The sequence below is a fragment of the Hemicordylus capensis genome, chromosome 3 (genome assembly GCF_027244095.1).
Source record: "Hemicordylus capensis ecotype Gifberg chromosome 3, rHemCap1.1.pri, whole genome shotgun sequence".
Classification (NCBI taxonomy): domain Eukaryota; kingdom Metazoa; phylum Chordata; class Lepidosauria; order Squamata; family Cordylidae; genus Hemicordylus; species Hemicordylus capensis.
The window spans coordinates 244,369,560-244,616,569 of record NC_069659.1 but is presented as its reverse complement, the minus strand read 5'-3'; the positions used below and the strand labels follow the sequence as shown (position 1 = coordinate 244,616,569).

The 247,010-nt window shown below is 43.7% G+C and overlaps 3 protein-coding genes across 15 annotated transcripts; 2 read left to right on the top strand and 1 right to left on the bottom strand.

Annotated features, from left to right (window-relative positions):
* The first annotated feature begins 24,535 nt into the window (after positions 1–24,535).
* Positions 24,536–62,167, top strand: PANK1 (pantothenate kinase 1). Of its 3 annotated transcripts, XM_053311264.1 has the most exons (8): positions 25,053–25,177; positions 25,918–26,061; positions 44,280–44,632; positions 47,775–48,028; positions 50,693–50,869; positions 53,260–53,383; positions 59,703–59,828; positions 60,592–62,167. In XM_053311264.1, exons 2-8 carry the CDS (start codon positions 26,034–26,036, stop codon positions 60,649–60,651), a joined length of 1,122 nt encoding a protein of 373 aa, XP_053167239.1. In that variant the 5' UTR covers positions 25,053–25,177; positions 25,918–26,033; the 3' UTR covers positions 60,652–62,167. The 3 variants fall into 3 exon arrangements, with proteins under 3 accessions (XP_053167238.1, XP_053167239.1, XP_053167240.1); XM_053311263.1 differs by lacking the exon at positions 25,918–26,061 and having other exon boundaries at positions 24,536–25,177; XM_053311265.1 differs by lacking the exons at positions 25,053–25,177; positions 25,918–26,061 and adding an exon at positions 38,290–38,386.
* A 20,390-nt stretch (positions 62,168–82,557) lies between these two features.
* Positions 82,558–150,689, top strand: SLC16A12 (solute carrier family 16 member 12). 10 transcript variants are annotated; one of them, XM_053304761.1, is made up of 10 exons: positions 82,558–82,825; positions 94,801–94,889; positions 99,235–99,337; positions 115,016–115,086; positions 128,995–129,214; positions 137,298–137,401; positions 139,232–139,375; positions 144,074–144,659; positions 145,821–146,080; positions 149,831–150,689. In XM_053304761.1, exons 5-10 carry the CDS (start codon positions 129,099–129,101, stop codon positions 150,091–150,093), a joined length of 1,473 nt encoding a protein of 490 aa, XP_053160736.1. In that variant the 5' UTR covers positions 82,558–82,825; positions 94,801–94,889; positions 99,235–99,337; positions 115,016–115,086; positions 128,995–129,098; the 3' UTR covers positions 150,094–150,689. The 10 variants fall into 10 exon arrangements, with proteins under 10 accessions (XP_053160736.1, XP_053160742.1, XP_053160741.1 ...); XM_053304764.1 differs by lacking the exon at positions 82,558–82,825 and adding an exon at positions 83,877–83,947 and having other exon boundaries at positions 99,240–99,337; XM_053304759.1 differs by lacking the exon at positions 82,558–82,825 and adding an exon at positions 83,877–83,947.
* Positions 150,690–160,916: 10,227 nt separating this feature from the next.
* ASAH2 (N-acylsphingosine amidohydrolase 2) lies at positions 160,917–218,291 on the bottom strand. 2 transcript variants are annotated; one of them, XM_053309792.1, is made up of 22 exons: positions 218,177–218,291; positions 207,632–207,746; positions 206,600–206,737; positions 203,526–203,587; positions 201,140–201,292; positions 199,010–199,186; positions 198,124–198,251; positions 189,125–189,202; positions 186,999–187,119; positions 183,015–183,140; positions 182,517–182,603; positions 181,857–181,961; positions 181,682–181,763; positions 180,430–180,545; positions 172,192–172,286; positions 170,951–170,990; positions 169,201–169,296; positions 168,838–168,933; positions 166,827–166,973; positions 165,434–165,493; positions 164,605–164,693; positions 160,917–162,270 (listed from the first exon to the last, which is right to left on the bottom strand). In XM_053309792.1, exons 3-22 carry the CDS (start codon positions 206,721–206,723, stop codon positions 162,090–162,092), a joined length of 2,163 nt encoding a protein of 720 aa, XP_053165767.1. In that variant the 5' UTR covers positions 206,724–206,737; positions 207,632–207,746; positions 218,177–218,291; the 3' UTR covers positions 160,917–162,089. The 2 variants fall into 2 exon arrangements, with proteins under 2 accessions (XP_053165767.1, XP_053165766.1); XM_053309791.1 differs by lacking the exons at positions 207,632–207,746; positions 218,177–218,291 and adding an exon at positions 207,086–207,182.
* Between the last annotated feature and the right edge of the window lie 28,719 nt (positions 218,292–247,010).

The following is a 247,010-nucleotide window of genomic DNA, read 5'->3' as shown; positions in this document are numbered from 1 at the left end:
CATCATGAGGTTTTCCCTTCTCCCAGCAGTGCAATGCATGCTGGGTAGCTTCTGCTGATTCTCCATGGACCATCCACACTGCCAGCTGCATGGCGAGTCTGGTCATCTGTTCACATCAGGGTAGGTTCTCTTTCCAGCCCCAAACCAATCCTGGATGCTCATGTGAAAGAGCCCAGTGACTGGCCAAGATCACTGAGTAAGTTTGATGTAGAGTAGGGATTTGAACTCAGCTCTACTCAGTTAGTCCAACACTCTAGGCACTACACTACATTGGTGTAGACATTGGAAAGATGAGAAAGTTAAAAAAAAAGACAGATGTGGACAGATGAGAAAGCAAAAAGCAAAAAACCAAAAACCTGAGCTAGTAACAATTGTGTAGTCAGAGCTAATTCACACATTATGTTTTTAAGGAATTCAACTAAAATTCTTTAAGTAAACACTTAAAAACATAATGGGGCTATTCTTACGATCACAAAAATCGGGCTAGGAAAATCCTAGCCCGATTTTTGTGGTCATCAGAACCCGAAGTCGAGCCCGGTGGTTCCGGAGCAGCTAACCCGTTCCTGTAGCCCGCCCCTTAGCGAGCGCTCCGCAAACCCAGGCTATCTGCTCGTGAGTAGCCGTGGTGCGGCTCCACGCCGTGGCTACCTGCAAATAGACCCCCAGCCGGAAGGCTTAAAAGCAGCCTCCTGGCTCGGGGGTCTCCCCAGTATGCCCTGTGCGCTCCCACAGGGCATACTGGGGCTTCCGGGGGCCGTGCGGCCCACAAGCTCCCCAGCCCCCGCCGGCTCCGTTTCGCGGCCGGCCATTGTGTGGGCGGCCGATCAAGCTGCCCAGGGCTCCCTGCCCGCTTGTGAGCAGGGAGAGCGGGCTTAGCCTGCTCTTCCCACTCACCAGGAAAAACCGGGTCTCACTGATTGTGAGACCCGGTCCACTGTGTTATTGAGACAATGCATGTACTTCCAGAGATAACAATAACAATGCATGTTATTGAGACAATGCATGTACTTCCAGAGAGGTGTCATATAGGTATGCTAATCAGAGGATTGGCTGAAGCTCCCTGTGAAGTATAATCAGTCCCAACCCCATTTTTGATGCCATGACACATAATGGGCCCTTTCTCACAATCAGGCACCCGGGTGAGAGGCCATGCAAGGAGGAAGGCTACAGAAGCTTACTGCCCCCGCAGACAACAATCTGCTGCTGCCACAGGCAGCACGGAGTTGCGGGGGCTGGGACGCATCACCTCAGTCCCCCAGAAATCCCACAATGTACCATGCAAGTGTGAGATGCACTGTGAGGATTCCCTTGGTGGTGGGCAGGCAACTCTCAGTGTCTCAGCACCGGCTCAAAGCAGTCGGCGCTGACACACAGTCAGTTAAACAGGATTAAGGGAGCACTCGCTCCCTTAACCTCATTTAACAGCTGGGCTTCATAGCCGGATCTGCTGCCGAGGCACCACCAGGAGATGTGCCGCTCCTAGCTTGGCTGCCGTAGCCCTGTCTTGGCTGCTCATAATAGCCTCAATGCGTGAGAGCTTATTATTTTTAAGGTTCAATGTAATCAATTCTCCCTTTCTCTTGATTATGCCTTATATCTTCAGGAATGGAATTTTAAGTTCATTTTTGAGAGTCATCCTTGACTATTCCCATACCTTGGAAGGTTATACTTTGTTAACAAGGTGATCTTGTGAGAACAAGCCAGGATCACCTTGTTTGTACATCATAACAGATCCTGGCTTGTTGAATTTCAAAATAAACCAGGATCTGGTTACAATTTCAGCTTCAGATTCTGGTTTGTTTTGAAATTCTGTCTAGAATAAGCCAGGAGTGCCCAGTTAGGACATAATCATGGACCCGGGCTTTTCTAAGCCAGGATCACTTCCCTAATATGTAAATGGGAAGCAGCAATGTGTGTACATGCCAAATTTTAGGGAATATTGCACAAAACTAGAATTCAATCCTGTCTCTCTGTGACGTCTGAACTGGGTCTTGTCAATCCTACACCAGAGTATTTTGTAACTTGCTCCAAGCATTTTGGAAAAGGTGGGATATAAATGTTCTAATAGCATTATCATTAAGTGGTTAACTTAATGAGAAACATTTATGTGCTCAGCTGCAACAGTAATTATTGGCTGATAATAGTGATGGGATAATAGTGATGGGACACCATGGACATGACCATATATTATTAACAGGATTAGCACAATCTGTTGGACGTAATTACCAGCCCACCTAGGATGACAAAAAGCTGTTCTGCTGTTACTCAAATATTTTTATGTAGTAAAGGCAGATGTTGCAAATGGAGCTGCTGACTGTTTCTTGCAGAGGTGCTACACAAGTTGAGCCTGTTTGCCAACTTCAGAAAAGTTTGCCAACTTCATGTTTAGCCTTAGGTGGATGGTACAGCTATCTGATGTTTAAAGCAGCTCAAACATGGCCACCAAAAATCTCTATTCAAATTGGAATCTCAATTCAACTTCTGAGCATTCAACTTGGAAGAGGAAAAGCTAAAGTGGTGTGTGTGTGTGTGTGTGTTTGATTTGCATCCAGGGACTGTGGACACTGACCTAAAGCCTTATAAAAGTGTGCCCAAGAATAGACCCTTTACCCCAGAACATCCTGTTAATTGTCTGATGAATATTATTGACAATCTTGATACGAGGAAAACGGGGAAATTCTTTGCCTCAGAAGGATCAGGACTACTGTGGTAATTAAGAGGCCTGTCAAGACTGTTGCTCAAGTGCTAGAATGATGGTGTGTGTGTAAATAATAGTGTATTAGCAAAATTGTTTGGGTTTTTTGCTTTGTTTTGGGTTTTTTGCTTTGAACAAATGAGGGTTTCAGGAAGTGTCCTGTCACTGCTTTCTTACTGCAGACATGACCAAATCATTTTGTCAGAGCTATGTATACTATGCACTAACTCCATTCCACCCACCCTCCAAGCAACAAGGCATTACGAATTTTGCTCCAAGAAAGGTGTAGTTCTGTAATCTGTATAAATTATGCAAATTAAGTACAAAAATGCAAACCAAGCATATATGCATAATTTTTCTGGCTTTTCTAATAATTGAAACCATGTCCCTGACTACTGTAAATCTTCAACCACCTCTCTGAGGCAAACTTTCAAGCATATTTTTGCAAACCTGGTCTTTTTATTTCAAAATAAAAACTAAGATTCTTAGGAAGCTGAATTCTGAATTCCATTCTTTGAGTTTCTGTATGCTAATAAATTCAGGCAGCTGGCATTTGGTATCTCCAATAGGCCTGTTCTCACATCCAGTAGGCCTGTTCTCACATACCAGGGTTCATTATCATGCATACAGATCTTGTACAGATATCTGTGCACATGTACATGTTTGTGTGAATTACTGTACCTTGGTTCATTTTTAAAGTGAACTTGGGTACTGGCCCCTCAAACACATGATACAGATAGGAAATGCACTGCTGTACCTGTGTTCAACTTATGGATCACTCTTCCTGTACACTGTATACTTGCTGTACAAGTGTTGAACATAATGTGTGAATGAGGCTTATGCATGCAGGGATTGTGGGGCCAGACCAGGGTGTTACCATGAGAGCCTGTTTGGGGGCTCCCTGGAACACTGCTCTACCTAATTCAGACTACAGGCTTGTCATTCCTACGTTTGCTGCTAAGATCCCACAGGACCGTTTTGGTTCACAGGAGCTAAACTCATAGGACATTTCACTTTGGTGTGCAGCCTGAGATGGTAGCTCACTTACCATCTAGCCCCTCTGCCCTCTGTGGACATTCCAGCACAGATGGAGTGCAGCCTGCTTGTCGGCTGCCAGGTTTCAGCTGACTGGTTGCCAGCCTCCCCAGATTGCTGAGTTATTCCACCTGCTGCTTGCCTTGGGAGCTGCTTGTGAGGGGAGGGGAGTTCCCCTACCAGTTGCAGGGGAGTAACAGCAGGAGAAAGGGCACTCCCTCAACTCCTGCCTGTGGCTTCCAGTGGCATCTGGTGGGCCACTGTGCGAAACAGGATGCTGGACTAGATGGGCCTTGGGCCTGGTCGAGCAGGGCTGTTCTTATGTTCTTAGGAGGAGTGGCTTTCGGGGCTTGCAGGCTTAAAAGCAAGGAGGCTCGCCAAAGGTGTAGCCGTAGGGCCGCCAGTAGGCGGCTGCCAAAGGGGGCCAGCCTTTGGGGCTGGGCCTTTGAGGGTGGGACTGAGGGCTGAGGGGTTGGGTTTAGCCAGGCCTTTTGCAGACATGTGTTTGGGCTCTCTTGAGTGGGATGGTGCTGGGGGTGTGCCTGGCAGTTCAGGGGCAGCTATTACTGTAGTGGTGGGGAATAGAAGAATTGGCACTGGCAGAGCAGCTAGCTGTAATTTAGACAATCAGACAATCAGTAATTTAGTAACTGTTTCCACTTAGCGATGGATAATTACAGGCCAATCTCCAATCTCCCTTGGTTGGGCAAGGTGATTGAGAGGGTGGTGGCCAAGCTGAATCCAAGCAAGACAGAGGTGCTCATTGCGGGGGCTCAGAATCTGAGGGGTGTGTTAGATCTATGGGGTTACACTCCCCCAGAAGGAGCAGGTACGCAGCTTGGGAGTACTCCTGGACCCAGGCCTCACCCTGGTATCTCAGGTGGAGGCCATGGCCAGGAGTGCTTTCTATCAGCTTTAGCTGATTTGACAGCTGCACCCATTCCTTGAAGAGGATGACCTCAAAACAGTGGTGCATCAGCTGGTAATCTCCTGGCTCGACTACTGCAATGCACTCTACATGGGGCTGCCTTTGTACGTAGTCCAGAAACTTCAGTTAGTTCAGGATGTGGCAGCCAGATTGGTCTCTGGGGTAACGTGGAGAGACCATATTACGCCTGTTTTGAAACAATTGCACTGGCTGCCGATATGTTTCCAGGCAAAATACAAAGTGCTGGTTATTACCTTTAAAGCCCTGAACAGCTTGGGTCCGAGTTATCTTAGAGAGCACCTTCTTCTACATGATTCCCTCTGTATGTTCAGGTCATCTGAGGAGGTCCGTCTCCAGTTACCACTGGTTCGTTTGGTGGCGACACAGAGGCAGGCCTTCTCTGTAGCTGCTCCGGGGCTGTGGAATGCACTCCCAGCAGAAATCCACAATCTTAATTCTTTGTTGACCTTCAGGAGAGCGCTTAAAACCTATCTGTTTGGCCTGGCCTTCCAGGGTTTTTAATTAGTTAATTGTTTTAGTATTGTAACTTGGGTTTTAATTGTTCTGATGGTTTAATTGTTTTTATGATGTTTTAATTGTTAATTGATGTTTATATTTATATTTCTGTTTTGATTGTTATTGGTTTTAATGGTTTCTGTTTTAATTGTAAACCTCCCTGAGCCGTTTTGGAAGGGCGGTATAAAAATCGAATTAAATAAATAAATAAGGTCAAGTTTAACTTTGGGACTGCTGGAAAATCTCCTGGAGCTTGCCTCCTTGATTACTTTCAGGTGAGGAATGTCAGAATAGGTTGAATCAATGCTATCCTTTTCAAGAATCAGCCAAATATTCTTCCTATGTTGACACAGTGGTTCAGGTCATGATATCACCTCAGGAAGATAAGGTAAGGTAGCAGGTCATCTCCTCTGCTAATGAGTATGTTAATGGTTGGCTCAAGGTGCAGGAAACTAACCTATATACATATTAGTCACTCCCAGATAATCTAAAAGACACAGGAGATAAACTTTGATGCACCTATTTTGTTTCTTGCTACATGGGTCTTTTAACTTTTCTCAGCCTTTGTGCAAGAAGAGGTCCACTCCTCATGACTGAATAGGACAATGCTTCATCCTGTTCTTTGTCTCTATTGGCCACCTTTTCACGATGCATAATGCCTTCAGGCAAGAATTTGATCAGCATAATGCCTTCAGGAAAGAATTTTTGTATAAGAGATCAAGAAACAATTAATCTGTGTGTCTCCTGGGTCTCCCATGTGTCTACCCCAGATTCACCCAGTGTTTCTTCCTCAGATCCACCAGCCTTTTACTGTGTCTTGGCACAGGCACCTCCATCTTGTCCTGCCTTGACTCTCGCTCCTGCTTTACTTTTCACTCCCAGACTGGCCTTTTTCCTAACCCAATCTGTGCAGCACACCTGGCTGTGAGATTCTGGTCCCTTTTAGGATTTTTCCTGGCTCCTGGACCTCTGCTTGGTCCCAGGGTTCGTCCTCCAGCCTTCCTGCCTTCCTTGAAGCCCCTCGGTAATGACCGAGCAACAGCACTCCTCCGGAAGGATTGAGGTAGTATTTTATCCCTGCTCTCACATTTCTCACTCTCCTTCCTCTTACTTATTCTAAAATCCAAAACCTGTTTCTCTCGCCAGCCTTGACTGAACTTAGTTTGGAAACCCAAGCCAAATTGCCACCTTGTGAGCTCTAACATAGTCCTGTCAATCCCTTAGTCTTGCTAATTTTAAATATTGTTGCATATTAACCATTATTTTCTCTTCCAGGACCCCTGAAAACCCTCCAATAAACCTAGTTCTGTTTTTGAATTTTAGCCTCTCCATTGAGTTCTTTCTGCAACCAAAGCTCTGCACAAATTTATTCTGAAGGTGGCACTGCTCCAGTTAAGCTAGCTAATTCCCTACCACAAGCCTAGAATGTAGCATGGGATACCTGCCAATTCCCCAGGAGCAGTTCCATTAACCAAGAGCATGATCCCACTTCTCCTCCACGTTTGTTCAATGCATGGATGACAAATGAGAATAGGCATTCTCTGATTAAGATCTCTACTTCCCAGAATTATGTAACCTGGGAGAAAAAAATTGTTTCAGAACTGTTTTACACAGGCCCAAGCATGGTTACTCAACCCCAAAGCTGATCATCCAGCACAAGATGGCCACACCACAAACTAGTGTGTGGACACATTTGCCTTAAATTAAGTGTAGCTTGAAATAGCTTACCTTATGTAACCCTGCAATGTTTTGTCACCAGCATTACTCATTTGAAAATATCTTTTACAAAGCTTTGGATTATACTGTCTCCATCTTTTTATTGTTCCATTAAGGTGAGATTCACAGTTTATAAAGAGCATTCCTTTGTTGGCATACAAGATGTACAACAACAAATGGGTGGAGAAGTACATAAAATACAGTCAGAATGCTGTATGACTGTCAGAGCAGGCATGGGGCTAAGAATCAATGAAGACTGGTAATAGTGATGAAGATTGCAGGGAGAGGGAAAAGTGAAAGCAGATGTTTTATGCTTGTGAAGCAATCCACAGCCAATAAGTGTGGAATGTGGTCTCCAGGCTGGCCAAGATCTTTCAAAAGTTGCTCTTTAAGCATTTTTTACTTTGACATTAAGGATCTCCACAAGTGTATTTGCATATACAGAACATACGAGACTGCCTTCTACTGAGTCAGCTCATTGGTTCATTTAGTTCAGTATTGTCTACACTGAAAGTGTAGGTTTTCCTCAGCTCTATCTGGTGATGCCAGGTATCCAGGGGCGTATCTAGGGTAGGGCAGGCAGGGCACATGCCCCGGGCGCCACTTGAAGGGGGCGCCATTTTTTAGAATGAAAAAAAATTTTTAATGGCTACTGAAAACAAAATGGCCACCACACATGCTGAAATGGCCTCTGCAAGGCCGTAGTATCTGGGAAAAGTCAAATTCTCCATTTATTTTTAAAGCTTATGTAATAGTGATGCTACAATGCATAGTAGAGAATTAGACAGGCACTTCTGTTTAGTTTTCCAAGTACACCTCCACATAGTATTGGGGTATTTCATGAGCCCCAGCATACTGAAATTTGTAGTTTTCGAGCATTTTTTGGTCCGGCTACATCCACTGCTAAATAGTTTTTGAAATATTAAAAGATTAATGAGCTTGACTTGTATTTTTTGAGCTGATATTATGGTAAAGTTATCTGCAAGGTGGGTGTCAGATGTTTGGACAGGGGGCACAATTTCAGTGCTTGCCCTAGGCACTATTTTCCCTAGATACGCCTCTGCAGGTATCAAACCTAGGACTTTCTGCATATAAACCATGTGTTCTCTGCCACTGAGTTGCAGGCCCAGCCCTCCCCGCCATATAAGATGCTGGTCATTTCACTTCTTCTTGCCGCTCATTTGAAAATATTTTGATAATAGAAGAAATGAGTTCTACTTATATTCAATAGAACCAACATGTCTGGGATCTTTTTTAACCAACAGGTTGACTCAGCAACTCTATCTCCAACAGTTTGGCTCAATCAGACCGTTATCATGAAGTGGTATTCATTTATTGCCTATGTATATAACAGTCCCTTTGTCCAATGCTTTATGTAATATAAGTAATTATTTTATTAATTTATTTCTATACATGGCATTTTGGTACCTGTTCTTCAGCTGAAGCTCTCAGAGCACACACTGTAAAATATAGTTGAAAATAGAATCAACAGGAAAAATCTAGAAAACATAAAACACGAGACAGAGCAGCAGATAAAGTTTCTAGCAGCAGACCACATGGTCTAAAAAAATAAATAAATGCACAGGCAAAGCAGAACGTTTTCACCTGGAACTGAAGAGAATACAGAGATGGATTGAACTGATTGATGTCTAATGAAGAACATAAGAACAGCCCTGCTGGATCTAGTCCAGCATCTAGATATGTGCGCGGAACCGGTTCAGAGGCCCTTCATGGGCCTCTGAACTGGTTTGATCAGCGGGCGGTTCCACTGATTTGATGGCGGGGAAGTGCATCTTTAAGGGCAGAGGAGGGTGCACTTACCCCTCCTGGCGCATCTCCCCCACTGGCGCTCTGTTTTGTTAAAGCCCCTCAGGGCGGCAGTGTACCTCCCTACAGCCCTGTCGCCACATGTCCCAGAAGTATCCAGAAGTAACAGACGTGCCTGCGCATACCGGGCATGCACATGCCATGTGTGCACCTGCCCACAACATGTGCCCATGCCCGGCGCATCTGTTACTTCCGGGAGACGCGGCAATGAGGTGGCAGGGAGGTACGCTTCCGCCTCAAGGGGTTTTAACAAAATGGAGTGCAGGTGGGGGAAATGCACCCACCCCCACCCTTAAAGATGCACACACCCCCGCCAGCAAACCACCCCCACCTGGTTCTGTGCACATCCCTACCAGAGTCTTGTTTTGCACAGTGGTCTGTTTCACACAGTGAAAGTTGGTCAAGAAGTATACATGCATCCTTGTGTAGCATACACATGTGTGTAGTAACATGGGGTTTTGTGAGCTGGTATGGAACAACAGGGAGAGAGCAAGACACAAATCCCTAGTGAACCAATCCCACAGTGCTGTTGGAAAGTGCTGTTGGAAAGTCACACTGTACTCAACAGGATAGGCAGAGCAAGGAAGATTTTAATGTGTACAAGTCAACTTATACAGGAGAAGCTGGTTCATGGTACATAACTAGGAAGCAAAACAGACCTGGATGCATTAGTAACATGAAACAAGCATATATATATATCATATGAATATGATAAAGCACATAGACTCTCTAAGAAAAAAGAAAATCTATATATTTGTGTGGTGGTGGGGAATCAATATATTGTTATTCATAGCACTGCAGACTAGTAATACACTCCCCCACCCAGGAGCTGAAGCAGTTTTTAAAGCCTATCTTAAAATAGATAACACATAGCCCTTGAAAAAGATAAAGAAAAAAAATGTAGGGCCAGACTGCTCACTCAGCAAAGTCTAACCATTTCAAGGAAAAAATGCTTCCCTTTTAAAGCACCCCTTTTCTCCTTTCAAACAGTGTACGCTCCCTTACTATGGGTTAACGATCATTTTGTTTTTAAATTTTTCCTCAAGAGCTACATTCAATATAATAATAAACTATTGTATCAGCAGTTTATTAATAATAAACTGTATATTTTATTTATAATATAATAACTGCCTATTATTTTATATATAAGAAAAAATAATAAGCATTTCGTATAATAGAAGCTGCTAGTGATCTGGTCTAGTCCACCATTTTATCACTCCACTGCCTTAAATGGGAGTGGGTAAAGTTGCCAGCATTTCAGTTGCCCACTGTAGCTGTGCTTTGCACAGCAGCTTGATGGGCAGACATTGAAAGGAAAGGAAAGGTTGTGCCGTGGAGTCGGTGTTGACTCCTGGCGCCCACAGAGCCATGTGATTTCTTGGTAGAATATAGGAGTGGATTACCATTGTCTTCTCCCACGCAGAATGAGATAATACCTTTCAGCACCTTCCTATATCGCTGCTGCCCAATATAGGAGTTTCCCATATGCTGGGCAACACACCAGCGGGGATACAAACCAAGAGCCTCCTGCTTTCTAGGCAAGTTGCTTTGCCGCTGTGCCACTAAGTGGCTCAAGCAGACATTAGCAGGTAATAAATGATCTTTCTATGAAAAGGATCATCTGTTGATCTCTGTACAAACTGCAGCTAATATTACAAGAGCAAACAAGACCATTCCCCCCGCCCAGTTAATTAACAATCTGGGGGTGGGGAGTGGCAGGCCTTAGGAATTTTCTCCTTGGTGAGGTTCTCACACACTCTCTGTTTAGTTGCTTGCTCAGCGCTAGTGTCACAGTACCAGTGAGGGAGAAAGTCACTTCTCTTGTGTTTCTCCAGAGGAAACATTCTGTACACTATTACATGTTGTTGTTGGTGTGGTATTTCCTCATCATTCCCACATTCTGTACTCATGGGGGGAAGGCCGCAGACATGATGCAATGCTCCACTGTAGACATGAACACTATTGATGTAATATATTGATGCAATGGAAAGAGAGTTGCTGACATTAAACATGATATTTCTTCTTACAGAAAGTGCCCCCCCCCGCCACCCGTGAACTCTAACTGGTTGGCTGGGGGGAAAAGTCAAACAAGTGGTGATGCAGGCAAAGGTCCCCCTGACTCATGCTAATCAAGGACTGCAAACAGAATGCTTTCCAGAAACTTCTAGCTGGGAACTTTGGAGGTTTACAGCCAAATTATATCATCATGCTATGTGTGTATGCTCACAAAGACAAAAATGAGGTAAGCCTGGGATGGCAGGGGTCGGGGGAGACTGATTACAGATACAGCTCCCGGTGCTGAAACGACTTTTAACTATTATGTGCATGATATGTCTATCATTGAACTTGGCTTTGTGTTATTTTTGAAGCTTTGTAGAAATTTTATAAAATATCAGTGAAAACAAAAAACAGATGACTGAAAATTGTAAAATTAACGATCCAGTATAATAATAAACTTTTTAATAGAAATTAATTAATGCCACCAGTAGAAAAAATTAAACATACAGGTTTCCAATTATGACAGGCTTGTAGATCATCACTAGCCTGGTTATCTGTTGCAAGTAAAAATTGCCTCCAAATCATGAGGCAGGAAAACGTTACAAAAGTTGGTCTATATTTCTTTTAGATCCAAAAAGAATACACTAATTCATTAGAATTGGGGTGGAAGGAGGCTATTGAGAGCTGAATATGTAATTAACAGTTTTTAGAAGATTGTCATCCCATTAAGGCTTAGTGTAATCTGTAAAACACAGCAAACATAGGTGCAACTAGGTAATTTTGGAGCCTAGACTTAATTAATGGCCTTTGCCCCCACCCCCCACCCTGGCAAGATGATCATCCCCCTAAAATGGGGTTTTATTTTACCCATTTTCCCCCCAATAGTCCAGCTGCTTCCTTCTACTACCCCACAAATGGATAAACAGGCAGCAGCACTCAGGGTTTTTTCAGTGGTTGCACGCACCCTGCCTATGGAATAGCCTCCCCAGTGAGGTTCACCTGGCTTCATCACTTTGTTCTTTTACTAAACCTTTCTGTTCACTCAGGTCTTTTACATTTTAAAAAATTGATCTGATTTTAACTGATTCTGAAGGAACGTCTTCTAAATATTGCGTTGTATTATATTTTGTTTTCTCTTTCCCCGCTCTTTTTGGTCTGTTGTGATATGGTGTGTTGTGTGTTTTTATCTCACGTTTTAATGTGTGTTGTAAGCCGCTCAGAGAACAATTTGTTACAGGGCAGCTGTTTGTGCAGTGTTAGCAGAACTGTTCTGGAGCGCTGGCGGAATGCCACGAGACTACTTTTGGCCTTGTGTGGGGGAATTAGCAAGACTATAGCTACATCTCCCACCTCCCAGCAGTCCAGGCAGTCTTGGAGGAAAGTGATTATCTAGACCCATTTCAGACTGGCTTTTGGGCGGGCTATGGGGTGGAAACTGCCTTGGTTGGCTTGATGGATGATCTCCAATTGGGAATTGACAGAGGGAGTGTGACTCTGTCGGTCCTTTAGGACCCCTCGGCGGCTTTCGATACTATCGACCATAGTACCCCTCTGGAGCATCTAAGGAGGTTGGTGGTCAGAGGCACTGCTTTGCAGTGGTTCCGCTCCTACCTCTGGGGCTGGTTCCAGATGGTGTCCCTTGGAGACTATTATTCTTCAAAATCTGAACTTTTGTATGGTGTCCCCCAGGGCTCCATATTGTGTCTGATGTTGTTTAACATCTACTTGAAACCACTGGGAGACATCATCAGGATATTTGGTGCAGGGTACTATCAGTATGCTGATGACACCCAAATCTATTTCTCCATGTCAGCATCATTGGGAGAGGGCATAACCTCCCTAAATGCCTTCCTGGAGGTGGTGATGGGCTGGATGAAGGATAAAAACTGATAAACTAGATAAGACGGAGGTAATCATTGTGCAGGGTCGAAACTTAGGAGAGGAGTTTGATCTGCCAGTTCTGGATGGGGTCACACTTCCCTGGAACAGGTATGCAGTCTGGAGGTGCTTTTGGATCCAAGCCTCTCCCTGGTGTCCCAGGTTGAGGCAGTGGTCAGAAGTGGGTTTTATCAGTTTTGTCTGATATGCCAGCTGAGTCTGTTTCTTGAGATGAATGACCTCAGAACAGTGATACATATGCTGGTAACCTCCAGACTGGATTACTGCAAAGCACTCTATGCGGGGCTGCCTCTGTATGTAGTCTGGAAACTACAGCTGGTCCAGAATGCGGCAGTCAGGTTGGTCTCTGGGTCATCTCGGAGAGACCATATTACTCTCATATTGAAAGAGCTACACTGGCTGTTAATATGTTTCTGGACAAAATACAAGGTGCTGGTTATAACCCATAAAGTCCTAAACAGCTTAGGCCCTGGGTATTTAAGAGAATGTCTTCTTCGTCATGAACCCCACCACCCATTGAGATCATCAAGAGAGGTCTGTCTGCAGTTGCCACTGGTAGCTGCTTGGGGACGGGCCTTCTCCACTGCTGCCCCAAAGTTTTGGAATGCACTCCCTGCTGAAATAAGAGCCTCCTCATCTCTGACAATTTTTTAATGGGACAGTGAGAGAGTGGGACAGGATGGGGCAGGGGGGACAGCCAGCCCCAAAGAGCGTACAGATGCTCTGTGCAGGTCGGCTGGTAATAAATATAGTGAACACTCTGTTACAGTGTCAATTGGTGCAAAGCTTTGGTCTGGAAATGTTGAAGAGGCAAAAATATGATGCAATCAGATTTATTTAGGGATAGTAGGGGTACAGGAAAAGAAAGAAAACGATTATGCAAGGTGAATCGGCAATAACATCTTAACTAACAGTATTGACGTGAGTTTCACATAGAGGCGTTTTAGCTTAAGGCTCTAATTGACAATGAGGCTCTAATTGACAGCTTAAGGCTTAACTTGAGAAAGGGTTAAAGTTGCAGGTTTTGGGAGGAAAGAGGAGGAGATGAGGACACTTTGAAGAGGATAGAAAGTTAGTTTACTGCTCTCAATCCATTGATGTGTTGGTCACACTTGCAGGGTAGGGTGTGCTGATGTATCTCTTCACATGGGCAAAGCAGAAAGCAGGAAGGAAGAGGGGCAAGTGGCAGCAGATAGCCCCTCACTAGCATGGGAACCAGAGTGGTGCTCGGTTCCACAAGGAACTGACACACAAGGGGATCACAAGAGGGTGAGAGACTAGTACTGTAAATGTCTTGGATGTTCTGAGATTTCAAAGAGTTCCTGATGTTCAAGGGGCTACCGATGCTCTCTTTGTTTAGAGTGGTCTGAGTTCTCTACACATGTGTTTGGGCCCGGGGTACATGTACCTGCAAATGTGCCCTGGAGCAAAGAAGGTGTGCTCTCTGGCTGCAAGAGGCGAAACTCATGTGTAACAAGGAAGTGCATGATTCCACAAGTAGGTGTGCTCTTTCAGAAGCTAAAGGTGAAATGGTTGGTCTGTAGGAGTGTATAGAATATATTGAATGGGTGAGCTCAAAAACTTTATCTGAGACTGGGGCATCTCTTCCTGAGAGAGAGAGATTTCTTTACTTGCTAAAGATCCTTCCTTTGGGTCCTTGCCAGCTCGTTAGTGTAGTGATAAGGAGTGTTCCATGCTTACCTGAGTTGCTGTAGGAGAGATTAGTGAAATTAATCCTGTTGCTAAAGAAGGGAGTTAACTATCTCTCTTATGAAGGTTTCTTTGACCCAGGTCTGCTTGCTAGTTTCCTCCTCTTCTAACAAAAGAGGCCAATGGGGGGACTCCCTACAGTCATTTGTCCTGACTTTGGGCAGTACAGCCGCATGTTTGCTTGTGCCAAGTGACCAAATAGTATATCTGAGCATGTGCAGAGTTCATGATCCTGTAATCTCAAGTATCCAAGATGGAGGTTGCAAATTTGCAACTCCAAATCACAGAGGGGTTCTGCTGACAGCCTCAAGACAAGCTGTTTCAGTAACAGCGGTGTGCACACAGCGCAGGTGCTGGATGGCTGGGTGGAAGCAGCTGTCAGTTGAGGCTCAGTAGCCTTCTCTCCCAGACGTGCCCCACTGCCACACCTGAAGCAGATCAGGCAGCAGGTAAGAGGCTGGCAGCTGCATGCAGCCCTCACTGCCCATCATATGTCACACTACTGATGCGGGGCATGGCATGGGTGGGTCAGCGGCGGGACATTACGAGCAGAATTCACCCCCCACACCCAAAGCCTGAGTGGCCCTGGACTTCCGCCCAGAAGTCCAGGGGGAATGGTAATACTGACAAAAAATATACTAAGTACATATTAAAATTGCATGCAAACAGATAACACTATCAATATACTCAAATATTTGGTCTTCTAGAATCAAGAGTCTGAGGGGTGTTGCTTAGGCCCACAGCCCGCCCTTTGGTAATTAAATTCAATCATACACCACCACCCCACCGCCGAATAATTATGTATGTTCTTCAAAGTCTCTAATATTATATAACAGTACCTATGGGGCTATCTAGCAGAGAGCTAGGTGAGGCTAGGAGCTCTCTCTCCCATACACTGTGCAGGTGCTTCCACTGCTGCACTTGTTTTTGGAAGAGGCCATGGAAATGGCTGATAAAATTTGGAGCTCTGAGCAATTCATTTGGGACCCGTGCCCCATGGTCTACCCCCTAATGATGTCCCTGATGAGCTCAATTGAGGCACTGGTCCACTGTGGAGAGGACAAATAGAAGCACGGCAAATACCTACACACACCCTGCACTGACATAACTCCCTAGCTCCTTGGACACCCCCCCCCCATTATTTATTTATTTATTTATTTATTTATATTTATTTAAAATACTTATACTCCGCCCCTCCAGTACATTACTGCTCGGGGCAACTCACAACATTTATAATGTTCAGTTCTTGCCTCCAATAAACACATGCTGAATGCAGGGAGAGTTCTTACTCATGGGAGAATTCTCACCACATTCAGTGCTGCCTTCTGCAGGCAAGTACTGAGCATGGCGGCATCTGGAGTGGATTAACCTCTTTGCCACCCATAGGCAAAGAGGATTTTTGCCACCGTGGGGAGGGGGGCGCAAGGTGAAATCCCCCCCTCTGTCCATAAAAATCACCACTGCCATGGAGGGATGGAACATGGTGTCGGTGGCTGACTGCAGGGAGGATGGAGAGGAGTGAGGAGGGAAGAGTAACCCCCTTTTTACCTTTTAAAGTGCCACCCATTCATGATTTCTCCTGGTGGTGGCACCTCCCCTCCAGTAACATCTGTTCCTTGCAAAGGGGGCATCACCTGTCTCACTCATCACTCAGCTCTGGAGAGCCCGAGCAAACCCTTCACCCTCATTTCAGGCTGCGTTTCCTGCCAGAACACTGTTTATTTCACTTGCTCTCCCTCCAACAACGGATCCTGCCCCATCCTGCCATGATTTTTATACACAGCTACCCCACACAGCCCCCAGAGAGGCATGGCAAAATTTGAGGAGCGGCAAAAGCCACTCAAATTTTGCCGCTGCAGGCAGATGCCTCCTCTGCCTATACCTTAAGCTACCATTGTGTGGCCAGGGAACACATCAAGGGGACATAGCTAGCTGGCATGCTCCCATTTGACTCCTCCAGGCCTGCACCAGGAATAGGGCTACTATGGTCCATGGATATATTTTAAGTTTACAAGGCAAGATAATGTATACTTACTGAGATTTTCATCAGAGATGTAACTCATCTGCATTACATGATCCTGAGTATGGTATAAGAACATATGAAGTGCCTTGCAGTGTCAAACCAAAGGACCATCCTCATGATTTTAATTAGGATAGCATAAGAAACACATCCTACTCAAGTACGGGACTTGTGAACACTCCTGTTTTCCCATTGTCTGAGGGTAAAGAGCAAGGTAAAAAGAGAGGAAGTGTTCACTGGTTAAACATCAGCTGGGTCAGAAGGCTTTTCATCTTACTTCATTAGAGAGTTGGGTATAACTTCTGGGTAGGATGGAGCCCTCTGACTCAGCTGCTCCTAAGCAGATGATCACTTATTTCCCCTCCTACCTTGCAGATGTGCACACAGCTCCCAAACACAAATCGGACATAGAACAGATCTCCTACCCTAATTAGAATCATCATGTGAACTAGTCTCAAGTCTAGCTACTGCTGTGTTCTTCACATGAATCTTAGAAACCAACAGGCACTAGGTGGTACAACAGAAATTGGCTAGTAGGCCCTGGTTTACCTTCTCACCTGTAATTATACAGTACTTCTACCTGTATCCCATACTTTCTCTTCACTCCCATAAAAGATTCAGTGGATACAGTACTACTCTTTTATCAGTCACAGATGTGCTAATTCTCCTGGAAAATGAAGAGGAATGGGACAGGCACACGAACAACCAACACAGTTCACCTGGCAATGCTTGCTTTTATACACAACCCCAGGGAAATCACAACAAAAGGAAAGAAAGAGAACAAAGCTGTAGTAGTAAGGTGTCCATCAGCATAAGCACAAAGACTATATCCTGTGTGTTTGTTTAACAAAGTGGGAGAGGCAGAAATCTGGCATGTGAACCTTTTCCAAATCACTAGTTTTGAGGCCAAGAGAAGCTTCATCTGCTAAATTTCTACTGGTTTTGCAGTTGTTACAGGAACCATGCTAGGAAAAGCCACCAATTCCATATTTGTTTGTATTTTAAAGTGAGTAGTATAAGTATTGTGAAGTTTCCACTATGTAGAAAGAGACTAAAAAAAGAAAGGAAAGGAAATTCTGGAGCATACACATTAATAACTACAACACAAGCCTCTTGTAATGCTGCTTGCTTTACATAATGCTTTCTCTGTATTTAAGAAGGTGTGTAAACATTACTCATTAACATTGCTTTCCAAAATGTGTGCTCGTTCATTTTCTCTCTCTGGTATTTTGTACCAATAATCTGTATGAAATGTCTGGAAAATGTTTTTGGTTCATGGACAACAAGCTCCAAGTATATTGTTAAGAACACGCCCAAGTGGTGAAAAGTTCCAGGGCTGCAGAGCTACATGAATTCTGGCTTCCTCTGGAAAAGAAGAGACTGATGACACCTTTGTAATACTGGTTTTGTTTACAAATATAAATGTGAGCATGAAATGGAATTGAAATAGGAGGGCACTCCTACAAGCAGCAACAAATTACATTATTCCCAGAGAGGAAACCCTGCACTCTAAGGTGCTTCAGCTCTCTGTCCAGCTTCTCCCAAACTCAGTCTGTTTCTTTCTCTGGTTCATACCTCGTATGTTTCAAGCGCCTTCCTTTGCTCTCTCTTCACACATACTGTATAGGAGTTTGATCACCTTACACTTATCCCACCTATTAGGTGAGTATGTGCCATTTTACCAAACTGTTTTGGCTTTCTCTTTCAGGCTTTCTTTTTTTGGCTTTCTCTTTCAAACCATTAATTCTCCTATTCAGAGACATCTACTAGCTTCCTGGACTATTAGCCAGGATTCTGTCAAAACTAATCTGTAACAATATGCTGCACCTGTTACACTTGATGGGCCTTAGGATTCAGCCAAAAACAATGCAGGAAAAGGCAATCTCCTGTAGTATCTTTTGAAACTTGGAAAGAGATCTTTAAGGCTCTCCACATGAGCAATCTAGAGCAGTGTTTCTCAACCACTGGTCCCTGGACCGCTGCCGGTCCCCGAAGGGTTGAGTGCCGGTCCCTGACTGGGAGTCAACCCCACCCCCCCAAACTGAAATCAAGGCACTCACTTCCTCAATTTTGCACATGGTACGGAAGAGGAAGAGTATCACGGAGACATGGGACCCTTCTTGTGCCTTGCCTCCACGTGCTGCTGAGATCTTCCTACAGCTATCTTATTCCCTATCTTTACAGCTTCAAACTGTATGCAGTGCGGGGGCATGGAGGAAAAAGTATGGCAGTGGGCACCACTTGAAGGGCTGCTGGTTCTTGCATGCTCATTGTTTGCAGCCAAAGGTTGGTTGATTGAAACCCAGCTGCCTGTTGTGATCGAGGCGCCTTGAGAGGGAACGCTGTTTCTCTCTTGCATCAGTGGGGCTTGCTTGTATGTTGTTTTCATTGGCCCCATGTAGCTTTTGGATTTTTCTAATGGCCCAACATCCCCTCTCCATTGAGTAATCACAAGCACCTCCACCCCCACCCTGCACATACTGAAGACATACTGGAGACAAATTTGTTCACCCAGGCTTTTAGATTCAGGGGTTCTCAACCTTGGGTACCCAGATGTTGGTGGACTTCTACTCCCATAATCTCCAGCCATAATGGCCAAATGCCATTGTTGTTGGGGGTTATGGGAGTTTAACTGAGGGACCCAAGGTTAAGAACCCCTAATATTCCATGTTTGCAAAAGATTCCAAATTTAATTATTTTAATGCTTATATTATTTTCATTCTAAACTGCCCAGAGATGCAAGTTTTGGGCAGTAGAGAAGTCTGATAGATAGATAGATAGATAGATAGATAGATAGATAGATAGACTTGAAACCCCTTTACTAACTGCTGGTCTGGGAAACTGCGCATGAAGAATGTAGCGGTCCTTGAAACTCTGCACGAAGAATTTAGCGGTCCTTGACTCCAAAAAGTTTGAGAAACACTGATCTAGAGAGCCTAAGAGGGTTCTGCGGGGAGAGTGGGCTTGACCCACTCTCCCTGCACATGAGCAGTCAGCTCACCCTGGGCAGCCACATTGGCTGCCCACACAATTACCGGCTCCATCACAGAGCTGGTTGGGGTGGCGGGGAGCGGGGGCCTCCCAGAATGCCCCTCACGAGTGCACAAAACATTCTGGGGAGCCCCCTGACACCGGGAGGCTTGTTATAGCCTCCCGGTCAGGGGTCTCCTGAGTTGCCGTGGTGTGGAGCTGCGCCACAGCAATACACAACCAACTAAATGGGATTAGTGGAGTGTGTGCTCTGCTAACCTCATTTAAGGGGAGAGGGAATTAAGCTGGCTTGCCACTGGCAGCCGCACAGCTGTGCTCCCTTAGCCCAGTTTCCAACGCTCGTGAGAATAGCCTCGGTGATTTCTTTGCTTGAGAAAACACTCTCGTCTTCTTATTAGCCTGACATTTTTTGAGGTCTCAAGTCTGAAAGGACTTGGCTAGTTCCAGTGGTATGCACACTTCTAGATAATATGGAAGAGATGTAAAGTTCAGATTCCCTCCCACTACTATAGATAAAAGCATACATTGTACGTACAAAAGGTTTAAGTCTAATGCGATACATTACAATACCCATAAAAGCATTTGTGTGGTCACAGCTAGACAGGGTCAGACAGGCTTGTGCCAGCCAATCAGAAAAGATGGCTTTATTCAACTCTTTTGTTTTGCCTGCTAAACAAGGTGAAAGTTCAGTTACGCACCTCTTTAAATGCTGAGGAATTAAGAACACTTCATACACCCCACATAAGAACAGCCCTGCTGGATCAGGTCCAATACCTATCCAGTCCAACATCCTGTTTCACTCAGTGGCCCGCCAGGTGCCTCTGAGAAGCCCACAGGCAAGAGGTGAGAGCATGCCCTCTCTCTTGCTGTTGTTCCCCTGCAACTGGTATTTAGAGGCATCTTGCCTTTGAGGCTGGAGGTGACCTATAGCCACCAGACTAGTAGCCACTGAGAGACCTGTCCTCCATGAATTTGTCTAAGCCCCTTTCAAAGCAACCCAAGCTAGTGGCCATCATGACATCCCGTGGCAAAGAATTCCATAGATTATGTGCTGTGTGGAAAAGTACTTCCTTTGTTAGTCCTAAATTTTCTAGTTTTCAATTTCATGTGATGACCCATTTTTAGTGTTGTGAGAGGGGGAGAAAGATTTCTTTCTTTTCACTCTCTCTATTCCATGCATAATTTTATACATCTCAATCATATCTCCCCATAGCGTCATCTTTTCCAAACTAAAAAGCTCCAGATGTTTTAGCCTTGCCTCATAAGGATGGTGCTCCAGGTTCTAGGGGTGTGCATGAAACTGGCTGGCCCAGTTCGGTTTGAGTCCAGACTGGATTCGACCAGACCGGCCAAGTTCGGTCTGGGCCCCATCAACCACCCCCGCCAGTCCAGTCCGGGGGGAGTTCGTTTTATATATATATATATATATATATATATATATATATATATATATATAAAATAAAGATACCTGTAGCACCTTCAGGGGGGCTTCCTGTAGGCCGTGTGTGTGTGTGTACGCGAAGGCTCCCCCTCCCTCCCCGCCAGCCTCTGAAATCACTGCACTGCGGCCAGGTAAAAAGGCCTCTTTTTGGCCCGTTCGGGCCTCGTAACCGCGTGCAGTGGCCATTTTGGCCATCGCCACACATGCATAAATGGCCTCTGTGAGGCACGGCCTCGCAGAGGTCATTTGTGCATGCACGGTGGCCATTTTGTTTTTTCAAAAATGGCCATCGTGCATGCGCAAATTACCTCTGCGAGGCTGTGGGCCATGCTAGGCCTCGCAGAGGCCATTTATGCAGGAGCGGCAGTGGCCAAAATGGCCACCGTACACAGTTACGAGGCCTGAACAGGCCAAAAAGAGGCCTTTTCATCCGGCCGCGGTGGTGATTTTAGAGGCCAGTGGGGGAAGAGGGAACTTTCATGGACACACACGGGCTACAGGTATTTTATTTTAATTTATTTTTTTAATAAAATAAAATTCGCGGACTTGTCTGGAGGTTCGGTTCTGGTCCGGACGAAACCAGGGTGTGTGTGTGTGTGTGTGTGTTTCAGTTCAATCCCAAACCCCTGAACCTCCGGCCTGAACCCCCGAACCAGTCCGAACATCCTTACCAGGTTCCTGGTTGCCCTCTTCTTCACCTTTTGCAGTTATACTATGTTCTTCTTAAGATATGGTGACCAGAACTGTACATAGTACTTCAAATGTAGCCACACCATAGATTTGTATAAAGGCAAGATAATATTAACATTTTAATTTTCAATCCCCTTCCTAATCATCCCTAGCATGGAATTGGCCACGGCTGCCGTGCACTGAGTTGATGCTTTCAACAAGCTGTCCACCATAACCCTAAGATCACTCTCCTGGTCAGTCACTGACAGCTCAGACCCCATCAGTGTATATGTGAAGTTGGGGATATTTGCCTCAATATGCATCACGTTACACTTGCTTACATTGGATCACATTTGCCATTTTGTCACCCGCTGCAACAGTTTGGAGAGATTCTTTTGGAGCTCCTCACAATCACTTTTGGATTTCATTACCCTAAATACATTAGTGTCATCTGCAAATCTGGCCACTTTGCTGCTTACCCAAACTTCTAGATCATTTATGAACAAGTTAAAAAGCACTGGTCCCTGCACCGATCCCTAGGGCCCCCCACTTCTTACTTCCCTCCATTGTGAAAATTGTCCATTTAATTGTCCCTCTGTCTGTTTCCTAACCCTAACCAGTTACCAGTTCACACAAGAACCTGTCCCCTTATCCCATGACCACTAAGTTTACTCAAAAGCCTTTGGTGGGGAACTTTATATAAAGCTTTTTGCAAGTCCAAGTATACTATGTCAACTGGATCACCTTTATCCACACACCTGTTGACACTCTCAAAGAACTCCAAAAGGTTGGTGAGGCAAAACTTGCCCTTGTAGAAGCCATGCTGGTTCTCCTTCAGCAAGGCCTGTTTTATTTATTTATTTATTTATTGTTTATTTTTACATTTCTATACCACCTTTCGTTAAAAGAAACCCCCAAGGTGGTTTACAAAAATTAAAACATACAATAAAAAGCAGTAAAAACAACAAGCAATAAAAACATCAAGCTAAAAACATATAAAACAGGGATAAAAACAATACAACAGATATAGTTCTATATGTTTGTTCTATATGTTCTATATGTTTGTTCTTAAGTATGCTTTCCATCAATTTACCTGGCATGCCTTATTGTCACAATTATTGTCACAATTTTGTCACAACTTACCTGGCATGCCTTATTGTTCCCTTGCATTTCTTTTGCCAGAGTTTATGTTCCCTTCTGTTCTCATCATTTGGGCAGGACTTCCATTTTCTGAAGGAAGTCTTCTTCCCTTTTATAGCTTCCCTGATTCTGATTCCCTGATTTTATAGCTTCCCTGATTCTACTTGTTGGCCATGCTTTTTAGCCTCCTGAACTTGATGGTACCTTTCCTCCTTCATGGTATACATTCCAACTGATCTTCTATTAATGTGGCTTTAAATAAGCTCCATGCTTTCTGGAGTGATTTGACCCTCTTGACTTTCCCTTTCAGCCTCCTTTTTACCAATCCCCTCATTTTTGAGAAGTTTCCTCTTCTGAAGTCCAACGCATCTGTGTTGGACTTCCTTGGCAATGTTCCACTTGCATATAAGCTGAACTGGATCACACTATGGACACTGTTCCCCAATGGTTCTACAACTCTGACATCTTGCACCAGGTCCCGGGCACCACTCAGAATTAAGTGCAAGGTCGCCTTCTCTCTGGTTGGTTCTGTGACCAACTGTTCTAAATTACAATCATTTATTTATTGGTTGGTTATTTGTTTAACACATTTGTATACCGCCTAAAATGCAAGTCTCTGGGCAGTTTACAACTAAACCGTGTTTTTGTTAGCAACCAAGCACTCCAACATGCCCATTTAGCATGTCTAGAAATTTGGCCTGTCTGTCCCCACACATGAATTTGCCCAGTCTATATGAGGGTAATTAAAGTCACTGATTATTACAGCTCTGTCTCTCTTTGATACCTCTCTGATTTCCTTTTCCAATTCCAGGTCACATCTCTATTAACACATTTTCTTTAAGTCCTCTGATTGTCACCACCCCAACCTGCCCCTCCCTATCCTTTCTGTAGAGTTTGTATCCAAGAACAACAACATAGATAGGAAGCTGCCATATACTGAGTCAGACCATTGGTCTATCTAGCTCATCGGTATTGTCTTCACAGACTGGCAGTGGCTTCTCCAAGGTTGCAGGCAGGAATCTCTCTCAGCCCTATGTGCAAAAAGACAAGTGTATCTCTTCTAAACAGCAATGGGACAAATTATGGAAATGGACGTTGGACGTAAACCCACCCCCCATTACCTGATGTGCCTTGTAATCCCCCATCCCCGAGTTACAGTACTGCCTGCATATACTTTATAACCCTGTGGGTCTCCAAATCCTTGTGTGTAAATCTTTGTAGACATATGATGTACAAACAACTACTTTGTATATAATTGTGCTTTGGCAACGTACTGTATGCTTTGGTAGTTTGTTTGTTCAATAAAAAAATCTTGTCCTATATTAAAAAAAAAAATCTTGTCTTATCTTGGAGAGGCCAGGGAGGGAACTTGAAACCTTCAGCTCTTCCCAGAGCAGCTCCATCCCCTAAGGGGAATATCTTACAGTGCTCACACATCAAGTCTCCCATTCATCAAGGCAGACCCTGCTTAGCTAAGGGGACTAGTCATGCTTGCTACCACAAGACCAGCTCTCCTCTAACAAACTTCCACTGGTTCTCACTGTTCAACCAAGTTTCTCTGTTATGCCCATTATATCTGTTTTCATTAGCAACCAAGCACTCCAACTTGCCCATTTTGGGTCGGAGGTTTCTGGCATTGGTATGCCGAATCTCTTACCTGGAGTTGGTATGTGCTATCTAGTGGATTAAGAGGGATAAGAAAATGTTGGCGAGTTATAAGCAATTAATATGTGCAGTTTGTCCTTTTTCTCCAAGTTGCCCATATACTTTGGATTGTGTGGGTGTGTGTGAACCCTTTGGGGACACTGATAAAGTTGTAAGCTTCCCTGAGCCCACGCTATAGAGCCAAATAGCAACGAAGCCCATACAGACCTCAGCCCCTAACAAGAGCTTAGCTCCTTGTCAGCTGGTAGCGGGGGTGGTAAGCAGTACAGACGACCAAGCTACTCCACGGTTCGGAGGAAGCTCATCCTAGCTTGGTTGGCTCTCCTAACGAAACCACATATGTAGGCGGGGGAAAGAGAGATCTCCTCAGGACACTGTCACCCCCAGTTCTGGATGCGAGGGAAGGAGCCGGGAACGCTGCGGCTGCCACCGCCCCCTTTCCGTCCACCTCCCCCTCTCCTTCCTGCGGCGGGTAGGACGCCTGCGTTTGGCGCTGCCTCCGGAGGGTGGAGGTGCATCCTGGGCGCAAGAAGGGAGCCGCTGAGGAAAACATGAGCGGAGGGTTCTGACTGAGTCTCCGCCTCGCCTGGTTCTCTCGAGCGCCGCGGGGGAGGACAAAGGGCGAGCGCGGCCGCCTCCTTTGAGCTGCTGCTGCCGGCGCCATGGGGGAGAGGCTCCGAGGCGAAGCCGGCGTCTCCTCGGTGGCTGCAGCTGCAGCAGGAGCGGCTTCAGCGTCGGTGGCGTCGACCCCCAGCTGCTCGCTGCACAACGGGCTGCTGCACAACGGCTTCCACCCGCTGCCCAGCAATGGAGACGCTCCCCACTCGCTGCTCTTCCGTCAGGATCTGCCTCTGGCCAGCCATGGCTCCCCAGCCAAGAAATGCAGGACGCGCCGGAGAATGGACTCGGGCCGAAAAAACAGGCCACGTAAGTGAGGAATGTCGAGGGCCGCCTTAGGCTGCGTGGTATGGGATTGCCTTGCAAGCGTGTGTCGAGGCCCTGTAGAACTGTAGCAGCGAAGCCATGCAGGCCGGGCGGCTTCCTTCTCTTTCCATTGATAGGAGGAGTCACTATTACTCAGCCACCGCTGAAAGGCGGCGGGAGGGGAAACTGCCTTGTGTGGATGAGATGGGGAAGGGATGCAGGTGTGTTTCTTGCCTGCTAGATCGTTGCGCTCCCGTCCGCAATAGCTTGCTTGCTCACTTGTGCGCTGTCAGGGTGCAGACGCATCCTGTTTCAGTGCTTGGCTGGCTGCGGATTGTTTTAGGTTTAAAGGTGTGTGTGCGGGGGGGGGGGGGAGCAAGATGTAAAACTAGCCAAAATGAGGACTTTGCTCCTTCTTATTTCATCGACTGTGTAAGTCGTGCGCCTTTGATGCATGAAAGGATCGGAGCATCCCATTTTGTTCTAATTCTTAAGGAGCCGCCCGCTCACTCCTCCAGCTGCTTGTGGTGCGCGACAATCTCTTGCTCTACCGCACAACTATCAGTTCATTAAATACCGTCTCGGGCCAGCCAATAGGGATGCTTTCTCGGAGATCACACCCACTGATACCACGTAGGCTGGTCCCTGGTTGACCAATGAGATGGCTGGGAGGGAGTGGGTTTGTCTTGGTTTCTACACCGCTGTGTGCAGAACGCTAAAATGAGAGATTTCCCAATTTACAGCCTGCATAAATGTGACCTTGTTAAAAGCGGATGCCAATTGTTGGGATGTAAAAGTCACACAGACTTGGATTGTCAGTGTCAAGAAAGCCTGCTCCTGTGCCCTCTAATAACTCAGAATGAAGCTTATAATTGATGAAAAACATTGTAAGTAAATGACATTGACATTTAAATTAAAGATAGTTATGAACTTGTTGGTAATGTACTTCTCTCTGTCTCTGATTAAATATAGGAAGATGCCTTAGGAAACGAGGAACAGTTTGATCAAGCAATGGGATTAATTTCCAGGGGGTTAATGTGTGAAGGATCTTGCTTTTGGGTAGGAGGTTGTACTCAGTGATCAAATGAATCCTTCCCATCTCTATGAGTCTGTGAAATCTAATTTCTTTTTAATTTATAAAGAGGATTTGAACTCCTTCATATAAAAATACATTGTCTATCAAACATGTACATTTTGGGGTTGTGCATGTGTGTGAGTTTTGCATACCGAGCTTCAAAGTACAGCACACTGTGACATCATGATCCATATTAATCAGAAATAAATTGTGTTAAGTTTGAAAGTATGCAAAAAGAATGTCTTGGAAATTGTTCTAACAGTGAGATGAATGGCCTGATCCTGTCCTAACCATGGTTATTTGGAAGTCAAACCTGGTTTCAGCATGTTTAGGATTAATGGCATCTGGGCAGCAGCCTATTCTAGACCATAATTCTACTGCTTCTTTGTTAATGTTCTAAGGAAATAAAACTGCTTTTGTGGAAAAGTTGCTGATTAGAAAACACACACACCCCACTAGGGATGTGTAGGACCGGTTCAGTCGTGAACCAGGCCACTGTGAACTGGGCCAGTATGACTGGGCTGAGCTGGTTCATTGAACCGACTGGCCCAGTCGATCAGTTCAACCAAACCAGTTCACATACCCGCAGTTCGATCCGAATTTGCACTGAACTTCACCAGTCTGTCCACACCCCCACACCATATTGAAAACAAATACTCAAGAAAGCATTATTATTTTATCATGCATCATCGTTATTATGCATGGTGAGACAGAGCTAGCATGAGAGATGCTCTTTATTCTGGAGTTTACAATTTAAAGGTGGATGGGACAAGCAAAGGATAAAATAAAGCTAAGCACCAAAGCTGAATACATGGGAATTACATACATATCAGTATGGTGCACTGGATCTGACAGACTTAGGCTTAAATCCTGTTTCACTTGTGGGTGTATTTATTGTGGCTTGCTGACTTAAACATGAAAATTGCATCTGTTAAGATGATTTTTGCCATTAACTATTGTGGTATCAGAATTCGATCAGGTACTTTGATGCAGGCCTTAGTTCTGCAGGTGTACAGCATGACTGAAATCAGTGCAGCCATATACTATGCAAGCATTTTTGGAATCATGCAGTACAGTCCTAAATGCGTTCAGTGGTACTTGCTCACTATTAAGTGTGTTTAGGTTTACAGCCTGAACCAAATTTTAAAGGAATTCTTAAGCAAAAACAAAACATACAACTGGCTGATAGCTAGACTAAGTTACTCAATAGTACTATTCAAGAGTTCCTCTAAAGAACTATTTAGTTCCGTTAGGACTCCTCAGAAGTAATTTAGTCTGTCAGATTCTGTTCATTCCGAAGCAGACAGAGTAAGCCTGAGTTTACAATACTATGTAGTATCAATCAGGTGCAAAAGTCTTTTATTCTATTGGAATTCGTAAGTATGTATCAGTGTCCTTTTTGGTACTCTCTGTTGCTTAGCATTGGTAAAATAGGGTAGTTCATAACTATCATTAACTAAACTGCTGTTCTCTCTGCAGTTTTTATAGGGCTGGTTTAATAGCAGCCTCTTCTTCATTTATGTAATTTACAGCCCAATCCTGTGCTTGCTTGTTCAGAAGTAAGTCCCGTTAAATCCATTGGGTCCTATTCTCGCTGCAAGTATGTATAGAACTGAAGACTTCAGTTTCTAAAGTATAAACTTCTCTTACTGTTTCTAGCAAAAATAATTATGTACAATGCAGGCATTGTAAGTTCTGCAGTTCATACCCACAGATGTCAAAAATGGCACCAGAAAGCAAGGCTGAAAGGAGACTTTCAAATAGTGTTTTGCCATCCCAAACACCATGTAAGGAAAATAATTAATGATAGTGTAATATTCTGTCTACAGTGAAAGTAAAAATATCTGGCCACTATATCTTTACTGATCACATTAATCCCAGTTCATATGTGAATGTCAGATGTTTTTCAATAATGCTTTGCATTGCAAAAATCAACTTGAGACCCTGTGACCTCACACATTCCTTAAGAATAAGGAAAATATGGCTTTCAGTCCATTAAACTCTTTCTAAAGTGAAAAGCAGGACTGGTAAGAAATAATGTAGAAAAGATTAAAAAATCCTTAAACTGATATTATTGGGCCCAGCTAAAAAGAATTCTAGGTGACTTCTGCTGAAGAAAAATAAGCTGATGACTTTAAAATATATATATATCTTGGGGATCTTATCTCCTATTTGAAGGAGCAGCCTTTGTGTAAAATACTTTGTATCTCTCTGCCATTTACTGCTTGACTGTATAATTCATCAGGAATCAAAAATATAGAAAATGAGCCTGCACTGAGGAAAGCTGAGTAGAACACGACAATGAATAATCCAGTCTTTCTGGTTTGGTGGTATTATTCAGCTTTAGCTTCTGGAGGTGCTTGTTAGCTAAGTATGTTAAAGGGTGAATTTTAAGTTGCATGAGCTAATTGAGGTGGCATGCTCATGAAAAGTCCTGACAGTACAAGCCTTGAAGTCCAAACTACACATCTCTGGTCTCTCATTCTTGGCACGAGACAAAAATCGGCATGTTTTTCTGTCAGGAAAAATGTAGACCCTGTTATAACACCAAATGCACACACATGTGAAATCTACTTTAAATTTAACTTGGGGGCAAGCATGTAGGAGTATGGTAGGCAGACACTGAGACTGTGGAGATAAAGAATGGTGAGGAAGATTATGTATAGCAACTCCAGATCATGCTGAATTACACTAAAGAAGCTCTATGATTCCCTTTCCAATGAACTGTTTATCATTGGTGTCATACCAGACTCACATGTCTGTGCAGACCTCCATTAGTCAAATATCAAGGTTACAAGTGTACATCTAAGCCATAATAAAATGCTTACTTTCAGAATTCCTTTTTTTAAAAAAAACATAGTCTTTAAAATATCTGTATACCTTCTTGACAAAAGTATTCTTTCCCAGAAATGGAAGCTGGTGTGTCATGATAACCCCTTAGAGAAAACACAGTGCTCTAGTACTAGGATGGGCAAGTGGGAGCCTGCAGGTGGCATCCAACCTAGGAGGTGTTTTAAAAAACCTGTTTGCCTTTCTGTTTTGGCCTGGGGTCTGTTCAGGATTTTGCTGTAGATGCCATACTTGCACCCCAATTAGAAAGCGACTGGAGATACTTCATACCACTGAGACTGGCCTGTACCACCTCTTGGTTCTAAGATGTGCTGAAGCTGACTGTAGGCCCTCCTAGCAAATCCAACAGCAGGGACAGACTGCATTGCAAAGTAACTTTGCAGTTTGTATGGTCTTTTCCCCCTACCAAACATTTTAACATACCAAAAGTTCATTTTTAGTTGTTTTTTTAAAAAGCTTGGTGCTAAACCATATGCTTCTGTCTTGTATGAACAATGCACAAGTGCACCCCCCCCCACACACCCCTACACCTTGCAAAGTGTCTTAGTGGGGAAAAATGTCAAGAAACATAGATTGAAGTCCAGTGCCATGCACTAGATGTCCAACTACTTAAGCATGCAAGTTGGCCATCCCTGCTCCAGTATATAGCATTGGACCTGAATGTGCATCTTTCTAATGTTTTCCCTAAGGCACATTCTCATGCATTTGCAGTGTGCTGCTGTATTTCTTGCTGTGTGTACTTTGCCCATCAAAACAAACTTTTCCTTAAAAGTTTTATATGGATATTGGCTGGCATCCATCACAGATTACTGGGAATTAGTTTTCAGCAAATGAACTGGAGCATTCAGCAAATGAACTGGTTTTATTTAAGGTAATAACGGTCTGTGATAGCTGCACTTTTGGACATTACTTTTGGAACCCAAACATATAACTAAGTTTGCTATTGCTAGTCAAATCAGTACTAACATGTATTGATTTCATTAGTCATGGCTAATTTAGCCTGCATTCTGTGTGTGTGTGTGTGTGTGTGCGCGCACACACACACACACATTCTTTGTCCTCTTTTTTTCTTTTCCTCTACCATGTCCCAAATGAGAGAGTGACTTGTGGGGGGTGGCTCCGAACTACAAAATTCAGCATCTATATGGAAAGTAAAGTTGATGGTGAAACTTCCCAGTGGTGTGGGCTTTATTCGAGATCAGGCCTGCTCAATTTTGCCCCCCTCTGCTGTTTTTGGGCTACAGCGCCCATAATCCCCAGCAACATTAGCTAATAGCCAGGGATTATGGGAGTTGTAGGACAACATCTGTAGGAGGGCCAAAGTTGAGCAGGCTTGTTCGATATGCTGACGATGAGCCATAAGACCCTACACAGTTTGGATTCAGCATCCTTAAGATACTGTATTCATGCATTCAACTGACCAGGAGGACTATACAATTTGTGTGCCAAATCCAATTTGCAGGTTTTCTCATCTTCCAAAGTTATTTTCCCTTGGGGACTAGCCTCAGACCAGTGATGGCTAATAATGGATGGGGGGGAATATTGTTGCTTCTCCCAAGACTTGGGATGTGGCATACTATTAAGTCTGTAAAATAGTTCATTAGTCTAGAATGTACTTTTCTAACAACCCCAAACTGAACAATACTGTACTTTTCTGTTTCCTCCATGAAATTGTTCAGGGTTGGTTCACAATGTGTGCATCAAGGCATACATGTATGAGTGATCTGTCTCAAAGAACACCCTGCCACTCCTTGCAAGCATGAGCTGCTTATGAGAGATGACTTCTGATTTCACACAGGTTTGGGCTGTATGGTGGATCACCTGCAATTGCCTTGGAGGGGTTATGCTGCAATAATTAATGACCTGGCCCTGGTGTGCTTTCCCTTAATTTATGCAATCCAGACTCCTAAGTAATGTAATATGCATAATTGTCTTTCTGTGTCATAGCCATGTGATCAACTCATTCAGATCTAATTGAATATGTAAACACACACAAGCATGTTGTTCTCTGGGTAGAGACTACACCGAAACTGACTTTGTAGAGTTGTGTGGTAAGGCAGAATATGCCCTGTACATCTCACCCTTGTCAGCCACATCTCAGAACAAAAATATACTGGCTCTATATCCACAACCACTAAAGCAGAATGGATTAGAATCCCCTACCCTAGATCTGTCTTGAATTTGAAACTGTTCCCATGTATCAAAACCAGTCATTTCTCTGTGGAAGCACATACAGTTTCAGTTGTTTTATAGTTCTGGACAACAAGCTGGACTTGTCAAATTTAAAATGCACTTAGGAACTGTGTTAAAGGTACTCTTACATTATCTATAAATGAACTTTCCCCTAGATAGTCCAGCTGTTAGCATCTATCAAGTTTCCTGATCCTTGTAATCTCTTAGATATCTTCTGTTTGCATAGACCTGGTTCTCACTGTGGTGGTAAACCTGTGTCTAGGCTGTACTACTTCAGATTGCAGTTAGAAGCTCACATATGCGTCTCCATTTTTTTTTTTTAAAGGAAAGAGATCTAGATATTACTTTCCTATGTGTAGAATTAAAAAAATGAATAAGGGGAGCATCCCTTTTTGTGAGCCCTGCACCAGTGGTGCAGCCCAGATACAGATTTATCACCTCAGTAAGTTTCATGCCATAGTTGTATGCCTCCCTCCCCCCTTTTTTGAATGGTTAAAGAGCATGAAGCTGGGCCCTTGAGTTGGTTTTCCAATAAATATTAAATACTAGGTATAGCACTTCTTCAGGCTTACCTGAGAGAGAAATATGACACGTGCCTTTTCTTTTTAGTATGGTGCAACAGTATAAACAACTGCTCTGTGTTTTACCCACTAGTAAAAAAAGTAATATCATTTGAGGTACTATGATTCATACTAAGGCATTGTATTTCAATAATATACCACCTACAACTTGCTTGTCTTGTACCAATAGAGGCTTTTGTAACTAGCTGTGATGCAAAGCAACAAGGGGGTTGATGTTTCACCTCCTTCCATCTCTCAAGATCCCTCTTAGTGATGGACTTGTAGGGTTAGTTAGACTGGGAGGTGGGAGTGGATATCAGTTCTGAGCAATGACATCTCAATGCAGTGACTGAGGCATAATTTCAACAAAGCACAATTTTAGCTGATATACCATTGGCTTATTTTTGGCTTCTCTAAGAGACAGTTATGTGCTGCTAAAGTTTTAATTGCATCTGTTAATAGTGGATACACAAACTTGTATTGGGAAGTTGTGAAGTATTCTCTATAGAATATCTTAGAACAGAATTGGGCACACGTGCGGATCTACTGGTAGATTTCTGGTTCACTTGCTGTACATCAGCAAGGGTTTTTTATTCCCAAGTGTTTAAAGTGAAGTGTGCCATTGAGTTGGCATCAACTCCTGGTGACCACAGTGTTGGAAGTGAAGGACTATGCGCTGTCTCTTGTCTCAAAGAAAGTGGAGGACAGACTAGTGAGTCAGAGGGCTAGAGGGTCAAGACATTGGTGACCCCTTCTCTACTGCTCTGACACTATCCCTTTGGAATGTAGATTGCTACTCTTAGAGACTAACTTCCTTCCTTCCTGCTTTGTACTTCCTCTTCCCTTCTCTTCCTGTTTCTTCTACCTTGCAACATGCAAGCTCCTCTTCCCTGCACCATGTGTGCAGAGATGCAGAATCCATCTGCATCCAGCTAGCTAGCTAGATTAGAGATCATAACTCCTCACTTTCCTATCCAGAATGGAGTTCTCTAATAAATAGCAATAGCAATAGCAATAGCACTTACATTTATATACCGCTCTATAGCCGGAGTTCTCTAAGCGGTTTACAATGATTTAGCATATTGCCCCCAACATTCTGGGTACTCATTTTACCGACCTCGGAAGGATGGAAGGCTGAGTCAACCTTGAGCCCCTGGTCAGGATTGAACTTGTAACCTTCTGGTTACAGGGCGGCAGTTTTACCACTGCGCCACCAGGGGCTCGTTTGCCTTATATATTGATTTGAAACTATGAACTGGCTCCAAGTTACTTTACTCTCAGCATACACACATGCCCAACTAAATTCCGCTGTGTTGTGCCTCTGTGCACTCTGCTATAATGAAAAAGGGTTTCTCCTACCAGAGAAAATTCCCAACACACAGAGCCCTGTGGTTGTCTTTGGTAGAATACAGGAGGGGTTTACCATTGCCATCTCCCACAGAGAATGAGATGATGCCTTTCAGCATCTTCCTATATCACTGCTGCCTGATATAGGTGTTTCCCATAGTCTGTGAAATATCAGTGTGCGTTCGAACCAGCAACCTCTGCCTTGATAATCAAGTCATTTCCCTGCTGCACCATTAGGTGGCTTCCCAAATGTATAGATAACAAAAAACAACAACATTCCCTTTAGTCTGCTGAAATGAAGACCACCCAGGGATAAACTCTGAATGGAGTTTTGTGTAAAACTACTGTGAGGTCAGTTCTGGTATTATGGGTTAACCATGTGCACAGAGATGTCCTATTCCTTGCATTTGGCTCCTGTTCTAGTGCAGGACTTGACAAATCCCAGGTGCTAGGGAGCCATGGTGCCTAGACTAGGTTATTCAGAGGTAGTTATTTAACAAAATGTTTATTTTCCTAGGCAGCTCTGTTTCTATTCTATGTTACTCGTAAAGGGGATGAAGAGAAGTCAGTTTACCATTCCCCATCACAATGTCTGTCACTAAGTTTGTACTTTGGACTAGAACCAGGGAGACCCGAGTTCAAATCCCCATTCAGCCATGATACTTGCTGGGTGACTCTGGGCCAGTCACTTCTCTCTCAGCCTAACCTACTTCACAGAGTTGTTGTGAGGAGAATCCTAAGTATGTAGTACACCGCTCTGGGCTCATTGGAGGAAGAGTGGGATATAAAATGTAATAAATAAATAAATAATAAAAATAAACTTTTGGGCTGGCTGCTGAATCCAAAGAAAACTTTTCAAGAGCTTTTCTAGTGAAAAACAAAATAGATGTAAGCCTGAGGTCTGGGTACCCCTGTCCTAAACGCAGCCGCCCACCGTGTTATTTAATCCCTTTAATAAGAGATAGATACTCTAAAAACAAAACTGAGAGTCTGAAGATGCTTGGAATTTTGCTCTGGAAGCCACAGCCTGTGGCTTATGATATGACATTTATAGCTATGCAATAAACATTAGTCAGTGTGATACAACAGTGAAGTGTATTGGACTCACGGGCATGAATTCCAGTCCCAGCTCAGCCACTGAGTTTGAGGTGATATGTTTCCTCCTCTAGCATGCATCTAGAGTTGTTGTGAAGACAACCACACAAATACCTTCCTGAACTCCTAGGCTGATGAAAATGGGGATACAAATGTAATAAATAATAATAAGCCACAGTGTCTAGGTTCCAAATGAATTAAGCAGTTTAATGTTGTTAGTTTTAAATATTGGAGGAATGGTGGAATTTAAACTGCTAAAATAGCTTTGTGTGTTTGTAGATTTGTAATAGTAGAACATGGAATGCACATCAATTGCTTCGTTGTGTATTCTCTATTTTAAAAGCTATTAAGTCCATGGTTTTGGAGGAACCAAAGACTTTGGAGGCTCTTCTGAAAAGGAATTAATAGGCTTCCTATCCCAAGTTACTGTTAATCTATAGTGCTTTTATCTATCTCAGTCTCATGTGAATTTACAAACTACAGTCTGTATCCGTAAGGGGCAGGGAAATGAAGCCTTGCGCGTGGTGAAGAAACAGCATCATCACAATTTGTTCCCGTTTTCCTGTGTGTTGTTTCTCCTAAAAGACCCTGTACTTGAAAGATGCTACTTCTTTTTCTTTTTTCTTTTTTTTACAGCTGTGACTAAAGTCTGATGTATAGGAAAGCTACCTAGAGACGAAAATAAACCTAAGTAGACAAGTTTGAAAGAAATACTGAAAGAAATTTAAAGCCAACTTTATAAATACTTTGATTTCACAGACTGTTCCCAAATAGGTGGCAGAAAATGCTTTGCTTAGTGATTAAGTCGGGATGGCCTAACATGCTGTAATCAAGTGTGGTGAATGTGTATATGTGGTGCAAGCTAATACACAGCATGAATCAATTAACATAACTTAATACCATTGGCTACTTCCTTGTTTGTATACTATAATTTCTCTGCTGCCCCCATGTGGATTTTAATGCTTGTGTGCCCTTGATAGGTCAGTCATACGACTTCCTCTCCACAGTTCACATTCCTTTTGTGTTGGATTAATGACTGCAAGCAGTATAGTGCTTAACAGAATTTAACACTTTTGTGTTTGCTGACGTTCACAAGCAAACGGACGTCTACTTCAGGCCTTATATTGGAAAGAGGGGCAGTGAGAGAGGAAGCACAGGTCATTCATTCTCTTTCCTCCAAACTGAAGAATCAAGCAGCATGTAGAGTGTATCGGCCTTAATGAAAACAAAGCCACAAGTCAAGGACTATCTGACTAAACCTTGAGGTCTGCCTTGGACATTCAAAGAAAGGGGCAAATCACTTGTGTTTCCACTTTGGGAAGTGTACAGTCATGCAAATTTCCTTTGGCAAGATGCAGATTCTCAAGAAAATGTTCTTTTTTGTAAGAGGAGAGGGAGCACAAGTCTGCCATGCCTTCCATCTCATCCCGTCTTTAGGAGGCATCTGATGGTTCTTGACTTGCTGCTGAAGACCTGTGTGTTCTGTGGCCTTTTCCTATTCTTGAATTTGGAGTCCAAAAGAATAGGTTTTTCCATTTGCAGAGTGTATGCATGATGTGATGTTGTTGCAGCTATGGACTATGATCCACAGTCCCCACAGTGTCAGCACAGCCTGTGGCTTCCAATACAAAGGTTAGTGGGCACAGCTGGGTGCTTTTGTTTACTTATTTCACTCCAGCAGATGCCTCCTACCTCTCCTTCCCTCTTACTTTTCTCAACAAACAGAGACATTGTGTTTTGAAATGCCCCTGCTTTTAAAATTCAATGTGGGGGTGGTGGGGGAATACCGCAGTGCAAATGTAGGCATTTCCACCCTCCAAGTATCACAGACAGAGCTCTGAATTGTGATCATGGCTTTCTAGGTTAGAGTATAGCTTGAAAGTATCTGGCTTTTTGTTGTTCCACCATGATTCGTATATGTCACTATTTTATGCCAGTTCTACACCTTAGCTTGGGCAAATAAGCATTGCCAGAAGCATTCTTTTTCCTACAGTGGGTATTGGAAAGAATCACCCCCTTTGATAGACCTTAAATTCTGGTTCCCTTACATCCTGAAATGAAAACACAAAGAAAATTCCCTTCACCAGCTGTACTTATCCAATGCAACCTATAACATCCAACTGAAAAACATCACAATTACAGTCCAGAAAAAGTGTCAGAAACAAAAAACAAGAATTACTGAGATTGAAAAAGGATCACACCCCCCCCCCCATGTCAATATTTTGTTGAACCACCTTTTGCTTTAATAACAGCCTTGAGTCTGTTGGGATACTTCTCTATCAACCTTGCACATCTAGACGGAGCAATATTTGCCCACTCCTCCATACAGAACTGTTCAAGTTCGGTCACATTGGATGGTAGGTGTTGGTGGACTGCTATCTTCAAATCTCCCCACAGATTTTCTGTGGGATTTAGGTCTGGGCTCTGACTGCGCCACATGAGGACGTTCACTTTTTTCTCCTTCAGCCACTGTGTGGTCAATTTTGCTGTGTGCTTTGGATCGTTGTCATGTTAAAAGGTGAATCTTCTGCCCATCCTCAACTGTCTGGCAGAGGGTAGCAGGTTTTCTTCCAGAATCTGACGGTATTTTGCCCCATCCATTTTTCCTTCTACCCTAACAAGAGCCCCAGTCCCTGAGGCAGAGAAACAACCCCACAACAGGATGCTGCCACCTCCATGCTTCACTGTAGGTATGGTGTGTTGTGGAAAAAATGTGGCTTGTTCGGAAGGGTCACAAGGAGAAAGCCACTTCTCAAGAAAGGCCACATTAAAGCTCGTTTGAGCTTTGCCAGAAGGCACCTTGAAGATTCTGATGCCAAATGGAAAAAGGTCTTATGGTCAGATGAGACCAAGATTGAACTATTTGGCCTCAACACCAAACAGTACACCTGGCGTAATTCCAACGCAGCTCACCATCCACAACACACCATACCTACAGTGAAGCATGGAGGTGGCAGCATCCTGTTGTGGGGGTGTTTCTCTGCCTCAGGGACTGGGGCTCTCGTTAGGGTAGAAGAAAAAATGGATGGGGTAAAATACCGTCAGATTCTGGAAGAAAACCTGCTACCCTCTGCCAGACAGTTGAGGATGGGCAGAAGATTCACCTTTCAACATGACAACGATCCGAAGCACACAGCAAAATTGACCACACAGTGGCTGAAGGAGAAAAAAGTGAACGTCCTCATGTGGCCCAGTCAGAGCCCAGACCTAAATCCCATAGAAAATCTGTGGGGAGATTTGAAGATAGCAGTCCACCAACACCTACCATCCAATGTGACCGAACTTGAACAGTTCTGTATGGAGGAGTGGGCAAATATTGCTCTGTCTAGATGTGCAAGGTTGATAGAGAAGTATCCCAACAGACTCAAGGTTGTTATTAAAGCAAAAGGTGGTTCAACAAAATATTGACATGGGGGGTGTGTGTGATCCTTTTTCAATCTTAGTAATTCTTGTTTTTTGTTTCTGACACTTTTTCTGGACTGTAATTGTGATGTTTTTCAGTTGGATGTTATAGGTTGCATTGGATAAGTACAGCTGGTGAAGGGAATTTTCTTTGTGTTTTCATTTCAGGATGTAAGGGAACCAGAATTTAAGGTCTATCAAAGGGGGTGATTCTTTCCAATACCCACTGTATATGGTGGGACAAGGCCTTGCAGTTTGTATGCTTGTAGTGCTTTAATTTGCCATCCTCAAATAATTGGGTAAACGTAGCAGTCCAGGAGTATGAGTTCCTATCTGTCCTGACAAAGGCGAGTAATTGGAGTTCTTGGTAGCTTAAAAACCAGGATTTGTGTAAGTCCGTAATGGGATTAGTGTTATGAGCTTCAATGTGCTGTGGCACAAAATGATGTGGCTTGCTAGCTTTTGCAGTCTTTAATCTGGATATCCTAAAATATTATCTTGTTGGTATTAACCTGCAACCTCTGGAGATTTATTTGAATTATACAGATGTGTTCCCCTTGACTTAATTGACCATGTTATGCATGTCTTTCCAGAACACTGATTTTCAGAGCTGCAGTGAGAAACACTTCAGTACTCTTGACATTTCTGGACAGCTTCTATGTTAGTCTCCTATTTTGCAGATTTTGGCATGTAAGTTCAGGGGATGTTTTAGAAACAACAACTTTAATGAAGCAAAGTACATTTAAGTATGGGTAGTTTTATGTAAATGCTGTAGAACCTCAAAAGATTTCAAACTGAGTGGTTAGCCAAATGACCTCTTCACAGTCTCACTTGCTGCTCTGGCCAGATCAGTCCTCCTGACTGAGTGAGGCTATGAGGTGGTATTTTTCAGCTGGTCAGTACAGATTTTTGGTGATGGGACTGTGCAAGGGACTTTGCGGTAGTATCTTTGTGATGTAAGGGACTGGCAGAAGGCTTGTGTCAAAAAATGAGTTCAGTGAAATATATAGCTAACTCTGGACTATTGAAAATGTACCTTGTTGAGCTTTAAGAGCTCAAAGTACAGTTTCTGTTAATACCACATGGCTGGATCTTTGGTCATTGTGGTAAAAGTGAAGTCTTAGGATTTGTGAGGTCTTTTGTCTTAGGAAAAAAAAAATCACCGGGGACTTTTATTTCAGCAGGCTTTACCATGAGTTTACTGTGTGGCTTTACTGTGAAACTGAAATTGTCCCAAAAAACTGACACAAATAATGGATTTTTTTTACCCTGGATATAAATTGGGCTACACTGTAATGCACAGTGAAAAACCTGAATTGTGTGTGAACTGCTCCCAGATACCTCGCTGGGACTTCAGGGTAAATCCAGCTGATATGTGAACGTACCCCCTCCATTCCGGAGGAGATGTGAGTTAAAGGGCTTTAATAGCCCCATGTGAAATACTTCCACATTTAGTATAGTATAAACACATTCGGATTTTGCTTTTTCCTAGTTTCTTTACAACAAGCAACAACAGATTCCAAGCTACAATTGGACGCTGAAGTGGTATTAAAGGCGATAGCAAATCGAATCCCTAAGTGTTGGTGCTTTTAATGGGGAAAGACAAGACAATTCAAAGTCTTTGAAGTTTATACTTTGGGATATATTATGCAGTGAATAACTGAAAGCTTCTGCCAGCTTGGTTTGTCGCCTGTGTACATTTGGTGCAACGTGTTGTCTTTAGCTGACATACTATGTTCAACTATGTTCAGTCACTATGTGATTATTGAACTGTGTTTCATAGGAAGGGAAGGCTTTGTAAACTCCTGAGGAAGTTGACAAATTCTCTTTTGTGTTTCTCTGGTAGATACGAAAAAGATAATCCTATTGTTAAAAAAAGAAGTAGAAGCACAAGAGATGAGGTGCATAACTTTTCAGTTGTGAAAGTAAAGCAGATTTGGGAACAATACAAGTTCTTCACAAGCATTGGAAGACTAGGGAGGGCAGCATCTTAAAAACCTCCATCATGGCCAGCTCAAATTAAAGTTGCAAAGTTTTTTGTGCCCCCCTCCCCAATGCACTTTCCTTCCTTTTGAAGAAGGAAACATTGTTCTGTTTTTACCTTCAAGTGCATATCTTGTAGCCCCAACTGCTTTACTGTTCAGGACTGCTACAGCACCATCCTCCTGTTTACTCGGGAGTCAGTCCTGCTGTGTTCAGTGGGCCTTACTGAGATTGATGAGCTTAAGAACATCAATCAAAGAGTTAGATTTACTTCTCACAATGCATCATTCATAATGCCAGCAACATTACAGTAAGGTAAGTGTGTTTATGATTTCAGTGTTAAATGTTGGGCTCTTTCCCCATATTTATTTACTTATTTAACTTGTAAACCACCCAAACTTTCGTCTCTGGGCGGTTAACAACAACATAAAAACAATTAAAACCAATATAAAAGGTTAAAACAGTTTAACAATTTAAAAACAGTATAAAATTAAAACAGTATAAAATTAAAACTACAAATTTAAAAAGCTGAAAAAACTTGGATGAAGAGATGGGTCTTCAGATGTTTTTTTAAAAATAGTCAGGGATGGGAAGGATCGCATCTCAGCAGGGAGCGCATTCCACAATCTTGGGGCAACAATCGAGAAGGCCTGTCTCCGTGTAGCCACCAGATGAGCTGGCGGAAACTGGAGATGGACCTCCTCAAGTGACCTCAAGGGGCGGTGGGGCACATAATGAAGAAGGCGTTCTCTTAAATACCCAGGGCCTAAGCCGTTTAGGGCTTTATGAGTTATAACTAGCACTCTGTATTCTGCCCGGAAACCAATTGGCAGCCAGTGTAGCTCCCTCAGCAAGGGAGTAATGTCGTCTCTCCAAGATGACCCAGAGACCAACCTGGAGACCAACCTGGCTGCCACATTCTGAACCAACTGAAGTTTCCAGACTACGTACAAAGGCAGCCCCACATAGAGCGCATTACAGAAGTCCAGGCTGGAGGTTACCAACAGATGTACCACTGTTTTGAGGTCATTGATCTCGAGAAATGGACGCAGCTGACATATCAGCCGAAGCTGATAGAAAGTACCCCTTGCCACCGCCTCAACCTGAGAAACCAGGGAGAGGTGTGGATCCAGAAGTACGGAGGCTATATGGAGGATTTTAGAAAGCTCTTACCATGTCAGCACCCCATAGTTTGCAATGGGTATCCTGTTTAAACAACCATTATGTCCTCATGTCCTGGCTTGAGCACGTGGCATCTTGTGTACCAGTGTAGGGGCCACCCAGCTTGTGTAGTTCTGGCATAGTGATGTGCCTATGGTGTAGAGATAATTGGTAGGAACCATTAAAAAAGTTTTACTTGCTTTGTGGAGCACCAACATGGGCTTCCGCTTTCCAGCAGCCTCTGCATAGGACTGGATAGTTTAATTGAACTCTCTTTTTGTGTTTTAAAGTTGTTCAGTACTGAGTAAGTGTAGCCTATTTCAATAGTTATCCATAAATAAAATGAGAAATACATGATGTAAATGGACTAAGGATTTGCATGAATAGATTTGGTGGATCCAGTAGGGATGCGCCCAGTCGTTTTGGTGGGGTGGGGAGTAGTACCTTTAAGCATGAATAAAGCAGGTCTTTACCTGCTCCTCCACCACCCTGCTGCTTTTCCAGGAATGTCGTGCCGCCACTCAGAAGTCTGTGCGCAGCTGCAGGGTGTCACCCAGCAGCCCGAGCGCGGCAGTGGGAAGCACATGGCCACCACGCATGTGTGGTGGCCATGTGTATCTCACCGCCATGCTGGGTGAAGCCCTGAGGCTGTGCACAGACTTCTGAGTGGTGCAGTGCCAGGCCTGGAAAAGCAGCAGGGTGGCCGAGGAGCAGGTAAGGACCTGCTTTGCTCATGCTTAAGGGTACCACTACCTGCCCCATATTTGTGCACATCCCTAAAATGGACCATACAATGCTGGTGACATTTTTTTCTTTTATTTTAACAAGAGGCTCACATTTCTCTGCCTTTCCCTGGTAAATTTGGAGCAACTGGTCTGGACTGACATGTTCCTCATGCCCCTGCAGCACTTGTGTTGGTACCAAAAATAGAAGCAGTGGAGCTATTTTTGGAGTGTTGTTTCCCAAAGGAGAAAAGGGAAGGAGGGAGAGACTCACAATTGCCACTGTCTTTTCTTTTTAACCCTGGCTCATTCTGTTTGCTAATTCTAACAATCAGATGTTGATGATGATGATAATAATTAATAATAGTAGTACATTGATTTATTATTATTATTATTATTTCTTGTTTACACAGTCAGACAGGTGTTATTGACTGGTTTGTTTTATCCAGACATCGAGTCCTTTTCCAAGGACCTGGGATGGCTGAATTTTATTGTCATAGATATCGTCGCAGAATATAGGCTGTTCCCAGTAAAGTTGCTTTTTGTAACTGGCTGATGGTGATTTCTGTGACCTCTATGGTGTTGAGGTGCTCTTCAAGGTCTTTTGGAACTGCACCCAGGGCGCCAATGACCACTGGGATTATTTGGGTCTTTTTCTGCCACAGCCTTTCAATTTCAATTTGTAGATCTTTGTATTTGGTGATTTTTTTCTATTTCTTTTTCTTCTATTCTGCTATCCCCTGGTATTGCTATGTCGATTATTTTGACTTGTTTTTCTTTCTTCTCGACTACAGTGATATCTGGTGTATTGTGTGGCAGATGTTTGTCTGTTTGTAGTCGGAAGTCCCATAATATTTTTACATCTTCATTTTCCTCAACTTTTTCCATTTTATGGTCCCACCAATTTTTGGCTACAGGTAGCTTGTATTTTTTGCAGATGTTCCAGTGTATCATCCCTGCTACCTTGTCATGCCTTTGTTTGTAGTCAGTCTGTGCGATCTTTTTACAACAGCTGATTAGGTGGTCCACGGTTTCATCTGCTTCTTTACAAAGGCGGCACTTGCTGTTTGTTGTGGATTTTTCTACTTTTGTTCTTATTGCATTTGTTCTTAGTGCCTGTTCTTGCGCAGTCAGTATTATTCTTCTTCTTCTTCTTCATCATCATCATCATCATCATTATTATTATATAGCATGATAAACATTTGAGGATATTTTCTGATAATAAGAAACCTTTACATCTGAACTCTGAGGAAAAAAACATGGCTTTGGGCAGGGGTGAGAAAGCATCTTCCTGCTGGTGAGGATGGTGTTGGCATTGCCACTAATATAAGTTTGAACCAAACTACAAAGTTTGTAGTGAGTAGGCTACACCTCATAGGAACACAGATTTCTGCTTGCTTTCTCACATTATAAAGCATTCTCATCATCTATCTTCCATCAGCACCAGCATGTACAAATGATTACTGAGGTAGAAGCTGGGGGCACACCTGTGTTCCATTTCTGTTTATTACGTTTCTCGGGAAAGCCCTCTATATGCAGTGACCTGCATTATTTAAGTATGTGTTGTTAGCTCTGTGAAAGTCCTGGCATTCCACAGAGTAACATTAACTAAAAAGACAGATTGCTGCTCCAAGGAGCTTACAATCTAAATTTTGACTGAGGGAGATGATGAAGAGCCAAGCGTCACAAGGGATTAAAATAACCAAACCTTGCTGAAATTGGCTTTAGATGTATGGGAAAGGCAGGTGGTGGTGGTAGTATGGGGGAAACAAATGTGCAGCCATGGGGAGGATGTTGGTGGGAGTGGGGGGCAGCAACATCTCTATTCTGGCCAGTTCATTTATGCTACACCTTGAATGACTTTTAGTCTCAAGGCTCATTTAACTTTTCCTAAGTATGCATATTGTGCAAAATCGCTTTACTTAAAAAAATAGGGGAAGAGGGGTTGCCTGTTTAACCTGTAATAAAAACCATTGCTATTACTTTTGCGGTATGCTTCAAAGTAAACAAAAATACATTACTTTTTTGAAACCTAATATTGAATAACTATGAATGGGCCTTTACCCCTTGTTGGGAATCTTTCCCCATTGATAACCTTATTGGACTGCCCTACTGAAATGACCCTCTGGGCCATCTAAAATATCTCTTAAAATGAAATAACAGCATTGAGCCCTTCAAAGATCTGCACTTTAGGTAGAGAGAGATCCATCATTTTAAGTAAGGACTGCAGGTGACCAGTCTTCTAATTTTATGGACTTCGTTACTGTTCAAAACATTTATTTATTTATTGTTTCAATGTATTGAATAAACATAGCACATAACAAACATTCGTAACAGAACAGCAGCATCATGCACAACTAATGCAACCCTTTCTACACATCACATGAGCTCTAATTTCTACTAGATTGCAAAACAACCTCATTTAACAATCTTTCCAGACACTAATGTAATCAAAAGGTAGATAATGGCAAAGTTTTCCTGATTTGTAAACATAATAAAATCAGACCATGTGGTTTAAAAAAATTATTGAAATTGACCTGACCCAGCCAAAGGTGAATAATATGGGTCAGTTTTTCCGATATAGCTATATGGCACATGTGCTGGTACCAATTATCGATGTTCAAAACATTTATGAAGGTGAAATGTATTGATATGTTTCAAATATACTTATAGTAAGCCATGTTTTCCTGTTGTTTCTCCTCTTCCCTAACCCCCAGCATTCCCATGGTTTGGAATGGACATTGGTGGGACACTTGTTAAACTGGTCTACTTTGAACCAAAAGACATTACAGCTGAAGAGGAGCAGGAAGAAGTGGAAAACCTGAAAAGCATTCGGAAGTACTTGACTTCCAATACAGCCTATGGTAAAACTGGGATTCGAGATGTTCACCTTGAACTGAAAAACTTGACCATGTGTGGACGTAAAGGGAACCTTCACTTCATCCGTTTTCCAAGCTGTGCTATGCACAGGTTCATTCAGATGGGTAGTGAAAAGAACTTCTCAAGCTTACACACTACACTTTGTGCCACGGGAGGCGGAGCTTACAAGTTTGAGGAAGACTTTCGAACGGTATGTTGGAATTGCACTCTGTCTTTATTAAGGAGGTGTTTCCCCCGGCAGTTTCACTGTCAAGTTAGGTGCAGGAGTGTGTTTGTATCAGCCAAAGCTATGACTTCATGGTCTATTTTTGTTGCTTCAAGCTGGCAGGCTTGCTTTTAGGCTTAAATCATTGTTAACTGAGAAGAGCTGTCTACAGTAGGCTGTTCTTTACAGGAGAGCAGAAAGGCCAATATCTGTTTTTGTTGTATCATGTTAACAAGGGTGTCATACTCTTTCTTCCACTCTGTAAACTGTTCATCAATTGTATTGGCATTAGCGTAGCACAGACCTATGCAAGGAGTGACCCACCAAGCCAAACTCAGCCACCACCTATGTATTGTAGTCTGTCAACAAGGAAACTGCATGTTTTTGTAGTCCTGGGCAAATGGTAGGCTTGTCAAGCCCTTTGTGGGCTGCTTTTGATTTGGTGGGTCACAAGTTGTGCAGGCCTGGACTAATATTAGCAGTACTCTTACATTTGGAAAAGATATAAGATCTGGAATGCATTTGCTCCTAGGTATGCATATGTTAAAGTCTGCACTAAATTATTCATTTCTGTCATGCCTACAAGGCCAACGTGATGGGGACCACTGGTCATTTCTGCTTTTCCTCCTATTGATAAGAAAATCCCATATTGCTCTCCATTTGGTGAGACCAAAGGAATGTTGCTTTTTAGGGGCCACTGTGTCTGATTATTTCCTACCTCTTCTATGATACCTTTGAACTGAAAAGAAACATAAACATGAGCAACAGCATTTGTGCATAACCATTCTTTTTAGAATACTTACATTAACTAAATGGTGTATTTATATCAAAATTAGACAAAGGTCTTGCCCTTTAGGCTTATCTTCTAAAAGATGGTTGGTCAAGGAAAGGACAAGAGGGAAAATGTAGAGAAAGGAAATCAGTTTGACAAGATCAGAACAAAGTGGTGAGCTATACAACAGGCATTTACATTCAGTTGCGGCCAGGCTGATCTTCCTTTGCTGGTTTTCTTGTTAGCCTGGACATGGTGCAACTGCCCAGAGGACCTTTGGTTTCTAGCTGATAACAGGGGCCAGATTGTATTTTCTTCACCTCAGTAGTTGCAGGGCAACGAATTAATCTTTCCTTCCTGCCCTCTGTCTCTCCAACTGCTGAAATGAGACTTAAGTTCCTAGGAGCTGGAACCTGTGTCCCCCTCTCCCCGCCCCTCCTTGCTCTGCCACCACACTTTGTATTGCTCTCTAAAAACTCCATGTACTTGATGGGGCTATATACTGTAAGTAACAGTATTGAGTGAGTTTTGTGCAAGTCAAGTGGCGCAGTGGAGAAATGCTTGACTAACAAGCAGAAGGTTGCTGGTTGGAATCCCCATTGGTACTATATCAGGCAGTAGCGATACAGGAAGATACGGAAAGGCATCATCACATACTGCGCAGGAGGAGGCAAAGGTAAACCTCTCCTGTATTCTACCAAAAGAAAACCACAGGGCTCTGTGGGCGCCAGGAGTCGAAATCAACTTGACGACACACTTTACCTTTTAAGGCACTTCCAACAGCCAACCCTTGCATAGTGGCCTTACGTAGGTCACTAATAGTGCTGAGGCTGAGATTTGGTGACATGACCATAGCTATGTTACGAGTTCATGGCAGCAGTGGGACTAGCACCTAATCTTCCAGTTCCAGCTTTCATTCTTTCTATTGGTCCTCATTGGCCACTTCTGCTATTGTTTTCTTTTTCTCTCGCTTCATATTAGAAACTAGGTTCGTTGTTTTTATAACAGTGATTAAAACTGAAAACCTGATTTTATTCTGCTTGCTTTCTGAAGACCTCCCATTTTGACACCAAACCCAGCATAACTAAAGCCTGGATAAAGTCTGGGAAAATGCACTTTTACCCAATATTATTCTAAAGGAATTATAATGGTGGTGTAAAGTAGGAGGGCACTTTGGCAATAGGAATCTATCTGATTTAAAAAACTTAGATTCACAATCCAACTTGTGTGTTGTATTATCAAATATGTATATGAAAACCCCATATTGAGCGTACAGATATTTTCAAAAACAAAGCAGGAGCCACAGACCATTAAATGCTGTTAAACGTTCCTTTCTGATTGCTTCTAAAACTTTGCCACAAGACTAGAAGATCTATGAAGTGACAAAGTGTTTATGCCCAAACTTCTGCTGCAACTTTCTTTGATTCGATTTGGTGTGGTACTCATGTTTCCATAAGTCCAGCAATTAACTTATTTGGGCTGTTTTAAGCAAGAAAAAAATAACATATGTGAGAAGGGTTTTCTAAAAACAAATTCCAGTAAGAGTTCAACTATTCTGTTCCTTCCACTTAGCATTTAAACAGGTTATAGTTTTACAATATGCCTGTGGTGTGTGTTGACTATTAACCCAAGGCAGTGGGTATTACAAAGTAGGTAAGGTGATACTTGCTTGTTGCACAGTCTTCTGTGGATGAATGTATTGCTGGGAATTACATAATGCATACACAAATCCATTGTGTTTGAAGTTGCTGTATCTCATACTTTGTTTCAAAGCAGGAGATGTTCACCTTTCTTTAGAATGTTGTTTTTCTTTTGTTGGTTTTTAACATTCAACCACTTTAAAAAAAAAATCATTACTGCTGATATTTTGTTCAAGGGTGGCATCACTTTCCATGATGTACACACACATTTCTTTGGTCTCTCTATTCCCTCTGGTCAAACAGGTTTTGCAGCGTTTTGAAACACTAGAAAAGAATGGTTTGACCAAAGGCAAAAGTGGGATTAGTGGACGCACCAGAAGCAGTGATCCCTCTTACAAACCATTTTTTTGCAGTCTGAAAAAAAATTCATATGTCTCTACAGCTTATGCTAAACAGAACAGCAATGAGATTCCTTCAAGTCCCTTGTCTATTCTCCAGTGTGTAGCACGTGGTGATTTTGTGAGATGTTTGTTGTCAGGCAGACAGAAAACATGCTTGAGTTGAAACTTCCTATAGCAACCAGCTCTTTATTACTCTAGCAATGACCTGTTGTGCAACTCAAACAGTACAAAGTGCTTCAGCAGAACTTTTTGACCCTTCCATTAGTTTTTATGCTGTATCAATGAGTGTTCATTTATTAACTTTTTTTTTCCAGATTGCTGACCTGCAGCTTCATAAGCTAGATGAGTTGGACTGCTTGATCCAGGGTTTGCTTTATGTGGATTCTGTTGGTTTCAATGGCCAGCCAGAGTGCTACTATTTCGAAAACTCGACTGATCCTGAACGGTGTCAGAAAAAGCCTTATTGCCTTGATAATCCATATCCTATGTTGCTGGTTAACATCGGCTCTGGGGTTAGCATCCTAGCAGTGTACTCCAAGGACAACTATAAAAGAGTTACGGGGACCAGGTGAATATCTGTGGGGAAAATAACTTACCTCTGCTGAAATAGAATGTCATCCCATCTGACAGAGATTCAGAATCTCTGATCTAGTGTGGGCCTCTCTCAGTTAGATAAAAGCGTTTTAACTTTTCCAAGGATATACAGTAAGAGGTAAAAAGGCTGATAAAGGTGAAGAGTCAAGGATCTGGCTGAGCCTGAGATTTGAGTCCTGGCCTATCTTAAATCCTATCCACTGGATGACACTGGCAAAATGTATATGACTCATGGAGGAGAAATAAGCTTCTTCCCCACTTGGAGTGGCTAAAATAGGGATATGGCTCATTTAACACCCAGAACTGTCAGTCAACACAACTGGATAGAATATTCTTGGAGATGTGTGTCTAAAATGGCAAGGCCATATCCTCACTTTAAAAAAAAATTCAACAACTTCTTGTTTTTCCCTGTTTTTCAGTCTCTACTGTAGAGGGTAAAGTACTCTGATCAAAGCCTAAAGCTATCTTGTCTTTCACTATCTGTGCAAGCTACAGTGCTGTGTTATTAAACAAGTGAAAAATTAACCTGTTTACTTGTTTTTATGATTCTAGAGGAAAGGCAGTTCAGTGCCTAGGCTGCCCAATTGATTTGATTTTTAAAGCAACCTCTCTTCAGGGTTTGCTAAAGGGTTTAAAATAACTTGATAAGTAGCTATCAACATGCAAGATAGTGAGGCTGTTCCCACGATCAGGAGAAATTGGGGAGCCTAGCCCGATTTCTCCTGACCGTGGGAACCACCGGGCTCGCAGGCGGTTAACCCGCCAAAGTCACCCTCCCTTAAACCCGTTTTTAAAAATTGTGAGTAGCCACGGTGCAGCTCCGCGCCACGGCTACTCACGAGCAGACCCCCGGCGGGAGGCTGAAAAGCAGCCTCCTGGCTTGGGGGTCTCCCCAGTATGCCCTGTGCGCTCGCACAGGGCATACTGGAGCTTCTGGGGGCCATGCGGCCCCCAAACTCCCCAGCCCCCGCCATCTCCATCATGGAGCCGGCAGTTGTGTGGGCCTCCCGACTTCGGCCACCTAGGTCTCCCGCCCTGCTCGTCTGCAGGGAGAGCAGGCTTAGCCCAGTCTCCCCGCTTACCTTTCCAAACCGGGTCTCAGTGGTTGTGAGACCTGTCTCCTCGTAAAGCGAGAAAAATCTCCTGCAGGTACTGTAGCCTTACCTCTTCTCCTGAAATAACATCATTTAGCATCACTGCCATAATTTACAGACATGTCCCTTCTTCAAAGAAACAGATATGAAGTGATGAAGAAAAGTGCATATGAACAGATACAGTGCATGTTCCCTCACTGACCACCTGCAAATTACCCCATATCATAAGAATTAAGGATCAGGGCTTTCTTACAGAACATATAACCGGGGACGGAGCCTTGAAGTTTGACACCTCTCTCTTTAGAAACTAGTTGCCGTGCCTACCTTCCATTACACTTTCTGACAATGTACATTTTTGGAACTATATTTTCAAGCTTATAGTTAAGAATCATACTTGCATACCAATCCTAAATTTTATACTGGTACTTGACCATAATACTCGCTGTCACCACTATCCAGAGAATCTATCCCAGAGCTGACTTCTACTTGCTGAGATGTTTCCCTTTGACAAATAAGCTAATGGATGTGTTGTGGGTTGTTGGTTTCTCTCCCCCACTCCCATGGGCTGTTGTAGAGAAATTAGATAGTGAAAAGAGATGCAAGACTGAATGCCTAAAATATTATTCGCATGTATGTTAAAAGAGTGAATAAGGATCAGACAAACAGAATCCATGTGCATTAAATATTCATAGAGGAATTTCCCTGTGGGCAATATTGGGGGATAAAATGAATTTAGCCAAACAGCCAACTTACATTTACAGCTTTGTTTGATAGAATAAAGCCATGCTGCTTTTTAAGTATTAAATATGCAGAGTTAGCAGCAATATGGGAAAGAGAAGTTATGACCACCTGAAAATGCTAAGAGAAGCACTTGAACATTCAAACAAAAGCCAGAAACATATTGTTGATGCTACTTTTCATGTACTATTTCAGGTAGTGGTCATTTCTTCCCTGTTCTACAACCCACCCACCCCTTTCTCTTTCGCTGTCCTGTACTGGCTAACATTATGTCCCAATTATTTATTCATATAATGAAGTGTGTTTAACATTGCTGGTGCTTTTATCCATTATTCCTAATAGAGTAATTGAGTTGCTTGTGAAAATATGAGCAAACGTGCTATTGAAACATGCTCCTCTGATCAAAATTCTTACAATGAATGACCAACTTCTATTATTCAGTACAGTGAATAACTGTACCTGTGTAAAATCTGTACACTCATTGTATGGGGGCTGAACATAATAGGTGAATCTAATGCACAGAGACAGCCAACTTACATTTACAGCTTTGTTTAATAGAAGAAAGCCATGCTGCTTTTTTTAGTATTAAATATGCAGAGTTGGTGGCAATATGGGAAAGAGAAGTTATTACTACCTGTGCATTAGAACATTCTCACCTGTTCCTTTAGCACACAATTTACACAAACAGAATCAATAGCTTCACTGTATAAACTAGTGTATGGTGACCATAAATAAATACTCTTCTCTGAAGAACAGCAATCTAGGCAGTTGTAAGGTGGCTGAAATGATTTTTCTCCCCCTTCTAGTCTTGGTGGTGGAACATTCTTGGGCCTGTGTTGTTTGCTGACTGGATGTGAGACGTTTGAAGAAGCTCTAGAAATGGCAGCTAAAGGAGATAGCAGCAACGTAGATAAACTGGTGAAAGATATTTATGGAGGAGATTATGAACGGTTTGGTCTTCAAGGATCTGCTGTAGCATCAAGGTACATATTGTTCAATTGCATGAAGAAGAATCCTGTGGAAATTATGGTGTACCTGCATAAAACTAAACTCTGCATTGTACTCCACAGTTAAGGCTAACTATCCTTTATCCACATTAGTCTCTTGTAGCAAAACGAGTATTCTGTGGTATCTTTGAAAGCTAACAAATACATTGTGGCATGAGCTGGCATAGTTGAGAGTCTTCTTTGTCATCATCATAACATTTTTATTAGTCTGTTGATACCTAAAGTTCTATAACTTACTTTATAAAATATGTGAAGCAAACAGTGATAGGAAGGGCTGTAAGTGGGTTGTGATGGACCACGATAGACACAGGACCAGTTGGGGAAATATTTTTTTGCAAGATGAGATTAGAAGATGGATGAAAACATCCTGAAAGCAGAATGCCACACAAGTGCATCCGCTGAATTATCAGATGTGTCATGCAAATTAATCACCAATTTGAAAGAGTTGGTACAGTTACTACTACTAATTATGTATGACTCTTCAATAAAAGTTCTCAAAGTAGTTTACATAGACAATGATTAATAAATAAATGATTATTTGGTATACCTATCTAGATTGATGGGCTTGGTGACATTTAGGTCTAACGGAGAAATTATGCTTTATCATTAGCAGAATTTCTCCATTAGATCTAAGTGTCAACAAGCCCATAAAGGCTAGCCATAATTTGCCTTAATCTTGGGTACGATTCCAAACCTGCAGTCAAAACCATGGATTAGCTTCCTAAGCCCTGACCAATAGAGAGAGACCACTGAAACTCTGCAAGCAGACAGGCTGCAGACATGATGAACTGCCTTAACACTTACCATGGCTAATGTAACCATGGCTTGCAAACCTAATTCAAATTATGGATTTCACATCTGGTAGCAGCTAGTTCTTTATATTTTAAGTATTCAGGACCTAACCACATTATACTCAAACCCACGCACATGAACCCCAACAGTACTTATTTTCTTCAGGAAAGACACTTGGAGCAAACAAGCAATGAAGAAGGGGTGTGGATGGGTGTGCTTAACCCCCCCTCTTTTTTTGCCTGATGCTTCTTCAGTTGATATTATCCCTTCCAGGTGGCTTCTTCCGCCCCACCCCTCACAATCATACATTTGGAATCCCACCAATAAAAAGGCAGCTTGATGAAGGAGAAGCAGTGGGCAGGGAAACATTTAAGTGATCTCTCTTTTGTTCTTATTCTATACTTTCAAGCCACTACCACCATCAACACTACTACTAAGCAACTTTTATGGAAAATATAGGGCTACTGGAGCTTCAGTTACAGTGTTTCTGTTCATCATAATTAGGCATAATAATGATATGATTACAGTAAACAAACCATCAGGGTGGCTTCAGAGGGGAGGCGTGAGGGGGGCAGGTGCCCTCCAGACAAGTAGTTTCCTTCCCATTTGCCGCCCTCCACTTGTGAACTCCACAGGACTTATTTCAGTGAAAATATGTTCAAGATGAGAGTGTTAATGTGAAATATACTATTATTTCTGTTTCAAAAGTCTAACATGTACAACACAGCTTGCCCATCCAGAAATGCATTTTGCTCCTTCTGTGCTCCTTCAGGTTTTCTTGGGTGCCACCACTGTAAACCATAGTTTAAGTGTTATATATGCATAGGGCCTTAACCACTAGGTCGCATTAAGTTGATATACTGTCAGTCATTGTGGCTGACATCAAGACAAATACTGCACTTGTGCATCCAGACTAATCCTGTTTGGAGGAGCAGTTTTATATGATTTTGCCTTTGCTATGAAGCCCACAGTGCGTGCCAAAAATATGTCCCTGAAGGTTATGCAGCCCTCAGAAACATATTTCCAGCAGATACAGTGGGCTCCAGAGCAAAGGGAACACAGATGAAAATCGTTCCTCTCCCCCACCCTCCAGACCATCACAGTGTTAGTAGTACAAGCTCTGTGTTACTCTCGATGTCAGCTGGTGTCTCTATGCTTTCAGGATTGTTTGCTTTATCTTTTATTCTCACCTTGGAAAACAGATTTTCCACTACCATCACCGTTGTATATATAATATTCAAGATTGTTACTGTTCACTTCATGCCAAGATAAATGTTTTAGTTTTCAAAGTGTAACATTTTCTACAATACTGTTCACTAGTAACCATCTTTAATGTGACAAAGAAAAGCCTTCAATGTAAGCTTTCATTTACCAATGTAATTGGTAAAATTAATAATATTTTGCTATGGATATTAGGTCTGACTGCTAAAAGGTTTCATTGTTCATGTATTTTGTCTTGTATCCTGAATTGAGGATATTTTAAAATGACAGACTACTAAAAAACTTACTTTTAGCAATAAATGTCTTTTCTGAAAAATTTAAGAAAGATCACATGCTCTAGTATTATCATGCAGCTTTGGCCACATGATGAGCAAAGAAAAGAGAGAGTCCATCAGTAAAGAAGACTTAGCGAGAGCAACTTTAGTCACCATCACCAACAACATTGGCTCCATAGCTCGGATGTGTGCACTCAATGAGGTAAGAGCATTTGCGTGTTTGCCTCTTGATACCATATGATACTCTTACCTATGGATCCGTGAGTTTCTCTTTAAATTATTAAAATAATCAGCAGTTTTATTCTTAGTATGACCTATTCATTAACTTTCAAGTGATTTCATCCAGGTACAAAATGAAAGCTCCCAAATGCCTTATACGTATTTATTAATTTCTACACCACCCCATCCAACAGCTCTTTGGGTTTTGCAAAACCAAAACAAAATATAATGATTTAAAAATCAAACTTGAAACCATAAAATCTTAACAAGTAAAACATTTTAAAACAATTTAAATTATACTTGATTTCCACCAATTGAATGTTTCTCTTCAGGGTTTGCTTCAGATTTGCCCTCATTTCTTAGTTCACCAGTATTTAAAATGTGAGCCTATAGAACACGTTCAGTTGGTGGGTAGGCTGTTCTTAGTGAGGCTACATAATGAGGCTATTCACATGCGTGTGCAAAACCAGGCTGAGGGAGCCCAGCCTGGTTTTGCAAACACATGAGAACTGCCAGGATTGGGCCCAATCTCAGCACCTCGGCAGCAAATCCACTTGTGGAGCCTCCCTCCAAAACGAGGTTAGGAGCAAAAGCGCTCTCCTAACCTCATTTTTTGGATTGTCGGTCAGCTGTGGCTGCTAGCAGACTTGGGGAGGGGAGGGAGGATCCCCACCACACTCGCGTAGTACTTTATTGGTGCTCCGGGGGATGGGGTGACGCATCCCGACACCCTGACCCTTGGAGCTTCCAGCAGCAACCAGTGATTGTCTGGGCGGGCGATCCACCCATCCAGAGACAAGGACTTGCTTGTCTGTGGGGGAGGTACGCTTTTCGAGGCTTCCTCCCCTTGCCCCATCAGAGCCCTTTCTCTGCTCAATGAATATAGCGTTGTATGTTTGGCCTTTGGGATTGAATTCTTCCCCCAATAGTACATGAGCCAGCTGGGTTGGTCTGTACCATGGTAGGGGTGGGAGGTGGTGCGGGCGGGGGGATGAATGCTCATTGTATTTCCAAGGTCTACACCCCTGGAGATGGAAAATAAGAGACTACATTGCAATACTTTTGGTTTTCAGTGTGTTGTCGTCATTGTCCTGACCATTGGGTCTGCAGCAACCAAATTTACAATGTTGTTTTAAAAGCTTTTAAAATGTAAAAAAATTCAATAAAATGTGATTGATGTCAGAGAAATGGAATTAAAATTGGCAGGAATATCTCCAAAGATGGAGAGAGTGCAGCAATCTGTTCACTGTTACTCTGTTTCCTCTGTGCAAAAAACTACAATTTAACCCTAATCATTTGAGGCTGGAATAAAGAAGGGGTCCTGACATACAAATAGCAACAATGCTATCCCCTATTTTCCATCTCTAGGGAGGGCAGTTGTTGCCAGAAATCACTATGGGCATTTGTCTCCTGAGAAGGTACCAATGAATAAAATTTGAGGGCCTGGCTCTTGGACTTGAACGCTTTATGATAAATTTTTGGTCATCCAATCCAACATTTTGGAATTTCTGTGTTTTGTAGACAAAGGCAGTAACTTATTTCCTGGTTTAGTAGGGTTGCCTGTTATAAGAAAGGAAGCTATGTACTTCCTAACCTGTACTCAAACAGGTACAGCTCTTCACATAATAGAATTTACAGCCTAACCAAAACCAAGGTATATGGGCTCCAGGGGAAAAAGCTGGCTTTTAACATGCATCTTGAAGGAAAGCCAGATTCAGATCTTTGCTCAAACATGAAAAGCAGTGGGTGGCTTTGGGCAAAATACCACCAGGCTAATTTTCTTCACAGGGTGGTTGGGAGATAATATACCTGATAGGAGATGTGTGGCTGCCACCTAAAATAGCATTCTTCTACTCTCAACTAACAAAATCTAATAATACAAAACCTGATATGGAGTCCCCATGCCTCCTCATCCCCTCTCCACTGTATTGGCTGCCACTTTCAGGGAGAGGACACCATGTTGCATGTTTTGTATTATTTAACATTACAAGGAGAGAGAGGAAGACAAGACATGGGGCATGTTTTCTGAAACAGCCGAATGTCTGCCATAACTTCCAGATCTGGCCTGAGGAGTTGGGATACAAATCTAACAAATCAAAGCACAAATGTACCATTTTTTGATTGCACACTAATTGCTTCCATGCATTGGTGAACTGATTACTGCTTGTAATATTGCTGAGTGTTTTAAACAAAATGTTTGCATAGGATTATCAGTGAAAGCCGCTTCAGTCACAAGTAGCTCTGGTCCTCCTTCTCTTTGCTTTCAGCTTCTTTACAGTGTTGCCTTGTGGCATGGAGTTCAAGCAGCATTGTACAGGGCTATCAAAGCATAGAGAGCTAACTGCTGCAAGCAATACAGGTTGCATTTAACATGAAGAGACTCTGGCCACTGCTGATAGCATGCTGTATTTATTTTTTGAAAGAAGAGTACACTATTTTTATTTTTGCTCAACAAAAAAGACTTGTGAAAACATAGCACAATTAAATGGGATTCTGGATACATTCTCATAATGCCCTGCTTTAGACAAACTTCCTTATGTCCTTGACAGCAGAGAAGAACTGTGGTGTTGTATACTTGCATTAGCAAGTATGGTCCTCTGAACCCATCCCCAGTTTGCAGTGAACCTGTACTGATTAAATTATGGCTCAGTTCAGACCATAATCTAAACCATTGTTTGGAAGATTAGAAATTAACCACAGGCTTGAATGCTTCCTCCTTCCCCTCACATGTTGTTTTGGTTTCAGTTTGTAGTTTAGTGCTAACCATAGTTTTCTGTGATGTTCAAATTAGCAAACTGTGGTTTAACACTTGCCTTCCAAATCAGAATTGAAAACTCAATTCAGATTGTGGTTTCCAATTGTGGTTTGAGGGCAGAGCGGTTATCGAATGACTCAGATATTACTGCAGACTTTGGTTAGTGCTAAACTGAAGCTGAAGAGGTGAGAGGGAATGTGTGGGCTTTGGGCTTATGGCTTGTTTCCAGTCTTCCAAATCATGTTTTGGCAGATTGTTTCAATGAGCCTATGGCTCTCACACAAAACCATCCTCTGTGCTAGGAGTGCACAACTCAAATGCCCTGGTTGGCCGAAGCTGACCGTGACCTGGGGTGTGGGGGCCAAGGTCAATCTTTAGGGTGCTGATTATTAAAGTAACACTTCATATTAATTAATTAAATCAAATTAAAATGAATTTAATTTCAATTTAACTTTTGTTGGCAGGCCCAGATTAATTTAAAATTAAATTTCATTCTAATAAAATACATAAATACACTTGTTGAAAAGAAAAACAGCAGATGCTCCTCCATGGACTCACAGCCTTTCTTGGTTATTCATAAACAAACTTGAAAATAGTGCATTTGTAAGGAAAAATAATACAAGCCCCCATGGTTTCACAGTTTATTATTCATACAGATCACCCCACTTAACATGGAGCACTTGTAAGGAAAAAAATTAAAAGAAGTTTTTCTCTGAAATTTTGATTAAAATTACACCTTCATCCTTCACCACACACTGTTTTGATCCTTCACCACAAACTCCACTAGTGTAGAAGATGAGAGAGAAAGCGGATAGGGGAGGCTTGACCAGAGAGAAAGAAAGAAAGGGATAGGAAAAGAAAAAAGGGGATGGAGCAGGCTTGAAACGAAAGAACAAGTTAAAAAAGAAAGAAAGAGATGGAAAGAGGATGGGTAGGTTTGGTTTGAGAGGCTAGGAAAAGGGGATGGGGCAGGCTTGAGGGGAGAGAGAGGGAGAGAAAGAAAGAAAAAACTAAAAAAGAAAGATGGAAAGAGGAGAGTAGCTTTGGCTGAGAGAGAGAAAGAGAGTAAAAGGGGCAGGCTTACATAGGAAGCTGCCATATACTGAGTCAGACCATTGGTCTATCTAGCTCAGTATTGTCTTCACAGACTGGCAGCGGCTTCTCCAAGGTTGCAGGCAGGAATCTCTCTCAGCCCTAGCTTGGAGATGCAGCCAGGGAGGGAACTTTGAACCTTCTGTCTTCCCAGAGCGGCTCCATCCCCTGAGGGGAATACCTTACAGTGCTCACACATCAAGTCTCCCTTGCTTATGCAACCAGGGCAGGCTCTGCTTAGCTAAGGTCATGCTTGCTACCACAAGACCAGCTCTCCTCTCCTGCCTCTCAGCTGGGAAGAGACACTGGGCCAAACAGCAGGCCCTAGAGTTGCTCTGGTAGCAGCCGCTGCCTCCGGGGGTGGGGTGGGGAGAGAGGAGAAGGACTACTGGCTCACCCCACCCCCAGCAGCCACCCCTTGGCCACACAGCGGCTGGAATTTAAAAAAAAAAACATGGAGGTTCAAGGCAGGAGGAGGCAGCGGGAATTGCTCTGTGGACCTAGAAAAAAGGCCTTGTGGGCTGGATGTGGCCTGCAGGCTGTATGTTGTGCAGGCCTGCTCTATGCTCTGATGGTTGCAGGGATCATCTCATATGCCTCTAGGGAGGCAGCTGGCGGCATTTATACTGTGAAGAAATATTTAAAATTAAAAATGAAATCTTTACTGCAATTGGCATTCTAAAAATATTTAGCATTTAAAAAAACCTTTTTAGGAGTAGCGGTAGCACAGTAGTCAAAAGCATGAGCTGTGAGCCAAGAAACACCACCTTGAATGTGTAGGGTGGCCTTAGGCCAACTGTCTTTTAGCTCTGGCCTCTCATCTGTATGGTGGCCCTGGTGATGGTAATGGCACTGACCTACATTACTGGTAATAACTGCTGCAGTGTTGTGTGTGAGATACAATGATTACTTCTAAAAAGTGCTATATAAATGTTTAGCATTATACGTATTCCCTAATGATTAAAGGGAAAGTATTGTGCTGTCAGGACAATCAAAAATGTGATGCACATAATTAGCATTAGCCATTATTGTTCTGGCACCTTGAAGATCTTCAGGCAAAAATAACTTGCAGTGATTTTTTAAAAACTCCAAAGTTGATGCTTATGTAGTCACCAACCTCAAGGGTGCTAATTAGACAGCTAGCTTTGAAACTGCACTATTGAAACTGCACTATTGGAATAAAGCTTTTACTGCTATAAATAGTGTGATACTGAACGTCTTTTGAGCATGTTCTTTCCAAAGTAATTCAGCCATGCTAAATACATATGGATGTCCAGTATATCTATATTATATAGGCAGAGCAAGAATGCCACCTTCTTGGTTCAAAATTTCTTCAAAAACAATTCTGAGTGACATTTTTTACTGTTCAGGAATTGTTTGGCAAGAGTATAGATTTGTGACAAAAGGAGTGGTTGTGAACCAGTAGCACAAGCCTCTTGCATCTTCTGGGCTGCTCTGCATGTTGGAGTTTCAGTGCACACACTGAGATCCCATGTGTGAGCTGAATGGGGAATATTTGTGCCCAGAATATTCTCCATTCACTTTAGTGGCAGCTCCTGCAGTACATCCCACTTCACATACAAAGCTAGCCCTTAACTTGGCATAAAATAGGACCATCTGCACATGATACATGCATCATGGGCAAGTTCGGGTACCCATGGAGATCATGATCTTTCTCCTTAGAGGGAATCTCAATCTCCTGTCCAAGAAATGTAGCAGCTTTTGTCAAAGTGATGCCATGGTTTATGGGCCTTCACATGGCACTTTATCACTTTAGGTGTCCAGCAATCATGCAAAAGAATCTGAACTATGCTCAGGGTTTGATTCAGTGCCTTAGCATAGATGCAGCTGGGACACGTGTTTTAATAAATACTCCAGGAGATTTTGTATATTTTTCAGATAATGCTGCTAAATCTAATGGATTATCACAGACCTGTAAACAGCTCTGGTAACCCAAGACAAGTAAGGATCTTAGGCAGTGATACATTTGCCAGCAATTATTGTGGCTAAATTTGCAAGATTATGGTATTATACTACAATAACAGCTGTCTTGCTTTGAAAATGTAGTCTATGCTAAGTAAAAATGACATTCTCATCAACATAAGTGCCAGTCCAACACCTACATAAATAAAACAATAGTTCTTCTAGTATTTACAGAAAATTGTGTTATCCTGTAAGATCATCTAGTTTTGGCTGTCTTTCTGACATTGGGCCTTCAGGGATGAATGAGCATTGTAGCTGTGAATGTTTTTTGGGAGAAAAAATCCCAAGGATGGTGTCTAGACCTTTGGTGCAGTGGTTTGCCATTTGGTGGAAGCTTCTTCTGTGAACAAAAGCAGCTCCTGACAATGGTGCACAGTTGCACCAAAGGTCTGGATGACACCCATATACATTGTTGAAAATGACACATGGTTAAAATGTATGTATTTTACTACTTTTGCTTAAATTTTTGCAGAACATTGAAAGGGTGGTATTTGTTGGAAACTTTTTGAGGATCAACATGGTCTCCATGAAAATGCTAGCATATGCCATGGACTATTGGTCGAAGGGACAACTGAAAGCTCTCTTTTTGGAACATGAGGTAAAGACTGTTCAAAATAAGACAGAATTAACTTTGGTGTCTTTAAAATTATGATAATTTAGCTACAAGAGCTAAAATTGTGACTTTTTCTACAATTAGTTAATATACATCAGTTTTCTCTAATCTTGAAAATGTTTGTGGGAAGATCAGTACCTGTTTAAGCACAGAGGGGATATTTCTGGGAACTGAAGTAGTATGTTTGCGATCTTCTGGTAAGAACAGGCTAGGAAAAATGCTCTTAATTGGGAGTAATCAATAAGGATTTACAAAACTATCTATTTATCTGAATCCAAGACTAGATTTTTCATTTTTCCAAGTTCTTTGTGTGTGTGTCTTCAATTCAGAGTTCCCTTTCTTTCGGATAAATACAGATACAGCCTGTATTTTTAAAGGAGGTGGTCTTAAATTCAGAGTTGTGTTCTATTCAAGTATGTATGTACAAAACTGAGAACATGCCCAGGAAAATCCTTTAAACCTTTCAGCAAATCTTGAAGAAAAAGATTACAGTGAGATCATATTTTATGTTATGGGGTGAAATTGGGGAATCGTGTGTGTGTGTGTGTGTGTGTGTGTGTGTAAATAGATCTATCTGGATGTATGTAGCAAGTGCTATAGATTCCTGCTTATCTAAGATTCCTGTTTTTCTTAGATATACCTTTTTAAAAGTTACCATTTTCTTGTGTGTCAAAGTTGTTGAACATTACGAAAGCTGGACTGCACTCTGGTAACTATTAACTTTTTCTACTCTGCAATTATTTTGAAGGGTTATTTTGGTGCTGTTGGGGCCCTTCTAGAATTACTTAAAATGACGGATGATCAATGATGACGCCTCTAAGAGCTGGAAACCTGTTAATCTTGCTGCAAGAGTGACAGCTGCTAGGAGGATGGGAAAGAAGCCATGATGGAAGTTCTACCTGCTGGATTTGTAAATAATAATTTAAACTCCTTTTAGCTGATCTTTTAACTTTAGCATTGGAAGTTAACTTCAGAATTCGTACCATGAATCTTTAAAAAAAAGACATTTTTATCTGTATACAACATTTTTTTAAAGACAAAAAAATGTGCAATGTTGCCAAACTTGGCATATTTTATGGATTATGGATACTGTGCAGAAAAAGGACCTAAGATGTGAGACACTGGTTTTATTATTAATTATTAATAATATTATTATTATTTTTCTTCTGGGGTTTACTGATCTAGTGTGATAATTCTTCATTTAGTAATTGCTCTAGGAGATTTTTTAAAAATTCTTTTTCATGACGTTTCATGATTTGCTGTTGGTTTCAAATGAAACTGCAAAACTGGTATTTAGTAGGAGCACTAAAGTAATGAAATCTTGTTGCCTTCATATTCATTAAGCTATGTTCCTTTGTTCCCCAAACTGGTTATCTTTCTTTGACTACTCAAGTTTGTCATAAAAAGAAATGTGACATTATAGCAGTTGAGAAGACCAAGTTCACCTGATAACACCAGCACCTTTTGGAAACTTGCACATCAAATTAACCATTTCTTGCAGTACCGGATTGTTGTTTTATTTTTTTATTTTTTTGCAGTCCTGTGAGCTGGAAATATTTGATTATTTGGATGAAGGAAAGGATTAGTTTTCATAAAGTACTGGAGGTAGTAAGCTTGTTTCTGGATTGTACAACTTCTGACTGGAGATGGGGGCTCATGTGACTGAATGCTCCTCTGTGCAAAATATAACTGACACACTTTTTAAAAAATACATCTCTGGGGATTGCAGGTACATGTGAAGGAGAGAATAACCATGTGAACACCCGCCTGCAATCTGCATAATCCAGAAAGAGGGTTTGCACCTCCTCTGTAGTTTGTGAGAACCAAGCCACAAACATTTTTATTATGATATTCATCTAGAAATTGAACTAATAAAAGAGATATGCTGTCTGACCCCTTATATCAGGAGTCAGTACTACTAACGTGCGTGCATGCGCGCGCACACACACACACGTTGGTATTTGCCATGAATAATGAATGGCTTAGAATTAAAATTCATACCCCAATTTTTAAAGGTAGCATAAATTAATACATGTCATGAATCATCTGTCAATTAGAAAATTAAGGACTTTGCAAAAAAGCAACTTTATCTGCTAAATTTTTCTGTCACGTGGACTGGTGTTGGGAGGACAGTTCTGCTGTCACATATATAGGGTACATCTTTGGGACTGTATAGGATTTAGGGAGCAAATGTTCTCCGATTAAGATGGGTTTCTTTGTTTGGAACACAGTATTTGATTTATTTACTTTGAAACCTTTAATAAATTGATACTAACTGTTCACGTACCTGGCTGAAATAAAAGCTCATTACTGTTGTGATGGTTTTTAATGCATCCATAGTCTTCATTTCCCTGACCTGTTACATCCGCTTTTCTTTTTCTTTCTTTCTTTCATGTTCTAGAAACAATGTTTTAACTTGCTTTCTGACTGGATGAGTGTGTCCCACCCAGCCTCTCCAAGAAATGTAGTAATCTAGTCAAACTACAAACAAAGGGGCCAATCCAGTTCCTTTCTATCCAGTCACTTGTATCTGGATCCCCACCATAATACCAGGGTACAGATGGTAATTGTGAACAAGAGATAATCAAATTAAAATAGATCTACAGACAGGAGGAAAAGCAGCACCTTAACCCACCCCCCCCAACTCAACAAAACAAGATCAAAATTTTAAAAGCCTCACAGGCTTGAAAGAAAGGATGAGCATATTTTGACCAGTTATGAACCCTTGTATCTACTTGTATTGGTTGCAAATATTTGTGTATACTTATTTTGCCACATGCTGAGGTACAAGTTCTTCAGGAATCCAAGTTTCCATGAAAAGAAAATTAAAGTAGACTTTGAGCCCTCTTGGTTTTTGAAAGACCTGTGAAAAGGTTACAGCAATGGTACTATAAAACAGTGAGAAAGTGGTGATGTGTGACTGTAAAGGTAGGAAAATCTACCACATAATCAGACATTTTTGAGCCTTGCATTCATACATAGTTAGCTTCTTAGTAACCCTGAAGTAATTTTAAATGGTTTTCAATCTCAATGAAGGAATGTATGGTACTACAGACCTGAGCAAGAATTCAAGGAACAACAGATGCAGGTATGCACACAGACCCCTCACCTGGCTATGTAGTCACCCTTTGGCCAAGTGAAGTGAAGCTTTTGGTTTAACAGTCTCTAAGCATCAGCATACACAGACTGCATGTTTCTCATTTAAACCACAGGCTTAATGGTGACTTTCAAAGTGGGAGGCATTCTTGGCATTAACAAAAAAACAAAAACAAAAAAAAACACCACATAAACAGAATCCATTCATTTCCTGGGCTGTAACAGTCTTTTAGCATGAATATTTGAAAATAAAATTTGGCATACATTCAGGACACAACTTTCCTTTTCAGACTCACTCAAACTACACAGGGCACTACACATATTTCCAAGGGGGCCAGGAATAGGGGTGTGCATGGAACTGGCTGGCCCGGTTCAGTTCCTCACCCCCTCGACCCACCCCGGCTTGGTTCAGTCCGGGGGGGCGTTCGTGAATTTTCTTTTAAAAATGATTTTTAAAAACCTTTTAGCCCCTTTGGGGGGGCTTTGTCTAGGCCGCGGAGGGTCCGCAAAGGTTTCTCCTCCCTCTGCCAGCCTCCATCATCACCGCTGCGGCCCCTCTGGCCGCTTTTTCTGGCCCGTTCGGGCCTCCGTTTCTTGGCACGGTGGCCATTTTGGATGTCGCAGCACATGTGCAAATGGCCTCTGCAAGGACTGGCATTGCCCAGGGCCTTGCAGAGGCCATTTGTGCATGCACGGTGGCCATTTTTAATTTTTTTTTTTTTAATGGCCACCAAAAAAAAGCCACCACACATGTGCAAATGCCAGGCCTCACAGAAGCCATTTGCATATGCGTGGCGGTGTCCAAAATGGCCACCGCACCAAGAAACAGAGGCCCCAACAGGCCGCGGCAGTGATGGAGGCCAGTGGGGGGAGGGAGAATCTTTGCAGACCCCCCACGTAGAGGTGAGTGTGTGTGCATGTGCGTGTATATATAATCGCAAATGCTCAAGGGGATTTGGTTCTGGTCTGGACGGAACCGGGGGGGGGGAGGGTTCAGTTCGACCCCGAACCATCAAACCAAACCTCTTAACCAGTTTGCACATCCCTAGCCAGGAATGTAAAACTGATGAAGTATCTTCCTTGAGCACTGAGATATAAGAATGAAATTAGGTATGTACCTTTATAATTCTTAGTTTGAACAACTGCTCAACTCCTAGCCTCATTTTCAGGGTCAGAGAGGAATGAAAAATAGATTGCAATGCAATTATCTGCCACAATGCCCTTTGAAGCCTGTACTTTAGTTATGCTGAAGCAGGCTGCCAGTCTACTGAAAATGACCTCCCCACCTTCTAGTTATTTCCTTAAGCTATTACTTAGCAACTGTCAACCTGATTTGAGGGAAGGAAATCGAGGACTCTGAGGGGGAAATTGTCAACTTATGTAAGGGAGACATCCAGGATCTTGTGAATCAAAGTGGATGAGAAGTCTGGATTCCTGAGCCTTGGCAGAAGAGGGGAACGTGTAAAAAGAGGCCTGATAGAGAGAGTGTAATGAGAGAGTTTGCATGGGAGAGGCCCCAAAAGACAGAGCAGCAAACCCAGGACCCACAAAACAAATGCTTTTAGAGGATAACCATCTAATACCTGGTCTTCAGTTTTTGCTAGTGGTGTAGTACAATCTGTTAGAGATGTGCAAATTGAGTTGAGCTTGAATCAGGGAAACTTTAAAAAACAACAAGATGTCTGGGAGGGTAGGAAACAGAGACAGGAGTAGAATAGAAAGCAGAGGGAGGGGTGATGCTGCTGGCCATGGTGTGTGATGGTGAGAGGGGCCTACTCCCCGAGTTCATGTGCGCAGGCTCTCCTTTCTGGAGGAGCCTGGTCCTGTAGCACAGTCTCCTGTAGCAGCTGAGGAGAATGGGAGTAGGGGTCCTTCACTGTTAAGGAAGTTTTCCTGCGACAGCGGAGGAGGAGATGCCATCGGCTGCTACCCCAGCCAGATTGCTCTCCATCCTCCCCAATCCCCGTTGGCAGTTCGAGCCCTGTGGCTGAGACTGAGAAGGAGCAGGAACTACTTCTGCTTCCTGGATTTTGTCAGCCCCAGATGGAGGGTGGTGGAGCCCTCCAGAAAAAACTAGCAGTCCCAGTGCTACTGCCACCACCAAAGGAGCCTAGAGTGGGGCCACTTTGAACTCTGCCATGGTGACCCATATGACACTGCCTGCATCCACTGTAGTAAGCAGGGGTAAGGATTCCAAAGGTCTTACAACATTGGGCAAGAGCACCGTGATGGCATCTCCTGGGGTCCTGACCCCTGCTGGCAGCAATAGGCCTGGTGTTTCCTTGGCTAGAGGCAAGTCACCTGGTCCTGCTCCCAAGCAGCGGAAGTTTCCAGTTCAGTGGGTATTGGAGATGGAGTTCCAGTGCATGGACCTTTCGCATCAACTATCCTAATCACCACTAGAGGCATTGAGATTAGAGGTAGTTAGTGAGGGTCCCCTTACCTGTCCTTGTTTGCCTCTACTCTATGATCCCTGCCTTGACTCAGGTATTTCCTGTAGCAAGTCAGTTGTGCTTTGCCAAACAATCACAAATTACAACAGTGGGGGCAGTCAGTGAGCAAGTCATGTGCGCCCAGAGCTTCATCTCATCACTAGGGATGTGCACGGAACCACAGAGGCGTGGTCCGGCACTGGGGGGTATGGAGCTTTAAGGGCAGGGAGTAGTACTTACCCCTCCCACAACTTTTCCCCCTCCTGCACTTGACTTTTTGCAAAGTTTCTGGGGTGGCAGCATTCCTTCGTGCCGCCCCTGCACCCGTCATTGCCCAGCAAACAAGGAAGTTGAGTGTTTGCCAGGCAATGACGGGGGCAGGGGCGGCAGGGAGGAACGCTGCCACCCCAGAAACTTTGACTCGCCTCAATATCTTTCAAGAGGATCAAGTAATGTGTTCTGCCCTATCTGAATGTGTCTTCCATCTATCTTCTGTCTATATAATTCTCTAAGGCTTACCAGTGCCTAATCCTGTGCGTGGCAGTTATTGTGAGAGTTTGCGAGCAGAAGCTCCGTGATGATTGGGCAGTGGGGATTCCATATGCAGATAGGGAGAAGGAGCCTGTGATGGTTACGGTCAGTTGGAATGCAGCTGTTACTGGTCGGAAGATGTTCTTGATTGTAGAGGAGAGGAATCTATATATAAAAAAGGATAGTGGGCAGGGGTCTGCGAAGAGAGGGGTTGTGAGGGAGGAAAGAGCCCCTTCAGGAGAAGGAGGCTGCCGCTGAGTGAATTAGATGAGGAAACAAGATGAACAAGATCTCAGGAAGGGGGAGAGAGGGGAGGGAAGAAAGACAGGGGGAGAGTGAGGAGAGGAGAGAGAGAGAGAAAAGAAGGGAGGGAAGAGAGAAATAAGGATGGGCAAGGGACAGACCTGAGCCTGTCAGCGGCCTGAGGGGAACAAGTGGGCATGGCGGCACCCTTTGGCAGCAAAGATGGGCCCAGTCAACCACTGCTGCTTTTTGGAGGCTATCAAGGCCATTGGTGGAGGGAGGCAGGCAGGCAAGAGATGGGCCCTGGCCTGTCAGCAGCCTGAGGGAAATGAGCATGCCATGGCGGTTGTGGCAGAGAGGAAGGGCCCGGTCAATCGCTGCTCCTCCTGTGGGGAGAAGCAGGACTTGGGTGAGGGAGGGGAGGTCTCTGGGGATAGGGGGCTGCAGCTTGGCCAATAGGTGCCAGCAACGCTACAGCCGCAACCAAAAGGGGTGATGGGGGTGGAGTAAAGGGATGGAGGAGTGACCAAGAGGGCGGAGGGTGGTGGAAGCAATGGGATGGAGGAGGAGGAGCAAGAATGCAGCTCAGGTGAGGGTGGAGAGATCTCTGAGGTGAGGGGGACTGTGGCAGGGTATGAGGGGAGCAATCAAGTACTAGCATGCAGGTGCTCTGCACCGGTTAAGCTACTTTCATTTTTAAAAATCCACTTCTGTTCTTAGTTGTTTCTCATACAAGGAAAAAAGATTAAATCACCCAGCATTTAGTAGAACAGTTTCCTGCCTTCTCTGCAGTTGTTCACACTGGCTGTGCTATTTAGAAGCATATTTTTGGGTTTTTTTGACATCTCTAGTAGTCTGGCAGTATATTTCATAACAGCATCTTTACAATCTTTTCATGGGGATATGGCAGTATAAACCTCCATCTTATGATGCAATTTATGTAAAGAATGTAACTAACTAAAGTATGGCAATTAAATGTGCAACTCAACCTTCATTATGACTGTAAGGTACATCTTTACATGCCTTGTTTTCACCAGTAGATGGCTCTGTTAGACTGGAGTTTGAATGTCAAATATATTCCTTGCATTTTACAAATGTGCTCCCTAGTTGGTGCAAGCTTATATTACAATAAATGTTAGTTTAAGGTGCCACAAGATCCTGGCATTGCTACGGCTCTGGAATATGTTGCATGTGTTTGCTTTTTAAATCGCTGTCAAACATATACAGATTTATTTTTTTTAGTATTTCCTTGTTTTACAACGACAGGTTCCAGTTTCTAAAACAGGTAGATAACAAATATAGAGTTCCATGTAAATATAAATGGCTAGTAGAAAAATGAAAAATTTGCTTCTCTGCTGCTTCTTTGAAAAGAAGGTAGACTTGTCGGGGGTGTGTGTGTGTGTGTGTGTGTGTGATATGAACAATTTAAATTGTACCACAGCATTTATTCACCAGTGATTTTATGAATCTTACTGAATGTAAAGAAGACTAAACTAATGACAACGGGTACAGCAACCAGCCTCAGAACTGATCATAAAGACATTAAAGTGATGATACCTTCTGCCTTTTAGGATCGACCATCAACAGTCAAGGATCCAGCAGTCAAGAAATATGCCACAGACTAGCACTTGGTAGGGCTGCAATGTAGGCCTTGGAAAGGATATTTAGATGCTGTGATGTGTCTATACCTACAAAGATTAGAATTGTTCAGACAATGGTTTTTCCCATGACACTCTATGGATGTGAAATCTGGACTTTGAAGAAGCAAGATAGAAAAAGTATTGATGCTTTTGAACTTTGGTGCTGGAGAAGACTTTTGAGGATACCATGGACAGCCAGTAAAACAAACAAAGAAGAAATCAATCCAGAATTTTCACTCAAGACACAAGTGACCAGGCTCAAACTATCATATTTCAGACACATTATGCGAAAACCCAGTTCCCTCAAGAAGTCCATAATGCTGGGAAAAGTTGAAGGAAAGAGAAGAAGAGAACGACTAGCAGCAAGGTGGATGGACTCGATTACGACAGCAATGAATGCACCACTGAGAGACCTTAAAGGCCAAGTTGAAGACAGATTATACTGGAGAGAATCTATTTATGTGGTCGCTAAGAGTTGACACTGACTTGACGGCACTTAATCAATCAATCAGTCAATCAATCAATCAGTCACTGATAAATGCAAGCAAGCAAGCAACTGCTAAATGGAGAAGCAGTGTATAATAAACCACAAAGCAAAAGAACAATAGAAGAACAGAAGTTCACTTGTGATCCACCAAACCACTTGCAGCATACTTGCCATGCACAAGAGTCTCCTGGAGTAACAACCCCTGTATTTTGCAGTTGCATACAGGCACCAGTAAGAGGTGGTTTTTAGGAAGACCCTATTGGGGCCACCATGCCAGACTAGTGGACTGTGCTCAGCTTGGTGGCACAAATTACATAAGCTTGCTGTAAGATGTATATGTTGGGAATTCTCTCTGGTAAGAGATACCCTTCTATTACAGCAGAGTGCACTGAGGAACAACACAGCGGAGTCTGCCTAGGCATGTGTGTATGTTGAGAATAAAAGAAACTTGGAGCCAGTTCCTAATTTCAAATCAGTATAAGGAGTCTTTATTAGTTAACTCCATTCTAGATAGTAAAGTGGAGAGACAGGATCTCTATCTATCTAGCTGGACAAAGAGGGATGGATTATGCATCTCTGCGCACATGGTGGAGTGTGGGTGTTGCAAGGGAGAAGAAAGGGGAAAAGGAAGAGAAGAGGCAAGGCAGGAAGGAATGAAGTCCCTTAGAGTAGCAATCTACATATCAAAGGGATAGTGTCAGAGCAGTAGAGAAGGGATGACCAATGTCTTGACTCCTCTAGCCCTCTGACTCACTAGTCTGTCCCACTCTGTCATTGAGACATGAGGCAGCACAGAGTCCTTCACTTCCAACAGTATAAGCCATATTTTTAGCACAGTCTAGGGAAGGGTTATCTTGCAAAGCAAGTCATACAAAGTCAACATACAGAAAAGTTGAAATCTGGCTAATATTTAGTCTCTTCCAGGTCTGCATGAGTTCTGACCCAATAAACCAAACTCTGTCCACCAACAGCACAATAAACCTGCCTTGCTACCTGCCTGGAACTAGGGGGCTGTGTTTTGAATTGGGGGGTCATGTGCACTGTGCAGTTCTGAGACAGAAGCTTGCGGATGGGGCTGCAGCTTACTGGTAAAGCATCTGCTTTGCATGCAGAAGGTCCAAAGTGGACCTTCCTGGCCTATGTAGGTAAAGGAGGGAAAGACTCCTACCTGAAACCTTGCAGAAGCCACTGTCAGTGAGTGTAAACCCTGAGCTAGATGGAACAATGATTTATTGATTCATTTATCACATTTTTATCACATTTTAACCCAATATAAGCAGTTTCTTATGCCCCTATGCTTCAGTGTAGTAATAAAACTGTCTCTTCTTTTTAAAAAGATGCTTATGTGTGTATATGGCGCAGTGGTAAAACTGCCGCCCTGTAACCAGAAGGTTACAAGTTCGATCCTGACCAGGGGCTCAAGGTTGACTCAGCCTTCCATCCTTCCGAGGTCGATAAAATGAGTACCCAGAGTGTTGGGGGGCAAGATGCTAAATCATTGTAAACCGCTTAGAGAGCTCCGGCTATAGAGCGGTATATAAATGTAAGTGCTATTGCTATTGCTATATGCTTTCCATATCCTCCTAAAGAATAGACTACACGTCAGTTTGTTGACTGGTCCACAGATACATTGTAAGGATATGATGCCCACACTATGTGGCTTTCCAAAGAAACAAAAGATTACCGTATCCAACTATCTTCTACTTGGCAGGGCCATCCACACACCAGCTTCTTATTAGTCTCTTTGCTTTATTGAGATGCATGTTCCTAAGCTCTTTGTATGTTTTTACATGTTAAGGCCTTGTTAATGTTTCATCAGTTAGAATGAACAAGACCAGCTCCAATCCATGTACGAAAACAATAGTCATACGGCAAATGTAGTACAAACACAATCTATTACAAAAATAGGAACTTTGAAGAAGTCTCATGCAGGAGTTTCTCTGATACGGACTTCTCAACAGAGTCTTCTCCACTACCTGCTACCGGAAATCTTTTGAAATGACCCTGTGCTCTGCCACTGAGCTATGGCCCTTCCCGCACCATTTGCAATAAACAGTATTCACATACTCGTTTAGTTTTTGTCCCCTATTTTTCTTCATTTAAGACAAACAAGATACGCTTGCAAAGAACTGAGCAGCAAGATCCTTGCTATGGCTGAATTCTGCATGTTAAATTAATAAACAATATAAGATTTGCAGAGTGCAGAATGAAACCTGAACCTCTTTTTACTTGTGATATGGTGTGAGGAGGTGCCTTAATTACACATATTTTTGGAATGTGATATGAAGGAATACAAATATTAGGATACCTTTAATTCCCAAGATCTGACCATGTCTCTCTTGACCATAAATAAGCACTAGTATCCTGCAATTCTGCATTTTTGCCCACTCCTGCAAATTCACCTGTTCCCTCTAGAAAGGACGCTTGGTCTGAAACCAAATTTGTATTTATTATGCAATTTTTATACTGCCTTTTATGAGGCATCCCCAGGCAGTTTACAAAAGTTAAAAAACAAATTGGGTAAACTGATTATCCTTATATATTATATATATTGAAAATTTTTAAATGTATGTTTACATAAAATAAAATCAAACCTCCGGATGGCCTACAAATACCAAATTTTGCATACACAATCCTGCCACTTAAATTAGCCGAATGCACTACTTTTTACAGGGGAATATGCTTGGGAACACCTTTAATTTTATTTTCTTTTAAAGCAGGAATTCTGAATTAATCATATTTTAACTCTTCTCAACAGATTCTTAACAATCAGATCAATAATTCCAAAATGACACAGTGCCCAAGAAAAGCGGAAGTTCTTTCTCAGATTCAAATTTACCATATATTATTAATATCTATCTATCTGTCTATCTATCTGATTTCTATACCACCCTTCTAAAAATGGCTCAGGGCAGTTTACACACAGAAATAACAAATAAGATGGATCCCTGTCCCCAAAGGGCTCACAATCTAAAAAGAAACATAAGATAAACACCAGCAACAGTCACTGGAGGTATTGTACTGGGGGTGGATAGGGCCAGTTACTCTCCCCCGGCCAAACAAAGAGAAGCACCACGTTAAAAGGTGCCTCTTTGCCAAGTTATATATGGTCATTATACAATAAAATGTTTAATGTTTGGAGTCAAAATCCTAGTTCAAACTGTGCCTTTACTTCCCTTTTGCAAACACATTAATAAAAATTCTGTTACATATATTCAAATTCTTGAACTTTCCTAAAAGTGTAATCCACATGAAATTATTTTTGCCCAGTCAGCAATGGGCCTCACCTACTAGTACTCTATATTCCTAAAGCCACACAAATAATACTGAGCACATTCCCCCCACCCCACTTAAAATAATTTCATGATGTTATGAGTTTGTTTATTCACATGAATGGTCCTGTTGCTATGGTTTTGCTCAACAGACTAATGGGATGGGCAGTCAGGGACTTGACAAAAAAGACATTAATGTTCCTTAATTACCTGGAAATTTTTCTCCCCTGCCTCGGAATATAACACCAATCAAAACTACACATCCAGGAGCAAAGATGGATCCATTCCAGGAGCACCACCAAACTACGAACTTGATGCATCAGGGATCCTTTGAGTACTGAGGTGAGAAAAGGGCTAAATAAAAACTAATTTATTATTATGAACAACTTCCATCAGTTTCAGTTTGGCTTGCACAGGTAGTGTTCAGCTTGCTTTCTATCCTGTTAGCCATTTTGTACTTTGTCTCATAGCCTTAAGTTGCTTGCAATTTTAATAAATCAGGCCTGCTTTTGTACATTCAGATTTGCTGGAAAATCTGAACTGAACATCTTATGTGCTGTCGGCACATGCAAGAACAATCCTGCGGAGAACAATCGATCAAAATAATTGCAACAGAATGGCATTTTTCAGGACATTTGACTGGATGACATGCCAGATAAGTGAAGCAATGACCCTGAAGTAGCAAAGTGAAACAGGCTGGAAAAATATGAATCTGAGACAAGACCTAACAATTCTATTGCCATGGAGTAAATGAATTCACACACATGGCTTGTAAGTCACTGGTATACCTGTCCTTGCTAGTACTGAAAACTGTATTCTGAGCAAAAAATTAAAATATACAAAAGTATGTTATCTCCGTATAGGCTACACAAAGCTTTTCTTTAATGCTGCTGATGTTTAAAGAGCTGATGATAGGCTGGGGGTATACTGGACATGTACCCCAGAAACCTCACTTCGGCTGCTATCTGGTTTGGGACTTATTTTGTTGTTCCGTTGCTCTTACTTAATGGACTGGATCTCACGATCTGTGAGACCCGGATTTGGGAAGTGAGCGGGAAGAGCGGGCTAAGCCCGTTCTCCCCGCTCACGAGTGGGCAGGGAGCCCTGGGTGGCCAGATCGGCCGCCCACACGATGGCCGGCCCCGAGACGGAGCCACGGGGGGCTGGGGAGCCGTGCGGCCCCCGGAAGCCCCAGTATGCCCTGCGCAAGCACGCAGGGCATACTGGGGAGACCCCCGAGCCGGGAGGCTGCTTTTAAGCCTCCCGGCTGGGGGTCTACTCGCAAGTAGCCGTGGCGCGGAGCCGCGCGATGGCTACTCACAAGCAGATAGCCCGGGTTTGCGGAGCGCTTGCTCCACAAACCCGGGCTAAGGGGTGGGCTACAGGAGCGGGTTAGCTGCTCCAAAACCACCGGGCTCGGCTGTGAGCCCGGTGGTTCTTACGATCACAAAAATTGGGCTAGGATTTTCCTAGCCCAATTTTTGTGAAAGTAAGAATAGCCCCAATATCTCCCATCTAGTCTTTCAAAAGGTCCTAGCATTCTCCAAATGTTTCCCAGATTCTTTTAGAGAAACCATTTGTTGTGTCTCCTAATGTTCATTCTTTCCCTTTGCCCTTTCTCATGTTAAAGGTTATTTTACCAAAGATGTCATGTTGCAATCCTTTTTACTGGATTTAGTCTTTATGAAAGTACCTTGAATACCAACTGGTGTGTGTAATGTGGAACGATGGTTTATTTAACTGTGGTTTATTTTAACAAAACCTAGATCAGAGCCACATACAATATCAAATCTTAATTTGTTCTTAACATCACGCTTTGAACCGCTGAGAGGATGCAAAGCTAACACTAAACTTACCCAATGGCAACAACTGATAAGGCTTTCTGTGCCATCTTACCCTGAGGATGTAGAGATTCATGATCGGCTAAAGGAGATGGGAGAACAACAAAAATATAAATTCAATGTGGCTCAAAAATGGGGTGTGAAACAGTGAACATTTCAGGTTGTGGACTTTGTTCAAGTACAGCTGCTTTATAAAATGAGAAAGGAATGTTCCTGATATTTTGGACCCAAACAAATAATAAAAATCCAAGGAGATTCTGTCATATTGGATGATGGCGGTGGGGCGGGGACAGTTTGAAACTTACAAGCATGCATGCTATGAGAAAAGAAGGACGCAAGTCTGAACTCAGAAGAGGAACTGGAGAGGAATTTGATCTTGCCTCCTGTTTTGACCTCACAGATGAAGCTGATGAACGTGATGGATAATTCTCTGTACTAGAAAACAAATCGCTAACAGCTCTTGTTCCAAAGACCCCAATAATTAGGAGAAGTGTGAATGACAGGAGACCACCTAAAAGACTTCAAGACTGTCACCAAATTTTAAATGTACTAAATTCTGGTTGTTATAAAGGAGAGGGATGTGTTCTGTTCTATCTAGCAACCCTTTGTTTTTAATTAGATATTTGTCCTGGTGAGGATCCTGTAGAAAGGGAAAGGGAGGGAAAGTTGTTGCTTCTGGATAAAGTTTTAGTTAAACCAACATAAGATTGCTTTGTGTTTACGAGGGAAGCAGCTCTAAAACAAAGTCACTTCCCCAATAAATGAGGTCGATATCCTGCCAAGCTCTTACAGGCCAAAGATGTAGCCCACAAGCCACCAACTCTGATTTAAAGAAATGGTTCCCAAACTGTCGTATGGCTAAAGCTCAGTTCTTTGGGGCAATGAACTGAAGTCCACCCTACAGTCTGCCTCCTTGCTACCCTGTTGTCACAAAGAAGAATTAAGAAACAGATTAATTTAAAACCATGTGCCATAGGTTTTTTCCCCCCACAGGAGGAGGGGCGGGAGTGGGGGCTGGGGCAAGAGCTAATTCACACAACTGAATTGTGTTGAGTATGTGTAATAAGTGGATCTGTGAAGTACTTCACAAATCATAGGAACATAGGAAGCTGCTATATACTGAGTCAGACCATTGGGCCATCTAGCTCAGTAGTGTCTACACAGACTGGCAGCGGCTTCTCCAAGGTTGCAGGCAGGAGTCCCTCTCAGCCATATCTTGGAGATGCCTGTTGGAAATTCTCTGTGGTGAGAGAATCCCTTTCTCATTATAGCAGAGTGCACAGAGGCACAACACAGCGGAAATTTAGTTAGGCATGTGTGTGTGCTGAGAGTAAAGTAACTTGGAGCCAATTCATAGTTTCAAATCAATATATAAGGCATTTATTAAGGAACTCCATTCTAGATAGGAAAGTGAGGAGTTGGGATCTCTATATCTATCTAGCTGGATGCAGATGGATTCTGCATCTTCTCTGCACATATGGTTCAGGGAGAGAGGCTTGCCATGTTGCAAGGTAGGCGGGCAGGTAGGAAGAGAGAGAGGAAGAGGAAGTTGATCCCTAAGAGTAGCAATCTACATATCAAAGGGATAGCATCAGAGCAGTGGAGAAGTGATGACCAATGTCTTGACCTTCTAGCCCTCTGACTTACTAGTCTGCCCTCCACTGTCTGAGACAAAGAGACAGCGCAAAGTCCTTTAACTTCCAACAATGCCAGGGAGGGAACTTGGAACCTTCTGCTCTTCCCAGAGCAGCTCCATCCCCTAAGGGGAATATCTTACAGTGCTCACATGTCGTCTCCCATTCAAATGTAACCAGAGTGGACCCTGCTTAGCTAAGGAGACAAGTCATGCTTGCCACCACAAGACCAGCTCTCCTCTCCCTGAATCCTGAAAGCATTGGACAATTGAGTACTTGCCCAGCTCAAAACATGTTCATGTTGTTGTACAGGGATTCTGACATCTGTTTTGCCGCATTGCACCTGTTGCTTGCCCTGATTTCCAGACCCTGGAGTCCTACTTATTGGCAGCTGTGTACAAGCTGATGGCTTAGGCAGTATACTGTTAATTGCAGACTCTTTTTAGCAAGCTGCTGACAGTCCTTAGCCAGCTCCACATCAGGTGGTATCCTAAAAGTCAATGCATGGCACTGGCAGCGCAAAGTTAGTGTGCAGAGCAGCTGTCCAAGGACTGTTGTAAGACTTGCAGGCTCAGTCCTGCAAACTTACCAAAAGGAGATTAATTCATTTATTTAAAAGATTTATATGCTACCATTCTTTATAAATGAACTTCTGGTGGTTTACAACAAAATTAATTTAAAAACACAGTAAAACACAACCTCTAAAATCACAGAAATGCAGAATGAGGCAATCATTACAACAGGGTAGTCACAGAGAAATGTACAGAGTTAAGGGATAATTTAAATATGTGTTTAAAATTAAACAGGGAGGTTTTGTTGATGTGCTCCTCATGGCGATCTTGTAATTTTGGGGCTAGTTCTTTCCCCCTCCTTTGTTTCTGTATTCTTGCTTTATATCATTCTCAGTCACCTGAAATATCAAAAGTTTGATAGGTAAGAAAGAAATCTTTTAAATAAATAATGTACAAGCGGGTAAGGGAAGAACCAGTTTTGATTTGATCTGCAAAAAAACTCATTGAAAGGTTGCTTGGAGCCAATTCTTACTTGCTTCTGGTGTGAATGTTTGTTTTTAGTGACATTCTTATAGATAACACCTTTTGAGCTTATAGATCTCACTATGATTCTTTGCATTGTTGTTTCTTTTTCTATGTTCCCATTACTTTTGGGCCTCCCACTGAGGTTGGTTATGGAGAGGAGAGCCAATATGAAGTGATTAATGTGATCTGACTAAGATTTTGCATACAAAGTTCGATATTTATTCTATCCAGCTTGTGTTTCACTCTGATAGAATTATGAAAATTACATTCCTATCATAGAGATTTTACAAACAGCACTGAATGTATGAATTTCTCCATCTGCTACTTACAGCACTGAGATAGTTGTATGTGAATTTATAGCTTTTTATTTCAGAAGTTTGTAACAGAAACTTTTCAATGACCTTGTCCCACCAGAATAAGGATTTCTAGTGATACTAAATGTTTCTGGGTTTTTTCTCCCTCTAGATTTTCGGATTCATTTTTGATTATTTAGGATTCCATTTGCCCATCAACTTAATGAATAACATAATTAAAGGAACTTATATTCACTGCATAAATCATTCATTACTCTGTATGGAACCTTTATTTGCTGTTCAGAGAGAAGTTGGGATGAAAAAGATCCTTGACCCTTTAAAAATCTCTCGGTTTATTTAGAAAATTATTATTTAGTATGGTAAAACTTTTAAAATTTACCTTTTTTCATCAGATTTATTAGATTTAGGATTTTGAAAGTTTCTATATGATTTATGAGGAATTTAAAAAGATTCTCAAATGTATGTCACAAAAGATTTGAACCCTTTCTGTTGGGCTTAATCAATGAAGAAACCCCGAAAGAAAACAGAAATTCCTAAATTTATTGTATTAGTAAGAGATGGCCATTCAGGAAATTTTCTAGAAGACTGGAAACCCTCTTTGTGGTATAGGAAAAAACAATGTAAATTTGGATTTATCAATGGGGCTTGAAATGTAAAAATAACAGTTGGGGAATTTGTTTGAGTAATGAAACTAAAGGATTATGATGGTAAAATATGAAGAAAATATGTATACAAGAGCAAATATAGATGTTACAGTATAACTATGTGGAAAGATAAACTGGAAGTCACATTGGTATATAGAAAACTAATAAAAATATAAATGTGGAAGTTTCTGAATAGCTTTTAGGTTTCCCTCCCTCTTCTCTTCTCTTTTTCTTTTTCTCTCTTTTCTTTTCTTTCATATAGGATTTAAATCAGATGAAGGACGAATTGGCAGTGGGGAAATTTATATTCTTCCTAAAGAATAAAGAATATAGTTTAATATTTGTGATAGGTATTTCTACAGCAGAACACAACGGGTGTTTACCTAGGTCGAGGTTGGTTCTCTGTCCCGCTGGTTCCCTGGGAGGCCAAAAACTCTATATGGATGCCTAGATTTAGACTCTGCGTGGCTAGTTAATTACATTTATTCTTATATAACATACTAAATTTTATATAAAATTTATATAAAATACTTTATATAAAACATATAAAATAAATACTATATTTTATATAAAAACTCCTATATTACAGGAGTTGTACTGGCTGCCAATAAATTTCCAGGCAAAATACAAAGTGCTGGTTATCCTATATAATAAAAGGCTAAGTGAGTGGCCGTGGCTTTGGAACGTTGGGGATCTGCGTCCCTGCCTCCCTGGGCTGTTCTGGGCCTGCGCGAAGCGCAGGCCCAGAAGAGCCCAAGGGACACAGGACCTCAGACACCAGTGTCCCACAGCCACGGGCGGCCATTAGCCGGTGTGTGGCGGCGGGGGAAAGTGGCCGAGCCTCAGCCATGAGCTGCGGCACGGCGAGAGGAGGCCGAGGCAACCAGAAGCGGCCGCCCTGAAAAAGGCGAGGGCAATGGCGGCAGGGGAAGACCGAGACGGGGGACAGGGAAGCTGGGCGAGGTGGCGGCAAAGCCGCCAACGAGGCCCCCTCCCGCTCACAGCCGTCGCCACCGCCTGCTCACCCACCCTCCCAGCTGCCCAAAATGAAGCTGGGCGAGGTGGCGGTGAAGCCGCCAACGAGGCCCCCGCCCGCTCACAGCCGCCGCCTGCTCACCCGCCCTCCCAGCTGCCCAAAATCACCTTCCCCACTCCCCCCCCAAAAAGATTAAGGGCCAAAATGGCCCATGAGAAGGTCGCCGCCCCCGCCTATCGCCCTCCCAGCTGTTGAAGACCACCTTACCCGCTCTAGCCCGAGGGAAAAGAGAGGAGCTCACGAGCAGAGTTCCTCTCTGTGCTAAGTCACTGCTCAAACTGCCGCTATGGACGCAAAGGACGCCTATTGCGTCCATTGCGACAGTATAGGCAGCAGCTTAACACAGAGAATAGCTCTGTTCCCGAGTTCCTCTCTTCTCCTTCGGGCTGGAGCGGGTAAGGTGGGCTCCGGCAGCTGGGTGCGCGGGAGGGCGATAGGCGGGGGCGGCCACCTTCTCATGGGCCATTTGGGCTGTTATTCATCCACACACACACACACACCCCAAAAAGTAAAAGCAAAATAAGGAAGAACAAAAACAGAGACAACAACAAAACAAAAAACAAAAAGAGAGAGGGGACAAGGGGGGAAAAAGAGACAGGAAGAGAGAGAGAGAGAGAGAGAGACAGAAAAGACGGGATAGAAAGCTAGCGCCCGTTATCATAACGGGCTTAAAAATACTAGTAACCTATAAAGCCCTAAACAGCTTAGGCCCATGGTACTTAAGAGAGCATCTTCTTCTGCATGATCCCCATCGTCCACTGCGTTCATCAGGGGAGGCTCATCTGTGGCTACCTTCATGTCGTCTGGTGGCCACCCAGGGACGGGTGTCACCCGTCTCTGTTGTCGCCCCGAGACTTTGAAACGTGCTTCCTGTGGGAATAGGAGTCTCCTCATCTCTAGCAGCTTTTAAAAAGTGTCTAAAGACTCATCTTTTTACCCAGGCCTTTTAGCTTTTTAACTTTGTAACATTTTAAATTTTGGATTATTTATTGACTTGTTTTAAGCTGTTTTTAATATTTAATTGATTTTAAGTTTTGTTTTTATTTGTTGTGAACCGCCCTGAGACCTTGGGTTAGGGAGGTATAAAAATGCACTAAATAAATAAATAATGAATAAATAAAATATCACTACCTTTGTATCTTTCTTATGATTGGGGATTCTTTTTTTCTTGGATGGATAAGAACCTGTTTGTATACTTGTATTTTTGTCGAAATCTCAGAGATATAACATTTCTGTTTTTTACTTATATTACTAATAAAAGCATTTTAAAAATCCTTTTTTTAAAAAAGAAATCTTTTAAATAAATAATGTATAAGCAGGCAGGGGAAGAACCAGTTTTGATTTGATTTGCAAAAAACTCATTGACAGGTTGCTTGGAGCCAGTTCTTACTTGCTACTGGTGTTAATGCTTTACATATATAGTAATCAGACTTAATGATGCTTTAAAATTAGCTCCAATACATTCCACATTGCCAGCATACATCAAATCACCTTTTCCAGATCACTTACCTTCCTTGTTTTTCTTAACATCTTTGCTGATAATTCTCTTTGATAGGAATATGACAAGAAACATAAGTCTGTGGTAACAGTCTTCATAGGTGTTTGCTTTGGCACATGTTAATCTGAATTAACAAGCAACAGTCCCAAGTCATTTATCATGTGCTTGTCTCTGCCAATTTGAAGTGCCTATGATGCCAACTTCATTTAGTACCAACCTACTTCATTTCCCACTTGCAAAATCCGACAATCTGCAGAGTAATGTGGGGGGTGGGGAGTACTTTGAATGTAGCAAGTTTCAAAAGTCTCTATGCTTGAAAATATTAGACATGTGACAATGGGCGGTAGCAGCCATTCTAGTAGGTGGCTTGCGTGACAGCTTCTGTGCAGGGGCAGTCTTTCTGAGAATCTGGAGTTACTATGAGAGATCCATAGCCATTCATAACTCAGCTGATGCTAGCAGTGAGAGAGGGCAGAAATGAGAGCCTCTGAATTCTGAAAGGATTAATTGCAGCTATGGTGTGAAATTACTGGGGTTGAGAGAAAAACTCTGTTCACATGGTCAGAGGCATTACATCTTCTATATTATTAATTCTCCAAGATGGGCCATGCATGGAGACGTGGTAGAAAGGAGGCGATTGGCTGACAGTTTGCAAGCAGAAGCACCTGATTGGGCAGTGGGGATTCCATATGCAGATAGGGAGAAGGAGCCTTTGAGAGCAGAAACACCATGGCGATTGGGCATTGGGGATTCCATATGCAGATAGAGAGGAACAGACTGGCACTGTGGTGATTGGGCAGTGGGGATTCCCAGATAAGGAGGAGGAGCCTGTGATGGTTAAGGTCAGTTGGAATGCAACTGTTACTGGTTGGAAGATCAAGAAAGAGAGGAATCTATATATATAAAAGGATAGCAGGCAGGGGTCTGCAAAAAGACGGGTCATGAGGGAGGAAAGAGTCCCTTCAGGAGAAGGAGGAAGCCAAAAGTGAATTAGATGAGGAAACAAGATGAACAAGATCTGTAATCTCAGGGAGGTAGGAAGAGAGAGGAAAAACATGAAAGAAGGAGAAAGAAAGAGTGGGGAAGAGTGAGTGGAGGAGAGAGAAAGAGAAAAAGAAGTGGGGGGAAGAGAGACAGAAGGAAGGGAAAGGGACGGGCCTGAGCCAGCGTGCAAGAGTTCCAGCAATGAAGTGGAGAGAAATAATGGTGGCGGTCAGGATGGAGGGCCGGCAGGCGAAGCCCCTCTGGCCAGGAAGAGGAGGCAGTGGCGGGGAGAAATAATGGCGGTGGCGAGGAGGTGGGCAGATGGTGGGCAAAGCCCTATCAGCCGGGAGGAGGAGGTGGGAGGCGGCGGCAGGATGGCCTGGTCCGGGCCCGCCCAATGGGGAGAGCTGCGGGAGGAGAGAGTGAGCGAGGGAGCTGCAGGGGGAGAGCGAGCTGAGGGGGGAGCGAGCGCACTGCGGGGGGAGCGTGTAAGCAAGAGAGCTGTGGGTGGGGTGTGTACACTGCAGGGGGAGTGAGCGGGCAAGAGAGCTGCGGGGGAGAGCGAGCGAGAGAGCCGCGGGGGGAGGGAGGGAGGGAGCGAGCGAGAGGGGGGAGGGAGGGAGCGAGCGGGGGAGCCGCGGGGGGAGGGAGCGAGCGGGGGAGCCGCGGGGGGAGGGAGCGAGCGGGGGAGCCGCAGGGGGAGGGGGGGAGCGAGGGAGCCGCGGGGGGAGGGAGCGAGGGAGCCGCGGGGGGAGGGAGCGAGGGAGCTGCGGGGGGAGCGAGGGAGCCACGGGGGTAGGTAGGGAGCCGTGGGGGGGGTGAGGGAGCGAGAGAGCCGCGGCGGGGAGCGAGGGAGTTGCGGGGGGGGGAGTGAGCGAGCGAGAGAGCCGCGGGGAGAGGGAGGGAGCCGCGGGGGGAGGGAGGGAGCGAGTGAGGGAGCCGCGGGGGGAGGGAGGGAGGGAGCGAGCGAGGGAGCCGTGGGGGGGTGAGGGAGCGAGAGAGCCGCGGGGGGGAGCGAGCGAGTTGCGGGGGGGAGCGAGCGAGCGAGCCGCGGGGAGAGGGAGGGAGCGAGCGAGGGAGCCGCGGAGGGAGGGAGGGAGCGAGGGAGCCGCGGGGGGAGGGAGGGAGCGAGCGAGGGAGCCGCGGGGGGAGGGAGCGAGCGAGCGAGTGAGGGAGCCGCGGGGGGAGGGAGCGAGGGAGCCGCGGGGGGAGCGAGGGAGCCACGGGGGTAGGTAGGGAGCGAGCGAGGGAGCCGTGGGGGGGGTGAGGGAGCGAGAGAGCCGCAGGGGGAGGGAGGGAGCCGCGGGGGGAGCGAGCGAGCGAGAGAGCCGCGGGGGGAGGGAGGGAGCAAGCCATGGGGGGGAGCGAGCGAGAGAGCCGCGGGGGGAGGGAGGGAGCGAGCGAGGGAGCGAGCCATGGGGGGGAGCGAGCGAGAGAGCCGCGGGATGCCACAGGCTCTGTGCACAACTGCACAGATGTTCTGTGCGGGGTCAGCTAGTTATGACTTTATTTCTTCACTGAGCCCTTGGCATTCAGAACCGTTCTGGAGCTAAGCTGAAGACAGCTGAAGTCCTGGAGCAAAGCCGAATATATTCAACACAGGTTCTGGATCTGCATAAACTGGGGCGGGGGGAATTTCTTAATAAATTATCAAGCTGCCTTTAGAATGATGAGAATTAATGCACAGCCCTTCAAAAGGGGACTATATGAATCGCAAAACTTACTTATGCAACTAACTTCTGAGTAAATATACTGTCGGCTGTTGCACCTTGCCAAAGTCTCTTTCGCCGTCTCTCTTCAGCAACCCCTCCCTCCACCCGCCCCCAGTCGGCTTAATGAGCGGGTTGCTCCCCCGGCTGCTATTTCGTCTAATCCCTGCGTTCACAGTGCCCCAAATAAACCCAGGGGAGGGCGCCTGTGTAATCCGATTCCAGGGATCGAGGGGGCCAGGCCTTCCTTGCACTGTTACTTTCTTGCTGATGCCTTTGATTCCGCAACACAGACAACCCACACCGGCCGGCGGCAGCTGTAGACTTTGCAAGCACTTCCAAGAAGGAGCCTCTTTCTGTCCGTGACCCTGACCGCTCCGGGTCTCGGCTCCCTTCCTCCCCCCGTAGGCGGGCGAGGCCGGGGCAGATCGGATCTTGCCGGGGGACGCCAGAACGGCTGCAACACATTCATTCCGAAAAACCAGCTCAGCTGCCTTCTCACCTGAGTTGGGTGACTCGCTCGGACACCGGGAGCGTGCTGCACTGTTTCAGAAGAGATCAGGGCTGGTGTCCAGAACTGGCAGGTCGTGTGTTACTCATTTATTTTCAAAGTGAGGGGAAATGTTGCAAACCGGGGGAAGTGTGTGCGTTTTTACGATGGGGACGGTTGCTTGCTGTCTCGTTAGTTAGTGGCAGTGCTCACGCACCTTTACGAGCTGCGGGCCAGGCAGAAATTCAACGGGTGTAGCTTTTCACACAATGAGCTAATAGCTCCATTCAAACCTTCGCTGCATATGTATACAGCTGCAGCAGCTGCCTGTACACTTGTATGCGTGTTTGTGTTTGTCTTCATATTAAGTTTGAACCCCTAGATACTGGGACCCTTAAATGCAGGGTACAGGTAGGAAGTGTACTACTGTACATGCATGATGTACATGTGAACATAGTACACAAATTGTACACGTGTGTGGAACTTAACATGTGAAGAGGGCTGTTGCTATGGGGGAAAGCTGCACCTGTGCCTTTGTGCCGATCATACTGCAGCTGTTAAGGGCATAGAACCTCTGTTGGGGAAGGAAATGGGGTAATTTGGGATTAAATTGAGCAGCACCCTTTAAAATTAAAAATAGTTTGTTGGCATTGTGAAGGACAGGTATACGGGAGAAGGTGGAAGAAAGGAAGAGGGCTATTTCAAGGGGAGGGGGCTGTACATACGTTATTCCTCCAGGCAACTGAGGGATCAGCTGTTCATTCTGACCTCCAGTCTCCACCTTGAGTCCCATTGTCCCAAGGACCCTCCCCTGATTATGGACCCTTAAGGTGCTCACTCTGAATGCGAGTCGAGTCAAGATACAGGCAAACGGGGAGTGAGTAGCTGAAGCGCATAAGAAGGGATTTTCAACAGAGCTTTTGGTGCAATTCACTTTGGCGGCGGGCGGGGGAAGAGGGGTAGAACTTCGGCTGTGCCTTGGCGTGGACTGTAAGGGCTAAAGGGCATCATGAAGGGGAGCTATGGTTGCCCACTGGCGAGTAAAGGGTTAAAGGCTTCCAGCCTCGGCCGGAATAGTAGAACAAGTCGGTGGGTGGAGCGTCTCTCGCAGGCCCCTCCCCCTCGCTCAATATAAAATAAACCGCCTGTTAACAATTGGTTGCATGCTGACCGGGCATTTATGGGGCAAAAGTGGTGTTGGCGGCGACGGAAAGGGGTGAGGGAGAAGGCTGTGATTCCTCTTGTAGAAGGGAAGATGGTGGCTCTCTTTATATTCGCGTTATTTATACTCGCACCTCGCATTCAGTCCGGTGTTCTTGAACAACTTTAACCAGAAACCACCTTATTATACTTGTGACTGGAAATATAGATCTAAAGAAAGCTAACTATTCCAGATTAATAATAAGTACAAGCGCAGGCTTGTCTGTGATTTTACCTGCTGCAAGAACGATTTGGGGTAGTTGTGCTCTAGGCTTGTTAGTTAATCTGAAATAACTCGTCCTCTGATTCTGTACTCGGAAGAATTGCTCTCTGCCCTGAAGTCTGCATTAGTGACATGTAACTTTAGCTGATATCTGCTTGAATTAGTTAATGTGGAGTTCAAGAATGCTAGCAAAAGCTTATTCAAGTTGATTACCACCTTAAGTGGCGCAGCAGGGAAATGCTTGACTAACAAGCAGAAGGTTGCCAGTTCGAATCCCTGCTGGCACTATATCGGGCAGCAGTGATATAGGAAGATGCTGAAAGGCAGCATCATCTCATACTGTGCGGGAGGAGGCAATAGTAACCCCTTCTGTATTCTACCGAAGAAAACCACAGGGCTCTGTGGGCGCCACTTGCCCTACACCTTCACTGCTCTTTGAAGACTGGGTTGTTGAAGCATGGTAAAAGGCTAAATATTACCCATTTAGTTCATTACCCATTTAGTTCATGAACTTCAGTTCATGAAGGGAATATTAATTCTTGAGAATAGGGAAGGAAGCAAGGGTTTGTAACAGATCTTTGCATATATTGGTTTTTTAGCCTACTTTCCAGTAGGCTTATGAGATCACCCAGCATTGTGTGTGTGTCCGTCCGTCCGTGTGTCCCATCCACCCCATCAACTTTGTAATCGGGTACTGTTGTAAGGACACATAGGGACATTTCAACTGTGTAGGCTGTGATGATGTCATCCACCTCAATCTAAGATGGTGGACATGCAAACCTTTGAGGCGCAAGTGGGCTAACTTGTGAACTGCTTAACCAATCTGAACCAAATTTGCTACTGCTACAGGGACACCTCAACGGTGTAGACTGTGACAATGTCATCCAACCCAATTCAAGATGACGGACATGTAAATTTTTGAGGTGCAAGTGCACTAACTTGTGTAGAGTCTAACTGATTTGAACCAAATTTGATACAGCTGTATGGACACATAGGGATGCCCCAATGGTGTAGTTTGTGATGATGTCATCCACCCTGATCCAAGGTGTTGGATGTGTGAACTTTTGAGACACAAGTGCACTAACTTGAGGACTGTCTAACCTATTTGAACCAAATTTGGTACAGTTGTAGTGAGTGACACAAAGATACACCTCAATGGTGTAATTTGCAATGATGTCATCCACCCCGATCCAAGAGAGTAGACACATGAACATTTGACACTCAAGAGATCTAACTTGTAGACCTCGATTTGAACCGAATTTAGTCCAGTTGTAGAAACAATGAAAAGAAAGTAGACTGATTAGTTCTTACTAGAACAACTTATTACAGTTTTGTGAACTGCTTTGATCGTTTCTTTGAACTGAAGGTGGAAAGGCGATATATAAAAACTCAAATAAATAAATGCATTATTTGTTTGGTGACAGAATTCCTAGATATCAACCAGGAGATCCAGTCTGTCGGTCCATCTTCTTCTTTCTTCTTAATAAGAAAGAGGTGGGGAGAGAGGTTTGTGTAGCATCATCTCTTACTGCCTTGGAACTTTAGAAAAGATAGGCAGGGGTTTGCCTCGCGGATTCAAGCCCCGGGATTACAACAACTGTAGCTAAATTTTTCTACATTGCAATCAGGCTAAGGTCCCTATTAAGTGCTTAATTGCGAGAGCTGTCTATTGTTTTTAAGTAATTTATTATGAGTGATTGTATTCTGTTTTATTGTGTTTTAGCACTGTTTTATTGATCATTGTATATTTGTTACTCCTATTTCTGCTGGCCAACGGCCGTAATAAAATTAATGATGAGGCAGGGGTTTGAGTTGAGATCTAGTGATAATCTAGGGTTAATGCCCCTAACTAGAAGATAGGTTGAGTGGCCCTAACTAGCTTGTTAGCTACACAGACAAGATTGCAAAAAAGAGATTGTCAGCCCAGGGGTGTAACAAGGCTGGAGTGGGCCCAGAGACACAATTTTAAAATGGGCCCCTCGCGCGCGCGCGCGCGCACACACACACACACACACACACACACACACACACACACACACACTTTACAATATATAGTCATGTGACTTGCCTGGGGGGGGGCCTCGAACGCGTGGGGGGCCCCAGGCATCTGCGTCCCCTTGCCTAATAGTAGTTATGCCCCTGTGTCAGCCTTCTAATCCACTTAGCAGCTGTAGTAGCTGTGGTCCTATGCACACGTATATGGCAGTGAACACCATGGGACTTCCTGAGGGAACAATCGGCGGCTAGGGGAGGGTACTTATTTTTGGTTTAATTTAAGGGTCTTGTGGTGGTAAGCATGGGTTTTCCTCTTTGCTAAATAGGGTCATAGCAGGATCATAGCAGGGGCAAACGGTTAAAGCCTTCTCTTTCTGTCCCAATCTGGACTGGGCCCTGGATGGCTGCAATTAATAAACGAATGTGCAGGCCTCAGTTATGTAATCTATCTAGCATAGGGCTGCAAAGTTTCAGCCCTTCCCCGGTTATTGGACCTCAGCTCCCACCACCCTCGGCCACAGTGCCCAATGATCAGGGGCGGAGCCACCATTGGGTGAACAGGTTCAAACAACCCGGTCTGCCACCAATCGGGCTGTGAGCCCTTGACATCAGATGCAGGGGGTGTTATTTTGGTTCCAAACGGGGCCATGCAGCGGCTCAAGCCGCTGGCCGTACCATCTGGGGGGCAGTGAGTGGTGGCCGAGTCAGCGATTGGTGAGCAGCCTGCTACGCTTGCCCGCCTCAGCTCCCAACGGCACGGCGGCCAGCACAGCAGCTGCCATGTGTGTTTGTGGGACTGGCAGTGGCCAGCGAACAGCCCGCTCTGCTTGGCAAGGCTGCCCGCAACCCCACCTCGACTTGGGGGAGTGGTGGTGGCAGCCAGTGAGTGGAAAGCAGACTGCTGCGCTCGCCCACCATGGCACGGCCACTGCCGTGTGTGGGGGGGGGGGAGCGGTGGTGGCCAGCAAGAGGCAGAGGACCTGCTCCGTACAGCAAGGCTGCCCACATGCCCTCCTCGACTCGGGGGGGGGGAGTGGCAGTGGCGGCCAGTGAGTGGTGGGCAGCCTGCTCGGCAAGGCTGCCTGTGCACCCCGCCTCGACTCTGGGGTGGCAGCAGTGGCAGCAGCCAGCAAGCAGCCTGCTCCACTCAGCGAGGCTGCCCGCAACCCCCGGCTCAGCTCAGGGGTGGATGAGTGGCGGTGGCCAGCAGTCTGTTCCGCTCACCCTCCTTGACTCCCAGCAGAACGGCAGCTGGCATGGTTGCCGCCATGTGTGCAGGGGCTGGGAGCGGCAGTAGCCAGTGAGAGGCAAGGGGCCTGCTCCTCGCAGCAAGGCTGCTTGCCTCGTCTCTGGGGCAGGAGCAGGGGCAGCAGCCAGAGAGCAGCCGGCTCTGCTTGGTGAGGCTGTCCGTGGACCTGCTTTTCCAGTGCCGGAGCTGAGGGGCTGCTGGCTGCCACCACCATGGAAAAGAGCACCCACCCAGGCATTGCCCGCTCCTCTCTTCCCCCTTTCAGGCTCGCCACAGGATTTCCTTTTGCTCCCCCATTAATTTTATTTTTTTAAATCAGGTCACACACACTCCACAACTCCGTTAGCCCAAGTGGAGCAGGAGGAGGGGCAGATAAATGCGTTTCAAGGAGAATATGGACACTCCTGCCTGGAAAATAATTTTCAGGGGATGGAAATTATGAATGTCCACCAGCGTACAACGAAGCATTAAACAACCCTTTCATTTTGAAACTGTTCCACAATTCCGTCACAGTCTGCAACGCATTAACCGTTGCAAATCTCGTAGTCTGGGAAATGCCCCAGAGAACTGAAGTTGCGCAGTCCTGGCCTAGTAGGACTAGGCTGTAGCATGACCACCAGATGTGAAAGAGAGCAGGATTCCGTTCTTGGATCTCTTCATATAAGAGGGACTCTTGGTAGATGCAGCTCTTGTTGCCTGTGCGTGAAGAGCTGAGCTGCCAACAATGCCAAAACAACTTTGTACTCTGTATCTGGCCCAGTGGCGGAGCCTGACCGCCGGCGGCCTGTGTGTGGCCACAGCAGCGTCCCCGCTGACCCCGCCCCCATGTCTGACATCAGATGCAGGAGATAGCCACGCCCCCACATCTGCCGTGGTCTGGCTCCTGAATGGAGCCTTGAGGCTCCGTTCAGGAGTTGGAGTTTAACTACCGAAGGGGCTACGTGGAGTTTAACTACCTTGCGTTGATTTAAGTGTGGGTCATAAGCTCGCTTTGATTAAGTTGGAGTTTAACTACCGAAGGGGCCACGTGGCCTCTTTGGGAGTTAAACTAAGGCTGGCGCTGCTTTCGCAGTGCAGGAGAAAGCAGCAAAAGCAGCGCCAGCCTTAGTCTAGCTCCCGAAGGGGCCATGCGGTTCCTGCTCAGGAGCTAAACTTGCACCCCCACGTCTGCCGTCAGCTGCGGGTGTGTGTGTGTCAGGGCCACGACCCCTGATTGGGCGTGGCCCGGGGTTTTTGAAACCATTGGCCCAATGGTGGCTCCACCCCGATCTGGCCTACAGCTTAGTCCTTGGAAAAACTGCTTTCTTCAGATCTGAGGGGAGGAGCATCTATCTCTTCAGGTAAGAACCACACTGCCTTCCATCCCTTCCTGTTCTCTTTTGTGTAACTTCAGAAGTTTTTAACTCTCATCCTTGTTGCTGGTTGCTATATAAATCATTATGTTTGTGAGCATTTGGGAGACTGTTCTTAATAGTAAAAGCTGCCTATAATAAACAAAGCGCCAAGAAAGATGCGTCTCTGGTGAACAGGTTTTTAAAATGCATCCTTAAGACTTAGTTAGTGACATACAGAAGGAAATCTTCCTTGGGTCAAATGGAAAGGTGATTCTTTGCTTCCTTTTCTTAATTGTATGTAGCTTGGGTCACTTGCTTGAGCTGTCTCTTTGCTTTATTCCTAAACTATTGTATTATGCATGTACATTATGATTCCTGTTCTTGCTTGTAACAAGACAACTATGACTTGCATAGTGCTATCTGAGTGTTCAAGGTACTTTGGATATGTTATCTCAGTAATCCTTACAACAATGCTGTAAAGTAGACCAGTATTTGTATCCTGCTATTACAGAGATTAGGGCTGGGACTGAGAAAATAGTGGCTTCCTGCAGGCTACAGCAAAGTAATTGTTGGGATAAGATTTGAACTGTTTGCACTCTTAAGCCCTATTTAGACATTATGTTGTATGTGTGTACAGATGTCTGTACACTTGCACATGTAACTGTGTGAATGACTGTACCTGCTTTTATTTTTAAAGTGAACCTGGGTACAGACCCCTCAAATGCATGGAACAGATAGGAAGTGTGCTTCTGTACCTGTGTTCAGTGTAAAGTGTGAATAACTGTAGCTGTTATGTGTGTTGTATATTTAGTGGCATATACTGTACACTTGTACAAGTGTTGAATGTAACATATGAATATGGCTTTCATTGCTATGCAATACCACCTCAGTAAACTGGCTTAATATGTCAACTAATTATAGACTGGTACATGTGTGTGGAACAGTTTTCCTTAAGACTGGGGCTGGACTTGGTGGCTTCCAGGTCCTTTCTAACCCTAAGGTTTTAAATGGCAGCTTAGGTCATAAGCACAGTGGCTGATACTTTGACTAACAAGGCTTCAGGTTCTCATAGGCATGTAGCACTGGATCCTGCTGTACTTTGTCCCTGGGTCCTCTAGCATGCACACTGTTGTGGAAGAGAGTTACGAGTTCAGAGTGCTCTGCTCCCTATGCTCCGGAACTGCTCTGTAAGACAGGAAACATATTGTTCTTAACTCTTAGCCCTCTTCCACAGCAGGGCGTTGGAGGACCCCTGGGAGTAGTGTGGACGGTTAGCGACGTGTGTCTGCAGGGGACCGAAGCACACATGCTTTGTTAGGATGTCAGCCAATATGTGGCTGACACACAAGGTCTCATGAGAAAGGATCATGGGAACTAAGGGACAAGGCCAAAAGCAGGGTGACTAGAAGAAGGGACAGAGTAAGCTGTGGGTTGAAAAACAGGAAACATGTGATTGGCAGAGGAAGCAAAGGCTTGAAGCCAAAAATACTATTACATATTGATCCCTTTTCTCCAAGGAGTTCACAATGGCATATGTGTAGTTTTGCTGGTAACCCTGTAAATAAATTGTGGCTGGCCCAGGTTAGATTGAGAAATAGAGACTGGTCCAGGATCACCCAGCAAGTGCCACGGCTGAATGGTGATTCTCTTTATTTAGCAGGGGGAGAGTAACTGGCCCTATCCACCCCCAGCACAATACCTCCAGTGACTGTTGCTGGTGTCTATCTTATGTTTCTTTTTAGATTGTGAGCCCTTTGAGGACAGGGAGCCATCTTATTTATTTGTTATTTCTCTGTGTAAACCGCCCTGAGCCATTCTTGGAAGGGCGGTGTAGAAATCAAATAAATAAATAAATAAATGGTAATAGGGATTGGAGTTTGAATGGATGAGTTATTTACTTTATATTCCACCATTCCATGTGAAAACAGGAACAATTAATTATTGTCACAGATTAAATAGGATGAGAAAAGAAAAAGGCCTTTGCCTGGTGCTGAAAGTTCATCAAAGCAGGTACCAAGGGAACCTGCTTAGTGAGAGCATTCAGTAAGCACCACTGTATTAGTTAAATTCACTAGCCAAATGCACACGAATACCATACCTACCTCTGTCGGTAATAATCCACTTACTTACAGTGACATGTTGGCATCTATGGATACTAATTGCTGCCACCAACAGTATCGACCTTGCAACTGAACATCTATATTTTATGTGGCTATTAGTTTGCTTCCATGTCAGAATTTATTTATGGAGCACTCTTGCCCAATTCGCATTCATTTCAGTTAAGCTTTCAATAGATTGCTCTTGTTGTCATCCCCCCACCCCCATTTACAATGATGAATTGATGGCTCAGAAGGTAGGCTCATAATGAAATATTTCAGGATGAACTGATTAAAGTGACTGAGTACAGTGATTTTATTGTATTAATAAGCAGATTGGAACGGCCACCTTCTGCTTGTAGCTCTCTGCCTGTTCCCTGCAGAGTCAAGGAAGTAACAGTTCCTTTAATGCTGACAAATTACTAGGACAGGCAAAGTAATGAAGTGTGGCAGGATTATGGGCTGCTTTCAACACTGTTATGCCTTCTTTATAGGTAACCATTACCTGTAAGTAATTACCTTTCATTATAGGTAACCATTATTGATTTAATTAGCTAATTCATTGCTGCATTTTATTAATTAAAAGACTGTGTTGCAGTATTTATCTGCCCGTAACTATTCTCACCAGTGATCTAACATACAGTAGTATGCTTTTTCCTCACTAGAGGAAAAAGGATACCATAGTGACCTCACTATGATGGCCGATGGTCTGTCATAGTTGTGTGTGGTTTTTTTGAGGCAGGGGAAAGCTCCATTCAGACTATTACCTTGGCCATTAACATGTGTTTAAAGCAGTGTGGTATAGTGGCTAGAGTGCTGGACTAGGACCAGGGAGACCCGAGTTCAAATCCCCATTCAGCCATGATACTTGCTGGGTGACTCTGGGCCAGTCACTTCTCTCTCAGCCTAACCTACCTCACAGGGTTGTTGTGACGAGAAACTTAAGTATGTAGTACACCGCTCTGGGCTCCTGGAGGAAGAGCGGCAGGCTCGGACTGGCTCACTGAGCAGCAGGGCATTTTCCCGGTGCACCCTCCCCTGGTGCACCCTGCTGCCCTCGCTGGGCTCTCCCCGCACCAGCTGCCCGGCTCCCCTTTCCCCTTCTCTCTGTCTGGAGAGCCCCACCTCCTCTCCTTCTGAGTGGTCATGAGAAGTAGGCTCAGACTGCCCTTAGGGCAACAGGGCATATTCCCGGTGTGCCTCACCTGCCCCACCCCACTGGCTGCACCCCACCCCACCCCTGTGCCTCAACTCCCACCCTTAAGTACCCATTCTGCTCAAAACCTGGTCCCTCCCCACATACATTCCACCACCCTCTCAGTGCCCCCAGTCCAGCACTGAAGAGCGGGATATAAATGTAGTAGTAGTAAAATAATAATAATAAGAAGAAGAAGAAGAAGAAGAAAAATGGTGAGAGAGAGACACCCTACACACCATCTTATCTATATGTAGGAATATACAAGATTTATTGGCTATTTCTCTAAAATGTGTTTATCAGTTAGTACTTCTGTTAACCTTAACAGATTTTGTGTGGCTGCTTCCCGTGCCACTCCAGTCTTGCATGGTATGGAAAGATAATAGCACTTACATTTATAGCAATAACACTTACATTTATATACCGCTTTATAGCTGGAAGCTCTCTAAGTGGTTTACAATGATTTAGCATATTGCCCCCCAACACTCTGGGTACTCATTTTACCGACCTCGGAAGGATGGAAGGCTGAGTCAACCTTGAGCCCCTGGTCAGGATCGAACTTGTAACCTTCTGGTTACAGGGCGGCAGTTTTACCACTGCGCCACCAGGGAGGGACAAACAATATGGCTATTTCCTGCAGCAGTGCTGTCCCCACCCTTGGGCTGATTATCCCAGCAGGGAGTTATTCACACATGGCTTCATGCTTCAGGGTAAATGTTGAGCGAAGCCACTTCAAACTACACTGTTTTGAAACAAGTTCACGACATGTGTCCGTGCTTTGCTTCTAGCCAAAGTAAGGCGGGGGGGAGCTTCCTAAAGAGTGATATCTGCATTTCTAAAGAGAGCATCCCTCATCATGCTAATAAATCTATGTCAGTGCCTCTCCCTATTTGCTCTGGTGTTTTCAGAAAAAGTAGCTTAAAATCAGCATTTTAAAAATCCAGAAATACCTAGAATTTGCATTACAAAGCTCTATTTGTGTGTGGAGTGGGTCCAAGAATCTCAAAGGGACCTCAGAGTAAGTTTGGCTGATGTGTGAATGCACACACATTTTTCTGAAGAAGACTCTCGGGTAGAAGCCCTGTGTGTAAAGCCTCCTGGCACACAAAATAAAGGCCCTCCCACATGACCTTGCTCTTGACTGGAGTGGGATGGGAAGCAGCCACATAGAAGTGGCCACTGTGGTAAGAATTAGCCTTAAGTTTGAGGCAGTGTACATCTCCTGCAATTGGTTAACAAAGGTAACAGCTTTTCCTCACCAGAAATACAATCTGATAGAAAGTTTCTAGTACAGCAGACATTAAAGAATTGAGAGCAGGACCTTGAGGAGAGATCTCAAAACTAAGTAATTTTGTCTATGTAATTGCCTGCAAAACTTTCTGCAAAAGCTTAAATGGTGTATGTGAATCCTCACACTACATAGGAACATAGGAAACTGCCAGATATTGAGTCAGACCATTGGTCTATCTAGCTCAGTACTATCTACACAGACTGGCAGTGGCTTCTCCAAGGTTGCAGGCAGGAATCTCTCTCAGCCCTATCTCGGAGAAGGAAGGGAAGGAAGGGACTATCTAGGGAGGGAAGACGCGACCAAAAGGTTCACGCAGAGGAGACAGTAAATCTCTTCTGGAAAAGTTTGTATGGTTATGTGCAAATAGACAAGAGTATCTCTTCTAAACAGCAATGGGACAAATTGTGGAAATGGACATCTGACGTAACCCCCCCCCCCCCGATTACCTGATGTGCCTTGTAATCCCCCACCCCCGAGTTACAGTACTACCTGCATATACTTCATAATCTTGTGTGTTTCCAAATCCTTGTGTGTAAATCTTTGTAGATATATCATGTACAAACAACCACTTTGTATATAATTGTGCTTTGGCATCGTACTGTATGCTTTGGTAGTTTGTTGGTTCAATTAAAAAATCTTGTCCTAAAAAATAAATAAATAAATAAAAAATCTTGTCCTGTCTCGGAGAAGCCAGGGAGGGAACTTGAAACCTTCTACTCTTCCCAGAGTGGCTCCATCCCCTGAGGGGAATATCTTGCAGTGCTCACACATCAAGTCTCCCATTCAGATGCAACCAGGGCAGACCCTGCTTAGCTAGGGGGACAAGTCATGCTTGCTACCACAAGACCAGCTCTCCTCTACCCACAAAAATCGGGGCGGGGGGACCTACTGCATATTTCCAAAAGTGGCTGTACACAAGGAGAGTGTGGGAAAGTTAAGAGAAAAAAGGCTTCAGCTTCTAAATTATGAATGCACATTACTAAAATCATGAAACAGTGGAAAGCAACCCAGAGAATTATTTTCTTTTTGTTTAATAAATAATAGAACAAAGTCAACAGCATTAGACTTTATTTTATTTTATTTATTTATTTATTTATTACATTTATAGCCTACTCTTCCTCCAAGGAGCCCAGAGTGGTAAACTACATACATAAGTTTCTCCTCACAACAACCCTGTGAAATAGGTTAGGCTGAGAGAGAAGTGACTGGCCCAGAGTCACCCAGCTAGTATGGCTGAATGGGGATTTGAACTCGGGTCTCCCCGGTCCTAGTCCAGCACTCTAACCACTACACCACGCTGGCTATGTGCTACTTAAGCGATTTTGCCTCATTCTTTTCTTCTTCTGAGTTTCTGAACCTCCTATCCTGCTTGGCTTCTTGAAGAAGCAACTGTTCGTGTCCTCAATACACCCTCATTTTCTCAACGAAAAACATTTTCTGCCAGTGAGCACCACTTTGTGATTATTAACATTCTGTTTGATTATAGGATTAACAACAACAACAAAAAATCCTTTCAATTAAGAAATGAGTTGAAGCATTTAGAAACTCACTCATGCACGAAAAAGCATGGAAATGGTAAGTTAAGGCATGTCTCTTAATCTTCATACCATATAAGCAGTGAGCACAAATCTGAGTCTAGTCTGTATGAAGCAGTCCTGCTTTGCTTCCAGCTGAACCCTTCGGTCTCCAGAAGCTCTGGTCCTACCTCTCCCACTCCTCTACTACTGAAAGTACTTGCAGGACTGGCTGGAAGACAAGCTGCTTTCCTGTATTTTCCTGAGAAAGCTAGCAGTGTCTCTTTCAGTTTGAATGTTAAGAGGTCCTTCCTCTCTTGCTCTACTTTCCTTAGAATCCTGGCTGCAGGTACTCCTAGGAATGGTAGTCTTTTCTGAGGCTTCAGGGAACAAAGATACAAGAAAGGAGCCTGTTTCTTGCCCAGTCCTAGAAGTATCATCTCCAAGATAGGGCTGAGAGAGATTCCTGCCTGCAACCTTGGAGAAGCCACTGCCAGTCTGTGTAGACAATACTGAGCTAGATGGACCTGTGTTCTGACTCAGTATATGGCAGCTTCCTATGTTCCTATGTTACTTTCATTGGGCTAGAAAAGGGCACAAGCCAACATTATATTAGTTCTGCTATTATTTAAAGCTATAAGCTAGCATTTAGACAAGTACAGCTGGAAACCTATGGACCTGAGCCTTGGAAGTGCCATGTACAGTGAGAATACTGAGATCTTGGCACTGTTTATGTAACAGGATTCCTAAAAGCACCAGTCTAAATTATGAGCCTATTGTGTTAGGCTCCAGGCTTATGGTATTGGTATTGGGGCTCATGTTTAAACTTAAAACTTACAGAGAAAATTTCCTCGGTACTTCCCAGTTCCAGCAACAAAAAATACAGCTTTCAGATTAAGGATTCTGTATACCAAATTGTACTTAATTAAGTCTTTCAGTATCTCCCTGGGTTTGAGCTACCAGATGACCTGCTTTTAATTTTGGTTTTAGCCATGTACACAAGGATATACTAGCTGGGAAATCTGTAATATGATGGTGGTGGTGGGGAGGGGGAGAACTTGTATCCTGATATTAGATCCTGTCCCATAACTTTACTCAGTCATGTACTCTGTAGGTAGAGAAATAGGAATCATTATTGTAACTTTTATAGTTCTCAAGATAATATGCTTTTAAAAATTAGCCTAGCAACAGTGGGGACTAAAAATGTACCCCATTGGCTGATGCGGTTATGATGTTATTACTCTGCTCTTTTCTGGGGCAAACGCACTGCTTATTTTATTGGCTTTACTCTGTTGTCTTCTTGTTCTTCTAACTTTGCTGTTAGAAGAAGACAGTGTAAAGTTCATCTAACTCGCCCAAAATTAAGGTAAACAAATTGCAGTCTTTTAGAGGGGTGGGTGGGAAAGGTGGGGGCTGCTTCTTCCAGCTACTGTTACTTTTCTCTGATCAATCTACAGGCTGCTAAAATCTTGCCTTGATACTGCAGGCCTTTGGTGTATGAGGAGGTTGCAGCTCTAATTTGAGTTAGATATTGGGGGGCACTGAGGAACTCCTTCTTCCTCTACTACCATCTCTAGGAGTGGGGATGGAGTGTTGGGGAGCAGAAGGCAGGGGGCATCAGTGCAAAAGCACGATTACTGGGACAGACTGAAAGACCATTCGTTGGAAGCTCTGTTTCCTGAGTCTCTCCCATGTTCCTAAACTGGGTGGGGGGACTCTCTCTGGCTGAGTCTCTCCCATGTTCCTAAAGTGGGTGGGGGAACCCTGATCTGGGAGGGTCAAGAAGATGAAGATAGGAGCAGAGTAGAAGGGGGCTGGCTAAGACGTCTGGGAGAGTGAAGCACCTCTACTTATTTTGTATGGGGTGGGGGAGAGAAACCCTGTCCCTATGGCACTTCAGCTGGGGTTTTTAGAGATATCAGATACACCTGCAACTATGGTTAAACTGAGATCCTGCCCCCCCCCCGCAAAGAAAGATTCCATCTGCCCTAGAATTGTTGCTCTTCAATCTTGAGTGCAAGAGAAAGGACACTCTTGAAGTGTGAGAGAAAGGTAATGAAAGAAACACACTCTGCATTTAATGATGGGTTGTTGTTTTTTAAAGGCTTTCTGCACACATGTTGGCATTGTTAGATGTTGCTGCACATATTCCTGGGCTTGACCTTTTGCTGCTTAACCTTCTTGGCAATTTGCAAAGTTATATATTTTTATTTATTTTACAAAGTTAGAAGGAGAACCCCCCACCCCCTGTCAAGGCTTGTGTGATTTTAACTAATAGAAACGCAACACGACTGTATATTCGTATATATTTTTAAAAAGTTTGGTTTCTGTCCCTCATGTGGCAGTTAAATGGACACAGTTGTACTAGTCCACATGCTTCCACATAACATGGTGGCAGAACTCTTGTTTGGACTATCCATAGCTCATTAACAGCCATGCCTTCCAATAGCACTGAATTCCTCAGTAGTGTAGTGACATCTTGATGCCTAAATTAGGGAATAGCATTCCATATGGACTGCCATATGGAAAAGCAGACAGGTCTCCCATACCTTTAAGAGATGCAGAAAATGGGGAATTTCAGCAGGTACAGCTTTGATGGCAATGGTAAACCCCTCCTATACTCTACCAAAGAAAACCACACGACTCTGTGGTCACCAGGAGTTGACACTGACTCGACAGCAGATAAATGTGTTTCAAGGAGAATATGGACACTGCTGCCTGGAAAATACATTTCAGGGGATGGAAAATATGAATGGCCACCAGCTTAATGAAGCATTAAAAAGACCTTTACTCTTGTTTTGAAACGGTTACACTATTTTGTCGCAGTTACTGTTGCAAATCTCGTAATCTGGAAAATGCCCAGGGGAAAGGAGGACTGCAACTAAGAGATGCAGAAAAGAGGGAATCTCAGTAAAGGTATAGGAGACCTGCTCACTTTTCCATATGGCAGCCTTATACCTCTACCATACTTGGAGAGTCAGCTGTGAGTGACACACTGAAACTTAAAAAAAAAAAATTATGTTGCAGCATCTCTTGTGATCTTGCAAAGGATCTCAGAAGATGTATTGTAGCCGTTGGTACAAGCATATCTGGAAATGGTCTTTGAAGCTCAGCAGTGGCTTTGGGATACTGATGTCTGAAATAGGAGACATAAATCATATTCTGGAGTGAGTGGGGAAACATAAAAAAACACATTAATGTATATGGAGCTTATTCATTGAAAGCTTCTAGAGAAGCACTGGCAGGTATGTGGGGGATATTCTTGTCAATAAACATTTTTTTAAAAAATTGTACTTTGAAATTTGGGGAGGGGGGACCCATAATGGGAATCCCTTCACAGGGCAATGGTCTTCTGAAATAGTGTGGGGTTGATTACTTTTTCACTTGTGGAACATTTTGAAATACCTTCAGATTTCCATGCTCTTCATCTTGCCTTCTCTGGATTCTTTCAAACATCACAACACATTCTATGTGATCTGCCTCATCTTGTCTTTGACAGTTCAATAGCCATGCCCTCTCACAGAATCATGTCAGTGAAAGGCTGGCATATTCAGCAGCATTGGAAAATAAACATAAACATGGGCTGCTCCTCACAATGTCATGTGATGTATGGGTGGCAACACATTTTTCTCACTGGGGTGCAGTAGAGTGCATTCTGATCAGTTATCCTCTAGACCAGGGTGCACGACATCAGCCCTCCAGATGTTGCCAGACTACAGATTTGATCATTTTTTACTACTGAACATGGGGGCTGAGTATGATGGGAATTGTAGACCAGTAGCAGCTGGAGGACTGAGGTTGGGCACCCCTGCTCTAGGCATTAGAAGAGATGTTTCCCATACATCTTAGGCTTGCTCCACCATGAGGTTTTTACAGACAGGGCTTCCCACCTAATCCACTCCTGATTGGAGTGTGACAGTCCACATAGTCACTGGATTTAACACGAGCTCCCTGTGGGCTATCAGGGACTGGGACAGACAGGGCTTTGTTTTTCTCCAAAAGGAGGCTGTGAAATCCTCAATTTCCAGCAGCTTTTGGATAAAAGTTGTTGATGGAGGTGCTGGTGGCTATGCAAATGGTCCATCTAATCCTTCGAATTAAAATGCTTCAAATTTGCTGCAAAGCAGATTTGCTCTTCAGAGACTCCAAGGCATAGAGCCATGTGTGAAAAACCTCTATGGCAATCCCAATTTGGATGTAAGGGCTACTCTTTGCTATTAGCAGTCAGTACGGTTTACAGTGTTTTCCCAGGCTTCTGATAACCACGAGACACTAATTTTTCTGAATTAAAATGGGAAGCATGCTTTGAAGATATATGGAGGAAGCTATTGCCCTGTTCAGTTGCTGTTTGATGGTACTAAAGTACAGGAAGTATGGAAGTAAATTGGCTATATTATTCTTCTCAGGACAGAAGCCTAGGGATGTGCCCCAAACCAGTTTTGCCAGTTTGAGTCACATCTGGACCGGATTCAGACTGATTCAGCCTGCTTCGATTTGGCTCCAGTTCAGGTGAGGATTGCTCTTTACTAGTTAAGGGGTAGGGGGGCGTCCCTAAACCTAGAGGGGGTGGGAGGGGAGTCGTTTAGTACTTACAAGTGCTAGCAGCAGTGGCTGGTGGGGGGGTTGATGGTAGCCCCAACTGGCTTCCCCAAGAGTAACACAGGCCAGTGGCCAGTGTTCCCTCTAACAGGGACTCCCAGATGTTGTTGACTACAACTTCCATAATTCCCAGCTAAAGGCCACTGGCAGTTGGGGATGCTGGGAGTTGTACTCAACAACCTCTGGAATTCTCCGTTAGAGGGAATGCTGCTGGTGGCTGCTTGGTTTGGGTCTTCTCTGGCCTGGTTCTGGCCTCTGCACATACGTGGAAGCCTTTTTATTGACCTTCACATGTGCAGAGGCCATTTGCATGACAATGCAATTTGTGTGGTCACACAAATGGCCTCTGCACATGTGGAGATTATTAAAATGGCCTCTGTGCACAGAGGACTGAATTGGGCCACCGCTGACCCGGGCTACTCAGCGGGGACAGCAGCGGTGGGAGGGAGCTGCTGCCACAGCCACCGCAACTGCTAGTACTTGTGTAAGTACTAAATAACTCCCCTTTATTGGTAAAGGGGAATCCTTACCAGATTCTCCTTTACCAGCAGAGCTCTGAATTGGCTTGGTTTGAATTCAGACCAGCCAAGCCAGTTCAACATGGAGCCTGGCTTGAACACTCCATTATTTCCTTCCTTGGTTATGTTTCTCTGGAAATTGCTATCTACACTGAAGATACTACTACAGTGGATTTTTTATCACTTTGGAGACAGAAGGAGTTTGATGATGGTAGATGCCACATGGGGTATTTTGAATATAATATTTAAAAGAACATCTTGAAGTACAAGATGGCTCCCTGAAAAAGAAATCAGAAAATCATAGGAAAAATATGTTGTTGCTACTACACAAAGACACTTAGCCTCTACCCAAGACATATAAGAAGTTACACAATCAAAACAGGCAAGGGATGTGGGCGGGGGAGAGACCATTACTTGACTTAGAACTGGTTTGGGTTTTTCAAAGTGACCTGCAGCTGAGACATAAATTTGGCAAAACAACAAAGTCACACAGTGGAGGCATCACTCTGCATCCCAGCGTGAGCCCATTTCCTGTAGGAGTAAGTGCTGTGTCCTTGAATACCATGTTCTAATCCACTAGTGCATGATGCAAAATTCCCAGAGCCTGCAAAATAAGCAATTTGGGTTGCTTTGGCTTCTTCATAGGGAAACTAGACAGTAAATAGGATTTGGGAGCCACTATATAAGAATGAAACTTAATTGGGGGCAAAGCTGGGAAATGAACTTCAAGATAAAGATCCTGCCCATCTCGTATTTTACTGGTGTTTTGATATAAGTGAGTTCTTTAGAGGAAGAGCAGGATGAAAACACAACCAACAATAAAACAAGTTGTTCTCCATAGTATATAGATGTTTAGAGATGTCTTTTATCTTTTTGATTCAATTTTTTCCTTGCCTTTTGTACTCTCTGTATTAGAAATTAATAAAAATCTTAATTAAAAAAACACAAGTTGTTCTGGTAAGAACTAATCTGCCTACTTTCCTTTCACTATATTCTTAATTGATAATTACTGTCTTCACACATTAGCCTATTTGCACCTCAAATGTTTATGCACCCACCATCTTGAAATGGAGTGGATAACATCATCGCAAATTACACCATTGAGGTGTCCCTATGTGTCCCTACAGCTGTAGCAAATTTGGTTCAAATTGGTTAGGCGGTTCACAAGTTAGCCCACTTGTGCCTCAAATTTTTATGTGTCTGCCATCTTGGATTGGGATGGATGACATCATTACAAACTCTGCCATTGAGGTGTCCCTATGTGTCCCTACAACTGTACCACCCAATTTGGTTCATTTTGGTCTAGGCATTGTGAAGTTGATAGGAGAGGACACACACAGAATGCTGGGTGATCTCATAAGCTTATTTTCATTAAGGAAAGTAGGCTAAAATATACGGTGGGTAGTATCCAGACTAGTTAGTCATGACTAAACACCATTGAAGTCAATGGGACAAATTAGTCATGACTTAGTCTGGATGTTGTCCTTTGTGTCTTGCTCATTTTTGTAGGTTCATATTTTGTCTTTCATTTCAGTAGCAAATCTGAAATGAACTGAGTTGGATTAGAAAAGTAGTACTTTTCACAGTATTTTGTTTTGAAGAAGCAAGATTTTTTTTAAAAAAAGTATTGGCTCTCTTGAACTTGGTGCTAAAGAAGACATTTGAAGATACCATGGACACATGGACAGCCACAGAGCCACCTAATGGCACAGTGGGGAAATGACTTGATTAGCAAGCCAGAGGGTGCCAGTTTGAATCCCCACTGGCATGTTTCCCAGACTATGGGAAACACCTATATTGGGCAGCAGCAATATAGGAAGATGCTGAAAGGCATCAACTCACACTGTGAGGGAGATGGCAATGGTAATCCCTTCTACCAAAGACAACCATGAAGCTCTGTGGTCTCCAGGAGTCGACACTGACTCAACGGCACACTTTACTTTATGGACAGCCAGGAAAACAAACAAATGGATCAAAGAACAAATCAATCCAGAATTTTCACTTGAGGCACAAATGACCAGGCTCAAACTATCATACTTCGGACACATTATGTGAAAAGCCAGCTCCCTTGAGAAGTCCATAATGCTTTGAAAAGTTGAAGAAAAGAGGAGAAGAGGACGACCAGCAGCAAGGTGGATGGATTTTATTATGACAATAATGAATGCACCACTGAAATACTTTAAAGGCCAATCTGAAGGTGGATCATCCTGGAGAGAATCTATCTATGTGGTCACTAAGAGTCGACACTGACTTGATGGCACTTAATCAATCAGTCAATCTTCACATAATGCATAATCAGCCTATGGAATTCCCTGCCACAATATGTGGTGATAGCCAACAGCCTGGCTGGCTTTCAGAGGGATTTAGATAAATTCATGGAGAACAGGTCTATCAATTGCTACCAGTCTGAGGGCTATAGGTCACCTCCAGCTTCAAAGGCAAGATGCTTCTAAATACCAGTTGCAGGGGAGTAACAGCAGGAAAGAGGGCATGCCCTCGGTAATTGCCTGTGGCCTTCCCAAAGGCATCTGGTGGGTCATTGTGTGAAACAGGATGCTGGACCAGATAGGCCTTGGGCCTGATCCAGCAGGGCTATTCTTATGTTCTTATTTAGTTTTCTTTGAAAAGTTAAAGGAATGGCTAATCTTTTGCATGTGTTTCTTTTGATTGTAGTGTATTCTGGGAAAATATCACCATAATAAATGCATTTGATGTCAAAAGGATGTCATCATACAAAAGTCCTCTGGTCTAGTTTTTGTTTTTTAACTTTCGCAGTCTGATTTTCTGCCAAAAGGAAAAGAATAGAGATAATATATTTCTAAAGTGTGAACTTTCTCTTGGGAAAGAAGTCTCCTTTTTGGTGTGGTTGAGAGGGGAGAGACCTTTAGGGGACTGACTTTGGTTCATATTTTCTTGCAGAGGATTCAAGTAGATAAAATGTTTACTGTTTTTGCCCTTTGAATGATCTAACCGCTCAGAAGCAAGAGCTCTTCTTTGAGGAGCACAGTGATACATTAATTGAAGTAGGATTCTGTCATTCTTAACATGCACATTAATGTTTGCATCTTGTGATTCTTATAGTCTGGGATGTGTTTTGTTTTCTATACCAGTTAAAATCACCACATTCAGGGTACTTATTAGGGGTTTTGGTTTTTTTTACTTCCTTATGCTTCCAGCATATGATGTTTGTTACAGAGCTCTCAGTAAATCTCTCTCCTTGGTTACATAACGTTGCAAGTGCAGGAGAGGGGTAAATGTTCAGTGTATAAAAAGAAACAAAGATTAAAGTGTAAAAATAAATAACAAGTTTATTATTTGCTTAAGATGGAAACAGAATCTCTGTGAAGCAGGGCACATAGACATGGTTAAAATATTGCCTTTTCTGTCGGGTATTAAATACAGAGTAGGGGCGTGCACAAAACCAGCTCAAGTGGTTCAGTTCGAATTCAAACCAAACTCAAACTGGTTCTGAAAAGTTCTACATAGGGTATAATGGGGACATGAACCTTCCCATTATGCCCTATGCAGAGCACCAGGGGTACAAAACCAGGTTGGATGGTAGGCACCCATGGGTGCCAATAACCACCCAAACCCCAAAGCAATCAGACACTTGTGCGATTTTTAATGATTTTTAAAAGTTATAGTGAGTGACACATAGGGACACCTCAAATCCTCATAATGGGGATTTGAGGTGGTCCCAATTCCCCCCTTGTGGTGTGCAGGTGCCCTAAAGCAGGTTTGGAGGGGTGTGTGAGGCATATAGGGCAACAACACCCTCCTCAATCCCCAGGACTGAGGAGGGAGTTGTTGCCCTATATGCCTCACCCCCCCCCCACCTGCTTTAGGGCACCTGCACACACCACAAGGGTGGGGTGTATGTTATTTTGTTTTTGTTTTGTTTTTGGCTTCTTTGACTAAGAGAACTGTCAGAGAAGCCAAAAACTAAAAAATAAATAAATCCTTAAACACCTATACACCCCACCACCTTGAGGACTGAGGGAGGAGTTGTTTCCCTATGTGCCTCACCCCCACCACCCACTTTTGGGCACCCATGCACCCCCCAAGTGGGGGGAAAGGGCCACCTCAGCCAGCTCAAATCCCCATTGTTCCCCATGGCAAAAATAATGGACAAATCACTCCAACCCAGTTTTGCACCCCTAGGAGGCTGCAACCCAAAGATAGTGATGCAACTAAAAAACATCAAGCTGCAAACCAAAAAAACAACCACAGAGACAGATCTGCCTGCACTAGAGAGACTGAACAACTGCAAAACCAAGAAAACCAAACACTAAAAGACTACAGCCACAAACACCTAGAAAGACACGCTAGGCAGCAAAACCAACCTGGCATGCAAACAGCAAAGAAAGAGGGCGAGGAAAAGCAATGTCGAAAACACCCCACACTGAATGAAAATTTGAAATAACGCACCTTGAGATTTTTTCTACTCTTCTCTTTGTGCATCTGGCTACAATAAAGGAAAATCTGCCTCAGTCTGGAAGGTCTACCACATTTTTGCTGGAGACCCCAGACACATGGTGGCACTAGACCACTGACTCATCATTGGCAGTGCATGCGTGTGCATGCTAGAACTGAGAGGAAAAGAAAGGGGGGGCCTATATGCACATTTTGAAATATATTATACAGACACATCTTTTGTACAACTATTTACACACTAAGTATGTACACAAACCAAAGCTTCCAAAACACTATCTACACAAAAGAAAGGAACCTCTCCACCACACACACACACACCCCACCACACCCCACTCCCTACCTCTGAACACACATCCACACAACAGCTAGTTCTAGAAATTCACAGATTTACAATTTTATGCATTTTCATTTTTACACTTTCATTCTACACACTTGCAGATTTACATTTCTCTTGTTTACACCTTCACATCTACATTTTTATAGCCACCTGCTGCCTCCCCCAAGTCACCTATGTACACATTAAAAAATTTAAATATTTACAAAATCTACACAGATAAAAATATACACTGCCGCGCTCTGCGTGGATCACCCCCTCTGCCGTGTGTGTGTGTGTGTGTGCACCCGCGCCCACCCAAGGCCCCCTGAGTGCTGCTGGACAAGTGAACCAGGGGATGTTCAGCATCATGGGTGGTGCCACTGGGTGTATGTGCAGATTGCGTTATGTCATAGCACTAGTGGCACGCTGTGGCATGTTAAAGCCAGAAAAGGGGGGGGGTAGGGTCGAGCTGAAGATATTGCTGGGCAGGAGACCAATACTATAGCTCCCAGTAAACCATGGGCCAGTCACTCAACCAACTCAACTTCCAGCTTGGGGTATCTCAGCAGTGGGAGGTTCAACTTGAGGAAAACCAACTGCTCCACCAAGCTAGGGTTCAGCTGGGAGTGATGAGGGTCACCACATGTGTTCTCTGCCTGCATGTGAGAACACCCACTCATTCTGGACATTGGTCAGCAGGCAGGAGAGGAGGTACACAGCTATCGTGCCAGGTCCAGCCAGACTTGGTGGCAGATTGCCCAGAACTGTGCATGGTCCATCTCAGGGTGATCCTCCACAGACTCCAGCAGGTACTGGAAAATGGATTGCTCAGCACTTCTGCTGGGCCTGGTAGGCCAAGTCTCCTACACCCTGGGCAGGGCACCAAGGCACACCCTCTTGAACCACTGTGTGAAACAAACAGGAGGAACTGCCTGCTGCATTGGTGCAACTGCCTGGGATGTCGTAGGCTTGAGCTCGAAATGTTTCGGAGGCCATTATAAAGGCCTCTGAAACATTTTGGCTCGAGTGGGGGGAGGGGTTGGTGTTTCAGCACCGGTGGGGGTGGTACTTTAAGGGCGGGGGAAGAGTGTACTCACCCCTCCCGCCACATTTCCCCACCGGCGCTCTGTTATTTTAAAGCTCCTTGGGGCAGCAGTGTTCCTCCCTGCCGCCAAATTTCCCTCATTGTCCGGAGGTAGTGACCATGTGTGTGCTACTTCTGGCCACTTCCGGCCAATGAGGGAAACGGGATGGCAGGGAGGAATGCTGCCATCCCAAGCGGCTTAAAAATAACGGAGCGCCAGCGAGAGAAATGCGGCGGTGGGGGAGGGTGAGTACACCCTCCCCCGCCAGTGCTGAATAACATTTGGGCACATCCCTAGGATGCCATGCTGCAGATTGGGAAGAGGAAGGGGTGGGAGAGGAAGGCCTGCCCAAACTACTGCTGCGTGTGGGTTGCACAATCTCGCGGGTTGCACCATCACCACCCTCCTAATCTCTGGTCCTCTGACCCTACTCTCTAACTCTGGACCAGGAGTTCTTTCCACTTGGGCAAGTTGCCAGTGCAAATGACATTGCCCTTGATATTCGGGTCACAAAGACAAACCAGGACATACTCCTTTTTGAGACCCAGTCTAGCTACCAGCCACTCAACAACCCCAGTCATCAGCCGGCCAGCCAGAACACGCCACACAAGATAGTTAAGGGAAGGATTTCCTTTTGTAGAAACCTTACCCCTTGTCTTCAGCAAGATTTTTTTCTTTATAATTCTACCAACTTAACCAGGATGATTGGCTGGTAGGCATGTACTAGCCTATCCTAGGTTCTTCCTGGAAGTTTTCTCCTTAAAACAACAAACTCAAAACTGTGTTACCTTATTGTCCTTTTGTAAGCTTTAGATAGGATGTTATATTTGTGTTCTTTAAGACTCTTGAATGAGTGCCATCTGACCCTAGTATAACTTGTTAATTTGTCACTTGCTTCTAAAGTTGGGTGCCTCTAGTCCTTCAGATATACTTTCCTCTTATTTTCTTCAGATCAGCTTTTAAAAGGAAACCTTATTGTTTCTGTTCCCAAAAACCTCAGTGTTCCATAGTGAAGGTTCCAACTTTACACTGTTTTATGCACCATCACTGTAGTTTGCGGGAATAGGTAAATGTGACAGGCAGATACACGGGTGTAACAAGGCTGGAGTGGGCCCAGAGACAAAATTTTAAAATGGGCCCCTCGCTGATACATACACACAAGGAGGGAGGCAGGGAGGGAGGGTCAAGAGAGAGAGAGAGAGAGATACTAGCCAGGTCGAAGGAAGAAATACGAAGGAAGGATCATAATGAAGGAAGCTCTGTGGGTGTTGGGGAGTCATGTGACTTGCCTCTGGGGGGCCCCTCAAGGCGTGGGGGCCCCCAGGCAGCCATATCCCCTTGCCTAATAGTAGTTACACCTCTGGGCAGATATATATCTATACAAACACACACGCATATACACATACTGCCCCATCCAATGGCTCTGGGAGGTTAACAACTGGAGAAGCTTGAAACTGAACTTGGGACTTAATATTTAATGCAAACAGAGCTTGCAGATCATTCACATTCTCAGCTATCAGAGTTGTGTCATCAGCTTAGCGCAGGTCATTGATGTTTCTTCCTCCAACTTTACAACTACACTCATCTTCTTCCAATCCAGCTTCTCTCAGTATATGTTCAGCATATAAATTGAATAAAGAAGGAGAAAGTACAGAGCCTTGTCTTACTCTTTTGCCAGTCTGGAAGCAGGCTGTTTCACCATGTTCTGTCTGGACTGTGGCTTTCTGTCCTGTATATAGGTTTCTCATGAGAACGATGAGATGTTCTGGGACACCCATTTTCCTAAGGATATTCCACAACTTGACATGGTCAATGCAATCAAAGGCTTTTCGGTAGTCAATAAAGGACATATTGACTTCTTTCTGGTATTCTTTGGCTTTCTCAATTATCCAGCGTGCATCAGCAACGATGTCTCTTGTTCCTCGGCCTTTTCTGAAACCGGCTTGAACATCCGGCATTTCCCTTTCCATGTAGGGCTCTAATCTGCGTTGGATGATCCTGAGCATTATTTTGCTGGCATGTGAAATTAAGGATATTGCACAATGGTTTGTGCAATTTAAGTCTCCTTTCTTTGGTATGAGAATATAGACTGACCTCTTCCAATCTGTTGGTCACTGTGTTGTTCTCCAAATTTGTTGGCATAGTTTGGTTAGAGCCTTGACTGATTCCTCTTCTGTTGCCTGCCATATTTCTGTAGCGATTCCATCAATTCCTGTAGCCTTACGACTTGGTAATGACCGGCGTGCTGATCTAACTTCATCTTCCCCCACTAGAGGTTCTTGCAAGTAGGGAATATCTTCTAGAGTATCTTGGATGTTGATGTCCCTGCTGTACAGATTTTCAGTATGCTCCTTCCATCTCTGTTTGATCTTCTCTGAGTCAGTTACTATTTGTCCTTTGGCATCCCTTAACATACCAATTCGAGGTTGGAACCTCCCTCTGAGTTCAGAGATCTTTTGGAAAACTTGCCTTGTTTTTCCGTGTCTATTTCCATCCTCAAGGTCTTTGGAAATGTCATTGTAGTATTGCTTCTTCCAATTGCTTTCTGAAATTCCCTATTAAGTTCCTTTCTGAGGTCTTTATCTTTCTTGACTTTGGTTTCTTCTCTGGGCAATTTCCACCACCTGTTCTGACATCCATTTTGATTTCTTTTGTTTCTTGGCCTTTGGCAGTCTGTTTTCACGTTGGTCCTTAACAACTTCTTTGATTTCATTGCACATTTCCTCTGGTTCCCTATCAATGAGGTTCAGAACTTCAAAGTGGTTCCTGATGTTCTCCTTGAAAATGTTGGGTGCATTCTCAAGATCATATCATGGAAGCTGGATAGCTTTGTTTTCCACTTTAGCTTGACTTGAAACATGCACATGAGCCGTTTGAGATCAGTTCCACAATTGGCCCACAGCCATGTCTTTGCTGTTATAACTGAGCTCTTCCAGCTTGTTGCACCAATAATGGTGGTGGTGGCGGCAGTGAGTAAGAGCCCAGTCAATCTCTGCTGCTCCTGCTCAGGGCTACCAAGCCCACTGGCAGAGGGAGACAGGCAGGCAATGGACAGGAAGGGCCCAGGCCTGTTAGCGGCCTGAGGGGAGCGAGTGGCCATGGTGGTGGCAGTGGCAGCAAGGAGGGGCCTGGTCAACTGTCGCTGCTCCTGCTCCTGCTTGGGGCTACCAAGCCCATTGGAGGAGGGAGGCAGGCAGGCAAAGGATGTCTGTCAGCAGCCTGAGGGGAGCGAGCAGTCATAGCAGTGGCAGTGAAGAAGGACTCAGTCAACTGCTGCTGCCACTGCAGGGAGGAGGGGGAAGAGCAGGCTTGGGTGAGAGTGGGGAGGTCTCTGGGGTTAGGGGGCTGCAATTTGGCCAATTGCGCCTCCGCCGCAACCAAAACTATGGTGCAACCACACCTGGAGTACTGCATACAATTCTGGTCACCACATCTAAAAAAGGACATTGTAGAACTGGAAAAGGTGCCGAAGAGGGCAACCAAGATGATCAGGGGCCTAGATAACCTTTCTTATGAGGCAAGGCTACAACACCTGGGGCGCTTTAGTTTAGAAAAAAGACGACTGCGGGGAGACATGATAGAGGTCAATAAAATCATGCATGGTGTGGAGAAAGTGGATAGAGAGAAATTCTTCTCTCTCTCCCATAACACTAGAACCAGGGGTCATCCCATGAAATTGATTGCTGGGAAATCTAGGACCAACAAACAGAAATACTTTTTCACACAATGCATAATCCATTTGTGGAATTCTCTGCCACAAGGTGTGGTGACAGCCAACAACTGGGATGGCTTTAAGAAGGGTTTGGATAACTTCATGGAGGAGAGGTCTATCAATGACTACTAGTCAGAGGGCTGTGGGCCACCTCCAGCCTAAAAGGCAGGATGCCTCTGAGTACCAGTTGCAGGGGAGTAACAGCAGGAGAGAGGGCATGCCCTCAACTCCTGCCTGTGGCTTCTAGCGGCATCTGGTGGGCCACTGTGCGAAACAGGATGCTGGACTAGATGGGCCTTGGGCTTGATCCAGCAGGGCTGTTCTTATGTCCTAAGAGGGGTGAGGGGGATGGAAGCAACATGATTAAGGAGGAGCAGGAGCATGGCTCAGGGGGAAGCAATGACATCAGCAGGGATGGGTGGGAGAGAATCAATGCCATGGGGGGCACTGAGAGTGTGCAAGTGGGGACAGACTGGGTGAGAAGCCGTGACAGCAGAGGGGATGTGGCAGTATGTGTGGGGCTCAGGTGGAGGTGGGGAGTTATCTGGGGTGAGGGGCTGTAGCGGGGGGCAAGGGGAGCAAACAAAGCAAAAAAGTATTAGTGCACAGATGCTCTGTGCAGGTTCAGCTAGTATATAATAAAATACCAATGCTGTGAAAGATTTGGGCAACATGATGGAACCTGCAGCAGATCTTGTCCTGGCCTACAGCAATCAGCCTCTTCAAGTGAACTGTTTCTAAAGGAGGAGTTTTACAGCAAGAATGGGAGATAATATGATTAAATTTTTGTTCATATAATCCCTGGTCCTTTGTATTATCTAAGGTCAATGTGTTTTCCTCTGTGCTTTAAATCGCTGCCCTTCAGCCACTCCTGGCGTTCTCAAGAAAGGATTGTCCCATCACCTGTCATCCCATGACACACCCCCAAATAAAACAAGCATTGACAAAGAACTAGCACAGATTTGTTAGTTCTAGTCAAATTTCTGTGGGTTAGTTTTGCACACCAGTGTGTAGGTAAAACATGTGTCAGATGTGCAGTAGTGAGCACGCTCCTCCCCACACATAATGTAAACCAGGCCTCGCATGTAAATGCCACTACAAGCACCCGACTTGCTTGCTTGATCTGTCTGATAAGAAAAGCACAACAATGTCTAGGATGTTATGTTCCAAACTATCGTGTTAGCTCAGTGAAACAATGTTGCAACCCACCCTGTTAACCCAAGATTGCAAGGATATTGTGCTTGTGTTGGAAGTTCTCAGACCCCATTTTCTATGCAGGTCTGGGAACTAAGCAAGTATATTTCATTCATTCATTCAGTTTATATACCACCCTTCCTAAAGTGCCTCAGAGTGGTTAACATTAAAATCAAATACACATAATAAAACAATTTAAAATAAAATAAATAAACATTTAAACCAGATTTAAATTAAAACTAGATATTAAATGCCAGGCTAAAAAGATGGTTTTTCAAAGGCTCTCCTGATGGCCTCCAAGGAAGATAAGCCATTTTATTTATTTATATCTACATAAACCACTTTGGGAACTTTTGTTGAAAAGCAGTATATAAATATTCGTTATATTCGTATAATCCTCTATATCTTTAGAGTATATATTCACTTTATAGACTGGAAATAATTGTTCTGTGAGGGGAACCTAGAGAGCTGTAACAAACACTTCACTAAACTACAATTCCCAGATGTAGGGGAAGCTTTGAAAGTTAAAGTGGTATAAAACTGAAATCTGTTTGTAGTGTAAGTAGGTCTCAAGGCTTCTGTTCATGGGAGTGTCTCAGCAAGTCTCACAACATGAACATGAGGATTGCTAGCTGTTGGTCCTTCTAGGCTAACATAGTTGCCAATTCAAAACTGCAAGCAACCGGAGGAGGAAAGCAAAATGGATGCTTGTCTTTCCAATGCCTCTTACTCATACTTATTTCCTTTCCTCCTCTTCAGCTACAGGGTGGAAGTATCCCTCACCAAAGGCTCTTGAGTAAACTTAGCAGCCATGGGATAAGAGGATGGGTTCTTTTATGGATTGATAACTGGCTAAAGAACAGGAAATGATGAGTAGGAATAAATGGACATTTTTCACTGTGGAGGGAAATAAGAAGTTGAGGTTCCCAAGGATTATACTGGGACCAGGGGCATAACTACTATTAGGCAGGGGGAGGTGGCTGCCTGGGGGCCCCCACACCTCGAGGGGCCCCCAGAGGCAAGTCATATGTGAAGTGTGTGTGTGTGTGTGTGTGTGTGTGTGTATATCAGCGAGGGGCCCGTTTTAAAATTTTGTCTCTGGGCCCACTCCAGCCTTGTTACGCCTCTGACTGGGACAAGTGCTTTTCAAATTGTACATAAATGATCTGTAGTTAGGTCCAGATATGATAAATGATTTGGAGTTAGCAGCAAGGTGATCAACTTCACAGATGATACTAAGCTATTCAGGGTGCTGAAAACCAAAATGTATATTGAAGAGCTCCAAAAGGATCTGTCTCTCCAAAGTGGGGGGATGAGGTTCAATGTAAGTGAGTGTAAAGTGATGCACACAGGGGCAAAAAACCCCAACACCACTTCTCATATAGACTGATGGGATTTGAGTTGTGAGTGATTAAGAGGAAATAAATAAATCTTGGTCTCATGATGGACAGCTGAATGAAGAAGTTAAACTAGTGTTTGTCAAGTACAACTGTTAAAAGGCAAATCCAGTGCTAGAGATTATTAGGAAAGGGATCGAAAACAAAACTGCTAACCTTAGAACCCCTTTATGTGGTATGGCCAGGCCACATCTGGAGTACGGTGTACAGTTCTGATAGTTGAATCTCGGATATCTAAAGGATATTATGAAGCTAGAAAAGGACAACCCAAAATGATCAGAAGAGGACAACCCAAAATGATCCAGGGGGTGGAGTACCTTCCAGGTGATAGGTGTTACTATCTGGGTCTTTTTAGTTGTGTGGGGGTGGGATAAAAAAGTGACTAAGTGGAGAGGATGGGATAATGTGTATAACATTATGCATGGTATGGATAAAGTGGATAAAGAGAAGTTTTCTCCCCCTCTCACAACACTAGAAGCAAAGGTAATTCAATGAAACTGATTGGCTGGAGATTTAGGATGGACAAAGGGAAGTACTTCCTCATGTAGAGCATAGCTTGGTGTAATGGTTAAGAATGTCAGACTAGGACATGGGGGAGATCCAGTCTCTCATTCCTATTCAACCATGAAATTCGCTGGTGACCTTGGATCAGTTACTTGCTTGCAACCTAACTTACAGGGTGTTATAAGGATAAATGAGGGTGGAGGGGAAGTTGTATATGCTACCCTGAGTTCCTTGGAAGAAGGACAGGACAAAAATGTATTAAATAAAAGGGATTAAATGGAGGACAAATCTATCAATGGCTACTAGTCTTGATGGCTAAAAGCTACCTCCAGGTTCAGAGGCCACATGCCTTTCAGTACCATCTGCAGAGAAGCAATGGCAAGAGAGGGGGATATGCCTTCATCTCCTGCTTGTGGCTTCCCAGAGGTCACTGTGGGCCCCAGGATGTTGGACTTGATAAGCCTCTGATCCAGTGGGGCACTTTTTATGTTAACAGAAAAGTTGAACCAACTTTATTCTTGCCTCTTCTCCACCCACCTACATTGCTTCTAGGATGGCAACTGAGCAGCCAGTTACTGCTCAGGATGTCAGATTTGGCTCTGGCAACTCCAATTTCCTTCTAGTAACCATTGTAGAATCCCACAGACATCCTTTGAAATGGCAAGATTCTTCCTTAAGCATGAGAACTTCCAATTTTGTGTTAGATTGGAGCACTTTGAAGGTGAGATTGCTAAGTCAAATGAAGAAGAGTAGAATATCTATCCATATGGGTTACATTCAGTATGTAATGCAGATAGAATAATACTAAAACAGACCTTAGCAAGGCTGTGAAAATCAACCTGATCAGAACCCATTACTGTTTGTGGAAGTGAGTGCAGGCTAATTATTCATGCAGTGTCACAACTTTTTCTTTTGTTTTTCTGCTGTAGGAGCTAGAAAATTTAGTTTTTAAAAGGGTTTAATGTATAAGGAAATGCATATTCTTTATACATTAGGAATATGAATATTCAACAATCCCCAAATTGAGGATTTGAGTTTGGGAATTCAGTTTGAGGATTCAACAATCCTCAAACTGAACACTGAGCACTTGGAATGTGCTGACTTACCCCAGTACTGCCGGTTATCTTTTAACTCAAGGAATGTGATGTCTGTTTAAATCAACAAGAAGAAACCCTTAGTTGTTGGAGCAGATCAAAGTTTTATAATGCTTGTACAGTCAAAAAGGCTTTGTTGTGTCCATTGCAGATTGCAGTGTGCCCCTTGCTATTTTTCAACAGAAAATCGCCCTTCAAAGCAGTTTCAGGGAAACTTCTAGTGGGGAAAATCTCAAAAGAGAGTGAGAACCAGCACAGAGAAGGTGATAGAAAAAGCCCAAAATGATCCAAGCTAGAAACTTTCCTTTTCCTACTCTGACAAAACAGGGGACTTAGTCACCTAATGGCACAGTGGGGAAATGCTTGACTAACAAGCAGAAGGTTGCCATTTCGAATCGCAGCTGGTATTATATTGGGCAGCAGAGAGGTATTATATTGGTATTATATTGGGCAGCAGAACAAAGGCATCATCTCATACTGCATGGGAGGAGGCAATGGTAAACCCCTCCTGTATTCTACCAAAAGAAAACCACAGGGCTTGGTGGGTGGCAGGAGTCAAAATCAACTTGACAACACACTTTACATTAGGGAGCATGCAGAAGACTTGAAACACAGAGTGAAGTAAAGTCTCGTGGGGATTGCCCTGAGAGAAGGAGAGAGAGGTGAAACATACTGCCTTTCCCTAATTTTTCTGGCAAAAAACAACAGGGGAAAAAGTGGAGTCACAGCGTGAGGAGCCATGAGTTCAGTCAGGTCTGGAAAAAGTCATTCAGGAAAGCAGATTAGAGTCCTGCTAGCTATTCCAGCTATTCACAGCTCCACAGAGAGCTCCTTTTATCTACCAAAATTAGCTTTTGAGACCTTGATGCCAAGTGGAATCAAGACTTCTTATGGGTTTAAATTAACTGGGATTTAAATTCCCAGGATTGACTGGGAACTTTTGAGAAACTATCAGGATGTTATTGTTGAAAATTTTTCCAGGATTCATTGTCAATGGGCAATTGATACTGTAGAAGAACCTCCATTGTCAATAGCATTCAAAGCAGATTATGCTGGTTTGTGACAGCCTCTCTCACTCTTGCCCAATGCATTCCAGAGGCCACACCTACAGCCTGCTTAAGCATTCTTTCTGAGAAATTCCAAAGCTCAGTTCCCAATCCTTTTGGAAGGCGGAATGGGGGCAAAAGAGCAAAAATAAAGATGTCTCACATCCATTTCCCAGACAATACTTCCCCTGCATTTTATGGCAAAAGACATGAGGGCATTCACATGTCAACATGTGAACATTCTCTAACACCTCTCAAGAACCACCATGTTATGTTTCTGTGTTACAGAGATGCCCTCCAATCTATTTGCTTTGCTCTGCTGACAGAACCACATCCTGATAGCCAACCAACTTCTCAAGGTAAGTGTGTTTGCTTTTTTTGTTTTTCATTAATGTTAGTTCTGATTGGTTAACATGACAAATCTAGAAAACAATGTGTCATGACTTCAAGTAGTTATATAAGGATATGAGTCAGCCCCATTAAATTCAATATGTGTAGTGTGGGTATAATGGGTCAAGTAGATATAGAATTGCAGCTTTTGCACTCTCCAATGTAGAAAAAGACCTGCAGACACCCATGCTCATGGAACCAGCTTCTTAAAGCAAAAATTGCTGTCAGTGGAATGAATAAGTTGCATTTGTAGATTGAAGGGGAGCTGCTGCATCTGGTTATATTTCTGTATAATGTGCTCTTGTGCATACTTACATTACGGTGTATATGGGTGTGGCATGTTGTTGTGTGTGTCTGTGTATTACATTGCATGTGTTATGTATATTTCCTTATATGTTTTTGTGTGTCGTCTCTCTCTCTCTCTGTACACATACATATATAATATGAAGTGTGTGTGTGGTACATATGTTTTGTGTTTTGACGAGCACATCTGTTGCAACATGTGCTGCTGCACTGTTTGCATATGGCATGTTGCAGAATTTATATATGGTATGCTGCTGCATGTTGCAGTGTTGTCACATGCATTTGTGTGCAGTATGTTGTAGCACATGTTTGAGCGGCATTGTGTGGTGCACTGAAACATGCATTTTTATGTGACTCCTCATGCTTGTGTGCAGCACATTGCACACACAGTTGCTACAGATTATTTTGTTTGAGCAGGAATCTCCAAATTTACCTTTAGTAAATTTGGAGCCCCACAGACCCATCTAGTGACTTGAGTTTTCACTGTGAGGCTGCACACGGCAAACACAATGAGGTTTTAAAGCAAGGCGATTCCAATAACTCTGTTAATGGGGTTTCTGTCAGATTGGTGATTTGTTTTTGCATTGCTGGCTCCACAGAACAATCGAACCTCATCATTGTTACAACATGTTTGTCGATAACTGCTGTGTAAAAGCCCTTTCAAAACACAAAGGTCTTAAGTGTTCTCACTTGATTCTTGTGGTTGAACTATGGGGATCCTCTATATTTGGATATATTATTTTATTACTGCCATAAATCCACTGAAGAACAAAATGATAATACTTGAGAGGAGGCAAAAATCAATACTATGAGTCTTGGCTGTATCCTGTGATAGGCATCATAATTTTTGGAAGCATAACCTGCAAAGCAGACTTTCAGTAAGTGGAAATAAAGCCCATAGAGAAAGATTAATATTGTAGTACTGGTAATGGGTGCTGTCCATTATCAGAATACACGCTCCATTACAAATTCCAGTGGGCCTAATTGGGTATGTGATTATATTCAACAGGAAACTATCTTCTATTCTATCCCTGTTTGATTTGCCCCCTGAAAATAAGTAAGACTACATTTACATCATGTGACAATGTGATGGAACAAACATGAAATATGGCAGAAGCACTGGAAAGACTCCTCAAATAGAATAGTTCCCACTCCATCTATCTATAATGAGGGGTGCTAAAACTTCACCTGCTTCCAAAGCTTGTAAAGACTTGGCTTTTTACCCAGGCTTTTACATAATCGTTTTTACTGCTGCTTCGGTGTGTTTTTATCTGTTGTATTGTTTTTATGCCTGTTTTTATATGTTTTTAGTTTGATGTTTTTACTGCTTTTTTATTGTATGTTTTAATTTTTGTAAACTGCCTTGGGGTTGTTTTTAACGAAAGGCAGTATAGAAATGTAAAAATAAATAAATAAAATAAAAAGTTTTGCACTCTGACCATGAAGTTCTTGCCAGATGTGATGGGGCTTACTCTAATGCTGCTTAAAAATTATTTGGTTAATTAAATGGGTTTCAGATACCTTATACTGAGGGAATCTTGTCTTTCTGTGCTGCCAAGGATTTGGGGTGTGTGTGTTCTGCAAAGTCTCTCCCCAGATCTACCCATGCAGCAGAAACAGCTGGTAGAGTGGACTGTACTACTTCAGGCTGTGGGTGGAAGATTGCCATTTATTGATGCTCTCAGGGCAATCCCCATGAGACCTTATTTTACTCTGTGTTCCAAGTCCTCTGCATGCTCCCTAAGTCCTCTCTTTTCTCAGAGTAGGAAAAGGAAAGCTTCTAGCTTGGATCATTTTTGGCTTGTTCCATCACCCTCTCTGAGCTATTTCTCACACTCTCTTAAGATTAGGAGGGTGTTTTTTGCTTTTAAATGGAAGTATTGATGGATAGGCTAATGATGGATAGGCTAGTCCATTACTGAGACCGCAATGTTTTTACCTGCCCCTTGAGCTGTGCCTTTACAGCAGCTTGTTATAAAGAAACGACCAGGTGAAACTTTTCACTGCATGGATATGGCTTGTCTAAAGCCACCTAGTGAGTTCATGACAAAAGTAAGGTTTAAACTGGGGACTTCCCAATTTAGAGCTCAGTCTCTTAGCCATTGTACTATACCAACTATTGAGACACAGACTAAGTATAAGAATTCCAGCCTCTTGGATATTTTTAAACCTTCTCATCACTAAAAGTCTTCCTAAAGAATAGTTTTTTGCATTACTAAATTGTAAGAGTTGATATATCACTCACATATAGACTACAATGTGTGACAGGCCTACATGGAAGTAAATTGCTTCCTGTATGCAAAGTGTACACACACCAGGAAGCCACTGCCTATTGCAGCTTCCCAAGCTGTGTCATCATCATCATCATCATCATCATCATCATCATCATCATCATATTTATTTATTTATTTATTTATTTATTTATTTATTTATTTATTCGATTTCTATACCACCCTTCCAAAAATGGCTCAGGGCGGTTTATATAGAGAAATAACAAATAAATAAGATGGTTCCCTGTCCCCAAAGAGCTCACAGTCTAAAAGAAACACAATTTAGACACCAGCAACAGTCACTGGAGGTACTGCGCTGGGGGTGGATAGGGCCAGTTATACTCCCTCTGCTAAATAAAGAGAATCACCACTTTGAAAAGGTGCCTCTTTGCTCAGTTAGCAGGGGTTATTTGTGCAACAAATTATTTCATGTGGGATAACCTAAACTTTATTTATTCATTCATTCCTACATATAGAAGTGACTTTTCTGTAGCTGATTGGTAATATAGAAAGTGGTCTTTAGAATAATTTCTTGAGAGAGTGGAACATCTTACTCCAGTGAACTTCAAGGGGAAGAGAGTTTCTAATTAAGGGACAGTCAGTCTTTATATGCTCTCCCTTTTTGAATTTGGCCCATGGGTTGAAAAACCCTCAGCAAATATACAGTAAGAGCCACACTACCCTACAGGGTGAGCCACCTAATGGCACAGTGGGGGGGTCAGAAATAGCTCAAGCTTTCTTGGCCTGAGAGCTTCCTCTCCCAGCTACCCTCTCCTAACCAACTGCCATTTTGGTGATTCTCCTCTCCTTGTCTGTTGCTACTTGTGAGATAACTCAATCTTCTTGCCTCCTATCTTTCATTTCCCACAGAAATGATCCCCCACTTATAAAAGGGCAGGTTCCATGATCCAGCTTCTCATTGGCTTAAACTAGGCAGTTTTTGGCCCAATGTCCATTCATTTTTGCTTTCCAATCCAAATTAATCCACTTTCAAGGCATCCAATATGCATATTTGGAGATGTTCAGAATTTACCTCAGACAAGTGCCTTCCATAAACCAAAACGTTATTGCTGGTTGTTGCTGCTGGTATCTGCTTTCTTTCTTTTTAGACTGAGACCCCTTTTGGGACAGAACCACCTGGAGGTGGGAGGCCACCACCTTCTCAATCACTTTGCCCAGCCATGGAAGGTTGGAGACAGGCCAGTAGTTGCTTAACTCTGAGAGATCCAAGTCAGGCTTCTTCACAAGTGGTCTAACGATTGCCTCCTTAAGACAAGGAGGCATCCTGCCCTCCCTCAGAAATACATTTATAATCACAACCAGGCCCTCTACAACAGCCTCCCTGCCAGATAGTATAAATCATGATGGACAAGGATCAAGAGAACAGATGGTAGGCCGCACCATTCCAAGCAACTTGGTTTCGACCTAGACCTAAAAGACCTTTAAAGCCCTAAACATTTTTAGCCCTAATTATTTGAAGGATCACCTGCTCCCAATTGAATCTGCCCACCCTAGAAAGTCTTTTGGGGGGTGGGGGGTATCCAGCCCTAGATAACACTTTCTGATAATGCAGAGTACTTGTATTCTTCCTGGAACTTGACAGACTGCTCATAAACAGGATGAAGCACTTTAAACTGTCTGTCCAAAGCTTCTGAGAGCTTTTGCCCTTTATTTATTTTATTCTTTATATACTGCCTTTCATTACAATAATCCCAAAGTGGTTTGCAATGTAATCAAAACAATACATATTTAAAAGTACAAGTATTATATATTAAAATAATATCTCTATTTAAAAGTTTAAAAACATATATAAAACAGTAAAACACGAAATAGTAAAACACAGAGCAGCCACAGCAACCCCCCACCCCTTATAAAACAACACAAAACAGTTCTCCCATATAAAAGCCTTGGTAAAGAGTCATGTTTTTATTTGGTTTCTGAAAACTATGATAGAGACTGCCAGCTGGGAGAGCATTCCAAAGCCTGGGGGCAATGACCAAGAAGGCCCTGTCCCTTGTGGTCAGCAGCTGAGCCTCCCTCACCATAGGCACACAGAGCAGAAACCCCTCCAGTGATCTTGTCAAGTGGGCCATAACCCTTGGGAGCAGGTGGTCCTTCACATATTTAGGGCCCAAACTGTTAAGGGCTTTATAGGTCAAAAACAGCACCTTAAATTGGACCCAGAAACAAATTGGTAGCCAGTGCAGTTCTTTCAGAATGGGTTAGATCTTAGCAGGCGCGGAGCCTGACCACCGGCGGCCCATGTGCAGCCGCAGCGGCGACCCTGCTGACCTCACCCCCTGTGTCTGACATCAGACGCAGGGGTGTGGTCTGGCTCTTGAACGGAGCCTTGAGACTCCATTTGGGAGTTGGAGTTTAGCTCCAGAAGGGTCCGCGCAGCCCTTGCTTGGGAGCTAAACCAGCACCCCCACGTCTGATGTCAGACACGGGGGCATATCGGGGCCACGAGGCATGGCCCCTGATTTGGCACGGCCCGGGTTCTTTGAACCCATTGGCCCAATGGTGGCTCCACCCCTGAATCTTAGATCTTTAACTGAAGCAGCTTGCCAGTCTTCTGCTGTACTCTCCGCTGAAACTCCCTCTTTCCTTACAGAGCACTAGCAAATGCCTTTCAGCTTTCTTCTCAAATTGGGCCAGGTTTTTCTCCATCTTTGTTAGCCTATGTTAACAGCAGTGTCTGAGATTCTAGCATCCTGGTCAGGTCTTAGAGGTTAACAGGGTCTGCCCTTTTCTGATGGGCTTTGGCTCTTGTCTGTCAATTTTTCTTTTCTTTTCCGAGACTCAAAAGAAAAAAAGGCTACCTTTTCTGGTCCTTTGGCAACCTGCTGGTGTTAGAAGTGGCTTTGTCAGCTGCTTTTAAAAAATTGTACTGCAGATATCTGGAAGGCTCAACTCTTTCCCCCTCTCTGCTTCAACCTGATACTCATCAATGCCTCAAGCCATACTGGGCTCCCTGCCTGCCAGTGCATTTCCCAACATCGCTGCGCAGACAAGAGCAGCCAAGAGGGAAGGCCTAGAGCAACGTTTCTCAATGTTTTTGGTGTCCTGGACCACTACATTCTTCGTGTGCAGTTTCCCGGACCAGCAGCTAATATAGGGGTCACCCCCCCACCCCAACCCCAGGCCCCCCAAAACAATTTTGGGCTGGTAGGAGCTGCCACCAGGAGCTCTCTGGAGCTCATTTCCAGGCAGCCCTCATTACTGGATAATGTTCATTTGAGGAAGCTAAATTAACGTTATCCAGCAGCGAGGGCTGCCTGCCTAGAAATGAGCTCTGGAGAGCTTGCCCAGGCTCCGTGGATCCCAGGCCCCACCCCTCTATGTGTGACATACAGGTACCCAACAGCTCGTGGACCGGTACCGGTCTGCAGACCAGTGGTTGAGAAACACTGGCCTAGAGCATCCCACTTCTGAGAGCCCCCCTGCTTTCATTTTTCTCTTACAGGGACAGATAGTGAAAGGTGCTGTTAAATCTTATCTCTATATCTCATATCCATTTGCAGGTGAGAAGGAGATTCCAACAGTATTTGGGTACATCAGTTTCACCAAAAAAAATGGGAGAAAAAACTCTAAAGCGACCAAAAGCTCCCCAAATTGCCCCAATGTAACTCAATGGAGTGGAATGTTCATGGACTCAGGGGTCACTCGAAAATCAGGTGTGTTGAGTAATGGAATTCAGTGGTGAGGAGGTGGGGGTTGGGTGGGGGAGAATTCTTGAACAGAGACCAGGGAGTTTCTCCGCTCAAACAATATTCCCTCAGTACAGTCATGACAGGATGAAGAGGAGCTGGGACCGAGCACCAGTCACCCTCAACAAAAAAAAACTCCAAACAAACAAACATGTACAGTTGAAGACAGGCCCAAATTAGAGTAGAGGATCTTTGTCTTTGTTGCTAACATTTTTGTTTTTTTCACCATGCTAAGCCACAGGCTCAGGTAACACATGAATATCAGGTATATACTGCAACTCTTTTTTCAAAGTCCATACCTATGACACCTATTTCCTGTCTGATTGCTTCTGAACAGCTTTCAAAGTTTTAATTGGGTTATTTATGTGCCGGCTGAGATCTGATCTATTAACTTGGTAACCTGCTTGCCAAACTGTGCCTGCAATTCAAGGCAAACAGCATGTGTCAGCAGCCTTTCTAACACATTGGCAACGCTACTGCTACCTTTTCCCTCTTCAGTTCTCATGAACATTAATGCTTAAGTGGCTATTAGTCAGAAATGTTACAAAGTACAAATCTGCAAGGCTTTCTACCATTCCATAACATGCACTTAGTGCTGCCTAACTGCAAGTATAATCTGGGCCCCTTGGCTGTGCTAACAGTAGAACAGGCAAATATGTACAGATGGTTATTCTGATTGCTATATTTTTATTTAGACACATTTCTGGATATTTTGACAAGTATCAGGCTAATGCAGTGCAAGGAAGGGGTGTAAGGCATGGGGGTAAGATTAGATTTAAGACTAGAGCTTTCCCCCCGATAAAGTCTTTTTGACTTTACCAACTATGAGACACATAGGAATTAAACAGATGCAATTTCTTTGGATGTGGCAATAGTGATGTGGAGAGCAGCACCTGTGGGATTTTTTTGGCAGCTAATAAAGGCAAAGATAATTTATCAGAAAAAACGGAGAGCTTAGATTGCTTTTATATATGCCACTTATAACACCAGAAATGCATATGTGAAATACAGGCATGCAGTTTTAAATGTGCTTGTGTCAGATTTTTACATTAGTTGATGAACATGAAGGAAGGTGGATAAACAAAGTATTTCAGCCTTCCTACATTTTTGTTTGTTAGATGCTGTGATCTATCCGAAGTACATTTTTTAGTTCTTCACTAAACCATTCCCCCTCCCCCACAATAGAGAGGTACAGTACACAGCTGATTGACTTATTCGCATTATAACATCTCATCTCAGCACAGAAGTGTCTCTTTAGTCACTATCATACAGTACAATTTCCATTTACTTTTTCTCTTATATTACCATGCACTTCTGCAGCATGATCATTTCCTTCACTACCACTCCCTCTGCAACTAAATCCAGATGCATTTCCATCTTAATGTTGTTGGCGACAGCCTGAAAGTGTCTACAGACTTCCTTTTCTGCATTGCCTGCTGAACAGCCACCTTTTCTAGCACAGATATACATTGATGGTCAAAACTGTGCTGGTTGAATTGCTGCTTCTTGGGCACTTCTTAGAAAGGCATGAGCCAGTGTGGTGTAGTGGTTAGAGTATTGGATTAGGACTGGAGAGACCCGTGTTTAAATCCCCGTTCACCCATGAAACTCACTGGGTGACTCTTGGCCAGTTACTTACCTCTCAGCCCAACCTACCTCACAAGATAGACATACTGCTCTGGGCTCCTTGAAGGAAGAGCAGGATATACATATAAAAATAATAAATATCCAATAATAATAATTGTAGGGTGCTCACATATCTGTACTTGGAGCAAATGTGATTTTGTTGTGACAACTAGGAATTGCCATTATTATAGAAACCAAAACAGTAGGCGTCTTTAAGTGCTCCACTTAAATCAGCTGTTGAGAATAACAGTTGGTGTTCATCATTTTGAGAATCCTATTTGGCTAATGGTTAGGTAAACATCACAAGGAGTTTAAAGTACTGACTTATTGAACCCTGTTTCACTGAAGAGTTTGTTAGTGAAAAGCCAAAGATAAAACTCAGTTTGCAACAGATATTTGAAAATTAGGACGAAACAGTATTTGTACCCAAAATTATGTTTCTGTGACTTCCAAATCCTGATCTGACTTTCCACATCCAAATTCAGTTTCAAACAGGCAAACAGGTGGCTTACAAAGTTTAAATTACACAGTAAAAACCTCATCATAGAACAAAGTACAACCAGTCAACATAGAAACCTAGCAGTAACATGACTGAAATCACCCAAGGACACAAAAGGCTCTTAAAAGCACAGACTCTCTGGTATTTAAACATTCAGGTAGACATTAAAAATCTGCCATGCTTTTGATTCATAAGCAGCATATTTTAAATGAGCATGATGCATTTCACAATTGTTGTATTCCAACAATATTTTAGATTCTGCAGCACCACTAACTCTCTCATGACAAATTGACTCAGACAGCAAAACCTATGATGCAGTGTGACTAAGCAAACCATACCTACATGAAATCATTCAGACCTTTTAACTGAAGTGATCTATTTGCAGGATTAAAAGAACGGAGTTGGGGGGGGGGAATACAAGTTGAAGCAGCTACAATTAGAAAATTTTATGTCTTCTACATTCCTTCTAATCAATTACATCCCTTAAAAGATCCATGATTCACACAATTTCCCACATCAGTTGGGGACCTACAAGGAACTTAAGGGAAGAAAACCTCTACTTTTAAATTAGAAGTGGCAGAAAAAGGCAAGCTGCACGTCAGCTGGCTTTGATGTTCCGGGGTGGGAGGGAGTGAAGAGAACATTGCACCTGCTGTCTCCTGCACCTACCTGGGTCCCATGTAAGGGAGGGGGATGGAAGAAGCAGGAGGAGTTCAACTCATTGCCCCAAAATTGTCAGATTTCCAACACAATCTACCAAACCCAACAGTTTTATGGAGTCATGTCAGTCCCTTCTGACATCTTCTCTGCTGGGTAGGATTGGATTAGGTCCAACAACTTTGAACCTGCACAGGACTATTGTTTTTTCTCCTGCTTCAGCAGGAGAGTGAAAGGTCTACATCCAGTGTCTTGGTTGCAAAGTGAAAATGCTACATTTTATTTATATCTCAACTTTCAATCTTCTATATTAGATGCCCCAAACCTATAGTCAACATGATATAAAACTGAAATAAAGCAAAAATCACCCAGCCAAAGAAACCATTTATGTAGGAGATCAGGAGTTGGAAATCAAGCAAGCCTACAAGCCCACTAGAAGTCTTTACTTGGCATTTAGCTGCCTCCAGGGAGGGAGGCAACTGGATCTCTTGGGGGAAGGATGACATGGGAGAGAAGTCTTTTCTGCATACCCATCAACTGAACCTTTGATGGTGGTGAAACCTGAAGAGCCTCCCCCTAATTACTTGAGTGGGTTTGTGAAGAAGGAGATTGTCCTTTAAGTTCCCTGGCCCTAAGCCATTTAGGATTTGAACACTAATTGTATGTAAGGTAAACCCTTACATACAATTGTATGTAACCCCTGCTAACTTGGCAAAGAGGCACCTTTTCATGTGGTGATTCTCTTTATTTAGCAGGGGGAGAGTAACTGGCCCTATCCACCCCCAGCACAGTACCTCCAGTAACTGTTGCTGGTGTCTATCGTATATTTCTTTTTAGATTGTGAGCCCTTTGGGGACAGGGATCCATCTTATTTATTTATTATCTCTGTGTAAACCATTTTTGGAAGGGCGGTATAGAAATTGAATGAATAAATAAATGAATAAAATAAATGTAAAGTGTGCCGTCAAGTTGATTTCAACTCCTGGCGCCCACAGAGCCCTGTGGTTTTCTTTGGTAGTATACAGGAGGGGTTTACCATTGCCTCCTCCCACGCAGTATGAGATGATGCCTTTCAGCATCTTCCTATATTGCTGCTGCCCGATATAGTTGCAGCGGGGATTTGAACCGGCAACCTTCTGCTTGTTAGTCAAGCATTTCCCCATTGTACCACTTACTGGGTTTGAATTAGATTTGGAAAGAGAGTGGAATTTTAACCTGATTCTGCAACTGTCTGAGTACCCATGAGATGAGTTAGGCCAGTGAGGGAGAAAACCTATTCAAATAAATGTGGTATAGCCTGTTCTGGTTCAGATGTTCCTCTTTCCCCAAAGAGCTGGTGAACATACTAATAAAAGCTCAGATCCATTACTGGAGTCAAACTCCTCATCAGTGTCTGAATGGGCCTATATTTTCTTGGCAAATATGATGAATGCTAGTGGACCAAGGAACCTTCTGAAGACTGTTTGAAGTGCAGCAGCACTGATTCAAGCCTCCCTCGCAGAGATTGCTGGGAAATGTATTGGTGGGGAGGCTGCAAGCTAATTACACATTTTCGGCCTGGCTGCATGGAGAGTCTTGATGCTAGCACTGCACATTCCTGGCATTTTATTGGTGGCTGTGATGTAGGGGCCCGTAAGGTTTGAACTGGCCTGAAGATCAATGCTAATACTGCTGAAAGAGAACTGAAAACTACTCTCAAGTTGCTTATTGTTGTTTACCTTGAAATGGCCTCAGTCCCCTCCTTGAAATGGCATCAGATAATATTTCGTGGGACAGCTTGTGATTCTTGTCAGCATGAATATTGTATGTTCAATAGCTAAAGGATTAGACTGCAGCTGGGCTATTTTAGGTTCCTCTCCAAGGAAAACTGAAACACATACCAGACTGCTTTGCTTATTTGTTTAAAATCTTTATTTCATTCAGTGGGGGAAGCGACCTATTTTTCAACAGAGCAAGAAGCCATTAACATGGATGGCTCACAGGAAATGCTTCATTGATTTCATTTCATTTGTCACTATAATAAGGATTCCACACAATTTGCAAGTAGATCTAAATATATCAATTGAGGATCAGCGCCAGTGTTTTTGCAAACAAGAGATACCAGGTCTTAAGCCTGCCATGGAGTTAAGCCCTCTGACCTGGAAGCCCTTTGCCTTGTTTGAGAATGGAGTGGGACCATTTCAGATGAACAATGGCTGCTACATGTGAGGAGTATGGGATCATGCTGTCAACATACCCATCCTCGTGTCATTAAAGGACATGCTGATGTGATCTCAGCACATCCTTCAATTGTGAGACAGGGGTGTTCATCAATTGCCTTTCCAAGTGTTGCAAAACCCTGTTTAAACAGGGTTTAAGGTGCATGTAGAGGGGTAATTTGGATGACCACTCCTTTCATGTGATTAAAGGATATGCTGATCACATCCAGGATCATACACCCTTGGTACACCCTTGAGTGATGTCAGGGCAGGTGCACTCACAGTGTGACTCCATCCAACTTGGATGTAGTGGCCATTTTTTGTTTTTTTAAAAATATTTCGGTATACTGTTCTGAGTTTTAGGATGGATGGAGAGCAGTTTATAAATGTAACAATGAATCAATCAATAGTGGCTTAAATTTAGGACTTAACTATAGGCTGTAAAATCTTTGTTTCAAATCTCACCCCAAATGTGGAAGCTGTTGGCAATAAGTCAGGGCAGAAATAGAGCAAGCAAAAATATATGGCCCAGCAAAGGGGTGAGGGAAACACTAGGGAGTAAACACTAAGGATGTAAAATACTATACATTTCGTTATTAAAGATCATTCTTCAGTACGAAAATGCATTAAACAAAACATCTAATAAAGGATTTGTAATGAGGTGGGCGTAAACAAAGCAGTGGGTGGTAGGACCTGGGAGAAATCAAATGAATGAATGAATGAATGAGAGGTCTGCTGGCAAGCAGCTACAATGCCACCAACAGAAAGCACATTTGCTGCATGTTCTCGTTGCCACAAAGATGGTACATCAGCCAGCATCCTTTGCAATCTGGGACCTGGGCATCTCCTCATGAGAGTTCCTATCATTGCAGCAGTTGGGGTGGGTAGAACAATTAAACAATAGCATATAAGCAGTTTAAACAATGGATGTATACACTGTTGTTTTTGTACCTACTAAATGTGCACAAGATCTGATCCTAGCAGCAGTAGTGAATTGATACAAAGAGATTTGCCGTTCAGAAAATGTTCCACTGACCAGCCACTGTATGTTCTGACTGAGGCCCCTTTTGGTTATTGAGATTCCAGCTGGCAGACAGTTTCTTTACAAACAAAGTGGCCTAAAATTTTGCTTTACAATCCAGCTCTCTCCTAGAAGAAAAATCTGGGGGCATTTTTTGTCAAGGCCTCAATATGGGGGAAAGGGTTAACCCCTCCACCACTGCACCATGGTCCCAAGATGGACTGGGGCTTCTTGGAGCTGCTATTTACAAAAAACCCAATGTGGAAGTCAAACAATGATAGACATCCTGAGCAGCCTTCCAATAGTGTGCCAGGAAAACAAGGTGGCACAAGGGAGAACTTTCCTAGCTGTGTGGGGATCACACAGCCTCAGACCCACAGCAGTGGGGAGAGAATTTTGACAATTAAATCTAGTTCTGGTGACTCCTGATAGTGTGTTCCTAAGGGCCATCAGGGATACATTATGGGATGCTCAGGGCACTCCTGAAGCAAGAGTGAATTGTCAAAATTTGCTCCCCCAGTGCATGCCCGAGGTTACATGGTCAGAGCAGTAGTGTATCTTCCTGGAGTAGATGCTCTGGATGTTAGCCAACTTTTAAAGTCCCATCTAGTTTGGCCCTAGTAAACTAAAGCAATAATGTGTTCCTCCAGATATCATTCTACTCAGCTTGTTGGATTACATTAGTCTGGGGCATAAATAAATTTGGGTGTGTAACTGGTTGTGGAATGGACATCCATGGGTGGAAAAATTAACTCAGGGTCCAGCAGATGGGCTCATATTCTGCTGAGGTTGCACTTGAACCTGCTTGGCATGGGGATTTAAGTGGTGTCTGGATTTGCTCTGGCCCTAAATTCCAATGTCTTGATCCTATCTCTCATTCAAGTAAAACTCCAGAGGAAAGGCTATGAGATGATCTTGAATGGCACATACGACAGTTGTGTTTTTAAATGTTATTTATGCCTTTGAAATTCTACTCTACAGGGTTCTTAATTGGGTTTTTTGCCATTCTGGGGAGGAGGGAAATGCCATTGTGTCTGTCGTCAAAGCTGTATGCATATCTCCCAACAGATACCATTATACACAGCTGGAAATTCAACCCACATGGTGACCAGCTTTGAGTAATGTGTGAATATAAATGTTCTGTTACAAGTCTTAAGGCCAAGGCTGCAACTTTGTGCATGCCTGCTTGGGAATAGGTCATGTAAATTGGACTTCCTTGTGAGTAAACGTGCTTAGGACTGAGCTGCAAAGATTTAATCCACATATTGGCATTTTGAATATTTATTTGCTATATTTACAGGATTAAATACAGGAGAAATTCTGGTGGTTATAAAGAATCCGTTTGTTCTCAGTGATGTGAATTTAAAGTAAGCTCAGTAGAGTGACTCTGCATGTAAATGGACAATAATGGCTCATAGTCAGCTGCTCTCAACAATGTATAGAATTTATGTCCTGCCATTGTTGGGGTTAAAAATAAAACTTGGCTTTAAACATTAAAGCTCCATTGAACTACTTGATATTGGCCTTTGAAATAACAAAGTAAAAGTGGCTCACTCTGATCTTTTCCCTGCTGTCTTTACAATTCTGTTTCAGATGTCAAAAAACGGTTGTGCCAGGTAACATTCCATGCCTGCCTTGCCTGTTGACTGGCATTGGTCTCGCAGAGCAACTCTGGACAAAAAGAGAGACTCATCAACATGGCCATGGCTGCATCAAAGAAAGGGTTAAGTGACTCCCCTCCCGATGGTGGCTGGGGGTGGATGATTGTGATTGGCTGCTTCCTAGTCACTATCTGCACTAGAGCTGTAACAAGGTAAAACTATTTTGTGTGACTCCTTTTGTTCGTTTTTGTTACCCCTTGTTTCATAGTGGCAAGAAATGCTATCTAATGGGCAGGAGATGAAGGATGGTAGAAGGGCTCTTTTGAGCCTTGTACTCTTCTTAAATGGCATCCAAAGTGGTGGAAATGTTGTGCCGTTGAGTTGGTGTCAACTCCTGGCGACCACAGAGGCCTGTGGTTTTCTTTGGTAGAATACAGGAGGGGTTTACCATTTCCTTGTATGAGATTATGCCTTTCAGCATCTTCCTATATTGCTGCTGCCTGATATAGGTGTTTCCCATAGACTGGAAAACATACCAGCGGGGATTCAAACCAGCAACCTCTTGCTCCTTAGGCAAGTTACTTCCCTGCTGCACCATTAGGTGGTACAAAGTGGTGTACAAAACAGCAAAAGAAAGAAAGAAATTAAAATAATCCTTGTATTAAGATACAAAATAGATGAAAATAGGGACATCATCATAGGAAGAACATAGGAACATAGGAAGCTGCCATATACTGAGTCAGACCATTGATCTATCTAGCTCAGTATTGTCTTCACAGACTGGCATTGGCTTCTCTAAGGTTGCAGGCAGAAATCTCTCTCAGCCCTATCTTGGAGAAGCCAGGAAGGGAACATGAAACCTTCTGCTCTTCCCAGTGCGGCTTCATCCCCTGAGGGGAATATCTTTCAGTGCTCACACATCAAGTCTCCCATTCAGATGCAACCAGGGCAGACCCTGCTTAGCTATGGGAACAAGTCATGCTTGCTACCACAAGACCAGCTCTCCTCTCCATAAAGTAAAGTGTGCCGTCGAGCCGATTTTGACTCCTGGCACCCACAGAGCCCTGTGGTTTTCTTTGGTAGAATACAGGAGGGGTTTACCATTGCCATTTCCCACACAGAATGAGATGATGCCTTTCAGCATCTTCCTATATCGCTGCTGCCTGATATAGTACCAGCAGGGATTTGAACCAGCAACCTTCTGCTCGTTAGTCAAGCATTTCCCCACTGTGCCACTTAAGGTGATAAAATATGCATGTAGGAACATAGGAAGCTGCCATATACTGAGTCAGACCTATTGGTCTATCTAGCTCAGTATTGTCTGCACAGACTGGCGGTGGCTTCTCCAAGGTGGCAGGCAGGAATCTCTCTCAGCCCGATCTTGGAGATGCTGCCAGGGAGGGAACCTGGAACTTCCTGCTCTTCCCAGAGCGGCTCCATCCCCTAAGGGGAATATCTTACAGTGCTCAAGCATGCAGTCTCCCATTCAAATGCAAACCAGGGCAGACCCTGCTTAGCTAAGGGGACAAGTCATGCTTGCTACCACCAGACCAGCTCCCCACAAGACGTGGAGACAATCATCCAAGACAATCATCATCATCATTATTTATTATTTTATTCTGTTTTTTAACACACGCAAAAATCTCAATGCAGTTTACGTAGCAAAATATATGAGAAAATGGTTGCCTGTTCCAAAAGGGTTCACCATGGCTGGCTAGATGGCGAACAAAACATTCCAAGTTGTCTTGTTAGCCAGTATTTTTAAAAAGAAAAGTCTTTGACAAGAGCTTTGCTTTCCCTATCGCCAAGAAGGCATCAATCTGAGAAAGGGCCAGATGTGCTTCCTTGGGAAGTGTGTTTGGCATTGCTGGTGCCATCCCAGAGATAGTGCTACTCCACACTTTAACTGATCTCACTTGAAAGAACAGCAGGACACAGAACACACACTCCTTTGCAGAACCAAAAAGAACAAAGAGGTTCACAGAAAAGATGATGCTCCCTGACGGACATGGCAAACAGACCATTTGTTTCTGTCTTTAAAGATTAGTACCATGACTTTGAATTGGACTCTGAGGCAAATGGATAGCCAGGATAGGATATTGTTTGCCCTGAGAATCAAAACCATGCAGACTTTCAGTAGGTTTTTGTCTTCAGAACTTTCCTAGGAAGAGGAAGGAGAATGAAAGGATTAAGATGAGTGAGGCCTCAGAAAATATTTGATCCTACTTTCCTTAAAAATAGAAAGAAAGAAATTGACCAGCATTCAGTGCTAGCAATAATATACATATATTTAGAGACAAAATTATTCCTCTAGGTGTTGTTGATACTTTAGGTTTTTGGTGTTGAGAGATAGCTTTATGACAAGCAAAATTAAACCTTTTTTGAAAAAGAATTGAAGGAGTTTGCCATTCAAACAGGAATTTGGGGAGTATCTCACAGCTGAATAAAATGTGGTAGGATAAGTTTTATTTGCCTAAGCAGAAGAAAAGCCCATGAGGCAATGTCTTTCTCATAGAATTGTGTCCTTCACTGTAAGGCCCGGGGGCTAGTCGCAGCCCAATGACTAATTGTTTGTTGGGCCTGTGTGATGCTGAAGCTGAATACTCTGCACACAGTCCACCTGGCACAATGTGGAGACAACCGTTCTCACTGCGCAGAGCTGCACTTTGCTCAGTGCTGGGTATGTGGCGGGGAGGTTTCCTTTAAGGGAAACTGAGCCATCTTGGAAGGTGTGCACAGAAGGTTGGGAAGTATATAGCCCTTCCCAGCATTCTCCTCATAGAGCTCTTAACAGAGGACTTGGTTTCTCTTCAGGCACACTGAGAAAAGTGCAGTACTCTGCAGAGGTTAGCACAACTGGAAATGACTCTCACACTGAAGGTTTTTGTTTTGTTTTGTGTTGTGCTAAAATGGCCCCTGCTTAAAAAATATTGATGATAACTGGCATGAAGAATGCAATGGGCAGACCTCTAACTGGCTGCAAGCCAACTCACAGGGTATAATTATTATTTGTCTGAAACTATGTTTTGCATTTATCATTCCTCCATGAGAATGTCACTCTATAAATCCTCATTCTTCTAAATAATGGGTCTATGCTCACAGGCTCTGGGCCCGAAATCTCCACGAAAAATCTTTGTGTCCAAGTTGATGTGAGGAGATAAGGAAATCTAATTGTATCTGCAATGGCCAGTTTACAAATGAGGCTGTTCCTCATGCCTATGTGAACCAGCCCCTGATATAAGAACATTGGTGAAGAGACTTCTTGCAGCTCCTTTTCTTTTGCCAGAGCTTTAGGAGCTACCAATACGAAGCAGCAGATTGAGGAGACAGAGCCAGAAAATGGCAGCTTGGGGAGGCAGAATCAGTTTCAAAATGGCAGTTTATATATTTAAAAAAAATCACATACATAGAATAAGATATTTTACCATCAAATTCCTTGAATTCCAGGATAACTTTACTGCAGGACAGGAAAGGAGCAAAACAGTCTGCTTTGTAGTCATGGGAGAGGGGAATGGAGAGAAATGAGTGGGAGAGAAAGTAAAAACAACCCTTTTTAGCAGGGTTTCTTAATCTTGGGCCCCCAGATGTTGTTGGACTACAACTCCCATTATCCCCAGATATGGCCTTGTAGTTGAAGATGATGGGAGTTGTAGACCAAAAACATCTGGGGGTCCAAGGTTAAGAAACCCTGCTTTATATCATATATGTCCTGTCTCTTTAAGGTTATGTTGTCTTTGGTTGGATGTGGCTTAACTTTCTGTTTGCTGAACCCCTTGATAATTCAATAATGGTGCAATAATTCCAACATCTTCCCTCATGCACCTTGTGGAATAATAATCTTTGACTAATAATTAATAAGTTGTTTTCATTCCTAATTTGATCTTTCAAGGGCCAATACACTCTGAGCTTGGGCTTAACTTGTTTCCGCTTCCGTGGCCAGCTGTTGAAATGCTTAATCTTAAGACCTTGAAGAATTAGGTCAATATTAGTACACTCTTGCAATTGATGGAGGAACTGGTCACCAATAGGATCAGTCTCTTTAAGCCCATAAACAACCTTCTCATCTGGATCTACATCATCATCATCATCATCATCATCATCAATCGACGAGTTGGATGGAATTGCTCTCGACAATGTGTCTGCTATAAACATATCCTTGCCCTTACTATAAACCATACGTGTGTCATATTTCTGAAAGCTGCAACAGCATCCATTGTAGTTTAGCTGGAACATGTCCAATGGGTTTAGCATATAGCTTCCAAGGGTTTATGGTCCAACTGAACAATAACTGGTGCTCTAAACACATATTGATGAAACTTTCTCAGAGCAAAGACAATAGCCAAGAGCTCTTTCTCAATTTGTGCATAATTCTTTTCAGCCATGGTCAGAGGGCCCTCGAGGAGTATTCAATGGGCTGGTCTTTCTGAAACAGACATGCACCTAAGCTATCTTTGGATGTATCTTCTTGAACATATAACTGTTTCTTAGGATTAAAAAAAAAATCAAAGCACGGGGGCCATTGCAATCACTGATTTCAGGTTATTAAAGGCTTGTTGATAAACTTAGTCCCATTGCCAAATAACATCCTTTCATTAAAGGGTTCTCAAGGGTGCTGTCAGAGCCGATTCCAGAGGAATATACTGAGAAAGATATTGTATCATCCCAAAAAGTCTCTGAACACCTTTCTTATCTACTGCTTAAGGCATTCATCTTATTGCTTGCCCTTCATCAGGCTGCATACCATCTTTTGATAAAACACGTCCCATGTACTTAACTTTATGGACCAGATACTGAATTTTAGTTGGATTGAACTTCATACCTCTTTGGCATGCTCTTGTCAAAACTTGTTTAAGAATTGCATCATGTCCTGCCTTTGCCGAAGCTGTAATTAATTAATTAATTATATTTAAAATATTTCTATAACACCCAAAACTTGCATCTCTGGGTGGCTTACAATTAAAATAATTTAAAACATCAAATCAATTAACAATTAAAATCATTTAAAACCCAGTATTAAAAATTAAAACCATAAATCTAATTAAAAGTCTTCAGTGCCTTTTTAAAAGGGGAGGCTCTTATTTCAACAGGGAGTGCATTCCAAAGTCCAAGGGCAGCAATGGAAAAGGCTTGTTCCCAAGTAGCAGCTAGACGAGTTGGCGGCAATCGCAGACGAATCTCTCCAGATGATCTTAACAGGCGGTAGGGCTCATGGCGAAGAAGACATTTTCTTAAATACCCAGGGCCTAAGCTGTTTGTGGATTTATAGGTAATAACCAGCACCTTGTATTTTTGCCCAGAAACATATCGATAGCCAGTGTAGTTCTTTCAACACAGGAATAATATGGACTATCGTAGATGACCCAGAGTCTAACCTGGCTGCCGCATTATGGACCAACTGCAGTTTCCAGACTACATACAAAGGCAGCCCCACATAGAGCGCATTGCAGTAATCCAGCCTAGAGGTCACCAGCGTATGTACCACCATTTTGAGGTCATTCATCAGATGACATTATCATGTCATCTGCTATAATGTGTACCCCCAATATATCACCAAAACACTCATAGTTTTTCTGCTGGAAAACTTCACTTGCTGATTTAATTCCAAAGGGTAACCTATTAAAATGGTAACAGCCCCATGAATTATTGAATGTACACAGTTCAAGAAGATTCTTTATCAAGCTGGACATTCCAATAGCCATCTTTTTCATCTAAAATTGTAAAAAAAAAACAGAAACAAAAAACAAAAACACACCCACCAAATCCCTTTTCACATCTTCTATAATTGGGATAGAAAAATGTTGCCTTTTTAATAGCCTTGTTCAAATCTCTAGGATCAAGACAAAGGCAGTGAGCCATCTTTTTTTTTTTATTTTTATTTTTAGTTATGACAAGTTTACTGACCCATGCTGTTGGTTTTGTAACCTTAGAAATAAACACCCATCTTATCCAGATGATCTAAGGCAGGGATTCTCAACGTGTGGGTCCCCAGATGTAATTGGACGTCAACTCCCATAATTCCCAACCAAAGGCCACTGGGGCTGGGGATTATGGGAACTGAAGTCCAATAACCTCTGGGGACCCACACACTGAGAAACCCTGATCTAAGGGATCCTCAACATTGGGCCCCCAGATGTTCTTGGACCAGCTCCCATAATCCCCAGCCCCAGTGGCCTTTGGTTGGGGATTATGGGAGTTGAAGTCCAAGAACATCTGGGGGCCCAACCCTGAGGATACCTGATCTAAAGTATTGTTATATCTGGGCAGTATAGTATATGGAATCTTCCGACACCTATGAATCACTGATGGTACTTCAGGATTTACATAAATATGACAAGATCCTGGGAACAAACCAAGCCCCTCAAAAACATCAGAGTATGTCTTCAACAGGTCATCTTTACTGGTCACTATAGGAATCACTACATCCATTTTCCTTACAAGATAAAGTGCAATGCAGGCTTGCCTGCCTAATAAAGGTGGTTCATTATCTCCCGTGATATAAAACATTAAAGTAGTGTCATGAGAACCAGCCTTGCAACATGCTGTAATCTGTAATCAAACCTAGGCTTGATCCTGGCCCCCACAAAAAGTCACAAGGATCACATCCACTGGTACTCTTTGCACACTTGATGGTAAAGAGGAGACTATATTTTCAGGTATAGTATGTGTCTTGGCTCCAGTATCAAATTTACATGACACAGTCACACCTGCTACTAGTCGGAGGGCTGCAGGCCACCTCCAGCCTAGGGGGCGGGGTGCCTCTGGGTACAAGTTGCGGGGGAGTAACAGCAGGAGAGAGGGCATGCCCTCAACTCCTGCCTGTGGCTTCCAGCAGCATCTGGTGGACCACTGTGCGAAACGGGATGCTGGACTAGATGGGCCTTGGGCCTGATCCAGCAGGGCTGTTCTTATGTTCTGCTATGTCAACAGCAGTGGACCATGGTAAATCCCTTGTAGTTTGGGGTGCTGCTACCATCCCTATAAACAGGGAATTTCCACATTTTTTTTGTTCAGGTCGCCATGTATACATGTTTGCAAAATGATTTCACCCATCACATTTGTAGCATGTAGCTCAAAAAGCTGGACAAGCCCTTGGTTTATGCATGCCTCCACACCTGTTGCAAGAATAATGCAGCACTGAAAACGTGTCTCTTAAAGCTGTTTGCTTTACTGAAGGCTTCCTTGCCTTCTGCAATAAAGGGGCGTGCTTTTCCTTCTGGTCTACTGCATGCATGGGCATCACAAATGCTCGTGCACGAGTAAGGGCTTGAGCTCTGCAAATATCTATTGCTTGAGAGAGCGTAAGATCCGAATGCTCCAACAGTTTTTCCTTCATTTTGCAATCAGGAATACTGAAAACAATTTTATCTCTTATCTTCAGGTCTTCTGAGGCTCCAAACTCACAATCTTGTGCTTAACTGGGTAACAAAACTATCAATTCCCTCTGCTTCAACATATTTGATCTACCAGAATTGATAATTTTCAAACACTGGGTTTTTCTTTGGCTCACTGTAAGTTCTAAAAGCTCCCAAAGCTTCTTCCAAGGTCTTCCTGGCAGAATCTACATAACCATTCGGTATGTTGCTATATATTTCCAATGCCTTATCACCAATACAATGCCGAAGAACTGCAATTGTATACTCTTCTGGTTTGTCCGTCACAGTCAGATACAGACAAAACTTTTGTTCCCATCTTCTCCAATTTCCCCCCACATTGCCAGACAAACATAACAGAAGGGGGCTTAAAAACTTCCATTATTGTGTTTCTCCAAGTCTACCTAAGCCTCCCGTGCAGAATACTTCAAGTTTGCTAAAGATGCAGACTCCCTTGTGACACTGTTGTGTAGTATCTCCCCCTAGGTAAGGTTGTTAGGTATATTTACAACCAGTCACTTTGTTGGCCTGACCTTGGGCCTGAAGGAGCAGCAGATAAAGTAAGTTTCAAAGCCTTCTTTATTTAGACTGCAACAAACTCTGGGCATTTTGCATTTAGAAAACAGAAAGCTAAGCCACACCCAACCAAACACAACCTAATCTTAAAGAGACACCCTTAGCAGTGTGAGAGAGAGAGACAATGGTGTGTAGCCATGCTGCCATTTAGCCAGCCATTACTCTGCAAACAACTGCTTGCATAGTTATTTCAGATAAGGCTGGGAGCTGCCAGTAGCGCCCAAGTTATCGAATGTCTGCACCTGAATTGGAAGATTCCCTTGGACTCCATAGGCCCTGTTTCCATTCTAAAAAATAGTACATTTTGGAATTCAGATTGGAATGCGTGTTTTTGTTTTGTTTTTTCCAGGTGCATATCAATTTTTTTTGTGGAGTTCCAGACTTACTTTGCTCAAGATTATGCCCGAACAGCTTGGATCCACTCCATAGTAGACTGCGCTACCATGCTTTGTGGTGAATATTCATATTAATTGGGAACTATGAACACCTTTTTGTGTCCCCTAAAACAGTGTGTGGCACGTGACATTTAATCACAAACAATAACAGTCAATATAGACTGTGGTTCTGGATTCAGAGAAAGATTTCATCTGGTTTATTATGCACTCTACAACTTTGCAAGGGGAAGAGTTATGATTCAAAATTCCTTTCAGTGAATCAAGATTTGAGGCAGACATTTACTAGACATTTATTGGCCATATTTAAGCCTCAACTTATCTTTGTTTGTACTGCTCCCCTTTGCCCTTCTAAAAATTTCACTGAAATGTTTTATAAGGGCAACAATATACAGTTCAGGGCCTTTGAAGACACAACTGCATAAGCAAAAGAGAATTGGCATGGGATTCAATAGAGCCCTCTTCCCTCCCCCTTTCTGACTGGCCTTGTAACTTCAGAGCTAGGGCCCTCAGGGGGTAAGTGTGTATGTGTATTTGTGAGTTTGTGAATCTATCTATCTATCTGAAGCACAGATGGGTGTCCCTTTAGAAGTGAGGGCCAGCATTTTGTAATACTCCCCACACCACATCAAAAGCCAGGGGCAACCCGGGATAGGTGGGGGGACAAGGATTTAGGGGTTCATTGAATTTTATGCTGATCCTTTCCCAATAAATATAGTTGCACTTGTAGGGGGAACAGATCATGCCCATTTTCTTTTGTGAGAGACACTCTCTGCACACTTTCAGGAAATGAGGTAGAGCAAGTTTCTGTGGGATAGAGCAAAGCCTTTTTTTCACCAGAAAGAAGATATTTACCAATATTGGTACTAGCACCCTCCTGTAGCTTAGAGAGTATATTATTAGTTTATTACAATGTAATAAGTTTATAGTCAGTCCTTGCATTAGAAGGCCTAACCACATTTATTTAGCTCATTTGTTCTTACAAGAGCCCTGAGAGTCAAGTCATTGTTTTACAGATGGGAAACTAAGACTGGCTTTCTCTAGTCTAGCCCATCAAAAGATGTCACCGAAAGATTGATGTTTGCACCCAAGTTCCAGTTGCCTGTAGCCTGAGCATGATTGTTCAGAGAACGATCAACGCTGAAAGTTATACAGAGAGTGGTAAAGCCAGCCCCAAATTTCAGTATGCTGTTCTGAAATGTCACAAAGGTTAGCTGGGTGAGCAGATGAGTTGAGGGTATTCTTGCTTGGGTACTGGTTTCTCTGTATCTTTGATGACTATTATCTTGCCTTTTCCCCAAGAAGCTAGGGCAGCTTACATGATTCTCATCTCCGCATTTTATCCTCACAGCTCTGTGAGGTAGGCTAGCCTTGGGTGGGCAGAATTAAGGCTTCCGAAAGTTGCTTCTCCTTCTTCTCAAAACCCCTGAATTTCTAAAGCATTTTGTTGAAGGAGAGCAAGAGGGGCTGTTTTGTGGGAGAAGAAACTGGAGAGAAATTAATGGAAGGAAAAGTGAAAACAACCCAGATCACGCAAAGAGAAAAATGGAGCAGCCATGACATCCACTCAGCCAGCCACTCAGATCTGCTATATTGACTGAATGGGAAGGAGGGCAGAAGAAAGCCCCAATGAGCTACTTCAGAAAAGCCTGGGATCTACCAGTTGCTCCTGAGCTACCTAATGCTCATCCTTTGGCTAGGCTAAGTGTGGTCCAGTGTATCTGACCCAGGGTCATTCAGTGAGCTCTAGGGAATAGCAGTGAGTTGAACTTTGATCTCCCAGCCAGCTCTCTAGGCACTACAACACACACTAAGTGGTTATCAGCTTTTGTACATGTGAAAAGTGCATACAAGGGTGTTAATCGCTACATGCATTCTTCTTCATTTTAAGCACCACTTGGAAGTTTTATCAGTAACCATGTCTCCTGCCAACTGGGCATCATGCTAGGAGGATTGCTTGCATCTGCTGGACTTATCTTGAGTTCTTTTGCCACCAGCCTGGAGCATCTTTACCTTTCCCTAGGAGTTCTTACAGGTATTACTCTTGCTATTGTTGATATTATTGTTATGCCATATCATCCATGCACCAAGCACTGTGCATGATCCATATACCATATCATCCATGCACCAAGAACATTTGCCCAGTCGTGTGTATTGGGCCACAACCAGCCAAATCAGCAAAGGTGCATGGAGAGTAGAGCTATGATTAGTGTTGGAAAGCAATAATTCTTAATCAGATTCCCAAGTGACACACTTGAATGCTGAAAATCACATATCAGAATCTTAGTTTTGGGGTTCAACATTTGACTGAATTTTTTCCTGGATTGTTTCATTTGCATTGTACTCAAGTGTAATGTTGGTGTTAAGTGATTTTTGGAGCGTTATCCAACCTTTTCACTCAGATTTTCACATTGCAGGTTTGTAGATGGGATTCTACCCCTCAAAGCCTGAATTTTTGAAAACACATCAGATTTCACTTACATATTCCATCCCCTCCGCTGCCCCATTCTTGTATATATGTTGAGATGGTGTGAAGCAATTGCATTTGTTAACTTTTGCATGGTTAATTCACTACACATCCATTTAAAACAGGCATCCTCTGCTCATTGCATTGCTTAAGATTATTCCCAGCAAATTTAGCCTTTACCTTTTAAAAACGTCATTGTTCTCCTCTAGTTCATTTCCCCCCAAAATGAGGGATGGGAATGTTTATACTGAAATTGCTGACTTATTAAAACTAGCATTGTAGCCACAGTGATGCAAGCTTAGTGCTTAGACCCCTGCAGTTTAATAACAATCTTGTAGAAATGACTGTACTCACAGGCTGCCAATAGTTCATTTGCTAAGTGGAAAAACATCCCTTAGTATGGCATGTATTGTGCAAGTACTTCATTGTCAGCCTTTGTCAACTATGTTGTGCATGGATTTTTTTTTTAAATGTCTTTGTTGCCAATAGCACTTGCAAACTTACATCATGCCATTATGGTTTCCTGAAAAATAACTGCGAAAACATTTATGGCACTTATTGCCATATGATATGGCGATGACTGCTAGACTAGACTGCTTTGAAAAAAAGGATTACACAGATTCATGGAGGATAGGTCTATCAGTGATAACTAAATGGGACCTCCATGTTCAAGGGCACTTTGCCTTTGAACTTACCAGAAGCTGAAAACAAACAGTAGGGGAGGGCTGTTGGCTTCATGTCCTGCTTGTGCACTTTCTGAAGGCTGCTGTTGGAAACAGAACCTTGGACTAGAGAGTACTTGATTGGATCCAGCAGGGCTCTTTTCTTTTGTAAGATTAAAATGGAAAAGGAAATACAATCTGCATTAAAAGCTTGTTCATGCATGCAGGTACAACCCTTGATCTCTTCTTTACTCTTGGCACTGAGATCCAATCTGTGATTATGCAGACTAAGGTGGAAGACTGAGGTACCAAGCCCTAAGCACATTTACTAGGGAGTAAGCTCAGTGGGACTTCTGAGTATACATGCTTAGGTTTGCACTGTGGGATGGCAGTATTCTGGATTCTCTATCACTTCTTTACACTTCAGAGTGTAAGGGCGTGAGGTGTCATATTTTTGAATGTTCCCTTGCATTAAAAAAATTCTCACTGCAATACTATTATTAAATGCTAGACATTTGTATGAAACATTAGTGGACTGGATTGATTCAGAAGATATGTTGGCCGATGAACAGGCTGGCTTCAGGGCCAGCTGTTCTACCAAAGATCAAGTCCTGATACTGGAGCAAACCAAATAGATTGTATGCTGCTTTTGTGGACGTTAAGAGTGCTTTTGACTCATTCTCCAGGCGGGACTTATGGTGCAAGCTCCACAACTGACCGTTGTCTTTTTCTATTAATCTATAAGGTATATGATGATTCTTCTTTGAAGGTATTGTGTAGTTCGTTAGGACATCTTTTGAAAGAAAATTCAACCAAGAGAGGATCAGACAAGGCTGTATTCTGGCACCGATATTATTTAATGTTTATATTGATTCTCATGTTTCCCACCTGAAGGATTTGAGATACCATCCACCAAAACTGGCTGATAGGCGTTTTCTGATTCTGCTTTATGCGGATGATGTTGTTTTGCTTTCTCTTCAGGCGAGTCTTGTAGGCCCTTTCTTTGTATTGTGATCAGCAGGCATTAGAAATAAATTAAGATAAAACTAAAATAAAGGCATTTGGGGAAAGACCTAAAATAAGAAAATGAGTGTTGAATAATCATAGGTTGGAGCAGGTTACCGGCTTCAAATATCTTGGTGCAAGCATTGGGAACTAGAACAGCACATTTAAATTATGTTCTTCAAAATTCCCAGAGGTCTACAAGAGTTGTTCTAACATTCTTTTGATCAAAGGGTGCTCAGTTTGTACCTCCTGCAGTTAAATTATACTTAGCCAAGTCTTGTGCACAGCTTTTGTACGAGGGGAAAGTTGGTCTGTTGTGCCACAAATGCAGGACTCTGCTTGGAAGTGGGTGTCACAAAAGTACATAAGAGCAGCCCTGCTGGATCAGGCCCAAGTCCCATCTAGTCCAGCTTCCTGTTTCACACAGTGGCCCACCAGATGCTGCTGGAAGCCTACAGAAAGGTGTTGAGGGCATGTCCTCTCTCTGGCTGTTACTCCCCTGCAACTGGTACTCTGAGGCATCCTGCCTTTATCCATACACTTGTTGACACTCTCAAAGAACTTCAAAAGGTTTGTGAGGCAAGATTTCCTTTGCAGAAGCCATGCTGGTTCTCTCCCAACAAGGCCTGTTCTTCTATGTGCTATACAATTTTATCCTTGAGGATGCTTTCCATCAATTTGTCTGGAACGGACTCTAAGTTAACTAGCCTGTAATTTCCCCGGGTCTCCTTTGGATCCCTTTTTGAAAATCAGTGTTACATTTGGTAGTTTCTAGTCCTCTGGTACAGAGCCTGATTGCAGGGATAAGTTATATTTTCTAAAAGTAGAAGTGGGTCAGTGGCTTAGTATTTTTGAATTGTGGTTAAAGTTAAAATTTCACCCTACTGGCCTAGCTCCTTTGGTATTACTAGATAAATTTTCATCTTGCTGGAAACTTTCCTTAGAAAGGAAACTATGTCATTACAATTTATCCTTAGATTTTCTTGTATCAATGGTGTATGAAAAGGCTAGACTAATGATTAAACAGCGAGTGGATGACATGGAATGGCATATAGAATTGAGCCATGTGACCAAGTCTGTGGTGTTGGGCACACAAATTTTTAACATCAAGCCTGCCAGGTACCTTGGTCAGACTGCTGTCCCCAAGTACTGTAAAGCTTGTTCATTTGCCCATTTAGATGCATTGTGTACAGCTGGGCTTAAGGGAAGATTTAAAAAGGCCCTGTATGCAGATCATCTATTTCTGTGAAACACAGGAAGTGTTGAAACAACAACTAATTTTTTGTTATACTGTAATTTTTTATAATGATATTCAGTTCTTATTATCTGCCTTTAAAAAAAGATTATTCAGGTGTTCTGATAAATTTTATGTAAGTTATTTTTTATCTTATACGAATGATATATAGCAAAGTTTTGTTTTATGGTAGGGCAGTTTCAACAGAAGAGGATAAGTTGACTGGGATGTTTGTTATATTTTAACTGTGTTGTCATACTTAAATTGTTTGATTTATATTAGATTAGCATTATATTAGTATTATTTAGTTTTTCTTACTTTCTCTTGTCTGTGATTGAAATAAAGATTCATTCACTGCATGTAATAATCTAGCACATCAGATATAAGAGGTTTAGCACAGGCCTTTCTTTGCTGTGCTACTTTAGTATATGTGGGGAGATTTTTATGTGGGGTAGGAGTATTCAAAAATATTAACCCCACCTGCACTCAGAAGTGCACAGCCTAACATTTGGAGGTGGTGCAGCCTAGAATTTTGACACCTAAATGTACCACTTCATTCTGTATACAATGTGGATAGGCTATCAACTGAATTTTTCAGTTGTCTCCTTTGAAACCAGAACAGAAAGTATTTGGGGTTGTATCTAAACAAAGTTAGTATTGACCCAGCACCATTGAAATCAATGAGGTATGTTAGCTGTAACTAATGTAAGTCCATTCATGTCAAAGGGACATAGGATATAGTTTCTTTAGATACTACCCTTTGAGCCAACTGATAATAAGAGTCTTCTGAAATTCTGCTCCATCATATTGTGTACATTAAAAATAATGGAAAAGATCACACTACGTTTTAGAGAGCATACAGTGTAAATATAGGAGGGAAATTGGCAGTAAAATGTGTGGACATTACACAGGCTACGTCTGAGCATGCAGCAAACTTGTGTTGGAAGAATGGATCCCCTATAGATGAGGGATACCACTTTTGAATGCTTCCCCTTCCGAAACACGAGAAAACTAGCATACAAGGGATACACAGTTCTAGTTCAGCCTTTACCCTGTGTTGCTGACTTTCTATGTGTGCGGAGTTTTAAGAAAGGGGAACTTTTTTTTTAATGTGATCGTGCTGCATTGTGCTGCAGTTCACACAACTCTCCCACCTCATTTTGCTAAAAGTGTAGTCCAGGTAATAGATTTCAAGGAATGCCATTAGTTTTTGTGCCACCTGCAAAATTGTTCACATACTGTAAAAGGTTAAGATCTATCTTTTCCTGACATATTTCCCCCTGTAAAATGTTGAAAATGTTATATATTTTATTCCTCAGTCTGCTATTAAATTGAATTTTGCTTGGTTTTTCCCTTTCTTTCTAGGGTTGGGATTTGCACTTTCTTATTCACCAGCCATAGCAATGGTGGGCAAGTATTTCAATAAGAGGAAAGCACTGGCTTATGGGATTGCAATGTCAGGCAGTGGAATCGGTACCTTCATCTTGGCCCCTGTGGTCCAGCTTCTAATTGAACAGTTTTCCTGGCGTGGAGCCTTACTCATCCTGGGAGGTTTCGTGTTAAACCTCTGTGTGTGTGGTGCCCTGATGAGACCGATTGCAATAAAAGAAGACCGCCAGAATGTGCCTGAATTCCCTGAACAAGAGTTTGAAGTACAAGAGCAGGACTTGAAGCCATGGTCCGCCTGTTCCCCTTTGATCAAAGTGTGGTCTCACAAATGCCTATGCCAATGCTCATGGCAGGAATACAAATTTTTACTGATGCCAGACTTTGTGGTGCTTGCTGTGTCTGTCTTATTTATGGCTTATGGCTGCAGCCCCCTCTTTGTTTACTTGGTGCCTTATGCATTGAGGGTTGGAGTGAGTCACCAGCAGGCAGCTTTCCTCATGTCCATCCTTGGGGTCATTGACATCATCGGCAACATCACCTTTGGATGGCTCACTGATAGAAGGTAATAACAGAGCACTGAGCAGAAACGGGCAGTGATGTGTGATGAATGCCACTGCACATCTTCCAGGTCTTTGGGCAAAGAGCGATTCCCACTTGTCATAGAGAACTTCTAACATCCAGACTAACATAACATTTGTGCAATGAAAGAGGGGCAATTTTCACCTGTCTTCCCTTTCCTCTACAGCCCACTATGCCTCCCAAAAATATGTCCCTGATGACAAGATACTTATATATTTATATAAATATAAATATTTATATTTTAGATTAAAACTAATATAGATAAAGGTATAGATCTGTGTTTGGGGTGGGGCTCTCTTTATTTATCAGTATGCTTTCTCTGAGACCCTACAAGTTTTTGCATAGTCACAGTGTATGGTAGTACTGCCATAAAGCTGTATGCTTTAAAAGTTTCCTAAACAATACTGGACTGTGACCTCTGAATATTTTCAAACAAAATGGGGGTACTGCTTAATTTCTGCACTGAGGAATCAGGGCTCAGGCCTGTTTGGAAACCCTGCCATAAAACCTGGAAGTCAGTTGTCATCATCATCTTTTTAATTTTTTTGTTGTTCTTATTTAGATTTGTATGCCACTTTTTGAGCAGAGTCCCTAAAAGGAATTGCAATTCCTTTTATTGGTATTCGTCAATACCACAAGTTCCAAACCAGTAGCTGTGTTAGTCTGTTGCAACAACAAAGAAGCTTGGGCTTACAGATCACCTTTAAAGATTAATTCTTCTTGTAGGATAAGGTTTTGCAGACTAGAGCGCACTTCATCATATGCAGAGTGATACTCACTTGGCAGGTATATGCATTACATGCATATGGAGGGAGGTGGGGAAGGTAAACGGTGGGGACAAACAACCATGAATTGCAAGAGGTACTGCAGTTACTTGCATTCTTCATTCTTAATTTGTATGGAGAAGCTGCGGTTTATTGTTGGGAAGGTACACCTTTGTACATGCTCAGGAGTACTTTTGTATATTGTGTTCATGTGGGAAGTAGTAATGCTAAAGAGGTATGGTTGAAAGAGGAGAGGGAGGGCTAAAAGACCAACAATATAGTCCGTGTTTTTCCTAGCAAACACTGTCACAAGTGAAATGAAGAGGAATTCATTGCAACCCATGTGCTCCTTCCCTATGTCATTTACTCCTTCTTTGCAGGTGTTTGAAGAAGCATCGTTATGTTTGCTACCTCATCGCTGTAGGAATGGATGGCCTCTGCTGTCTCTTCCTTCCAGTTCTCCAAAGTTTTCTACTCCTCGTGCCTTTCTCTTTCACCTTTGGATATTTCGATGGAGCCTACGTAACACTGATCCCAGTGGTGACAGCAGATGTAGTGGGCACTGCTTCCTTATCATCAGCCCTCGGAGTGGTCTACTTCCTTCATGCAATACCATACCTAATTAGCCCACCTGTTGCAGGTTAGTTGAGAGGGCTGGTAATCTTGTAGCCCCCACACTTGGCCAGAGCCTGATGGTATAAATGGGCTGAATTCTAGGGATGTACACAAATTGATTTTTTCAATTCAATTTGTGCCCGAATTGAATTACCCCTGATTTGTTTTATGTCCAAACTTGTTCCCCTGAATCACCCCAGATTCGATTTGGATTTGATTTGATTTGTATTCAGATAGAGTTGGACCACTTATAAAAGTTCTAGGGGCACCAAATTTGGTTAATACGTAGGCCCCCATTGGTGCCACCTACCACCCAAATTTCAAGGCAGTAGGACACTTGGATGATTTTTTAATGATTTTCTTTTAGTTTTTACTGATTTTCTACATTCCTGCCATTGGAAATAGTGGAGATTCAAAGTTGCCCATTTTAACCCTAACATTGCTCCCCAGCTTTCTTTCTTTCTTTCTTTCTTTCTTTCTTTCTTTCTTTCTTTCTTTCTTTCTTTCTTTCTTTCTTAAAAAAAGCTAAGCTGTAGCTCTTGTAGAAGCAGAGTTATGGAGCAAAATGTGTGGTCACTATTTTACAAGTTGGATTATTTGGTGTATAATAGCTTTTCATCATAATGAATCCCTGTGAGGATTCATTCAACACTTTCATTTCTTCTGTTCATTTTGACTGTCATTGGACAGTGCCAGCTGTCAACTGCCATGTGTCAACTACACCTGACCCATCCCACAGACACTGGGGTATTCAGTTTATTTTTAAGGAATTTTTGAAGTGTTTAGATTCTTTGGTGTCTTCATTACACACCTTCATTTCTTCTGTTCATTTTGACCCCACTGCTTTGCAGGTGGAGGTGGGGAATTAGTGGTATCCCATGTACCAACTACCCCCAAACCCACAAGCCACTGAGTACTCAGTTTATATTTTAGGAATTTTTGAGGTGTTTAGATTCTTTGGTGTGTAAATGAATGGCTGTTGGTGACAGCCAACAACCTGGATGGCTTTAAGAGGTGTTTGGATGACTTCATGGAGGAGGGGTCTATCAATGGCTACTAGTCGGAGGGCTGTGGGCCACCTCCAGCCTCAAAGGCAGGATGCCTCTGAGTACCAGTTGCAGGGGAGTAATGGCAGGTGAGAGGGCACACCCTCAACTCCTGTCTATGGCTTCCAGTGGCATCTGGTGGGCCACTGTGCGAAACAGGATGCTGGACTAGATGGGCCGTGGGCCTGATCCAGCAGGGCTGTTCTTATGTTCTTATAGAGATTCATTATGAGGAAAGGTTATTATACAGCAAAGAGTCTAAACACTTGGGGGAAAAAATCCTAGAACATAAACTGAGTAGTACCCCACAGCCTTGTGGGTGGGAGGGAGGTGTAGTTGGCACGTGAAGGTTGACAGTTGGCACTGTCCAATGATAGTCAAAATGAATAGAATAAATGAAATGAATCCCTCATAGGGATTCATTGAGGAAGAGTTATTATACACCAAAGAATGCAAACACTTGAAAAATAGTGACCACACATTTTGTTCCATAACTCCACTTCTACAAGGACTAGAGCTTAGCATTTTTTTAAATGAAAGCTGGGAATCTGGGGGAATTAATAGGAGGGTTCTGAATCTCAAATTGATTCAAATTGAATCAGGAGCGATTCGATTTGGATCTAAATCTAGCCAATGGACACAGGGTTTGTTATATTTCCAAATCACCCGAATCAGTTAGATTCAGGTACAAATTGATTTGTAACCAATCGATTCACACAACCCTACTGAATATCTATCCGGCCCCAAGTTTATGAACTGCTGCAAGCTTGGGACGTGATATCCTGGAGGACCTATTGGTGACACAGTGATGGCCTAAGCAATAGTTTCTTCAAGCTTTTTTAGCAAAGCCGTTTTAAAGGGGGCAGGAGGGGGAACAGGAGGGTGCTACCAGCAGCTGTGGATGTAAATTCCTGTCATATGATTCGTCTTATACTTTGTCACAATTTAATTTTTAAAAACTTGATTTCCTTTACACTGAACACTAGGGGGCAGCATTTTCCTTATATATCCTACAGTTTGAAGACAAAATGTAAAAAGGGAAATAGAAGACTAGTAAACAGAAACAGTATGTTGCAATATTCCTGTAAAGCTTCTGGGGTGTTTTGGGCAGTTTTCTCCTGCCTTTTTAAAGAATATCTCATTTGTTTGCATTGTGAACTGTTAAGGGTTAGGGTTAGGGTTATGCTCTGTTAACATTATCTCCAAGGTTGCAGTGTGTACTTCTGTGTGGAAAATGTAAATAATAATAATTTTTTTAAAAGTCAAAGTTCTGTGCCAGAGGTAACCCAACATTCTCTGTCAAGAAAACCAGGATGTTTTGACCTATATAACTTGTGCAAATTAGGCTGATTGGCACAATTTCTATAATTTATTTTACGTAAGAGAACCAATGTGGAGTATGGCTTGGATGTTGGGCTAGGAGCAGGGAGATCTTGTCTCCTGGGTTCAAAGCCTCACTTAGCCATGAAGCTCACTAGATCTTGAGCTAATCACTCTCAGCCTAATCTGTGTGAGGATAAAGTGGGTTAATTTTCTTCCCATACAGCAACATACAATCAAAGAGAATTTAAAAATGCAACAGCACAAATGGTAATTAAAAACAGACAAATGTATTATTTTATAAATAGTCTCCAGCATTCTCTCTATCTATCATGCTTGTAAAAGTCCAAAGATTATACCTTGTTGTAATCTTTGTTCTGCATCTTGGTATGGTATCATCACATCAAGATGCAGAAACATGAGGTGCAGAACAAGGCTGGCTGAGTAGGGCCAGACTACTCAGGGATAAACGAGATAGATTGTAGTCTGAGAAACAGTTGCTAGAGGTCCAGGAAAACCATCCACTTGCCCAAGGCAATGTGGACACTGCAGGCAGGGAGAAAGATTACCCCCCACCCCCACCCCAGTTGTGCCTCAAAAGGTATCTTTTAAAAACTTTCCCTCTATACAAGTGGATGGCTGCATTCACTCTTATGGGATCGATGAAGTGCTGTACTTGGGAACAGTGTTGTGGTGAGAGGAGGAATGTCTCAGGGGCTTGCAATGTTTCTCTATGTTCAAGGCGCACATAAGTGCGCTATGCACAGATGCACCCTTTGGTCAGCCTTCACCACTGCTTGTCATAATGACAGACACTTTCACAGATAAAAGTATCTGTATCTTAAACCTTAAAATATCATCATAACAACATAGAAACTGTGGCTTAGATGCTGCTTAACTCCCTGCTGATGGAAGTATGGGATGCATGTGCTGAAAGCCCATCAATGCTGCTTACAAATGCTCATAGCCTCTGTGGCTCTTAAGTGTGGTGTCATCACTGTAGGATGCTGCTTTCATCATTCCCAATGGGAGAAGCTAAAGACAATGCAGACGTGATCCTTAAGTGCCACGGAGGCTCTGTGCATTTTCAAGCAGCACTGATGGACTTTCCACACTCACAGAGGCACTGTGCATTCCCCACACTGCACAGAATCTAAGCCACTAAAAAGGCAACTTATCAAATTAAATGCACTATAATTTCTTTACATCAGTTCCACCGTCCCCCAAACCATGCTGAATAGAGGTTTTCACCAATCCCTGAAAACTCCTAGTACAATAGACCCAGGGAGACGTATGTAGGGAAAGAACTGGAAGGAAAGTAGATTATGGTAGCACTTTCTTGCAGAAGCTACAAGAAGAGACAGGAACACAAAAGTGTGCCTTATACATGGGATATGTGTTCCCCACAGGTTGGCTTGTGGATACAACGGGCAGCTATACAGCATCGTTCCTGCTGTGTGGATTCTCCATGATATTCAGTTCAGTGTTACTGTGCTGTGCAAGACTGGCAAAGAAGATCAAATGGACGGCCTCGAGGTCAGCTGAGAGTGATGCGGATGCCAAGCAAGAAATCTGGACAAATGGAACAATGGCTTACTCTGTAACCGGAGAATTAGATCAAAAAGGGGTGGAGTTGCTTACTAGTCAGGCCAACAGCTATACTAAAAGATGACGATGTGCTCCGAGTCCCTCTGCCCTGTTGTGTGTACAAAATAACCTTTTGCTAAGATAGATTTTGCTAAGCACGCTACATTCTTGACGATTTTCCTTCCCAGTGTGAAGAAAGAAATAAGGCACCTTTCAATCAGAGTTTCTGTGTCCTAAAAAGCCATTGGCTAACGAGGGTGGAAAAAGAGGATTTGTTTAAAATGTGGGTAAGATTGCTAATCCAGTCCTAGGGCTGTAAAGATGAGTTTGATCATCATCCAGAAATAATCTATATGCACAAAGAAGCAAAGCTGGACATTCAAATGGCCGGTGAAACTGTCTTTAAGACAGTGTTTGTACACTAAGCCTTTTAATGTTGTGTAAAGCTGTTCTTGTATAGGGCAGCAAGGGGAAAATTATATATAGATTTATATATATTTCATATATATTTTATATGATCTCTGGTTAAATCTGAAAATAACTGTTAAATGCTGGTGTCATTTGCAGAGGAACTCTGCTGGAAATCTGTGTTTTATACAGTGGTTAACCTTATTTTAAATATCACTGAATCAGCTTTAACTGTATGCTGTGCCTACATTTTATAAACAATTGGGATATGACTGTGGAAGACTGATGATTCTCAGGGTTTTCTTCTTCAAAGCATCTATTAACTGTTCATAATATTATAGCAATGTGGCTATTGCTAGCTGGAAGATTAATGAATGGATATGGAATTTCCATTTGAAAAATGCAGTTATAGCGATGATGTCCCTGCTATTTCAAGGTTGTGTTGCCACAATGGACAGACTAGGCAACTTCCAGTCAAGTGAACAAAACTAAGTGTCTGCATCACTGATATATATATTTTTTTGCCTCATGCATTTAAACTATAGAGAGAGAGAGAGAGTGCTTAATATCACAAATTATTCACAGGACAATGAATATATGCAAGTACCCACAGGGGTGCTTGCTTGTCATGTAACTATGTGACTGCCCCTCATGGTGCAGTCTTGCTTGGGAAACAGTACAATGGATACTTCCTAGTAACCTCTCAGTAAAATATCATTGGCAAAGTACCTCCCTAATCTTTGGAGATACATTCCACAGAAGGCAGTCCATGTTTAGCTCTTCATGGTTTTGTTCTGTTCAGATTTATCAATAAGCTTGATATTGAAGATATTTCATTATTAACAGTGGATACATTCACACCAGAGGTTCATATTTCCACATGCCAAACTTGCCGTGGCAAATGTTCCACTGTCTTCTGCTGTGGGTGATGAAAGGACACCCAGCCTTCCTCTTCAACATGAAGTTGTGGCTGGGACAGGGATTGTTGCTGCAGTTGCACTGAGCTACAGAGGGCACAGCACAACCACAGAGAAAGACCCCTGCTTTGTTCTGGAGAACAACTTGAAGCTGAAGAAAGCAGGGTTGCAAGTTTTAACCTGTTTTTTAATTTTTAGATTGCCTTAATTGTTTTAAGATTTTTGTTTATGTGTTCACTTGTTTTATATTGTTGTTAACCGCCCAGAGATGAAAGTTTGGGGCAGTGTACAAATTTGACAAATAAATAAATAAATGTGCCAAATCGCCCAGTTTGGGCGGTCTCTGGCCTGTTCCGGGCCTCACCCCTGTGGCGGTGGCCATTTTGAAGGCTGTTGCATATGCCCAATTGGCCTCTGTGTGGCCTGAGTCATGGCCTGCATGGCCTGGTTTGGAGGGTGCCCAGTCCAAGTCCAATCTGAACTTGAACCGAACTGGGCTACCTGTTTTTGTGCACACCCCTAGTAGCAAGCATGAATTATCACCTTTGCTAAGCAGGGTCCACCCTGGTTTGCATTTGAATGGGAGACATGAGTGAGCTCTGTAAAATATTCCCTTCAGGGTACGAGGTCACTCTGGGAAGAGCATCTGCAGAAGGTTCCAAGTCCCCCCCCCACCCCACCATCTTCAAGATAGGGCTGAGAGAGACTCTTGCCTATAACCTTGGAGAAGCCACTGCCAGTCTGTGTAGACATCATTGACCTACATGCACCAGTGGTCTGACTCAATATAAGGCAGCTTCCTATGTTCCTATGACCAAGGCTAGCCAGAATTTGTGGCACCCTGTTCACACCTGCAATCTCCAACAGCAGTAGTTTACTCCAGTAGTAATTTCAGCAGTCAAAATACTTCTCCTGTCCATAGTGCCAAAGAAGTGAGGAGTAAACTACTCCTGCTCATTTTAGTACATCTATTGAAGTTACTGCTAGAATTTTGTTTGAGACGTTGCTGCTGTCTAATACCATTGGTTCATTGTGAAAGACTTTCTAATCCTCTGTGTAGTCATGGCTTATGAAACAAAATAATGATGGATTTAATACAGAGAAAATGTGTTGTGAACTAATTTTGAAGGTTAGACAATAAACTGCTTTGAGGATAAATAATTAAAAACGAACAGTAGAGCTTTCAAAACCACTCAAGAGTTGTTCTTGCACTGCCTAGCCCAAACAGGAATGGTTTCCTGTTTTGTTGTGACCATACCTGCAGCTGAATATCTTGGGGCATTCACAAATAATTGTGTGGTTCACTTCATTGGCTTGTGCTCACAACTGGCAGCTGGGTAGGAGAAATGTCCAGACAGGCTCCAGGCCTCGTGCATGCTCCTGAGAAACAGTTGTGTGTCAGCAAGCATTGAAGCAGCAGGAGGGGGAAGTCATCATGTACTAGCCTCAGTCTGTGTAGGATGGTCCTCCACCCTCAGTTAAAATGCAGGTCAATGATCTGCGTTGACTGCTGCCACCTATCTATATTGAGGCTAGCACAAAATGGCGTTCCCCTCCTTCTGTCTCAATGTGTGCTTCCAATCATTTATCGGACACACACATGGGGGCTTAAAGCCTGGCTGGATGTTCTCCTACCCTGGTGTGGCTTGTGAGAACCAGCATCATATGTGTGACCATCCATATAGACGTTTGTTATGCAACCATGTGGGTACAGCTCCACTTGGCAACCATTTCTCCTGTTTGTGTACAACTGCTTTCCATGCAGTTGTAGTGATGTCAGGTATGCCATACCAAACACATTATATTGACATGGTTGGAAGCAGTGCATCTGCATGGGGAAATACTTCACGTATGTGACTTGTGCACTCACAGGGTGTGCATTATTCACCATATGAGCAATTGGCTGGGCGTATGACTGGAGCGGGTGGGTCTTCTTTCTCTATGGTACTGTGAATTCCACCCACTAGATAACGGTTGATATCCTTACCAAATTTCTTAATGGATTTTATGTTGAAATCAAGTAATCCTTTACAGTGACTTCTGAATTATACTGTTGAGTAACTTATGTCAGCAAACAACTCTTTTGCATAATCATTTCTCTCTGGATGAATAAGAGGTAAATCAAGATTACGTGGTCTTATAAAGGGTTGTCAACCCTCTTCAAGCTTCTCAAAATCTCTGATTCACGTATGAAGAGAGTTTGATGGTTGTTGTTTCAGGATACCTGACTACACAGATAAGATGCTGCTCGTTCTTGAAATCCTAATTTTTGACCTTTTCATTGTTATTTGGACATGTCATTTTTTGCTGTTACAGCATATATTCTGCAGTCTAGTATTCATCCATAAATAAGCTTCAGGAGTCAATTTTCATAAATATCTAGGCAATTTAATTTCAAGACTGTCTTCTTTCTTAAGTTTACCTTTAATATAAGGTTAAGTAATATGAAATTTCACTTGGAAAAACAAACTGTATTTCAGCCAAACATTCAACACTGATGGTTTTATTCAACATTCTGCTTAAATGTAGTAGCATTGACTCTTGTTTGTGTGTATGAGTAATAACACACAACAAATAATTACACTGAGTTAGTTTGGCCTTAGCCAATGTGGAGCCTTTGTCCTAGTTATGTTAGCAACCATGGTTCTTGTGGTAGCAAGCATGAACTGCCCCCTTTGCTAAGCAGAGTCTGCCCTGGTTGCATATGGATGGGAGACTACATGTGAGCACTGTAAGATCTTCCCCTTCGGAGATAGGGCTGCTCTGGGAAGAGCAGCTGCCTGCTTGCATGCAGAAGTTCCCAAGTTCCCTCCTTGGCATCCTCAAGATAGGATTGAGAGATACTCCTGCCTGCAACCGTGGAGAACTGCTGCCAGTCTGGGTAGAAAATACTGAGTTAGATGGACCAATGGTCTGACTCAGTAGAAGGCAGCTTCCTATGTTCCTTCATCAAAGATTTTCCAGCATAACACATGGGTCTGCTCAACTGAACAGACCTTCTGGGAAAAGGTGGTGGTTTCCCAGCACCCGAGAAGAATATCATTAATTAAGGCTGTTCTCACAACCCGCCTAACCCAGGTTAGGGCAGCCCAGCCTGGGTTAGGCTGCTCTTGGGCAGCCCCAGGATCCATGCAGATCCCAGCTCTACCCACCTGCCTAACTCTGCTTTTAAGTCCGACCCTTAACCCCGCCACTGAGATTGTGTGTGCTTGGGCTGCTTGAGACAGTCTCACACAGGTAACCCCTAATGCACTGCGTTCACCACATGGTACATTTTGGGATACATGAAGGCTGGGATGCATTGTCCCAGCCTCTGAAGATCCATGCTGTTTACAGGGGATCATGTGGAAGAGTGGTCTGCAGTTCCCACTAATGTTAAGGAATTGTCTGGGGAGAAGGTAACTTTTGTGCAGCCTTCCCCCTGCTCGCCTGCCCTCCCCTCCTCACGGTGGTGTGAATACCCTTAATGTTTTTCTCTCCCCGTCAACTTTCCATAGGGGCTGTTCTAGGAATGAGAGTCTGTTAAAATGGCCCAGAGGTTCATGTGCAAATATGTACCTTTGTTATGAGAAAATGAGTGGATTTCTGTGACAACCCACCTGGTTCTAGGCATTACATATGTTTTTGATGCTCTTTTAGCATCAGAGGTACAAATCTTTGTTTACTCACCACAACTAAAGCTGTTCCCCAGATGAACTTATTACATCACCATTTAATAAGTTGATGTAATAGGTTCACAGGCCCAATTTCATAAACAGTAATGTGTTTTGTGGCAATTAAACACTTAACTTTTTATTGCAGCATAAGGCTCTGTGTGGTACAGCCTACTTTTTTAGTTTTAAAGAATGAATGTGATGAGTCATTGACTGAAATGGGAGTTGTTAAGCATGGCCAGGGACACTGGAAGTTGTAGTGCTTCATTTTGAACACCTAAGGGCATGCCTGCACTGGTACAAAATGGCAAGCCAGTTCTCCTTTAGTTGCACTCCCCTGTGATCTATATTGTACCCTGCACCTGATCGATATCCTGCTGTACTGCAGAGGGTAGGGATGTGCAAACAGGTCTGAATTTTAACCGGTTCGGTTTGAAAGTCCCAACGCAGATCAAACAGGGCATTGACTGGCAATGCCAGTCTGAGTTCAAACCAAACATAACCTGGTTCTATTTGAATCGGTTCAAAGAGTCTCAAAGGCTTGAGCCTCTGTTTTAGGTGCTGGTGTTGATTTTGTGACTGTTCTGTCACTGATTTGCCAAGCTCCTGATTGGCCAGATGTGTCTGGCCCTCGAGTAGGCTTTACAGTGGTGCCAGTCCTGGAGAACTAGCACCCTATTGGCCCTGGGGGAGGGACAAGGGAGGGGGCTGCAAAACGAGGGAGATTAAACTTCTTCTTAAAGACAGCCCTTAGGCTTGCAAAATCACTCTTTGCTGAGGTGGGAGAGAGAGCGAGCGCTGCCTGGGTGCTGCTGCTGCTCTTTTGTCTCTGTCTCTCTGGTCTGGTCTCTGCTGTGCTGGTGAGGTCTGTCCTGCCTGCTTTGTTTGTTTGGTTGGTTTTGCTTCTCACCCCCCGCCCCCAACTCCCCTTCTGTTTTAAAGTGATTTTTCCTGGCTGTGTGTGGCTGCTGTGTGCTTTCCCTTTTGGATCCCTCCCCCTTCCGTGTGAGTGAGTGTCTCCTCCTGCTCCGCACATCGAGCCACTGTCAGGGGTGCCACAGGCCATTGGCCTGAGGCCTCTGGCCCATTCTTTTTAATCCTCTAACCCCGCCACCCCCAACCTTCCTTTTTGCTGACTGGCTGGCCACTTTTGCTTTTCTGGGCTGGGTTGACTCTCTGTCACCAGCATCAGCCCCACTTCCCTTCATTCTATTTTGGATTTGCGGGGGGGATATTTTTGCTACTTTTATCTGGGGCAGGTGCTTCCCCCCTGCCCCAGCCTTATTACTTGCTCCAGCAGCAGCCAGCCACAGGCCTGTCCCACAGGCCTAGGACCCCCGTTTCCTCTCACCTTTCTCCCCAGCAGCTCCCCAAATTTCCCCTCAGCATTTTATTGTATTTTACTCAGTGTTTAGTTTAATTTGTTTGTTTGGGTGGGTAGCCCACAGCTGTCCTCGCCCCCCCCCCCACTCCAGGTGATTGTGCCACACTGATCAGGTCCCCCCTGGCCTGTGCATGTGCGCTGCATCTGGGGCAGAAGACTTCAGGACAACAAGGGGGTAAGTGGTTGCTTTATGGTGCCCCCTTTGTCCTTAGTTTTTATTAAACAGGGCCTCCTTGGTTGTGTTTGGGAGATATATTTTCTGTGCTTTCCACCCCAGGTTGTCTCTTATTTTTACAGGTCCTCCTTAATTGCCCCCATTGTATTGTGTTGCTGTGGGTGGAGTGGGTGGGTAGGTTTGTTTAATTAAGGGTTGTTTTTTTTTAAAAAATTGTTTTTTAAGGGGAAAAAAACCATTTTAAAAAAAATCCCTATTTTTTTAAAAAAAAGATCTGGGGATTGGGAAGATGTCTGAGTGCTGTATTGCAAGCAAGGCTCATAGCAGTGTGATAGGCAGATGTCCCTGGGGTGGGGGGCAGAGAAGATGGCATGGGGTCCCACAGGTCCCCACTGGCAAATTCTCTTTGGCCTGGGTGAGGTGGTGGCATGAAGGTACTCCTATCCAGAGGAGCCTGCTGCTGCTGAGCCAGGTCCAGGTGCACTGCTGGTGCTGCTGCCCCATGCAGAGCCTGGCAGTGTGGGGGGCTATCCTGCCAGGGATTCTGCTTTCGTGGTGGGGGTGGTGGGCAGGGGATCAATGGCTGGGAGTGCAGCCAGCCTGTCCCTCTCTCTTGCACCCCCCACTGCTCCTCTCACCACTCAGTCCCCCCCCCCCCGATGATGCCCAGGTCATGGCAGAGCCCAGTTCTGGGTCCTCCGAGGCCCCATCTGGCTCCGAGCATAAAGGGTCTGCTGCTGAGGTGCCCCCTCAGCCGAAGCTGGGCAATTCTGACACACAAGGTGAAAGTGGGGTGGGTGACGGTGGTGGGCAACCAGCAGCCCCAGTAGGTCCACCATCACCCAAAAGGCCCCAAATGGTGTCCAGGATGTCAAAGGCCACCCACAGCAGAGACGTTTGACGGCATTTAGGAATCACTCAGAATGCCCCAACTTCTGCTTGCTGTGTTCACTGCAAGGCACAGATCAGTTGAGGGAAGGTTTCCAAGCATCTGGGGATGATCTCCATGAAGTGACACATGTGGCAGCACCACCCGGATCTCCTTGCTTCTGCTGGCAGCACTAGTGCACCTAGTGTGCCTGCGACTAGTGCTGACAAGGGCCGTGTGAAGGCTTCCTTGAAGAAGGGCGTGCTGCCAGTCAAACGATGGACACAGGCATTGGGCAAGAAGTGCCCAGGTCATGTGGACACACATCTCTTCACCTGCCTCATAGGGGAGATGATGGCCACTGATGACCAACCTTTTCAGGTGGTTGAGAACCCTGGCTTCAACCAGATTATCTGGACACTTGTGCCCGGCTACACAATTCCCTCAAGAACCACGTTCAGCCGGAGCATGGTTCCCTCTCTCTATGTGAGATGCAGGGAGCTCGTGCCAACCACACTCCATGCAGCATTGCATGGCACCAGAATGCATTTCACCACTGATCTCTGTAACAGTGTGAGTGGAATGTACACTGCTTTCCTGGTCCTCACTGCTCACTGGTGGGGCCTGAGAGAGAGGGGACCTTCGGTGCTACTTCTGCATCCAGTGTGTCCCACACTGCATTTTGGCTCAGGTGGGCCATCTTGCACGTGGAGACTGATGAAGGAAAATTCCACTATCCCCTTTCACCTAGTTGTGTAACCTACATAAGTCCTAAAAGTCACAAGTTTCTGCAGCCTGCTGTTACAGGGCCCATTTTCTTGGAAACAATACTCTGCCCTGCCTGAGTAGAGATAGACACCTGTTGACCACGGCTTGCCCTGCCCTGACTAGGCATAAGCATAGCTAATGCCTTGTCTACCAATGGTTAAGCTTTATTCTGCCTGTACTAGTATGATTGGTTTATACCATGAAACTTTAGCTTCTGATAAGCTAAAGTTTACTCAGTCCTACAGCCTATATGTAAACAGTAAAAAATACTCTTGCCAAAAGCCTGAGTGTGTGCTCTTGGAAGAGAGACACCTGGCATGCCATGATTAATAAAGCTTGAACCTGATGGACAATGAGGGCCTCTGCTCATTAAATGAACCCAGAATTCCCAGAATTTCTCCATCAAGATCGTGGATGTCAAGCGCACCAAGGAGGAGGTGCAACCATATTCGGCCACCAAATTGAGGAATGGATAGGTGGGTTGCCACACCTCAGCTGGGGCATCGTGACAGACAATGGCTCCATCGTAACAGCAGTGGTAGAGCCAGCGTTAGTGCATGAATATCCGCTGCATGACACACATGCTCCACCTGGTTGTGAGGGATGCCCTTGCCCTCAAGGAGGCTAAGGCATCCAGGAAACAGGGCCGTCCACTTCAGGGTGCTGTTACTGCCACAGCTGCACTTGTGGACAAGGCCCACAAGTTTGCAGCTCACTTCAATGAGAAGTCTAGGTGCTTGCTCTGTGAGTGGCAGTGTGAGCATGGCCTTCCACACCATCTCATCCCCACGTATTTAGATACCCAGTGGAACCCTGCCGTCCTCTTGTTCCAGCATCTGTTGCAGCAGGAGGTGGCCCTAGATGACCTGGCAAGGAATGAGGCCTTGGGTGTGTGCAACCTCACCAGCTCAGAGTGGAAGCTCATGGAGCCCTTCTTGTTCACAATGAAGACTCTGTATGTTGATGTTACTTCTCTGAGCCAGGCCCTGACAGCAGCTATTCTCCTAGAAAAGCTGATGGGTGAACTCCAGACCTCTCTGACTATGCCAGAGGGGCATGCGCTGGCTGGACCACTGAGGACCGGGGTTGTCGACAGGCTGGTTGGTGTGTTGGATTACTGAGAGGAGTATGTCCTGGCTTGTCTCTGTGACCTGACCATCAAGGGCAATGTTATTTGCGCAGATGACTTGCCCAGGTGGAGGGACCACCTGGTTGATAGAGAAGAGGACCAGGAGGGTGGTGATGGTGTGCACCCCGAGCGTGTGTGACCTACACAGCAGCAGTGCAGCAACCCTACCTCTCCCACCTGTTCCTCTTCCAAGTCTAGCAGCATGGCATCCCAGGCAGTGGCGCCAACGCACCAGGCAGTTCCATCTGCTATATCAGCCCAGTGCTTAAGTGGGTGCACTTTGGCACCTTGCCGAGTTTGTGGGAGGCTTGGCCTACCAGTGCTGCGCAATGCGATCAGTACCTTGAGGAGCTTGTGGAGGAAGACCCAGAGATGGACTGCACGCAATTCTGGACAACCCACCACCAAGTCTGGCCAGACCTGGTGGTGGTTGCTGTGTGCCTCCTCTCCTGCCCACCAACCAGCGTCCAGAGCGAGTGAGCAGGTGTTTTCATGTGCTGGCGATGTGGTAACACCCGCTTGGTCCTCGTTGGACCCTGGCTTGGTCAAGCAGCTGGTTTTCCTTAAAACCTTCCCAAGCTGGAAGTTGAGCTGGGTGAGTGACCTTGGCCCATGCTTGAACTGGGTGAGTGACCTTGCTTGGCTCATGCTTGACCCATGATGTTGGTCACCTGCCTGGCAACAGCTTCAACTCATCCCAGCCCTCCTGCTTTCTTTCTTCAGTTGTGCCATGTTGCAGCATGCCACTAGTGCTGCGGCATGACAACTGGACACACCCACCCACTGGCATAACCTGTGATGCTGAACATCCCCCTGGGTCCACCTGGCCAGCAGCACTTGGGTGGGGGGGCATGGGCGCACACACAAACACTAGGTGGGGGTTGTGTCAGTGCGGCACTGTGTGTATATTTGTGAATGTGTAGATTGGTAAATATGTATATTTGTAAATATATAAATTTTGGAATGCGTACATAGGTGACTTGTGGGGAGGCATCGGGGGGACTATAAAATATGGATTTTCAAAAATGCAAATCGGCAAATGTGTAAATATTTGAATATGTAGAACTAGATGCTGTTGTGTAGAAGTGTTGTGCAGGTGTGTGTATGTACATGGAGGCTTTTGTGGTTTCTCTCTCTGTGTGTGTGGTGACTAGAGGTTTATTTCTTTGGCGTAGATAATTCTTTTTGAAGCTTTGGTTTGTGTAGATACATGCATGCGTGTATAGCTGTTCTGTATAGGTAGGGGTGGGTGGGTGTCTGTGTGTGTGTGACCTGCCACTTGTATATATAATATAATACACTTGTATGTAATGTATTTGTGCAGTGTGTATATAGCCCCCCCAATCTTTTCCCGCTTCAGTTTAGTTCTAGCATGCACACGCACACCGAGCATGCATGCACCACCAATGATGAGTAAGTGGTCTGGTGCAACCATGTGTCTGAGGCTTATGTGGCCTCCAGCAAAGGTGTGATGGACCTGCCAGTCTGAGGCAGATTTACCTTTATTGTAGGCACTGCTGTATGTATGAAGAAAGGAGCAAAAAAAATCTCAAGGTGCATTATTTTAATTTCTCATTCAATGTGGTTGTTTGGGGTGGTTGTTGTTTTTTGTCTCGTCCTTTTTCTTTGCAGTTTGTGTGCCAGGTTGGTTTTGCTGCCTTGTGCCACAGTGTGTATTGTTAGGTGTTTGTTTGTGGCTGTAGCAATAGTTTTTGATGTCTGGTGGTCTAGGTTCCTTGGTTTTCTGTCCAGACAGGCAGGCCTGTCACTGTGGTTGCTTGTTTTTTGGTTGTCAGTTTGTTGTCTTCTTAGATGCATCTCTGCCTGTTGGATTGAAGTCTGCTAGGGGTGCAAAACCGGGGTGGTTGGTAGGCACCCATGGGTGCCAATTACCACTGAAAGCCCAAAGCAATCTGACACTTCTATGATATTTAATGAATTTTTGAAGAATTTTCAATTTTATGCATTTTCCCCATAGGAGATAATGGGGATTTGAGGTGGCACCATCTGCCCCTTGGGGGCTGTCTGGAAGTCATCTTGGGCCACAACTCCCCCTGGAAGCTCCAAACTGTTGGGTTTGGGGTTTGTTTGCCCCCCCCCCATTTTTGCCTTCTCTTCAATGAATACATGGATTCCATTGAGAAACAGCATCCACAAGTTCACATACAGGTCACTAGGTCAGGTCACACAGGTTGGATATCTTCTCAATAGAATCCATCCATTCACTGAAGAGAAGGCACACAAAAAAATCCTTTTAAAAATCCTTCATGAACTCCACCAGCTTGCGGGGGCTTCTGCATAGATAATAATGGGCCGGTTTGAGTCCCCATTATACCCTATGTAGAACCTTTTAGAACCAGTTTGAGTTGGGTTTGAATTAAAACTGAACTCGGGGGGGGGGTTTAGAGCAAAATGAAAACCGAACCTACCCACCCACTCCAGCTTGAGGTCAGTTCAAATTCAAACCAAACCAGCTTTGTGCACACTCCTAGCTGAGGGCCAAGAGAAAATGCTGGTGGTATGAGCACAGTCTCAGGAGCAAGGTTGGCATGGAGTTGGCATTGCACCATGTTATTTCTGTTAGAGAGAAGATGATTGATCTTAGTCTGGCTTTGGCTGAATTTTCAAGAAAGAGTGGGTCAAATGGTGGACTGCTGGTGAAGCAGATGTGCCAGAAGCTACTGCAAGAGAATCACATATATACTTATTACTCAGCATCATCAGAATAATTAAACAGAAGTAAGGCTTTCTTCAAGCCAGCAGCTGCAACTTTGCAATTTCAGATTTCATTTGAAATGTTAAATATTGAAGATGTGCCACTGAATGCATGTACTGAGCTCAGTAATTCCTTGCTGTGACCAAAATATTGTAGTTTATAGGTTCCTGGGACAGTGTTCTTTGGGATGTGCCATTCTACTGTGGCTGTGCTTCGTCCCCAAGACCCTTTCTTCCAGATGAACCTAGTGGGGAAAACAAGAAACCAATTTATCTGTCCTAAGGCAAACATTTGCTCTGGCCCAATTTTACATAAACACATACATTTATCAAAGACACAAGAGAGAATATCAGAAAAGTACATTTCATTGAAATATGTTTTGTAGAGTGTGGAGGAAATCACAGCACACATTTTTATCTACCTAACAGTATGAGTCCATCACCTTATGAATCCATGCATTCCAGTTTTATGTTTACTATCAATCCTGTGTCATAGTTATTAGATAACTGTTCCATTGAGTAATATATATCCAGAACTTAGTATTACAGATTTACAAAATACATATAGATGAAGAAATGGTAGAATTAGCTTATTACCAATGTCACAGTGCCTTTATAAAAATTATTAGACATATTGGCCCACATTCAGTACAGTGAAATGGGTAGTTCGGCACCATCCACACCACTGTGTGTGTCTAAAACACCATCCACAGTACTGTGGAACAGCTTTGTTCCTCTGTGACTTGAAATTGTATGAACTGCATTTGCACAATAGCCCGAATCAGACATTATGCACATCTGTACTGTACATCTGTATGAATGTACAGATGTCTGTACACTCGTACACGTTTATGTGAATGACTGTACCTGTGTTTATTTTGAAGGATACAGGATATAGGCCCTGGATACAGGCCTTTCAAATGCATGGTACAAATAGGAAGTGAACTTCTTTACCTATGTTCAGCATAACATGTGAGTGACTGTACCCATCTACAGATCTGTATCTGTGTACACTGTACACTCATCGTACAAGCGTTGAATATAACATGTGAATGGGCCTAATGTCAACAAGGTGGTTCTATAATAGCACAGGTGGTGTTTTAGACACATGTTGCAGCACAGGTGGTGTTGAACCACCCACATTTTGCTGTGCTGAATGTGGGTCACTAGGTGGAACAGAAGAATGATTCCCAACAAAGACTGAAAACATTCCAATATGTTCTGCCAATAAGAGTGTACTCACTACGGAAGGAAGAACCCCTGTTGTGTGCTTCCCAACTGTGTCTTTCAGAAAGAAATGAGGTTGGAAATGGTTCTCTGTTTGTTTATATACTTTTTTGCAGTGTTAGAAGAACTATAAGCCAGTCAATTTTCTGTTTGATTTTGCTGAGCCCCTTATTGCAGGATTGCTTATTGATATGTACCAACTGGAAATGGGCTTATGAATTTATTTGGAAAGTCTGTGCAACTCTTTTTTCCCTCCTGAAAATTAAATATTTAGGTTTTGCAGGACCTGCCTTCTGTGTCCAGCTAGGATAACTAAGATCCCTGATATTAACAGCCACAAGTGTTCAGATTTGTGCTCTAGTCCCTTAAAACCATCATCTGTCTAGTTGAAAGGTTCACAGCACAAATATCCTATTTATTCGGAGGCAAGTTCTGCTGTGTTCAGTGGTATCTATTCCCATGTAAGTGTGCCTAGGATTGCAGCCTAAAATATGTATCATTTTATTATTGGATTATTATTTATTTATTTGTAAATATGTATCATTTTATGATTGATTATTATTTGTTTGTATTTACATTTTATTCCCACCACATGCCCCTCAAAGGGGCCAGATGAATTGAGGCTGCATCAATTATCTGTTTTTAACAGCCACCAGCATTTACAACACTGCAACCATCAACACAAGGTTACCTATTACATACAACCATTACACACAAGGTTGTGTTACACTTGGGGCAAACGTCAAAGCTATGCATGAAATTACAGGTAAAATATTGATGGTTTGAAGCATCATGATCATCCCATGGCAAAGTTGCCCAGGGTACTTCAGTTAGATTACCATTAATGGTGGAGCACCTGTTCAAACATTGGTGGTTCAATTACAGAAGTAATTTTTATTCATGCAGAACTTTCCTAGAATTCTGTAAGGACCACAAAGAGCTTGGAAGAAGCTATACCTTTTTGGCAAGTTTGTCAAGCACTCTGATTATTTGTCTAGTCCTCTGTGATTATTTGGTTAGAGGAAGCATGGCAGAAGCCTGAAGAGAGATTTATGTAACTTGAGATAGGAATAAGTTGAAAGAGCCAGAGGAGAATTTCCATGACAAATAATACAAGGTAAAGTGTTGATGAAACTGTGATATTGGTGCATGAAGACACGCTTTGCTCAGTCCCAATTGCCAGTGCTGTGATTGCAAGCACCCCCAGAATTTCCCCTTAAATATGCAGGTGAATGCAGTTGCTTTTATTGGACACTATCAGCATGCATTGGTTTGAGAGAAATGTAGAGCCTGCCAGACCTTTTTTTTGTTGTTTTTGTTTTAAAACACAAAATCTTGTTAGGATCACTCACCTGGTGTCCCATGAGGCATCATTATACAGTACTTGCCAACTTTTTGCAGCAGCGTTATATTTTTCAACCGTAAGGAAAGTGAAATTGCTCTGGAATAAAATGTGTACAACTTATCAGAAACTGAACAGCAACTTAGAGCAGTGTTTCTCAATGTTTTGGAGTCATGGACCAGTACATTATTCATGCACAGTTTCCTGGGCCAGCAGTTAGTAAGGAGGGGTCACCCCCTCACCCCCAACCCCACCCCCGGCACCCCCGAAAAAACAATTTTGGGCAGCTCTCTGGAGCTGATTTCCAGGCAGCCCTCACTGCTGGATAATGTTCATTTCCAGGAAGCAAAATGATCATTATCCAGCAGTGAGGGCTGCCTGGAAATGAGTTCCAGAGAGCTCATGGTGGCCCCCACCGGACCAAAATTGGTTTGTGTGTGTGTGTGTGTGTGTGTGTGTGTGTGTGTGTGTGTGTGTGTGTGTGAGTGATTTTTAATAGTGATGCCTCACAGACCAGTACCCAACACCTTGCAGACTGGCACTGGTCCACGGACCGATAGTTGAGAGACACTGACTTAGTGAATGGCTCTAGAATGAAGCTTAACCTCAAGTATTCCATATGGAGGAGCAGGAGATATGTGATATAAATCTCCCTCAATTGAGGCTGAGCTGTCTGAACTGTTTTCAGACAATTTACCTTTTCTTTCACCCACTCATTGCCCTCCTTTGTTTCCTGTCCTCCACCCTCATGCCTCCATGTTTCTTGATTGCACCTCAGACCTCTTCAGGCAAATACAGAACCTCCACCAGTTGACCTAAATTCTTAGGTTCTCACTTACCACATTTTGTACAGAATTCCTCGGATTCGCACCAACAAATTGCACATTAACAACTTCTCCCTAGGTGAATGAGAGAACTTGTTGTGAGACAATGGATTACAAATTGCATAAAAGAATACAACCCACCAAGTATTTTGAACCTTTCAACTAACTGAGGGCATATTCCAGAGCTTTTACATATGATTTTTTTTTTTTTAGCAATGGGAGCAGCTTCCCCTATAGTACTATTCTGGCACTAGTCTCACTTCTGCAACAGTTGTGTGATCAGTGAATAAGTTTCTGTACTATAGTGAGGTACATATGCAAAGGTCTCTTTGCTTTTTTTTTTTAAGTGTATGTATGGTGGCAGGAGGAATGGGAAGCTGCAAATTCTGGTGCCACTGCAAATATGTTAAGCATCAGTGGACTGCTGATATTTCGAGAGCAACATTTCAGGCTTGTTGCTGGCCTTAGTCCTGATTTTTCCAGCTGGCTTAGTACCTTTCCCCAGGCCTGGTGGTTTTGCTATTTCTTCTTGGCTTTTTATCTTATGAAAAATGGTCTAGCACATTGGTTGTTAGTTGCAGGTAGCTCAGAAGCAACCAAGTTACTGAACTGCTCTTCAAGACAGTTCCCCAGACAAGGGGATGCTAGTCTCATGACTGAGACATCAGGCAAGAAAATCCATGATATCCTTCCTAACTTACCTTTTTCTGTCTTGAACTCCCATAGCTGTTCCATATTGTACTCCCATAAATGTTTCAGGCAGACTAGTCTATAATTTGACAGTTTAACAATATGCTTGGAAAGATCTTAAGTCATTCTAATAGGAGAGCAAATCATGTAAAGACTAATCCAGGGGTCCTTAACCTTTTTGTACCTACGGATTCAAGGATTATTCATGGACTCACCCATTTATATATGTTTGTTTTATATAATATATATAAACTGAATATATCCTGGCTCACTAGGAAGTAAATTAAATTCAGTACAGCAAAGATTTTCCACTGATCCCCTGAACATAATCATGGACCCCTGGGGGATCCATGGGCCCAAGGTTAGGAATTCCTGCACTAATGAGACTGAGTCTCTATTTTCCTGCTTGTCGTCAATGAATTTTTGTTGTGGGTTTCAAATGTATGACAACAAAACATACAGGGATTTTTCATGATTATGATACAATTATATTTTATTGTATAGAAGCAGAAGAAGCTTATTTTAAAAGAAGTGGTTTGAATTCAAGAGTGTTGAGTATTTGGGGTTTCTTTATCACAAGTTTAGTTTCATTTTGTATTTGCTTGTAATAATGAGTTCGGCCAAAAAAAAACCCCAGTTACAAACGTAGTTCTAAATTAATTAAGTGACTGAATGCTTCCTATTTGAAATACGAATGAAGAAAATAGTCTGTACATACCACTTTGTACTTTGAATGCACATCTTGCAGCACATCCCCGTAGTTGCTGCCAAGTGGCTTTGTATCAACAACAGGCATCAAAAAATTCAGGCTTGTTATATTTAATAGGGTTGGCCCTGGATTTTTTGGTAAGTCCTGAATAGTATCCTGAAACAAATTGAATTCAGTTTGAAATGACAACTGTCTGTTTCATCTTCTCATGAATTGCAATAATAACGGGGCTGAGTGTTAGGGTCAGCATTAGGCAAATATTTGATTCAGTATTCAAATTTGGTAGTCGGAGCATATATCCATTTTGGTATTTGGATTACCAGCCTTTATTTATTTGGATATTCACATCAGAATGTTTGATTGTCTAAATATTCATCCAGAGGATATAATAGAAAAGCACTAAAATGCTTACAATATCTTCATTTCTTTGCAGAATAGGATAGGGGCGGGATGGTAGCCTATTAAGTAAGCATTAAGCCTGCTGGCTTTCAAGTAAACAGAGGGGTTTCCTAAATAATGACTTTTAAAAAACAAAACAAAAACGTTATAGTTCATTTTTGTTATTCACCAGCGGGATGAAAATAGCAGGGAATGGTAGTCCCTTCTAAAGGTATTATGCCTATAACAGTTCAGCAGCTCAAAGAAAGCAGGGAGATGGAGCTAACATAGCATGATATATTCTTTCTATGTCCCTTTCTCAAGGCACTGTGACTGAAAGGTAATAGAGAGACAGAGTAAAGTCACTGGCCAGCTTCATGTGTCCATTTTAAAGGACTCCCTCTGTCCTCGGCATTTTCTATATAGTAGCCGACCCTGCACAGAGCATCTCTGCGCTTTGGGGCTGTTTTCCACCTCCTGCCCCGATCTCTCCTCTTTCCCCCCCTCTCCCTCCAGTCCCGCGCTCTCTAGCCCTCTGCCATCCCCCCACACAGAGCCTCACAGGGTGGCGGGTGGCCAAAAAGGGCCCCACCGCCGCTGTTACCGCCCGTTCCCCACTCAGCCTTGCCAGCACCACCAGGGCCAGTCTGTCCCGCTGCCTCCCGCCTCTTCCCAGCCCAGGCCGCGATGGTTGAAACCATGGCCGGACTAGGCCAGTGGCTGCCACCTCCTCCTCACAGCGACTGGACTAATAAGCAGCTGGATTGGCTGGGCGGCGGGAGCTCATGCGCGGCTGGGGCTGCCGCCATTTCCCCCCACAGCAGCTCAATGGCCTCCTGCTGCATGTGAGCTCCCACTGCCCAACCAATCCGCTGGGTTGCTGGGATGCATCCCCACAGAGGCACGTTTACGAGAATTAATATAATAGATGGAAGATCACCTCATTCCCTCCCTTTGTCAATTTTACATTATTTGTCAGAAGCAAAAGGAAGAAAAGAGCCTCTGTCTGAATAGACTCCAAATATCTTGGAACATATTCGGACCCTACAAATATTATTCAGAGATATTTGGAGTCCTATTTGATTCTGTATCCAGTATTTGGTGGGCTATTTGAATCAAATATCAGAATCTGAACAGCTAGCTGAATATTTGCACAGCCTTAGTCAGCATCATTGGCAGTTGCCAAGGTCTTGGGGCCCTTAGAAATGCCCAATGCTAAGCCTCTGTGCCTTCATGTGGCGGTGCCAGAGTGACTCACTTGGGACCTACCTAGGATATCAGGGGTGCATAGAGGGCTCTCCCAAAATCTGGAGCTAGCCCTGATGATTTAAAATGGGAGGGACCATTGCTCAGTAGCAAGATAAATTCTGTGCGCTTTGTGTATAGAAGGTCCCAGGCTTGGTTTCCGGCATCATGAGTTAACAGATCTCAGGCAACTGGGCTGGGAAAACGTCTGAGATGTGAGGCCTGCTGCTAAGCAGACTAGATAGCACAGGCTAGATGGACCAATGACTGGATTCAACATGGCACGTCCCTGTATCCTACTCCAACCATGACATCTCTTGTAAGATCTGGAGGACTGGTTCCCATCTGAGAAAAATCTCTTGAAATTGTTCCAGTTCTCTATGCAGCTTTTTATTACCTTTGCAATAGCTGTGGCCAGAGCTCTGAATGACTGGATATAAGCAGACAAACTGTGGGGGCCAAAAATGGTAGATGCTCCTTCATAGCGTTGCACCTAGAAAATGAGTCAAGAAGACATTTACATCATTCAATATTTTTTAGGCTCAGCTGTCAGATGATAGGCAGATTGCAGAGGTGTCATATTATGCACAGGGATTTCTTATCTATCCACATGTGGTCCTGGGAACAGTCAATTCTAAGTTTTTAAATTTCTGAGAGCAGAGCAAATGGTTTCTAACAAGTTTATAACAAAAATGCAAAATGGCTGTACATAAAAAAAAATAAAATTCTTGGAGTGTTTCCAGGTTGTTGTTGTTGTTACCTGATATTCTTCATAGGTAGTTATATAATGAGTATAAACATTGCACAATCCTGCAAGTACAACATTCATTCCTGGTTTCCCTTGAGCATCAAATTCCTAAAAAAGAGAGATGCACAAATTAGCCAATCAGTAGAAGAACCAATACCACTTGATTGCATCTAAAAGTCTTATCTCTTGGAGGTAATCTGTCCTTGGTTCTTTGGTTTATCCGGGTGTTCACTCCTTAAGAGATATAAACTGCATCGCAATCTCAGTACTTTGACATTTGGTCTGTTCTGCCACCTACACAAGGCAGTGGCTATCCAAGTGGCATTTCCTAGTCCCCTAAGAATGCACTAATGACCTGAGGGCACTTAAAAAAAAAATAAACCTGGCCAGAATGGCCCATTTCCTCAGAGGAATGCACTCAGACAGAGGCTTCCTCATTAATAGAAACAGTGATACAGTCAAGATTTAATCTGGGTATGCACTGGGGAACAGGTGGCCATGGCAACATGAAATGTGGTTTTGTTGTGATGAGTGTGATTTGCATGGAGGAGGACTTGATAATGTGTGACAGTGGTTTATTGCTTGGATATATGGATCAGGCATCACCTTCTTTCCTGGGATTACATGATCCTGTTCATAAGTAATCCTAGGAAGGTACTGAATTCTGAGAAGAAATTAAGGTCAGTGGCCATCCAGTGAAATTAAAAAACTGAGAACTACCCTTCTGCAATCTTGAACACTATCTGCTATAGGTAAAAAGTGTATCATGACCTATCAGAAACTAGGTCTAGTTAGTTTTTTCATGCTTTCGGAAAACTGCAGCACTTCATGATTATCATGAAAAATGCCAGCCAGGATGAAGAGGCTAAGATTCAGTTATGTTCAGTTATGTTAGGTCAAGGTGCTTCCATCAGAACATAGGAACCTGCTCCCTACTGAGTCAGACCATTGGTCCATCTACAGCAGCACAGTCTACTCTGACTGGTAGTGGTACGCTAGGACTTCAGGAAGTATTTGGATTACTCCCTCAGGGTTAATGGTGGCGCGCACGCTCGCTCTCTCTCTATCCCCCCCTCCCTCCCAGATTGCAGGGGAGGAAGTTGCTTCACTCACTGCCTCCTCCTTCTGGACTAAACTTCTCTTGGTCAGCCCTCTCACCAGAGGACCCCAACTCCACCTCACCACTGTGCAGTGGGCAAGTGAAAGACTGCTTGTAGACCACCTTTTGTCATTTCTGCTTTTCATGTAACCCATTATCTTGTTACCTTCATTGGCAGGTGAATGAGATTCAGCAGAGTGTTTTGTGCCAAACACCCCACCTCTACATCTTCTTGCTCTCTCCACCTGGAACCAAGCCCCAAGCCTTGCTCCCCCTCCCACTTCTGGGCAGTAAATCACTAGAAGAAATGGGGAATGACCAGAGATGTACTGTGGATGGTTGATTCACTGATGCCAGGCTTACTGAAGCTGACATGTTGTTGTGGTTGCTGCTGTTGTGATCCTTTTGGCTTTGTTCTGCTGGCTAAAATTCCTGCTTCTGCAAGGTCAGATGCTTCCAAATGCTTTACTTGTACCAAACACTAGTTTTGACATGGTGGGAGGGGTTGGTTTCATCTGCCCTAACTCAAGAGCAAAGAACTATGCAGTGCCTCAGACTGGTTTTGAGACACGATCATCATCATCGTGGAAAACTAAACTGAATTTTCCAATATGTTCTCTCCCATCCCAAAGGACTTAACATGGTCATGGGATATATACGTACATTCTTAATAGCTTCACGCATTCTTCGTCCAGACATTGTTCTGAGAGACATGAATATAACAATATCAGTCTATTACCCTAGAGCTGTACAGTAAGACAAGCCTTTAGCAATGTTATCAAAATGCCTTTGAGGTATATAGGCCATTCATTTATGAAAATATTTATTTATTTATTTATTTCATTTTTGTCCCACCCTTCTTCAAGGCACACAGAGGAGCACATTTGGTCACCAACCCCATGTTATCCTCACAACACCCCAGTGGTGTTGATTAGGCAGAGTGGGAAAGGGAGAAAATGGCAGGTCAAGGATTAAGATTATGAAACAATCATCTAATATTTCTGAAAGTCATGAGCCCCATCCTCACCAGGGAGTCAAAGTCTGACCAGGACGAGGCTGAGCCAGGACTAGACATGTCTCCCTGCTCTGAAGAAGCAGGACCCATACCGGATCCAGCCCCTTGGCCCAGTGATAGTCAAGAGGCTATGGGAGCCCCAGAGGTTAGCTCCAAGGAGGCAGGACCAGCACTCAGTCTGGCCTCAGATCCCGACACTGGACTGGAGCTGGTGGACACTCCAGAGACAGAGCCCCTTGTGACAGTGCCCAAAGAGCCTGGACCTTCTCTGATGACATCCTCAGAGCCTGATCCCCCAGAGGAACCAGCATCCCCCATCGCCCCCACCAATATCAGTGTATCAGTGCCAGCAGCAGACAAGGCAGGAACAATGGGAGAGCAGGTGGTGCCAGGCTTCAGGTCAGGAGGCTGTCTCTTTAAACTAGCTGCTGTCTCAGCAGGGAGGCAGAGCCTAGCAGGGGTAGATTGGGCTCAGGAATATATCAGGGCTCTAGTCTGCCATTGCCTGCTGTTGGGTCAACATGTCCCATGGCTCTGTCCATGGTGCTGCCTGACTTGTCTGAACCTCGCCTTGTTACCCAAACTGTGCCCCACTGCTTTACTCAACCATCTGAGCCAGATAACTAACTCTAGCTGAATGGGGTCATTGTTTACTACCTACACAGTAGTCAAATAAAGACTGAATTTCCCCCTGTTCTATGATTACTGTGCCTCTCATATTTATGTATTTCCAGTTCTTCATATTTCAAAATGTGCAGCAGCAGATCTACCTTCTTGCTCAAGCCCTTTCCCATAAATAAACGTACGATATTTATCCTATTTCTGAGCCCACCACAAAATTCCATGCAAACATGTTTCTTTATTATAAAAACAGAATATGAATACATACGTAAACTCTCCTGGAATAGCCAATATTGCCAGGGATCCAATGGTAACAATTTGAATGTCAATAATTTCTGGATGCCATGGATAAGGTTTTGACAGCTTAACAAATTCAAGAAAGAAGGGAAATCTTACATTAGTCTTCATTCAAAAGCAGGGGCAGATTAATCTCTTTGCCGCCTGTAGGCAGACAAAGATTTGCCACCCAGCAGCAAGGGAGGAAGTGGGGGAGGAGTTAAATCTATTTTTAATGTTAAAATTGCCACTGCACAGCAATGCAGCAGCATGGCGGCAGAGAAGGTGGTGATACCCCTCCTTACTCAACCCTACCTGCCTCCCAAATGACGGCTCTTGCCCAAAATTGGGCGTTTCTCCACACATGTGCACAGAAAGGCCTGATTTCGGGCAATAGCTGTCATTTGGAAGGTAGGCGGGCTTGGGTTAAGAGGGGCATTGCTGCCCTCTCTGCTGCCAATGCGGCAAAGAGGACAGTGATACCCCTCCTTACCCAACCTGCCTATCTCCCAAATGATAGCTATTGCCCATTTTTGCACCTTTCTGTGCATGCGCATGTGCAGAAAAGCCCAAAATCGGGTGATAGCTGTCATTTGAGAGGTAGGTGGGCTTGGATTAGGAGGGGTATTACCACCCTCTTCGCCACCACGCTGTCGTACTGCAGCGTGGTGGTGTTTTTAAAGTTAAAATATATATTTGAACTCCCCTCTGCTTTTAAAGTTTAAACTCCCCCCCATGACCAAACTTTGCTGCTGGCGCAATTTTGCCGCCATAGGCAGTTGCCTCTACTGCCTCTCCTTTAATCCGCCAGTGTTCACAAGAGATCGTCAAAAAAATAGCCAACATCCACATAGCCAACAAAAACATAGCCAACATCTCTTCAGCATCAGTGCTGTGCAAGGAGCTTATCTATGATCAGAGTAAAGTGACTGGACAGCATGAGGATATGATACATCATCATTTAGGGCAGAAAAAAAAACTTCCTGTGTAGGATTATAATGGAATCTTACACTCTCTGCCTGCTCTTTTGGTTATATCTCTACAACTCTGGAGAGGAGAGCTGGTCTTGTGGTAGCAAACATGACTTGCCCCCTTAGCTAAGCAGGGTCCACCCAGGTTGCATATGAATGGGAGACTTGATGTGTAAACACTGTAAGATATTCCCCTCAAGGGATGGAACTGCTCTGGGAAGAGATGCAGGTTTCAAGTTCCCTCTCTGGCTTCTTCAAGATAAGGCTGAGAGAGATTCCTGCCTGCAACCTTGGAGAAGCTGCTGCCAGTCTGTGAAGACAATACTGTGCTAGATAGACCAATGGTCTGATTCAGTATATGGCAGCTTCCTATGTTAAACTATAAACCCTAATCCTCATCTGAAGTAATGAGTTTACACATGAGTAGAACTTCCTACTCCCAAGAAGTCCCATTGGATATATTGGATGCCCTCCCCAACTTTTGCAGGCCACAGAACCCACAATAATTTAACATTGCACTCCAGGGGAGTGCAGTACTGGTGACCCCCATATCCCAAGAATGACTCACTGAGAATCTGAGCTGTTAGCAAAGAAAAATGAACATTTCATACCCCACACTAATAAGGATCCATACTTCAACAGCTCAGCTCTCAGTATTTCAGTTGAAAGGACTCACAGTGGCTGACCTAAAGGCAATCTGGGAGCTGGTCTGTGCACTTTACAGGCCAGTTACCCACCCTCACACATCTTTTGCTTGGGTACACACAATACCAACATCTTCTGTCTGCAAAGGCCAAACACAGATGGCAGTGCTTCCCTTTGTAAATGTGGTTGTATCTCTGGGAGAACGTCTGGCTAATTATGTCTCATAGTTCCTACATAGGCAATTCCTTGCCCAAGAGAGCCACTGCCAGGTATATACTGGTGGTGGTGGGGATTATCACTCGCCACAATTGTCTGAGGACAGGTTCAGATGAAACATTGCCCAGCATCCAAGAGAACATCAGGTCTCTTGGATGAGCCAATGTGCTCTTGGCACATCCTTTACTCACATGAGAGGGATGATAATCTGAATCAATCCAGTACACACAGTTCAACAAGGTTTTGAAGTGCAAGTAGAGGGATGATTCACCTGAAGCCACCCTAAGAGCTGTTCCATGGCTGCACACATTGCTATACAACTTACAGGTCTACTTTTCTTCAGGGGCAGATCCAGGAAGAAATTACAGAGAATGTAACAGGAATCCCACCTTTTTGGGTTTTTTTTAGGATTTAAAGTCAACCAAGCATTTCATGGGCAAGGGAGTATTTAAAATGAGTTTCTTGTGATCTGATTTGCAAAACCTTATTTTGAAGCAAATAGTCCTTTGGTGGGGGGAGGGAAAATGCTTAATGTTCATTTTAGCAATTTGTGAATTACTTCACAAATTTAGTTACTTTCAAGAAGTTGGGGTATTTTAGTCCATTACAAGCTTATTAAAAAGGTAATATTTAAGTTAAGTTAAGCTACTGTTACAAGCATAAAGCAAAATTAATAGTAATGATTACAAGGGGAAACATGCTGAACAAGAACCATTTTCTCATATTTTGCTGTTTAAGCCATTTTGAGAAAAGCAGCATATACAGTAAATATTTTTAATAGGGGGTTCCTACACAGTGGAGAGAGAGAAACCCACATACACAGACCAGATTAGAGCTATAAACTGTTTAGTATTTTCAGGAACAAAAGGCAGGAACAAAAATAAAAACAGTTCCATTTTGTTAGAGCATTTTTTCCTTCTCATTCATTTTAAAGATTAATTCTTTCTCTGTGTGTGCGCATTTGTTTGTGTGTGTGCGCGAGAGTTATGTGCAGACACTGCGTTCATACAGAACAAAACTCTTTCCTCTCACTGATGATAAAAATTAGAGGGAACACTGTTCCCCTGGTGATTTGGGGGGATTTCCTCCCTATTTTTTAAACTATATTTTGCAGTCCTTTCACTACTGTGATTCTTCTACCTCCCTGTTTGCCATTGATTTCAATGGCTCTCCAACCACGAATTCGCCAACCACAAAGTTTTTCCAGAACGGAACCTTTGTGGTTGGCGACAGATGACTGTATTAGAACAGTTTTGGCTTATACTTTGAAAATGATTTTTTAAAGTGTGAAATTCTCTCTCTCTCTCTCTCTCTCTCTCACACACACACACACACACCACATGCACACAAATTGAGATTACTTCTCACACATGGTCCATGGAGGTGGGTGGGAAGAGAAACACAGTGGCTTATGCTAGGGGAACAAATCTCTCTCACACATAAAAGTTTCACTTTCCTGGGGAGAAGCACTCCAACAGCCAGCAACTCCATCATCCTCATGGCAAATGGCAGTACACTCAGAGGCTAGCCAGAGTGAGGGAAGAGTGCAAGACCCAGGAGAACAAATCAGGCTGCTGCTGCTGTTGCTGGGAGAGGACAGGACTAGCAGCACGAAATAAAGTTAAATCCCCCCCTTTTTTTACTCTGCTGCTGCCACCGGGGAACTGCCGATCTGGATCCAAATTCACAGGGGGTAGCAATGGCACCCTTGCCCCCCCTGGATCAACCCCTGCTTGTCTTTGTTGCAATCCTCCAGCTTGTTTCCCAAGGTTAACATCTCCTAGCAATTTTTTTTAAAATCACAGCACTACCATATTTTCAGACTGTACTTCTTTGACTTGCATGGTATGTGTTGCCAGAAGGAAGAGTGCTTTGGAAACCTACCAGCTACTCATCAACTGCTGGTCAGATCCAGGAAGGTAGCTGTGCTGTAGCTCTTCCCATTCCTCTAATGGTTGCCAGATTGGCAATCACTCTTCTCTATTGTCATAATCTTAAATTACTTGTGATGTCCTCAAATCATCTCAGCTACATTGTGGAACAGAAATAGAAGGGCCTAAAATGTACTGCCCACAGTTTCTGCCGTGCTTCATGATTATCATGAAAAATACCAGCCAGGATGAACAGGCTAAGATTCAGTTATGTTAGGTCAAGGTGCTTCCATCAGAACATAGGAACTTGCTGCCTACTGAGTCAGACCATTGGTCCATCTACAGCAGCACTGTCTACTCTGACTGGTAGTGGTACACTAAGACTTCAGGAATTATTTGGATTACTCCCTCAGGGTTCATAATGGCGCTCGCTCTCTCTCTCTCTCCCTCCCTCCCTCCCAGATTGTAGGGGAGGAAGTTGCTTCACTCACTGCCTCTTCCTTCTGGACTAAACTTCTCTTGGTTGGCCCTCTCACCAGAGGACCCCAACTCCACCTCACCACTGTGCAGTGGGCAAGTGAAAGACTGCTTGTAGACCATCTTTTGTCATTTCTGCTTTTCATGTAACCCACTAAGCCGGGTCTCATGATCCGTGAGACCCAGTTTTGTAGGGTGAGCAGGGAGAGCAGGCTAAGCCCGCTCTCCCCGCTCACAAGTGAGGCATACTGGGGAGTGTGCAGGGCATACGAGTGCGCAGGGCATACTGGGGAGACCCCGGAGCTGGGAGGCAGCTTTTTGCCTCCCCTCCAGGGGTCTACTCATGAGTAGCCATGCCGTGGAGCTGCGCCGCTGCTACGCACGATCAGGGAGCCCTGTTTTGCGGAGTGCTCACTCCGCAAACCAGGGCTAAGGGTAGGGGCACTTAGGCGGGTTACCTGCCTAGGAACCACCGGGTTCGTAGCCGAGCCTGGTGGTTCCCATGGTCGGGAAAATTGGGCTAGGCCCATTATCTTGTTACCTTCACTGGCAGGTGAATGAGATGCAGCAGAGTGTTCTGTGCCACACATCCCACCTCTGCAACTTCTTGCTCTCTCCACCTGGAACCAAGCTCCAAACCCTGCTCTCCCTTCCACTTCTGGGCTGTAAATCACTCGGAGAAATGGGGAATGACCAGAGATGTACTGTGGATGGTTGATTCACTGATGCCAGGCTTACTGAAGCTGACATGTTGTTGTGGTTGCTGCTGTTGTGATCCTTTTGGCTTTGTTCTGCTGGCTAAAATTCCTGCTTCTGCAAGGTCAGATGCTTCCAAATGCTTTACTTGTACCAAAAACTAGTTTTGACATGGTGGGAGGGGTTGGTTTCATCTGCCCTAACTCAAGAGCAAAGAACTATGCAGTGCCTCAGACTGGTTTTGAGACACTATCATCATCATCGTGGGGAAAAACACTGAATGTTCCAAAATGTTCTCTCCCATCCCAAAGGACTTAACATGACCATGGGCAGGTGCAGCTCATGAATGTACCTCGGGGGAGGGGGGCGGCGGGCGGCTTCTTTAACTGTAAATGGAGCCGGTGCTCTTTTCTACCCAGCAGCCCTCGTGGCGGGGAATCGCCTCGCCACTCACCTGGATCCCACAGAGGCGAGCCCCCACCAGTAGCCAGGTGAGTGGCGGGGGCGTTTCCCCGCTGTGGGGGCTGCTGGGCAGCATGGAGCGCCAGCTCCATTTACAGTTAAAGAAGCCACCCGCTGCCCCCCCCCCCGGAGGTGAGTTCACAAGCCGCCCCTGGCCATGGGCTAGATACTACCCCATCATAGAAAGTCCATTCATTTCTGGGGTGGTTTTTCTCCCAATTGACATAATGGGAAAGGGATAGAAACCACTCCATCATAGAAAGCCCATTCATTTTGGCATAGTTTTCTATCCTGTGTCATATTTTTTATTAATAACATATATATCATAAAATGTATGGGGCCATACTTGAGGATATATCATGCACCAGAGAGCAGGTAAGAGTTTGACAACAAAAGTGTAGTGGGAGGACAGTGATTTGCTTGTTTTCACACCTTTACAAAGCTGAGGATGTAGAAAGACAGGGCACAAATTGGCCCAGACCTGAGTATGCTGGTGCAGAGGTTGGCCGGTCTGAAATACAAGCCTGCCTGTGGGACATAACTGGAGGAAGCAGCAATAGAGCTTCCTATTAGGACAGATTGTTTATAGCAGAAGAGGCTGTGATATAATGAGTATGCAGTTGTCCACCATGGAAAAACAGACAGAGTTTTGGCAGTTCCGGCAGACATGCCTCTGGTACCATCTGGTCCTATTGTGTTGGTTTCTATTCAGTTGGTGCGGCCTGAGGATGTGGACAAGATCCTGGGCAGTGTGTAGGCGACATTGTGTGCTCTTGACCCTTGCCCTTCATGGCTAATAAAAGCTGCCAGGGAGGGTACAGGTAGATGGTTGGAGGTGATTATTAATGCCTCATTAAAGGAGGGCAGGATGCCATCGTGCCTCAAGGAAGTGGTGATAAGACCAGTATTAAAAAAGCCCTCCCTTGATCCCTCCAACCCGGACAACTATAGACCGGCCTCTAAACTGCCCTTTTTAGGCAAGGTGATAGAGTATGTGGTGGCATCCCAGCTGCAGAGGGTCTTGGATGATACGGATTATCTTGACCTTTTTCAATCTGGCATCCGCCCCGGATATGGGACTGAGACAGCCTTGGTTGAGCTAGTGGATGACCTATGCCGGGAACTAGACAGGGGGAGTGCATCCCTGTTGGTTCTGCTGGACTTCTCGGTGGCATACGATACCATCGACCATGGTATCCTTCTGGGCTGCCTCTCAAGTATGGGAATCGGAGGTACAGCGTTGCAGTGGTTCTGGTCCTTTCTTGCAGGGAGGGTCCAGAAGGTGGTGCTGGGGGACTACTGCTCGGCTTTGTGGCCATTGGCCTGTGAGGTCCTGCAGGGTTCGGTCTTGACCCCCATGCTGTTTAACATCTACAGTATATGAAACCGCTGGGAGAGGTCATCTGGGGACTTGGACTGAGTTGTCAGCAATATGCAGATGACACTTAGCTCTATCTCTCCTTGTTACCTGATCTTAGGGATGCGGTGGATGTCCTGAATTGGGGGCTGGAGGCCATGATGGGTTGGATGTAGGCTAATAAACTGAAATTGAATCTGGACAAGATGGAGTTACTGTTGGTCAGTAGGAGAGCCAATCAGGATGAGGAGATTTTACCGGTTCTGGGTGGGGTTGCACTCCCCTTGAAGGAGCAAGTATGCAGCTTGGGGGTATTACTGGACCTGGCTCTGCTTTTGGAAGCTCAGGTGGTGGCGGTGGCCAGGGGTGCCTTTGCATGGCTTCGGCTAGTGCACCAGCTGCATCCCTTCCTCAAGAAGGCAGACCTGGCCACAGTTACCCATGCCTTAGTCATGTCACGGCTGGATTACTGTAACGTGCTCTACATAGGGCTGCCCTTGAAGAATATCCGGAAACTGCACCTACTACAAAATGTGGCAGCTAGAGTTTTATCTGGAGCTGCCCGGTGGGAGCACATCACACCCTTCTGAAAGAATTGCACTGGCTGCCAGTTTGTTTCCGGGTCCAATTTGAAGTGCTTGTTTTGACCTTTAAAGCCCTTTACGGCCAGGGATACGCCTGCTCCCAAGGGTTGCTGCCCGCTTGGCGAGGTCATCTGAGGGGGCTCTGCTCTGGGTGCCAACAAAGAGGGAGGCTATGTTGTCGTGCACTCGGGACAGGGCCTTCTCTGTTGCTGCCCCCAGACTCTGGAATGCTCTCCTGGTGGGTATCCGCCCCTCAGTCTCCATCACAGTTTTTAGAAAGCATGTCAAATCATGGCTTTTTAACCAGGCTTTTATATGATTGTCTCCACTGCTGCTTCTTGTGTTTTGTACTGTTTTTATGCTTGTGTTTTAATTTTTTTTAAATCAGATTTGTTTTTATACTTTTTAGCTCAATATTTTAATGTGTCTTTTTTATAATCATGTTTTTAAATTTTATTGTGAGCTGCCTTGAGATTTTCTTAATGAAAGGCGGTATATAAATTTAACAATAAACAAACAAGCATGAATGTATCCCACTGCATTACCATGAAAGGTAGGAAAACAATTATTACTTCATTTGTGTGTGTTAAGGAGACTTGGGATGGCCTACTCAGCCTCATATGATGTGCAGTGCCCCCCTTGGGACAACGTTACCTGACAGTGTTAGAGCATCATAGATTCTGAGTTTCAAATAACAGCCCCTAATTGATATTGCAAGGTACTTTTTGAAAGGGGGACTTTAAAAGCACTTTGTTATGGACCATGGTGTGGGTGAGTGGGTGTGGAGGTTATCATAAGACTATGTTTAGGAAATAAACCTGCAAGTTACTTTTCTGAACAGTCATTGGGTTCATCTAAAATATATATCTGGATTGTGGTCTCAATAACTAGTTCAGTCAAGCCAGAGTTGAAATGAATTTCTGCCTGGAAGTGAGATCTAACGTCTCTTACCTCTCCTGTAGGGACAAGGATAGGCTTAGGTTTCTGGCATTCTTCTGTTTCCTTGGATGGTTGAACAAGGATTGCATTACGGACTGCTTCCCAGAATGGATCACCTTCTGTCGCACCTGTCAAGAGATATGTTTTTTTAGACTGATTTGCTATTCTTCTTTATATATTTTTCAAGAGAGATATAAATTGATAATGTCTTGCTATGATTCTAGTATAAAATCCTATTATGCACATTTTTTAAAAAAAATCAAATGCACACACACATTATATATAACATCTAGAATTTCTAAAAGGAGTTTGGTATATATTATATATATGTTAAGGCAACCCCATTGCCTTAAAAGTACAGTGGGATGTCCAATTTTCTTAGGGTTTTTTAAAAATATCTGCGGTCACTATTTTATATTGCTGATGAATATGAATTATTAAACTAAGGAAGGTTGTATGCAGGCAAATATTTTAGTTGATTAACTAACTAATTAATTAATCAAATTTTAACGCACTGCACATTACCTCAGTTCAAGTGCCTTTTTGAGAATACTGTATTGTTAGATAATTTGCAGTTTAATAAACATGAAGCATTCTTAGAAGGAAAAGTATCATTTTCTCTATTAATGGTGGTTGTTTTTTTGTTAATATTTTTTCTGTTTCTCACTGCAAAAGTTCTATCAACATTTCATATTGTGTCAGTTTGATTCTTCTCCCACTCCTCAATCCATTTATTTGGCCATCATTACCTGGAGCATTATGGAGACCAGCCAAAAATGGCTGCTGCTACATGAGTAGAGATCATGTTTGCAGAGTGCCAAGGAGTAGCAGGGCTGGATGCTCACTCCCATTTTGCCAGTCTCTTGGTCACATACATGCAACCCTTAGTTAGGAAGTATAAAAGAGAAGTATTCTGACAGAGCATCTACTCATTTTCACAGTGGAGGGAAAGGAGTTAAAGCTAAGGAAGTCTATACATTACAGCTGCCCGTCAATTCAATATTTTTATTTGAGTGACCGTCCAGGAAAAAAATCCAATTTATGTCAAGGGAATTAAAAGGCCTGTGCTCTTGAAAAAGTAGCTGAGGCACATTATCTCTGGTATTAAGGACGATTCTGGGGCCTGAATTTAGGCTCCTGATGCATGAATTTTCGCAGCAAAATCTGACAATTATTAGAATACAAGATGTTAAGCTCAGTTTTCAATGCTATATGTTATAGAAATAGGAAAAATAATTGATATTCTATATTTTTCTCTGCTTGCCTTGTGTGAAATTCAGTATCCCATGTCCATCTGAAGTACCTGCAGCAAAGCTGTACCCCAGCGCTGGTTTGCATGTTTTAACCTTTAGAAAAGTATTGCAAAAGTTAAGTCACACATGGTATATTGCTCTATAATGACATTTCCTGCCTAAAACATGCTGCTAGTTGTACTTTACCGAATGAGTAGCATTGAGCTGCACAGTAACATTGGACATGGTCACCCACTGGTGAGCTGAACTGATGGGACCGTTTATCTCTTCTGAGGCTGTCATAGACAGTTCCTAAAATACAAATGGTAGCCACTTAATTGATGCTAAAAGTAGAGAATGCACAAACAAAAGTTGAAATGCAATTCAGCTTATTGCAGGGCTAGTTCACACATGCGTGTACATCACAAGGTTCTCGTCAGTGCCATTGATGTACACAGCACTTTACAGAGTAACGTGAAAAACAAAAACAAAAAAGAACATATTTACATCTTCAGAAATTAAATCTAAATTTAGATAGTAAGGACAACAAAGGTAGAAGAAGAGAAGCAAGAATAACACAGAGTGGATATAAGTAAGGGCAGTCACGACTTAGGCTAGATTGAAGTTTTTTTTCAGGTGAGAACAGAATATGCATCATGCCCTTAGAATGGAGGAGGAGGAGAAATCTAAATCAATACCTTTGCACTCATTAATATATAGCTGCAGAAAAAATGGTCCACAACACTTCTAAAATATCACAGATGCAATTCTAAATTTTAGAATAACATGCAAAAAAGAAAAGAAAAACGCATCCTAGAATTTTAATCAATTCATTTGGATGCAATTGTAAAAATCTATTTAATGTACCTTTGCTTTCAAGTAGATGTTTCTTCCAATGATTTGTGTGCTCTCAAACATGTCATTGCCAGGGCCTAAATTTATGCACATCTTGGCCTGAAAAGTATTTTAGGAGAACAAATGAAAAAGGGAAACTTACAAGCAATCAGTGTCTCGCTTCATACTATGGTATAGACTATAGTGACCAACCTGAGGCACTCCAGTGTGTACAGCTGCAAACAGTCAGTAAGGTTATGATGTAACCCAAACCAAAAGTGGTGGAGTAAATATTTTCATTGTAATGCTTTTATAATGGATGCCTGAAGCACCTCGAAAAAACCTGCTAGACAAATTACTCTGAAACAGGAACATGATATTACATAAACAAATGATAGGCTGACATATTATTATATTGTTAATAAAATTGTAGTTTTGTTCAGTCTCCTTTTTGGTACTGGCCTTCTTAAGCATGGAAGTTGTTTCAGGCTGCACCGGGGTCACAACCTTTGAACTAGATAGAATACCTACCCCACCTATTGGGCAGTAATTGTGGAGGTTTTCACATGACTCTCCTGTGTTGATGCAGTGTGGGCCCTTAGTATTTGAAGACACATCTCCCAGGTTTGATGATACCAATGCTGCTACATATGGTCCCTGGAAAAGAAAGACTGCCATATTATTGGCTCGATCAGAGCTTTTGTTACAAGATTCCAACCACACTTAAGCCTGATTCAGACATTAAGCTATACAGGCCCTTCAATACAGATTGAAGATTCAATACAGATACAGGCCCTTCAAATGCATAGTACAGCTCTGTGACTGTACAGTCTTGGGTGTGCAGTGGCGGCGGGGGAAGGGGGGAAGCAAGTTTTGACTATTTGCTCTGGTTCCCGAACATAACATGCAATTGCATCCAAATGAATTGATTTAAATTCTAGAATGCGTTTTTCTTTTCTTTTTTACATATTATGCCCTGTGTCAGATATATCCCTGAGATTTGTAGCTGCTGGATTATTGCAGTATGGGTGCTCACTAGGGGAGTGGGATTCTCACCAATCTCCCAGAAGCACCATAACCTGGAAGTATATCCCTGAGGGTTAAGCAGCCATCAGGGACACACTTGCATGGAATACTGTACAAGCTGTGGAGCTGTGTTATTCTGGAGTTCAGTAGCACCTGCATGTGTACTTCATTAGTCTGGATGTTAATAATGAATGATAGGCCGCTGCTGCTGGGGATGGGGCTGTAGCTAAGAGGTAAAGCATCTGCTTTGCATGCAGAAGTTTTAACCCCTGGCATCTCCAGGCAGGGCTGGGAAAGACTGCCATCTGAAACCCTGGAGAGCTGCCAGTCAGAGTAGACAATCCTGAGCTAGATGGACCAATAGTCTGACTCAGTATAAAGTAGCTTCTTATATTCCTTCTGAAAGAGTTCTCATTCTACATGGTGATGTCATTACGTTATGAGGAGGAGAGCTGGTCTTGTGGTAGCAAGCATGACTTGTCCCCTTAGCTAAGCAGGGTCTGCCCTGGTTGCATTTGAAAGGGAGACTAGAAGTGTGAGCACTGTAAGATATTCCTCTCGGGATGGAGCCGCTCTGGGAAGAGCATCTAGGCTCCAAGTTCCCTCCCTGGCTCCTCCAAGGTAGGGCTGAGAGAGAGTCCTGCCTGCAACCTTGGAGAAGCCGCTGCCAGTCTGTGTAGATAATACTGAGCTAGTTGGACCAATGGTCTGACTCAGTATATGGCAGCTTCCTATGTTCCTATTATACATTTCCCTGCCCTCATATGGAGAAGCCAATGACATGGAACACTGACAAAGAAACATACAATATTTTGACACCACAGCATGGGATAAGAGGGTTAATGAGAACTTAAACATTTGGGCATTTTAGTGGCATCCTTGTTTCATTTGCAGCATGTAGTTCTGCCCTGAGAAAATGTATACAAAAGGTTTAAAAGACTCAAAAAGTGCTCACTGCTAATATTACTAATTTCATCAAGTTAATAAACTGCTAATATTATCAAGCCAGCACACACAAATATTCTCATATAAATTAGTGCATAAAATCATACAGTTAGAGTATGAAATTATTAAAGGCCAGCCAAAGCAAAGCACGGCTGCATCTCAGTTTTGACTGGAGAGTTAAACATGTGCTTAACTAAAGTCGCGTAGCCAGACTGCCAGCGGCCCGTGTGTGGCTGCAGCGGTGGCCCCGCTCACCCCGCCCCCGTGTCTGACATCATACGTGGGGGCTAGCCACGCCTCCATGTCTTATGTCAGACATGGGGGGCGTGGTCTGGCTCCCAAACAGAGCCACGCGGCTCTGTTCGGAATTGTGTGTCAGGCCGGCACTGCGTTTCCCCCAAAGGGGCTGCGTGGCCAGCAGTGGCTTTTCCCTGCCTTAAAGCCCACTCATGCCATGTGCGTACTGGCACTGCACAGGGGTCTATTGGGGCATGTGCTGCCTGAGCAAGAAGCTGCATGGGGTGGCGGAGAGCAGGTAGGGACCTGCTCTCCTTTTTCTTAAAGTTCCTGATCAAATCTCCCAAAAAATACTTGAACTGCACTTCGAACTGTGGTTCGGACACACCCTAATAAGAATACAAAGAATACTGTGGAAAACAGGGTGCTGCACTAGATAGGCCTTGGCCTGATCCACAAGGGCTCTTCCTATGCTCTTATAATAAATAGGGAGGAGAAGATGGAACTTTTGAGAAGGCAGAATAATTGACAACAGAGATTCTCTGGTGCCTATTACTGTTTTGCTTCTTACCATCAGAACCTATAATTATTTATTTTTCAAATTTGTGTACTGCCCCAAACTTCCTTCTCTGGGCAGTTTACAACAACATCAAACAGATTAAAAATGAAGCCCTGAAAACAATTTAAAACCACAGTCCAGTTAAAAAGCTTGGGTGAAAACACAAGTCTTTAGAGACTTTTAAAAAGTTGTCAGAGATGGAGAGGCTCTTATTTCAGCAGGGAGCGCATTCCAGAGTCTCGGGGTGGCAACAGGGAAGGCCCATTCCTGCATAGCCACCAGAGGAGCCAGTGGCAACTGCAGACGGACCTCTTCAGATGATCTCAACAGGCGGTGGGGCTAATGGAGAAGATGTTTTCTTAAATACCCTGGGCCTAAGCTGTTTAGGGCTTTATACGTTATAACCAGTACCTTGTATTTTGCTTGGAAACCTACTGGTAGCCAGTGTCACTCTTTTAGTATTGGAGAAATATGGTCTCTCCGAGACCACCCAGAGACCAACCTGGCTGCCACATTCTGTACCAACTGCAGTTTCCGGACTATGTATAAAGGCAGCCTCATATAGAACACATTGCAGTAGTCAAATCTTGAGGTTACCTGCATATGTATATGGCAAACTATGATATGGAACTTTCTCATGGTATCAACTGATTAACCAGTGATCATGACTAATCTCACTGGTTTTCTTACTTTTTAAAAAGTAACTAAGTGGGAAGTACGGGTGTACAAACCAGTTTGATTCGAACAGTTTGAGCATGAACCGGACCAACCCTCCAAAAAGGGTGGCTGGTCCGAGCTCAAGCCAAACTGGCCCTGGTTCTAATAAACTGGTTTGGAACTATTCGATTGGTTCCAGTGCTTGTAAAGGGGAATCTGGTAAAGAATCCCCTTTACAAGTACTGTGGGGTAGCTCTATGGGGGTTTAAGAGGCAGGCGCGGGGTGGGGGAAAGTTACCTTATGCCACGGTGCTCCTCAGGGGAGTTGGTGGACTGCTGCTGCTTCCCTAGGCCTCGCTGGTGCTCCTCTCCTCCCCATCATCTGGGCCAGCAGGAGCCTGGTTTGGGCCTCCATGTAATCGTGGAGGTCACTCTAAAGGTTTCCATGCTTGCGCAGAGGCCTGAACCAGTTCCCTGCTGGCCCAGATGATGAGGGGAGTACCAGCAGGGCCTAGGGGAGCCACCACTAGCTCACCACTGCCCGTGAGGAGCCATGCCACCGCAGTGGGTAAGGTTAACTCTCACTCACCCCCCACTTGGACTTTTAAACCCCCGTGTGGTTCCCCCAGCTGCTTGTAAAGGAGAATCCTTTTCTTCACACAACTATCCTGGGACTTTTTTCATGAAGGTGCAGGACAGAAATCTTTTGAATGAATGAATGAATCTATGGGATTTACTATCACAATAAGTGGTGATGACTTTAAAAGGGAATTGCACAGAGAACAAGGCTATAAATGGCTATTAGTCATAATAGCTACACAGTATATGCTACTTCCTGTTTCAGAGGAAGTATGCCTCTGAATACCAGTTGCACGGGAGCAATGGCAGGAGAATGGTATCCCTTCATATCCTGCTTGATATCATATCCCTTAATATCCTGCTTCCCAAAGGCATCTGATTGGCCACTGTGGGAAAGCAGGCAGTTGGACTAGATAGGCCTCGGCCTGGCTCAACAGGGTTTTTCTTATATGAATATATTAATAGATAGGATAATCTGAATTTGTGTCAAGATTAGCATAGATTGATCATACCTCTCCTGTAAGGTATCCCTTATTCTTCTCTTGTTCGAGGAGTTGAGCAGCATAGCCAACATTGTCACTATTTATAAGAAGGTTTGTTTTGTTCATACTAACTGGGTGAATGGCAAACCAACTAGTAAATAAATCAGAAGATAAAACATTATTGGAAAAGTATCCACCAACATATAGTCTTTTAAAAAGCGATTTAGTGATATATTTACTTTGAAATTAATCAATCAACTCAGTACACAAACTAGTTAGGTAACAAGCTTATGCTGTACATTGTTGGAAGCCTGGGACCTTCCCTTGTAGTTTACTTGGCTAGGTAAATTTATAAGCCAGGCACCAATGTTCAGAGATTCAAAGAAAAGCTTTTATTAGAAGTTGCTAACAACAAAAGCTTGGTGTGAGAGCGCCAGTTCTAGCAAGTTCTGTGTTATCTTATATAGTGAGGTTAAAACACATTCCACGCTTGCGCACTATGTACTAGTCAGAAGCAATTATTAACTCCAAAGGTTCAAAAATGTGCTCCTAAAAGTGTGATTTCCCCCCAAACCACCCCCTTCTCTCCAAGAGATCTAGCTCATGAGCTGCTCCAACCCTCCCAAACAGACATTTCTTTCAGCTTGTATCAGATCTCTCTTCAAGGAGAGAAGAAGCTTCTGTTCGGCACAGCTTACGTCATCTGTTCTAATTAGCGAAGCATTATCTGAAACTAATTATGCTTTTAGCTGCTTAAGCAAAATATCTTCCAACACTCCCCCCCTCAAGCCTTTTAAACAACATGTTTTAAGGCTCGCTTCCCCAGTACTTAACATTCAGCTTGCGTTTCACTTCCTGTATATCTTGGGGGTGGTGGTGGTGAGTATGACAGTGCTGGGAACTAAGGGTTTAATTGGTGGGTATCTCAGTTTGGGAAACATAGTCATCAGATTACAGCAACATTGAAAACAACAGCATCCTCCTAGTATGAGGTACACAATCATTATAACACTGACTACAAGATTTCTAACCCAAGTAAGGTCTGGTAACCAAGACCAAAGGTTCTCCCACTAACTCTTCTTATCAGCAGATAACTGCGTGGTAATGTCTTTCAAATCCTGCAATTTTCTTTCTGTGGGGACTTTGTTATCTGTGATGTTAAAGCGACACAATCCTTGAAAATGTTCACAACCATAGTTGTTTTTAACAGCAGATAATCAATGGCCACACTGTTTTATAACACACCAGTTCTAACTTGGTCCAATTCCTCTAATAAGAGAGACACAGCTTCAGAGGTTCTGTTGACAGTCTGCTGTAAAAGACAGGCTAGTCCATTTACAAGTCAGTAAGAAGCTTATACTGTATATGAAAACAAATGAAGCACTGGAACTAATGCTGTTAAATGGGCGTAAAATTCAAGTATTTGGCTTAATTAGGTTCCAATTTGGTCTGAGCATCCACACCTCAGACAAATACATAATTGCACATTGCTCTGAGCACTTCTGAGGGAAGGGGAAATCAACGAAACACCCACCCTCCCATTTGAGAGTAACCATGCTTCAGAAGCATGAGAGCATAGCTGTTGTGCGCACACATGCTTTGGCTACACACACACACACACACACACACACACCATTAGTCAGAGTGTCAGTAAGTTATTCCCCCCAGACTACGCAGTATTTTCATAGTAGAGTCAGGAACTATTCCTGGGTTTCTTTGTCCAAACACAACACAGGCCCAGGGTTACACAACTCCTCATATCTCTTTGGAGGCCAGTTCCACATTTGTGTTGTTGAGAGGGCAAATCACCACTAGCAGTGGGGTGGGGGGGATGTTTTTCTTAAGCTCAGACTCAATGTTCTCCTTTTAAATCCATTTTCCATCAACCTCCTTTTTGTCTTTTGTGCTCCACAGTCTGTCCTGTCTTCACCACTACCCTTGTCTCTGTTAATGTTCTCTCCATCTATATCTATATCTCCATCCTCCTGTGTCACCACACATCAGTACTCCTATTTCTCATTTATCCCATTTCTTCTGCTCCCTCACTCAAAGGTCTCTCTCTGCAGCTCCATCTCTGCTAATCTGCTTTTTCAATAGAAAGGAATGAACAATGTGGTGTTCGCATTGATTTCTAATGAAACTTTGAGTATTCTTACCTAAACATTCCTATGTCTCGGCCATTGTCATCAGTCATCTTTAGCACCACCATTTCTTTGTCTGTGTTTGATGAATATCTGTAGAGGGAAAAGATACATTCCAAAATTAGAACAATGGGATGCAACATTTGAAACAGATATGTCATAATGGCTCTATCTGGCAGGAAGTTCTCCTGTACATGCATACCCTATTCAAATGAATGAGAACTGTACACTGTTGTGTACTTTCTATTACTTTGAATAGAATATGCACAGGAGAACCTTCCAGTCGTTTGTTCCAAATGACTTCAGTGGGACATCTGCTTGAGTAATTCTGGACAGCATCCAGCTGTGATCATACATAGAACAGTCTGTTTATCCTTTTATTTTCCTGATCTCCCCCACCACACACACACACACATTTTTTGAAGGAGCTGTAGTGTTAAGGAGCCTGTTTTATGGCTGCTTCCCTCATAAACTCAAAGCAATCTGATGTTTGTTTAACTAAGCTTTATTCAGAAACAACTCCGTTTTTTCCTTTTCTTTCTGACTCCCCAGAAACATCCAAACAACAAAATACAAAAGATTACTGAATAAAATACAACACTGGCTCTCAATTTACTCTGCATTCATTTTACATTCTGTTTTCCTGCTTTAAAAAAAATAAAAAATCCCAGAATCCATTTCATGGATTCCATGAAACCATTCATTCATCTATTATCTATTTTGAAGCATTTCTTTGTGTTAAATACAGTCATACTTCCTGATGACCTACATATACCAAATTTTACATACACAGCCCTGTCATTGAAATTAGTCGAATGCATGATTTTACACACCAGAATATGCTCAAGGAAAATTTAATTTTTTGGGGACAGGTGTTTTTTTTTGGAAGAGATTCTGATTATCACACTTCCCAATTACCAACCGATACCAAATTTTGCATGACCAATCCTGTTACTTAGATTAGCTGAATGCACTACATTTTACATTGGAATATGCTCAGTTAAAGGTTAAAATGTGTGGGGGGGTATTTTTGGAAGCAATTCTGGATAGAATCATCATATTTTGACTGTCATTGTTCTCAAGAGATTTTTTCAGATCCGTTATCAGCTCAATAATTCCAAAATGCCGAAGAGAAGATGATTTTTTGTCAGATTCAAATTTAGTGTGATTCAAATTTACCATATATGGTCATTATTCAAGAAAATGAATAATGTTTGAAGTGGAAATCGTACACATTTCTAACTGTTCTTTTACTTCCCATTTGAAAGCACGTTATTAATTTTTTTAAATTACATAAACAGATGGCCCTCAAATTGCAGTTTCATGCATTCCCAATGCTATCTCCCTACATACCAATTTAGTTATCGCAGAGGGTATTTTCAGTTATTCATGGTTTTCTAACCCCACCCCCAATAAACTGGTATACAGATTAAACAGCCACTCTCCCCTCTTCTCAGCTGGTGCGTGGGGAAATGTAAAGAAGTGGTGTGAGAGGTGCAGGCTGCTCCATCCACTCTCCCCTTTTGTGCCACTTCTTTAAATCTCTGTGAGCATCAGCTGAGAAGTGGGGAGAGTAGCTAATTAAACTTTACATTTTCCCATGCTTCTCAGCTGATCCTCAGGAAGGTTTAAAGTTTAAATAGCCTCTCCCCATGCAGGCTGCTCATCCACTCTCACCGTAAGAGTGGATTGCAGTAGCGGCTCGTGAATGCACTGCTGGGGGCCCGGTGGGAGGCATCTTTAAGGGAAAAGAGAGTTGCTGCTGGCAGCGGCTTGGCTCCGTTTATGCCCGGTGAGTGGCGGCGGAGATTCTCCGCTGCAGGGGCTGCTGGGAGGCACACTGAGGAGGTCAGCAGTGACTTCTTTTCCCTTAAAGATACCTCCCACTGCCCTCTGCCCAGTGGTAATACTGGTGGATTGTTTAGCTAAGGAACTTAACCTCATTTTGAGGGTTAGGTCTCCAGTATTGTGGTTTCTGTGAATGTTACCTCTGTGATTCTACAGGGCCTCCTGGATTTCATTTCCTGAACTTTCCTAGCAGTGTAATCTATGCAAAACGACTTTGCCTGATTGGGCCTGACCTACTAGTTTTACATAATGCATTCAGTGCTAATGGAAACTGCTTGAATGTGACAAAGTGTGATGTATGGGCATTGTACAAATCATGTATCTGATACAGGTTTATGACTTAATAATCGCATATAGGATAGATCACTAGACAAATTATTTATTCGGGGGGTGGTGACTGGCATATAATGTGATACATTTTCCCATCCACATCATAAATAGTTAACAACAACAGATATTTCTATACCACTTCTCAAAAAATGGTTTCTAAAGCGGTTTACATAGAGAAATAATAAATAAATAAGATGGATCCCTCTCCCCAAAGGGCTCACAATCTAAAAGAAATGTAAGATAAACACCAGTCACTGGAAGTACAGTGCTGGAGTGGGTAGGGCCAGTTACTCTTCTCCTGTTAAATAAAGAGGATCATCACGTTTAAAATGTTCCTCTTTGCCCAGTTAGCTGGGGTAACTTAAAACAAGCAGAGTGGAGAGCCGGATGGGGTTTGGCGGGGAGAGCAGGCTTGACCTGCTCTTCTCGCACACGAGCATCAAGCTAACGCCACCCACGCGACTACCAGCTCTGGCACGGAGCCAGTAGGGGCAGCGGGGATTGGGGGCTACCTGGCCCCCAGAAGTCCCAGCATGTCCCATGCAAGTGCACAGGGCATTTGCGGGGTGGGGGTGGGGGTGGGGGTGGGGGCTACACCAGGAGGCTTGTTGTAGCCTCCCAGTCAGGTGTCTACTCATGTGTCGCCATGACATGGAGTCACTCCACGGCAGCACACAATCACCAAAACAGGGTTAGTGGAGCGTTCGCTGCATTAACCTCATTTAGTGATGGGGCAATTAGGTGGGAGCCGCCCAGCTCCCAGTGGTTCACACGCACAGAGGCTGGGCTCCCTTAGCCCAGTTTGCTCCGCACGTGTGAATAACCTCATTGTGTTAATTCTTTCAGCCTTCTGTAAGATAAAATTTAGATGTCTAAACATCATTTCAGGGATAGAGAACTACCAGTGCAGGCATCTAGAGCAAGGATGCACCGGTGCAGCAAGAGAGGAGCCTAACAAAACTTTCCAACTAACTTCTCCAGTGCAGCAGGGAAGCAGCAATTTCTGAAGCCCTCCCCTTCCCCAGAAAGCCCTCTGTGCTACCCCCAAATATCTGCACAACTGAAGAAAGGGAAGGCATAAAAAGCGGCCACTTCCCTGCTGCACCGGTACAATTAACTGTGACATAGCTTTCTCACTGCACGGCTGGTGCATCCTTGCTCTGTTGGTCAGTCAGTGTTTCCTTTGCAATAATTAGTGCAGAATAATTCCTAGTATGTAATTCTGCACATTTATATCCCAAATATGAGGTCCAACTCTGGCCTTGGGGTGTACACAGATAAGGACATAGGAAGCTGCCATATACTGAGTCAGACCATTGGTCTATCTAGCTCAGTATTGTCTTCACAGACTGGCAGCGGCTTCTCCAAGGCTGCAGGCAGGAATCAGGGGTGTGACTATAATAGGGCAAGGGGAGACAGTTGTCTGGGGGCCCACTGCCTTGCTCCCCCCAGAGGCAAGTCACATGACTGACTCCCCCAGCTGCGCACCCACCTGGGCTTCCTTCAGTTGTATTCGTCCTCCAAAACTGATGTGAGTGTTAAGACCTGGAGCTACCAGAACAGCATGTATTTCTCTAGAACCATTAAATGACTTGCATCGTCCACAATTTATAAAACCTTTCTCAAAATAATTTAGGATGATGTTCTATTGTGGCACATAGGTTATATCTATATCTATATCTAAAATTTTTACTATGCTCTTTGTTACCACTATTCAGCCTCATATAAGATTTCTTTACTTCATGAGCTGAGCTTCAGTGAGGGGGGGCATTTTAAAAACTTCTCTCTGGGCCCACTCCAACCTTGCTATGCCCCTGGCAGGAATCTCTCTCAGCCCTATCTTGCTGGGACTTCGGGGGGGCAGGCAGCCCCCAATCCCCGATGCCAGGGAGGGAATTTGGAACCTTCTGTTCTTCCCAAAGCAGGAGAATACCTTGAGGGGAATATTGTACAGTGCCTCATGCATATAGTCTCTCATTCATATGCAACCAGGGCAGACCCTGCTTAGCTAAGTGGACAATTCATGCTTGCTACGACAAGACCAGCTCTCCGGCAGATGGTGTGTAGTATTCAATGCTTTGTTAACTAGGGATGTGAATGCCTTCCCTGGTATTTCTCCATTATTCATATATGGAAAAAAATATGATATGAATAACATAATATATTAAGTGACTGTAAATAACAATCGCAACCCATTAATTAGGGATATGAATAACACATTTATCTGAATAAGTGGAGAGTAGTTTCCCTAAGGCTAGGATTCTTAGAATGGTTTGTTGGAATGTTTGCTTGCATAGTAGCATGCATGTGCATTGTTTCTTTGGCTTATCATTGTGCTTGGTCCTGTGAAAGTGCTGAGTAGTCCTTTCTTATATTTAAGAACATACGAACAGCCCTGCTGGATCAGCACTTTGTTTTACAGGATGCCTCTGGAAAGCCCACAGACAAAAGCTGAGGGCATGTCCTTTCCCTTGCTGCTGCTCCCCTGCAACTGGTATTTAGAGGCATCCTGCCTCTGAGACTGGAGGTAGCAGGGGTGTAACAAGGTTGGAGTGGGCCCAGAGACAAGATTTTAAAATGCCCCCCCCCGCTGTCACTGCATACCTCTCCTTCCCCTGCCCCAATGTCTCTGCTAACTATCCCAACTAGTTGCAATTGCCAGTTTTCACAAGTTACAGATGCAGATCTTGCAGTTAAAAAAACTTTCTCACTTGTAGCTATTTTGGCTGAAGGAAATTCTACTTCAAATTTGTTGCTCAGCCCAAAGACAGTGAAATGGCCGGAGCTGCGCACCACCACCGGTCTGGCGAGTGCTTCAGCAGCTGCTCCTCCAAGGACGTGCGGGGAAAGTGCGGGCCAGGAGGAGGAAAGTTGGACTGGCCAGAAACTGTGGCTGGCTGGGGAGAAGCGGCCATGCGGGCGGGTGGCAGAGGGGAGAAAGTAGGGAGTTGGGATGGGCAGGGAAAGCACGGGCCAGGAGTAAAAAAGCTGGCCCGGCCAGAAACCATGGCTGGCCAGAGAGAAGCAGACATGCGGGGAGTGAGGAGCCAAGCGGGGACCATGCGGGCGGGCGGGGAAAGTGCAGGCTTGGAGGAGGAAAGACGGCCCGGCCAGAAACTGCAGCCAGGAAAAAGTGGCCATGCGGGAAGCCAGGGAGGAGGGGAGAAGCAGGGAGTCGGGGACCATGAGGGCAGGCGGGAGAGGAAAGCAGGGACCATGTGGGTGGCTGGGGAGGGGGAGACCCTCTGAGGGGCCCCCTTGAGGCAGGGGGCCCTGAGACAATGGCCTCCCCATGCCTAATTATAGTTACGCCCCTGGGAGGTAGCCTATAGCCACCTGACTAGTAGCCATTGATAGACATGTCCTCCATGCATTTGTCTAAGTCCCTTTTAAAGCCATCCAAGCTACTGGCCATTACCACAGCCCATGGCAGAGACTAATTGTGTGCTGTGTTAAAAAGTATTTCCTTTTTGTTGTTCCTAAATTTCCTGGCCTTCAGTTTTAAAATACAAGCACAATGTAACCATACAAAATAAAAAGCAGCAGCAGTAGGGACAATCCTATAAAAGCTTTTCACAGGATTTCTAAAAACTGTGATGGAGTGATGGAGACCGAGGAGTGAATAGCCACCGGGAGAGCATTCCAGAGTCTGAGGGCAGCAAGAGAGAAGCAAGTTTCATGGGATGACCCCTGGTTCTATTTGGGGGTGTGCAGAACATCCTGTTTTGGGACAATCTGAGCTCGGAACAGGCCATTCCGAGAGTACTGAGCTTGGAACAGAACCCCCTTTTAAAAGGGGTCCTGTTCTGAGCTTGGCATGGAAGGACCTCATTTCAGCCAAATTTCCCGAAACACCGCCATGCATGAGCAAATGGCCTCTGTGAGGCTTGGCATGGCCCAGGGCCTCACAGAGACCATTACAAAATGGCCCCTGCACATGTGCAAATGGTTTCTGCAAGGCGCTGGGCCATACCAAGCCTCGCAGAGACCATCTGCGCATGTGCGGTGGCTTCCAAAATGGCTGCTGCACCGATCTACAGAGGCTCAGCACAGGCCGTGATGGTGATGTGAGAGGCCAGCAGGGGGAGGGGGAACCATAGCAGATCCACCCCCACCCCCGCGGCCTACAGGAAGCCCTGCGAAGAGGCTGAACGTAATAAATAAATAAATTTATTTTTTTTAAAAAAAAATGTGTGCACTTGCACGGAGGTTCGGTTCCAGTCCGGTGTGTGTGTGTTGGTTTGATCCCCAACCCCTGAACCGAACCACCAAACCCCACGGACCAATTCCACACATCCCTACCAGCCACCATGTGCCTCTCTTGCTTGCCACCGTGTGCACACAGCCCCAGACCAAGGAGAAGAGAGCTGGTCTTGTGGTAGCAAGCATGACTTGTCCCCCTAGTTAAGCAGGGTCCATCCTGGTTGCATTTGAATGGGAGACCACATGTGAGCATTTAAAGAAATTCTTCTCAGGGGATGGAGCTGCTCTAGGAAAAGAAAAAGGTTTCAAGTTCCCTCTTTGGCTTCTCCAAGTTAGAGCTGAGAGAGATTCCTGCCTGCCCTGCAACCTTGGAAAAGCCGCTGCCAGTCTGTGCAAACAATACTGAGCTAGATAGACCAATGGTCTGACTCAGTATATGGCAGCTTCCTATGTTCCAACAGAGAATCACCACCACACCAGTCCAGTCCAGAGAACAGCAACATGTAACAGTGAGTGAGCGAGGGTCGTGCATTTAGCTAATTGAAGTGGCAGGATTGTCCATGCACAATGTGGTATCTGCAGGTCAGTGGGAGGTATCTTATTCAGAATTTCTTCTAAAGATACCAAAAAAAGTCTCACCAAGAACACACATACAAACCCCACCACCCCACTTTTCAGCTTTCCCTGAGCACGTCCTGGTGTTAAAAAAACCAACCCCAGTGCATTGCCGCTTATCTTGCGACAGTGGCAAGTGTGTGTGTGTGTGTGTGTGTGGCCTTTAGGTCCAGGCTCCAAAATTACTTAGGTGCACCTCTGTTTAAATGTGAACCTGGGCATGTGTCCCTCAAATGCATGGTACAGACAGGAAGTGTACTCCTGTATCTGTGTTCAGTATTACATGTTCAGCATTACAGGTGAACTACCTACGTACAGATCTGTACCTGTGTACACTATACACTCATTGTACGAATGTTGAACATAATATGTGAATAAGGCTTATGAGCACATTTATGGAACTCACCCTTACACTTAGGAAAAAGGAGAGCTAGAGCAATATGCTACCCTTCTGGTCCCATGCTATTTCATCCTCCTGCCTGATTAAGCTCGTTCAGCAGTTGAGGGAAGCTGCTTTCACCTACACTGCAAGAAAAGTATACAGCCTGGGCACAGAACATCTACTGTGGCTAACAATGTGAGGTCATTTTCCATACATTTGCACATTTGATGAAAAGTAACTTTTTCTACAAAAGGAATATAACTAAACAGATTCCTTTCACAGCACAAGACTGGTAATGACTGGTAATTCATAAATGCACAGCAGGGGGATTACAAGAATAAAGACTGCATAACATGAGAACAAGGCTGAAAACAGAGTGGTGTTGCCTAGCTTTTGACCATCAAGTGGCTTTACTGCAGTTATGCTTAGCCTTTCCAAGGAAACTAGAATCACTCCATTGTCAGCTGTATGGCTTGAAGAGCAGGCCTGAGAGGAAGAACTAAATCCAGCCTCCTATTTTCCCTCTTGAACCATGGGATGGTCAGTGGGATTTTGGCTTACTTTAAAGTGGGGGTTCTTACCTTTTTGCTCCTATGGACACCCCAAATCTTCATGCATTACTCATGAACCACCACCCCACTAATTTAATATATTTACACATGGCTTCAGTAAAATCTGGAGGATCAAAAGTAATCAAGATAGGTGTTTGGTGGCGATAGGCCACCTCCAGCCTCAGAGGCCAGAGGCCTTCCAACAGGGCTCTGTTTCCCTTAAAGGAGCCCTATTGGCACAGAGCAAAAAGCAGCATTGTGTGATGGCGTCACCTCCATGAGGTAACAGGGGTTGAGGTTGTGTTGAGCATTCAGCTTTGGCCAAAGCTTCACACATACCTAATAAACAATTAGTCAGGGAGCTGCACCGAGGGACAATGGGAGTCACCACTGGCTCCTGAGCCTTGCAAAGAAGAACACCGCCATAACAGATAGGGGTGTACACAAAACGGGTTTGCCTGGTTTTGTGTGCTGGACATGTTTGGCTGGGCATATTCAGGTCGAACTGGGCATGTTCAGTTTTGTGGCACTGAACCCGCCCCCCCCCGCCCTCCGGCCCAAATTTGAGCCTGTTTGGGGATTCTAAATTTATTTATTTACTCACTCACTGCCACAGATCTGGCGGCCTCTGGGGGTACTGTTGCAGCCATGGGGGTATGAGTGTCTCCTTAGTCTCCCTCCCGCTCCCATCAGCCTCCCCTGGTCCTGCAAGGGCAATTTCAGCTTGTTTTGGGGCCGTTCCGGCCCTTTTTCTGGTAACGCTGGCCATTTTGGAGGCCAGGGCACATGCAATTTTAAAAAAAAGTTTAGAACCCCCCAAACTGGCATCGAGCTTTGGGGGGGGGGTTGGCTCCAGGTCAAGCGAAACCAGGTCCAGTCCGGCTGGGGGGCAAGCCCTCGAAACGGATCAGTTCAATGGCAAACCAGCTCGACCTCGAGCCAGTTCGCACATCCCTACTAACAGATAGAATGTGGCTCCCAGCTTTCCTGCAGGAAAGGTTCAATTCATATTACTTTCATCACACACACACAGCTTGGTATTTACTGGAGAGAATTTCAGCTACCCTTAGTTTGCTTTTCCTTACCTGAGCCTTTCGGATTCTGGATTATTAAGATAAGATTGAGGACTTCTGTTGATTTGGCTGTTGAGCACCAAACCTTTATTGATAAAAATCCGTCCTTTCACCATATTACGATGAGCCATCTCAATGCTCTGAAATTTAAAAATATATATTAATAAAATTAGTGAAATAGAAAGATATTGACCCTAATTCAGCTCCAGGAGTGCTTAAATTAGTATACCAGTTGTCTTGTCAACTGAAGAGCAGAGTTAAAATGCTTTAAATAAATAAAAGGCCTCTCATGTTAGGGCCCTGGTCAGCTTACACATGAAGATATCTTGAGTTGGATTGGCACAAGTATAGCTACACTGCAGTCCCATGCAAGTTTTCTTGAAGGCAAGTCCCACTGAGTTAAATGAAACTTAACATCCAGTATGCATAAGTGTAAAGCCCAGTTTATTCTAGTGCTTTTTGTGATCAATAAATCAGAAATAGAACATGCACTCCCCAGCTACAAAGTCCCCCTCCCCCCACTGTTCTTATTTAGAGAATGTTACACATTTTTTTAGTAACCATAATCAAACCATAAAATCTCAGTAAAAGTATTAAGAACAAATTATTAAAATAGTACTTTCTCTAAAGAACGAGTGTACTGCTTTGATCTCTTAATTAGCCAGTGATATTATATAGTATTTTAAGGAGTTTCTAATGTCATGTCATCCTAAAAACAATTCTGCCTTCTCTAGGGCTAGAGTTCCCAGCACTGGATCCCCAGATGCTGGTGGACTAAAACTCCCATGACAACTCTGTAGTCATGGTGGCCAAAGGACACCATCCAGGTTTTCTTCCACTCCGTGCTGCAATAAATGTAAGTAAGGTAGTCAAAGCCGCAGGCTCAGCTGCTTCTTACCTGTACAATCCCATTGACAATGGCATGTAGGGATGGCTGGATAAGCCCCTTGCCTGCTATCAAAAAGGTGGTGTATTGAAAATATCCTGCTGGTCCTGAATGGGTATGAGTTCCACTCAGTATAACATTGTCTTGCCTGTAGAGATCTCCATACTTGTGTTTCAATTGTTTCATGACCTACAAAGAAGCCATTGCAATCAGTTTTCGGACAATATTGTTTTTTGACAGTATTGACATAGGTAAGTAAAGTAAAGTTGTGCCGTCAAGTCGGTGTCGACTCCTGGTGACCACAGAGCCATATGGTTTTCTTTGGTTGAATACAGGAGGGGTTTACCATTGCCATCTCCCACGCAGTATGACATGATGCCTTTCAGCATCTTCCTATATTGCTGCTGCCCGATATAGATGCAGGTATGGATAACATACCAGCAGGGATTTGAACCAGAAACCTTTTGCTCCCTAGGCAAGTTACTTCCCCACTGAGCTATTAGGTAGTTATTGACATAGGTATGGTTGTTTAAAAGCTTTCTGTTACTACAATAAAAGAGACGGGCCTTATTGGAAGGCATACTCAATAAAGGTAGTAGAGATATATCTAAAGACAAAGAAGAATACTGTGGCACTTTCAAGGCTAACACATTTATTATTATAACATGGTCTTTGTAAGCAAGACCCAGATTCATCAAATGCCTGTGCTAGGGAAGTAAGATTTACTCTCAAATGGTTACTTGCAGTGGTGTGTGGATGTCCATAAACAGAAGACACCACAGCATTATCCAAATGGTGACAACCATGTGCAGAGTGAATGCATGTAGAGGAAAAGCGGGATTGTGGTGGCAAGCTTTGACCTCTGGGCATTCATGTAACTGTCTGAATGGTCCCTACACACATACAAATTGCACATACAGCCAGAGGCCATGTTTTTTTGCAGTTTTTAATTTGAGTAGGGACCATACAGATGGGCAGAATTTGTCACCAGTATCCCAGACCTTCACTCTAGTTCTATTCATATTAAATGCATGTACAATCTGTGTGCAGTGTACATGCACTTGTGTACAGACACCTGTACGCATATACAATCTCCAGGGCTTCTATGCATGATAACAGTGTGAGTAGTTTAGCCAGAAATTGGAAACTGCATTCTCTCTACTAACTTGTATCTTTAAAAGAATGCAAATTTTGATTGAAACGCATAAGATGTCTTATGTAAATATTCCTGGAACAAATATTCCTAAACTTAATTTTATGAGGTAAAGTATAGACATAATTTATAATCTATTGGAACAGTTAAATACTAATTCTGATGTTGAAACTCACAATTTTTCTTTTCTATTTGTTCATTGTTTTGTATTGGTTTTTCTCTCTCTTTGCATTGTTTTCTTATTTCATAGTATGACTGTCTCAGTTTTGTATATGATAATGGTGGTAAGGCAACTGTATGTGGTAGTAAATTTTTCTTTCCCCTTCTCAGCCTTCGGCTCCCAATAATTGTTTCTTCTTGTGTATGGGGCTGCAGTATATATAAAATCTGGGGAGTGATGGAAGTTAAAAATGGTACAATAGCCAAAGATGTTCTGTGGTATGTACAGGATTACACACCTCATTAATCGCAGACCCGGCATCCATGGTTTCATATAATTGCCACCCAACCTTGGCATATGTGATAAAATTAGGCAATTAAAGGGTTAAGGATCGCATTTATGCAGGTCGGGGATGGGTGGACATAATCTCTGGATTCATTTCCACCCTCCATTTTGAGGACAGGAGCCATTTTGTGGCTCATTTTTGTCGGGGGGGGGGAGAAAAAGAAAAGTGTGATTTCCCACAAAAAGTTATTTATTTTACTTTTGGGGGTCATTGCTCAACAGCTGAGGACACACAGAACATTGTATGACACACACACCCATTTCCTCTGTTTTCAGTCTGTTTTTTATCCTTTTGTCCCGCTGCCTCAGGAACCTAACCCCCCGGTCCCCTAAAGTCCCATTAACTGTGGTTTCACTATCTGTGCTCCCCCACTGTGGATAATGAGGATCTCCTCTATAATATAAAATTATATTGCTTTTTAACCACCATGACTTTCTACATGTTTAACCCCCTATACAAGGAGTGATACATATTCCCACTTACCTCTAGCCTAACCCTTTGAGACATCATTCCTATCTCAGCACTGACAACCACCACTCTTTTTGTCAAATTTTTAGGCTCAGCTGTGATGAATGCTCTACAGTAGAGTCGTGTAAGTAGTCCAGCACTGTTTTGGTCCCCACTGGCATAGCCCATCTGTTGTGGAATAAAAGAGTGTATTAACCACACATAATTTTAAGAGCATGTCTTCTTTAAGACGTAATATTTAAGTGAACGTCTTCTTCGCTATGATCCCTATTGCCCATTGGGATAATCTGGAGGAGTTTGTCTGCAGTTGCCACTGGCTTGTCTGTGGCTCATCTGGTGGGCAGGCCTTCTCTTTTGCTGACCTCAGACTCTGGAATACACTCCCTGCTGAAATAAGACCCTCCTCATTTCTGACAGCTTTTAAAAAGGATCTATAGACTTGCTTTTTCAAACAAGCTTTTAATAGTAATAGTAATAATTTTATTTACAGTCATTGACCAAACAGGGCTTTTAAAATGGGCTATCATTTTACATTTTTTTTAGGTTTTTATTTTTAATCTGATTTATATTTTTGTAAACTGCCCAGAGAGGGAAGTTTGGGGCAGTATATACATCTGAATGAATGAATGAATGAATGAATGAAATAATTTCATATGCTGCAACACTTAATAGAAGTAAATAGATACGTTCTTGTGTCCTTATTTCTCTATTCTTCCACCAAAAATTATGACTCAAGTGTCTCATTTTCCATCTCCATCTTAAACCTCTCCTCTGCTTAGTGTACACGTATGCATTCAATCTGCAATAACTTGTTCTGCACTAGTTTCTGAAGCAAAATGTGTAAGTAAATCATCAAAACAATTTCCCCTTTTTAAAAAGCTTTAATATTTCATCTGTGTTCTTTGACTGAGAAAAAAAAATTATATAGATATCTCAGTAGTAAATGACTACTCAGTGGTGTAGCTAAGGGAGAGGGAGCCAGTGTTCACCTTCTTGGTCGCACACATGGCCCCCGCTCCAGTCACCTGTGGCTGCTGTTGCTCCTGCAGTCAAACCACTTGTGTAGCTTCCAGTGGGAGCTGGAAGTGCAGATAAGTGGCAGTGGTGTCAGGCAGACAGATTGTGGCAGAGGAGAAGGAACCAAGGAGGCAGGTGGATGGATGGATGGATGGCAGTGGGTGGGCAGTAGGTGGAGGAATGTCTGGCTGAGAGCGGGAAGCAAGCAATGAGTGAGGTGACCTCAGGGCCAGAGTGACTCATGCTCCAAGTACACCTTGGAACAGGCTTCACACCTGTAACTACTACAAGAATCTGTAAATCTGATTAAGTATCAACTTTGCCTTCATGTAATATTTTTTGCAATGGCCTATGGCTGATAGTAATAACACTGAACTGGTTATTCCCCCCCGAGGTTCCATTAAATTCAGCAAAACAGACTTCCAGGTGAACCTGCATAAAGCTAGGCTGTTAGTGAGGGAGGAAAAGGTGTTTAATCACAACCCATTAACACTGTGGGTTTTGTCACCTTCAAATAAGTTATTAAAAATCACAGATTCCATCTCTTTTAGAATGGGAATTCTGAAGACAGGAGCAAATGTTACCATATATATTATCCACAAGAGGAGCTCTAGCTTCCAGCTGTAAAATTCTATGATCCGGCTCTTTTTGATTTACAAAATCATGTCTGGCATACACCATCTTAGAAGATATATTCTTTTTAGCTTCATAAAAGGCTAAAAAAAATGCTGGAAAAAATGCTGCTTCTTTCTAAGATTATGCCTATTACAAGAATGTGCGTTCCCTAAAAGCATAGAAAGGATGTTGTTTTCTTCACAATTGTTGTCATAAGCCCTCTTCAGACATTATTCCTGGAAGCCCCACTTATGCTAACAGCACCAAAAGTGGATAGGAAGTTCCGCCCTGGTGCTGTCACTCATCACCTCCACTGGCTGCCCATGGTTACAGCACTGTTTGTACGAAGGGGGAAGGGCTGACCATCATGGTTATGGTGGTTCGCCCTTCACACAAATGTGAGTGGCTGGCTCAAGGTGGTGAGTGACAGCACCTGGGCGGGACTTTCTGCCCGCTTCCTGTGCTGTAAGCCTGAGCCAGGCTTCAGGGAATAACACCTGAAGAGGGCTTTGGTCTTGTGCAAATGCATGTAGTTGCAGAATAATTGAATTCACACTGACTAAAATTTATACTAAGATCTGACTAAACTTATTTAGTTGATAGTCCCAGTATGCACAAATTAAGAAGCAATTCTCCATCTTAACAGATGCTCGAGCAGTCTTGATGCAGAAACTGGTGCCTTATATAACTGATATAGCTTCTGGATTTCATTTTCAAGATAAGATCATGATGATACCCAAGGAAATGCATTTAACATTTCTGTACTTACTAAAGGTGCTTCAGCTACAGGGCCAGTGCAATCAGCTCGACCAACACCAATAAAGTAGCCATCTAGAGCAAAGATGAGAATAGAACCACAATTATAAAAATATTCCAATACATGGGCCTAAGACAGTGCAGGATAGCATTTGCCACTTTTTGAATCAAACATACTAAACGATCTTGAAACTAATAGAGTTTTCTTAAAAGTGTGTGAAGCTGGTTAGAATCCCAGGATTCATTAGTCAATGGATACAACTCACAGCTGTGCATTTTCTGGACACAGAATCTGGGCAGAATCTCTGGGGTGAGTTAGATCTTCCTGTGCTGGATGGGGTTACACTCCCTCAGAAGGAGCAGGTGCGCAGCTTGGGGGTGCTCTTGGACCCAGGCCTCACCCTGGTATCTCAGGTGGAGGTCATGGCCAGGAGTGCTTTCTATCAGCTCCGACCGATTTGACAGGTGCACCCATACCTTGAAGAGGATGACCTCAAAACAGTGGTGCATCAGCTGGTAGCCTCCTGGCTTGACTATTGCAATGCGCTCCACGTGGGGCTGCCTTTGTACATAGTCCAGAAACTTCAGTTAGTTCAGAATGCAGCAGCCAGATTGGTCTCTGGGGCAACCCGGAGAGACCATATTATGCCTGTTTTGAAACAGTTACACTGGCTGCCGATACGCTTCCGGGCAAAATACAAAGTGCTGGTTATTACCTTTAAAGCCCTGAACGGTTTAGGTCTGAGTTATCTTAGAGAGTGCTTTCTTCTACATGATCCCCACTGCATGTTCAGGTCATCTGAGGAGGTCCATCTCCAGTTACCATCAGTTCATCTGGTGGCGATTCAGAGGCGGGCCTTCTCTGTAGCTGCTCCTGGGCTATGGAATGCACTCCCGGCAGAAATCCGTAATTTGAGATCATTACTGTCCTTCAGGAGAGCCCTTAAAACCTATCTGTTTGGCCTGGCCTTCCAGGGTTTTTAAATGATTGAAAAATTTAAATTGTTTTAAATGATTGCCCTGATTTTCCAGGGTTTTTTAGCTTTTTGAATTGTTTAATTTGTTTCATTCTGTTTTTACAGTTTGATTTTAACTGTTAACCTGTTTTAATTGTTTTTACCATGTTGTAAATCGCCCTGAGCCATTTTGGAAGGGCGGTATAGAAATCAATCAATCAATCAATCAATCAAATAAATAAATAAATGCTTCTTCAGGAAGAGAGGCTGGAAAAGCGCTGCAAAAATATCTTTGTAGAACTGCAGACCTGTGAAAAAAATACTTTTGTAGAACTGCAGAACACTTTTGTAGGCTCACTCCCACTACTTGTTTTATAGGATGTAGTGATAAACTGCCATCAGGGAAAGTCACAGGTGCTTGATCCGTTTTTGATGTTTTCTCTGCCAGACTGATATTCCATTTCATTCAAGCCTTGCAGGGAGACTGTAGTTACCAGCTCAGCAGAGATCAGGTAGCATAAGGGGCCATTAAGGTTCCTTCTGATTCTGTAAAGTTACTGACTCTTGCCTCAGCAATACAAATGTTTGTGAACATCACATGACATCATGTTAGTTTAGCAAATACTGTACAGATAGGAGTTAGTGGCAGCCTGTAGATAAGCAGATGTTATGATTCAGCTAACCCATCTTAAATGGGTTGGCGTTCCCCTGGAAATTTCAGTAAACAATTTGGGAGTGCTGCTGGATCTACCATTGTTTCTGGTTGCTTAAATAGCCAGGACTGCTGTGGCCAGGAGCACTTTCTATCAGCTTTGGCTGGTATACAGACTTTGACTCATATACCAATTATCTGGAAATGGAGGATGTGGCCTTGGTTATCCAGGCAGAAGTACATTATTATTATTATTATTATTGCATTTATATCCCGCTCTTCCTCCAAGGAGCCCAGAGCGGTGTACTGCATACTTAAGTTTCTCTTTCACAACAACCCTGTGAAGTAGGCTAGGCTGAGAGAGAAGTGACTGGCCCAGAGTCACCCAGCTAGTATTATGGCTGAATGGGGATTTGAACTCAGGTCTCCCTGGTCCTAGTCCAGCACTCTAACCACTACACCATGCTGGCTCTCCCAGAATTTCTGAAATGCTCTCAGAAACACAAGTTGGTACAAAATGCAGCTGGGAGTAAGTCAGTTGGAGCATATAACACCAACTCTATTTTAGTTTCATGGGCTCCCAAATGGCTTCCAAGTTCATTTTAAAGTATGGTGCTGGCCTCTAAAGCCTGAATGGTGTATGCCACTTTGTTGTTCACAAATGAAAAACAAAGTATAAATATAATACGAATATGACAAATATTTATATACCACTTTTCAACCAAAGTTCCCAAAGCGGTGTACATAGATATAAATAAATGCAATGGCTCCCTGTCCCCAAAGGGCTCAAAATCTTTTTAAAAAACCACCATAAGATAGATAGCAGCCACAGCCACTGGAGGCATGTATATGCCACCTTGTGAGAATTATGGTTTTCAAGGTGGAATATAAATATGTTAAATAAAATTCAAAAGTAGGAGACTGGCTACATGCTACAGCTCTTCACACGGAAAGCAGCTGACTGAGTTTAGAATCTCAAAGGTCTGTATCCTACAACTATCCCAAAAGAGTGGCTTGAAGCACTGGCTCAGCCTGCCCTCATCTTCCCCCCGTGCTTCTGGGAAGGAGGAAGAACGCAGGTGAATCATAGCTCAGGGGTGGCAAACTGGAGGCTTTCCAGCTGTTTTTGGACTACAACTCTGATCACCCCCAGTCAACAGCAGCTGGAGAGCTTCAGGTTGATCCCCACTAGAATAACTCCTTGCCTAAGAGAAGGAATTCTGTTAACTTCTTCGTGTCCTCACTGCTTTTTGTTTTTGTGTTGCATCAAATCTGGTGTTGACTGCCCCTCACCTTCTTCTACCCCTCTGTCCTTCTTGCTTCCCACTCTCTGGGATCAGGGCAACTGAGCCAATGGCAGCTGTTCTTCCCCCTGCTCCATCCTTCAGTGACATTCAGGCAGTTCAGCAAATCATTGTTGGTAGCATCCCCACTATAGAATATTTTAGGCATGGTGACACATAAAGATAAGAGACTTACCACCATTTTTAGGGAGAGAATTGAGAACTGGCAGTGTCACAGCAACTGTTGCCACCAGCAGTACAAAGAAGACAATAAATGCAATTGCCCTGCATGGTAAAGTGGATTTGTCAGCTTGACACATTTTGGGCACAACACCTGTCAAAAGAGAAGTAGGGAAATCAGGTTAAACAGAAGTTAGTATGTTCACATCTCATCCCAAAGTAGCCTGGCATCTTGATCTTAAATTTTTGTCATGCAAGTATAAATTCCACCAATTATACCTTTCAGTTCTCAAACATCAGCTAATTGAATTGGGGCAAGTGTCTGTATCCAAAAGGCTGGTCTGCAAGATGAGCTACTACATTCACAAGCCAGTAGAGTAATTAGTGAAATGAAAAAACAGACAGATAACGTAATCCCAATAAAACTGATTTTTTAAAAAAATTGGTAAGGATTAACTGGTAAGGATAATGAGTATCCAATGAAGAAATAAAACTGTCTTACAAACAGGCTGGAGACAGATCATTATTTTCATCTTGTAAAATAGTATGACAGAAGAAAGTAGCATTTAGGTTGCTAGGTAGGTTAAAGTCCAGGTAGCATTTTCAGGCTGGGTTCACACAGTCACAATGACCCTGGTTAAAAGTTTAATCAGGATAAGTGAGCCCAGATGAGCTGATTATGTTACACTTAGCTAGGCACCTTTTTATTACTGCTGCTGCTGCTTTCTTTTGTTCTAGATTGTTGCCAACTTCGCTGAGGCAGAGGAGCAGCTGAGCAATCAAGGTGCTGACAACCTCCTCACTCTTTAGCCCAAAGGAAATAAGCTCTATATAGGAGCCCCAAAACCTAACTTTGCAGTAGGCCCCAAAATTTCTAGACCCTTGCCCTGTATTGTCTTGATGCAATCCAGGGTGCCCCTGATATCAAGTGCACAATTTGATCATTACTAGGACTGGGTCGATCTCCTGTGCACAGCCCTAGAATCTTCCCTCAAGAGAAACAGGTAGAGACTTGAACGGGAACAACAGAAACAAAAAACACCCTTACCTTACGATTGGTTGATTGATGTCAAAGAAGGATTCTGCAAATATTTTTCTACAAATTGTATAGTATTTGGAACAGACTTCTCTTTGCTCACAAACACCTATGGATTTCTGAAAGCCTGAAAGAAACAAGAAACTGTTAAAATATGACAGCTCTGTAGGATCGTTGCAAAGATGTGCTGCGTTTCAAGCAACACTAGATAAGAAACGCACATTCAGACAGCATTGGAATCTCAGTGCTACCAAATGATGACACTTTTATAACAGCATTAAGCATACCATCTTTGGAAGGGTTTTCTTGATAAATTTTTGTAAATCAGCTGACGGCAAAAGATATCAAAACAATGAATTACTGTATATCTCCTAAACCCAGAACTTCAAAAAGGCATTTACTGTGGGATCAGCAGCTTCTGGAGAGAACGGCTACTTAATGGCCACTTCCTTCCTGATCATCACTGAGCCTAGCGTCCAAAGGTTGATATGTTGGCCAGCACATCTCAGTCAAAGTGGGCTGCTGCAGCAGGCAATGATCAGGCCCATAGTTGGAGGGAACTAAAATTTTCTCCACCCACCCCCCCTTTTTAAAAAAACAAATAAGTATAAGTGTTCCAGATTGCAAGCTGTCTGCCCCCCGCCTTTTTGGTACCTCCCTGAAAGTTTAGGCTGAATGTGAGCCTGGCACTGCTTCCTCTGATGCAGCTGCATATTGACAAACAGATAGCCAGATACAGGAATGGAGGTTGAGGAAGGAAGCATTGGTACAGGTGGGGAGAGAGATACAGGTTTATGGGAGGGCAAAAGGGGATGTGAACAATTCTGAGGAGAAAGGTTTCAGAGAAGGGCAGTGACCAGGTCAAGAAAAAAGGGTGGAAGACTGAAGGGAAAGTCCACAGTCATAGAAAATGTCAAGGGCTCCATGGGGGCACCTGGAATCAAGAAAGAAAAAGATGACAGGCCTGTGGAAAAAGTGAATGCAGCAAATTGTTAGTGGAAATCCCATAATCTAACTGATATTCTTCCAAGTGATATTTTATCAAGCAGCTTTTCTGCCACACTGCTGCTACAAGGACGTGTTGTCACAAAGATAAGGTTTTCCCTAGCTAAGCAGCATAATTGCCATTTACGAAGGGGGCAGACTTTGTTCTTTGAAGAAATTTTCAATATGCTTTGATAATTGTTATCAAAGTAATCCTGATAGTTATGAAACAGTTTAGACTTGGACCTCTATATCAACCTCTCTAATAACAGATCACATCGAACTCTTCACGTTTTATATCCATAGACTTGTTTTATCCATTGGCCCCAATCCCTCATGGCTAAGTCTTAGTGAAAGGAATGAGATTTGAATTTAAAACCAACTTGTTCCTTTGCGACTTTGGATGAGAATCCCATGTACATTGGGGAGTGAGTAAGCCTATTGTTCACTTCAGGGTTGGCTTGTCTGGTGCAGCTTGGGAGTTTATATCGGCCATGACAACAATGACCCAATTGGTCACAGGACCAACACACACTGCTGGTAACACACTCGATTTGGTCTTTTGCTCAGATCAGGGTGTTGCTCTGTGGGTGGAGACTCCTAGAGGGTCTCCATTATCATGAATGGATCACTATCTGGTTAAATTGGTTTCGTGACCACAACCCACCTCCTCAGGGGTGCAGGACCTATTAGGATGGTCTATCCAAGAAGGCTACTGGATCCAATAGGATTCCAAGAGGCCTTGGAGGATTTTAGAGTTGGTTCTGCTGGTGATTCTATTGATGCTCTGGTGGAGACCTTGAATAGGTAGCTTACCAGGGCAATAGTCACTATTGCCCCTAAGTGTTCTCTCCATTCCGCTTCAAAACTGGCTCCATGGTATACTGAACAGCTACGGGAGCTGAAGTGGCAAGGGAGAAGGCTGGAGCGTAAGTGGAGGAAGACTCAACTTGAATCCAATAAGACACAACACAAAACCCATTTGAAGGCTTATGCTGTGGCAATATGTGCAGCAAAGAGGCAATTCTATTCTGCACATATTGCGTCTGCAAGTTTGCATCCAGCGGAGCTGTTCAGAGTTGTGAGGGGATTGACTCAGGTTCCCTCCTCTCTGATCTTAGATCTGGATTTTTCATCATTCCACTGTGGTGCTTTTAACAACATTTTTGTGGATTGACTTGGACTCCATGGTTATGGTGAGATCAATTTTAGAGGTGTCCAGTAACTCTTCTGGTTCAGTTAGAATGAATCAGTTTCAATCTGTGTCTCCTGAGGATGTGGACAGGCTCCTTGGAACTGTTCAGCCCACCACTTGGCCTTTGGAGCCCAACGTGGCTTATAGCATTTAGCAGGGAGGCTGTTAGAGAGATGGCCTAGTTGACATCATAAATGCCTCACTGAGGGAGGACAGGATGCCTCCAGGTTTGAAGGAGGCAATTGTGAGACCTCTAGGCCTGCCCTAGAGCCCTTGGTGATGGATAATTATAGGCTCATCTCCAACCTCACTTGGGTGGGCAAGGTAATTGAGAGGGTGATGGCTAATCAGGAAGTTTTGGAAGATACTGATTATTTAAATCAATTTCAAGCTTTTTTTAAAGCAGGCTATGGGGTGGAAACAGCCTTCGTCGGCCTGATGGATGATTTCTACCAACGAATAGACAGAGGGAATGTTAGTTCTTTTTTACCTCTCTGTGGCTTTCGATACTATCAACCATGGTATCTTTCTGGATTGCTTGGGGGATTTGGAAATAGGTGGTACTGCTCTGCAGTGGTAGATTCCAGGTAGACTCTCAGGTAGATTCCAGATGGTGTTGCTAGGAGATAGTTTCTCTCTGAAATGAGAGCTATTGCATGGTGTCCCTCAGGGCTTCATCCTATCTCTGATGCTTTTTAACATCTATAAGAAACCTCTGGGTGAGATCATCAAGGGATTTGGAGCAAGGTGTTATCAATACACTGATGACACCCACATCTATTTCTCCATGGTATAATTTTCAGTAAATGGCATAACTCTCCTAAATGCCTGATTACAGGCAGTAATGGACTGGATGAGGGATAATAAATTGAAACTGGATCCAAACAAGACAGAGGTACTCATAGTAAGGGGTCATACTTTGAGGGACACAATAGATTTCCCTGTTCTGGATAGGGTTACACTCCCTCAAAGGAACACTTGCATAGCTTGGGAGTGCTTCTGGACCCAGGCCTCACTCTGGTTTCTCAGGTTGAGGCTATGGCCAGGAGCACTTTCTATCAACTTCAGTTGATATGACAGCTGTCTTTGAAGATAGTGATCTCAGAACTGCAGTGCACTCTCTGGTAACCTCTTGGCTGGACTACTGCAATGTGCTCTATGTGGGGCTGCCTTTGTATGTATTTTGGAAACTTCAGTTGGTTTAAAATGCAGCGGCTAGATTGGTCTACAGGGTTTCTCAGAGAGAGCATATTATGCCTGTTTTAAAGCAATTGCATTGGCTACCAATAGGTTTTTGGGCAAAATACAAAGTGCTGGTGATTACCATTAAAGCCCTAAACAGCTCAGAACCGAGTTACCTGGGAGAGTGCCTTCTTCTACATTATCCCCACCTCACATTAAGGTCATCGCAAGAGGTTAATTTTAAATTGTTGTTTTAATGGTTGTTTTATTTTGTCTTTATTGTATTTACTTTTGTGAACTGCCTAGAGCCTTTGGAGTCAGGCAGTATATAAATTAATAAAATAAAATAAATAATAATAAATATTGAATTCAGTGGGCTTACTCCGAAGTAAACATGAAGGTTGTGTTAGTAATCATAACAAAGCAGCTGGGTCAGGGTCATTTTCTGTTTTCTGCCAAACAATATGGCTCCTCTGAGTTTTGACCACGTATGGTGTAGGACTTGTTTTGTCTTATGCTCTTTAGCACGGATATATTCCAAATCATGTATTGCTTTTCAGCTTATAAAAATATATGATAGGACAAACTTTGATAGGACAAATAAATGTATGATAGGACTCATGAGCAGCCAAGTCTGGGCTAGGGCATCTAAGCCTGGGTTTCGCTGCCCATGGGAATTGCCAAGATCTGGGTGGCTCCCTGGAGCACCTCGGAAGCCAACCCGGCTAAGAAGCTGGGCTCTTACCCATTTACCTGACTTTGTGTCAGTGCCGGCTGCTTTCAGCCTGCACTGAAGCATTCCCCACCTATTGCTGGGGAGATCCTCACAATGCATCACACATTCGTAGATGTCCAGGGGCTGAGACAATGAGTCCCAGCATCAGATTGATCCGACCTGCATGGAGCAGGTCCAACCATGTGGGAAATCCCATATGGGATTTGCAGCATTATCTCCTATGATTGGCAGGCAGTATAGGACCTCTGGATTGACTAGACATCAATTTCTTGAGTTCCAAGGTATAGTTTGAGAGCATGTGATACAGACACCTTGCTGGAACTAAGCAGGTCCTGGAGCTTTCCCAGACAACAGACTTTACCATGGGATTTACCAAAACACGATTATCTGGGGGGAAGGCAAGGTTTGCAGAGCCTTCCCCCACACCCGCCTGCCCATGTGGTAGGTTGTGTGAATGGCCCCAAAGTGTTTAATAAAACTGATTCAGTCATTTGAATCTAGGTTTAATGTGGGTTACCTACCTTAGTATGATTGTGTGAACCGATGCCAAGGCAGGAATCGCAGTTTCCTTTCTCAGCTCAGGCCATAACTACCTTGGCATGGGTTCACACAATAGCACTAATGGCAGTTATCCACATTAAACCTAGATTGAATCATGTAAACAAGACCTTAATGAGTTTTGTCATCAGCAGATTACAGCATCTGCAGTGTCAGTATAATTGTTTTCAAGGCACACTAATTTACTTGACTATTTTCCTGACCAAAGGTTAATTATTTCACAGGAGCTTCCTCTGAGCACTGTGAAGAGGGATATAACACTTCTCTTTACCTACATTGTTAAAACTGACCAGCAAGATGGAAGTTTCAGGGTATATTAACAATGCAGCTGTTTTAAGGGCCATTGGTAGCCATGACAGGAACAAGACCTGGAATGCCTGTATTACAAAACAGGATACATGCAGTCAGAAACTGGAATTGGGATGAGGGTAGCCAACCCCTGATATTTTTTTAGAAATCTGGAAGCTGGGTAGAACTTGGAGGAGAGTCCAGAGGGATGATAGGATATTGGCTATAGGCTACCTCCAGGTTGAGAAGTAAGATGCCTATAAATATCTGTTGCGGAGGAGTAACAGCAGAGGAAGTGGGTCTGCCTTCATCTCCTGCTTGTGGGCTTCTGAGAAGCATCTGGTAGGCCATTGTGGGGAACAGGATGCTGGACTAGAGAGGGCTTAGGTGACCTGATCCAGCAGCGCTCTGATGTTCTTATGAGTGGATGCAAGAGAGTTCACCAAGTTAATAATAATTTTTAAAAAGGCTGTGGGGAATGGCTTTGCTTTCTGGCAGATAGCCCCAAAGCAAGAAAACCAGCCAAGCCTTTCCTGATCAGTTGGTAACCCTGGCTGGATCCGGACCATGAGCGGCCCATGCCCTGCCACCGTGGAGGCCCCGCTCAGCCGCGGCCACGTTCGGAAGTTAGAGCCAGGCTGGCACTGCATTTGCAGTGTGGCCAGGAGCAGCTCTTCCCTGCCTTAAAGGCAGAGGAGAGCCACTCCTGGCCATGCTGCGAACCAGGCCGTGCTACAGGAGTTGGATGTTGGCCATCCAACTCCCGAACGGAGCTGCACAGCCCCGTTCAGGAGCTAGAGCAGGGCTGGCGCTGCATTTGCAGTGTGGCCAGGAGTGGCTCTTCCATGACTTGAAGACAGGGAAGAGCCACTCCTGGCTGTGTTGTGAATGTAGCGCCAGCCATTTAACTCCTGGACAGGGCCCCACAGCCCTGCTCCCGAGCTGAGCCAGCACCACCCACATCTGATGTCAGACACGGGAGGTGGGCTGTGGCCGCGAGGCACAGCCCCTGAAGGGCAGAGGCCCAGGTTCCTTGAACCCGTTTGCCAAATAGTGGCTCTGCCCCTGGGCTAGATCAAAGGACTCAAACAGGAACTGGGGCCAAAGCAGGCAGGCAGTTCTGCTCTGTTGACTAAAAGTGGGCAGTCAGGCTCCAAACATATATACCAGGTCTATACATAGAAAGCTGCTTATTCCAAATTAGATCATTGGTCCATCTAGCTCAATATTGTCTACATTGACTGACAGAAACTCTTCAGGGTTTCAGACAGATATTTCACAGCCCTACCTGGAGATGTCAGGGATTGAACTGCGACCTTTCTGCATTCAAAATGGATGCTTTCCCACTGACTTGCAGTCCTTCCCTAACATTTATTAACAACCTATTTTACTTCCATCATGGAACTCAAGGTCCATGATGTACACGGACCTTGTACATGGTCGATTCAGGCAACTGATCAGACCTGGAGAGTTCCCAGATGGCAATTTTACTTTGCTTAACTACAGAAGGGCAAGGGCGCATTCACATATCATCCAGCTTTAAGTCAAAGTCCCTGCGAGTTATCAGGGAGCACTCCATACATGATTTGGGTTTTTCATTGCACATTAGCCCGATTTATGTCCAGGGTTAAAAAAAATTCCACTTTTTGTGTTGGTTTTTTGGGCAAATTTGAGATATCCATAACTCACAGTACTTAATCCCATGGTAAAGTCTGCTGCCTGGGAAAGCTCCAGGACCTGCTTAGTTTCTGTATCACATGCCCTCAAACCATGCCTTGGGACTTGAGAAACTGATGTCTAGTCAATCCAGAGAGGTGGTCAGTAGAGAGGAGAGTTGGTCTTGTGATAGAAAGCATGAATTGTTCCCTTTGCTAAGCAGGGTCTGCCCTGGTTGCATTTGAATGGAAGACTACATGTGAGCACTGTAAAATATTCCTCTTAGGGGATGGGGCCACTCTGGATAGATCACCTGCATGCTTGTATGCAGAAGGTTCCAAGTTCCCTCCCTGGCATCTCCAAGATAGTGCTGAGAGAGACTCCTGCCTGTAACCTTGGAGAAGCTGCTGCCAGTCTGTGTGGACATACTGAGCTAGATGGACCACTGGTCTGACTTGGTATATGGCAGCTCCCCATGTTCCAGAGGTCCTTTACTGCCTGCTAATTATAGGAGATGATGTCACACATCCCACAAGGCACTGGGGGGACCCGATCATACAATATACTAAATATGCTCACTAGGCTAGGCCTCAAATTTAGACTATGAGGATCGTTGTCTAGGCTCTGGATCTCCTGACAGTTCTGTTTCAAAACTGCATCAAGCATCCCTCTCACACACAACCACTCCTCTGCCAGGCTTCGATATCTCATACAGCTTGTCCCTTCCCTGGTGCTAATATCCTATCTGTGATCTCCCTCATATGATTATATCTAATTTTTGTTCTTGGGTCAATGGCCAGAAACACAAATTTGGTGTCCAGGAACCTACTCACCTTTTATGGAAGATGTATATGAAGCAATTTCTATGTCGTGTATGGAAATAATAATGGTTTTATGTTGCCTTTGGGAGCCGTTGTTTCATAACAGTCCAATCCTAGGCATGTTTACCTGGAAGTCAATTAGGTTTACTCCCAAGTAACTCTATAAAATTTCAGCCTTTATGCCTGTTGTCATTAATGGAAGAAAGTTAAGCCATACCTAGTGTTTGGTAACATTTAGCTGGGATGGCTACAACAGCACAATCTAGGAGGGGCACGAGTTCTTTCTCTCCACCACACAGATTAGCAGGCTTTCTGTATGAGCACCTGAGTGCATGGAGGCCTGCTCATGTGATTCCTCTCCCCATTAAAAAAGCAGACAAAGATTAGGCAAACAGAACCTCTGGACAGCTGGGTGCTCATGTAGATGATACCAAACTCTTTTGGGTAGTGAAATCCAAAACTGATTGTGAGGAGCTCCAAAAGGATCTCTCCAAACTGGGTGAGTGGGCGACAAAATAAATGCGATTCAGTGTTGGCAAGTGTAAAGTGATACACATGGGGATGAAAAGCCCCAACTTCAAGTATATCCTGATGCGATCTGAGCTGTTGGTGACTGACCAGGAGAGGGATCTTGGGGTTGTGGTGTACAGCTCATTGAAATTGTCCACTCAATGTGCGGCAGCTGTGAAAAAGGCCAATTCTATGCTAGGGATTATTAGGAAGGGGATTGAAAATAAAACAGCTAATATTATAATGCCCTTATACAAAACTATGGTGCAGCCACACCTGGAGTACTGTGTACAATTCTGGTCACCACATCTAAAAAAGGACATTGTAGAACTGGAAAAGGTGCAGAAGAGGGCAACAACGATAATCAGGGGCCTAGAGCGCCTTTCTTATGAGGCAAGGCTACAACACCTGGGGCTATTTAGTTTAGAAAAAAGATGACTGCAGGGAAACATGATAGAGGTCTATAAAATCATGCATGGTGTGGAGAAAGTGGATAGAGAGAAATTCTTCTCCCTCTCACATAACACTAGAACCAGGGCTTATCCCATGAAGTTGATTGCCAGAAAATCTAGGAACAACAAATGGAGGTACTTTTTTACACAATGCATACTCAACTTGTGGAATTCTCTGCCACAAGATGTGGTGACAGCCAACAACTGGTATTGCTTTAAGAGTGGTTTGGATAACTTCATGGAGGAGAGGTCTATCAACGGCTACTAGTCAGAGGGCTATAGGCCACCTCCAGCCTCAAAGGCAGGATGCCTCTTAGTACCAGTTGCAGAGGAGTAACAGCAGGAGAGAGGGCATGCCCTCAACTCCTGCCTGTGGCTTCCAGTGGCATCTGGTGGGCTACTGTGTGAAACAGGATGCTGGACTAGATGGGCCTTGGGCCCGATCCAGCAGGGTTGTTCATATGTTCTTAGAGATTCAAGTTCAGACTGGGGGCTATATAGTGGCAGGGAAGGGATGGGACAGAAAAGATATTCCACCATGCTAATGCAACAGCGCTTGCTAAATGCATGAACTTGGGCATATTGAAATCAATAGTCCTATATTTAAGTCAATGGGTCTTAAATATTTTATGTTGGTTTTATTGAAATTTTATTATTGTTTTTAATTTGTTGTTAACTACTCTGGCATTTTAGGATGAAGGGCAATATAAACATTTAAATAAATATGTATAACAGCTAGATAAGTATAATTAAGGATTTTTAGTATTTAGCTTTTTAGTGATAACTTTTAATTTCAGCTTAAAAGCTTATTTTAATTGTGATTTTAGCTTGGTTTTTAGAACTTTTAACCTTATTAAAGTTTTATCTTATATTTTATCTATTTTATCAATGTTGTAAGCCATCCTGAGCAGTAGCCCACTGAAGGGGTGGGGAATAAATCATCTTCGTCATGCCCAGTCTTTGTAACCTGGAAAGGCCAGTAGATTAATCAAGCAGAAGTCAAAGTCTTTGTAGTACTACCCTGCAAAGCAATTCATCTTGAATCATAAGTCTTAAATCATGCATCAAGCCCAACAGTTCTATTTATAGCCCAACAGCTATAAATTAGGAGAGCAAATGTCTTTGGTATAATTATGTTCTATTTGCCAGGCTTTTTTCCCCCAAGAAGAGCAAGTTGCCTACAATGTGACCTTTCCTAAGAATGCAAACAATATTAAGATCACTTCACTAGCAGTCAAGATATGAAACTGATATGTGTGTGTGTGCGCGCGCACACACTCACACATTTGTATGACGTGAACATTTGTTAATGGAAGGTCAGTTTTCAAACTATCAGATCAGCTGGAGTTTATTTTGACAGCAGCTTTGGAGTCTGCAATTGGAGACCCTTAATTCAAATATGGTGCTCCAGTTGCTAGTCTAGTCATGAAAGAAGTGTGCAGAAAAGTGATCTCTATGGTGACAGAACCATCAGGCCATTTGGGGGATTAGTAGCCCGAGATGCTGACCCATCACCTCTTTCATCCTTCTCAAAGTGGTATGCCAAGAAAACTAGTTGCTGACCATTAGCATTAAGCCATAGAATCCTGCCTTTAGAACTTGTTTTAGGGATCATGAAGCTCTTGTGTCAAGCCATTATTTCAAATTTCCAAAATGCATTCACTGCAATAACAATCTCTAGCACACTTAGTACACGACAGTTTCAGAAACGGAGTAAATCCCATTTTTAACAGAACATAAGCTCTTTGTTCATATCAGGCATGCCACATGACTGTAAGGCCACTTTATTCTTGATGCCATCCACAATGATCCGCTAACCTGTGTCTACCTCACCCAAGTCTGAGGCATTTCCAGGACATAAAACAGTTTTCACCTCCCTGCAACAACACCTGCATTGGCAAGTGTTGCAAGTGTAATGACATGAATATCTAAAACGTTTATCACTATTAAGCTGCTACTGTTAAATTTATAGGGGAAGCGCTCATCACATTTCTTCTCTACACTGACAGCCTTCTGGCTGCAACTCAAACATGGCCAACTTCAAATTAATAATTTGGCATGTATATATTTAATATTCAGCTAGCTGCTCCCTTTCTCCTTCTCTGCAAAACATTATGATATCTCTAACAACAACCCAGTTTAAGTGTAAAAAAGATCTGAATTAAGAATACTCACATATCAGATTATCCCGAGGAAGGCACCACCATGAGTTACTTCTTCCCTTCTCATTATAAATATTCAGCTGCTTGCCACTATAAGTAGTTATTAGAAGGACTCTGACCTTCCCAGCAGTCTTTCTTTGTGACTCATTGCTTACCAACACAGCACTTCTAAAACACGAAGGTAGTGCCTCAGATGATAAACCTGTGAGTGGGCTGTATCATGAGACTTCAGGTAGGGGATGATACGCTTCGGTGCTCCTCCATATAAAAAATTCCTTCCAGGAAGGGAAGGAATTAGGTGCCAGGGAGAAAGGTTTTAACAGTGTTTTTCCTGACATGCTTGTTTTGGGGTCTATGGAGGAGCCCCCACCTGCAGTCTGAAGTGGTACAGCCCAAAAAGCTTTAGAACCTCAAGAGGAACTCAGAGGATGGGGCTTCTAAAAAATTCATGACAAGACTATTCAAAGTTGTGCAAAACAAAGAGAAGAGTCCTTTATTGTTGGCTACATCTGGATGGTGGCCAACTCATTTGGAAGTCCAATTTAGTGCAGACTATTGTGCATATGCCCTTGAGTAGCTTTGCTTATAGTTCATGAATCAAAGAATTAGTTCATGAATCAAGGAGCAGGTAGCTGACTGTGTGGCAACAGAAAGACAAACAGGTGTCTTCAACAGAGGGGATGCAAAAGAAGAGACTAAAGTCCCATGGTGCTGTAAAATTTGTGTACTGAAGCCTAACGTGTATCGGCCCAAGCCTTCTTCAGGGGCAAACTAGGACACATAATAAAATATTATGAATATTTGCAGACACTGAATTCTTGAAAAACAATGGAACAACCTAGTTTTTCCAACAAGGGAAAAACTATAATTATACATTTACATGCATTCCAATGAAATCTGATCACAAAACCCCCACTCTTTAAAAGGAGTGATGCTTAAATGAGGGTCGTTCTTTAAGCAATACGATTTCAGGAATTGGTCAGATGATGAAGCACAGCTGGGTCATTATAAATTTGTTGTTGAAATGAAAAATGGGATAAGCTCATGGGAAGGAGTTTTTGCTAGTCTAAGGATGTAAGTATCTATATGCTTTATTCAGAAGTGTTGTTTTTGGAAATATTGTTTTTGTAAAACCAAGTTTCTATTTTTAAATTATTCCTTAGGTTTTTACCTGTTTTTGAAGAAGTGAGTTTTGTGTGACAAGATTTCACTGGAAAATATGTAAGTTTATAATGATTATACACTGAGAAGGCCAGAGCCTTCTCAGTGGTGGCCCCGACTCTATGGAACAGTCTCCTGGATAATATCAGAGCTCTCCATGATCTGTTGGCCTTTCGTAAGGCATGTAAGACTGAAATGTTCCGCTGGGTGTTCCGTCGCTGAGATAGCTGGTCGTAGAGTGATCTTGTAATCCATGGTTATTATGTCATGTGGAATGAATATTGTATGGGGTTGTGGTTTATGAGGCTATGTAAGATATATTTTTATGAAATTGTGTTGTTGTGTACGTTTGCTTGTAAGCCGCCCTGAGTCCTCCGGGAGTAGGGCGACATATAAATCTAACTAACTAAATAAATAAAAATAATAATTATAGTTTTTATACTAGGGTGTTCCATTGTTTATCAAGAATTCAGTGCTGACATATTTTAAGTATTCATAATATTTTATGATGTTAGTTTGCCCCTGAAGAAGGCTTTGGCCTTCTTGGGCTTCAAGAAGGCCAAAGCTTCAATAAATATGTTGGGCTTCAATAAACAAATTTCATAGCACCATGGGACTTTGGTCTCTTCTTTTGCATCTGGACTGGGTGCTTCTCATTTTTCTTCATTTCTTCTTCTTCTTCTTCTTCTTCTTCTTCAACAGTGGAACAGCCTGACTTGTGCAGTGCATATTCCTCCTCATGCTATTTGCACGTGCAGTTTCCTCTCACAGTCTGCCTCATGCCATGTAAATTCCTCACAGTATTTGCAGGGTTGGGTGACTATACATTAAAAATAAATAAATCAAAATTCTGCATTTGAGTAAACCAAATTCGAGAGAAAACCACCAAATTCTACAACTGGCATAAATTATGCACATTTTCATAATGTATCATTTTAGCATGATTTATTCTGCAAATTTTACTCTTTTGTGTCGTTGAATCAGGCTCTGCTGCTCATGCAAAGAGGCAAGGAGCTGTTCAAAGCCACTGATATGCCCTGGCCCCTGACCATTAGAAATCTCTATAGCAAATCCTCTGGCTTGTTAGATTTCACCAGATGTTGCCCACAAGTTTTCAATAACATCTTCATCACGGTCCTTCATCAAGGACTAGAAATATTAAAAAGGAAGGAAGTCTGTGAAAGCTTAGATTCTCCAGAAGATCCCCTGCACTTAATTGTGGTCTCTGGTAGGCTTTTACAGACAGTCAGGATTGGTATCCAGGGTCACAACTGGGAAACTGCCAAGGGCCTTCAGAAGGGTCTGATGCTGATCCCTGAGGCCATCTGTACCCATAGCCTTTGTGTCATTGTGGTGGAATGAGTCTCTCAGGGAAGAGCGAACTCATGTAGGGCAGTTCACTGAGGACACTCTGAAACCTAAAGTCAATCCTACAGACAGTAGTACAGCTGGGAGAAGGAGTGCGAGCTCAGTCTTTATCGATACAGTCACTGACCAGTAGAAGTAAAGAAACTTAATAGAATATAAGTAATTTGAATCATATAATTAATAAGGATGTGCACGAATATTGTTGTTTCAATTTGCACCTGAATTGAATCACCCTCAATTTATTTTGGGCCTGAATCTGCCCCCCACCCCCAAATCACCCCAGATTCGATTTGTACCTGAATTTTCTGAATCCGAATTAATTTGGGGCAAAAAAGGGGTCCCAGGGCCTAAAGCATGGGGTACGTGGTAGTGCCCAATGGGTGGAAGCTACTACCCAGATTTCAAAGAAATTGGACAAAGGGGTGATTTTAAAAGAATGTTTGAAGTTGGTGTATTTAAGCTTCTCCCCATAGGGAATAATGGGGATTTCAGCAGTTTTATAGCTCCACAGGTGGGGGGCACCAGGGGGGCCCAGAGAGGAGTGGGGTGTAGTGCAGACAGGATGCCAACCACTCTCAAACTCACAAGCCCATGGGTCACTGGGTTTTGTTGTTTCTGATGTGTTCTTCTGAGAGGAGATTCTCTGGTAGGAATGTGAGTGGTTTCAATGTTTGTCATTGAATCTACTCTCATTTCCTACCAGAGAATCTAGTCTCAGAAGAACACCTCAGAAACAACAAAACCCAGTGACACATGGGCTTGTGAGTTTGGGAGTAGTTGGCACCCTATGTGCACTACACCACCACTTGCTCAGGGCCACCCTGTTGCCTCCCAAGTGGAGTTATAGGGCTGCTGAGATTCCCCATTATTCCCTATGGGGGGAAAGCTTAAAGATGCAAGAACTTCAGAAATTCTTTAAAAATCACTCCTTTGCCCAGTTTATTTGAAACCTGGGTGGTAGCAGGCATCCATTGGGGCACTACCACTTGACCCACTCTTCTGCCCCCAAAACCCCCTTTCTGCCCCAAATCCTGCAACAAAGACATGCCAATTTAAGAATGATTTAAAAATCACCCCTTTGCCCGATTTTTTTGGAAATTTGGGTAGTAGCTTCCACCCATTGGGCACTACCAACCAACCCACTTTGGCCACAAAATGGAGTTCAGAGTCTATTAAATTTTGGGGTCCGAATCTGGGGTGATTTGTTTTGTACCTGAATCTGGGCAACTGAGGACAGGGGTGATTTCTTTTTGTCTACAAATCACCCAAATCAGTCAGATTTGGGTACAAATCATTTTATACCTGAATCATTTAGCACTTCCCTAATAATTAATGAGAAATAATGATATAAATGGTTCATAAGAGATAACACTGCTAATAGATGCTGCAGAATGTGAGCTGTCTGCATGGTTTTCAGAGCAAACACCAGAGAAAGGTTTAAGATAATGTTACTTGTTGGACAAACAAAAGAGGCACTTAGAGATCATTATAGAACTTGCTGACTCACACACAGGGAACAGAGAATAGAAACTTCTAGCTAGCCCAACCGGTAGCTAGAAACTCCTAGCTAGTCCAACCAGTACTGCAAAAGCTACATTGCCCCCCTCTGGCTTTATATTATTATTATTATTTATTATTTATTGGATTTGTATATTGCCCTTCCAAAATGGCTCAGGGCAGTTTACAATTAAAACAAACCACTAAAACAGTAAAGAAGTGATTAAAATCCCAAAATCGGGTTTTTAATTTTAAAATAAACCAGATATTAAAACCCCCAAAATTTAGGAAGCTGAGAAAGCTTGGGTGAAAAGATGGGTTTTCAGGTGGTTTTTTAAAAAAATTGCCAGAGGTGGGGAGGATCATATATCAGCAGGGAGCGCATTCCACAATCTTGGGGCAGCGATCAAGAAGGCCCGTCTCTGTGAAGCCACCAAACGAGTTGGCGGTAACTGGAGACGGAGACGGAGATTGGAGACGGAGATTATAGCAGATTACATGCAAACTATACACAGTAAATTAGTCTGCAGCTGTTGCATATCCCAACAATAGAACCTCATTAATTATGTTATGAAATATCAAATAAAATCAAATACTAAAGACTGGTCTCTTAATAATCAGTGATATCATATTAAATACATCTATCCTACAGGCAGCATTGATAGCATCTCCTGGTGAATTCTACTGAATTCGGACAGAATTTAGCTATTTTATATGGAATTTCAACATCCTGGTCTGAAAGAAGATTATTATCTTTCCATCTGATTGGCCTGGAAAATTTGTTTTAAATGGTGTTATGTAATTGTTATGGGTGTCCCTATAGAATCCACAGTATCATAATACATGAGCTGTTGTCTCAGTGGATCCAGCTCCACAGGGGTAAAGACACTCAATATATGGAATTTTCCTGAATCTTCTTTCCAAAACAGTTGTGTGCAAAACATTGAAGCTCACCATTGTGAACACTCTACAGTATTTTGGAACTTTGAGTAAGTTAAGATATCTGGTCAGGTTTTTCCTAAGAGATTGATTGCCCAAGTTAACTTTCTGTGGATAAAACTTTGGTCATTTTGTCGCTCAACATCAGAAGCCCTTTGTCTAACAGTTAATTTGGCCTCGTAGGCCATCAATATTAATATCAAGGGCCAGGGTCAACCTCCTAAGCATATAGCTTGTCCTCATAGTGAGTTTCCAGCTCGAATAGCAGTTGTCCTCCAATATTAATGGTGCCAGCTCCGTTGAATGAAAATTTAATAAGTAGCTACAAGATAGATTCCTTGGTGCTCATTATTTTAATAAGCAGGGTTAGAACTGGTTTTATGAGGAGGTTAGTGCTCTTAAATGTTGATCAAAAACAGGAACACAAACTGTTTCTGATTCTTGGGCTTAGAGCTGATTAATTGACATGATTAGTAGAAAGTACAATGGATTTGTCAAGAATAAATTCTAAAGGAAAAATCTCATTTCTCTCTTTTTTAATTGCGTTATTAGCTTAGTGGGCTGTGGGAATGCTATAGACATTCACACAATCAAATTCACACAATTGAATACTGTGTTCTATCCAGATTTGAGAGCTGTGTGTGCTCCCAATTTATGGATGTGTGGAAGCAAGGTAGCAGGCAAACCTGGGTAGTTTTTCCTCCTACCTTGCTTCCACACAAGCATAAATTGGGAGCACATATAGCTCCCAAGGCTGGGCAGAACACAGTTTTTGATTGAGGCAAATTTCTGCTGTCTTCCCCGCTGCCTGACTTCAAGCCCTCTCACATGATCATGAGAAAGGGCTCATTGTGTGAACGACCTCATAAATTATCTTGATTTTAGCAATGCATTTGACAACAAAGTCCATGATATTTTGATAAGCAAACTTGTAAAATGCAGGCTGGATAATAAAAGCATGAGGTGGGTTCACAACTAGTTGGAAAACTGCACTCAAAGAGTATTGAGAGCCAGCGTGGTGTAGTGGTTAGAGTGCCGGACTAGGACCGGGGAGACCCGAGTTCAAATCCCCATTCAGCCATGAAACTAGCTGGGTGACTCCGGGCCAGTCACTTCTCTCTCAGCCTAACCTACTTCACAGGGTTGTTGTGAAAGAGAAACTCAAGTATGTAGTACACCACTCTGGGCTCCTTGGAGGAAGAGCAGGATATAAACGTAATAATAATAATAATAATAATATTGAGCAATGGCTGCTTAATTAACTGAACAGACGTTTTATTGTGCTGTGCTACAGGGGTCCATCCTGGGCTTGGTACTCTTCAACATTTTAATCAATGACTTAGATCAAAGCGTTGAGGGAGTCCTTATCAGATTTTCAGATGGCATAAAACAGGGAGGGATAGCTAACCTCAGAAGACAGCAATAAAATTCAAAATAATAAAATTCAATATAATAGAATAGAAACATAGAATAAAATTGGGCTTTTTATTCACAAGTAAATGAATATGCAGAAAGATAGATAAAATGCACAGATATAGAATGGCTTGGCAGAAGCACATGTGAAATGTATCTTGGATTTCTGTAGATCACAAATGGAGCATGAGTTAGTAGTGTGATGCAGCTGTGAAAAAGTCAAATGTGATTTTAGGCTGCATTAAATAAAACCATAGTTTCCAAATCATGAGAATAACTAGTCAGAACTCATCTAAAGTACTTTGTTTAGTTCTGGCCAACACACTTTAAGAAGGATGTAAAGAAACTGGAACAGGTTCAAGGAGGAGGCAAAAACAAAACAAAAAAAGATGGAAAAAAGCTCAGTGAAGAAAGGTTGAAATAAGTGGGTATGTTTAGCCTGGTGCATTCCCAGAAGAGGCTTTAGCTCACTTCTCCACCCAAATGGAGGGTGTGCATTCGCACATCAGCCAGATTTGCGCCAAAGTCCATGTAGGATATTGGGAAACACTTCACATGCGATTCAGCTTTTTCAGTGAAGCTTAGCACAATTTATGTCTGGGGTTAAAAAATCCACTTTTTGCATAGGTTTTTGTGTGTGTAGAGAATTCATACTTGTAGTAAAGCCTCGCAGTAAACCCACGATAAAGCCTGCTGTGTGGGAAAGCTCCCGGAGAAAAGAAGCCTGGGGTAGGAGCAGAGGCGTAACTAGGGAAAACGGCGCCCGGGGCAAACATTGAAATGGCGCCCCCCCGCCCCCCCCAACATACTACATTATACTTAGGTTTTTCCTCACAAGCGCCCGCCGCCACCGCCAAGCCAGGCCACTGACTGGCCGCCAGGCGCCAGCAAAGCAATGGGGGGACGCGGGCGGTGCAGAAGGGACCGCTCGTGGGGGAGGGGGCGCCGATGCGCTCCCTTGACTGCTGCAGTGCTGCTGCACTGAGCAGGAAACATTTGTATTAATTTTTTTTAAAAAAAAATTTCAAATTTTTTTTTTGTCATGGCGGCGCCCCCCACGTGACCAGAAAAGATGGCGCCCGGGGCACGTGCCCCCCCTGCCCCCCCATAGTTACGCCTCTGGGTAGGAGCAAGACAGCAGTCTTCCAATACCTGAAGGGCTGTCACACAGAAGAGGGCCAAGACATTCTCTACTGCCGTAGTGGGCAGCTGGCTCTGCTGGCTTAGATTACCAGGGTTGGGGGTAGACTTTTGATGAACATTAGGAGACCACACTTTAAGAAACTTATTAACAGTAAGAACGATTCAACAATGAAATCATTTACCAGGGGAGGTGATAGGTTCTCCCTGACTGGAGGTTGGGGTTTGGCCAGATTCCACATAAAAGACACTAGCTGACACTCTCTGTGGTTCATCGTCTCTGCCTATACACTGAAGGATTAATTCCAAGTCGAATTAGTTCTGCTTTCACTCCATCTCTCCCCAGGATCATGAGCTTCCGTCTCCTTCCTTGCTTTGAACAGCAGGACAAAGAAACACTAGTATTATGTTTCATAGCTTCTTATGCAATGCAAAACATGGGAGGAGGCCACAAGAAACTAAATGTTGCAATGCAAAGATAGCAAGAGAGAACAGCTTTGGAATTAAAAGGAAGTAGAAGAGCTTTTCTGTCTGGGATCTAATCACTGACAGATAGGGCTGGTGTTCTTGGGTCTCCCCACAACTTTCTCTCAGGGGCAGACAAAGGGATTTGGGGGCCTAATACAAAATGAGGTTTGGGGCCTCCTGAAATTTATGTGGTGCCACAGGCGCTACTGAAAATTTTGTGGAGGCCTTTTCTACACACACACTCCTTGAGAGTGTTGTGGAAAACATCAGAGACAGCAGGCAGCTCCCATAACCATACTTACTGACAGCATTGCCCCATAATCACACAGAAAGCTGCCTTATACTGAATCAAACCATTGGTCTTTCTAGCTCACTAGTGTCTACTCTGACTGGTAGCAACTCTCTAGTGTTTTTCAAAGAAATGTTGTTCCCTACCCAACCCTCCCTGCAGATGCTCCCAGGGAGTGAACCTGAGACCATCTGCATGATGCTCTTCCACTGGGGAAAACGGTTTTAAAACAACTCTTTTTGACACATTTTGTAACATCTTATTTTGATGCAAGTATGCCCAGCTACCTAATGGTGCAGCAAGGAAATGACTTGCCTAGCAAGCCAGAGGTTGCCGGTTTGAATACCTGCTCGTATGTTTGCCAGACTATGAGAAACCCCTATATCGGGCAGCAGTGATATAGGAAGATGCTGAAAGGTATCATATTATACTGTGTGGGAGATGGCAATGGTAAATCTTTCCTACCGAAGACAACCACAGGGCTCTGTGGTCACCAGGAGTTGACACCAACTCGATGGCACACTTTAGTTTATAAGATCAAACTACAAAATCATGTCTTTTGGGTGAGATGGGTGGAAATGTTTAATTTTCAGCTTTGCAGTCTGCAAAATTAGATGGATGCAAGCTATTCACCTGCAAGCTAAAGTCTCAACTTTCCCCTGCCCAGAAAGATGTATGCCCTCTTCACACATTATGTTCAACACTCTAAAATCTGATTCCTCCCCCTCACCTTCCTTTCTGCCTTCCTTTTTCCACTCACTCACCCACCAATACCTCTGGGAGGACCACAAGCAGGAGATGAAGCTATACCTTTTAGATCTTAGGTGCAGACCACCCTTGCCGCCCCCCCGCCCCCCGAGTTGGCTTCAGCCAGAGTCAACAGAAATGCCAAATTCATGTCAACTCACATCATTGTTAAATTAATAAAAAAGTACCTTTTGCATCACATCACAGAGGACTCTAACAACTTGTTCCAGAAGATTTATCATGTATCTCAAACCACATAGATCTCAAACTACATAGATCTCAAACCACATAGATCTCAAATTATACCTACAAAAGTCAGGCAATTAAAATAAGAAGCACAGGTTAATTATATCAAAAACCTCAAGGCTCAGACAATACTTACTGGAAGGCCCTTCCTTCAAGGAACCCTGAGTGGCATACATGGTTATGCTTATTTGCACAACAACTCTGTTAGGTTGTCTCTCAGCCAGCATGAGAGATAAGCAGAGGCGTAACTAGGGAAAACGGCGCCCGGGGCAAGCACTGAAATGGCGCCCCCCCGCCCCCCCCCCACCGCTCCCCCAACATACTACATTATACTTAGGTTTTTCCTCACAAGCGCCCGCCGCCGCCGCCAAGCCAGGCTACTGACTGGCCGCCAGGCGCCAGCAAAGCAATGGGGGGGGGGCGCGCAGGCGGCGCGGAAGGGACCGCTCGTGGGAAAGGGGGCACCGACGCGCTCCCTTGACTGCTGCAGTGCTGCTGCACTGAGCAGGAAACATTTGTATTAACAAAAAATAAAAAAATAAAATAAAATAAATTGGTCATGGCGGCGCCCCCCACGTGACCAGAAAAGATGGCGCCTGGGGCACATGCCCCCCCTGCCCCCCTATAGTTACGCCTCTGGAGATAAATGACTGACACAATCACCCAGTGACTTACATGGCTGAATAGGGATTTGAACTCTGGTCTGCCCAGTCTTAGTCCAACACGTTAACCCAGGGCTGCACAACTTCAGTTTTCCTGCAGAAGTTGGACTACAACTTGTAATCCAACATCAGCAGAAAAGTTATTTATTTATTTATATTTATTATTAAAACTTTTATACCACCCTTCCAAAAGGCTCAGGTTATGACTCCCACCATCCCTTACTATTGACCGCTATGACTGGGGATGATGGAAGTTGTAGTCCAAAAACACCTGGAGGCCCAAAGTAGTGCAGCCCTGCTTTAACCACTACACCATGTGGGGAAAAAGAGTGAGAAAATGAAAAGGAGTGTGAGTAAATGAATAAATATCACTTACTATGATACTTGGGGCTTTATTCTGTGCTTCCACACTGGCTGTGTCCTGCTGCTTTGTCAGACTGGGGACTGCTGGGGTAGAGTCAAGCTGTTGTGTTGTTGTCCTCAAGCCAAACCGCATCCTCCATACGTGGGACAGGAGCTAAGTAGCTTGTAAACAGTCACATGTGTTTAAGCTCCCTTGGTGCATGCAAATGTGCAGTAGCAAATATGCCATCAGACTTGCATTGAATATAAACATATGCTTTGTCTGATTGTTCTGTGCTGGTGTAGCAGATCACCCAATGTGGATTATTCCCATCCACATGCTCCAGAAGGCAGGATCGGGGCAGATCCAGGAGGAAATTACAGGGGGTACAACAAGAATCCCCTCCCCATATAAAAATATTGGGGCTTGGATTTTATTTCTCTTACAAATGCACTATGCCAGGGGTGTCAAACTCAGATCTGGTGGTGGGCCAGATTGGATTCCAATGCACCTCTGTGGTCTCACGATCAGTGAGACCCAGTTTGTGCAGCTAAGTGGGGAGAGTGGGCTAAGCCCACACGAGCAGAGCGGGAGCCCTGGGCGGCTGGATTGGGAGCCCTGGCTGGCCAGATTGGCTGCCCACACGATTGCCGGCTCCGTGATGGAGCCGGTGGGGGCTGGGGGGAGCAGGGGCCGATTGGCCCCCGGAAGTTTCAGCATGCCCTGCACGAGCATGCAGGGCATGCTGGCGAGACCCCCGGAGCTGGGAGGCGGCTTTTTGCCTTCCTTCCGTGGGTCTCCTCGTGAGTAGCCATAGCACGGAGCTGCGCCATGGCTACTCACGATTTAAAAAATGGGTTTGCGGAGTGCTCGCTCTGCAAACTCGGTTTTAGGGGAGGTGTACTTAGGCGAGTTAACCGCCGGGAGGCAATCGGGCTTGTTTGCGAGCCCGGTGGCTCCCACAATCAGCCAAAATCGGGCTAGACTCCCTTAGCCCGATTTCAGCTGATCGTGGGAATAGCCTTATAGTCTTGCACCACCTGCTGTCAGCTTGCACCAGCTTCTGTCTTCCTCCTCCTCTCTGCTCTTTCTATGATCCTTTTTCTTCCCCTCCCCTTAAATTAGCTGAATTCACTGCTTTTTACATTAAAACACACCCAAGGGAAGAGTGTTTTTGTTGTTTTTTGTTTTTTAGAAGAAATTTTGGACATACCTGCCAATTCCAGTTTCTGCATGGATAATCCTGCCCCTCTTTCTCCCTCCCTTACAGAGGTGATGTGAGGTACTTAAAAGATCCAGGACTTGGGCCCACAGCCTCCCCACATTTTGATAATTAAACCCTTTCATGCTCTCTTAAAGGTATCCAACACTCTCCTCCCCACTAGTTTGTTTTACCCTAAAAAATGAATCTCCATTTTCTCCTGCATCAGATTTCTCCTGCAATCAATATGCGCACAGTTGAGAACCAGTGTGGTGTAGTGATTAGAGTGTTAACACTAGGAGTGTGGGACTAGCATTCACCATTCAGTCATGAAACTCACCTTGGGACTTTAGCTGAGACTCACTCTCTCCTCCAAACCTGCCTCACGGGATTGTTGTGAGAATAAAAGTGGGGAGGAAGCACACACTACCCTGAACAGGAAGGAAGGAACAGGAGGAAGAATAGGATGTGTGTCATAATAATAATAATAATAATAATAATAATAATAATTATATATATATATATATATATATATATATATATATATATATATATATATATATAACATATACATATTTATGTCAACTTTGAGCCACATGCACTCCAATCCTAAGCATGTAAACTCAGAAGCAAATTCAAATAGCTTTTAAACACCTATCACAGCAGGAAGCAATCCAGTTTGATCTTTTCTATTAACTACATTTCATTTAAGCAAAAATCATATGCAACTATCGTGCATGTCCAGGGGCATACCATTAATAAGACAAAGGGAGACAAATGTCTCCTGGCACACAGCCCCTGAGGGGCCCCCAAGGCCAGTGGGCCTTGTCACCTCAAAATTCTCTTTCCCCCCAGCTGAGCTGTAATACCTCCAAACAGGCTCTCTGTGACTCCTGATTTCTCTTTTGTCGGTCGAGAGGAGAGCGGCTGCAGCAGCACAGAAAGGAAAGGCTTAAAGCAACCCTGTCTTTCCGCAGCAGCAGTCTCTGATTGGTCCTCTCATCATGAGCTCCTCCTCTGCTCAGCAACTGAGTGCAGTTTGCTGAACTAAGGACAGTGCTGGGAGCTAGGCTGTTCAAGCAGAAAGGAAAGTCAAACAAGCAACTCTTATCTGTATGTTCTTTGTGTGTGAATTGTTTTTTTCCTGCTTCCCACATTTATGGAGTGTGTGTGAGAGAGAGAGATTCTGTCCCCAATTGAATGCCTGCATCTGGGTCCTTGCTCCCCAAGTCCTTGTTTGTACCTGAGCTATTTTTAACTTTAAAAAAAGTGACTTTCCTTTCTGCTTGAACAGCTTAGCTCCCAGCTCCAGCTAGTCTTTCACAGCCCTGCCACATGAGATATTTGTTCAAAGGTGCCAGGAATTGAAGCAGTGATGTTATGCCTGAAAAGCAGTGATGTTATGCCTGAAAAGCAGTGATGTTATGCCCCCATTGAGCCATTCTGATTTGTATGTTTTGTTTATCCTGAATCTACTTGGAATTACTTAAGCTGAGCAACCCCAAGTCCTAGCACTATGAGGAGGAAAAACTTCTCTCTGTCCATTCTGTACACACTGTTCATACATCTATAAACTTGTAGTAAGGTATGAAGTGTCTCCTGGGTTATGCATAGAGCAGCAATTGAAGGTGGAGTTGCTCATGATGCTATCTAAGGCACAACTGTCATCTAGGTTACTTTCATTATTCATATTATTCCTCTGCAACCCCCTCCCCCTAACCATTCCTGAGGTGTCTTCTTTTTAAAATTATAGATTGCTAGCAGGAGCTTTTACATTTATTTAGGGATGTGAACGAATAGATTTTTTTGATTTGATTCGTGCCCAAATCGAATCACCCCGATTTGTTTTGTGTCCTAATCTGTCCTCCCAAATCATGCAAGATTCAATTTGGATTCAATTTGATAGTGACTCTGATTGATTCTGACCATTTATAAAGGTCCCCGGGGTACCAGATTTGGTTGGTGCATAGGTCCCCATGGACCTATCTGGTCCATTTGCCAGCCAGATTTCAAGGCAGTGGGGCACTTGGTTGGTTTTTATTATTTATTTTAGTTTTTACTGATTTTGTATATTTCTGCCATAGAAAATAATGGGGATTCAAGGTCGCCCTACCCTAACCCTAACATGGATCCCCAGCTTTAATTTTTTTTTAAAAAAAACTAAGCTATAGCTCTTGTAGAAGTGGAGTTATGGAGCAAAATTTGTGCTCACTATTTTTCAAGTGTTTGCATTGTTTGGTGTATAATAACTTTTCCTCAATGAATCCCTACGAGGGATTCATTTCATTTATTCTATGCATTTTGACTGTCATTGGACAGTGCCAGCTGTCAACTTCCATGTGCCAACTACACCCCCCTCCCATCCACAAGGCAGTGGGATACTACTCAGTTTCTGTTCTAGGATTTTCCCCCTAAGTGTTTAGACTCTTTGATGCCTAATAACCTTTCCTCATAATGAATCTCTATAAGGATTCATTACACACCAAAGAATCTAAACACCTCAAAAATTCCTAAAATATAAACTGAGTACCCAGTGGCTTGTGTAATTGGGGGTAGTTGGTACATGGGATGCCACTAATTCCCCACCTCCACCTGCAAAGCAGTGGGGTCAAAATGAACAGAAGAAATGAAGGTGTGTAATGAAGACACCAAAGAATCGAAACACTTCAAAAATTCCTAAAAAATAAACTGAGTACCCCAGCGTCTGTGGGATGGGTCAGGTGTAGTTGACACATGGCAGTTGACAGCTGGCACTGTTCAATGACAGTCAAAATGTCTTCATAGGTGAATCCTCATAGGGATTCATTATGAGGAAAAGTTATTATACACCAAATAATCCAACTTGTAAAATAGTGACCACACATTTTGCTCCATAACTCCACTTCTTCAAGAGGTAGAGTGTAGCTTTAAAAAAAAAAAGATAGCTGGGGATCCTTGTTAGGGTTAGAATGGGCAGCTTTGAATCCCCACTATTTCCAATGGCAGAAATAAATGATGTATAATAAATTTTCCTCATAATGAATCCCCATGAGGATTCATTGCACCCCTCATTTCTTCTGCTCCACCATGCACACATGCATGTTGGTATTACGGAGAGTTCCAGGCGGCGACAGGGGCAGGGGCGGCAGCGAGGAACGCTGCCGCCCCAAAAACTTCATTTCAAACTACAGCGCCGGAGGGGGAAGAGCGGCGGGAGGGGGGAGTTCTACTCCCCCACCCTTAAAGGTAGACACCCCCCCTCGGTGCCAGACTTCCGGACCAGTCCAGCTCCGAACCAGTCCGGAGGCCTCCAACATGGCCTCCGGACCGGTTCATGCACATCCCTACTACAGCCCCCCACATACACACACTAGGATATTCAGTTTATTTTTATTTTTTTGGCATTTGGGAAGTGTTTTTAGATTCTTTGGTGTCTTCATTACACACCTTCATTTCTTCTGTTCATTTTGACCCCACTGCTTTGTGGGTGGGGGTGGGGAATTAGTGGCATCCCACGTGTGAACTAACCCCCAACACACAAGCCACTGGGCTCTCAGTTTTTATATATATATTTGGAATTTTTGAGGTGTTTAGATGCTTTGGTGTATAATGAATCCTCATAGGGATTCATTATGAGGAAAGGTTATTAGACACCAAAGAGTCTAAACACTTGGGGGGGGCGAAATCCTAGAAAATAAACTTAGTATCCCACTGCCTTGCGGGTGGGAGTGGGTGTAGTTGGCACATGGCAGTTGACAGTTGGCACTGTCGAAAAGCCAGTCAAAATGAATAGAAGAAATGAAAGTGTGTAATGAATTCTCATAGGGATTCATTGAGGGGAAGTTATTATACACAAAGAATCCAAACACTTGAAAAATAGTGACCACACATTTTGCTCCGTAACCCTACTTCTACAAGGACTAGAGCTTAGCTCTTCTTTTTTTTAATGTAAGCTGGGAATCTGGGGGAATTAATAGGAGGCATCTGAATCTTGAGTCGATTTGAAACGAATGAGGTGCAATTTGATTTGTATCCGAATCTAGCCAATGGACCACAGGGGTGATTTGTTTTGTCTCCAAATCACCCGAATCAGCTAGATTCGGGTACAAATCGATTTGTACCCAAATCAATTTGCACATCCCTACACTTTAGTACTTTCTGCCATATTGCTCTGTATATCTGGAACAGTCAATCTTCTTCTACTTGTCTGAATTACTTCATAAAACATTTGTAAAGCTTCACCTTCATTTCCATTTTTTGGCTTCTGTGGTGCTTGTTTAGCCTCCACAGAATCTTTAAAGAGATCTTTACAGCTCTCTTAACAAGCTCTGCTATCTTTAGTCTTCATCCTACCTTGCTTGCCTCTTAAGTTCTATTGTCATGAGTGGTTGTGACGTAAACAGATTGTACCTGAATGTGGAATTTCATCACTTGCCATGAGTGAGAGGTAGACACTCTCCATTTATATGTTATGTTGGAAGTGTGTGTGTGGGGGGGAGAGAGAGTCAAAATGAATAGAAGGATTGAAGTTGTGTAATGAATCCTCATAGGGACTCATTGAGAAAAAGTTATTATACACCGAAGAATCCAAGCACTTGAAAAATAGTGAACACATATTTTGCTCCACAACTCCACATCTACAAGGGCTAGAGCTTAGCTTGTTTTTTTTAAGCAAGTTGGGACTCTGGGGGAATTGATAGGATGAATCAGAATCTTGAATTGATTCAGATAGAATCTGGCATGATTCAGTTTGGACCCATATCTAGCCAATGGACCACAGGGGCGATTTGTTCTTTCTCCAAATTGCCCGAACCAGATAAATTTAGATACAAATCAATTTGTACCTGAATCAATCTGCACATCCCTACTTTTATTGAATAGCACTGCACAACATTATAATAGGGATGTGTGAAACGTTTCGGGTACAAGATGATTTGTACCCAAAATGGGCTGGTTTGGGTGATTTGTCAACAAAACAAATCACCTGTTTGCACCTTCTGAATGTTTTGGCACCAAAACAAATTGCCCCTGTCTCGGCTCCAGAAGATTTATTGTTTCGGAGCTCCATTTTGCGATCTCTGAATCAGTAGTCTCCTTCAGTCTCCATTTTGTGTTTGATGTCACTTTGAATTTCCCACCCTTCCAGCCTGCAGATTGGTAAGTGAAAGCATGGGCTGATCTGCAGACAATTGTCTCCTTCTTCCTGGTTGGCTCTTTTTGGCTTGGCAAGAGTTAAATTTACCCCCATTTGTGGTCGAAGAAGTGGCAAGGGTGGGGTAAATTTTCAGAGGGGTTTTGCACAAGGGTATTTAAAGGGAAAGCAGGCACTATTTCTGCCTTTCTGCTGCCTCATGTGGGAGAAGAGAGAGCGTTTGCCTAATTGTTCAGCCTTGCCGCCACCGTTGTTCAGCACTGCCGCCATTGTTCAGCCTTGCTGCCAGCCTGCAGTGCTTTTCTCCTGCATTTTAAGCTTTTTGTGTGTGAGAGAAAAAGAGAACTGGGAGAGAAGAAGAGAATTCCATCTTTTCTTTTCTTTTTTTAAAACCATTGTTCTGCCTTGCTGCCAGCCTGCTCCCTTTGCCATCCTGGGATGGATTCTCTCTTGCATTTTTTTGCTTTTCTTGAGAAAAAGAGAATTGGAATAGAGGAGAATTGAATTCCACCCCCCCACCCCATTCTTCCTGCTGCTGAGAGAATCACTGCTACCTGCCTGTGCAAGCGGCCACACCAGCCCCAGAGCACTGGCCACCTGTGGCCAGCCAACAACCCCCCACCCTGGATTTTCCAAAGTTTTGAGGCTTTTGCCCCATCTGAAGAAGACGGAAGAAGAAAGACTGACCAGACCCACAAAAGTGGACTACTAGACCGAATGTTGGAGAAGACCTAGACTGAGTTGTTGTGTACTATTTAGAATAAGTTTAAATAGGGGTTCTGTTTAGCTTTAGAGTTTAAATAGAGATCCCTGTTAGCTAGTAGGTGGTTAGTAGTACTTAGTAGTACTAGTAGGTGGCTAGAGGGTAGCATAGCCTTGTGGTTTAAAAAAAAACAATTCTATTTTTTCCCCTTCCAAATAATTTTTCTGCATTTTTTTGTAAACCTGTCCTCCAGCGCCCACTGCAGAGCTCTGCAGTGGGCACACACTTTTTGTGTAGTTTTTTAGAAATAGAAGCCTGCGCCATCCATCCATCCAGCGCTCCTCTGTGCCCATTTTATAGAGCAGTAGTATATTATTCTCTGCCAATTCTCTGCGGTGCTGCTCTAGCCTAGCCAAGATATTTTGTATCTTGTTGTTCCCTAATCCCTACTAGTTCCCTAATTGTATCTGTGTGACCACAGTCCCTAGTTACATTGTATCTGCTGTTTGTTATTGACATTGTATCTATCCATCTGCCCTACTAGTAGTTATTGACACATTGTTACTTCCTATTTGTATCTGATTCTGGTTACAAATAAATTCCCTGAATCCCTAGCCTGTATCTCCCTCTCTATTCAGTCGCCCCAATGAGTGAGTGAGTGGGCATTCCAGCGCCACCCACCCCAACTGCAGTCTTAAAGAAAGCATCACCACCACAACCCATTGGCACTGGGTGTGTGTGTGTGTGTGTGTGGGTGTGGTGGGTGGGGGCACACTCTGCTGAAGTCAGCCCTGCCCCGGTTCTTGGCCCTTCTCCCAGCTGAGTGTCCCCTGCCCTGAGACACTCATCCCACCCTACTACACTCACACCACTTCTGCCCCTTGCCCCCAATCCTTTCCAAATAAGTTTTTTTAAGGTCATGGTTTTAAAAACAAGCCCCCAAAGAGATGGCTGAGAAGGGCAGAAGAGGGCCAGTATAGCGGGATGTCAGGTAGGGGGAGGCTTTTTCCTGCTGGTTGTGGTAGGGGGTGGTGACAGGGGCCTATTCCCCAAGTCACCCCCACCCCTGCTTTGGTGTGCAGGCTGGACTTCTCTAGTCTGCGTGGCTCTACGCCAGGGCCTGCCGCTGGGCAAGAGTTGGGGGAGAGGGCCTCCCCTGCCAGGGAAGAAGAAGTTCTTCCTGTGGCAGATGTGGAGGTGGTGCAGGTGGAGCCAGCTGCTAGTCCAACCAGATCCACCTTGTCACCCTCCCCACCAGTCTCTGTGTGTGTGTGTGGGGGGGGGGGTGTTGGAAGCCCCAAGGTTACGTTTGATGAGGCCCAGGAGGGAGCCCCTCCTGTCCCGGAGCCTTCCTGGGTGGAGTCTCTGGGCCTTCCCCAGGCAGTGCTGGTGGCGTTCCCCAGAAGAAACCAGCAAAAGGAACCAGCCAAGTGGCCAGGTGTCACATTGTGGTCTGGGATGACTTTGAACTTCACCCTGGTGATCCCAGCCATGCTGCCTGCACCCACGGCAAAGCGCTTGTCAGCAGAGGCAAGGACCCTAAGCACGTCAGCATGTCAGGCCTGCTGCTGCACCTGCGGTGGCAGCACCCGGGTGTGGAGATCTCTGCTGGCAGCGGTGCTAGGTCAAGTGCCTAGCAGCCAGTGGCTCCTGCTCGTAGGCAGAAAAAGCTGACTGAGCAGTGGATGCAGCCTCTGGGGAAGTGGTCTGATTGCCCCAAACCATATCTCATAAACTGGGCCATTGGGAAGATGATGGCTTTGGACGATCAGCCTTTTAATTTTGTGGAGAATGTCAGCTTCCTCCATCTCCTCCAGCTACTTGCCCAGATTAGAAAATATCTTCACGCACCACCTTCAGTAGGAGGGTGGTGCCCTCCCTGTACCATGACTGCAGGGAGGCTTTGTTGGCCCGGTTGCATGTAGCCAGGTCCAGCACAAGTGTGCACTTCACTGTGGATCTCTGGACGAGCCACGGTGGGCTGCACACCACCTTCATGTCCCTGACAGCCCACAGGTGGGGGCATGAGGGTGAGGGGACATCTGGCTTCACTGGCGCTGTATCCAGCTCCTCCCATGCATGCATGCCTTCTTAGGTAGTGTTGCATGTGGAGGCGATGGACACAGACCACCAACAACACAGCCAACATTAGTGAGATGGCGGCTAGGCAGGTTCACGGTGTGCACATCGCTTGCATTGCACACACCTTGAACCTGGTGGTGCAGGATGCTCTTGGGCTTAAGGAGGCGAAGTCCAAACACCAGCAGGGGCCAGGTTTAGTTCCTGCCCCAGATCCTGCTGCTTCCATGTCTGCTCTTGTGGAGCAGTGCTGCAAGATTGCTGGCCACTTCCACCGGAGTGAAAAGGCAAGGTGCCTTCTCAAGGCCAGGCAGATTGAGCAGGGCCTGCCTGAACAACTCCTTCCTTAGGATGTTCCCACCCAGTGGAACTCCACCTTTCTCTTGCTTCAGCACCTGCAGGAGCAAGAGGGAGCCCTGCTCAAGGCATCGTAAAGCCTGGCAAGGCGTGGTAGTTTGTATGTGTGCGACCTGTCCACTGTGGACCGGCAGCTCATTTCCAAGCTGGTCTTAGTGCTTGAGCCATTCTATTCTGCAATGAACAGCTTGTGTACTGGGGCAGCCATGCTGAGCCAGGCTTTACTCACTGCTCTTCTCCTCGAGAAGGCCATGGGTAATCTCCAGACTACTCTGACCACTGGGGACACAATTGCTAGGGCAGGTCGGTTGAGGCATGAGGTAGTGGAGTGGCTCAAGACACCCTTGGGTGCATCTGCATGGCATTTCCTGGCATGCCTCTGCAACCCAGGGATGAAGGGCAGAGCTGTGCCCCCTGGAGAGACCTCCTGGTCAAGCACGTCAGGTGCGCAGAGAATAGGAAGCTAGGTGTAGGTGATTAAGGTGACCAGGAGGAGGTGTGCAGCCTGGCAGTGCGCATTCCACTCCCAGCAGCACTGCCGCCGCCACCACTTCTTTCCAGTGGCACAGTTTCTCTGTCAGTGGCATCAGTGGAGTGGCCAGTGCCACCTCTGCATTCTGCCACCCCATGGTTCACAGAGGGCTTCTTTGGTGTCTTGCCAGGGAGATGGGTGGAGCCTGCCCCTTGCTGTAGCCATGCTGAGCAGACTGTTCTGCTCTACCTGCAGGGCCAGCGGAAGTCCAAGAGATGGAGCTGTTCCACTTTTGGGCAATGTGTCGCCAAGTCTGGCTGGACTTGTCAACCATTGCTGTCCGGTTCCACTCATGCCTGCCAACCAGTGTCTCAAGTGAGAGGTTGTTCTCCATGGTCGGGGATGTGGTGACCCCTCTACGCTCACATCTGGATGCTGAGTTGGTCGAGCAGCTGGTCTTCTTGTAGGCCAACTTCCCCCTGCTGGCCTACCACGCCACGGCAGCTCATCCCTTCCCAACCAAGATGTGTCACAGTCTCTGCCGCTTACTTCTGCTGACACATCCAGACATGCACACAGGCACCGCCGCACGGCCAGACTGAGAATGGTGAGATGGTAGACTGCTGCTTTGCTGGCACACAGGCCTAGGGCGAGTGAGTGCTCTCTGCATTAGGGAGGGGTTCTCCAGCATTTTGCTGAGAGAGATTACAACTCCCATTTCCCACTGTTGCAATGGCTGGCCACCATCAAGACTAGGGACAATGGGAGTTGTAGTCATTGTCTCAGCAGCATACATCTGTGGTGGATCCCTCCCTTTTGCAGGAGCACCCACTTGCCCAGTCCTGAGGGCCAGAAGGCAGAAGTGGCACACCATCCATCACAGAAGCAGGCTGCTGCGTGTGCAGGCACAGGAATGTTTCTGGGATGTTATGTCTCACACATGCTTGCATTGAATTACACACACACACACACACACACACACACACACACACACACACGGAGCACACTGTCACAGAGGGTTTGCTTGCTTTGTTTCTCTTCAATGTTGAACAGTGCTTGTTTGATTTGTTTCAACCATGCATGACACCACCACGAGGCCCATGACAGAGGTGGGTGGTGCATTCTGGCCTGGCGCCACTAATATGGCACAGCAGCAGCAGCCCCACCCATCCACAGATTGTGGCTGGTGGGGAGGGGGGAGGCAGGAGGGAGGGTTTTGGAAGATGCATGCTGACTGAGCTTATAAAAAGAATTGCTTTCATTGACTATTTTGAACTGATGCCAAAATGGAAATGGCAAATGTCAATGTGATAATATATATACATGATGCTGATCCTGATGCTGTGATGATGATGAGTTGTTGTTGATCATGCATTTATCTTTTGTAATGTGGCTTGCCTCCTCTTGCCTCTTTAATGTTTGTCGTCTGAGACTTTGCTTTGCTTTTTTCCCACCCATGGAAGGACTGTGACTGAAGCAGCAGCACACACACATGCACCCACCTACCCCCACCGCCCATCCCCAGCCATGGCCACGGATGAGCTTGCTGCTGGTGCCCTCACAAATGTCTGTCATGCAGACTTAGAGAGCACTTGGCATTTTGAGGCCATGACCAACATTTTGAGCGTAAACCTACTAACCTTTTCGCAGAGCACACACACACGCACAGGTATGCTGTTGTTTTTGTCCCCCTTGCCCCACATAATCTCAAGTCTAGCAGTGTATATGTATTGCAATTAAAATGCCTTGCTTGTTGTTGTGCCTATGTTTTGAGGGACCTCATGGCTGGATAAAGGACAGGTTCTCTCTGTGTATGTGGACTTCTTTGCAATGAAGATTGGGTCATATTGTGAGTTGTAGCATCATCAACACTTTTATTCAAAGATTGCTTGCATCTGTAATAGGTTGTGTTGGTGCCACAGGCTCTGATCCATTGCAGAAATGTCAAAGAAATACGCCAAAAAATTGTGTGCCATTGTTGTTGTCATCACTCTTTCAACTTGTGTAGGCGGGGGGGGGGGGGGGAAACCTCACTGTTAAACTGGCAGAATGTTGTTTTGCATCCTTACTTAACCCACTTTTATGGCCGGGTGCCACAGTTGTTGCTGTGTCTCTGTTGCTTGTGGATGAAAAATGCTTGGGGGATGGAGAGCAGGGCACATTTGATGCTGTTGTTGGCATCTGTGACATCATGCTTGCTTTGGAAACCTGGTTCTTTGCAATGCTCTGCTGTTGTTGATGTGTGCTGTTAATGTTCTTTGGGGCAGATTCAGGGCAGAAAGGAGGCTTCGGGGGCAGAAGAGTGGGTCGGGTGGTAGTACCCCCATGGGTGCCTGTCACCACACAGATTTCAAAGGAATTGGGCAAAGGGCTGGATTTCTTAGGAATTATTGAAATTTGCTTGTCTTTGGGGCATATTTGGGGCAGAAAGGGGGCTTCGAGGGCAGAAGAGTGGGTCGGGTGGTAGTGCCCCAATGGGTGCCTGCCACCACCCAGATTTCAAAGGAATTGGGCAAAGGGCTGATTTTGTCGTAAACCTGTCAGGCTAGTCTCAAGCTATATGACACCCAGGAGGCTGTCAGCACTTGTGTTTAGCTTATCAGCTGGTGGAGCAGAGAGTAGACAGAGAGACAAAGTAGGTTATCAGGCAAAGCAGTACAAGCAATTCCACAGCACAGCCAGTCCCAGTCGTAATGATATCTAAGCCAGTCGACAAAGTCCAAATCGATTTCCACAAGTAGGGTACAAATGGTCCGGGGTCAGTGCACGAGCAAAACAAGCAGGAACACAGCTGGGCCGTACAACAAACATGACGTTGCTTCCAGCACTGTGACTGTGGTGTGGTGGTCTTAAATAAGTGGAAACTATGTGCTTTCAATCATTGGTCTCTGACTCAGCAGTTCTCCTTGTTAGCCAAGTAGTTCTGAGCCTGCGTCTCTTAAACTCCTCCTGTCTCTTCGACTGGTGCCTCTCTACAGCTGAGATCGGCTGCGTCTCCTCCACAGGAGCTGTCATACTAGGCTCCGTCTCTTCCTCAATGTCCCATGAATCGGCACCTTGGCAATTTCTTGCCTTTGAAGCTGCTGCACTCCCTCCTCTGCTGTTGCACTGCCTGTCTCCTCCTCATCTTCAGTAGGGATGTGCACGGAACCGCGGAGCTGCGGTCCGGCACTGGGGTGGGGGGTTCCAAATAACGGCGGGGGGGGGCTTTACTCACCCTCCCAAGAATGGCGCCGTATTTATGTGAGTAAGCGGGCGGCATGCCTCCCTGCCACCCGCTTCATTCCCCCTCTCGGCGTTCCCTCCGTTCAAATTCTGAATCGGGCGGCAGGGTATCTCGTGCATGCGCGCAAAAGGCTTCTTAGAAGCCATTTGCAGCGCAGCCGGCAAGGGGGAAGGCAGGGAGTTCTGCCGCTCGTCCCCCTTGCGAAGGGAAGGGAAGGGAAGGGAAGGGAAGGGAAGGGAAGGGCCGGGCCGGCCTGGCAGGGGTCTTGAAGGCTTGAATGGGGCGGCCGCCAGCCGAGCGGGGGCATTAAAGAGGGCGGCAGGGACTGGGAGATACCCTGCCGCCCGATTCAGAATTTGAACGGAGGGAACGCCGAGAGGGGGAATGAAGCGGGCGGCAGGGAGGCATGCCGCCCGCTTACTCACATAAATACGGCGCCGTTCTTGGGAGGGTGAGTAAAGCCCCCCCCGTACTCCTGTGGAATCCCCCACCCGAACCAAAACCACCCCGTGTCCGGACCGGTCTGGAGGCCTTTAGAATGGCCTCCGAACCGGTCCGTGCACATGACTAATCTTCAGTGTCTGATAGCATGCCCATGGCAGATTTTTTAGGAATTGTTGAAGTTTATGTGTCTTTGGGGCAGATTCGGGGCAGAAAGGGGGCTTCAGGGGCAGAAGAGTGGGTTGGGTAGTAGTGCCCCAATGGGTGCCTGAATGTTCTGAATGTAGATTCTCTGGTAGTATATGAGGTTTTCAATGACAAACCATGTATCCACTCTCATTTGCAATTGCTACCAGAGAACCTACACTCAGAACACCTCAGAAACAACAAAACACAGTAGCCCATGGGTTAGCAACCCTTGGGGGTGGTTGGCACCCTATGTGCACTACATCACCACTCACTCTGGGCCCCCCCAGTGCTCCCCCAAGTGGGGTTATGGGGCTGCAGAAACCCCCATTATTCCCTATGGGGAAAAATCTTAAAGACATGTAAACTTCAACAATTCCTTAAAAAATCAGCCCTTTGCCCAATTCCTTTGAAATGTGGGTGGTAGCTTCCTTGCCCCCATTGGGCACTACCACCCATCACATCCCATTCTGGGCCCCCACAGTGCCCCCCACATGGAGGTCTAACTTTGCTGGAATCCCCATTATTCCCTATGGGGAAAATCTTAAAGACTTTTAAACTTCAACAATTCCTAAAAAAAAAAAAAAAAAAAGCAGCCCCTTGCTAAATTTCTTTGAAATTTACATGGTAGCTTCCACCTATTGGGCACTACCCCCTCTTTTTGTCCTGGGACCCTTTTAAAAAAAAAATCCAAATCTATTCGGATTCAGAAAATTTGGGTCCAAATCGAATCAGGGGTGATTTGGGGTGTGTGTGTCAGATTCAAACCCAAAACAAATCAGGGGTGTTTCAATTTGGGTAAAAATCAAAATGGAAAAATCAATTAGTGCACACTCCTACTTTATAATAAAATTGCAACAGCAGTCCTATATTTAGAGTATGAACCTTTACCAATATTCTGTTATACAATATGAAGATTCTGTTTCCTAATCAAATCAAATCAAATCAAATCAAATCAACTTTATTACAGTCAAAGACCAGCATAGGTAAATGCATACAACAATTAATGGAAATAAAAATGTCTAAAAAGTACAAAATATTTAAAATAAGCTATAAGACAGGGGTGGGGAACCTTGGCACTCCAGCTGTTCTTGAACTACAACTCCCACCATCCCCAGCCACAATAATTGTGACTGGGGATGATGGGAATTGTAGTTCAACAACAGCTGGAGTGCCAAGGTTCCCCACCCCTGCCAAAAGATATACTAAAGGGTAAAAGCGGGCTAGCTAAAAAAATAAGGGAAGACAGTTGATAAGACTAATAAAACTGAAAAAACAACTAATTAATATAAGCAATTTAGTGCAATCTATATAAAATTGATCTATAGGGAAATACAACTCTAACAGGATGACTATAAAAAGGAGGTAAAACATAGTTAAAAATATAAGTACATATATAACCATAAGTTAAAAGCAACTAAGATGGTAAAAGTATTTAAAGAGACATGTTAGAATAAATTGGTCAATAGTTAAAATCACGGGTTATAATATGAGCTGGCAGTCAGGGTCTAACGGATCTTGCATGCTGTCATGCAGAACCTAGCAACATTGTACATGAATGTTCACTTTTCATCTGAAAGCAATGTTTCCTATACAATGCAAATGATTTGTTGCTATCAGTATGTGATTTTGATCAGAGAAGCAAACTGGAGAAAAAAATCTAAAAAATGTCCAAGTTACAGAAGTCTTCAAGACTGGTTTTTTATTAGTAGCTCATCTCTGTGACCTGAATTTTGTCAATCCAAAACAGAATGGGCCACTTTGTATGGAATTCCCCACTCCAAACTGGCCCATGTGATTAAAACAGAGATGCTCTGAGAGTGCACATATTCTCATGTCTTCCCATCACATTCTTATGTTTCTTTCTTGGAGGAGGGAGAGAAGGAATGTTGTTGCTCTTCCTATTGGTAAGTCTGTGAATGTGTGCGAGGACATTCACATCCATCAAGCAATCTATCTGTAAAATGCATTTTCCCATCTATCCTTTACTATCCATAATCCATATACAATGCTTATAATACAAAGTACAAAATAATATAAAAGTATTTAGCTTAATAAAAATTGATGTATTGCTAACAATAAGTGCAATAAGTGCTTAAGTGCTATTCCTAAGTAGCACAGAGAAAGAGAATTGGGGCTGGAAGACCAATGGGCCATGGAAGTTGTGTGAGACTGTAGAAATGTAACTCTGTTATTTTTTGCTTAAAAGCCCCAAAGTAGTGTACAAAACAAAACAATAAGAACAGACAACACAACAACCACAGATAAAATTCACAGGAAGAAAAAAGTCCAATACAAACATTAACAGCATCAGATCACCCAAGGCGCCCTGTGGAAGAGACAGATCTTTGCCAAATGCCCAACACCCATAAGGGACAAGGCAGTATGATCTCCACAGAGAGAGGATTCCAGAGATCGTGTGTGATCAATGAAAATGCCCTCTCCTTCATGCTAACTGACTCAACCTGCCAAGGTATTGATATGCAGAGCACAGCCAGGGTCAGCCTTTCCATGCATCCTGTGGGGCAGTTACTTCAGGTGGCAGATTGGGGGGATGGTCCCACCACCTGGGCTACTGCCACACTGCCACTCATTCTGATCTTTTTCCTGGCTTCTAATCTCCCTGCTCTCCCTGACTGCAGGAGGTGGAGAATAGAGCAACAGGAAGTGGAGACACACATATCCTGCTGCCACATTCCCTGTCCCTTGCAGATAAGGAAGGTAGGGTAATTAGAAGTGGTGAGGGAGACTTGGACTGTGCTACCACCCCCACACTAGGTAGGAGGGAGTGGACAAAGTTCAGGGTTTGGGTTGGAGAGGAGAAGAGATTTGTTGGTGCACACCAAGGAGAAGGGAGAGGTGAAGGGGTGGGATGATTATGGTTATAGGCACTGAAACTGCGTTGGAGGGCAGAAGTTGCTCCAAAATGTGCTCTGCATGCCAGACCTTGCTGCTCTTATAATTAAAGGGCCCGCAGCAGTACCAGGGGAGCACTGCTTGAAGTCTGTAATCACAGCCAGCAATCACACTCCCTCCGAGCTCCTGCCAATGGTGAGTGATTTATTGGAGCTGGGAAGCCGTGCCCACAGCATGGCTATACAAGTGGGCGGAACCAAACTCAGACAACTAGAAAGAGGGAGGGGAAACTCTAACCTGCCTTTGGAGTTCCCAAAACCGGGGATGATGGTTTATCTGCACTGTGATCTCCAGATTAGAATTCTGACTGCAAACTGCAGTTCTTAGCCAGTTCCTGCTATGTCTGAATGTGACCTAAGTGTTAGATGGATTCATATGGGAAAAGGAGGTCCTTTAGAAAAGGACAACAAGGTATATTTTATAACCTCACCCCAACCCCAGCAGCTGCTATTTTAAAAGTGTGTGTGTGTGTGTGTGTGTGTTACACATTAGAATATAACATACATTTTACCCCAGGAAAGCCAATAGCCCCATTAACCTTGGACTGAAATTTCCTGCTGTTTTTGTCCAGCTGTGGTTAAAGGCACAGACCTAAAACTGTTTTTATATGTTTGCAAGGAACTGTGAGTGCTAGTGCTGATAAACAAATAGCAGGAGTGGCTTGACTGTATTTTTCCTCAGAAACCTTAACTCTGAAGGGATATGGCTGATTTTTGCACAGTACCTGATAACAGGCTAAGTAGGGGGAAAGTGTGTGGTACATGGCTCTAAAACCTGCTCCATGAACATTTTATCCATAAGGAACATTTATGATGAAATAATTTTCTTTTGCATGTTGTACGCTTTGTACCATCAAATCTGCATTTCTGGCATGATGATTTCACTAATTAATTCAAGATATTGGCCAAAACTTTGTCCCAAACTCTTTAAACAGCAAGGTCCAAAACTGATTTTAGGCCTGTCTCTATAAACACATCCTGACAGACTGCATGCTACTTTGTGGGAAATGTTTTGCTCACTAGCTACCTAAATCCATGGAGGAAAATGTAGTTCCCAATGGTGGCATGAAATGGTGGCATTTCTGAGCATGTTTCCTGCTCACTTAATCAGCTATTTGTTCTATCCCTAAAGGGACTCTCATTTCACCGGCTCCATAATCAAGAGATTAGGACAATAAAGGCTATTTTTTTAAAAAAATAAAATAAATAGCCTATCAATGAGGCTATTCGCACGAGCAGCAGGAACCGGGAGCCCAGCCCAGCCCAGTTCCTGCTGCTCATGTGCAGCAATGGGATCTGTGTGGCTCCCAGCACCAAGCCCGCTTAATCTCCCCCTTAAATGAGGTTAGCAGAGCAAGCAAGTGCTCGGCTAACCCCGTTTTCCTGGTTGTGTGTCATACTTCCTGGTGTGGGGGGGGGGGCTCCCCACAAGGCACCGCAAACTGCATGGTGTCTTATGGAACTTCTTGCTGGCAGCCCCCGAACCCCAGCTCTCTAACCAGCTCAGTGACGGAGCAGGTAATCGTGTGGGAGGGCTTCCTGTGCATGTGTGGGGAGAGCAGGTCAAGCTTGTGTGAACAGCCTTCAAAGGTGTGTTTTAATCACAACCTGTACCTATCAAATTTTGAATAAGAATCTATCAGGGACTTAAAGCTGACTGAGATCCAAGTGTCTTTAAATAAAGAAACACAAGCCGTGGGTTGTTGCGAGAAAATAGTGGGTAGGGCTTACATCTTTTGTTCTTGTTGTTAGAAGAGAGAATTCTAAAGCTTTGCTCTTAGCACCACAGTAACCTCTTCTGGCCACAAGGTCTCTCTTGGTCAGTTAAGAGTCAGTTAAAACTGTTCAGTTCTTGTTGAAGGC

What these genes read in the sequence shown, in the direction of transcription:
- SLC16A12 (XM_053304769.1), top strand. Translation starts at nt 129,099, where the DNA reads ATGGCCATGGCTGCATCAAAGAAAGGGTTAAGTGACTCCCCTCCCGAT. An exon ending in GGATGGCTCACTGATAGAAG is followed by an intron (nt 144,660 to 145,820) that starts GTAATAACAGAG and finishes CCTTCTTTGCAG; the next exon opens with GTGTTTGAAGAAGCATCGTT. An exon ending in AATTAGCCCACCTGTTGCAG is followed by an intron (nt 146,081 to 149,830) that starts GTTAGTTGAGAG and finishes TGTTCCCCACAG; the next exon opens with GTTGGCTTGTGGATACAACG.
- ASAH2 (XM_053309791.1), bottom strand. Translation starts at nt 207,149, where the DNA reads ATGCTACTTTCTTCTGTCATACTATTTTACAAGATGAAAATAATGATC. An exon ending in CTCAAAGGGTTAGGCTAGAG is followed by an intron (nt 199,187 to 201,139) that starts GTAAGTGGGAAT and finishes GCTTCTTTGTAG; the next exon opens with GTCATGAAACAATTGAAACA. An exon ending in TCCTTGTCCCTACAGGAGAG is followed by an intron (nt 172,287 to 180,429) that starts GTAAGAGACGTT and finishes GAATTTGTTAAG; the next exon opens with CTGTCAAAACCTTATCCATG.
- PANK1 (XM_053311263.1), top strand. Translation starts at nt 24,913, where the DNA reads ATGGGGGAGAGGCTCCGAGGCGAAGCCGGCGTCTCCTCGGTGGCTGCA. An exon ending in AAAAGAGTTACGGGGACCAG is followed by an intron (nt 48,029 to 50,692) that starts GTGAATATCTGT and finishes TCCCCCTTCTAG; the next exon opens with TCTTGGTGGTGGAACATTCT. An exon ending in CTCTCTTTTTGGAACATGAG is followed by an intron (nt 59,829 to 60,591) that starts GTAAAGACTGTT and finishes ATTATTTTGAAG; the next exon opens with GGTTATTTTGGTGCTGTTGG.